The sequence below is a fragment of the Patiria miniata genome, unplaced genomic scaffold, assembly GCF_015706575.1.
Source record: "Patiria miniata isolate m_02_andy unplaced genomic scaffold, ASM1570657v1 HiC_scaffold_7, whole genome shotgun sequence".
Lineage (NCBI taxonomy): Eukaryota > Metazoa > Echinodermata > Asteroidea > Valvatida > Asterinidae > Patiria > Patiria miniata.
In genome coordinates this window covers 19,816,589-20,065,843 of record NW_024037074.1, presented here as the reverse complement: position 1 = coordinate 20,065,843, position 249,255 = coordinate 19,816,589, and the positions used below count along the sequence as shown (strand labels likewise).

General features: G+C 40.6%; 8 protein-coding genes, 1 long non-coding RNA gene and 1 pseudogene across 15 annotated transcripts; 4 read left to right on the top strand and 6 right to left on the bottom strand.

Moving 5' to 3' along the window:
* The first annotated feature begins 6,707 nt into the window (after nt 1–6,707).
* LOC119745027 (sodium-coupled monocarboxylate transporter 1-like) lies at nt 6,708–21,683 on the top strand. Its single transcript, XM_038221251.1, has 15 exons — nt 6,708–7,061; nt 7,398–7,463; nt 7,668–7,719; nt 8,479–8,546; nt 8,753–8,904; nt 9,427–9,561; nt 10,155–10,284; nt 10,890–10,978; nt 11,607–11,719; nt 12,011–12,078; nt 12,396–12,482; nt 18,489–18,727; nt 19,541–19,641; nt 20,531–20,613; nt 21,528–21,683. The coding sequence occupies exons 1-15, from the start codon at nt 6,708–6,710 to the stop codon at nt 21,681–21,683; spliced, it is 1,893 nt and encodes a 630-aa protein (XP_038077179.1).
* A 2,263-nt stretch (nt 21,684–23,946) lies between these two features.
* On the bottom strand, nt 23,947–28,884 carry LOC119745026. Its single transcript, XM_038221250.1, has 7 exons — nt 28,527–28,884; nt 27,871–28,257; nt 27,423–27,600; nt 26,936–26,997; nt 25,840–26,119; nt 25,319–25,350; nt 23,947–24,689 (listed from the first exon to the last, which is right to left on the bottom strand). The coding sequence occupies exons 1-7, from the start codon at nt 28,882–28,884 to the stop codon at nt 24,049–24,051; spliced, it is 1,938 nt and encodes a 645-aa protein (XP_038077178.1). The 3' UTR covers nt 23,947–24,048.
* A 6,748-nt stretch (nt 28,885–35,632) lies between these two features.
* On the bottom strand, nt 35,633–117,410 carry LOC119745586 (poly(rC)-binding protein 3-like). 5 transcript variants are annotated; one of them, XM_038222054.1, is made up of 17 exons: nt 117,273–117,410; nt 109,114–109,152; nt 99,523–99,652; nt 79,888–79,985; nt 72,833–73,074; nt 68,065–68,088; nt 60,501–60,533; nt 58,510–58,626; nt 57,688–57,825; nt 54,544–54,672; nt 52,965–53,039; nt 52,550–52,603; nt 51,900–51,972; nt 51,097–51,188; nt 50,337–50,386; nt 49,499–49,618; nt 35,633–36,217 (listed from the first exon to the last, which is right to left on the bottom strand). In XM_038222054.1, the coding sequence occupies exons 5-17, from the start codon at nt 72,920–72,922 to the stop codon at nt 36,181–36,183; spliced, it is 1,032 nt and encodes a 343-aa protein (XP_038077982.1). In that variant the 5' UTR covers nt 72,923–73,074; nt 79,888–79,985; nt 99,523–99,652; nt 109,114–109,152; nt 117,273–117,410; the 3' UTR covers nt 35,633–36,180. The 5 variants fall into 5 exon arrangements, with proteins under 5 accessions (XP_038077982.1, XP_038077977.1, XP_038077980.1 ...); XM_038222049.1 differs by lacking the exon at nt 35,633–36,217 and adding an exon at nt 41,640–45,163 and having other exon boundaries at nt 117,273–117,409; XM_038222052.1 differs by lacking the exons at nt 35,633–36,217; nt 79,888–79,985 and adding an exon at nt 41,640–45,163 and having other exon boundaries at nt 117,273–117,409.
* A 3,268-nt stretch (nt 117,411–120,678) lies between these two features.
* On the bottom strand, nt 120,679–156,516 carry LOC119745585 (multiple epidermal growth factor-like domains protein 6). Of its 2 annotated transcripts, XM_038222047.1 has the most exons (8): nt 155,934–156,516; nt 143,184–143,266; nt 129,280–129,577; nt 124,330–127,743; nt 123,215–123,324; nt 122,764–122,953; nt 122,172–122,257; nt 120,679–121,708 (listed from the first exon to the last, which is right to left on the bottom strand). In XM_038222047.1, the coding sequence occupies exons 1-8, from the start codon at nt 156,050–156,052 to the stop codon at nt 121,212–121,214; spliced, it is 4,797 nt and encodes a 1,598-aa protein (XP_038077975.1). In that variant the 5' UTR covers nt 156,053–156,516; the 3' UTR covers nt 120,679–121,211. The 2 variants fall into 2 exon arrangements, with proteins under 2 accessions (XP_038077975.1, XP_038077976.1); XM_038222048.1 differs by lacking the exon at nt 122,172–122,257 and having other exon boundaries at nt 121,425–121,708.
* Nucleotides 156,517–167,412: 10,896 nt separating this feature from the next.
* LOC119745685 (multiple epidermal growth factor-like domains protein 11) lies at nt 167,413–175,871 on the bottom strand. Its single transcript, XM_038222217.1, has 9 exons — nt 175,197–175,871; nt 174,799–174,888; nt 174,426–174,520; nt 173,416–173,625; nt 172,226–172,640; nt 171,752–171,864; nt 170,949–171,087; nt 170,099–170,220; nt 167,413–169,668 (listed from the first exon to the last, which is right to left on the bottom strand). The coding sequence occupies exons 1-9, from the start codon at nt 175,493–175,495 to the stop codon at nt 169,430–169,432; spliced, it is 1,722 nt and encodes a 573-aa protein (XP_038078145.1). The 5' UTR covers nt 175,496–175,871; the 3' UTR covers nt 167,413–169,429.
* A 5,985-nt stretch (nt 175,872–181,856) lies between these two features.
* On the top strand, nt 181,857–188,325 carry LOC119746490. 2 transcript variants are annotated; one of them, XR_005273755.1, is made up of 4 exons: nt 181,857–186,218; nt 186,434–186,574; nt 186,795–187,608; nt 187,650–188,325. It is a non-coding gene; the product is annotated as an uncharacterized LOC119746490 (long non-coding RNA). The 2 variants fall into 2 exon arrangements; XR_005273754.1 differs by lacking the exon at nt 187,650–188,325 and having other exon boundaries at nt 186,795–187,614.
* Nucleotides 188,326–192,240: 3,915 nt separating this feature from the next.
* On the bottom strand, nt 192,241–199,934 carry LOC119745872 (annotated as a pseudogene).
* Nucleotides 199,935–205,873: 5,939 nt separating this feature from the next.
* Nucleotides 205,874–230,371, bottom strand: LOC119744358. Its single transcript, XM_038220240.1, has 6 exons — nt 229,769–230,371; nt 215,387–215,485; nt 211,621–211,736; nt 210,751–211,306; nt 210,470–210,576; nt 205,874–207,385 (listed from the first exon to the last, which is right to left on the bottom strand). Exons 1-6 carry the CDS (start codon nt 229,909–229,911, stop codon nt 206,499–206,501), a joined length of 1,908 nt encoding a protein of 635 aa, XP_038076168.1. The 5' UTR covers nt 229,912–230,371; the 3' UTR covers nt 205,874–206,498.
* Nucleotides 230,372–233,506: 3,135 nt separating this feature from the next.
* On the top strand, nt 233,507–237,987 carry LOC119744707 (hydroxysteroid 11-beta-dehydrogenase 1-like protein). The gene is made up of 6 exons (XM_038220779.1): nt 233,507–233,663; nt 234,926–235,056; nt 235,662–235,859; nt 236,162–236,264; nt 236,476–236,604; nt 237,240–237,987. Exons 1-6 carry the CDS (start codon nt 233,588–233,590, stop codon nt 237,497–237,499), a joined length of 897 nt encoding a protein of 298 aa, XP_038076707.1. The 5' UTR covers nt 233,507–233,587; the 3' UTR covers nt 237,500–237,987.
* A 1,824-nt stretch (nt 237,988–239,811) lies between these two features.
* LOC119746465 lies at nt 239,812–248,607 on the top strand. Its single transcript, XM_038223428.1, has 8 exons — nt 239,812–240,336; nt 242,334–242,446; nt 243,571–243,644; nt 244,390–244,523; nt 244,918–245,027; nt 246,239–246,395; nt 246,697–246,752; nt 247,242–248,607. Exons 1-8 carry the CDS (start codon nt 240,221–240,223, stop codon nt 248,333–248,335), a joined length of 1,854 nt encoding a protein of 617 aa, XP_038079356.1. The 5' UTR covers nt 239,812–240,220; the 3' UTR covers nt 248,336–248,607.
* The last annotated feature ends 648 nt before the right edge of the window (nt 248,608–249,255 follow it).

Genomic DNA, 249,255 nt, shown 5'->3' with positions numbered 1-249,255 from the left:
AGATCTCGTACCCATGGGAACGAGGTTGCCATATACCACCTGTGTGTAATGGCCGCATGAATGACTTCATGGGATCCCCTGGTACAGTCCTGCAGTAGTCGCTCCATAATCGTAGATTTTCCCTCCATTTCCCATCCCTTCACCATCCCCCTCAGATCTGTCGCCGTACTGTAGGCCATGTTCTCCCCGATCCAATCCCATCGACTGTTCGACTTGACGTTGTTGTGTCCGTCGACGCAGGAGTCGGGCCCAGTCCTGAGCCTTGCGGGCCAGGTCGTCATCCCATGACTGACCGGACAAAATAAGAATGTATTATGTAGACACTTCGTGAAGTTGTAAAGGTTGTGCAAGCAGATATCCTTTCCTTTCTAAACAATAAAAACCTACTTAACATGAGTGTTTCATGTTGATGGAGCATAATACTCTTGCGTATAATCGGTGAAAATGTCATGGAAATCCGTTCTTGCAAATCAGAGATCTAACAGATTGTAAAAGGCTATGGGTTTTTCACCCACATACATCATCACCGTTAGTGATATCAGTGATTCAGATTGTCATGGGCCTTTTCACTCTGATGTAAATACTGTGTAAATCCTATCCCATTAGAATGGGTGAAAAACCCATAGGCACAATTTGTAGATCTCCAATTTGCATGAACGGGTTTCCATGGCATTTTCACTGAATAAAACAAGAGTATAATAAATATGCTCTATCGAGATGAAATAGTCATGTTAAGCAGTTTTTTTTTTTTTTTTAGAAATTTAAGGATATCACTTTGGGGGGGGGGGGGGGAACCCATCATAGGCGTACCATCGGGGAACGGGTGGGGGGGGGGGGTACGGGGTTAAGCGGGGTATTTGGCCCCAAAATTTTCAAATTGGTAAAAACTGCCTTTTTCCATTCAAGTGCCTTTTTTCACCAGCGTTCCCGCCCCCAATATTTTTAACGAGTGCCTTTTTTACGAATGCCCATTAAGAACAAGTGCGGTTTTATTTACAAAAAAATTATGGCCTTTTTAACGAGTGCCTTTGCTTAAATTTCATGTGCCGCCCTGAAAAGATGCAATCCAAACTATTTTGTCCAATTCAGGCTTTATATCGCTCGTAAGTTTAAATGTGATGACGTCATGATGACGTAAAAATATGCTACGTCTAAAGGACAATGGTTGATGTTTTGTAAATGGTTTCATCTTCGTTTCTTGAGACGTTTGGAAGAATTCCGTTTAGTTTTAATCTAAGCGCTTCTTAGTAAGTAAAAATCGAGCAAATCTACGTACGTACACGACAAAAATGTTCACCAAAGCAAGTTCTATCAGATCACAAATCATGAGCAAGATTGTTCATTTCTCTGAAGAGTTATAATTGATAGAAGATGATCATTTTTGTATTTATTGATTACGTCATCACAGTCTATGTTTGTTCCAAGTGTCATGTTCATACTCTGTATCGTTTCGAAGAAAACTCGCGAAGAATTCTTGAACGGAAAAAACGGGGAACACAGAAAAAATCGTACAAAACCGAAGGATGATTGGCACGCCCCCCCCAAAAAAAGAGCCTAATATGCTCACCAGTTTCACCATGTTGGCAGCCTTTGGATACACGTTGTTTCGGAAGTCATTGTGATATTGCAGGATCTCTCGTTTCTGCGTCTCTGTCAACCGGGCATTGACGGGTCCAAGAATGAGGAGCGCCAACAGCAGCACACGTCGCGTAGACATAGCGGAGCAAACAGATAAACCGTGCACAAATCTATGAAACACTCAATACACGAGCAAGCAGAGGTGTGCCTCACATGAAGATGCCGAGCTATAAGTGCTTCGGTCTGGTTTTATATTAGGCCTATATTAAGCTTTTAGCTAGTAACTCCGCCCACAAGAAAATTGAGGGCGATGGCGTTGATGCAAATTTGATCTTATCGAAGCTATTAGAACTGTCCAGTCCAAGTACAAGCAGCTATATACGGTATTCATCAAACCCTTCGATAGGCTTGTCCTTGTGGTACAACCTACTGAAATAATTCGTTAATGACCTTATAGACAAACCAATCCCAAAGGATTTGGACGATCCTGTCAACAGCTTGTGAAAATAGCTTAGTCTTATAAACACCATTAAATTGAGATGGTAGAAAGGCTGGAAAACAATTGTGATTTGAAAAAAAAAAAACAGGAAAAGTCAGAGAGAGTCAAAATCTAAAGACCGTTTCACACAAGATAAGTTTCAAAAATCAATTCTCTAACCCAGTCACGGTCAAGCGAAGACATATTAAAAGAAAACGTCGTGAATTTTCTAATCATATTCAGATAATTACAAACGTTGGCCCTATCCGGTTTTTTGTTTTGCATTCGTTTGTTGCAGAGTAAGCTAAGCGGAATTAAATGCCATGGTAACATAATGCTTGTGTTGACTATATTGGTGGTGACATAAGCGGAGTGAGTCAAACAAACAAGCAAACAAACACCCCAACAAACAACAAAAGGACACCCCAACAAACAAACAAACACATTCACCCCCAGCATACAACAAACAGACAAACCACCCACCAACAAACGGACTAAATAAATGAATAAAATTAGATTCAAACCAAAGATAAAACAAGTTATACAGATCTCCCTTTCACGCACGCATAGTTATGTAGAACCATCGCTGTTTTCAGGATAAAAAGCTATGGGACTCTAATGATGTATAGTTGAAAGCTCTTACAAAGCAAGCTCAAGCTGATTTCCATTCAAGAAAATAACGACTCTGCTCGAAAACCCTGGTGTTGATTTATTGAGAGTCTACAGTGAACTGTATGAAACCTCTTTCCAACAATTTCCCAGTTGTTCGTCTTAAAAGTCCCATGGTAATACCGACAGGAGCATCTTAAAGATCTAATGTTTCCTTTCCTTTGAATTCAGGGGAAATTCTTCAACACCTCTTTAAAAGTGTTTTTGTTCAGAGCCTCCATAGATAGAAGCTTCCAATGAAACGCCAATGCATTTTATCGGCAGTGTATACTGTGAAAAAGATCGGTATTGCGAAAAGCCATGTATTATAAGAAACAGTGCGTGGACAGCGTATTTAGAGAGACAACGAAAGAAGATGTTAAGCGTGGTGTTAACAGACAAGGATGGCCATCCGCCATTCAAACGGTAATTGATAGTATAAACACACCCTTTATGGGCAGTAGGCCAAAACTGTGAAGAAAATATGACTAAACTGATCATAAGTACGAGAGGCATTATTGGTGAGTCAGACACAAGACTATACCATACGGTAAGTGAAAAATGACAATAAGTCTTCCATATTATTTTACCTCACATAAGGTAGCGAATCAGGGGAAAAGCGATCAATGCAGTTTCTTCGCAACATATACTGCAAGGGCGTAAATCCCAAAAGGATGGGAAGGATATACCCCTCCCCCTCCCCCACACTATTTGACAGGGGCATTGGATCATGACGTACCCCTCCCCTCCCTCTCCCCTAGATGTGTGTGATGGGAAACGAAGAAATGCCGATGTCCAGGTTCTCTTGTAACTTTCGATAGTCCAAACGTATGACACATTTGTTTAAAATCGGGAACAGTACAAAAGCTTGAAATGTACCACTTTGCGGTAATTTTAACGGACGTAGACGCACAAGTTTGCATTCATAAGCCAAGTATCATGAACAAACCCCTAGTGTAGGCCTAAATGTGCTGTCCATCCCACAGTCTTTTAATTGTCCACAAATTAAAAGACTTTAAAAGTGAAATTCTTCTTCCAATGTGCACATAAAAAATATACATTCAGACACGTAAAAAATTACGTAAGTCGAAAACTATCGGGCAATTAACCAGCTTGTTCCCAATAAAAGTAGATCGGACGCAAGGTAATACTCTTATGACAAGTATTTGAAATCCATTTTGGTACATTGTATTCAAAAGTGCAGTTCTTTAAACATATACAAGTGGGACGCCGCGCTTCGCGCTGTGCCTTCTAGCTGGGTGGAGTCATTGCACCTGCTATAGCTGGGTGGAGTCGTAAAGGTTTTTTTTTAAATGACAGATTTATCAACAAACAGGATGAATTTATCATCGGATAACGTTGCTGTAAATCTTTCAAATGATCAGTGCGCAATGAATTGACGAATTTTTACGAATCCGTTACTAATGTATTACTTTGACCTCAATTTGCATGTTTATCCCTAAGGGGCTAGGTAAACCTTGGTGAAGTAATATTTTACCACATTTTTCATCATCAAAGTCATGTTTTGCGTAACAGCAATACGTTTTGGAGAAGTGTTTTCGTATAGAAAATGTAATAATTAACTTTTCAAAGTTTCATCGAAACAAATTTGCCAGAAAAAAAGCCAAACACACAAAAAAAATCTTTTTTTTTTCACTAGCCAACCGTGACTTCAAAAGACAGTAAACTGTTAATATTACATCCAAGCCTCTTCGACCATTAACCCTGGCATTGTGTGCTTCCCGGCACATTCTGTGCTTCCAGACATGAAGACATGAAGTTCACGATTTCGAATACCAACGCAAAGCTTAATTGGGAACAGCATTAGGCCTATATGGACTGCAGGGTCAAGGCTGAATAATTGTACTATGTTGACATACCGAAGCACGATACTTGACTTATCGCTGGTACTACTTGAAATGGAAATATACCTTGTACAAACGATCTTGATTCATGGTACTTTGTTCAACTTCCAACGCACCGACCTATAATATACATGGGCCCACATATACCCTAGACCAGTAGTACGTAGGAGGCAAAAATCCTCTCGATCTAGTTTTAAACGCTGAATGCGGCCCTATAAACAGATAAAACACAACGAGCATTTTGCAACAATAAACGAGGATATCTTGACAATGACTCAGAAAGGCAAGAGCTCTAGCTTCGATCGCTAAACATCCTTACTGATAGTGGCACTGCAGATCTGGAGTTTTTGATCTTGCCAATTAGTCCCACAGCTACGACCAAACTAAATGTCCCCATAAACATGGATGGGTATCCCTGGGTTATGGGTTATGTGAAGTGTTAAGTTCTGTGTCTGAAATTCTTTATTGCAGGCTTGGTATGGCTTCAGATTACGAGGTAATTGAAATTAAAACGTACAGGATGAATAAAAAAAATGGAACCCACACCCCCAAAATTTTATTTCATATTTAAAACAATGTGTAGCACCGAAAATAATAATGAGTGGAAAGCCAATTTAATAAGCTACATTTAGATGGAAAACAAATTCTGAAATTGCTCAATCTGACAAAATGCTTCCGCTTTTGAGCTATATTCATTTTTTTTTGCACTTCCGGTAACACTGGAAGTAAAGGTCAAGCAGTTTTGTGTCTGGGGACAAGAATTGTTCCTCACGGCATAGTCTACAACCTCACGAAAAACGAACACGATACTCTATTTAGTTCTAAAGATATTTCTTTTGTCAAAATTTGCCCTTAAATCGCTTGTAATTTGATACCTTATGACGTCACGATGGCGTAACAAAAATTATAACATCTTCGTAACAAGGTTCAAGTTCACACAAGGTTTTGTGATCATACCGTGAACCGTTCGGAAGAAATGTTGCTTTGTTTTGATTTCAGGCTAACGTCTTCATTTTGATTTCATTTAAGTTTGACCTTCCGGTAGACCCGGGAGTAAAGGTCAAGCGATTACAGTAAAGGTCTATCTGATTACAGAATACAAACATCATTGAATGTTTAGTTCAAGAGTTATAAGTGAAAGTATTTGGTCACTTTTTTCAGTTAAAATCACTTGTAATTTTGACACCTGATGACATAATCATGACGAGTAATATGCACCACTTCGGATGAGGGTCGATATATATTGAAAGTTCATACCATATAGGCCTACCGTTTAAGAGAAAACCCGCGGAGAAGTATTGTCCGGGAAAAAAAGAAAGAAAGAAAGATTAATCGCAACAAATCCAAGAGTGGTCTGGTTGTGCCCGACCACTCACAGCTATGTGTTTTTCTACGTGTCCTGCCCTACCTTAACCCTTGTACTTTGGGGGTTCATGATCGTAACAGGTGCATAGAACGGAAATTAATGTGAAGTTATTTTGTTTATGCGGATATTGTGTCGATATGCAATGTAGTTATTTGCCTATTATTTTGATAGTCTGTACGGTATATTTAATATTCTTTTTCGGACTCTTTTCTTCTAGAAGGTATTTTTTTGACACGAGGGCAGCTATTATCTGTCACATGGCAGACTATTATGAAGATGTCTTTCAACACATTTAAAAACATTTTCTACGTCAAAATTGAAATACATGTAAAATTGAAATACATGTAATACCTACTACCTGTGTGGTAGCTTCAGCGGTATAAAGTGCGGGGTGAACAGCTGTCCCCGCGTGGGGTCATAATTCAGGGTAAAGTTAAATGCCAGCGGAAAAAATATCACCATAAAAAAATTTCCGCTCCTGTGAGATTTGCTGATGTTTGTATGCAAAGTGCCACTTGAACCGTGGGTTTTTGATTTATCAGATAGCAGATAGCAGTGCGTGCTCCACCATTTCGCTTAATGTTTGATGAGTTGATAATAGATTGAACTACACGCACGACAAAGTTAAACTCTGGCAAGTTGAACAATGGCTGCGCTGGTGTACAGTCGCTTGGTATTTTGTAAACACGAATCCACTTCTCTGATCATAGCTCAAATTGGACCGTTCGCTTGATGATACAGATTTGAAATCACTCACCAATCGATACACAACATGGATGGAGCCTTCGGTTCTCGTTCCTACTTTAAACCCGCAGACTACATCGTCTGTGGGGTGATGATTCTGGCGTCCGTAGCCATCGGTCTGTACTACGGATTGAAAGGAGGCGGTCAGCGTACCTCCGCTTCATACATTCTAGCCGATCGCAGCATGACATTAGTTCCCGTCACTCTCTCCCTTCTTGCTAGTTTCTTCTCAGGAATCTCCCTGCAAGGCTACCCAGCTGATGTCTATTACCACGGCCCGACTGTCTTCTGGATGGCTGTCCCCTTCCTCCTGGGGGGCGTTCTGTGTTGGAAATTCTTCCTACCAATGTTCTACAGACTTGGTATGGCTTCAGCTTACGAGGTAAATTGAAATTAAAACAAACATGATCATAATGATACAACCTACTATAATTATTTTGTTCAACCATCTCCCAAATAACAGTTATTAAAATAATATTTAGTTACAAACTACATGTATATAAGTTCTTTCATTATGTTTACAATAACAGTTAATGGAATCGTATATTGGCGCAACACTTCTACAAGACTGGCTGTGATAATCCGTTGAAGAACTTTCTTGAAAGTAGTATTACGAAACCCTTTTAAGGTAATAATTTTGTTTTTTTCATCAACGGTCCTTTGCATCATGATCATAACAGATTTTTTTTGTAATTTTCTGTTTTCCTGTCAAAAAAAGTACCTGGAACTACGTTTCAACCACGCGGTCAAGATATGTGGCGTGATGTCCTTCCTGATTTTCTCCGTAAGTATTCTTGTGCGCTTCCAAAATTTTTGGCACCATGCGAATATGGTTCCATTTTGTTGGCTGCATTAAAATGTGCTTACTTTCATTCTTTGTCATTGTAGACACTCCACTCTGTTCGTCGTTTCATTGTATAATTGTATGCCTCTTTCAGGTTTCCTTCTTTGAATCTAGTAATCATGTATTTGTATTTACTTGGGCCAGGTGCTTTACTCTGGTGTGGTCGCCTTTACCGCTTGTGTAGCCTTGACTGCAGGTTCGTTATTCTCTTGACTCGATCATATACGGAGATCTTTCATTGCCCATTGCTCAACGGAAATAATAACACGTAATAACAACTTACATCTGTTTCTTCGACAAGTAGTAATCCAAGCTGGTTAAGATGCACTAAAGGCGAGATTAATCCAAGGAAAAGGTGCGCTAAAGGGCGAGATTTGATTTAAAATGTTTTCAATAAGAAAGGCTCGAGCTTGTCACAGGCAGTGGCGCACCCAGGTGCTCATAATTTAGTTTTCCAATTTTTTTTTAGGTGTTTGAATTTTGTCAAAAACTGTTACCGCAGAAAATATTCATTTTTTATTTTGTTGTTTTGGGGGACCGGACTACTTTAACGTTTGTGGCGCTATTTACACCTCTATTAATCTACTCGAAAAATAGGCCACATACATATTATCACCACGGTCAAATCGTGGGACTAACAAAAAATATTGACCCCCCCCCCCCAAAAAAGGAACAAAATAACAACCTCTTCCACCCCCTCCTTGGGTGCGCCACTGGTCACATATTGTGTTTATTGAGCATGGATGGATTATTACTTCCAAACCTTTCCACAATCATAATAAAAAGCCTACATTTTATGGATTGTTGGGAAACATTTTGTGGGGGAAAACAAAACAAATGATTTATAACAATTATTTAATATGCTTATCTATATTTTTCTCTTCAGGTCAACAATACATAGTTAATGAAGAATATAAAATATTATAGTAATATTTTTTTTATCTAATCAATTCAGTGACTGGTATCAACGTGGAAGTTGCCATCGTTGGTCTGTGCGTTGTCTGTGCCATCTACACCGTTATCGTAAGTCTTGAGTCGATTGTTTTTCTCTGAAGTTGTCCATGTTAGTTTGTGAGTCCACAAAAATGATTGAGGGTTTCAAATGTTTTCCGATAGAGTTTTACGATTATGTATAGATTCATTGCTCGACTGAAAACCAATGCAAGAAGACAAAAACAACTGATTTTTAGTTCAGACTGTTACTGTTTTTCTTTTCTTTTGTGTTTAAGGGAGGAATCAAGGCAGTTTTGTGGACTGACAGTCTTCAGATGCTTCTGATGCTAACAACGACCATCGCTATAATCGCCAAATGCTCCATGACACTTGGCATCGGGAACGTATGGCAGATAGCTTCCACGGGATCCAGAACCAATTTCTTTTAGTAAGATTATAACTTGACAAGTCTGTGTTTTATATTAAGAGGGACTGCAGCAGAGCTCAAGTTTTCGAAATAGTGTGATGAGCCGGGGAGTAAGTCGTTTAGTCATAAGGGTTTTTATGAATAGGTTTATCTTGTGCACTGTAGGCCTACTTGTGAAACTTAATGTGCAGAGAAACGTCGGGCGAAATTTCTAGTGTGTTTCTTTTGCGCGCAACTTTTCAACGACCCTTTCTTCGGATGATAACAGCTAACCTGAAATAGCCGTCAAATTGGCCATTTTAGTTATAGGATCGATCTTGGAATTTGGACTCATCTTAAAGAGAGTTCTGAAAATAGCAAGGAATCTACTCCTTTAAAAAATGTATTGAAGCATAGTAGTACTGTGCATCATTTCCCAGTCGTTTTTTTTTATAGCAAACTGCAATCTTCCATTGTTTATTATTAAAGCATTTATTTGCGTTTATCAATAAATGAATGCTTATTGAATTATTTTATTTTTTTAAAATAAATTTCTTTCGTTAGCTTCAACTCCGATTTGACGGACTTTTACAACGGGTGGAGTTTCATCGGACAGACGATGTTCTTAGGGGTTGTTATCACCAATCAGTACATGGTGCAGAGACTGGTCATCTGCAAATCAGAGGCGGTGGCCAGAGCGTAAGTTCACGTCAAACGAAGAAATTTTGTTTCCCTTTTCTAAATTTGATTTCCTTTCTGTGTTCCATTGAAAAATACAGGGTGTTCCAACCAAAGTTGTGCAAGCAGATATCCTTTAATTTCTCAAAACTACTTTTCATGAGTATTTTATCATGATGACACCTGGTGTGTTGACATTGGCACCTGGTGTGCTGACATTTTCAAGAAGTGGTATTTTTGTATCAATACAGTGGCCATTTTTTCAAATAGTGCCCCCCCCCCCCTTTACCATATTTTAGTTAGTCTGAATTTTGTTTGCAATCGATTACACATCTATATGAATGGGAACAAGCCTTCTAGACTGGTTCCCTGACCTTATAATTCCCTGACGTCTGTAAATTGCCCCATTTCAATTTAAATGGGGTCAGGGAACCAGACTTCAAGAAAATGATTGTTTTTCTTGGTTTTTCCAGACCCTTCGAACACAAAACATCAAGCAAGTCAGTGTAACAATATTGCTTAAAATATTAATCCCCAAATCCATCCATTTCTTAAAATTACAGCAAAAGCGAATGTTGTATATTCCCTTTAATTGTATTTTGTTTTTCACACAGATCCTTTATTTGCTATTCGTTTGGAGTCATAATTTTCCAAAGTCTTCTGTTTTTGGTGGGGATCAGCATTTATGCATATTACGAGGGATGCGACCCTAGCACCATGGGGTACATGACTAAAAATGATCAGGTAAGTCCACTTATACACCAAACAGTCAGAGAATATTTAGCGGACATTAATTGCTTAATTTGCTTGCATTTTCCAGTAGTCTAGTCTTATAGTGTTTGTTTAAAAAACGATGTGTTCCATCCAGTGGCCTGTCCTCACCAGTGGCGTAGCTAGGATTTTTTTGAGTGGGAGGGGGAGAGGGGGCATCAGAATATCATGGGGGCACATATCGCAAACGTCCTATTGCAGTTTTTCCCAGTTGGGCCCATAATGCCTCGCTGTATCCATTGACATAAGAAATTGTACACAGTAAGCCTTTGGAAAAAAAATGCTACTTACAAAAACCCTTTTTGGTTGGAAAAGGAAAAGAGGCATTTTCAGTATTTTGGTGGGGGCGCCGGGCACCTAGGGGGGGGGGGGGGGGCACGGACAATTTGGGGGGCATGTTCTCTGTTCTTTCTAGTTTGTAGCCCACACTTTTGGGTGGCCTTGTCCTTGTGTTTTTGGTGATATACCCAAAGTATATACAGTACTGTTTTGTGAAATCAGTTAGAAGCAAATGTATCTGCTTGAGTAAAGTTTTGATAAACATAATAAGTTCCACGAGCTGTTTGCCCATCCTACAGATTGTACCGTATTTCATCGTGGACGTGTTCAGTGACTTGCCTGGAATTCCAGGCTTGTTGCTGACAGGATTGTTCGGCGCTGCGTTGAGGTGAGATAATAGGCGAAAACCTCGGAGGTGGGGTGGGAATGGGGGGGGGGCAGTGCCGAGTCCCCCCCCCCCACTATTTTATTGTTTCAGTAACAGTGAATGTACACAAAAGGTTTACTATGCCTATCCAACCCAAAGGGGAGTGTGTGGCCTAGTGGTTAGGGTTCGTGACTCATAATCAGAGGGTCCGGGGTTCGAATCCAGCCGATGGTCATATACTGTGTCCTTGGGCAAGGCACTTCACCCCCACTTGCCCCTCTCCACCCAGGAGTATAAATGGGTACCGGCATTAGCTGGGGAGTAACCTGCGATGGACTAGCATCCCATCCAGGGGGAATAGAAATATTCTCAGTCGTTTCATGCTACTGAAACCGGGGATAAACGCCGGCCTGATGAGCCACAGTGGCTCGGGGCAGACTTTACTACTACTTTATCCAACCCATCCTTCCTATCAATGTCTGGCCTTCAAAAACAAAAATTGCCGTCAACTCTGCCTCAACCTTAAAGTCTATTCAAAATCTCCCAACTCGGTATTAACAACTCGTATTCATGACCTGTTCACTTGATTAAATTGTCTGAGATAACATCAATATTAAACAATCAATTATCCATGTTCCCATGTCATCAGTACACTGTCGTCTGTCTTCAACGCATCTGCCACCCTTGTCGGTGAACATTTCGTGAAGCCATATTGGAAGGACCTCAAAGACAAGGGCTACACTGTGGCTCTCAAAGTAATCGGTGAGCTGTTTTTTTTTAGGGAAACAATATAGAGCCGGCTGGTTTTCTCCCTGAAATATGCCAAAAGACTGCACATTTTTCACGCACTTCATTGAATTGTCATTAGTAAATAAAACGTACACCGATTGATGTATTTTTGTCATTTCGTATTCAATATTATTATATCATCTTCATTGCTGACATTAAAACAGTCTGTCCTTATAGACCTTATAGCTATAGAACAAAACTTGACTTGGCAACCAGGACGTCTCGAATAAATTTTAAATCTCCGTGGATTTTTTTCTTTCTCAGCTGTTTTTGCGTCTGCTGCAGCACTCGGCATGGCATTCCTAATTCCGGTTGTCGGTGATGCAATACCGGTAAACGTCTCTCTTTTTTTGGTTATTTGAGGGATTTTTTTGTCTGTTTGTACTATGTTGTTCTTTTTTATATAGAGGAGGATCATCGTGGTTTTTTTTTTAGTTTCAAACATGGTGGTTATACTGTCATTAAACCAATGCGCTGCTTGGACGAAGCCATTCACAACGAATCAAAAAATAAAAAGAGACATAAAATGTGTGACCAACTTCAGTCTGATGACATAATATGTACATGAGTAATGTTTCTACGCTAGATCCACTGTGTTTCCTCCCACTTTTGGAAAATTCTGCTTCTAATGATGCATGGTATTTTATAGGTGGTGCTCACTTTTGCTGGGTGCAGTACAGCAGGCTGCTTTGCGCTGTTCATCATCGGCGTCTTCTGTCCTTTCTGTGGATCCAAGGTATAGACTAACATGTTAGTAGTGGAGGTAGACTTCTTAACACAATTTGACCTTGGGCATAGAAATAGGTAAAGGTCACATAAATATGTAAATATGAAAATATGTAGATATAAATATGAATGAATGGGGTTATGAAATTCCGGGCACAGTTTGACCTAATGAATGGATGGGATGAATAGGGAATAGGTGTGGGTATTAGGGACCGGGTACAGTTTGACCAATTCTATGGGAAAGATTGCATAAGGTATGGAAAAAAATATATATATTTTTTTATGGTACATTTGGATCTTAGCCCGAATATGAGTTTCATACGTTAGTCCCTGTGAACGACCAGCTGGTCGGATCTTTAATCCCCCAACAATAGACGGGAGAGGGCGCGTGCCAAGTCAGCCCACTAGTATTGTTACGAAGTTAATCCGATCGATACAAAAAGTAATTGGATTTCCGAATGCTCGACAGCAGAAAGCAGCGATAGATGGCAAAAATGAATTTTGCGTTGATCAGACTGAAACGAGTAGGATTGTCTATTTGAAGAATTATTTTAAAGTCATTTTTATTGGGTTTATGGGTATTGTGCACGTTGCGTTTTCCAAGTTATAAACAAACACTCACCGCAGCATACTTGCAGGGTACAGCCTGTGTCGGCCATGGGGGTACATGCATATGATAAATCCACGATCCATAATCCATGCGTCTGTATGGAGACCGGTGGTCGATCACCCCTCGATGATCGCACCGATCCTGGAGCAAATAAATAACTCCGTCCGTGCGCCTATATTCCTCTTGTTAATCGATACAATACCAATGGCACTCTTCTACACTGCCACCAGAATCATCCAAGTAAAAATATATGTTTGTGCGCGGTGATCGTAGAAAAGGGAAGGTTTTGGCATCAGCCAGAGCAAATGCTAGTATACATGCACACTACTGTATACACGCCGTCCGATCAGATAGCGCTCAAGTTTTCTTAATCCGTGACGGCTAAATTATCGATTAGGCTCTATAGTCTGCAGAGGCGCGTACAATAAGGAATGGATTCAGTGGTTTAAAGCCATAACAAAACGTGCGGGTATGTGGTTTTCAAGGGAACTACGGCCTGGAAAGTGCCCGATTAAGTGTATAGGAATAACACAACCATCATTGTGCATTTTGTAATATTTCGTACTAGAACGACCCCAAAACCAAGCTATAGCCTATCCATAGTTAAAAATTCAGTCGTAACGTGGTAAAAATGGTGCCCCTTTAACGCTGTCTGTATAGGAATGCACCGAACCCTAGTTGTACCTCCGTGCCGGATTTGTTTACAAAATCGAGGATGACTGGGTTTTATCTACGACCATTTTACGGGGGTTATTTAGAGGGCGTGTTCAAGCAATAATTTTATGACTGAGAGTAGGCTTTTCCAATTGATAAGACAACACAAACAAAGAAAAATACAACTGCAGAAAGTACAACCGATATGACATTATTGCTTTATTGACGTCATTTTTCAGTAAAACATCATTCTGCTCTTTACCCTGCTCATCCTGCTCTTTTTCCTGCTCATCCTGCTCTTTACCCTGCTCATCCTGCTCTTTACCCTGCTCATCCTGCTCTTTACCCTGCTCATCCTGCTCTTTACCCTGCTCATCCTGCTCTTTACCCTGCTCATCCTGCTCTTTACCCTGCTCATCCTGCTCTTTACCCTGCTCATCCTGCTCTTTACCCTGCTCATCCTGCTCTTTACCCTGCTCATCCTGCTCTTTACCCTGCTCATCCTGCTCTTTACCCTGCTCATCCTGCTCTTTACCCTGCTCATCCTGCTCTTTACCCTGCTCATCCTGCTCTTTACCCTGCTCATCCTGCTCTTTAACCTGCTCATCCTGCTCTTTACCCTGCTCATCCTGCTCTTTACCCTGCTCATCCTGCTCTTTACCCTGCTCATCCTGCTCTTTTCCCTGCTCATCCTGCTCTTTTCCCTGCTCATCCTGCTCTTTACCCTGCTCATCCTGCTCTTTACCCTGCTCATCCTGCTCTTTACCCTGCTCATCCTGCTCTTTACCCTGCTCATCCTGCTCTTTACCCTGCTCATCCTGCTCTTTACCCTGCTCATCCTGCTCTTTACCCTGCTCATCCTGCTCTTTTCCCTGCTCACCCTGCTCATCCTGCTCTTTACCCTGCTCATCCTGCTCTTTACCCTGCTCATCCTGCTCTTTACCCTGCTCATCCTGCTCTTTACCCTGCTCATCCTGCTCTTTACCCTGCTCATCCTGCTCTTTACCCTGCTCATCCTGCTCTTTACCCTGCTCATCCTGCTCTTTACCCTGCTCATCCTGCTCTTTACCCTGCTCATCCTGCTCTTTACCCTGCTCATCCTGCTCTTTACCCTGCTCATCCTGCTCTTTTTCCTGCTCATCCTGCTCTTTACCCTGCTCATCCTGCTCTTTACCCTGCTCATCCTGCTCTTTACCCTGCTCATCCTGCTCTTTACCCTGCTCATCCTGCTCTTTACCCTGCTCATCCTGCTCTTTACCCTGCTCATCCTGCTCTTTACCCTGCTCATCCTGCTCTTTACCCTGCTCATCCTGCTCTTTACCCTGCTCATCCTGCTCTTTACCCTGCTCATCCTGCTCTTTACCCTGCTCATCCTGCTCTTTACCCTGCTCATCCTGCTCTTTACCCTGCTCATCCTGCTCTTTAACCTGCTCATCCTGCTCTTTACCCTGCTCATCCTGCTCTTTACCCTGCTCATCCTGCTCTTTACCCTGCTCATCCTGCTCTTTTCCCTGCTCATCCTGCTCTTTTCCCTGCTCATCCTGCTCTTTACCCTGCTCATCCTGCTCTTTACCCTGCTCATCCTGCTCTTTACCCTGCTCATCCTGCTCTTTACCCTGCTCATCCTGCTCTTTACCCTGCTCTTTACCCTGCTCATCCTGCTCTTTACCCTGCTCATCCTGCTCTTTTCCCTGCTCACCCTGCTCATCCTGCTCTTTACCCTGCTCATCCTGCTCTTTACCCTGCTCATCCTGCTCTTTACCCTGCTCATCCTGCTCTTTACCCTGCTCATCCTGCTCTTTACCCTGCTCATCCTGCTCTTTACCCTGCTCATCCTGCTCTTTACCCTGCTCATCCTGCTCTTTACCCTGCTCATCCTGCTCTTTACCCTGCTCATCCTGCTCTTTACCCTGCTCATCCTGCTCTTTACCCTGCTCATCCTGCTCTTTACCCTGCTCATCCTGCTCTTTTCCCTGCTCATCCTGCTCTTTACCCTGCTCATCCTACTCTATGCCGTAGAGTAGGATGAGCAGGGTAAAGAGCAGGATGAGCAGGGAAAAGAGCAGGATGAGCAGGGTAAAGAGCAGGATGAGCAGGGTAAAGAGCAGGATGAGCAGGGTAAAGAGCAGGATGAGCAGGGTAAAGAGCAGGATGAGCAGGGTAAAGAGCAGGATGAGCAGGGTAAAGAGCAGGATGAGCAGGGTAAAGAGCAGGATGAGCAGGGTAAAGAGCAGGATGAGCAGGGTAAAGAGCAGGATGAGCAGGGTAAAGAGCAGGATGAGCAGGGTAAAGAGCAGGATGAGCAGGGTGAGCAGGGAAAAGAGCAGGATGAGCAGGGTAAAGAGCAGGATGAGCAGGGTAAAGAGCAGGATGAGCAGGGTAAAGAGCAGGATGAGCAGGGTAAAGAGCAGGATGAGCAGGGTAAAGAGCAGGATGAGCAGGGTAAAGAGCAGGATGAGCAGGGTAAAGAGCAGGATGAGCAGGGAAAAGAGCAGGATGAGCAGGGAAAAGAGCAGGATGAGCAGGGAAAAGAGCAGGATGAGCAGGGTAAAGAGCAGGATGAGCAGGGTAAAGAGCAGGATGAGCAGGTTAAAGAGCAGGATGAGCAGGGTAAAGAGCAGGATGAGCAGGGTAAAGAGCAGGATGAGCAGGGTAAAGAGCAGGATGAGCAGGGTAAAGAGCAGGATGAGCAGGGTAAAGAGCAGGATGAGCAGGGTAAAGAGCAGGATGAGCAGGGTAAAGAGCAGGATGAGCAGGGTAAAGAGCAGGATGAGCAGGGTAAAGAGCAGGATGAGCAGGGTAAAGAGCAGGATGAGCAGGGTAAAGAGCAGGATGAGCAGGGTAAAGAGCAGGATGAGCAGGGTAAAGAGCAGGATGAGCAGGGTAAAGAGCAGGATGAGCAGGAAAAAGAGCAGGATGAGCAGGGTAAAGAGCAGAATGATGTTTTACTGAAAAATGACGTCAATAAAGCAATAATGTCATATCGGTTGTACTTTCTGCAGTTGTATTTTTCTTTGTTTGTGTTGTCTTATCAATTGGAAAAGCCTACTCTCAGTCATAAAATTATTGCTTGAACACGCCCTCTAAATAACCCCCGTAAAATGGTCGTAGATAAAACCCAGTCATCCTCGATTTTGTAAACAAATCCGGCACGGAGGTACAACTAGGGTTCGGTGCATTCCTATACAGACAGCGTTAAAGGGGCACCATTTTTACCACGTTACGACTGAATTTTTAACTATGGATAGGCTATAGCTTGGTTTTGGGGTCGTTCTAGTACGAAATATTACAAAATGCACAATGATGGTTGTGTTATTCCTATACACTTAATCGGGCACTTTCCAGGCCGTAGTTCCCTTGAAAACCACATACCCGCACGTTTTGTTATGGCTTTAAACCACTGAATCCATTCCTTATTGTACGCGCCTCTGCAGACTATAGAGCCTAATCGATAATTTAGCCGTCACGGATTAAGAAAACTTGAGCGCTATCTGATCGGACGGCGTGTATACAGTAGTGTGCATGTATACTAGCATTTGCTCTGGCTGATGCCAAAACCTTCCCTTTTCTACGATCACCGCGCACAAACATATATTTTTACTTGGATGATTCTGGTGGCAGTGTAGAAGAGTGCCATTGGTATTGTATCGATTAACAAGAGGAATATAGGCGCACGGACGGAGTTATTTATTTGCTCCAGGATCGGTGCGATCATCGAGGGGTGATCGACCACCGGTCTCCATACAGACGCATGGATTATGGATCGTGGATTTATCATATGCATGTACCCCCATGGCCGACACAGGCTGTACCCTGCAAGTATGCTGCGGTGAGTGTTTGTTTATAACTTGGAAAACGCAACGTGCACAATACCCATAAACCCAATAAAAATGACTTTAAAATAATTCTTCAAATAGACAATCCTACTCGTTTCAGTCTGATCAACGCAAAATTCATTTTTGCCATCTATCGCTGCTTTCTGCTGTCGAGCATTCGGAAATCCAATTACTTTTTGTATCGATCGGATTAACTTCGTAACAATACTAGTGGGCTGACTTGGCACGCGCCCTCTCCCGTCTATTGTTGGGGGATTAAAGATCCGACCAGCTGGTCGTTCACAGGGACTAACGTATGAAACTCATATTCGGGCTAAGATCCAAATGTACCATAAAAAATATATATTTTTTTTTCCATACCTTATGCAATCTTTCCCATAGAATTGGTCAAACTGTACCCGGTCCCTAATACCCACACCTATTCCCTATTCATCCCATCCATTCATTAGGTCAAACTGTGCCCGGAATTTCATAACCCCATTCATTCATATTTATATCTACATATTTTCATATTTACATATTTATGTGACCTTTACCTATTTCTATGCCCAAGGTCAAATTGTGTTAAGAAGTCTACCTCCACTACTCATGTTATTCACATGCCAACAATAATGACTTCACCAGCATAAAGGGAACAAGGCTAGGATGGATTAAGACGAAAAGTTTAAATGAAACCGAAATGTAATCCCTCAGCTTTCCTGAAGGTTCTACACCTCGCAGAGTTAAATACAATTATGCACTTACTCCAATACCGCCAGTTCAGACTACTTACATGTCACATACCAATTCTATCTGCATTACAAGTTCCAGGCCAATTTAGCTTCAATGTCCTAAACTTAGAGATTCAACTTTTGTAAATGTCCAATGCGGAGCCCGCCGGTGTACTTCACAGTGATAATAATCTATCTACACACAGAGTGTTGTAACTGGCTTCGTGGTCGGATTGATCGTGGCAGTGACAATGTCAGTGGGTTGTATCATCCACCAAGTCAAACCGGACAACCTGCCACTATCAGCAGAGATGTGTCTGAATGAGACTTACATGGACATGAACGACACTCTGGTGACAGCTACATCCTTAGCTACACAGCTGCCGTTGGTGACAACCCTCAATCTTACATCACAGATAATGATGACGGAAAGTAACACAAACAGGTATGTCACATAAGGAGATCAGTGGCCATGCATGACGGTACCGGTCGTGTATTGCGGGTATTTGATATAAGAGTAGAAGCTTTAGACAGTGACATAACTGGGTGTCCCCCTGGTGCCCCCCTCCCCCCCCCCCCCCGTTTCAAATCATGAAATAAACAAAAGTATATGCCTATATCACTCCCCCTCTCCCTTTAAAAAACAATCGATCCATGTTATCAGAATTTATGCAAGTTTTAACAGAACCATGTTCGCAGTTGTCCATGGAATGTTACATGCTATGAAATAATTCAGCTGAGTGTATGAGAACCAGAGATTATCACAGGGGGATTTGAGTCGAGTCTGAAACATCGTATTTCTGTAAGTTTTTGTGTTTTGTATGTAGGGAACAAATCAAGTATTATTCTGAAATGATGATGGTGTTTTTGTCTGTTTTCCTTTGCAAGTTTTCATTCATTGATGGAAGTAGGAGAACCCAATGGTTCATTGTATGGTATTTACCATCAATGGGTATCGGTAACTGATCAGTAGTCAACAGCTAAATGTGTATTAACATAGAGATAACTTATGATTAGATTATGCAAATTACGTGAAGTTGCTAATCAATAACTCGTACTTTATTCCTATGTTATCTTTTTTTTTATTAAATGGGGCAAGCCACATATTTTTTTCTTACTCGGTCACTTTCTTTTTGACTCACCCTGTAGCGACAGAGAGAAAGCAATGATACGGGAGCAATAGACACGAAGACAATTCAAGGTATATATGAAATCAAGGGAATGTGATCAACAAAATACGAAACTGTTTCCCCCACAGATCTGAGGGTCCGGTGATATTTTCTTTGGCCAAGTCCTGGTTGTCTCTGTTAACATTTCTGACAACCATTCTAGCGACATTATGTGCTACTTTGGTCACAGGTAAGCATACAAACTCTCCGGTTGGTTTTTTTTTGGGGGGGGGGGAGGGGGTTATGTTTCAAAAATAAAGCAAGCCCAAAATGAACTTCAAGGATTCCATTAAAAGTAATGGACGCCATCTGCTAAAATGAGGCAGAACTGGGCAGAGGTCGAAATGAGGGTTTGTGTGTATTAGGAAAGAGAATACTGTTGGTTGGACTGCAATCAGACATTCCGTTGACAAGGTATGGTTGTTTAAAGTTCTCACTTATTGACATGTCAAAAAAGTAAAACACTGAGAAAAAAAGGCCTATAAACTTTCGTGTTTTGTAATCGTGAAAATGAAAGGTGCAAATTGTTTTCCTTAAAAACACTTTTAATCCCCGATTTGTATACTATTTCTTTAAAATATGTGTAGTAGACATGACACAGGTAACAAATATCAATAACTCTGAAAATCGAGAAAAACAAATCACCCCAATTCAGTTTTTCGTATTTTTCTCCTCTACGGCCTGTGCCCAGTTCCGTCTCATCTTGCCAGAACGCTATGTTTCTGCCGATTCATGAACAAATATTAAATCTGGCGTAGGTTATTAATAGACTAACCTGTCGAAAATTCAGCTCAGTAGATATACAGCTTTTGATAAAACTGTAAAAAATACCTGTATATTATTTTTATTTGAAGCAAAACGTAGGTTTGGCAGTAATGCCTCTTTTCTGGACGATTGCATGGGATGCATGATCGTATTATTTACTTACAATCAAGTAATCTTTAAGTATTTGCTAATGGTGTCGATTACCGTAAACAGAAATCAATTATAGCAATGTTGTTGTTCAAATCAAATTATCCATCTGATAACCATCTTATAAACCATCTTATAATGTTGTTGTTTCCCAAATTGTGTGCCAGGAACAAACGACACCTCCAGTATGGATCCCCGTTTGGTTATTTGGAAGATCAAGACTTCGTTTGTTCCCAGTGAGAAACCTCAGGTAAGAATATAACTAGATCAGATCAGGAAATAGGATCTAAGACTCACAAAAGCACCAAAGCGCACTGGCGAAGCGAATCCATACAGCATATAGCAGCTCGGCTAGTCATTTATTTTGAGAGAACGAATATTTCAGGCTTAGCAAATTATTTTATGAAAACTCTCATCATCACCATTTCCACCCATAGACTGAGAATTGTGTAATATACCGTGTTCTGTTTCTTAATTTGCAATTCAATATAACAGTATGAAAATGTTATTACCATCAATGAAGGTTATATTATGGCTAAAGTCCCTCTTCCGCATGACCAATGTTTTGGGGTGTTTTTTTTTCATTACTGGAAAAGGGAATCTTATTTCCTTTCCTGAAATATCATTATAGCAATCTCTGTTCGTAAAAGGTTTATGTTGGATTTCTATAGCTTGGTGTGTTTTGATTGGCACATTGGTCTTTATAGATCAGGGAAGGAAGTTGCGTTGCATTGTGGGACAGTTTGCGCTACGAATTGAGATCACTGACCTCTATACTAACTGGAATGGCTGACGATACCCACACATTGAAGCCGCTGCTGCCATTCTTGGCTATCCCACGACGCAAGCGCAGAAAACGCACTTCTTTTTTTAAAGAGAAGCTGGTATTGGAGTTTTTCTTCTTCAGAGTTAAGACGAAGAAAATAAGAATTGTTAACATTACAAAAACCTCAACGGCATATCAGGTTGCATATCCTAGGCCTAGAGTGATATTTCGGGGGAACAAGATGGTGGATTGGTGACGTCAAGGTGCGTATGCAAAATCAGCATGTATAGCAGCCAGTCCCATTACTATCGAGGTCAGTGATTGAGAGTTTGTATAGCACAACATAATACCTCCACGGGAGACTGTATTATATTCCTGGCGTATCTCGTTCATTTCAGATCCGCGGAATTGGGGAGTATTCTCCCCTATCAGACATGGAATGTGAGGGTCTCAACAACAAAGACGTCTCTAACGGGAAATGTGAGAACGATTCAACCGAAGCCATTGCCATTCGTGGGAACGAATCGACCGTAGAATTCGTAACTGCCATGTGAAACATTCCAAGCACAAAACGGACTCTGCTCTATTTCAATTTCTCATATTTTTCCCAGACGTAGAAAAAAAAATTGAAGATAAACAATGTTACTGGCATAAAAGTTCACAAAACTTCATTTTGTTCGGTGACAAGTAAGCCTATAAACCAGAACTTAGGTCACTCAGCAGACGAAACATGTCAAAATAGTTTTGTAGTAAAAAATCTTTCTTTCATTGCCAATGACTTCCAGTTATTGCTTGGAAAATATGGCGGCCAACATCTAAAGTTTAAATTACGACATAAATGTTTAAAAGCAGGCTCATAATCTATAATGGTACAAATGTACAATTTACTTTTCTAAATAGGTTATCATACAATTAAAAGGCTATACTGAATGGTATTAGTCTATGAGGGCGCGATTTGGAATACAGGTTCACTCTCTTGAATTTACCCAAATTTTACCAACCCAAAATTCAGAACCACACATACCCACAAAAGAGATTTATTCACATGGTGCTACCGCAAACTTATCTTGTCTTAGTATCTTTCCACCATGTAAACCTTCAAATATCATCACCCAAATCTGCGCCTAGCTCCTATTGTGTACCTCTAGCTACGGGCCTATGACTATAACGTGTCCAGTCTGTAAAAACAACTGTTTACTTCATAATTATACTGCCCTGCATATAAACTCTATAAATTATACACAGCGTTCCGGCACGAACGCCTGCATGCAGTTATCGAAGGGTTATCACACCGCAGTGGTTTAATTTATTTCCTGCATATAGTAACTTACAACCATTTATGTTTTTTGACTTATAGGCATGATATTACAAATAATTGTCGACTGTTGCGATGTCGGATATGTCGTTAATATCCCCCTAGGGACACGCGCCCCTCGGGTGTTAAAAACGTCATATCCCACATCTCACTCACAGCAGTCAACAATTTGTAGACATCTGGTCGGAAAATAGATAAACCTATGCGTTTTTTAAAATTTATTTACAAACACTGCTATACATTGTATTATAAGTGTAAATCGCTAAGGACTGCGTGTGCCGAGTGCACATGATTGTATATACAGTGGTGGACCTTTTCTATACCAAAGAACATAAGAGGACAGTGTCCACGATTAGGCGAAGGTCCACATTTGACAATTGTGTATACAAAACTAATAAGCATTCTTATATTAATGTTTAATAGAAACAATAGGAGCAGATATTGACTGAACAAGTATTACAAGCACAATACAAAACTATATGGAAACATTACGTTGTTACTATAAGTAGTTTTTTTTTTAATTATACAGCATAGTAAAGGACAAAGGGAGTCGTCAGCATGTAACAATCGTCAGTATGTCACATGGCATGGTAAAATACTAGAGCTTTATATACATAGCGGCTTAATAATGGTGTGGTCAAGAAGAAGATGGAATAAATATTTCACTAAGTCTTCATTAACTAAGCAATCTTGTTGACTGCTCTATTCATAAGACAATAAAATATCGAGCTTCCCCCCATCGTTTGGATTACAAAACAAGACGCTGACTTTGTATGTAATTACAAATGCGTCCAGATATGAACATGCCATGTTTAATTAATTAAGGATGCATCTGGGAAAAAAATGAGCCGACATTAAAACAAATTATAGGTACAACCATGAAAGTAATAAAGTCACAAGCATCACAACATTATATAATTAATATGTCTAAAATATTTTAAATAAAAAAAAAAACCAAAGAAATAAACAACTGAAACAAACAGGGAGAAGGTAAGGAAAAGTGGCCTGGACACCATCTCTTTCTAGGTGGCGCTGTTTGTTAAAAATCTACATTCGCGTTTCAAAACTGCTTTCGAGTTACAAGAGAAAGTTATTAATGAGAGGGGAAAAGCATAAAGGAACCATTTGGAGATTAAAGTAGCGATATACATGCATTGCTAAAAGTCGGTGTTTTGGGTTTGTGGGTTTGTTTTTGGGGTGCACCGGGTGGGGCCTCGTATGTAGCCAAGCGGTTAGAGCGTGGAGCTATGGAGTGGAAGGTTGGTGGTTCGAATCTCATTCGGACCAAACACTTGAAAAACTCTCTCTGACGACCCAACAGTAAAATGGGTACCTGATTCGTTCGGGGAAGGTAAGACGGCGAGAGGAGAGGAATGGGCCCCACCACTCATATGCCGCGCCCAAGACACAGTGGACCTCTAACATCCCACTGCCCCTACGGCCAGTAATGGCTATCAGACCTTTACTTTTTACTTTTTTACCTTGGGGGGGGGGGGGGGGGGGGTGAAGGAAGAGATTGTCATGGGGAGGGGGACCTACTCCCCCGGGTTCCCGTGAATGGTTCCCATGAGTGTTCGTTATAGATTACAGTCGAGGGTGTCGGCTTAGGAAATCTCCGCATAGTAAGAGCCAAAATCGTCATTCGGTGTTTGCATTTCTGGCACACGCTGCTGACGTTGAGGACGCACTCGTTCATTAATGTACACCCGAGCGTGTGTTGGCGAATCGTGATCGAGTGAGGGCGCCCTAACCGACGCATAATCATAACTCGGCTCGCTATCTGCTGCGCTGGGGGACAGCTCTTGACGGCTACACTCGACTTGTTTGGGGGTTTGTTTTCCCTTCCTGATAACATCTTTGTTAACGTACTCTTCATCTAATGTCCCTGACAAGGTGTCCAGCCGTTTACCGGTAACGCCAGCATAATCATAACTCGGCTCGCTATCTGCTGCGTTGGGGGACAGCTCTTGACGGCTACGTTCGACTTGTTTGGGGGCTTGTTTTCCCTTCCCGATAACATCTTTGTTAACGTACTCTTCATCTGATGTCCCTGACAATGTGTCTAGCCGTTTACCGGTAAAATCAGCATAATCGTACTCGTTCGGCGGTGTTATATAGACGTCCATGTCAGCAGGTACCCCAACCGCCGGACTTTGTGTTGGTGCGGCGTCATCGCAGTCCCCTTGCTGATCATCATGGAAGGAAACACTGGGAGAAGCAGGGCCACCGGTGTCATTTCTTTCCTCTGTCAGAAAAACAAGTATGAAACTTGGCATAGAAGTGCCATATTGGATCTACACAAGACATCACAATTCAACATTAACAAGAGCCCAATTTCGTGGCGCTGCTTCACAGTTTAGCAGCACGAAATTGTGCTTGAGTCCTATAGCAGAAACTTGAGATAACCTGTTAGCACTATTTCACGGCGTGGGTCTAACCTTACGGCGGCTAATTTAAGCAACTTTTTTTTCTGGTTAAGCGTGCTTTTTTTGTTGTGCTTACTGCTTACGGTCTTCGCGAAATAGACGGAGGGTCCGTTTCGTAAGCAGAAGTGTGTTTAGCAGCGCCTTGGAATTGGGTCCCAGTTGTGTGCCTTTTAGTCCACTTCCACACTTATTTTATTTTGTTCAGTGGCGTAGCTGGGGGGGGGGGGGGGGGTCACACCCCCACCCGCTTAAATCCTCCCCCATGCCCCCATGCTCCCTCACCTCTCGTAATTATTGGGACAGTAAATGTGAGAATTGACCCCCGCTATGTATGACACTGCAGTTGCATGAATAACAACACTTTTTTCACTGCATGTTAATCTACACGAATTTACTCTAAAAAAAAAAATTTGTACGAGAGGAATTCGTCAGACGTTGCAATGCTTACCACGAGATGTTGGTCCTGTAGCAGCTGAAGTCCTAGAATAAAAAATAAGTAAACTACCAGTTTAAATGTGTACCTCATACGTTTCTGGTACATGTATTACATTTTCTAACGTTTCATAATTCTTAGTTGTGGTCGCAGGCAGGTGTTTTTTGGGGTTTTTTTTGGCCATCCCTCTGATTTGAGTGTTCGTAAAAATGTAATAATAGCGACCTTGGAATTGTTTTAACATCAACTTATTTCAATTTATCTGTCAATTTGTTTTGTCCCAGGCGGACGGGCCCAATGCCTGTTTGCCAGCAATCCTAGCTTTTTAGTGTGCAGCATAGTGTCTCAGGGGTCGGGGTGTTCATTGGTTTTTTTTTCCATAATTTAGTAACGAAACGTGAAATTGGTTTACCCATGCCTGTCCAATTAAGCGACATAGAGACATTGCCCTCTAACTTCGCCTTAGCGCATAGGGACTACAGATGCTGTGAGGCTTAAAAGCATGAGCGAGAATACACGATAAAGAGAAAAGGTACCTCATTTGATTGACAGGTAAAATCTTTCTCCATCGTCTACGCAACCGGAAGCCAATGACAAGTAAGACGAGCACCAACACCCCCAGTATGGCTACGACGGTGATGACTGTGATATTGGCGCTTGCTACAACATCGGTAGTATCCCCAATGCCACTGCATGCTGGGTGGAGATTGGTAAAGACGCCATCTTGGAATTGGTAGCTCGAACTGGCTTCTCCGTTGATACAATCGCACGTCAAAGATGAGGAAAGGACTGGAAATTCGAAAGTCTCAATGTCACCTGCAAAAGAATCAATGTTGCTTGATAATCGCGATTTAAATCAAATATTTCTTTTAAAAATATAAATCACTAATTCAAATCACTTACGGATACTAGTATTTTTTTTGCTCAGTATTACATAATTTCACTGTGTTTTTCTAAGAGTACATCTTAATTAAAATGTTTACCAAAGTTACTTTTACACATAAAATAACTAAGAGTAGAGTAAACCAATCCACATGAGTTAAAAATCTCCTCCACACCGGATGGGGACGCGGGTAGATGGTGATATGTATTTATTTTTACCGTGTAGATGCATGGTAATGTGATTTTTTGTTTTTAAGTTTTCACCGTGTAGATGGTGATGTGATTTTTGTTTTTTCGTCGCTCAAAGTCAATATTACTGACGTCAATTTTATCTTCAAATCCGATATGAATAAAAAATGAACAATGCTTGTTTTTCTTTAACATTACTCTAACGAGTAATGGCGATGTTTATCCTTGCACACAATCAAACAATCCTAAACAATTTTATTTGCATTAACTTCTCAATAACAGTCCAGCTTGTCAGATGCAGACACAACATTCACGATAACAATTTATTGAACATGCATTGCACCTTCCACAATGCTAGCCCTCTCAATGCGCATTACATTTGAATTTCCGAATGAAAAAAAGAAGAAAAACTATCGGTAAGGCTCTTGCTTTCTGCTGAAGCGATATACATAGTGCACAACGGATTCAGGCTTCATGGCAGGTTATGATGTGACAGACCAGACTGCCTGCATTCTTAAAAATTGTACTATTAATTTTTTCACTGATAAGAATTAAACTTGCCTGTTTGCAACGAGTAGGTCAAACTGCAAGCGCCACAACTGCAAGCAATCAGTCCCCCAGCACTATTAAAGAAGGGACATAGACAGTAAAGAACGTAAGTTAATTTTATAATAATCGTAGTACTAGTGTAGGAAGGCGTGTACATATGACAGGGCCTTCCAGCACAGATGTCTGCTGACGCCACCACTTCTCCAGCCGAGCTGTGACAGAGAGCCAACTTTTTTTTTTAAATCTTTGCGTATATGCTTGTTCTTTTGCTCATTTTGGTTCATCTTCTTATAAAATACGTAACCCATCATGCCCATAGATGCCAATTAAACTGGACATAATATTACCACACAAATCAGCCGGACAAAACAGACAAATCACTGAAGTTTGATCTCGAAAAGTTGCTCGGTGCACTCCGTCCCCTCTTCACATACTTGTTAAACACACTAATTTCAAAGTAGAGTTACTTCTATCTTTGATATAGCTGCATTGTACTCACTTATCTCTGACAACGCAAGCACAGCCTTGAAGGCATCGACCCGTGCCACATTCACATAGAGCGGGGAAGACATAAGACGAATCTGAGACGTTAATCATCTGTTCAGTGTGGATGCAGAGAGAACCTCCTCGTAAAAACTCAGTCAGGCCGGTAGGGGTTGTTGAGCACTGCCTTGATGCTAATGTATGGTGAGGAAGTACCAGAGAAGAAATGTAATATATTACATTGTTGTATGACGTGTCTCCGCACGTGTTCATACGCTGTCATTATCCCGAATGACCCATGACCCATATCATTGTGCGCATGCGTAGTTGAAATACCGAGCTGGCTTTTTTAATCCGAATGTGCAACCCCCCCCCCCCCCCCCCCCAGTGATCTACCCCCTTTAAAACCGTTGAGGGGGTATCTTGAGCACGGAGTCCATATGGAAAATGGAAAACAAACTCACAGTTTTCATGTGTCGCTTGTTGATCCACAATGTTTCGCTCGCATATGTATCCATACTCCGTAGCACAGTCTTCTCTTTTCCACTTGCCGCTCAAACTGAAGCACCCGTGTCGCCAGTCTAGACGGTTATGCGTATCACGTTGAAGATTCTGGTAAGACACCGTGGTGCCGTCCATCCATTTGTGTTGTGCGATCAGACCTATCCAGGAATATCCAACCGTCACAGTTTGGAGGTACTTCACTATGTGATTTAACTCTTCTCTTGTCTCGATGTAAGGTAGATGTCCGTTGTAAGTTTCATTGCAGAATTGTTGAGCATCTCTATGCGTCAACCTTGATTCATTCACCCTGTAACACGATCCACCAAACGCGTCCTGCTCTAGGCACTCTATAAAAAGAATACCATAAACAAAGTGAAATTATTCAGAAGCTGATGTATCGTTAGGCGGTGTTCATCTTTTTATCGTTTGTCTTTTTGGTGCAATAGAAATATACGAACTTTGGTCGAGAATGTACGTCAAGCATGTAATGGATTTGGGGTGGTAAAATATCTGGTATCGCGAAGTTTGTTTGTTATAGTATTAAACAATGTCATGTATTGTTTGGAATAGGCCCTGTGTGGTTCCGATTCGACTCTGGCGCTCTTGACCAACCTACCTTTATTTTCGTTTGGTATCTCACATATGAAACGTCTTTCATTACTGCACACTCTTCCAATTACTTCACTGCGCCTCATGCTAAAGCACGTTTTCACTCCTTGGAGGGAAGCGGAAGGTTTACGTATAGGCAAGAGCCAGTCCTGCCTTAGCGGAGTTCCATCTAGCCAAGATACCGCCCAGATGAGCCCAATCCAGTTAACCGACTCGGTAGCTACGATCGTCTCAAGGAAGCTCTGTTCCTCCTCCGACTCGATGTAAGCAAGATGGCCGCCATGTTCGATGCAATATAACTGTGCATCGTGGTTTGACTTGCCTTCATTCACGATCATGTAACACGTGTTACCATCGCCGCCCATTACCTCTTCGTCCGTACAATTCAAAAGCTCAGCTGAAAATATTGCCATTTGAAAGTGAAACGTTGGATAGAATCGTTAGGTTAAATAAAGGTGTGGTACATGGAGAGGGGGTGATGCATTCAAGGCGTGAACGTAAGAAAATTGTTTTTAAAATAGAAATAAGCACAAATCGAAATGATTATACCAATTAAAGCCTACACCAAAACAAGTTTGAAATGTCCAATTGTTCGGTTTGGTAGATATCTTGAAAAGAAATTTTAAACAGCAAAATTTCGAAATTATGGACAAAATTATACTTGAAATCCTTCGCACTGCTCCAGGATGTAACTGGCTCTGCCTCAACATGTTGACAGCGATTGCTAGTTGATTTTGAAGGATTGAGGCAGTGGTCACCCCTCCATGGAACACAGTCATGAAATAACGGTTTATTTTGGAGGATTGAGGCTATATACAATTTTTACACAGAGGCAGTTGGAGGATTTTGCAGGATTGAGGTTGCATCCTAGCAAAAATGCCTAGGGAGTTACGGATTCCTAACTCCAGATTCGTTATGTTTGCGACATTGACCTTCCATACTTTGCCAAACCGTGATTGGCAAAAAGTGCCAACCACGGCATGGCAAGAAACTACAAATGTAGCGTTACGCACCAGTGACAAAAGAGTGGCATATCCAATGCCTTTAATATATTCACATGGATTTAATCGTTTCTATTTTAACTTATCATAACGGAACAGGCAATGACGTCACACAGGCCATCCTTTCTCATAAATCTAACCGCATGAAAACAACCACAGTATGCAAACATCGAGGGGGGACAATGTAATTTTATAATTTTCCAGCGAAATGGGGCCTTCAAGGGAAATTTTCAGGAAATGTTTGTGAAAGTTTAGCGTTTCCTTACCATTGGCGGCTGGCACCGAACAGGAAAAGTTTGTTCGATCTGTGCGGCACCCACAGATATTATTGACACGGTCTGCAAGCTGATTAGATCTGACAAACAATACAAAGCATCGTGATTATGACTTTTCTCTTTTTAAAAGATCAACTGCAAATTATGGCAGCCAACTTGGCAGTCATCGTGGCCTTTTGGGCCCTCTTGTATAGTGTTCTTAAACGATTTCAAACGTCGTGGTTCAACTTTTCAAACGTTACTTCAACTTTCAAAACGTCAGTTCAACTTTCAAAACGTCGTGCTTCAAATTTCCTTTGAGATGTATGCTCTGTAGCAAAACTACATGACCTATAGCGTACCTTTTTACCAGAATGGAAAAGTTGAACCACGACGTTATCAAAGGCTATTATGAGCAAAACAAATGCAAAATTAGTTATAGCTGCATATACATGTATGCCGCTTCAGGCGTATATAAACTAGGTGTTGGAAAGGTCTGAAAGATGCATTTCTTATCTTTTTAATCATTGTCTTTCTCTCAGATTCAAAAAGTTTGATTTCAGATAAGTGCAGTGGCGGAACTACAGTCCTTCTACGGGACATTCGGAGGTACACAATTTTTTTCTTCAAAGGGGACACTGAGGGCACATTTCAACACTGCATTGTATCGGTTTTTCAATTCAATATTATAATGGAAGGGGGGGGCACCCGGGGCACGAAAATCCTCTCGAAAGAGGGGGGGGGGGGACACGTCAACCCCCCCCCCCCCCCCCCCCCCAGTTACGCCACTGGATGGACAAGCCTGAACAATCCATGCCTGACAAACAAGGTTTAAATAATTTTCCCCATAGCACAGACATTTTGAACGATAAGTAAACAAAGCACACAATTTTGGCGCTCTCCAGCCAAATGTATACCTTTACCTACTTAAGGCGTTCCCCACCCTTTGCTCTGTTTAATGCTGTACAAACCTTTTGTGGTGGAGGGGGTTGGAGGGGGATACAACTTCTTACCTGACATGGCGATGTTTAGTGCCAACAACTTCACCGTAGCTACCCGGCGGCACGAACGTCCGATCACCCGAACATACCACCAAAAGTGTAACAAGTGCAGCAGCCAGCGGCACATACAAAGATGAAAACATCTTAGAACGAATGACCGTATGCATGATTCGGGGGAGTAACACAAACTTTACAACTACAAGGCGATCGGCAACGGTGGACTCGAACACCGACGACTTCTACACAGTCACTCTGCACTCGAGGGTAAAATCTTCGTTTTTCCTAACATACAACAAGTATATAAGCTAAAATGAAAGTCTCTCGTGATGAGAATTGTGATCAGCGTACAGGAAAACAAGCCGGAAAATCCGCTGAAATATTGTTTGCTTGTTATATTTAGACGCTTTTGTTTTCATGTGCTTAGTATGCTGACTTGCTGAATGTGTTATTTCCTAAACACACAATAATAAATTGTGTGCAAGATGAAAGCTAGAAATTCACTCCAACATTTTAAAATAAGACGCGCCTGTATACTGCCCTGTTCAAAGTAACTTCACCGATTAATAAAACAGAATGCATTCCATGGCAGTGATTAATCGATTGAAAATGATTAACACAGCGTCCTCCTGTTATAGATCCTATCCAGCGTTATTCTTTTTCGGGTCAGAAAAAAACCCTAATCAAAACAAGGTTGTGTATAGGAGGCAGTACAGTGGGGCAGGGAGCAGTGAAAGGGCGTATTCACGTGTGGTGGTGGTGGCGGGGGGGGGGGGGGGGGAGCAGCATAGAAAGTCATCGCCCCCGGAAAGTTGCATGTCCTTTTACACGAGCTTCTATTTTGTGCGAGTTCCCCTTTTTCAAGTCGCGCGAACACAGAGCCGTTTGGAAACAAAATGGCGGATTATGCATCAGGGCACATATATAATTCGTACACAATAGTCTCACGTATACATAATAAACGGCCATTATGGTTCAACTGTCTGAAGTTGTCACAACTCTCTCGATATACGGTTCTGATGCGCGAACATCCGCAAGAGCGCCCCCCCCCCCCATCGTCCGATATTGTCCGCTTTGAAGGGCGCCACCCTATCGTCCGATATTGTCCGCTTTGAAGGGCGCCCCACAGAATGATGGTGTCCTCCTCCTCCCCCCCCCCCGGCTTTTGGACCCGCTAAAATCTTGTCTATACATTTCAGCACGGATTCTACTGAAATTGCCCCTCAAGCAACATCCAGCCCCCCCCCCCCCCACTCGTCCCCCAATGGTGGGAACGCTGGCTTCGCCGCTGCAGCAGTGACGCGAAATATTTCAATTACACAACGAAGGAGAGGAACGGTAGAAATGAACACGACAAATTAAAAAAACCCTCTGAAAACAGTAGTTTCACAAATGTTTTCCTGCCCTTTTATTATATTATCTTTTATTCTTTTCATTGATTATCAGGTTAACAGACTTTACACTCTTTACCCTGTATTCGTATATAGGAATCAAATAAGCGCTGTTTCACTTCATTACATGTAGAAACAATGAGCTAATACTGTACAAGTACCTAAACGAAACCCCAAAAGAAGAAAAAACAAACACTTTGGTTATAAAGTGTGGGTGCAATTATTAAACACACTTGGATAGTGGCTTGAACAGTGCCAAGAACGACGCCCTCTGTTGATAGGTGACAGCTCAAGATGTGTTATTTAAAAAAAAAAAAATGCGGTTCGTGTTTCATTTCTCCACTCATCATCAGGGAAACGCATTTTGTCACATCACAAAAACCATATTCTTCTTTCAATCGTTGGACGAGACGCAACAATTTATTGCAAAATGAGCAACTGAAGAGTGAGACACTCTTCTCTTTATAAATCACAAGAGGGCGGTAGAGCAAGAAAGTATGGCATTTCCGTATGCAATTTCCGTAAAATTCGCATTTAACAAGATTATGAACGAATATCGTCAAACAAAAAAGTGGCTATTTATAGAGCGATGTTGTTTATCTTTTCCATTTTTAAAACCATGTATTTTTTTATAAACAATTAAAGCCATGCATGCTGTACAAAGCCAATATATTAATATCTTTAAAAGAATAAACACATTTTGGTAATGGTTATACTAAATAAACATTTAAAAATGCAAACTTTTTTTGTTAGGTATTACATAAATTGCACTCAAACGTGATATATAGCTATGGATATACTAAGTTAATGTAGACTGTACAACTGATATAGATGACATCCCAGTATCTATAGGTGTCTTTGTAAGAAAAACACAACCCAAATTCTAAATATTTCTATTATTTATACTTCCTGGTTTACATTGGAGTACTCTTTGGGATCCTTCCTCCACTTGGTTTCACTGCATCCGGTTCATTTCCATTTGAGGTCCATCCCTGCATCAAAAACCTCCATCATGGAAATCCGTATTTTATGCCAAGAGTCATCTCTCTTCAGACAGAAAATACTGTTATCTGCCGCCGTGACGGAATACGGCTCATTTCCAATATTATACCGCTGGGTATTTGAAGTCCCATCTTTAAATTTTGACCGAGATTTGATCGGTCATACAATTATTATAAGACCTAGGCTTCAACTCGACCGACCCTCAATAACAAGCAAGATTACTAGCAAGCTACGTCCCCTTTCCAACAGTGATGTTTTCAGCAGTGTTCTCTATCACTATCTGATAGGTCGGAGTTGTTGTAACACCTCCAGTTGATAGAGGTCTTTCTCGAATATTCCCATGCATGGGTGCACGTACATCCAACACACCAATCTTCGTCTTGCACCGTGGAATAAAAAAAAAACCAAGTAATATCTATATTACTAATACATGCAACTAGACTACATCCGAAGAATTCATTATTCGTTTTACCTTTTGCTTTATTATTTAATTATCAATTTAAATATCAAATCTAGCTATGTCCAAAAAACACAAGAACGATGTTAAGTACTGTTTACATAGTTATAGTGCTAAGATATTATGAAGTATTGCTTTCATATTTTAAAACAAATATTTACAGACACAGTGACAGTTTCAGTATATATTTTCACCACGATACCTAAGTCATAAATCGCCTTTTTTTCTCTCTTTTCTGACAAAGGACCGTGCAATGTTGATTTAACGAGTTACAAAATCTTTTATTTCAAAAGGGAAGTTTCTTAAGGTCTTTTTGTGTGGAAATTTTACACTTTAGATCAACGCATATACGATTCGCTTGCAACGCGTACGAATAATTATAGATTATTTTCATTGGTCAAAAATATTTAAAAAAAATTCAAGTACCCTTAGCAATTCAGCTGATTGAGTAATCAGCTGGGAAGAATAAAACACGAAAATACTAATTTCCGGTTATTGGCTATTACGTTGATTCTTTACAAAAGGAAACTTTCAACCAAACTATAGAGATTATACGAAAGCTTTTCGATCGGTAACGAAGGGTTGCATAAACTATAGAAACAGCCTACGAACGGGACCAAACATGGCGTCTTCTGTATAGATTTTTTTTAGTAATGGAACACGATGTTGAGTCCACAGGCGGGGATCCGGGGGTGGGGTGGGAGGGGTGGGAGGGGTGGGTTCAACCCCCCCCCCCCCGCTCTAACAAAAATATGTATATAGTAATAATAAAGAGATGACATACTGCAGGGGTTATTATCTGTATCTGACGGGCCTGAGACCCCCCCCCCCCCCCCGCCCCCGCAAAAAATCCTGGATCTGCCCCTGGTCCATATTGCTACTGTCATCCAAATTTGTGGAAACAAGAAGAAAAATTCAACAACAATATTCCCAGCTTTCTTAGCAGTGGCAGTTGTTCAAGCAACCCTTCAATAAGTACAATGCGTCAAGCAATGGTCAATAATTGCAAGTATAGGGACGGGTGTGGAAAAGTTGAAAGCCCCCACTAAAATAGTTATGAGAGACCACTTTCTAAGATTTAAGTTATGAAACTTTTTTGCATAGCAGATTTACAATAATTGTGAACAAGACAATATGCTCCGACATGCCATAGGCCTGTAAGAAACTTTTTTTATCAGAGAAACCGCCGCTTTGTATTAATAACTGATACACATTGTCGACCACACGGATTAACCCATAATCTCCCTCGACAGTCACTTAATAGTCAGATATCAAATAAACGAACTACTTCGAAAAACTGTGCCGAGGTGAGTTCATGTACTGCTTGTTTGTATACAACATCTTATGAAAAATATCGCGTGGCAAAATTATATGATTAACCTGTGATTCATACAGAAGTGTTGAGGAAACTCTGTTCGAATTCGATGCATCTTTCGGATATTCAAATTCCAAATTGTGTCATTTTCAAAATAAAAGTGGACGCAGTTGGCGTACAAGGAACAAACATAAGATGACAGCCCCAACCGCCCATTGAAATAAATGTTTCGCAACAGCGTTTGTCAATTCTTCATGTACATGTATATAGGCATGCATGTTTGAATAGTACTGTCTTGTCAGATGTCCTGTATTGGATGATGGATACAATTATATTTGGAGGAATTCGATTAGGTTTATATACGATACCATATTACCTAGTATTAAGAGTTCTTCACACACGCAGAGAGAAAGCAATATCTATCCAACATAGCACCAGCAGATAGTTTCTTCGTTCAGTCTAATATTATTGACGCCACTTCTAAAGCGTACATGAAAAAAAAAGCTAGTTGCAGCTTCTTTACAAATGTAAAAGAAGAAACCCAAGCTGTATACCCGTATCCTATAACCTTGAGAACAAAACAAAAGAAACTCAGTTTTATCGTGTGGCCAAGTACCGCGTCGCACGTACACGTACATGCAACTGATAAAAACATATCTTTAATTATTTATTGCCTGTGATAGCGAGTCCATAAAATCGGTCATATATCTTACTCGGCTTGTAGCTTTCTTGATTTATACAATAAATACATGTACATGTACATTTTTGTTATTGTCGCTGAACACATGCCAACGCAATTAACGCTATTTTAGTAATCACCAATTGTCTCCATTCTAATTTCAAGGCATGATTGCCATGCACATGTACTTAACTGACACTCATGTTGCGTTTTTACTTTACTGAAGTCATTATCCTGACCTTCTTATGACATGCATCGTGACTAGTCATTTGAAAACACAATGTCAAATAAATATATTGAACCCAGAAAGACCGGCTAAGATGTATACAAATGATGGCCTTGGCATAGCGTGTGACACTCATGTCACTCATTATATAGTATAGGTACATGATTACATAACATTATAACTACTGACCAATTCCCGTATAATGTAGGACTCCTATTCACATGGCCGATCATACACAATGGAGTATCCAGTCCACTTATGTACAAACGAGAATACATACCGCTGCATAAATGCTTATTGCGCTCGGAGAATATTTGGACGGATTCTGCCTCCACCAATCAGAATGCGGGAAGACCGGTGATTTCTGACGATATTCTGCAACCCAAAGAAGAAGGAAAAACCGCAAAGACACAACGTTTATTTTTTTTGAAAACAGACACAAAGACAGGTGTAAACGTTTCAGATAAAACCGAAGTTTTAAGGCCAAAAAAAGTCTCCGGTTTCTGGTCTGCGCGCGCGTCGCCGTAGCCATGCGCGTCGGCAAATGACATTTTTGGTGTTTTTTTTTTTTTCAAGTGTAAGATGATGTCTCAAAACTGCCAAACACAATGGTTTGACTGGAATCTTGCTGCTGCACAATTTTAACGTGTTTTTAGATGGGGTTCATACGATTGAGTATAAGCTTTATGTGGCCTCTCTGGGCTCCCATATATTTTGCACTAAATTTAGTCGGGCACCATTTGCAGACGGGTGTTGTAGTTTTGTAATTGTGCGTCTGGAAGCCAGACTGAGGGAGCGATGGTCGTGTTTTCTGGAACCCGTAAACGCTTTTTAATCAGCGCAAAGGCAGCAGACTAATGGCCAGCCTGGCAGCTCATGCACGATGTCGATGTCGCTGTATGGTCTGACGTTACCGTTTGTCTTGACTATCCAAATTTCCCGTTCGTGTCGGTAGAGATCGTAAGTGGGTGTAGAATTTTCAAGCCTTATGGCCTTACTGAGGTCACCTCAAGCTATTTTTTTTTGGAGAGTTTTAAGGGATCGAAGAGTCAACTGCAACATCAACCGACATTTGAAGAAAAAAAAAGTAGGGGGGAAAAACCGCGTCGCTGCACCATTTTGGTGCAAGCTTCATACCAGAAACTGGAGACTTTGTTGGGGCCTAACCGCGAAGAGAATGCAAAACGAACGATTAAAGTTTTACTTAGTTTGAGGATGGTCCGTTTAGGAAAACTGAACAAGTTTTGGTGCTCCAAGACTGGTCGTCCAGTTGGCAATACTCGCTCTTATGGATGAACTATTCTCGGAACGACATTAAAAATGAGATAGAAAACACACAACGCAACCAATCAATGCACTACAAAAGAGCTAATTCTGTCTGGTTCAAAATCTGTACCACATTGAACTGCATCTTGTCAGTATAGCACTTATCCTAAAGAACAATATTCGCCGCAGTTTATTTCGCAAAAGTTTAACAAGATTAACGTTGCCAAAAGAGTGCATCCGTATTGTTTTGCGATTTAAAGTTCCACACCAGCTGTCATGACGTCAACATAAGGCCTAAGTGATAACCTTGATTTTTATTACATAATCCTGAGTGATGAACAAATTATTTCACAAATTAAAAAAAAATAGAACTTAATGGATTAAAATTCGGAAGCCAATATGTTGTGTGCAGCTCTTTTATTCACACATCGATGTACACAGTAAAGCATGCTTTTTAAAACGAGCTCAATCTAGACTAAAATTATGTCTTGTTTACCAATAAGATTAACTATTCAATGTTAACTTCAACTTCGCTGTAAGAAATGCCGGTTAGTATATCTTCTTGAGTTATTCTCGTTTATTATGGGTTTTCATTTTATGGTTACAATTGGAAATTCAGTTACAAAGTTTCTGCTGCTGATCGAGTTAAATGTATAATCGCTGTACGTGTTAAGAGCATACAGAAATGTATGCGTAGGTTAACCACCTGTGATTATGTTGCGCACCAAACTGCTCAACACATTTCTTGATTTACACGGCAATTCAATCCTGAATTCTCTGTTTGAGCTATTGTTCTCAAATGTATTATTATTGCATGTTATATTCGATGTACGGAAATCAAGAATTTGTCTGATGCCGAATATGTAACGTTTACAAGCTCTGTTTCCCACACCAATTAGCAATACGATTTTAAAATAATTCAAAAACTAAAGAATTGGACCAAAACAAAAACCACCCGAATCCCAATTTTCACAATTGACAAGTTTCTTTTGAGGTGTCAAATCATCGTCTATAGCTAAGGAATCATTCAATTAAGATAAGATTATCTTAGTAATCAGAGGAAAACGTCTCTAAACATGTCCAGACTCAAAAACGTTCACAATGTATCCAATAACCTACTGGATTTCTATGTCAGTAATCGACACTAAGTAATCATTTAAATGATCCGTATGATTACGGCAACGAACGGTACTTAGTGTAATTTAATACAATTGCTGGTCCTGCTTGGTTTATTTAGAATGTGAAACGAATCTTAACCGATCCAGACATTCTTTCTAAACTTTTTTTTTTCCAAAAACGAATATCATTCTGGAAGACGTTACATGTAGTCACGTGATTTACACACGTATATACGCTAAATGGTCACCTATCTGGCGTGCGGCTCACGTCACACCATCACTATACCAACATGACATGTACAATGTTACTTGGTATTTTAGGTAATACTGTCACAGTTATATAAGTTACATTCATTATTTAGCTAATATGATACACGTACTGCCTGTGCTAATAAAATTGTTAACTGCTACTTGCGGAAGAAGAATAAATATTCTTGTTAAAATAGCCAGTGCTCGATCGAAAGTAAAAGATCTATAGCATGGAAAGTGATCCCAAAGCGTCCAAACATGAGCTAACGGCGTGGTTCCATTATCATACTTCCATGGATCGGCTATACAATTCGATATGAATTTAAAATGAGAAGCCATAACGGGCGACAAAAAATAAACCTTCAGCTACATCTGTCTCTAAGTACATGTACAAGCGACTCAAAATTTGTGAATCGTGAATACACAGCTATATTACATCACCGTGCGCGATGCTTTATATTACACAACACAATAACCAAAAAAAAATAGCTTAGCTTTGAAGCGTAAAGGATAGTAACAATTAATATTCACTACTTTACATTTACAGCACGGTTAAACAAGTATTTAAGTAGCTTTTAAACTGGCCGAATATAGTCAACAATTCAACACTCTAAGTCTGTCAGAACGAATCCACCAATTTGGCACCACGAAACCTAAACAAAATCTAAGCCTCCGTTGAATATTTAGTGACGGTATAGAAATGACAAGACTAGCGTGTACACGTGAAAACGGTACATTGTGTTGATCTGGGGGTCTTGTAGCCTTCATGTACCTAAACGCATGCGCGCGAATAGTTCAAATCGTCCGCCAAAAAAAAGGACAGGTATTTGCTACCAACTAGCGTCTTTAATCGGACAACTTCGAATTACAATGTGTATTCCAATAGCCATGATTATGCGGTAGCAGCCATCTTAGGGACCTTTTTTGTTTATTTGAATTCAGTAACAATGAATGCGCAACAGGTTCACTCATACATATCCAAGCAAAAACAAAGGCATTGCCCTCTAAGATGGCTGCTACACATAAAGGTCTATATAGTGCTCAGTTCTGCGAATTTCCATTCAAAGCATTTCCTGTCGCTCGTTAATAAGACGGCTCTCCTACAAAATGTTTAACAGTATTGAAATGAAGAAAATCACAGCATCTTAAGGTATAATTACAAGAATTACGCAAGGAAAATTACGCGGAATAATTAATAAAACAAAGAGCCGCAGTCGACACGAGGATCATGATAATTTTTGAAGCATTGCAAACAACATTCAAACACAAATATAAATCCCTTGTAAAAACAAAAACTGCTCCAGTTCAACAATCTCAATTGTTTAACTATTGTTAAATCTGTACATAATGAACAACTTATTAACAGAAAAAATTACAACACAAATACCCCCAAAAATCCACCCTGTATAATGTTATTCATAATTTTGCAAATCACTGAATAAAAAATGGAGTTGCGAAATTTGAAGAACTGTATACCAGTCCAATTTAAAGCATTTGTCTTGGAAATGAACTGCCCAACTACTGAATTAAATGGAAGTAAACTGGAAAAAGGAAGAATAACATAATAAAACATAAATTGAATGAATACATACATGTAATATGACTTGTATCAAATAAATCTTCCAATATGAGGGTCGGGATATTAGTAATATCTTACAAAACGCAAACAATAAACACAAATAAACATTATATATGTCCATAATATATCTTAATGTTCTTATTATTTATTTTTTTCATTTCGAAAAATTACTTTTAAAGATTGTTGGATAAAATTTAAATTTCTCGCAAATTTCTTTGCAAATTTTATCAAATTCAAATTGACAAATGAAGCGTGTAGATTCAATACGTTTGATTTAGAAGCACGACTGCCGGATATGAAATTTGAATATAAATTACCTCTACAAATTCTTCTACGCATTCTCTTCGTCATGTGACCCGTCATCAACCAATGCTTGAAGTCTCATTCAAATAGTTCATTCCATGCAATTACAGCGCAATGTTCCGTAAACTACGCGTTAATTTGAGCAAGGAAAATGTGCACCCGCTAAGAAATTACTATAGAAGACAAATTCAGATTTTCCATCAACATGATTTTAAACAGGGCCCTCCACCTACGGGAGCTGTTCCCTTAAGTAAGTAATTTCATGATATTACAATCGTTATCTTTCATAAAGAACTTTAATTAAAAAAATAATAATGAAAACCCCACCTGTTCCCAAGGTAGTCAACCGAAAAAGAAGTGCTGGTATTATTTTTTTTTTAATCTCTAAATGAAATATTGATGGGTGTCAAATTCCTGTGGACGAACTTGCTATATAAACCCTAACGTAACTGAATCCTTCAAAATCCACACCCCTGTTTTGGAAGATTTCGGCGGATTCAGGATACATCCATATTGAAAAAGTTGGGGGATTTTCAAATTATAGGTTTTGCCCTTCAACGACGTTTAACACTATACTCAGTGTGTTACCTCCCGAGTGAAAGTTGGAAAATCACTCGGTTGGGACTCGAACCCACGACCTCCTGCTTTCCAGTGCAGATGGGGGATTTTGGTGGATTCAGGACAGTAAGCCCAGCGGTACTGCAGGATTTTGATGGATCCAGGATACCTCTACATTTAGCAGTTGGGTGAAGTTGATGGATTCAGGATCTCAACAGTTTAACCCATTGGCTATATGTTTGGTGTGTACGAGGTATTTATCATACTACACTGGTGGATTCTGATAAACTCAGGAAACCAACATTTTTTGCATGACAAAATTGGGGCCGGATTTTGGCGGATTTAGGATATTCTAGTTAAAGTGCTCAAGGGGTTAGGGTTAATACAAAGTTGTTGAAAGTAATTCCCAACTGATTTGGCCTCTCTACGATAGCCCAAATAATTGGCTTTACTCCAAAACAATGCATCATGGATTGAAGTCGCTTAAAAAAAACAAGGATCTCCTGAGACGGTCTGTAAGCAATTTCTGCCTTGAGGGCGCTATATACATTTCCATACAAGTAAACACAACATCCGAGCAGAAATCTTGCCCCCAAAAAAATGGAACTCCGCGGAAGAGGAACTAAGATCAATTATTTAAAAATGAATACCTGCAAAAATATACGCATCGCCGACAACCGCCAATCAAATTACAAATAAATCACACATAGGATGATCCTGCAAATGTACACAGAAAAATCTCTTTTCTTGAATAGTCAGACAGACTATTATTTTCTGCTTGTTGACGGACAGCTAACCTGCATGTCAGATACCAAACCGATGCTCTTGTGGTGAAAACTCAAACTAGTTATCACACATGCAACACGATCTACAAGACGGACTAATGAACACTACTAGTTATTGAAATTAGTGAAGTTGTTGTATAACATCATAACAACTATATCTACTACCATTCGAAACAGGCTAGCTAGGCTATACACGTACCTTACGTAACATCCACGCACCAAATCGTTTTTATTTTTTTGTACAGCCTTACTTTTGCTAAATTTATACATAATTATGTCAAAAAAGTGGAAGATGCGTTTTGTTTCTACAGTCATGCCCCAAAAATGTACATGTTTTAATACCAACCTGATCAAAACTTGGCACACACCCTTGCTACGTGAGCACACATGAATTGTAATACCAAAGTATGGAGTAAAATTATCTAGCTTGGTGTGTGCTTCAATTTCATCAATGCTTGGAAAAAAATTGTCTGTGACTCTTTGACTTTATGGACGGACGAAAGAAAACCCTTGTATGCCACGGTCTCAAAAATCTCGGTCAATTACATACACTACTTAATTAGGAGCCTCTTAAATACAATGGAAGATTAACTATGGTTTGGAATACTAAAACATGAATACAAAGACTCGGAGGAAAAACAATCATTGGAAAAAAGTTGGAAATAAATTATAATTTATCTGTCCATGATGCTGCTGCATGGTTATGTTATAGCCAGCTATGTTTCTTCATTCAAAGATTGACTAAAACCCACACAAACAAGTGCGCATACTAGTACATTACTGTCAAGACATAAGCTGGGTGATGACACATTATGTACATGATGTGATGATGACGCATACAGGTGCATTTAAACATGCGCTTTTCGCTGGTTCACTCTAAAACTTTTATCCCCCCCCCCCCCCACAAAACCTCTTACCAATAACTGAACAGAAACTACAATCAGAAAATCATTTTCAGTTCGATGGAAGTGAATCACGTCAAAATTTAGCACTCTAAAACTGTATTAAAATTATGAGTTGAAGGCGAGACTTCCGCAACTGTTTCCACAGCAATTAGGGTATCCCATTGACGTAGCAAATATGCATGCTAAAATCTACTGTCGCTTGTTCTAGAAGTCCCTCTGTTCACGATGGAAACTAGAAACATTCAAGTTGAAGTACCTTACTGAAAGGGAATACATGCATTCCCAAATCTCACTATGCTTCGAATGAACGTGTGCTTGGCACTGCAGCGCATGAGGCCAAGTACATACATCTCTTTCCTATTACAGTCTTCAGTAGCAACAGCCAATGTACTTCCGATGGTGAAACTAAAACAAGATCATTCCTCAACCCAGCACTTCCGCACTGCTACCAAGGACTAGCCAACATTTCGTCCATTTTAATGAACATCATATTTCCAAGAGCTCTAACATGACAACTCCCATCCAGTCGACTAAAAATGAAAAAGAAAAGCCTCAACTTCTCAAAGGTCCTCAATTATTTGACATTTTTCTTGGCTGCGTCTAAAATAACTAGTCTACGGCCGGCAATTACACATGCACTGATGAAAGTGGATGAATGTAATTCGGACTCTACTTCCTACAAACCTCCAGTTGGTCTGTAGCTTTACTTATCAAAGTTAAATGCACAACTTCCTAGGTGCGTTGTCTGCATCTTCCACACGCGAACAGTCTTGTTAGTCCTCTGTTTGAACAGTATCCCATGACCACACCTACTTAAGTAGGTAATACAATCCTAGGCTGTGTCAAAAACGGACTTCCAGAGCTACGGCCGTGTCTACTGTCAGCTTGTTCACATGTAGTTGTTACGAGCAATGGCCAAGGCAATAGCTAGACACGAGATTCAGACGCGTCCTCAAAGCTGTCTTTGTTTTCCTACCATGCACTCTAGTTCCCCGTCTTCTTCTGGTAAGAGCGTCATGTAGCAGCTGTAAGGAGCCTCATTAAACAAACGCAGTTAGGATACCAGACTTAATTTCCCTCCAAAACCTACATGTAAATGTCAGACTCCTTCCCCAGTCCACCAAAACTAAAATACTGATTGGCATAACCATCTGAGACAATTTCAATAACGTCTAGGACAACTAAATAATGTCCTCGACAAATGTATAATCAAACCCTACTAAAGTCTCTTTGTTGTAATGATCTAAATGTTAAGTTACATTCTTTGCAATGACAACATTATGAACCAAGTGGAAGACTTGATTTCGTCCAATATGTCATTTTTACTTTAACGTTTATCGATTTATCAAAACTGAAAGCTGATTTTCTGATTGTGGTCAGTTGAGACTTGCATCTATAGCCATTGTCAAGTCAGGTTTGTATTTGTGTAGAGAACAGTGACGTTTTTCATCTAGATTTTCAGTTCAGCGGTCAAACCCGAGGTGAAAATAACTACATTTCTAACATGTCTTAGCATGCCTAGGCATTGTCCAAATGCATGGATGAGCATGCCGAAAGTAAGCTGTTCTCAATAAAAAAAAAAAAAAAAAGGTTGTACAAGACTTGGTACTGGGCGGTATAAAATACAAAGTTAACATTTTTTGACACTATTGTTCAGTTATCCAAACCTTGGGATTGTGAGTGACCCTTAAGAGGGTTCTGTTTTTAGGGCACTCTTATGGTCAACTCACAGTCCCCACTCCCCAAAGGTGCATAGATGTCCACTATTGCCCTAACCACCGGTCAATATATTAGTACACCCCTGTTAAATGTAGTCACTGCGTCTATTGTGAACCTGGTATAAGGAACACTGCCATTTCCCTCGATTATGCACATTAGATAGCCGGTTTACAGGCAGAAATGAAAATTAATTTCTGTGGTTTTACAAAACCGGTAGTCCGCAACTCACCTCAATACTGTTCTCTATAAGATTCAAATCAGTTAATTTAGCAATCATGACTTGAGTGTCCATGTCAATCTTCCCCACATTTTTTAAATTTGTGACACTAAAACTATTACTTGGCTTGGATTGGAAGCACAAAGTGAAACAGCAATTACATCACATATGGAAAACAAAAAAAAGTTCACTCTTCACCTGTGTCATCAGAAGTCATATCAAAACAAAAAGTGCCAACTTGGATCATGATCCCTTCATTAAAACAAACAACGAAAGAAAAAACAAACAAAAAAGCGTGAACCAGCGAAAAAAAACAACAAAAAAAGAACGTGCAGTGTGGAGTTAGTATGGGGAGAATTTCTTAGCTCCAGCGACTGCGGCTACCGTAGCAGTGCGGATTTTGGTTGTGTAAGCATTGCTGGCCTGCTGTAGGGCATCCAAACTGAGCAACGGTACAGGTTTCATCAGTATGTTTGAGAGAGGAGTCATGTCTTGGGAGATTGTCGGCGAGGGTGCGGAATTCGGGGTCAGGGTGGTGGGTGATGAAGAGGTGGTGAATGAGGTCATCGAGGTCACAGATGGGTCAACGGTCACAGAGGTCTGGCTTTTGGCCGTCTCAAGGCTGTATGGAGAAAAACAGGGAAGGAAAATGACCGGAAGGTTAGAGGGACGGGTAGGCGATACAGCGGGAGGGATTAGAAGGGTAGGAGATGTTGGTTCATAAAGGACGGTGTGATGAGGGAGGAGGGACGAGGGGGAATAAACACTGATCAGGACTCAGGACCGAATTCAGAAATGGGTCACAATAATGAAGGTGCTATATGAAGGATTGCCAAACTCAAATCATGGGGAGAAGTGTGGATTAACAAAAGTACAGGATATCAAACAATTAAAGAAGCTGCTTCGTTTCATATACAATTCTTGGTGTCAAGCATCATGCTCATTATCAGTGGACAGTGGAAATAGATTTTTTTTTCCAGGTTTTTTTTTGGTTTTTTAATCATGCCGAAATAAGGATGATCTGGAAGAGAAGTCATTATCGGGATGAAAAGGCACAAGAGATAAGGGGGAACATGGCAAGAACTCAAGTGAAGGATGCCCATGCAAGAAACATGAGTGGCAGAACGAAGGGGTCTGTGGAGTGAAAGGTAAAACTAAGAATCCCCCGAGAAAAAGTCCGATACAGGTGTCTACTCATAGAACTACATTTCCCTATGTCTGCGGAACTCTGTCTCAAACTTGGTTTTTTTTAAAGACATATTTCACTTGATAAGAGGCTCTGCGGAGAGAGCAAACAATAACTCAACAAGTTTTACAGCAGAGCCATAATCAAGTAATCACAAGTCATCAGATCACTAGCATGACAAGTGAAGCTTTCCAATTATACTGTGACAATGGCATTCACTCTTTTCACACTCCACCATTGGGCATGCAGAGCCTCGATGTGGCAACTTTACACAATAAAAATAGCCGGTTCAGTGATCTGAACCCCGACACGGGAATCACTGAACCGGTTATATTTATTGTGTTAAGTTGCCAGATCGAGGCTCTGCATGCCCATGGCGGAAGTGTGAAAAGAGCGAATTGGTCTTCCCCGTAATAAGTGTGAGCTGACTTCTTGTCTTGATTAAAACTCTGCAGGTTTGCAAGGCATTGATCAGAATTTTAAAAAGGTCATTGCACAGGACGGTGTAAATGTACAAAACCGGAGTCTTCATCGTCAATATTAGCCAGTTTAGCATTTCAACTGTGCATGTGCACAATGTAATTTGACAAGTTTAACACTGGGATAAACGCAGCAGACGAACCCACACAAGTCTATGGGTCAAAAGGTTATTCTGCAATTTAGTTTGTGCATTCAAAAAGAATATGGAAACTATAATTTGCAAGACATTAAAACACATTAAAAGTATGGTGTTGTCCAAAGCTGTTGAAATGTGCACTCGGTTTAGAACAAGAACTTTTATTGTTTATTTACAAATGATAACCGTCAAATTTAGAAGTGCGCACGCCCAGTTCAAACAGCTGCAACTGAAAACTTGTTGTCACCATTAACGATTGCGCAAGCCTCTCTGCAAATCTCCCCCTGGGTTGAAGAATTGCACATCCATTGCGTCATTCTATAAATCTGGGGTCCACTTTCTTCCTGCTCGTGTTACACCTGACATCTATGACTTTGTCAATTTTGACTGCACTTTTTTGTTTTTGCCTTCCCTTCAAAGAGTGGTTTTGTAAAGCAAACTACCTATCCAGCAAGTTAGAAACAGTTTGAAGTCATTTTAAACGGCAAATCACTAAGATCAGAGGTAACAGAGGCAGGAAAATTGTCGCACTTTGGGCCCTAGAGTTACAGAATGACCCCATTTTTCTGTACAATTCATTAAATGATAACCACTTTCTGTTGAAAAAAAAAACCAGGTCTACCAAATGCAAACCTGATATGCCTGCAACTTGTCAAAACAGTGCAGCTTTGGAGGGGTTTGATTTGGTCAAGAGACTTTCAAGTCAGGTGAAGACAGAATTCCGCAGACATTCTGGGCATTTGCCCTGAAAGCTCCTTCACCAGGGTTTGTTAATTGCTAATTCACCAGCGAAACAAGAGGCATTTTCAGAAAGTATGATATAATTAATCTTCCATTGAATCAAGCCATAACAATTACCGACCTTAATCAAATTTAAACATTTCTTTCAGCCATTTTGTTTATGTCTCTCGATACCTTTATTAAGTGATTATTTTTTGATTAATTGAATTTTTGTTTAATTATTTATTTCAAAGTGAAAAACAAGAATACCATTAACTGAATCATACAAATGTTGATCATGCTTAGTAACATACAAGTCTTGTATTAATGTCTCATTGTGATGTTCAGGGCTGTTCCTTTTAACCTTATCAGTATTAATAATCTTGAAAGCACAAACTTCCCTTTTCAAAGTATTTACGGGTCCATGCGATGAATTTTTCTCCAAATACATTTTGTGCAACTTTCTACTACTCTTAAATGTATGAAAACTATTTGACATCCCTTTTTGGTTAAAAACCAGTGCACTTCTTTAAACATTTGAAATTGTCCATGATTTTCTGGACAACTGAGGGAGCTGTTGCTATGATGTCATTTCAGGAAGACACTGTTCAGCGTCGGGGTTTTCTGTTCAAATTGTGAACCCAAAATTTGCTCATTGAAAACATTTGTGAGAAAGGGTTGCTCATTGGCTTACTGCTATGTACTTGCACAACAACGAATCACAAAAAAAAGGGGAATATTTTATGACAGCAAAATATCCAAAATTCAAGTTACTGTTTTTGCTGAAATAGCTGTAACATTGAGGTTTCTGCCTGGAATGACATCACAGTTTTGTTCAGGAATACGGAAATTTGCATTATCATAAACACCAAAAAGGCACCAAATTACCCTTGAAAATGGCAAAACAAAAATTGAAAATAAGGTTAAATGGGACACAAAGGTGAATTTTCAAGGATAGTATTAAAAAAATTACATTGCATGGGTCCTTTAACCATACATGTAGTCTTGGGATGGACAAACCAACAAATTCATAAATTTTGACACACTAACAAAATGATACTTTATCTGCCATCTGATTTACATGTGTGCATGATGGTTGTCTACAACTGAATATGTACGGCTTAATTCTATTCAGCAATTACAATGCATGAACTTCAAACACGGAACTCTACGATGACAATGAAAAAACTGTGCTTTAGGCCAAAAAAAAAAAGTCTCCGGTTTCTGGTATGCGCGCGCGTCGCCGTAGCCATGCGCGTCGGCAAAATGAAAAAGTTTTTTTTTCAATGAAAGATGATGTCTCAAAACCGCCAAACTCACTGGTTTGACTGGAATCCTGCTGCTGCACAATTTTAACGTGTTTTTAGATTGGGTTATGGTCGAGAATAAGCTTTATGTGGCCTCTCTGGACTCCCATATATTTGCACTAAGTTTAGTCGGGCACCATTTGCAGTCATCAGCCGACATTTGAAGCAAAAAAATCAGGTAAAAAAAAAAAAAAAAAGCCGCGTCGCCGCACCACTTTTTGGGCAAGCTCCATACCAGAAACCGGAGACTTTTTTTTTTTGGCCTTAGGATTTAGAAAAAAGAAAGAATTTTATCTGCCCTAATGCCCTTGGTGCCTTCTACATGTACTAACATGAAAAATGTTTCTACGGGTAATAAACAAAAAAAACCTCATGGCGCAATGATGTATTTCAATACACTAAAGTCACTGAATGCTGCAAAGTTCAAAATACCTACCTTTGACAAGAATATTTTGAAAGTTTAACTAAAAAAACTGGATGATGTACCTGTTCTATTTTTATGCATGTCTTGACTACTCGTCAACATAAAAAAAAAAAAAAAACTCAGGAATATCCTCAATACTGAAATTATTTTACAGATGATCTCCTCTTTCTCATCAAGATTTTGAAGTACTCCAATTTCGTCTTTGTCATCAATAGATAGCGAGTGATGTGATCAGTCTCAAGACTGAATGAACAGGGAACAGTGTCGGTCCATTACTTTGTCCAGTTGAACTGCCTTCCCAAAAGCACGCCTTCTGTCTCTTTCGTAACCATTGTGTATATTTATCTTCAAGCAAACTTGAATCCTCGATGCTGATTGGTCAATCCATGGCACACGGTCCATTACGCACTCCGTGTATCGCGCTATTCCAAGATGCTCGCACAATTCCTGCTGCATGCATGTGTAATAGGACAACCGCTGTACAGCGCACAGCGCGTACTGTGCGTCAAGTTTGCTTGAAGATAAGTTCGTTGTCCCACTCGGGGTCATGGAACACAGAAAATGTAGTGCCGCTCTGCGTTCCATGAAGACGCACTACATTATTCCGTGCTCCTATTGCGCTCACGGGACACAAGAGGACTTGGGCGGACTTGGTTATAACCATGCAGTCCATTAGAACTCGAATGTTAAGTTGAGAAACTTACCTGAAATTGATGAGATACTGGGCAAAAGCAATGCTGTCTGTCTGGCCAGTGATGGTCACAACTCGGTCCGGACTGCCCTCTTTGACATCGTTGATTTTGATGTTTGCTCCCGATAGTTGTCTGTCGAGATACAAACAGAAAAGTGCACAGGGGACGTGGTATACAAATATTGGCTGCTTCGGGAAGTGTGGCAAACTAGCCTCTGACCTGATCCATGCAACGTTCTAGTTTCCTGTGTTGATGTTGAGGGAAAATGCAACGCTCCATGGATCACCGAGGGAGGCTTGTTTTACTGAACCACACGTTAAAACCACCAATGTTTGTTTCTAACACCTCTCTCACAGATTCTGCTTATTTTTCGAGATATCTGATTACTTAAACCAAAAATCCAAAACAAATTTACTTCAATTTCAATTTGACTTGAGTGTAAAATTGACTTTAATCTACTACACCTTTAAGAAATGTTAGTACACAACTCCGAACGGCATGAGAGTACGTGCTACACAAACACACAGATCTCCTTTTGCTATGTTCGAAGCCATGCATACAGTGCTTGTCAGAGCGGGCCTGCCGTGGTATAGTCGTCTTGGCAGTGTACAATATAATAGCGACTACCATGTGACATACTCTCGGCCAATCAAGACACAGAATCTGATCACTGAGCAACTATTACCTTCCAAATTTCTCAGAATACACAGAACAAAGAAAAACAATGTGTTTTTAGATTTGGCGGAAACGATCCAATGGTCCTTCATGACTGAAAATGCCCAACCCTTTTTTGTTTTCATAGAAGATTGAATGTGAAAGTTTGCTGATCCACAGTTCAACACGACCTTACCTTATTTCTTGGATCTTGCTACCCTGTCTTCCAATGACACAGCCGATAACCTAAAAGATAAAAGCAAAAGAGTATTTCTTTTCTTATATATAAGTATTTAAGAAGCAAATAAGGCACATCGCTCTTCTAACTGAAGATTAGGCCAAACAAAAAAGTCTTCGGTTTCTGGTATGCGCGCGCGTTGCCGTAGCCATGCGCGTCGGCAACATGAAAAAGTTTTTTTTCAATAAAAGATGATGTCTCAAAACTGCCAAACTCACTGGTTTGACTGGAATCCTGCTGCTGCACAATTTTAACCACTTTTTAGGCAAGCTCCATACCAGAAACCGGAGACTTTTTTGGGGGGCCTTACTGACAATTCAACCAATCCACCAGATATAAATTTCAATCATATCAAGGTCAAATGCAAGTTGACCTTTAAATGAGGTTATACACCTTTCCCGTAGAAAGACAGATTTTAAAAAGCAAACCAAAATTGAATATTTTGAAAGCAATGGCATGTGTGTACTTGTATGTCTAAATCACAATATCATTAATTGTAATTAACCTAATCAAGATTTGCCTATGCAACAAGACTCTCAGTTGGATATGTGTTAAAGAGATTACAAGGGGACAACCTGGCAATATCTAACACTTATTGGGAAACGGGCACAACATAATGAAAACATCTCACATGTGAATAACCTCTGTGAAATAAGCATCACCTTTTGAATCAACACTACCAAGAAGAAGCTGGAAGGCACATAATGGATTGACTTACACTGTTCGGTATCGTTATCTCGTGAGTCTGTTGGTTGGTTGGTGCTACTGGCACAGTGTTAGCAGCAGCGGCGCTATACTGCTGTATTGCACCTACAGTGTGGAATGACCAAACAAGGGTTACTCATTGACAACCGATGGGACATGGCGAGGAAGGGAAGGCAGTTGACAAACTGCTCCAAAAAGGTTCCAAGAGCGGTTCTTGCTTGGAACCAAAGGCCCAGCCTCTATCCTCTGACTGAGTCACTGACTGACTGACTGAGTTAAAGGAGTATAAACAATATCTTGAACTGGGAATCAAGAGCCAAGCTCTTCTAGGCAGTTCTAGTCTTGTTTCCCCTCAGTATCTGGAAAAACAAACAACTGATTTACATGAGGGTAGTGTAGACTTGGGAATGTGCTGTTCGTGTATAGAGACTTGGGAATGTGCTGTTCATGTAAGTATAACTGTCAACTTATAATTAAAAGTTAAGAAATGATTGCGATACATCTACATTTGGCACAATATGTGCATCTTAACAGAATGGCCCCAGTTTACAGGTAGAGAGAAATCCAGGCAGGCTTTATTCGTCAGTATAACACCAATCTAACATGTACACACTTCACATTTTTGGAAAGATACACAGAGAAAGGGTCAACATTTTGAAACAATATTGGAAACAAAGATTAAATTTAACATAAAATATATGAAATGCATGATGGAAAGGACATTCCTACAAAGGACGAGGGTCGTCATGGCAACAGAAAGAGGATGGCAAGAGAGAGAGAGAGAGAGAGTGACAGAGAGAGAGAGTCTTGACATACCTGCAGGAAAATGGGACTGCCCTGGGATGAAGGGGGTGGTTGTGTGTTGCATGGCATATTGCAGCTTGGACAACTGAAACAAGACCACATACGGGAAGGTCAAAGGTCGGAGGTTAGGTCTGGTGACTTCTTTCCTCCAGTAATGTGTGCAGGGGGGTTATTGGGAAGGACGTTTGTGTAGGTTCGTCATGTAATGAAACTAGGGCCTACAGAATTGGGTTTTACAGTCAAGAAAATCGTGTTTTTTTTAAGATTTGCCTGTGGATTAAGAACTCATCTTTAGACACTCAAGCTACAAGATGGAGGCAAAATGAAGGTTTTTGTGAAGCTGTTCAACAAAAAGTTTCACTGGTTTCAATTTTCAGTGTGCTAGGGAGGCCAGGGAGGGGTCAGATGGGTGAAGATAATGATTTCTTGTGCTGCTGGGGGTTTAGTTATTTGGTGCAAATGGGTCGACAACAATTAAGCAAAAAAGGGGGAACTTTTTTTCAGTGGAATAAATTAGAACAGTAGTGTATTCAATTCCAAGAATTATGTTTACCTCGAAGCTTGCGTTCGTGCGCCCAACCATTGAATACAATCCTTGCAAATTTGGAAACGAAATTGCCATGAAATATAAGACGGATACGTTAGTGCTGGGTTCTTCTTACCTGGTTCCCGACATCTGGTTGTGGCACAGCATAGTTACCATGAACTGCATATGCCTGCAAAAAAAGTGGAGAAGATGCAGTTGTAGACGTATAGAATATTGCAATGTGTTTTGTTCAACAAGGAATTCACACGCAATTGGCAAAACCAAGTACCATCAAAATCACTCATAAAAAAATTACGAAGAGGTAAATTTAACATCTGAAAAATAATAACAAAATTACAAAACAAGAAGTACACCCCCTCCCCCCCCCCCCCAGAAACCCCCAAAAATGACGATCTTGCGTAACTGCCTCATGAATCAATTAAAAGAAAACAACACATCTGAAAGCTTACAACAAAAACCAAAAATTACAGTAAGAAGAAGGGATGATATTGATAACTTTTGTAGTTTTCTGCGATAATTTGCCAACGTACCTGACCGCCAGCAAAGATGATAGAAGTTGAATGTTGCTTGGGTCGGTAGGGGATTGTGGCCCCCTTGGGTGGCGACTAGAGACAATAAAAACATGAGGATCATCATTAACATGAAAAATAACGACCAAAGCAGAGTTGTTTTCATTGGGTTAAGCATCCGTGGCCCATAAATCCATGTGTAAAATACAGGGTGAGTCAAAAAAACATGAAACCCAATGTCAGGACTATTGTTTTAGTGAAGTTCTGAATGTAGCACTTTCAAAATCTAGGATATGAAAGCTCAATTCATCAGCTTGGTTTCAGTACAAGAATCATTCGAATCGCTCACATACTTTTCAAGTAATGGAATTTTACGCAACCACCGTTTTAAAGTTCTCTCCACAGATCACAAAAAGGAAGTGTTCTTTTAGCATGCCCAAAACATTTCACATAGGGATGTGTGTGAATGATTTTCGTTTTGCTGATAGAACGCACACCTTTTTCGTGATCCTTGGACAGAACTTTAAAACGGTGGTTGTGTTTAAAATTCCGTAACTTGAAAAGGATGTGAGTGATTTGAATGATTCTTGTACTAAAAGAAAACTTATGAATTGGGCTTTCATATCCTAGATTTTGAAAGTGCTACATGCAGAACTTCACTAAAACAATGGTCCTGACATTTGGGTTTTGTTTTGTTTTGTTTGACTCACCCTGTAGAATGTTCAATCTCATGACTTTCAGCCGAATCAGAAACAGAAACTAAAATCTACAAAATGAATAAGTTCTACTGTCATGTCTGGATTAGGTTAACAAGGAAGAAACTTATCTGTTACGAGGCGTAAGGTTAAAAAAAAAATCAGTTTCAGTCTGAAAGTGGAGTGAGCTTGGCCTCACTAACCTCCTCACTCAGTTACACACAGTTACTCTGCTAAAATTGATATCTTACTTTTCTGAATATAAGGAAATAATTCGTATTTCTAGAAATAGTTTGTCTCACTACCTAGAAAACGTTTCCAGGGAGTGAGACAAGAACATTTTCCTTGAAATGAGATTTGTTCTACTTTTTAAAAACACTGTTTTTAGCAGTGTACATGTAGAGCATGTGATTCATGATTGTGAGATTGTGGGATCCAGCCCCGCAGTGGCCATGTGGGTGTGCCCTTGAGTAAGGCGCTTTACCTCAATAACTCCTCTCAACCCAGGTGTTAAATGGGTACGGCATTATTCAAAGCTGGGAAGGTAACAGACTCGCTGTGGAGGTGTGGCGATCCCCCCACAGCAGCATTTCATGGACTCGAGTCTGCCCCAATCGCTTCAAAAGAGAGATGGGCACTCGTTCCTGTGGACACAGGTTCGACCCCCTTTTACACACGTTTGTATAACATTGGATGGCTTTGAGGGGGATACAAGAATATATTGCCCTCAATATAACAATATTGCACTCATCTTCGACACGTGCCAATATTATTATAGCTTGTGCAATATATTCTTGTATCCCCCTCAAAACCATCCAATATTATATAAACGTGTGTACTTGCGAACAAGGGGAATGTTTGTTGTAGAAAATTGCTCCGTAAAGTGGTGTTTGTTGTAGAATTACCTCGAGCATAACGCGGCAGACGTGATGGACAGCCTTAGTTATTGCTTCTGGTGTTCCTGAGATCGTTACGGCTCTTTCTGTGGAGTTTGGTAGCATCTCACTGGCAACCTGTATTGATGCCCCTGTGGTCTGTTGGGAAAGCAGGTCAAAACGACAATCAAATTCTCTGATCGTTGGATGGTTCGGCAAAATTGATCAAGAACAGATCCCTAGCAAGGATGTTTTCTCATTCAGTGACATGTACATGTACATGTGACTACAGTGTCCATTCATGCGTATCATGCGAGGCCTGGATGGCGCAGTGCGTAAAGCGCTCGCCTCTGACCGCTGTGGCCAGGGTTCGATTCCCGGCTCGGGTCATAAGTGAGTAGAGTTGTTCTTTGATTCTCTCCTGTGCCACAAGGGTTTTTCTCCGGGTTTTCCGGTTTTCCTCCCTCAGCAGAAATCAACACTTCTGATCGGGCTGTGCTCCATGGAATGACATGGGTCACATATGGCAGCTGCCTAAGGTACCTTTGCATGCCTTCGGCTCGACCATGTTGTAGCAGCGTCCTGCAGAATTCAGCTTCTGCTGCGAGTAAGGACGAGAGGCCTCCCAAAATGTATTTATTTGTTTATTTATCACAGAGGAACGACTTGCCCTCAATGAGGGCGCTCTACGCAAGGGGTGCAATATCAAAATGGCGATTATCTGTGCCAAGTGCGAACAATTACAAAACGCATTGTAAAATTTATATTAAATTTATCACATTCTCCCATGACTGCGCTTGCTACATTTCTTATCTTTTTGTTTTTCAATAAGTTTGTCAATTTGTCATCCACTAGTGACGTTTTTTTTTTCAATTATTCATGTTGCTCACATTGGCACCATCTGTTCCATAATTCTGCAACTTGGTGCGAATTCTAATTCATATTTGACGGTAAATCACAGCTTTACCGTACATGTATGTGTAGCAAGAATTTTTTTTTTAAGATTTCACTTTACCAGTAACATATCAAAAAACTGAGGGGTGAATTACTATTTGCAGTATTCTACAATGAAGATTTCTTATTTTGCTCTACATGTATTTCAGTTGACACAATGTATGCATGTACATGTACAAGTACAGGATGAGTCAAAAAGAAAGTGACCTGGATTAAGGATTTTTTTTTTTAAAGCAATCAAATTTAGTACATGAAATGAAGTACCGGTATGTCTTAAAAGAGCATGTTCTTCCACTCATCTACATGTAAAAAAGAAAAAGAAGGAATTGCTTAAATTGTTCCATGCTATCGGAAGTTACACATGTTTTACTAAAAGAACCCATTTTTATAGCTGTCCATGGAATGCCATTGAAAGCTATTGAGCTGAGTGAGAATTACAGATTACACACAAGCACAAGTACAAATGGGATTTTAATCATTTGAGTCAAGACTGAAATATTATTTTTTACTGTACTTCACATTTTGTGTTTTGAACACGAGGAACAAGTCCACTCTTTTTTTTCCTGAAAAATTGACAGCGAATTGAGTGTGTTTTTTTACTTTGCAAGTTTTCATTCATTCATGTTGGTGGAAACATCCATGTTTCATTATATTTAATGGGTATTCATCAGTTCGCAGAACGGTAAATGATCAGTGGTAAACAGCTGAATGTTGTGATATTTTTATTAAAATAGTCATAACTTGGGAATAGAGTATGCAACTTAAGTGCCATTTTCAGTTACTCACAGTTACTAGTCAATAACATGTACTTCAGCCCTATGTTATTTTTATGAAATAGAGCAAGCCACATATCTTTTTTAAACAATATTTTGTTTCAAATTTGGTCACTCTCTTTTTGACTCACCTTGTGCAAAACGACTCATTTACATTAGCACACAATAAACTTTCCTTTGCTAAGATAAACAATAAAACTACAAAGTATAAAATCCCTTTCAATTTCAATTCCCATGGTTGTATGCCGCAGAACGATCAGGCAACGCAGTAACCATTTATCATTTTATCACAATTGGCCTGTAATTTCAAGTCAAGTGGCGGCTCCTCCTTCACTGAGGTCTATCTGGAGGACTTGCTTGCCGAACGCCAGCTGCTGCCACTACCCCCCATTATTTCATTAACCAATGACAAGTCGCCGTACAAAACTCAATTAGTTTGCTGAACGCTCCCCCAGCTGTTGGATCAATTGAGCTACTTCAGTTTTAAAAAAAATAAAGGGGGGGGGAAGAAGAAAAACAACGAAAGAGAAATGCACTGTTGGGGTGATTTAATCTTTTTTCCGGGGATGGTGGCTTTGGTTTTGATGCCTGGTAAATAAATAAAAAGAGCTTTTTCTTTCTGAATCCCGGAATTTCAGAAATTGCCTGGCATTGATTGTTTCCTTTTTGACCAGATGCATTTTCACTTTCAAATGAAAAGGATTCGGTGGTTTTAGAATCCTTGCAAAATGGCAGGGAACATGTACAATGAACTCAGGTAGATTGTGCAATGTATTTAATTAGCTCTACCCATCACTGAGAAGAAGAAAAAATCGGGGGAAAAAATGTTTTCTATTGTGGGCCATTTTCCACAAAAATATAAGAAGCAAGATGTGTTACTTACTGTGAGTGCTTTGAGATAATTACATGTAGGATGTCATGTAATTTGTCATGTCTTTGCTTTGTTAACATTTCCCCCTTTTTTTTCTTTCTTCTTCTTGTTCTCCCCCAAATCCCATACATATTTATACATGTTTCATTCAGCCAAACACTTTGAACCTAAAACAAAGTCATATTCCCATAAAAATTAACATATAAAAATGCAAAGGCCCCACAGTGAACTCATGTCTTGAAGAGTGACGTCATGATGCTTTGACATAATTAGGACTTCATTGTTTGTTGGAACTATTCAATGAGTAATTCCGTGCATAATGCACACGACAAAAATTTCACAAATTTTAACGAGCTTGTCACTGGCCAAATGGTTGCGGTATTACTCATTATTTTGTATTTGTTTTGGCGGAACCTGAAGGGCCCGTTTATTTTCCACTTGACTGACTGATTGACGGACTGACAGACTGACTGATTTACTGAGGACAAGCAAGGTTCAAAACTGAGACCTCCTTGCTCAGCTAGCTGGACTACATGTAAGTAAGCCCAGTCTAATTAATCTCTTGTTTCCACATACCTCTCGGATATCTTTGATTTTGGCGCCAGCTTTCCCGATCAGCGATCCGCACTGGCTGGCCGGTACTATCAGCCTTAGTGTGACCGGTGGCTTAGGGGCCCCGCTAGGAGTGTTGTTATTTGGATTGGTCGACAAATCCTGTAATGGACCAAACATAAAGTTAAGCAATTAGCAACACTGTGTTACATTGTATTACACTGTACTGTATTGCACTACATTGTATTACATTGTATTACATTGTATTACATTGTATCCATTATATTTATTCACTCATGAATCTATGAAGTCTTACAGTGCTGGGGAAGTTTTGGGGCAGTTCCATCCGGCTGGGTGGTTTGGAGCAGCTCAGGGACTCATGGGTTAAACCGTCAAGTTAAATATCATTAGTTTCTCACTAATGCAACTTAATGTGGGCAATCGGATGTTTTCTTCACAAACTTTTTTTGAAATCCTCCTTACTAAGCGGCTTTACTCGCCAAGACTGTCCCTATGAGATCTAGACAAGCAGTCTACATGTAGTCAAGCAGTCGTCATGAATGCAAATCCCGACACAATATTGTTCATGAAAGAAAATTATATCTGTTCCGCCGACTACAAGTGCAGTACAATTCAGCACAACTAATAAGAGAATGGGTTTTGTTTGCTGTTCCACACATTTTACATGATGCCATCTCCATAATGAACTCAGACATCCACAGTTAAAAAACCAACAGCCGAGAAAATCAACGGGGCTAGTTAAACTGGCGAGCTTTATCCTAAGGGAAGTATTTACAAAATGTAGGTGCTAGGGATCGCATTCTTAACCAAAAAAAAATGCCTTACCAACTCAAACTTGTTTGTGATGAGAGAAAATGCCACGTTTATTGATTCAGGGGATCCAGAAATGGTGACGATTCTCTCTTGACACGAACAGTCTGAGATGTTGATTCGTGCTTGACTCTGAAGACAGAGAAGGAACAAGAAAAGAGCTCAGAAACAAATCTGGAAATCATTTACAAGCAAGATAAACATGCCATCAACACAAGGGGGCTCACATGAAGTCAGAAAATTAATGAAGATGAATTATTAAAATCCACTTATCAATAAGTACCAATTCTTTCTCAATCAATCAATCAATTCAATCGATTTTCACATTCATATTTTGTTAACATACACTTTACAGCCAAAACCAGTGTTTCCCCTGCCCTTTCAAACGTGAGGCGGCCCACCTCGCTACTTTCCGTGACCACCTCGCTCAATTTTTGCCAATATCACCACCTCGCTGTTAAGATTTACAATAAAGGAAATATCAATTGGGAAAAATTTCATTTTGTGTAATTAATGAGCGTTTTCCTTGACCTCCATGTATCAAGAACTCACAATATCGATGTGTTTTTGGAATCATCGCGCATTTTTCTGAGCGCTGCATTCTTTTCGGTTTGCAGACTGTAAATTTTGTTTCAATCGTCAATTTGAATTGTTACCACCTTGCTCAGTTCATTAGCCTGGGGAAACACTGGCCAAAACATTAGAAAATTAGTCGAAATGAATTGGATTGGCTAAAATGAATATCAATACTTTCTGATCCAATCCTTTCAATCAATTTACTGATTGAGATTCAGATTCTGTTTCACACTGAACATGAACAAAACCACTGATTTAGAATTCTCTCATACATGTACCGGTACATGCCCATATTTTAAAGGCATTATGTATTCTCCTTACGGCACTTAAAATGCCATTCCAATGAAAGTCATGGTTTATTTCACAAATGCCACAGTAGTCTGGTGACTAATGCACTGATAGCACATCTTGATAAAAAAAAGAAGAAGACTGCATAATGTCCGGGGCTCTATTCTGATGAAAGAGTTACAAAATGTACCAATATATTTTGGTGCCCTGAAACACTGAAAGGCATCCCTCAAATCAAATATACAAGTACATAAAGGATAGAAAAGCAATCATCATACTTAATGATGCACTGATACAAACGTGTAAAGATGTACATTTACATGACAAAAGTGTGTTATACCAAAATTTGGTTTTAAAATGTTTTTCATAACAACTGGGGCCTCTGACATAATTTTATTTTCGTCCTTTATCCGGTTTGTAAGTAAAAACGTCATACCGGTATTTGCGCGTGCACCACTGATTACTAGCGCCCATTGGATGAACACTCAAGTTGCGTTAGCTTCCGGTTTTAATGGTTCCCCAATGCTACTTAATGGCCAGTGGGCATGGTTTAAACTGAATTGACGCCACACTAACGAACCGATTAAAGAGGTTGTGGAATGCTCGAAGACATTTTTGTCATTTTTCGGGTATATGTAGCCTAAGGTGTAATAAAATGAAAACGACTATTGTGTCGGACATGAAATAAGTACAAAAGGTACTTTTGAGAGCTGTTTTTCAGGTCCTGTTTCGACCCGAACTTGCAATTTGTGTAAAAGTCGTCGTTAGGGGCAGTAAACAAAACATAGTAAATCGTGACGTAATAAACAGGACTCCCGATGCAGCGTAGTATAAACGAGTCCTGTTTATTACGTCACGATTTACTATGTTTTGTTTGCTGCCCCCAACGACGACTTTTACACAAATTGCACGTCCGGTTTGAAACAGGACCTGAAAACAGCTCTCAAAAGTAGCTTTTGTACTCATTTCATGACAGACACAATAGTTGTTTTTATTTCACTACACCTTAGGCTACATATACCCGAAAAATGACGGAAATGTCTTCAAGCATTCCACAACCTCTTTAAGTTATGAAACAGCAAACATCAAGTGGGACTTTGTAATAAAAATTAAGAAGTTAGTTTCTTTCCAGTTTCACTCACCTCTGCTCTGAATTTTTTGACAGTTTCACCATTCTGTGAGAAAAAACACACAAATAAATGAAATGAATGATCAGAAGTGTGCGATTATTTTACCAAACAGCAACACTTAACACTTTGAATGCACATCTTGTACAAATCATACATGTAAATGCACGTGATGAAGAAATTCTCAGTGAACATACAAGACAAAGTTCTGCCCATGTACATGTGTATGTGTATGTACATGCATATACTGTACAATAAAAACATGTCGTGTTTCTGCTACATACATGTAAATGCATGTATCAACACAATTTTCAGATGTACATGTACAATATCAATTTAGATTGAACCGACAAAGTAAATTCACAAATGTATGTAAATTTAACAGACTTACATGAATCTTTCCATTAAGTTAATTTTGCAATCACTACAAAACTGAAATGTTTGGGTTTTCTATATGAAACTTCCACGGATTGTTCCATTAATTAATTTTTTTTAAGTATCTGATTTGACAAATTTTGAGTCATCCCAATCGAACTGTGTCTCATTTTACGAAAGACACAAATCACAATCACGAGAAACCTAATTCCTCATCTTTGCTATCTTCCTTGATTTCCGGAGGAAGATAGAATGCCTTCATAACAAGCCACTCGACGGTGCCAGCTCTACGCAGGACTATCGCTGAGTATCCGCCACTCAAGATAGAAGAAAAAATGACATAGGCCAAAAAAAAAAGTCTCCGGTTTCTGGTATGGAGCTTGCCCAAAAAGTGGTGCGGCGACGCGGCTTCTTTTGTTTTTTTACCTGAGTTTTTGGCTTCAAATGTCGACTGCAAATGGTGCCCGACTAAACTTAGTGCAAATATATGGGAGTCCAGAGAGGCCACATAAAGCTTATTCTCGACCATAACCCAATCTAGAAACACGTTAAAATTGTGCAGCAGCAGGATTACAGTCAAACCAGTGAGTTTGGCGGTTTTGAGACATCATCTTTCATTGAAAAAAAAAAAAATTCATTTTGCCGACGCGCATGGCTACGGCGACGCGCGCGCATACCAGAAACCGGAGACTTTTTTTTTTTGGCCATACGTAGATTGGGTGTCTATCTACATTGTACATGGACAGTAAAGCCTCGAGAAATAAGTGCAGCCAGCAATGCCTACCAAACCCACACAACTGTCACATATAACATGGACAACAATATACTACCTCCGGGCAGAGTAAATATTGAGTGACCTTTCTGATGTCAAAATGATTGAGGAAAGTCTGGATTGGATAGAGCACTATAGAACATCAGGTCTCATGAGTATAATTTTCAGCGACCTTTGTTTGGATTGTGTGGACTGCATTTTGTGGTTGGTTTGGTCTAATTATAAAGAGGGGATTCCACTCAGTGGAAACACTGAGTGATGAGGCGGAATGATGCGTCTGTATACGCAGATACTCATCAAAGGTACCATGTAGTGTACGTACAACGTATGTTATGTCTACTTAATTATGTCAGTCCCCGGCTAAATCCACCTAATACAAACTGCCCCCTTCAAAATTTCAAAAATGAACTCACTTTTAATCGTTTGTTAGCCAACGAATAAAAAGGGTGCTTGTCTTAGTTACATTATGGAAACAATACAACATTCCAAGCCATACAAATGGTACCGCCCTCTTTCAAAATTTCAACAAGATGGCTCTCGAACCATGTGTCTCGCCTGCTTTCGCAATTATATCTTTAAAGAGTGACTAATCAGTATGAAAGTTTCCATGTTGCAGCTATGTCCAAAGTTTGGTTCCAAATTGACTTCAACTTTTCAAATGAGACCAATTTTACATTTTCAGCCTATTTTACAACTTGACCTCAGATAACCTTTGACGTTGGTATGTGACCTCTGACATCATTATATATGAAGGTTATCATGTTGCAACTATGACCCAAGTTTGGTTCCATATAAACTTCAACTTTTCAAATGAGACCAATTTTACATGTTCAGCCTCTTTTACAACTTGACCTCAGATGACCTTTGACCTTGGTATGTGACCTTTGACATCATTATCATAAGAAGGTTGCCATCTTGCATCAAGTGTCCGTACCGGTACATTTTATCAAATTCAGACATATGACTTACATGTACTTGTGACTGACATCAACACTACTCACCAACCTCAGTTTTGAAAAAAAGAACAAGTACAAATTCAGCATTATAAGTCTAAAAAAAAATGTAAAAACATGTACCAAGAGTTAATGTCTTCCCATGGTCTTCCATACATGTACTGTACATGTACATGTATGTATACAGCAATCAAGGACAGACAGAAATGACGTCCTTGAAACATAAGAAAAGAAAACATTCTGGATGGGAAACATCTTTAGTTCACCCAACTACACAACCTGCCACTGCCCATTAATGTTTGATTAGGATGGCACAGTGCGTCTGTTGCAGACATCAGTCCCCCTAAATAAGTCATCTTTTTAATTAGTGCACCGCAGAGCATGCAGCGGTCGTCCCGATGTCTTACAGTCACATGAAGTTCATGGTCACGTCGTCCCAAAAAAGTGTATTTGAAGGTTACATATCGAATGGTTAAGGTCTAAGCCCCTGCTGCTCATTAGGGCATAAGCTTACGATTAAGAGGGAACACCTGACCATAAAAACAAGGTATAGAAAACTGTTTTAATCCACAAGTCAATGTACATTGTGTACAGTTGCGCTAACAAGGCGTTGGAGTGGGGGGCAGTGAAGCAATGTATTTTGAGCCCTGAATATCGGCAAGCTTCCAAGTGGAAATCTTTACCAAACCCACAGTGCTACATGTATATACTGTGCATGTATAATTATTAGCGTGCCAGACAGGATTAGAAAGAAAGGATCGGTCAAAACTCCTTGTGTAGCTTTTCATCTCAAAGCAACGTCCCTTGTTAGAAAATCTTTTAGCTACCCTAGACTGGGCACAAAGTACCCCCAATAAACCAGACGAATTTGAAACCAGTATGACCCTGGAAAGAAGTTTCAAAAAAATGGGGGGAAGGGGAATAAGTCGTGTCCTTTTGCTTTTTGACACCAATTTCATAATGTCACTGAGATTCCCCTTGAAGCCTCATTTCCTGATAAGAGCAATACATCTACAGCCACAAAGATCCCACTAGACAAGAAGGAGATAGTGAGAGTCCCACAGAGAGATGGGCCCTATGCAAACACTGGCGACTCGAAAAAAAAATAGACATCAGTACACTCCCACAGCCAACTGAAATTGGACACCTCTTCTCTTGTATCACCTACAGTGAACCACAACAACCAATCAACCGCATTGCTGGCCCCCAAAAAACAGGTGCATCTGGGATGATGCTCAACTCAGCTTGCTACTTGAGTACCCCCACCCCTTTGGATGAAAATGGATTATCCCGTCCTGAGGAGAAAGACAGCAATCTCATGATGCCCTCCTTTAGGGGGGGGGGGGGGGGATAGCTAGAAATTGACCTGCTCGCAGACCGATAGGGAGTTTGTTTTCAGCACAAACATCCTCCCACGTGGGCCGCGGAATTAAGTCTGACGCAAATTGGGCATTGCAAATAGGAGCTTACCCAGACAGATTTCTCGATCAAACACCGATCTATTAAGTCCCTATACCTAGCTCAGCGCTGCACATGTTCCATGTACTTATTTCTCACATCCTGTTCTCATTATTCACATCTTGTACCACAACATGTACAAATCCCAGTAATTTGTGCTTCACTATCGTAACACTTCAAAGTATCATTTATTTGTAGTTATTTCAAATTCACCGTGCTGTCATGCTTATTTATCACCATTTAATGTACCGGTATCCATATGGTCATAACTGATAACCCATGGAATAGTGGTGCCATTCATGCAAACTACCCTTGTGATCTCTCAATCTATGGTTTTTTAAAACATACCAGCAATACAAAAAAGGATGACATTTATTTTATGTAAAATGAACATCATAAATTAAAGCATTTTACTCAGATAATAAAGTACAAAGGCATAGTACATGTAAGTTTTAAGTGGACGTACATGTACAATACATGTATTTTAGTACAAGGAAAACATAAATGTCACCTAGAGATCGAAAACTAACGTTTTGTGTCAAAATTTAACAATTTTTGGCAGAAACAAAAAAGTTTAATCATCGCCTACCGGTACATGTCTACTGTGAAGATATTTATTTTCTCCTAACATGTTCTTGAATTGTCGCGTTTCAAAACACCTTGTGACCAGGCATCGATTAGGCAAATTGATCAGGTTTGACACGAACCTGTACAACAGTGTATATCAATGGCATTCATTTACAGATTTCATGTGATGTATACATAGGCAAGACTTTCTTCTGTGGTATACTTACTGTGAGAAATGTTGGAACATTTCCTTAAAAAGAACAAACGAACAAACAAAATGAAATTTGACTAGAGCGGTGTTTGAACCTGGGACTTGCTGTTCCAAAGTAGAATGCCATGGTCCAGTGGTTACGGTGATTGACTCATGAATGTATGTGGGTCATTCCATGCCAACTCAACAAATGGTGCACACCATCACCTCTTGGATTTTTTTCTTTTTTGGTGTACTGAAAGATACTTAGGAGAAATGCAAATTCTGAAAATTTGGGGTCTCTACGACTTTTCGTTCTTGCGCAACAGCATTTTGAAATTTGAGGTGGGCGGGGCCAAAAGTGCGTCGCGTCATGAAATTCAATGTTTAAAGGGCCATATATTTAAAACTATACCCCCCAGACATTTCAAACTTGGTAATCTGGGCTATTTTTTGCTGTAGATTTCAAATATTTAAACAGAAAGAAAGTAGCTTGTTTCATTTTTAAGTTAGAGGGGCCCCAAAATGGCCCAAAACTCATCTGGACCAATGTTCGGGGGGGTGTAAGTCAAAAATTGAAAATATTTTTTCCACCAAATTTTTAGTCTGTAATAGCCCCCAGTTGAAACTACTTTCATGTAAAATCTTACACTTATATTAACTTCATTGAATGAGATATAGCCCTTGCAAAAAGCAAATTGTTTATTTTTACGATAACTTGACCCCCCCAAAAACCAACGTCAGACATTCCGCACCAAATTTTGCTTCACATATGTTTGAGGTTGGTCCTTAGTGAAGTCCTCTGAAAAGTTTCATGTTGGTGTCTAAATGTCTTCAGTGGATAGCTGGGCTTTATAAAGAGTCTATATCTTATGATGCTGCAGGTTCCGTAACATACATGTACACGTACATACAATGTAGAATAACAGCAGTCGGTACATAAAGAATAAGTTGGGTATGAAACTTAGCTTACATTTGTACATGTAGACAGTTGATATAATTGTTTACAGTTTCACAGGTGAAATTATGCATTCCTTGTGATGTACATGTAGTTTTGATGAAGTTGAATGAGTTGCATGATGGTTGGCTCACTAAGTTTGTATTGCCTTCCACTGCTATGTAGAAGTTCTGGTGTTGGTACGCAACACAACACATCAACAAATGGAATGTTACATTTATCCTCTCTTTGTGGCCAATAGAGAGTATTTGTTGATTCCGTCCTGTACATGAAGCAGACATACACATCCTCATGAAGTTGTGATACATCTTCTACAATAGCAATGTACCAAACATCATCATATAGACCACACAAACATATTTTCCTGGGTTGAGGTCAGCTGCTACAATTGGTGCATGATGAGTTTCCTGCATGAACTAGGTTTCCCCTTATCCATAATGAAAACTAAGATCAATCAGGTTAAAACCATAGACCCTTTACTCAAACTGAATCACTTCTCTTTGGTTCAGGTTAGTGCTATACTATGCAAGTGAGAACTGGTTTACTACATGTGTACAATGTATACATGACATGCATGCTGTGTGATGAGCACATGGAAAGAATAAGACTCTCAAGTCATTTAACCTAATTTGCAAATAATGCATACGTAGGTCTACAAGCAACTGTTTATTGAGCAGGAAATGGGTAGTCTTGACCCAAGTCTTTCAACAGTCGGGGGATTTTGTTGTGCTGGTTCCGTAAAATACAAGTACATGTACATGCATGTACATGTATTGTTACGGAACCTGCAGCATCATAAGATATAGACTCTTTATAAAGCCCAGCTATCCACTGAAGACATTTAGACACCAACATGAAACTTTTCAGAGGACTTCACTAAGGACCAACCTCAAACATATGTGAAGCAAAATTTGGTGCGGAATGTCTGACGTTGGTTTTTGGGGGGGTCAAGTTATCGTAAAAATAAACAATTTGCTTTTTGCAAGGGCTATATCTCATTCAATGAAGTTAATATAAGTGTAAGATTTTACATGAAAGTAGTTTCAACTGGGGGCTATTACAGGCAAAAAATTTGGTGGTAAAAATATTTTCAATTTTTGACTTACACCCCCCCCCGAACATTGGTCCAGATGAGTTTTGGGCCATTTTGGGGCCCCTCTAACTTAAAAATGAAACAAGCTACTTTCTTTCTGTTTAAATATTTGAAATCTACAGCAAAAAATAGCCCAGATTACCAAGTTTGAAATGTCTGGGGGGTATAGTTTTAAATATATGGCCCTTTAAACATTGAATTTCGTGACGCGACGCACTTTTGGCCCCGCCCACCTCAAATTTCAAAATGCTGTTGCGCAAGAACGAAAAGTCGTAGAGACCCCAAATTTTCAGAATTTGCATTTCTCCTAAGTATCTTTCAGTACACCAAAAAAGAAAAAAATCCAAGAGGTGATGGTGTGCACCATTTGTTGAGTTGGCATGGAATGACCCATGTGGGTTCGAACCCCACCAGGAACATGGTGTTTGTGCCCTTGGGCAAGACACTTAACTACAATTGCCTCTCTCCACCCAGGAGTACGAATGGGTACCTGTGAGGGTAGAGGACCGAATGTGCGCTGATATCAGCTGCTGCGTGGTCTCGTGGCCTGATGAACGGGAGAATAATTGTAAAGCGCTTTGAGATTGTTGATACGATGGAAAGCACTATACATGTATAAGCATTGCATTTTTTTTTCGGTGCCCTTCCTACTGAGCTATCCAGCCCTCTATGCACAGCGTATGTTGGTGGTTCCACATTTGGTCAATGTTTTTGTTCAACTTGATAAAATATTATAATGCCCCTAGTCAGTTTGTCTTTGCGATTTCTTTGAAAAAAATGATAAAAAGAAAAAAGCAAACACAGAGTCCCCAGGAGACAAATTAAAAAATCTATAAAAAAAACAGGACACACTCTAAACTCAATCCCTCAAAAACACTGCTCTCCTTTTCACGAAAGAAAGAGACACATGGACAGATTGAAATTGAAATCTGCACCACGTCGCTAAGGCCAAATAAGTCCCCAGGAAAAAAAAAATTAAAAATCTACAAAAAAACTGGACACACTCTAAACTCAATCCCTCAAAAACACTCTTCTCCATTTTCACGAAAGAAAGAGACACACGGACAGATTGAAATTGAAATCTGGACCACATCACTAAGGCCAAATAAAAAAATTAAAAAACATTTTTAGCGTCCTGCCTTTTTGAAAAAAGTAAGGAGTTTTTTTTTTTTTTTTGGCCTAAGACATTTACACAAAAGTACATTGTACTCACCTTGCCTATGATGCTGCCAACTTCCTGCAGGTTTAGAAACGGAGAGAAAAAATTAAGGAAAATGTTGAAGAATGGAGAGAAAAAGAGGGCGGGATTTAATTTCCTGCCACTTCGCTGAATAACAAGTAAATTCAAAGCAGGACCCAAGGCAACAATAACACATACATAGTATGTGTATGCAGGGGAGTAACAACTAACATACTGTACATGTACAAGTCGTGCCATTGACAAGTTTTTGTTTTATGGACTGCGTTTGGGATTAAACACTGTTTTTTAGTGCTTGTTAGGTGTTGGAAGCATGCTTGAATCAATCAGAGCTCTTGGCAATGTAGACCTTAAATTCACAAGGAAGCCATTTTGGATCATGTTCCCTGAATCAATTTTATAAATTGTAAACTGTTGAGTGGGATGGTGCCAGACTATTTTATGATTGGAGTGCATTCCAAGCCGCACTTTCATTTTTTTTTCCCAAGTTGTTATGTTTAAATTTGGCATAAAACATAGGATATGTTTAATCACAAATTTCAAATCATCAGAGCAGAATTTGTAATGAAGCTTCATTTCATTGCTTTCATTTCTACTCGCAAGTTTGAAAAATGAAGAGTTTACCTCGCTTTCAATTTAATATGGCCAACTCGTAAATAAAATCTATTCATGTCAATTTCAATTCAAGTTGTAATGTACGTACATACATGTATTTGTCTAAGCCCTACAAACATAAACGATGCATACAAAAAAATTCACTTTTTAACAAACTTTGACCCAATCCTATGTACACGTAGCACTGAATAAATGCCGCATGATTGTTTTCCATTGGTAATTAAACCAAAGATTCCTCAAAAGCACCCTATGCACAGTAGCTGATCGATAGAAATCACAAACAACTCTTGATTTCATTCTAAATGACAGCAATCCAGATGGAATAATTTCTCCGGATGTTTAGTACATGTACATGTACCAGTATGATCTTTAATCCAAGTAAGCTTTTTTGAAAATAACAAGGTAGGTTACTTGTGGGATAAATGCAAATGATCTTACATGTATATGCCTTTAAAGAATGCATATCCCTTGCTCTTCAAAAAAAAAATTTTCTCCAAACGAATTTTCAATTTGTATGTATTTACGAAAAACAAGTACTTTGTTCCGATTTTCAGGCATCTGCTACCCTTTGTGAAACCTGGGCTTTCAGTTTGTGCACATAAGTGTATAACAAACCCTGTAGGAGCCAAATTTATGTCTGGCAGCCAAAATTTTGAATTTTTGAAGAAACATATGACATCACCTTTACAGAGTGCACTGCATGAATGGCAAGACAATGTGTTTACAGCATTTATGTGAATGCCAGGTCTGTCCATCATCATGTACAAGTATATTTAAAATAATTGTATGTACATTGTATGCGGCAAGCGCATGAACATTTCAATTTGTCTTAAACAGCAGGTCTAAATTCCAAACAGTCCACGCTGCAATGTTGCATGAAGCTACAACATTCTGAACGCTTTCTCCGGGGAGGTAAACTCCTCCAGAAGTCAAGAGGTCTTCTTTCGTCACAGCAAGACATCTTAGATTAATCCTGGGAGGGACCGCGGTACTACATCTTTAAATATCAATAGGTAAATCCATGTCAAAAAAGGGAAGATCCTCAATCCTGAAAAATCTCCAAGTCCATGTGGATTTGGAGGATCTGGTACAGCCTGGGTTAATTTGTTGTAATTCTGTCAAAAATGGCGGTTTAATTTTACTATGACAAAAGGCAGGTACATTTGTACACTTGTACATGTCCGTACATTATACATTCCATCATTCCATTGTTTTGCAAAATCTTCCGATTTCCTTTTTAATATGTTTTGACCAAGGACTATGCATGACGTTGGCAAATTGGAATGATATTACATGAAATAACATCCCCGATGGAGAACAATGGGACTGATCGTGTATTCTGCTCTTGCAGGGCATTTTCATCACCAATAAAATAGGAATTCTAAGAACTTGAAAGTCTGTCAGAATTATGAGAAGTTCCCGGGAACTGTTCCTATTACATGTAAATATAATTGGCGGAGAGGCACAAATTGTCTAGTTTCACGCGTAAATGTCAAAGAAATAGGTTACCCAGTCTTCAAAGCACCAACCGTCTTCCTGGAGATACATGGACATGTAGTACTACACAGTGGAAGTTAATGGGTTCCTGTCTCTCAATATGTCTTAACGGAGAGGCTGAAGCAAAGCCTTGCCGCTAGCACTCTTTTCTCCATAACAACAACACAGCCTGGATTATGACATCCAAGAGTTCAAATTTTCCAAGTGCTTTGCTGCTGACAGCTTTCACAGCTGCTGGTCAACCGGCGATGAAAAGGACAACTAAACTGGAATGAACACTGTATTCCGAGCACTTGAAACACGTCACGAGTCCAAGATTCATGCCAAATGGTACATGTACAATGTACTGAATGTACAATGTATGTACATGTACATGGAAGTCTTGTCTCAAATGATTGAATTTCAACCACTTGTGTGACTGCTGATGCACCCAACAAGTTTCACGTTTCAATTCAACAAGCTCATTATTGGCAGCATTGGATGGTCATCGTTTGTAACAAAATGTCACAATTTGGACCTTAAATTTACAGAATTCCTCCATGGTTGAACCGATGCCACAATGCTAGTAATAACCCAGGCCAAAATTTAACAGTGTGGGATTTCTACCCCCAGCGTAGACCTGTACATGGTGCAGCTGCTGCTAAAATAACTACCAATGGATCTAGATTAGATCAGCAAAGGTTGACCCCAAACGACCTGGTTACCCTTTCCGAGCTGGGACACATTTGACTTTAGTAAAGTGTAACGATAACCCGCAGAGTGTCTCGGCAAACACCTTTCATATTTGTGTTTCTTCTCTTGGTGGTGTGATCTTATGATAATAACACAGCACAGAGGGAGGTATCTGATATGATTGGAGAAATTCATCTTGGCCTACATTAGCCAGGGATACTCAACAACGGACGGGATGTACTTTCAAAATTTGGTTTGAATTCCACCATTCCGTTTGGATGTTGGAAAACAGGATTTTCGAAACCAACCTTTACAAAAGCCTTCCATTTTTTTGTGACACAAGCTAAAGAAAAATTTCAGGAACATCTCCTAATTTGCTCCATTGTCTCTGACTGCCACAGCTCAATGAGAGGCGATAAACCGGGAGACAATAGCCACATGCGTGCTGCATAGCAGCTTTCCAGATCTCATAGACAACGGCCGTACACATTCCACGCAAAGTGGAACACAAATTCGTTGAGTCCGCAGCTTCCGAGACCATATCGAGCTGGTTTTAGGATAACTGGATTTTAAAATTTCTGATTTCTCCGACCATTAACATAAACATGTGCATGTCCATGTAGCTTCGTTGGTTGAGTGCTAGAACAGTATGTCAAAGGTGATCGATCGACAATTTCTTTAATCGCTCTTGGATTTGATGGAAGTCAACCAATCTCGTTTCCTTTTTATTACAGTGAAGAATGAATTTGGCTGTTTATATTGCACGTACTTTGTAAAGCAGATGTGACAACTGAAAATATGATTTCTGAAACTCCATCTATTATTTGATCACTGCCGACCTTTTCTTGATGCAGGGGCACGGAGTAGTTCTGAATTATTGGATGTATTTGTGGTGTATGGGTGCTTTTATGCATGTTTTGTTAACCGTAGTATGATTTCTTTAAAGTGATATTGGAGAACTGAATTAAAAATACACGATTGTATTTTATGCTCTATGAGAATACTACGGATAAAAACTGGATAGTTTTTAACAACCCCACGCTGATTTTGTAGCGTTCGTATGTGCTCAAGTGCACGTTCCAATACTCGTATTCATACATGCGATCAGAAACTAATTTCCTCAATACGTGTACTCACTAACAAATTTGGACGACAGTGGCCTGCGTTGTTCAACAATTCTGTTTCCCTTACAACACCTACAGGTATGTGGGGCATCAGATTTGCGTGGTGGTCCTTTCCACACCTTTGAACTCTATGGTCCGGGTTCGATTCCTGCCCAGGTCCGCTTCTAGATGGGGTGTTCAGACTTAAAGGTATAGTCCATCATTTGCAGCCATCCGAAAAGTAACTGGCGTAATTATTGTTGAAAACAAACTTGGTTGAAAGATAGTAAGGGGACTAAACTCCCTGTGAAATTATTCTTTCTGGGAAGCTGACATTTTGAAGTAATCAACGAAAGAAGGCATTTCCAACGGTGATTCTTAAGAAGCACCGTAGGAAAATTTAAATTAGTAGTTCGTTTTGTTATTCAGCGCAGCACGCACAAGTATTGGAACGACGCACACGTGCGCGCGGCTGTTCACTACCCTCTCTGCACAGGTTTCTTCAGGCTTGCAAGCTTCCAGTGCCTTGGGCGATTTTGGTTGGATTCTGTGGTTTCATTGCATGAAATAAATAATAAACAACAGATACTGGGGAGTCAGGTTGGCGTAGCGGTACTTTCCTCGCCTTCCACTGCTGTGACCTGGGTTCGAATCCCGCCTGAGCCAATATGTGGATTGGGTTTTCAGTCCCTGCCTGATTCCGTGGGTTTCCCCCAGAATAGTCTTCTGGGCTCTTCCTCCCACCTCTAAAACTGTAATTTCTTCTCATTGTCTTCTCTCCACAGGTTTCCTCAGGATTGCGAGCTACAGTGCCTATCGGTAGAGTGCTTTTGAGGAATCCTTGATTTCATTACCAGAAATGAATAATAATAATCATAATAAATACTTCTGTTTACCTTTCCTTGCATGATGAGCCTGATGGTGAGCGTGACACTAGGCGTGTCACTGTTGCCCACCATACCGGACGTGTCCTCTGGGCTGGTCATGGTGTAGAGGGGGGGAGGTGGAGGGTGGTGGTGCGGCAACGCAGGGGTGGGTAGGATGGTCAGGGGGTACGAGGGAAATTGGACGAAGGTCGTCAGGTTGGCAGCGTCTTGGTACCCGGTAGTAGCAATCTTGCCTCCCTGTCTGGACTAACCTGGAAACGAGTGACGGGGGAAGGAAAAAAAAGAAAAGAGAACTTAAGATTTAAGAACTCTTCGTCAGATACAAACCTGAACAGAGTGACTGGAAAGAAAAATGGAATTGGGAAGAATTCCATACGTGGCATCACTAATTTTTCCCTGCAGTGGCCTATATCAGCCATCAGAAAGCGATAACATGTCCTAGAAAGTTCAAGTTAGCTAGGAAAATATTGAAGCATTTACCAAGAAAACACTTGGAATTTTTCAGACCAGTCTCATAGGGTGTGTGCACAGGGTGTTGCATTTACGTAAGTGATGTCTAGGTATGGAACTCTTTCTATGGAATTCACAATTGCCAAATTTTATCTGTCAAAACAAGCAATGAAACTGTCTGAAATTTGATTCTTTGTAAAGAAGATAGTTCAAACAGTTGAACTTTGTCATAAGTAACTGTGCCATTTTGCCAACTTGTACAAGTAAATGGTTATGATTTAGGCCGGTTCACACTTAATGTGAAGTGAATATGAAGCGAATTAGGTGTCACAAAATATTTGCTGCAAAATCGCAGGAGTCGAAATGTGATCAACGTTTGTGAATTCAAATTCGTGTTGCATTTGCTTTCGCGCTATGCATGAAAGGGCCTTTACATGTAACACAATAAGCGCTACGAGTGCCAAGATAAAAGAAATAATGTTTTCATGGTTATTAAATCATACAAGAAGCTCATGTAATGGTACATGTACATGTATCTCTTACAGATTTTTCTTTCATTTTGTCACCATTGAGGCATCTCATCTGCCAAGCAGAATCGCTGTAGTCTACTTTAAAAACAAAATAGAAACTAAAATATATACATGTATACATAAATAATATTTTTTCCAAAATTTATTTTCTGTTTCAATTTTTGGTTTCTCCCACCGTGCACCGTGTATAATAGATATCCATTGAAAACTGTACAAAAGACAAATTGAGATGCTGGGAAGAAGCACTATCTCCATACATCCTGTCGTTTTTGTTTTGTCTACGTCCATAAGGGACTTTGCGCAAAATAATGGACAAGAATGGCCACATCTTGACAACAGCATATTGCTTTAATGCTATACAGTATCCATTATTAATACTGCATTGATTTGGTTTTGAAAAATAAGCAAAACAAAAGGCTCTGCCAAACCGTACCACTGGACGGGCATCTTAACTCTACAGCATTGATTCTTTAAAGTGCCTCATGTATTCCAGCTACAAAAGGGAGAGGGTGTCCCTAAAACCCCTCTCGATAGAATTAAGTGAAATGAAACTCTTTTATTTCGTTGGTGCAAAGCATGCCCATGGGAGTGTGCATTATGCATTTAAGGCAGCCTTAATGGCAATTTACAGCAATCTCATGACTTGCAAGTTGCCGTGTTTTTGCATCCATCGATCGATAGATAAGGCACTAAAAGCCATTCAAAGGAAGACAGAACAAAATACGATAACCGAAGCGTTTACGGTTTCAAACGCCTCCCACTCGGGGTCGAGTGATAAAAGAAAAAAGGTCACCTTGCTCACTGCTAGGAGCAATGTGTGCATGACGCAGGGCACTACAAGACAGGATTTCCGTTCCGCAAAAAAAAAAAAAAATCAATCGGTCGGTGGCGAGGAGAAAATTTATTGCAGATCTTGTGTATTTCTTGGTTTAAGTGCATGGTCCTACTCGGCGAAGATTGGGTTCGTAATCAAGTTACGCCATCTGAATATGTTTGCTGACAAGATTGTGGGGAAAGTGATCTGTGTAATCAGACTGGTCTCTGTGGGAAAATCCGACTCACTCCGGGCTGTATCGGAATTGACCGGCACTGGCTAGAGTGAAAACTCTGTATGGCCAGGCCTCCCACGTCTGATCCTGAACATGTCGACTGGGGAATACTCCTGCAGCATTTCAGTCCGACAGCTCGTCTCCGCATGCCCTTGCTCAACCGCGGCCGTGGAAATTTATTAAAAACAATAAACCTTGTATTAATTTGGTTAGCGCCCATGAATTGGTTGGGTTCACCCGAGCGTTCAATTGTGTTTGAAACTTGTCTATGGGATAGTCTCATATTCTGGAATTGATAGGATGGATGGGGTTGGGTTTGTCAGCCGAAGAGGAGGACAGTCTTGAGGAATCCAATCATGCGTACATACGTCTTGTGTGTGTGTGCGTCACACTGCACTCGCCGTGATTTCAATTTGCATGCAGATTTGCTGGTGGGATAAATCTTAAAAGGTTAACCCAACTAGGGCCGGCCCAAAGCGCACATTTTGCAGGTGAATATAGCTGAATAACCAATCAATACGGCGTGATCATGGATAGGAATAATCACGCATATCAATTAATTTAACCTTGGAGGGCCCGGGGGAAGATTAAAACCAGGGAGGGATCCGGAATAAAGTGCAGCCAAAATGTCATTAAAGAGACAGAATCTTTCAAGATATGTAGATGTACGGTACATTACATGTGTTAAGTACGTGTATGATACACACACTTACATGTACACACACATTGTTTACACGTACACGTACACTGTCAATCTACGACGCAGCGTTGTATCAAACTCTTTAGACGACTATACTATACACAGGCTTCCAGTTTAATTCAAATTGCCAATTAAGACAAACTGCATACATGAAGAACTTTAATACATTGTAAACATCAGCCTTCTTCTCCATAGTTGATTACATTACTGTTAAGTGTTTTACACGCAAGGGTGCTTATATGGCGTACACACAATTCTAACAAAGATGCCAGTAAGAAACATGCACGCGTACACGTATGAGACTTTGTAAGAAAAACTTGCTAAATCCATGACTAAATCAACTTTGTGCAGAACTACACATACATGTGTACCGGGTAAACATCTGGAAAGTGTGCCAATTTACTGAATTGAAGGAAAATTCAGATTCAGCTAAGACCCTCAAACACACACGCCCGTGCATGAACTCGACAGGAATTTTGAGATTCCCAGGACTCACCACTCAGTCACCGAAAGGTTCACACAATCCATCCAATCACACAATTTCAGAGCTGCCTAAATCCTCTGGCCGTGTTCAACCGACGGAATTCAACCATCTAGCAAATGGGGGAGATTTGGACTCATAGGCCTGTCATACTCAGCCTGGACTCAGGATGCAGGCACTTTGACTTGTTACCATGGCAACACTTTATCTGCCTCCCGGGCAGATTTCCAGAAATGATGGCACTAGGTCTTCGTTTGGTGTCAGATTCATGCGCAGATCACTTTTGTTCTTTAGGTTTTAGCATCAACTCATACTGCTTTGTCAGATGTCTTTACGGGCAAGCATCCGAACAAAGATTTCAAAAGATCACATCTATGATAAGTGTTCATAATTCAAGCACAAAGTAAAGCCTGCAGGTACACCTGTCTACACATACATTGTATTCAAAGCATTGAAAGAGCAGGTGATTAGTTACAATTTATAACAAGCCAAGTTCCAGACCAAACTTAAAACTGATCAGCCCTGAAGAGAAATTAAATACACTGTAAGTTTTATTGTGTTCCTCTTTTTTTAATGGGGGGGGGGGTTTGGTTTTGGTGAGTTTTTTTTTAATCAGACTTATACTACAATGACTGACAGAGACATGTAATTCACATGTTTGTTTGTGTTGACTACATTTAAAAGATACTGAAATGGTAAGTTGTGATTTTTTGCAAATACATGTAACTCTTTTGTCTCATTTAATGGAATCATGAACTTTGCCACTCAGTAGCGGATCTGGGTTGGGGGGGGGGGGGGGGCCTGGGTTGGGGATGCCTATTCTCAATTTGCCTTAGATTGGAGGAGGGTGCATGCCCCCTGGACCCCCTATAGCACGGGCACGCCTTCACTCAAACATCACCGCCCCCCCCCCCTCCATGCATTTCCTGAAAGCTAAATCCGCCCCGCCACTCATAGTAATTGCTCTGAAGAATTCATTTTCTCCTTTGGCCCTATAACTTTGCTTCCACCTGGGCCTATTTACATATATATGGCTCAACATGTATTACACTTCGGGAGACAAGTAATATCACAGACTCTTTGTCTGATGCCATCTGAAAGCACTGACAAGTGACAGCCTGAACATTACTTCCAAACTCCCACAGGTACACGTACGATGTACCTCCATCTTGAAAATATCAGAATATTGCCAGACTTTTGTGTGGATGCGTATCATGTGTTTGTCTTACTGGTGACTATAATACCTTGTAGAAATAGGCATGGAAAATTACAGGTCTGTCATTATACCGTAACTTGATGCGATGTGAGCTCATCAGCCATTCTATAGTTTCCTGACTGGCTTTCACGCACTGTCACTTCTTCTAAGACGTACTTTGACGTGCTTGTATTATCACAAGGCCAGTGGATATTTATAAGAGGTGCAGCCAATTTTCTTCTTTTTTATTCTGCATGGCATGAACACTTTTCTTTATATTTGGTACAAAAACGTCAGTTTTGTGCTGTGTAGTACTGTAAGACTTTGACTTGAGCCAAAATAGGACATGATGCACATAATGTACAAATGTCCATACAAACATGTACACTGTACCGTACTTTACAATTTACGAAATAAAGTACATCTACATGAACACACCCTGGCAATATCTCATTCCAAGCACATGTATACAGCAACATGTACATTGTGGAGACAGGGCCTCCAGTTATGTATCCGATTTCAATGTACATACTTGAGCTTACATGTTCGTGTACTGTGTATGATAAAGTTGCCATGCACAACGTTGTGCGTACATGTACATGTACATGTAGGTAAAGGATAAGTTACATTTATGAATCTAAAAGTTGAAACTGAAAACATGACAACGCCACAACGGAAATAGAAGTTGTAGTAGTACATAATAATTTACACTTTGAAACATCACTGCACACTGTACATCACACCAGAACACGTGTGCATTGCTGTACATGTACATCATATAAAGGGTCCCTCCCTACACAAAGTTGGAGTGCAGTTTCAAATGTACATTTATCTGATTAATTTTTGCCTATACACCTGCCCCTAGCATAATTTCAAGAAGCCTAACCTCTACATGTCAAAGATCTGAGAATATGATCTATACGACGTTTAATGTCCTGCTGTCTAAAAACCAGAGGCGACCACCCGCATGTCTGACATAAGAATCCTACCTCTCTGGCTGGCAAATTCAGCTATGCCATCACAGCAGTTAAGATCAATCTGTGACTGTTTTTAACAGTTAAGAATTCCCTTGTTAATTTGATATTAAGCCATGCTTTGACTGGAGGTGATTGATATGCCAGCTGAGTTGCCTCTTTTGTCTGTATGGAATTTGATCAGTTATAGTGTCAACAAGGGAATGTGATCTGACTGTTTTTTACTAGCCTGTATACAAATGCATGGCAAGGGAAGTGGAGGAAATGTTTGACTGTCTGTGACTGACCCTCCTATGCAAACATATATTCTGTGCCAAGTTGTCCTTTCAGTCAAAATCAATCAAGTGACTGTTTTCAACAGTTAATAGCTCCCAGCTTACATAAAGCTGGATTGACTGACTGTGACTGTTTATGTAACTTGATACAGCTACCAGGTAAGCTTTGACTGTGGGTGATTGATAAGCAGACTGTGCCTAACACTTGTCTGTTTTTGTCTGTGGACTGAATTTGACTAGTCACAGTGCTTGCTTAAAAAAAATATGATCTGACTGTTGGTGACTAGCCTGTGTAAAAGCCATGCCAGGAGAAAGAATCGATTTTTTGACTGTCTGTGACTGTTCAGACAGCAGGAGGGTTATGATCTGTTGTGTCTAGTTGCAATGACATATGCCCGTCATTGCTTTGCTCCAAGTCACAATAAAGACAGATGTCTTGTCTTACATGGGTCCAAATAAGACATTTCGCAGAAAGTTCATGAAGTTGACCTGCACTTGGGGCCTAGTACATACATGTATGCAAATCATTACATTTATTTATGATGTCAACTGTAAAATGCAAAGCGATCTGCTAAAGCGTGCATTGATAAATACTCCATGCTACATGAGCATGCACTTTCAAGATTCAATTTCCAGGATAACCGAATCCTGAAGCGAGAAAGGAACTTGTCGGCCGGCCTCTGAACTAGAGGGGTTGTTATTAATTAAGAGCATCTAATCCGATTGGGGCACTTTTCCCCGGCGCAAGGAGCTAATCTTATCAGAATTGGTTTCCACGATCAGCCTTAAATATCACACTAACACCCCCGTCCCTAAATTGAAATATATATATATTTTTTTCAGGTTCATTAGACTTATAGTATGGCATATGGGTAGACACTGCCTTGAAGTTGATGTTGTTTGGCCTTCTGCGAGTGGCCTATGTATATATGGAAGAGTCCAAAATTGCCAAAAGGCTGTGAAATTTCAAATTATTTTGTAAAATATTTGAACTTGGATTTGATCGATATTCGAATATTCGAACACTGACAATTGAGGAAAAAAACAAATTGAATATTATGTTTGTATCAGCATTTGAGGGAGCTGACCACTTAATATTTGACAGTTTTTAAAGATTTAACAAAATGTAAACCCAGGTTGAAAATCTCAACCCTGTTCTGGAGCAGGATTGAGTTCAACCCGGGGCAAAATAAATCTCAGGGTTGACGGGGAGTTGGCGTGGGGTTGGACCTTTTCAAGTGTGAAACGCCGCATGTTTTCAACTCTGCGTCAACCCCGAGATTTGTCTAGTGTGAAAAGGACTATCATAGTGCTCGGGTGGTGTGGGTTGGTACAAGGAGTAACAGGGAGTAACGGGCTGGGCAGGTTAGGGCGGTACTGGAACTGATGGGTCACGTTAAGCTGTTATACCTGTACAGAGTGTCCCGTTACGCTCAAGCCTGCTACTTAGGTCCCTTCAGAAGATTAGCATCAATACTTCTGGCTCATTTCAATTCAAGTAAAATAACCTGGAGATAGCAAATAACAACAAAACAAAAAGAAAACAATTCATACAATTGAACGGATAAGACGTTATCAAATACATTTTCAAAATCACAAGTACAAAAATATCTGTACCTTTCCCGTATAATTCAAGGGACAAAGAACAGCTTTTGAATGTTGGAACAAACTATACAAAATAAATAGAAGTTTAGAGAAATGCTGAGCCTATCAATGACGATGTACATTGTATCTAACGTGTTGTATTTTAGATTGTAATTCACTTCACCGCCTCAGAAAGTACCGGTAAAGTGCTATTTGTCAAACAGAGACCATCACCTACATGTATACATGTACATGTAGATCTACATGTACATGTACCGGTATGTAAAATGAGTCTGACTGCTTGATACCCCTCAACTCCCCCTCCTCCTCCCCCACTCCAAACCCCCTCCCCCCCCCCCAAAAAAAAAAAAATGCAGATGTTATTGTTAGTCTTCAAGGACACATTCGATTTCAAAAGGAAATCACAAAATTCACAAGCTTGATATAAATCTTTAAAAAAAAGAAGAAAACATCTGAACAAAGTTTCTCAATAAAACTGCGCACCACAGCCAACCCATACATACACATGTAGACCTAAATAATTGACTTGGCTGTAGATAGAGATTTGTCAAGTCCCGTCTATGACAGGTGTTTAATATTGATTACTGGATTCGGTAAAGTGCAAAGCAAGCTACAAAGCACTCTTCATTTCCTTATCTTTGCAAACAAGCGCACAGATTTCATATGATAAATGGAAACATATTAGCATATTGTTCCGTTCAAAATATCAGATTAGTTCTGTATTCATTTTGAGAACAACGTACATTATTGCTAAGAATTAGATGAGTTCTCTTTGGGTTTACAGTGTATGTACATGTACATGTTATGTAACATGTACATCTCCCCGGAAGTATAGGTTTATTTTATTAAATTATTTCTTTGTATGCGTTGAAACAATGACAGTTATTGGTGTTTTGTTTTTAACAAAGTCCTTTTTGTACATGTACTTCACGCGCAAGTGAAAGTGAATTACAAGTTTTGGTAGGGGGCCTATAGCGCAAATTCACAAATAGTTGAACACATTTCAACTCTGGCCCAATCGCTGTTATCAGATTGTAAAATGCACTTCACATTTTGGCCTGAACAAAGGCCTACATGATGCAGTGTACCAAGAAAATGTATGTATCCCTAACCTGCATCATAAACCTAATCACTCAATCCCAACTAAAATGTTATCGAAGATGAAACCACTGTATCATGGTATGGTGTTTTTTTTCAACATCTTTTTGGTCAAGCTTACACACTCTGGATTTTTATCAGGTCATTACCATAGCAACAGACCCAGACCACATGTCGAACACTTGGGAGACAGATTCACCAAATCCACAATTCCTTCCCGGCCCTACCCACTCCTCATATAGCCTCCATGTACAGCACTGTGGGGCTTATTGATTGCATAAATAATGCCGTATTTAATCAGCGGGGATTACTCTAAAGGCTATAGATCGCTGCTGGATTTTTCCCTGTAGTGCTAAGCCCCGATAGACTAGCAGGTCAGAGTTGGCCGTTGTACGAGACTGTGTCCGCGGGCACAATATAAGACGGGAAAATAATAAATGTGCAAAAAAAATATTTATCTGGCAATGGTTTGGAAAATATATATTTCATGTTAGAGAAATTTAATAAATTCATGGTAATAATAAATATATATTTGTTCATATTCAGAGAAATTGATAAATATTTGAAGGGATGGGCAGAGGGAGGAATTAAAAATGTATGGATGGGCATCTGAAATATGATCCTTGAAGCGGATTTGCACTTCACTAAATTGTACATGTATGAATTTAAACATTGTGTTGGAGTAAATCTGATATTGTGGCGGCGAACTTCACAATGAAATTTGGATTTGTTGACGTCAAGAATTCCCTTTGCTTGGGTGCGTATTGGAGTTTAATCTGTTTTGAACATTTTTTTTTAGCCACTAGTGATATTATGAAAAAAAAGTGAAGTACTTCCAAAAATCGAAATAAAAAACTGCTCTGTTCAATGTTCAATGTATGGATTTGATAAAGACTTTGTTTCGTGTAAGCTTCACTTCAAAACTGATCCCCAACACATGAACATTACTACAAGGTACATGTACATGTAACTGTGCGATAACTCTGTGTAGCTTTTTTTTTTTGGCTATTTTAACAACACACATGTGTACATGTAACATGTTGTGCAGCAAACAGCGCCCTCAATTGACCATACACAAGACTGATACAAGGTTGCAACAGCTAGACCTGGTACACATGTTTCCTCTCAAAACAAGATGAAAAACCATTCAAAAAGCCCAGTGTAGGTACAAATGTATGTCACATGTATGTGTAAACATGTCAAACGTGTCACAATGTTGACTCATTTCTTCAACAAGTACAGCGTTAAGTACATGTATACTACATGTACCGGTATGTAGCACATTACATGTAAATGTACATGTGTGTATGTCATGTCAACAGAACACTGAACATGTTGAAGAGTTTAGAGTGGAGGGCATGTACATGTACATGTATATAGAGTTCTTATCAATCGATTCAGTTGGGATTCGAACCCGGGTCACACTGATAAAAAAAGGTGACATACCAAGGCAGGGAAAGGGCAGAATGATGCTTACATTATGCCGGGCTGGTCATACAATACTCTGAAGTGTGGCACCGGACCATCAAATATTAATGCGGGGAGGCCGGACTGGTTTCAATTTCTCAATTTCACGCCGACGACTCTGCTAGCGCTATTAATATGTCAGCACAGACCGGTACTTTCTATGATTATTGCAAGAGGACGCCCCTTCAAATCTGAAGGCACAAGGACACAGTAAGCTACATCATGTACGGTATGCATTTGGCTTAGAGCGTTCAAACAAAAAATGCTGAAAACTTCTCTATAAAAAAAGGATTAATTTCAAAGAACAATACATTCTTTTAAACAAAAGTACGTACATATGCATTTCTAAGATCACTTGCAAGTACTGCTAGTACATGAGCATGTCATTCCATCAGATCAAGCCTGAAGAAATATAAATAGCTTCTGGCAAACAGGTAAAATTTTCTATTATTGCGAACCAATGGCCATTATTCTGTGACGTAATTTAGCAGTACAGCTCGCTCGTTTAATCAAATCATGGAATACACCAGGCCGTGGCAGAATTGTTCACTGCTCCCGACGTTTCTCACCGGGAAGAAACAATTTTATCTGTATGTTAAGGAGGGGCATCTCAGGGACGAGACAAGACTAAGACGAGGACAGATGCGTGGAGAAGAGAAGATATAAATTAAGCATTGCGAGGATAATAGGCTGGGCACGGAGCTATAGGAGTACGCAAGACAAGAACTGACAGCGTTGATGATTACAAGATAGCAAGAAGGATGCAGCATCTTTACTGGGGAAAAAACACAAATCCACAAACCGTCACTATTTTTGCAAAATGGCATTGTTTTCATTTATGTGATTTTATCAACAATCATCTTGAATGGGTAAAACTTGGTCCAGTGCAGGCGTTTACCCTTGACAGGATAACAACGAAGTCATCCTTGGCCACAGACACACAATCAAGGTACAAATTTATCATTGGAAAGAGGGCACATTGGCATTTCACTTTATTTTATTTGAAAATATTTAGGCTATTAGATTTTTTATAATATACATTTGGGTTTCCTTTTTTTTTTTATACACCCTGTACATGTATTGTTGAGAACAGTGATGAAATGTGTGTCAAAATAAGCCATCTGGCAGAATCAGGACTCCCTTAGCATGCTTAGCGAACAAAGATCTAGAAACTCTAGATCCGATAAGTGCGTAAACAATGTTTGCCCAGGCATTGTACCGCATCGCACCTCTATAATATGAAGTGTTTGCTTATCAATTGACACAGTTTTGCACTGGAGAACCAAAAAAAAAAAAAAAAATGTGATTTGTAAACTGCTGTCTGGCCATGGGGGGGTTAGATGTCATCTTGGTTGCATTAAATTTAGACACTGCACATCATGTATACGGGATACGTGCGCATCTGTCTCATTCATGTCAATACACGCTGAATGCTCAAAGGAAGTCTGTCGGAACGATCCTGACTATATCTCCTAAGGACTTCATCTAAATGCCACCACAGTGCACATCAACGCCTTACGGTTCCGTCACAAAATGTACTCACAATTTGTTGCTTATGACATGTACTTGTTAAAATGCATGTGTTTATTCAATTGTTATTCAAGAAACAAAACCTTGGTGAAATCTGCATGTGAATGTAATCCTATGAATACAAATATTTTAAAACAGCAAAAGTAGATCTTGCTCAGCCACATTAAGCACTTTACCATTTTCACAGAACTTGTTCGCGAATGACACATGTTGTTTAACAACATGTACATGTACATGTGTATGTACAAATGTAAATCATCCCAAAAATGAGCCTCAAATGGAGAAAACGCCTGTTAGATCTAAACACCAGACCATCTTTTAGAAGAGCACCAATGAATGCAGTGACTAGTGAATGCGGTTATAATTAGAGACCAATGAAGCAAATCAGGGGACATTCTTTAGCTTGTGTCACCAAACAAAAAGCCATTTTATTTTTATTTTTATTTTTTAAGTTCAAACCAAATTTATAAAAGATTAATTTTCTTTAATTAACGAAACTTGTAAAATTGCAATCAAGCATTAGCGTGTTTCTTGAGGTTTAGCCTATCAATGTTTTCATCAAAAAAAAAACAAGGATAGACATGTCACGGCAATTTCTCAAACTCTGAGGCCATCAAATGGACAGTGATTACTTCAGATGCGAATGGGACTCTCCATCCTCCGGACTTGAAAGGCTTAGTGTGTGTATTGTTCACGTAATCCTGAGGAATCTCGGGAGCTTCATCGACATCCACTGATCACAACCACACATCAAGACCCTTGGACTCAATCTCAGTCAGAGAGAGAGAGACAGAGACGATGTACGGACCCCCAAGAAATGAAAGAATGCATCACTCACAGTCGGCGGTCGATTGGCCTGGATGTATGTAGGCCGACCGCTGAAATGGCACGCACTCCATGAAGGTTACTTTCTTTTTTATTTTACCAGGGCTGAACTGCAGGCACAACAACTGCATTCCTCTAATGAAATCTGGATGCACCAATAGTACGCTCGGGAAAGGAATGCTGTAGAAAGTGTGCCGTAAAAAAAAGCCATTATCCATTTCATTCCAGTTACCGGGTACGTAGCACTGCCAGGACGCTGTTTTTAACCAGACCCAATTGCAAAAGGTTAAATCACTGCATTCATCAATCAAATTTAGATTAATTAAACGCGTCGTTCCAGGGCCCTCCATTCGGCAGACACACTTCAGCATAAAATAATGCAATCTGGTTCAGGCATGACGTACATGCACACACTGTTCCGTTCTTTTGCAAATGATTCGTGTCTTTTAATTAACTCTACAGAAATTAGCAGACTATTTAAATGAAAAAAAAAACTGCTTCTTAACAAGCAGATGGAACGCACAAAAACAAGACAGCAGTGTACAGTTTTATAAGATCTTTATATCAATTTTTGGTGACACACATTTGAAGTACCGGTATTCCTAGTCCTATGTAAACTCTGATAACACTTTTTTTACCGCTCAACTGTCAATCCTCAAGACCATGCCTACACGTAGGAAATATTCCATCTTATCTAGTACAGACTGACCAGCCCCACCAAATTTATCAACGAATTCCTAGATCTACTGAACAAGATCAGAATTTTGAACCGCGTCTGAGGCCGATAATTCAGATTTTTAATATTCATCTCATGCCGCGAAAGTCCTACATGGACACCCCAGTGATCTCATTAACACGTCGGCCACGACATGGTCAGAATAAAATCCCCCCTCCTCGCTGACCTCCTGCTAAAAGGCAGAATTACTTATCGGACCGCAAACCCCCCGCCGAGATATTTCAATCTCTGCTGCTCTCTTTTGAGGGCGCCAAGGATTCTGCCAGCATGTCCGGAATACCGATGTTTGGGGCTCGTAGGATGCTGCCGAGCACATAGTGCAATCTGACTGGGCAGACTGCATGGCGAGAGGACAGTGTATAGTGTCTGGACGTGCTGGAGTGCCACTGGCTGGATGTTTAAAATAAGCATAAGTCTCGAGAGTTGAAGTTTATCACAAAAGATCTGAAGAGGTGCTTCTTAGTTCATCAGTGGAACCATGAAGTCAGTATCCACTCATGAGGCTACTCACTTATTTGGTTCAGATTTTCCAAGTGATACATTCTGCACTTTAAAAGACAGCAACCATACTACATGTACTAGTACACCATCTTTTACCAAATTGTTTTTGGCATACGTGCATGACGTGTGTGTTTTCATTTTTGGTTGGAACTCTAGAGAGACCAATACCTGTCATTGAATGGGCCAATTAGCTCATACATAACAATTATTTCCCTGGCCAAATTATCCTTCACAAAAACCGGTGCATGTAGAAAAACAAGTATGAGTGCACAATTAGCTCTGGCCGTGTTGCAAGAAGTATTGCATGAAAGTCTTGCATGAAATCGATCAAAATTATCCCTGCCAGAGCTGGAAAATGCGATGCTGAAAATGTGACGCCGATAGCACATATGGACCACCATACTTTTGGTCAATTTTCGGGGACAGACAGACAGACAGACAAACCGACCAACCACCAAGTGACATGAAGAAGCTCCTGCCAGAGCTTAAAAATATCAAAATTGTACAAGTAAATTTTGTCGAATTGCCAAATCTGAGAGCAAATCGTACAGGTAAAGAGTTGGAAGTCACTGTTCTAAAATTAGAAATTTTCTAGCATGCCTTTTCTCAATGGAATTTTTTTGTCAAACTTCTGAACAACAGCCAAGGCATTTGCATACAGAGTAGCTCTTCAGACATTTTTGTCCGGCCAAAAAAGCTTTAGATTCCATTTAGAATTCCTTTCTAATACCCCTTTCAAACCAGTGTGTGACATCTCAACAGCTCCACACTTCAAGCACAACTCCCGGTGAACTTTCATGCCCCATTAACGCTCCGCTCTTGAAGTAAAAACAGCCACACACAGTAAACAGTGTCAAGTGTTTACCCCCTTGAACTTGTATTCCCAACACCAGCTGGACCGTTGTCCACATTCTTCCTCCCTGCACAACAGACTACCATAGCATACCTAGGATTGAAGCCTTTCTCTACAAAAGAAGTTTGCAAAACATTGTTTGCCCTACAAACAAGTATGAACATTAATTGTGCAAAGCAAACAGAGTGAAATCGAGTAACATCAATTGTGATGTGGAAACAGTAAGAACTACATGTATGGTGATTTTACCTTTTCATTTGTAATGCCATAAACATGAACAGGGCTGCCAACTTTGATTAAGAGCCAAGAGTGAGAGTTTGGGGATGGTTGATCAGAACTAATGCGAGCGCGAAGCGTAAAGCCCTAACGGCGTGGGGTTGGAAATATTGGATTGTAGACACTCTGTGGAGCAATCTGAGGCAATTTTTGACCACTTTAACCAATGTCTTTTTAGCAAAAGACCAACTTTTAAACATCATTTTCAAGTTTGAAGTCAATTATTTATTTATTTTTTTAGCGTTAGAAATCCTGTGTGGGCGTGACAGCATGAGAATAACCTGAAATGCGCGAGTCTCATACTCAATTCGTGAGAGTTGGCAAGCCTGCATAAATGGTATTCCTTCAACTGAAGGGCTTATTCTCTCAGCAGGACTAAAAAAATCAATGAGATGAGTCTTGGCAAGTTGGCTATGAGAAAATAACACTTCAGGAAATCATTAACACAATAGGACATCAGTCAGTCACTCAGTAAGTCAGTCTGTCAGAGGACATTCTCTTGGCCCTTCCGCTTATAGCAAAATTCACTAGATGTCCATCAGATTTAAGAATGCTGTGAAGACCGCTGCAAGAACAATTTACAAAGAAGAATCCCAAATTGATGACTTTTAATTTTCATGAATCTTTAAAGCTTTTCAACATTCCTAAAAAACATGTAAACAGTATTCAGGATGTTGTTTGGTGGGCTTTTGCTCCTTGGTGAAACCAGCTCCACACACTGGGGGGAGGGGGATCCATTCTCAGTCCCAGGCAATCGCAGGTGATTTATTCTGATCAAAGCGCCCTTCAGCCAAAAATTGCCTGCTGACATTCAAAGCAGGTGCGCAGTAAATATGTAATGAATAGCAAGGCTGGGGAGACCTTGTGTTCCTTCTCTCTCTCACAGCAGCACAGGTTGAAAGACGGGATCTAGGTCTCTGTACCTTCACTAAAATTGCCAATAAAGAACAAAGCTGACTGTGGATGTTTGCCTTGATTGATGCACTCTCTGAAACAGTCAAGTCTTGGCTAAGATTTACAACCCAGAATCTTGAAGGTTTTTCTAATAAGGTCTAGAATCAAGGATCTGTGGTCAATAACATGCTGCTAGAAATCATAGTATCTGTAAATGAAATTGAATAAAATGAAACATCTAAGTGTACAAATGTAGGTCCTGGACGAATGTCAGTCAACCCATTTTAAAAAATTTTTTGGTGACTTAGATTTGGACTAGGAATTGTGACTCAAGACGCTTAGACCAAGCCTGTCAGTCTCAGACAAATTATGAGTAGGTTTGCTATTCATGGCTCACTCTTGACTTCAAAATGCCAAATAGTTCCCCTTTTTTAATCAATCAAGATCACAAGTCACTCACAAAATAGGACCTCTTTTGTAAATATCGTTTTCTCAATATGGATTGGCAACATTATTTTCTTTTATTTAAATGTCTATCAAGTCTTGTTCTTCTACTCGAGTTAGCACTGGTTAGAGATTATACATTTTGCGTACATGTACCGGTATGTGTACACAACAATATGCTAACTGTACACGTAAATATCTGCACGTACATTTGTATGCAATGTGTGTTTACAGCAGTGATTCCAATTACTTCCAAGTTCAAGCTTCAGCATACACATGTAAGCCCCACACTGTCGAGATGCATTCTTTATCCCAGAATGAAACAGGAGTAGAATTCAATGTACGTGTACATGCACATGTAAACCACATAATAAAATACACATCTTGGGAATCCCATTAAAATTGACAACACATGGAAACGTGGAGTAGCAACAGATCAAAGTTCAATGTGAAGAAAATTGGTTACCATTGCAGCTGGTCCGCATTAGCCCTGCTGGAATAGAGCCGCCGTGCACACAATGCAAATTTGGCTGAACTCGTCTTGTGGCAGTAAGCATGCGCCATTTTTGTTTGTGTATCGTCCTATTCCTTAGGTACTTCAAGTGCATAAGGCTATCCGACTCGGAGGCCTTATTAAAGCCAAAAACAACATCACGTAGGAGGTCCCAAATGTTAAAAAAACATTATCCGTGTCAACTGATATTATAAGGCATTCAAGGGAGGACAGAAGAAAGATCTCTTAGTGTGCTACAAGTGCAAGAGTGTTTTAGAATGTGAAGACTTCAGACCTGTGGGTTTTTTGCTCCCACTATCATTTTTCTGATTTCAACAAACATGATGGCCATAGTTTTCAAACATGTTTGCATCATGAGGGCTGGTAGGAAAAACTCTCTCTTAACTTTCTTTTTTTTTCTAACGAGTGAAGGTACATCAAAGGAGGGACAGAACTTCATCACCATTCCTTGTATACATTGTAGCATGCAATACAGAGAGCTTCATTATCTATCATTTGTACAGGGTGAGTCAAATAAAAAAAAAAAAAACCAAATGTCGGGACCATTGTTTTAGTTAAGTTCTGCATGTAGCACTTTCAAAATCTGGGATATGAAAGCCCAATTCCTAAGCTTTTTTTTATTACAAAAAACCAATCAGATCACTCAAGTACTTTTCAAGTTACGTAATTTTAAACACAACCACCATTTCAAAGTTCTGTCCACGGACCACAAAAAAAGGTGTGCGTTCTTTCAGCCAAACGAAAACAATTCACACACATCCTTATGTGATTTGTTTTCCTTTTGCTGAAAGAACACTGAACTTTTTTGTGATCCTTGGACAGAACCTGAAAACGGCGGTTGTGTTTACAATTCCGTATAAAACTTGAAAAGTACATGAGTGATTTGAATGATTCTTGTACTAAAAGAAAGCTTATGAATTGGGCTTTCATATCCTAGATTTTGAAAGTGCTACATGCAGAACTTCACTAACACAATGGTCCCGACATCTGAGTTTCAATTTCTTTTTTACTCACCCTGTACATTGAAGCATGCAATACGGAGAGGTTCATCATATGCACAAGTCTCCATCACATGTGCACAGGGAATATCAAAAATCTCCATTTTAACAGCTCAGCAATTTCAGTACATGTAGTTTGTCTGGATTGGTTTTAAAGCCTACATGTAGGTCAACCGATGGTGTACATGTGTCTGACTTGGAGCAATTTTGCTGATACATGTAAATCCCAAGGATCCTTGGCTGTGTTTGGGGACAAGTCTAAAGTGCACATGTGCACTGTACATGTACGCGTAATGTATGGCAGTACTGGGCATAATATAATGCATGGATTCTGCAGTTTAAAAAAAGAAAACTGCAGAATTTTGTACCCTCTTCCCTGGGTAGTATTGACCACATCATATTGAACTTTTCCCAAAAAAAAATCCAGTAACAGGGAAAGTAAGAATCTACGCGTAGGCTACCATTGCCAAATTACCATCTGACTTAAGTACATCATGCTTACATTTATTGTAAACAAAGGCCTTCGAAAAACTGTATGCCTTCGTTCATTTGTGTGCTGGATAGATTGCTGTGCTGGATAGATTGCTGGATCAAGGGTAGGTACATGTAGTAGTTAAGGCATGCTAAAAAGCCACCCCACAGATTGACGGCTTTACATCCAATACAAAAAGACCACAGTTCTATAATTGTTTTCTTCCTTTTTGTCAAAACGCATTGGACCGACACATCGGACCGACACAGCCCGGGTCAGCCATTCACCCAGACCGTCCTAGGGTCCCTTTTAGAAAATAAAGGGCCACAACGCGGCAGATCAGTCAGCACCTCGGTGAATGGGAATGCCAAATTATTTCAGGATCGGTTGTTAAATGGGGGCTGAATCAGGTCAAATGATGCCCCTACAGTATGTAGAGGCATGGGCAATGCAAACAGAAAAACTATTGTAACTCTTGGAGCACGAAACATCTTCATGACGTATTATTGAACTGATGTGATTGAGAATATATGCAGAAAAGTTTTCTGTGAATGAGATGACTGAACCACTGGCTTTCATTTGTTTTACCATCCCATTAAGAAGATAATCATGAAATGATGAAGCAACATTGTAAGATCGTTAACGAATGTACTGTGCAACATGGTATCCGTTTTTCTCAACCCTCTGAGTTTTTGATGTAAATTTATTTGACTCCACCAAAATTCAACATTTCACATTTCACTATTAGTATTAGGTCAAAAAAGAAAAATATTCGGTCTCTGGTCAGACCAAAGTTCCGGAATTGACGCGGCCACGCGGCTTTTTTTTTTTTTTTTTTTGCTTTTTTGCTTTTTTTCTTCAAGCTTGGATTGTACAGACAAGGTGGGGTACTATTTTGCTTTTTTGGTGTCCTCATGTACATTGGTGTCCTCCATAATTTGCCTTGGTGCTTTCGATCATTTGCCTTGGTGCAATTTCCCATTCCTTGGTGCTCTTTGGTAAAAAAAAATTGAGGAGGTGCGGAAATAGAGGGCGCTGTAGGAGCTACCGCGGAACATTTTGGAAAAAAAAAAGATCGACGCGCATGATTAAAATCGACGCGCGCGCTGACCAGAGACCGACTTATTTATTTTTTTGGCCTTACATGTAAACTCTAAAGACATTTTTCTAAGGGATGAGATTTCTCACGCTGACAAATAAATAAATAAATAAAATTTATGAGTGGTCCATCTCTTTCCAACACTATGCTCGACAGGGACATTTGGGCCCAACTCATCAAGTCATCATGAAAATGAATGAATGAAGAAGAAGAAGATACTTAAATGATGATCTTTTGCTCAAAAAAAAATTGGTTGAAGTGGTAAAATTGCCTCAAATCGCACCACAGAGCGTCTAGAATCCAACATTTTTCGGGGCCCTTAAGCGGGCCCCGAACCCCACGCGCCGTTAGGACTTCGCGCTTTGTGCTTGCATTGATTAGCATGATGCCATGATTACTTCTGATCAAGCTCCATCGCCAAATTCTCACTCTCAGCTCTTACTCAAAGTTGGCAGCCTTGTAGTTGTATGTCCTTGTACTTTTTGTAGCCTACACTATTACTATACAGACAGTACACACTGCTTCCAGTCTGTTTTGAAAATTTGAGAAGGATTAGCAAATTAAGACAGTTTTAACAGAAATACAACCGTCAAATATCAATTCAGTCATCAGGCCCAATTAAACGAGGCAAATAAACAGAATGCAATGTAATTTGTTTAAAGAATTTGCCATGCTGGTACCATCTTACCTTGGCGATCTGTGTTACATGCAGACAGTGCAATGGCCAGATACAGCTGAATCAGCGTGGAATCCCCTACCACTACAAATAATATCCCTTATCATATAATGACTGTTTGCTGGTAGATAAACAGTCTGGACACTACTGGGGTGCGTCAGAAGGCAAAATCAACCTCAAATGCGCTGTTCACTGGATACATGCCTCGTAATACACAGAAGAATCTCCACAGCACTGCAAATCAGACCAGCGACCCTTACAGTAATCACAATCTGAATGCCGACTATGGATCCAATCGGACCATCAACATCCAAACCATGCCTTGCTGTGCTTGCCCGACCATCTGTGCATTACAATAGCACACAATATGTGTGTATACCTCTGATCTGGCCTCTATTAATAGCCAGAGGCACCCAATGAGCACTGCTCCCCAAATGGGACGGCCCAATGGGAAACTCACTGCGTGGACAGATTAAGCGACCTGGAATGGTCCACTTGGGAGAATAGGGGTGGCTCAGACTGTTGAGGGGCAAATTCTGATATGGCCAATAAGTGATGACTAGACAATTGTTTTTCCCCACAAATTTTACACCCAGGTGCGTGTTTGACTGTTTGTCAAATTTAGTTACATGTATCAGAAAAGCAACGTTTAGGTGGACCATTCACATAAGGCAGACAACAGACATTCACCATCACCATTTCGTGAACTACATTTGTACTGTGTGCATGTAGTCCTGTTTTACTATACTCTCGAGGACAATGCTTTGTGTTTCCCTTTATCCCTGTAATATAACACTCTCCAATAGACTAAGCACATAAACTTACTATAGAGGACCGTTTCCAACAAAAGGCCCAACTCCTGAGGACTGAAAGGATCTGTTTTTTTCCCTTTTTGTGTCGGTCCTCAGGGGTTAAATGTAGAACGCGTACAACCCTATCGGTACATGTACATGTATTGCCCCAATACAAATACATACGGTACATGTACATGTATGCACATTTTGCAGGATTCAACAATTATAAGCTTAAAATTGACAATTACACAAAAAGTAAATAATGTAATTGTCAATTTTAAGCTTAAAAGTAAAAATGTACTCACAAATAATTTTAAAAAAGTAAACATTGTTCTAGATCCAACCCCCTGCCACACCCCTCTCTGATCCCGAACCTACCGTACCCTAAAAATTAATCAAATAAAACTCCAAAAACTAACAGTTGTATTTCATACGTGTACATAATTATATAAAATGCAAATTTGTAGACAAATGTCTGATCCAATATGCAAAAAGCAAATGCCTCCAGCTGGACAACAGATGTGAAGACAATGCAGAAATATATTCTCACAGACTGAATGCAAACAATGGTGTAGGTTTCTGTATGTAAGTGTATGAGTCAGGTTATTTCTGGCCATTAATCAATGGTTTTTAAAACTGCGGCAGCTGGGCAGGATTCATGAACAATTAAAATCTCAGCATTAATATAAGCAATAAACAAAAAGCAAATCTTTTAACGCAGCTAGCAGTGGGCAAGAGAAGCTACATTATTGATTTTTTTTCTCTCTCAGCAGAATACACAGTATTACATGTACTTTACATGGTGAATTGTTCAAAATTAAATTTGCATATATACATTTTATGTGCTTAACACAAAACTATAGGTACATGTACGGTATGTTATATTTTATGTTACTTTAGTTTATTATATTTTTTTGTACTTTCATTAATTCATTTTTATTCATTTATTTAGTTATTTCTTATTTATTATTGGGTTTTTTGGGGGGTATCCTGTTAAAATACAAATAATTTGGCAGAAATAACTCAAAACATATGAAAATTTACCGATGTTATTCTGTTATGGTTGTGTTCTAAAACAATTACATGTATCAACCGAGTAATTTGCAATGGTAAAGCCAGTATGTTAAGGTTTGTAATGTCACAATTTTCACAACTTCTTAATTTTTTGGGTCTCAACTCTCACATTGTGGTTAAATACTCAATGATGCGAAATTCCACACCAAATTTGGAAACAATTTCTCCCGCACACGCCACCAGAAAAAAAAAAATATGAAACGAAATATTGTGTGTCGTCATCAGAATTCACATGCCCTGAAGAACAAACTGTGGATGTGCCGTTCATAGACCCCAACGCTTTACCGTTTACCTTTCCGCCAAACTATGCCCACTATTTAGTTGGGACAGAAAATAACGGGGCGCTGTCATAACTTGTTGATAATGCACTCCTGATGTGTTACACCTACCTTTTCTGATACCGTACACATGCATTTTGCATGAGACAATGGTTGGCTACATGTATGACGCAGATCCTGGCAGTAAATAATTAAAATTTTTAGTTTTACAAAGGATTCTTTTGGTACAGACATGTACGCACATTAGACCAAACTGGACGAATCTCCTGAAAATACATTTGTCATCTGGAATTGCACTGACAATTGTATTCATTTTTTATAAACACTTCACCGTTGCACACCTGATGAGAGATCAGGTGCAAGAAGGAATGGGTTTGGAGAGTCCTTTTTGGCGACGTCTTAAATTTTGATGAGATCATATAATACCTCAAGAAGTCTGTGCGCTGACAGCCAGAGAGTACTTTAGTCCATCGTGTATCGCGTAGATGACGTCATACTGATATGATGCACTGTAGTGATGAAAGGATTCCTGAAGCAAAATCAAATTCACCTGAACTACACGTAGTTGATGCACACAGAGAGGAAGACTCCTCCACTCACAAGTTGTGCTAAAACCTATTGATAATTATACAAATATTGAGTGGCTCAGCGTGGAATGGGAGGAATATTATCGCAAGGTAAAATCTGGACTTTTCCATTTCACGAGGCGAAGCCAAGTGAACTGAAAAAGTCCAGATTTTACCGAGCGATAATATTCCTCCCATTTCACAATTTAAAGCCACTCAATATTTGTTTTATATGTATTTCTCTCTTCCAAACCACCCCTTCATGAAAATGTTTGAACCCAACCCTGTAGTGCTTGCTATTTGGAACAATACGCGCTACGCGCAACGCACACACCAGCATGCATTTGCACACAAATACCGCGTCATGGAACAAGCATCGATCCTAAGTGTTCCTTAATATTTCCCATTCCCCATGGGCGAATGGGACTTTCTGAACCCCCAGCGTGAATGGGAGCAATAACGAATGTCACGTGATGTGAGTTCCACCAATCAAATGACAAGGATCTGTATGTCGGTTATAAAATCTCAAATGACGTCACTGCCTACAGATTGTCGCATGCATCAGCATCTTGGGAGTCAAATTTCCGTGACGCGCAATGGCTGTTCCGTATTTCGCAGACAAATGGAGCACCATGCGCATTTTTAGAACATTTTGCACAGTACGCGTATACATGCCTATGTGCGCACATGTACCTGATGGCGTTGAATACGTAGTTGTAATTTCCCTACAAAGATGGCTGTCTATGAGAGGGGTCTATACCTGAACTTGACGCTGTGTCGGCTGTGACCATCGTTTATCTTTAACTGTATGTCAAGATTTAATTGTTAGAATGTCAGTTGGTCGGCAAACAGCCTTCGCGATCTTGCAACACTTACTGGATAGAGAAATGGTTATGATGAATGGAGTAAATTATGTAAGTGGTTATCAAATATTAATACTAAAAACTGAAGGTCATTAAATAACAAGCAGGGTTGGTGGTCAGTCAACCATACTAACATGTGTGTACTGTTAATCTTCCTCAATTTCAACCAACCGGTATTTGACCCCAGTCCAAATCCCACCACATTCACTTTGTGAACATGGGCCGATCCAGAACCAAATTTTAGGGGAAGAGGGTGCGCCTAAAGGGCTCGCGTAATTGTTGGGTTTTTTTTCAAAAAGGGGAAGGGGATAAAGTGAAGTATTGTGCGGTATTTCCAGATTGGAATATTAAAACTTTGTTTAGCTGATGGCTTCCGAAGAAGATACAGAATGTTCTTATTTATCTCCTGAAAATTTAAGACCAAAAGGTGTCTTCACTCCTCCGATAAAGAAAAAAACATGTAACAGCAAGTGTAGGAGCTGTTAAATAATAGCCAGAGAAACATTGCCCTTAAATATTATGATTTGATTCAATCATTCAATAGGGCCTAAATACTACTGCGTTCATGAACATACAATGTACATACAGGGTACATGTTCATAGCCTGTTTGAACATGTCACATCTGTGATGGTTAAACCATGGCCTTTGGAAGGGCAGTTAATTTGGTCAATCTGCTGGATAGGGATTAACTTTTTAATCACTTAATCCTATTATGGTTAATCCCTTAATCTCTAGTTAATCCCTTACAGCCAAAACAAACAATAACAGTTATAAAGCTATTAAGGCTGGTCTGGCAAACAGCAAACCACAAACTGGTCAGTGACCACAATAAACCTGGTCAACAGCAAGACAAGACAGACAACTTTTAGTCCAATCCATATTCCTGGTGGGTGTTTTTTTGTAATGAATAGGGCTGCCATCAATTTTGTTTGTACCCTGCACTAGCTATAGCCTCTACAGTATAGATCGGGACGGATTGACGTCATCCGATGAAAACATCTTTTCATTTGCACACCAGTTTTCATCGGTTGCTATGTGTTACCATTCAGCACTCCAGACTCAAGAAACACTGAGTTTCAATAACATAGGTCTGGGAGCTACATTGTAGCTAAGCCGATGTAAAAAAAAATGCCTGGATGTCCGTGCCCACCTTTACACGTATGCATGCACATACCGGGTAGGCCAGAAATAGACAAATTCGTACAACTTGCTGACCCATCAATCAATTGCAAACAAAGATGACATACATGTACATACCTAAACTTAATTTTTAATTTTTTTTCAAGATTTTTTTAACTACAAGGTAGTTTATGCATTTCAAATATAAAAAAAAAGGAATTTATTTTTTGATTTTTACGATATGCCTCTGACGGTTTCTGAAGTTTTCTCAATTTTAAGTAAATACCACTTCCGTCAGAACGATGATTAAAATTCCAACATTCTATTTGCTCAGCTTTCATCCACTTCTCATTTATTTCCCCCATTTAGTGTCCGCAGTTCATTGTTGTGTCAACAACACGTGTACGAAATAACAACTCCTTCTACTAGTCTTCGCATCAGATTATATTTCCTTGAGTGTCTCGAGATGCCAACACACAGACTACCTGGAGCACCTTCAAATGATAAATACCGGCCCGTGCACATGGCGGGAGCAAATCAGTAACTTTAGGGTCGATAAGCCATCTCATCACAGGGAACAATCAATCAAAGAGAAATTTCCAAGCGTTCCGGCCGCCAATTCATCATATCACTAGGCCTCTGGGATAATTAGAGTTCCTCATGATTAGGCACACAAATAAGACAAATCTTGCGTTGCTCGACGGACCGTAACTTCAATCACCGCAAAGGTCGTCTGATGGACACCCTGCTGTTGGCGTCTTGGTGATGCCCATGCTGCAGTCGGTCCAGAATAGCCCGTGCTTTTTGCTTAAATGCCTTTGCTAGCAACATTAAAAATCCTCTTTTCAAAATAAAGGCTATTTCAGGATTGAGGTTTCATGTACATCATGGTAAAATGTGTGGCTGATTTTGGAGGATGCACTGCGTCAAGGTCTTGGGCCGGACCTTGTGTTGTTTATGCTCAGCCGTGCATAAATTTAGGCCTAGATTATACTTGAAATCCTCCGCACTGCTCCTGGATTTCACTGGCTCTGCCTCAACATATTGAAAGTGATTGCTGGAGGATTTTGCAGGATTGAGGCAGTGGCCACCCCTCCAAGGACAACATTTAAACAGAGAATTTTGAAGGGTTGAGGCTGTATGCAATTTTCAAATGGAGACAGTTGGAGGATTTTGCAGGATTAAGGTTGCATCCTGGCAAAAATGCCAAGGGAGATAGGGTGATAAAAAGAATGTGAAGGATTCATGGAGAGGGAGTTTAGAGTAACTTCATTGACTTCCAGTGTTTGTGTGTGTGTGCTGGGAAAAGCCTGTACAGCTTTTCCTTTATATTTCCATTTCAACCGATTCAAGTCCAGTTTTCCCACAATTCAAAAGGATTCCAAGCAGTTGGTCAGATCAGATCACTACTTTGATTTCAATACCAATGCCTGATGAATTGTGTTCAGAAACATTCAAGTCCTTTTTCTGACCCAAAGAATATTTATGCTAAAGATACCCTGTACATGCATGTATTCCAGATCCAAATTCTACTCCACATGTTTGTATTCCATCCACCTCCAGTGTGACTCAATTGTAAACAGCTACTTGTAATTTTGTTAGCCTTCTTATATCAGTTTTAGATAGATAGATGCAGTATGACATCTTTGCATCAGCTCAAATGTCTCCAGTAAGCTCCAGTGTGTCTCACAAGATCTAGACCTAACCACAAGCGTCATCTGTAATCAAACTTCAAAGTGTCACGGCTAGCGGGCTTTTTCTCATCTTCTGGATTTTTTTTTTTTCCAGATCACGGAATCCAATCAACTTCTTTCATTCAGGTATTCGGTCCTCCGGCATGCCTTGGGCAAATTCTTATTCCCGTCCGGATTTCTTTCCTTCCTACTCTCGCCAAATAATTGTACAATCTCCAGGACAGCACAGGAAAGAACTTGACAAATTTGAGGCAAAAAATGTCGAAATTAAAACCGATGATTCTCCTTTCGGATTCATGATAGCTCTTTACTTGCAAAATGAAACTACCGGTTCAGTAAATGGGCATAATGGACACTGTTTTCCACTTCATTTAGAGAAATCCATCGCTGCTTTTGGGATGTATGGTAATGGCATATGAACGTAATCAATTTTGAAATTAATTGTTTTCAATTTTGAAACAATTTGCATATTACAAGTTGGCAAGTCTCTCCTTAATTTCAAAAATATTTCCTTTTTTTTTTTGCTATAACTTCCTAGGATCAATCTACCGTTTTAAAGGCTTTAGAGGCTGCATTGTTCAACTTTGGCAGCTCAATCAATGCATAATTCCGAGTTCATTGAAAAAATCGTGGGTGTTAAGAAAGGAACGGGCAATTTAAAGTCTTACCTCTGATTACAGCTCGAGACCGGGAGAGTTGTATACGTGGACGGCTGATTGCTTGTGATTAAATTACAGCATGTGTCGTAACAAGTCGCCCACAGCGTCGCAACCGTCACTCTGCTTGCCCGGCAATGTCCTAGATATCAAGAAATTAATGACGTGATAAATGTCATTGTTTGAGCTAATGAATCGCCCCTCTAACGACAGGCGATTGCAGTTTGTTGAGGTGTCCTGTGGCATAAATAGACTAGCAATCTTGGAGTAAGCAAATTACGTTGAGCGTCATTCACCTCTGAAGGCTCACTTTTACGTGGGTGGTATTTCTTTTGGTCTTTTTTGAGGCAAAAGTCAACGGTTTTGTGACGAGATTTCTTGCGACATTTTCGAAAGCATTTGATCAGCATGAAGTGCCTAAGTAGAAAACTAACAATTGAAAAAATGTGAAGTTGCCACCCTGATGAACTGCCGTTCCATTAGGAGAAACCCAACGCCACTGAAGTATATTTATAAAAGAGTTTGCAGCCCCTGCGATGTACCTGCAAGTATATGCGCTGTAAATTTAATTTCACAACCATTATCAGTGTGGTAAGAAAACATAGTACATGGAACAAATTTATGTTATGGCTTTTTCACAGTCTAACGAGTAATTGCCATTAGTGCGGTATGCTTCCCTGAACTGAGGTATCAATTTGTGCCATTAAAAGTTCAAACCATCACCTTGAAGCACGCAACAAGCCCCTGAATAGTTTACAGGCAAGTGAGAAATACACACTCGGCAACTTCTTCAGCCATTAACGCCTGGTGCTTTTCAAGCAGGGCAGAGCCAGCACTTGGCTATTCTCTCAGACGGATCCCCAAGGGGGGAGGAGAGGGGGGCCAAATTTGGCAATTTCCAGCCCCGGTTATTTGCGAGATGAAGTTCGGTGGTGGGCGGGTAGTGCGACCCCCCACAAGGTTCAGAACACCGGAGTCCTAATCAAATCAGGAGGTATAAAGCCGACGCTCGAGGTGTGCAGAGAGGCTATCAAGAGACAAGACTTTGGAACTCAAGAAGGCAGAAATTACCAGAGGATTAGTCGGTAATAAGCACACCACGAATTCGCCACTGTGAATGACGTCCACAGACTGCTCAAGTAATTTCTGTGTTGGGCCCGCGGGTGAGCAGATATTGTCTCTCAGAACAAGAGAGATTCTGATAAGAGATGCATTTACAGGTTTGGACAAGTGTGTGGGAGTATATCATTTGCATACAGAAATATGCGATACGAGTACATGAATCACACTATACATGTAAGTCTCCTTCTTTGTCAAAAGCTGCTTAAATACACAAACTTGTACATGTGTACAAAAAGTATGAATAATTCATGACTAGCTGGGTCATGTCGTGTCATTGGATTCAATAGGAGCACACAACGTTACCGAAGTTGACAGGATGATATATGCATTTTTACAGTGATGATACCATAGTTGTGTCTATCATATCACATCCTCCTGTCCCACATGTACCGGTTTATCATATTCAAGTAAATGTAGATGTACATAAGTCATAAAACAGGCATATAGGCCCTAATATTCTTTCCTTGCTGACAATCCTGTTTTTTTGTGACTGGACGTGTGAATGGACTTGTAGTTGAGTTGTGATGGGACTCATAAATGATGGACTTGTTATGGGTTCAACGACAACATCAGCTTTTGTAGAAGAAGAAAAAAGAAAAGAAAAAAAAATTATCTTGTCATTAAAATGCAGGACTTGAGTCATACATGTACTCCAATATTAGGGCCTATACAGTGTGCATACTGTATTAACGTTGATGAAATATGAAATTCCTAGTGGGCCACGTTATTCTAACCTTAAAATTCTTTGCCCTACGCTGATGTTTTCTTTCCCCGCTAGTTATATGTGGAACCACTAATCCTACATTACAGAGATGCTATCGGGTTGGCACAGGCTTCCGGGCGGTATGCCAAAATTTCTGTCATAAGAGTCTGACAATTTTCCAGAGAATGTTTTATCTGTTGTTTACAAGTTGCTTCTCTTAAGTGGAAATGACGTGTCCTTGTTCAAAGTCAATTCAATTTTAATCCATGAATAACCAGAAGAAAAAACAATAATCATCGTACAAGTTTGTATAACTGGTTTCAGGATACTAAAGCTGACTCTCTGAAAATACTTCACTGAAGTATGCACATGAAAAAAAGAAACTTCAAAGCTATACTCTGATTGATTTTGTTTTCCAAAAAAAAAAAAAAAAGTGGGATTGACCACATGGGATTAGTGGTCAATCCCATAAGGATGTGAATCTACGTTTAATTTGATAAACGTTTAGCAAAATTTTCCAGTAGCGTTTAAACGTGTAAACGTCACATCCTAAATGCCCATGCAGCAAAGTAATCTCTGCAGCTTCTGATGAGTTGATGAGTTCTTCAAGTAACATTTTTGACAACAAATAAGAAAATTACAGATATTTCTTGATTCATTTCATTATTGCCTTACGGAGGAAACAAATTACATTTTTTTGAGCTTCAATTGAACCTCTCAAAAAACTGCACCCCAAGTGTGGTGAAATCTGTCACAATTTGACCCTGTAGCTAGCTCCTTCATTTTCTTCCTGCCCTGGTTGTGAAATTCAACCCATTTTTTTTCTTCTCAAGAACATCCATAGAATCTTTTGGAGCCATATAATAAATTGCCTCAAGGACTCAATTATTCCCATGAGTTAAAATGCAGTTTGAGGAGGCAAACAGAAAAACCAGATGGGACAGAAAATGAACACAAGTAGACTGTACTGTAGACCTGTGTATTTTGTAGCTGATTTAGCACTTTTTGGGGTAGTAATATCTAGTGAAAGTCTTTCAAACCTTGAACACGTGTATTTTCAGAGTGTTCATGAGATGCTGGTTTAACCCTTTGCTTTGGTAGTCTGCACAGTGCCATACCGTACTACAGGGTAGGACTATCCTACATGTACATGTACACGTGTGTACATGTACAGTAGGTATTTTTTGTGTGAATTATTTGTGACATCCTCATAGACAAAACCAAGCATTGGCAGCCTGCCATTTTCAAGTAAAATACACAAAATCGCAGGTATTTTTAAGATGAAGTACATGTTAAACATAAAGCATTGCTCATTCATGCTCTACAAACTTTTCATTTCTTCATGTCTGCATCAACAATGAAACCACGGCAGAACCAACACTGGAAAATGATTTCTCAAGATCAAAAATTTGCTGAATCTTCCTAAAAGTGGTGGGCAGCCGTGTTAGTCACACAAAAATCTAGTAAAAGTCAGGTAGCACTTAAATGACTAATTAGAGAATAGAATGTGCATGAGCTTTCGTAGCTCTACAACTACCAGTACTTCACCAGATGCAATGAGGAGGGGCATCATTAAGCAGGGTTTATACTGAATTTTCCTGAGGAGGCCAACGAGCCCCACGTCAAATTTTATCAGAGACAAAAATCACCATTTAGAAGGTACATGTACACGTACATAAGAGGTGGAGGTTATAGAATAACAGTCCGCTATCAATGGTAAGAAAAATAAAAACCTCTTCAGAAAGAGAGAGAGAGGCAGAGAGAAAGTAAAAAATTGAAAATCCAGCTATGGAGAAAACAGCGAGAAAGGAAAGGATAAAGCTAATAGACAGGAGAATGGAAGAGGAGTGAACAGAGAGTATCGGGTTTCTTTCTCATAATCCATGGTCCGGGCGCTGGAGATTCTTTTTCCGAAAAAAAAAAGAAGCGAAGCAGCACGAAAACATAATTGATCGAGTATCGGGAAACGCAGTAGATACATTGAGGTCCAAACAGGAAGAAGCGTCAGCTATCCAAACAAAAGGGTCTCCGACTATCGGGAGAGCTCTGCCTGCTTTACCCTCATGGTTCCCCTTGCATTGATTTTATGCTAATTTATCATGCATTTAGCCAAATTTATTTCATTTACGGGGCCACTTTGTGCGAGTGGGCGCGAAAATTAGGGAAATGAATGGATCTTCTTTTAGCGCATGGTACAGTTTGCACGCTTAATGATACTTTCAATTACCTTAATTCACTGGCTGGCATCAAATTCTGATGTCTTTTGAAAACAAAACAAAAAACCTTTTTTAACCCTAACCCCCTCGGCCATTTTAGCTAGGATACAGGAACCATCCTCAATCCTCCAAAATCTTGTACTTATGTTCAAATGAAGGATACCCAGTGCCTCAATCCTTCAAAATCGTCAAACAGTCCTGCCTCAAAAAAATGCATTCATCTTCAATCCTCCAAAATCCTCCTCTTCTTCAAACACCATTCATCCTCAATCCTCCAAAATCCTCACGTTTCTCAAATACCATTCATCCTCAATCCTCCGAAATCCTTGTGTTTCTCAAACACCATTCATCCTCAATCCTCCAAAATCCTCCAAAACCGCAAAGAGGATTGAGGGGGGTTAGGGTTAATCAATAAAGACTAGGAGTATCATGCAGGATATTGCTCCAAAACGTTTAAAAAAAAAACATGAAATGGATTTCTTTTTCCTGCAGATCTATCATACTGTTCCAAATTTACACTCCATGTACCATTTAAAATTGGTAATGTCTTCAATACCATCCTTTCCATCCTTGCTTGATGCCAATTCCCCTTCTCTATCTCTCCCCCCCCCCCCCCCCCCCCAGCTGATATGGAAGAGGCAGTGATTCATCCAAATGCCACTTAAATGATCAGTCTTCCACAAATTTAAGTGTTGGTTACACTGGGGTCTAGCTCCATACTGAAATACCCAATGAGCACACATAATGTACGGTACGTACATTTGTATCAGGTAGATCCTAATAATTATATGCTCATTATGCTCAGCATCACCATACCGGTACATTCTAATTTCTGCAATCCGTATCTCGTTCAGAGCCATCTCAAACATTTTTCGAGAAAAAAAAAATGAAATTAATTAAGTTTTTATCACAGTGCCGCTTAGTGGTGGGACTTAAATCTGGATTTTTTTTTAACATTCAATTTGAAATGAATTTCACTTGTATTCGGTTTCAATTTTGTAAACCCGATATTCGAAACCACCCTTGACTGCATTCACTTGCTAGTGGTCCTCTTGGTATATCCTGCCCATACGACTTATCAGACAGTGCACTGCCCACCAATGTTTTCAACATTACAGCTCTGGAGTGTTTTTGTAAAGGCCCAGTGGTCACTGAATCCTGAAAAGTATACCCAGTCATTGGGCGGCACTTCACTTGCCACTTTTTGTTGCGCCTGACTGTCAAGTGGATGGGAACTTCCAGTGAAATCAGATAACCACAGAAATGAGATTGTCAATTTCAAAAAAATCTGAAAATTGGATGAAAGGTCTGAAAAATGTATTTCCTTCTATACTGATAATGTCTTTCTCTCAGATTCAAAAAGTCTGAATTCAAACAAAAGTCTGAAAAATCTCATCCCTGTAAGTGTAACCGTTATTCCGTTTGAAAAAAAAAAGTAGGATAAATCAAATCAAATCTCCGGTTTCTCCCACCACTAGTGCTGCTTGTTTGCTGTCCAGGAATTATTCATTGATTGCACCTGACCCGTTTGGGTATGTGTGAATATAGGTGTACATGTACATCCACTCCGAACAAATATGTGGTCAGTTGCACCTTACTGAACACTTCATTTCAGGTGCAACCCTACTACATGTACATGTACATGTGTGAACATGGAGAATTAGCAATTAATGCCAAGGACGATCTGCAGGCTTTCTGATAAACTTTTATTACTGCAGAATTTAATCAAGGTATGTGTACTTTTAAGTGTGCATTATCCTTGGGTAAGAAACTCAATAACCTTAAATTAAATCTAAAAAGAAATTAAAATACAAGCATGTAGCTTCTATTTTCTGAACCCATAAAATTGAAGATTAAACAAGATAAAGTGTTATGCTGTGCAAAACACTCATCACTTCTGTTTTTTTCCACTTCAAAATTTGCACAACTGTCCGCCTTGGATCTTAACTACCTCCAGAGGGCTCCCTTGCAATGACGCATTGTACCGTGTGCGTCTATTACTTTATAATCAATGCAGAGTGCGGGGCAAAAATTGTCCTCCCAGCTCTAAGCAAATTACTCCTACTAAACACACCCCTGGGTCTGCCCATGCTCCTTGGTCAAAGCCAGACTAGGAATTAATCAGGCATAGGCCTATTCCCCAAACAGCTAATGAAATAACTATGGATTACTGGGAATGAGGGGCGGATTATACTTTGAGCTTCACTGCTTATTGGAGAGGGTGTGGGGCTGAAGAATTGCAGCTGAAATGCTGTGCACTTTTTACATGTGTAAACTCTTGATCAGGGGCCCAATTTCATAGAGCTACTAATAAAGGTAGAGTACATGTAGATCATTTGTCATTTGTTTCATCCGAAGCAATGTAAGTGCTCAAAATCTGAAGACGAGTGCTTAACATCTAACCTGATGAAGCGTTAGCTCTGTGAGTGTTGTATACAAGTACTCTGAGAAAACAATATTCTGGGATCTCAATTTCAATTCAAAAGTTACCAAGTCATATTTTGGTTTGCGCCCAAAATCAGGATCCCGAACACGCGCTCTTTTTAGCCGATTGCAGAGCTACGCGATGTCATGCACTGAACCAACGAATAATAGCAACCATGCGTGTGTGTGTGTCGTGTCAATGCTCGTACGCATCCATTCACTGATTCGCCGAATTACAAACCAACTACTAAGGGAATTTGAGCTCTGATCGTTCTCGAGAGAAAGAGCCTTTCGCCTCCGAGTCCACCTATTATTGCCTCTCGCCAATGAAGACAAGAGCAAAAGAAATGCTTGCACATACATGCATGTACAAGCACATGCGTGCAAACTTGAGTAATTTACAAATTCACAAAGTATGGAGGGCCACATCATTGAAACATAATATGAGAATCGCCCTTCAATGGATCAATATGACATCTGTCTGATATATCACCTTCATCAAAATTCTATTCAAATGACGTAGAACAACAATGCAATCAGTAACCCGTAAACAATTTCATCGACACCACCGCCAACACAGACATCAAAAATACCTCTACCCTTTCTCCCCTTTTTTATTCAAACAGAGAGAAGCAGAGATTTGTATTGCATTGACAATCAATACAAAACATCACTTCTCTCCGAGCCGGTGCGCAAGTCGACAGCGGCAGACAAAGAGAGCGGCGCAGTGTGGCTAATGCACGGTGCACGTGGCAGCATAATGGAATTTGTCGTATGAATAGCGAATGAAAAAACAAACTCATAATGTGGACGTGCAGTCGTGCACGGGCTTTGATGAATGTGCGACATCCGCCACAATGCCCTAACAAAACAATTACCAGTCGTTGCAATTATCCCGTCCAACAATACAACTGCCCAGCACTGATCGGTAAAGTAAATTGTTCCTTTTCACGTCCTGAAGAGACTCTGGATAACAAAAAAAATCTGACAAGACAAGAACGCAATCGCAGAGCTTGATGCTGTGCCTGCAAGAATAGTCTACTCCTTCATCCATAGTTTTTCAAGCCATTTGTCTTAGTTGCCAATATCTCTTGGTTTGAGTCGACGGAATCTTTGCGCTGCGGTTGACATTACTGCTGCAGGCTTTTACACGCGTGTACCGCGTCTGTCAAGTTCTGCTCCATTCATTCACTTGACAGATTTGTGTCAACTGCATGATTTAAATCGCCCGCACCTAACCAAACAACCTACAAAAGTTCCGCCATGATTTCATGTACATAGAAAGTGCATCATTAATATTAAACTTCAATAAATGTATCTTCGATTCCCTTTTCAAAAATTAAAATTTAAAATGCGATGAAAAATGCATTTACGCTCTTACGTGACATCAATTTTATTCAAACTAAACAGGGTCGATAATCGACGCCTTGTTTTAACATGTACATGTAACTTGTTACATGTAGAGGCATAATTTTCCTGCCCATATTTACAGGGTACATGCAGTGTTACACTACATGTACACCAGTAGGCTGCACTGTACATTAGCCCATTGCTCGTTAAAGGTCGGGTATGATTTGTTATTTGTGCATTTTGTTTGTAATGCATTGAAGCAACAAAAGTGCTCAAAATCTTAACAACTATTACGATGAATTTTTACATAATGTAGCTCAGTGAATGCTGTAGACCTATATTCCGAGACATCTTTTTCAGATGTCTATTTTGCGTGAAATGTCCAGATTCGTTTGCGTATCAAAATTTCAACATGAAATTTCACGAAAATTAGACATCTGAAAAAGGCAGCACTTTCTGATTAGCCTATCAAGAGGGTGAGTATGCTTCTGAAGCCCAAAAAAACCAACAAACTAAGCCTAAATGTGAAAATCAAAATTTGACAAAGTTCGACATGTTTTTGTACATGGTGGAAGTGTGGTCTTTATTTACAGAGGTAGTCCAGTAAATTGGCCACATTTATGGGGCTAGGCACATGTGTGATTGCCGGCTAATCAACTTTCACAAACTAATCACAAACTTGCCTGATCAGAATATTTGAGTCGAAGCGTACGTATATCTCAGTCAATCAAGGCAATCTACGGGCCTTGATTTAAATTTGGAGCTTGATTCATCAACACCTACATTTGTACACTGTACGTATTTTCCGTCTTGCATTCGTTATTGCAGCGCCATCGGCCTACAGTAATTTCCTGCTTCAGGCACCTACATGTACATATACGTGTGTACATTCTTTGAACACCTCAGCGGGTTAATTACAATTTGACGACAACTGGACAACTGACGTGTTGTCCTCTATAAAGCTCAAGCAAACGGAGTTGCATTGCTTACCAAGGATTTGCATTAATGAAACCTAACATGTGTACATGTACACCTAAATATTGTGTAAACAAGTTGTAGACCATTATGAGCTGGCATCATGTTTTTCATTGCCTTCCGAAGGGATTAAGTAATGAATTTCAACAGAAACGGTAAATAAGAATCCATTTTTGAAGAATATACAATGTACCACCGCATCCATCAATACATAGTATTACTAGTGTATGTTTTAACACTCAGATTAACTCAGATAGATTTTTAAATTTATTTTATTAATTTGTTCATTTATTTACTACCGTCTACATGTACAAATTTTTGTATTTATTTATATATTGTATATTTTGTTTTTGAAATACCCTTCCTAAATGTGCAAAAATAAATCCTTATACCATATTCCAGTGGAACATTACTTAACATCATTGAGGCATCATTTTCTGTCTACACATGTACATGTACGTCCTGGTATGTACGTACATGTACAATACTGCTATCTAATACTAAATAACAAACCATCATGTTCAGGACCAGAATTTCCTATGCATTCGTGGACATGTAACATACCCCACGGTACCAAAAAAATACCTTGTTTTAAGAGTGAAAGACATAAAAACAGCTTCGTTTTGAGTTGTCACCTTCAATTGGACAGTACTTTTAGTTTCCAAAAAAAATATTGTGAATGACCATTGAATGTTCGGTTATCTGAAAGCCATTTCACCCTCCATATTTGTCTGTAAGCTGTAAGATTTTCATTTATTTGTAGATTTACTAGGAATAGTGCAAGCCTCCAGGAATAAAGTGATTGATATTTACCTGTGTTCCCCACAGTCAGTTTCTCTTCAGCACAGCGTTCTGTGAAAGTGACACAGAGAACGACAGAATTAACACTTGATCAGCGCAGCAACCACGGCCTCAAAATGAATCAGAAAAGCCAGAGAGAGCGAGAGAACGAGAGAACGGAAAAAAAACAACAACGAATAATAAAATCTGTCGGTGCACAGATTCCCAGGCTTGGCATGCACAGCTCCCCGCCGAAGAATCAATAGCATGGATTAATTTGCGAAATCAATGTGAGCCACGCAGCATGCGGGCAAAATACAATTATTTATGCACACGTCAACAGCTGGCGTGGCTTAAGGCTTACTGCGTTGCTGAGTGCAATTCTCCAGTACTGTTATTATTTATTATTAACAAAATGTGTTGGGAAAGATTTATCCAGAAATCTCTCCATCTGATCCCGGTAACCGCTTGCATACTGGTACACGTACATGTTTGGTGTGAGTGTGTTTTCCCTTAAGTAACGTATCCTTAAAAAATTACAAAAATTCTTTGTATTGAGTAAATAACTAGACAAATGTTTCCAGTCTTAGAAATTTACATAAGGTAATTTTACAGAAATTTTCAAAACCTTTTTGTTTGTGAATGTGAATGTGAATCTTGATGTGGGGAAATTGGCAAAACAATTTCTTAAAATCCTCTACATTTTTCATGCAAGGTAAATACATGTACATGTACGGCACTTTTCTAGACCTCTAGAAAACTTCATCCCTTGGGCAAATCTATCATTTAGAAATTTACACAAATACTGACAAAGGTTCACGGAAGCACACACATTTGCCGATGAAAGATTCAAAGCCAGGCAATTAGTAAGCCAAGAGAAATGACGTACATAGTCAGCATTCATTCAACGATACATATTGTACCCTGGCAACAATACCCTGCAGGACAGCTTATTGTTTGACCGGCCTAATGGACTCCGTCCCCGTGTGTGGTGCACTGTGCTCTTGTCTCAATTAACGCTTAATTTACCAAAGTAATTCAGGATTACATTTAAATGCAAATATCCTTTTAAGTAAAAGTGATATCCAATGGAGTAAGCATACATGTAGTGCATTGTACAGAACAGTACATGAACATGGACATCAATGTAGTTTCGGAACAAATTGCATTAGATATGTGAAATATAATCTAATTGCATATTTTTTACAACTACAAAAATTACAATATTGCATGACCTCCACAATTGTCCATCTTCGTTCTGGTCAGGCAAATACAGAAAGTGTGAGGTTGTTTTGCTAGCCACTGTTTATTTAGCGCTGTGAATTTTCAAATAATTTAGTTTTTCAATTACCCAAACTTGGACTTGATTGAACAATATTTGAAATGCGCTGAACAAGTTTTTAAAGCCTAAAGTGGCCACCCATCAAGATTTGTGTTCAGCTGAGCTTGTCGAAAATTGACAAAGAGCTTATTAAGATAAAAGAAGTCGTTTCCTGTACGTGTTGATTTATTTTTTCAAGGTAGCGGAATGACTTATTTTTGACAGAATTAAAACAAGAAATTTGAGCCCCTGTTCCACATAGAAGCTCTAAAATTATGTGTGTAAAGTGGCAACTTATATAGATACGATTAAAATAACATTGAAGTCAACAAACTTTCATCATCTCTTTGAGACTGCTTACATTTTTCGAATATTTGAATCAAACAAAAATGCTATTCAGATATCTGTTGCATGATTCAACATTTGAATATTTGAAAGCATAGGCCTATGTACATGTGTTTTAATGCTAATGTAACTTTCCATCAGCACATAATCTAAGGTGGATGAATACGAGCGAGGTTTCGAGTCACAAAATATAATATAGTTTGGGTTTTAATTCCCTGCGGCATTTAGTCCGACTATCCCGTATTCAAAAGAGCCCTCTCCATAACCAATGTCTGATATAGGCCTATCTGAGCAATGCAAATTTTATGCAACTCTGCGCACCAGCCAATCGGTGTCAACAGTACAAATTGTGACGTCATTTTGATCAGAATTGCGGACTTAGATGTTGATCGGTCGATTTAGCTGACATGCTTCTGTATTTTAAGTACGAACACGGGTTACGGAAGACTCGATACAATGGTCAAAATCTTAAGGTCAAGATGCAGTCTTGTTTTGCCTAATTAATCGCTGAATCTGCTCGCATGTGCAAAGGTCTATTCCATGTATGTAGACTATAGCGGTCAATTTGCATTTTTTTTTAAATGTTTTGTTAAAACTAATAGCATGGCAGTCAACATGCCAACTTAATTAATACATTGAGCTGTGATGGCGATTCAAAACTTTGGACAGAGAAATTATAAACTCACAATGAAATCTGAACTGATATCAAAGAAAAACGGAGACAATAGCAAGTTAGTTTCCACAGGGAGAAATGGCTTTACGGGAAATAAATAAGTTATCAGGAGAATCCCTGTACAAGGTCAAGAACATCATAAGGTGTATCGAAAGAGACAATAGCATGGCTTTTGGAGTATTGAAAAAGTACTTCCAAAAAAAATGCTATTCAAACAGAGTTTCCTACTATATTTGTACATTTCAGACTCAGAGCCGTGGTTATCCCCCTAATTAAACTCCTCCACTAACCACCCCTGCCCCCCCCCCCCAAAAAAATATAAACTATATTCCAGGATGCACTGACAAAAGTGCAGTGTGCTTAACCTCAACATTAAAGTGCATTTAATTGACGCTAAGTGCACCCCAGCCCAGACAATCCTAACGGCTCGCGCCGACTAAATCCTCCTTAACACTCCAAAGACGCTTACCACCAATTTAGACAGCGGTAATAATTGGGTTTTCAAAACATCTCCCAGATCCAGCCCTTAAGGGAGAAGTTTTAAACATCTATGACGCAAAAACATCGCTGCAGATTTTCGTGCAGACATCGTCGCTTTCCACCTTAAGACACTGGGGTTAATCAACTCATTTCCGAGATGGTTGTTTTCTCTAGCTGAATCGGGACGGAGTCATTAAGCCGTGATCACCCCACGATGCAAACAAAAAAGGAAGAAGATGAAAAACCCATTAAGAAATCTCATTTGTCTTTGTTTTCTCATCAAATCTCTTAGCGTCAGAAGGGAATCTCAGGATTACTGACTAGCGTTTAATTGACGCTCGGCGAAATAAATTAATAAGTCGCTCTGCCGATGTGAGCGCAGTAATTATTTATTGCAGACTGTTTCATTCATTCACAAACAAAAAAGTATGTGCTTGTGCATGTGTGAGTTTATATCCCACCAGGTCCCGAATACCTAATGAGCTTTTTCATGCTGCTGTTTAGTTTTGTATTTTCTTGGTGACATCTTGACGCAGGGGAACAAGGCGGCTGTGAAGTCTTAACACCTCAAGCAATAATAACAGGCAAAGTGAAGAAGAGCTGGACGGAGCCCTTCCTGCATTAACTCAGTGAGTCATATCATGGCTTGGTGTCTGTATACATGTACGTGCAGGGATGTCAGTGGGCTCGGATATTTTTGTCTGAAATTTGAGGCACATGAATGGAAAAAAGTAGGCTATACACACAGGTGTGGTGCCAGTATATTGTATGGAAAAAGCCTGAAACTGTAAAGGCCTACATAATATTATTGCAGACTGACCTACCGAGCAGTACATGTACATGTACTAAGCCCCACCCACTGTATGGAAATTAGCACATATGCTCCACTCTAGTGCCACACTGCATTTTCAAAGCAGTGCGCATCATTTGCGTGTGCACGCAGTCCGACTTTTGTGTATGCATGTCGGACTTAAATCATGGCTGTGATTGGTCAGAAAACCAAGGGGCTGGGCTTAAATCTCTGTACATCTGTGTACGGAGACCAGCCTCCATTGAAATCAAGGAGCCATTATACTTGGTCCTAGATTTCACTTCTAGCCTTCCTAATTCCTACAATATCCAACAGCCAGCAAATTCTGTAGGATTTTCTTGATCGCGACAGTTACATAAAAAAAACTATTGCTTGGACTCAGTGGGATTCACATTTGCTGTACAGCAGATTTTCTGTATTTTCTGTATTATAGGGATTTTAAATGTACATGTACCGGTAGGCCTATAGGTCTATAAACTACTACAAAATTTATAGGCCTACATGTATTGTAGAATTGTTTTAATACATGTACATGTATTACTATTCACAGGTCATATCCACAGGCAAGATCATATCCTCAACAACTCATAAATTAATATCACAAGAAATTTGATGCTTCAATACAAAACCTATTAAAGTCTCTAGGGTCATTCTCCACTTCTACACAGAAATGTTGTTGCAATTTTCGGTCAAAAGTTGTGTTCAAATACACATGTAGTGAGCCCTCCATCTAAACAATACATGGAGATGCCATGGGTGTGCTGTGATGGGGTGGGGTAAGGGGGGGGGGAGAGGGGGGGGGATGAGGCCTAATGGCTGTGTACATGTACATGTACATAAACTTCCCTCCTTCTCCCAAAATAAAAAAGATTACAACTGCATGTCCCAGCAGGTTTGTTTATGGTGCAAATCGAGGATTTTCTATTGTTCCTCTCCCCTTTTCCTTTGTTACTAAATTTTTTGCAACAGCTCTTATTGGTTTTGTACACGTTTTCATAACGAGGTCATCCTCGATTTGGTTCCTGCCCTCAATTTATCGATGATGTTGCATGTGTGTGTCCTCGATTCACACTGTAAACATGCACTTAAAACCATACACATATTTTAGATTCGAAGTCCTTCTCTTGATATTTCAAAATCTACGTCCACACTTTGTACCAAAAACACTGAATCTGGCCCCTCCCTTCAAGATTTTTTACGCCCAACTATTTTCAACACCCTTCATTGAACTGAGGATCTACATTTATCATGTCCATGGAATGTGAAGCCATGGTCCAGACAGGACTAGTCCAATCCTCCCCCATTGATCTGGTATCGATCTGTGGTATTTGCAGCCACCAATAGGAAGTTAACTTCACAATGAGTTGTTGCTGGTAACCTGGGTCAAACACCAGTGAAGAATGGGTACACAATGGGCAGTGTTGGCGGGAGGTGTACCAGTGATTGTGGCTAATAGTGACTTAATTTATGCGTTCTTTGGAAATCGGAAAGCGCCTAAGGCAATGTGACATGAAGCACAGTGCATGCACGTACAGCACGCGATCAGTTTTATGTACATGTACATATGTAGGATACAATGAAAATTGTTGAATGTAGGTGAATGCATGAATTCACATGCACATAAACATGTGGGGAATTCCAGGCAAATTGACTGAAGTCCTGCATACATGCTTAGATCTTGACAAATGGGCAAATTTCACGGTATGACCTCAAATGCCAAAACTTTATAACAAAAATATAAAAAAAAAATTTTAAAATTCACATGCCACAAAATGAAACACGTTTTTAAGCTCTTTATCCATATTTATTGAAATATGTAGTTTATTTCTAACAAAATTCAACAGTTCGGCTGTTACTTTTAACTGAAAAATTAATTAATAAGTACACAAAAAATCAATTTGTCTGAGTACATACATGTACATGTATGTATATCCAACATTATGGTGTTTCGAGCCAATTTCTACACAGCCAAAAAGTTGGATGAATAATTTCTTTTAACTAACTTTATCAGAGTTAAAAATCCACAAATGATTAGGCCTATAACTTTTATTATGCACCCAAAAGTTGTTGAATTGTCAGCAATGTTGTACGTCAGTCACCATGGCACTGCCAGTAGGATACCCTCGATGGATTTAAAGCCATTTTGGAAAGATTCCATATACGAAGTTCACTCAACACCCTGTGTACATGTATACAAACCCTATGAGATTGGACTGCAAAATTCTAAGTGTTTTCTAAGAAAATGCTTGTATTTTCTCACTGCTCAAATTGACTTTGATGACATGAAATTGCTATCTGGGGGCTTGTTAGTCAATACAGAGGACAATTAGTGAACTTCGTATATGGAAATCTTTCCGCCATTTTGTACACACGAGTACGTGTGCAGTTTGTACATATGTCTATTGTCATGTCATCAATCCAAAAATGAAATACATGTAAGTACACAGTGACAGCTGGTTTATTTAATTTATTTATTGATTATTCAATTTCAAAATTATAGAAAAGAAGCCGCGGTGCACTTTGCCAAAGTTGACGCACACTCAGTGGATGGTTAAAGCTCTGTAGTCTGGTTCCCCGACCCCACTGGCCTTGCGACTATTTTAGGGGGGCCGGGAAACAGTCTGGTAAATATCAGAGACACCATGCTTTTTTGAAACCGTCGGAATTCGTCGCCGAATTACCACATGTGATTACTAGATAACTAGACCTCTGAAGGTACAGAATTCAACGTTTTTTTTGCTATTTAGCATTCGTACTATGGCTAGGGTGATTTTCAAGTGACAAAATAATTTCGATCTTAAATTGATGTTCGGTCCCCCTAGCAACGGGACCATCCATGCACATATGTACTACGGAGGTAATACGGAGGTAGTCCGGTATTTCAGTCACATTTATGGGCAGATGGGACCAGGGCGGGGGGTGTAATGGGCATTCCAATCAGACATATATATAGCTATTTCCATGGAATTTTGTGAGACCAACAATGTCTGTGTCATTTCCAAAGTTAGGTATAGGAATGGGGTTCTACATGTAAATTGTACGTAGGCTCTAGGCCTAATTTGAAGTGGCTGTTAGATTCCATTCTGACAATGTCTGATAATTAAGAGGATAGACATTTCGGTATGTGGTCGTGGATCGGTGCTAACTGCTATTTGGAATATCGTGTCTTGAAAATAGCTACCACGTAGGCCTACACAAGATCAGTGAAGACCAAGCTGGCCATTTTTGCTGCATCGACCATGGTTGAACATGTGGCAATCGTGTAGTGCAGGGCCCGGTTCCTTATTTATACGGGAACAGAATCCACTTTAAAATTATCAGACCGACCAAACTACATGTAGTTGGTGACATTCTTAATAATGATGGACATACATGTAGATATATACAGTCGAATCTCGTTAGTACAAACTCTGTCATTGTCTGTTAATACAAAATCCTGGTTATAACAAACATAAAGCCTTAGTCCCGACTGTGCATTTATGTGCACAATGAATGGGTCTGATCATGGAGCTTCCTCCATGGTCTGATGTTCCTCTTAATACAAAATTCTGATATAACAAACAATTTGGCTAGGTCCGAACGAGTTTGTATTAACGAGACTCGACTGTATATAGATAGAGGGCAGGGTTTGATTTATTTAGGGAAATTTGGGGATAAAATGACGAAGCAGCGTGGCGACAACATGAACACCCAACCCAAAAATAAAGATGGCGATCACCGCGCGATTTACCATGAGCACACACGACGCGCTGAATCGCAAGACACAAACTGCGCAGGAAAATCGTGATTTCTACCCTAAGATTTTTTTTAAGAACGAAGTGGCTATCGTTACGGCACTCGTTGTTTAGCGCCCTCTACGATATTTTTTTGATACGCACGCAGGTATATAATTATTTGTTTCCCCACGTTTTATCGAGCAGTGCGCCAGCTCAGCCGATAGAGAGTAGGATTTTGCACCGCGAGGTTGCGGGTTCGAATCTCAGTTTTGCACTCGAATTTTTTTCCTTTTCTAACCTGAGGCTTTGGAGGATTTTTTTTAAAAGGGAAATAAAGTCCGAATTTCATAAAGTTCAAATTCACTTTTTTCCTTCTTATTTTATATTTTCTTGTCATGTTTTTTTATAAAAGTTGCCAGGTTGCAGTCTACCGTAACGATAGAAAATGGGAAATGCGTTACGGCTGCCGTAACAATAGCCACTGCGTTTTAAGAAACTGTTCAAAATTGCAAAACGGGTGTCATTAGAATTTAGAAAAGTCTACTTTTGATTGTAAAGGTGATTTTTGAACAATAATAAACATTTTCGACTCTAATTTGATCAAAACAAAACAGGGGCCCTACAGTACACGATCGCCCAACATGTTGAGCCAAAATAAAGAAAGGTCACACTCACAGCCACAGACATGAATGACGAATGCGGAATGGCATTTGAAATGATTCTTGAACATGTTGAAGATTCCATGCATTATTGAAACAGACAACATGGATCTACACTGAAAATATTAACTTTAAATCTCGCAGAATTCCAATAATTTGTCTCTGATTATTTAGATAAGTAATTTACCTGCTTCACCAGTTTTCAATTCGACGAATTCTTCCAAGTCCAAGTCTCCGAATGCGTCGTGTGTGTGTACGAAGAACGTGCATGCACACCTGCAGCGAATTTCGATTGTCAATCAATTGGTCTGGTACCCGACTCTCCCTGCCGTATCAATGTACAGTGGGGAAAATGCAAAAACAGCCACCAGGCAGTTTTATGTTGATCAACGTGACCTAAGGTTGCACAAGTCCCTTAGTTCAATTGTTAAATGGTGGTATAATTAATTCTTTTAAAAATTTCATTTTTCTGATTGGATTTGACTATCAAAGTATCGCCCTTATTTTTTTTCATTTATGGTATTGATAAGAACTGTGTGTTGATAAAGCAAATACTTTCATTGTGATAATATTAACACATTTTGTCCTATACTTCTTGTAAAGACTTAGTCAAGTCTATTATGTTTTTGCCACAGATTTACAAGAGGGCGCGCTTTGCAGCGCGCTGGTGCAGTCATTAAACTGTCGAAGCTCTTCAACGAATTCAATTTTTTTTCTGACGCCTTTTCGATTTGACATGTAGGCCTATGTTTAGTTTGACGGGGAATAGTCTTTTTTTTTTCTTTTTCAATGTTTTTGTTTGGAAGTCTGCAACCTTCTTAAGGAATTGATTAAATTTGAATTTGATTTTGCGCCATTAGGCCTAATGCACAAAAGACAAACTGCCGCAAAGAATTCTATATTTTGTTTTATTCAAAAGGGAATAATGTTGCAATGCCGGGAAAATAGCAATACATAAAAGTCTTCTTTAAAGACATTCTTTTAAAGTAACTTTCCTATCCAAACAAGACCACAGAAAAAAAACACCTGAAAACCACTTTCTTGAGTTGAAGCTTAGAACCGGAAAATATTTTGTCTCACAATGTATCTACCCTTCTTGCACGACATGAGACTTTCTTTCGTTTTGCTTCATTATTTTTTTCCGCCGTCTCCATCTCCCAGTGAAAACAACTGTTTGTTAGATGCGTAAAACTGAACCTGTGTAGCCTACGCAAGCAATCAAGTTCCCATTGCAATCGTCTTTCCTTATATTCCCACTATTATCCCAAAGCTTATATGCCGTCTTCACAAAATCTGAGACAAGCCGTAATTAAATTACAAATTAAATTAGGAACCTTTTAAGAGAACAAAACATTATCTCCCCAATAAATCAAAGAAGCACAATCTGGTTTTCAAAAATCATAGAATTTCAGTTTTATTTCATATCTTACACACATTTTGACCAGCAGGGTAAGGATCTAACTATAGGATTGAAGCACTTTAGAGATATTTCTGCGCATTCTCAGTTTCTTGTATAGTCTACATCACGATATGCCTACAATTATTATGTAACGAGCGAAGTGCTTTAATGCATTTTCAATGTATGTATGCAGCCCTTTTTGTCACATAATTATGACAGGCACGAACGGCATATTTTGCTTTTTACCTTGTAAAAACACAGAAAACAGAAAGTGAGGGGTGTAGCCTGAATTTCACCGGAATGCTAAAATATCTGGAGACGTAGAAAGAGTTTCAATACCTGAAGACAGAATCGTCGGGCATTGAGCAAGGCAACGTCTTGAATACCAAAATCTTCTGGGCCACACCTATATTTGGGCCTCGGCCTCATGAGCGCATTGTTTGTCCCATTCCAGGGTATGTACCATAAGGGATGCATACCTGTCAATAGGCCCCGAATTGTCCACGCGGGCCACGCCAAATATGCCCTCAAATTCTTTATTTAATAGAGCATTTTGTGGACCATGAACTTGAAGGTTTGCAAAAAAAACATGGGTGGAAGCCGTGCACAGGAGTGTGAAGTCGTGTTTCTGTGAAATTCGGATGTAATGAAAATTGTAATTCGGAATAGAAATTGGGCCCCAAAATTGCTCTATTTTAGCAATGTAGCGCAGGCATCATTTTTCAAAATGGCGATGGGCCACAGGACTACTTTTAGGGGTGATCATCTTTGGATTGAATTTTCTCCTAAAAGTCATGGGATAACCACCCACAAGTGAACAGAAAATGAAAGATGACGAGGTAAGCTTTAATTTCCTGGGTGTCTCAAGTACCTTGCAGAGTTGTCAGTATTTTAAATAATTTTTGAAGTATGCGTAATTATCACTGAGGTCCATGGGAGTCGTTTTACAGTCTGCACCAATAACTCATCTGGACAGCAAACCTACACATCGCCCTCTTTTGATTGACGACAGGCGAACTCCAGGGCCTTTTTTTCGTGTAGTGTTGCCGATTTCCTTTCCCTTATTTTTCCCCCTTATTCATTAATTCAGTCGGTTGTAAAATCAAAAGGTCAGAATTCATGCGCTCCCTTTTGAGACTATCGGCCCTGGGTAAGATTATGCGGTGAATTATACATGTAATCTCCCGATAGTTTAAAAAAAAATAATTCGATACCCAAGCAAATTATTACATCATTAATCACAACTTTAGAAACTGTTTGGTTGTACCTGTACAATATTTAATATATCTATTTACAAGCTTTATTTCCTGAGTATAAATAATAACAACGATCGCACCGTCGAGGGAGAAAACTCATACTGTTTTGATGATGAATGAACACATATTTTTCTTCTATATTTTCTTTTTGAACCGTCAGCGAAGAACTCGTCTAAGCCGCTAAAATACAGTTTCTCAAGCTGCATAGGAACACTCGCGTTTTTCATTTTCTCTTTTCTCCAAATAAAATACCAAGCTCAAAATCCGTTACAGACTATTGAAACTATCTGCTTTGCGAGAAAACAATGAAACCCTTTTACAATGTAACGATATACTTCGTGTTGTTGACGTTGTTGAAAATCAGTCAATGATCATCAGGACTCAGGAGAAAATATTTCTTTTTTAGTTATTTACAAGCTATCGTCTTCTGATATACAAATAAGTCAACAATCATCTCCCGGGAAAAAACCATTACACAATTAGAGAACAATTTCGACATGATTTAAATACTTGTACATGTACAAGCTTTTGGAATGCTGCCAGCTACCTCTTAAGAAAACACAAATTTGGCCTGACATCCTGAAAGGCATCCGTGTGCTGGTAAACGGAAGAAAGACAGATGATCAATGTTAGTAGAACTCATAGAATATACTGAGATATTATTTCATTTGCCAAAACAAAAGAGTATTGTTGTTAGTATGATAGTACGTGTAAAGGTACCACTAAGGAGACACAGTATCGTAATTTCTTTGTAAGCTGGGAGACATCTGTCATTAGGGAGACATTTTCATGTCTCCCTAATGTCACAGCCCCCCTTTAGACGCACAATTTTGCTGTCGCAATTAAGTTATATTTGTTGCTCGTGGTCTAATTAGTAAACATACCGCCAAATTCATGGAAAAAGGACAAGGGAATATTGGGTTAGGGCACATTTCAGTTTGAAAAATGTTGTGCACAAGTCTATGGGGATGTCTCCCAAATGTCCAATCCAGTATTATTGTTATTGTTATATTTGTTTCCCTTCATCCGTTTGACGTGTGTTGATAACGATGGAGTATGTCTGACAAAACGTTTTAATGGCGGAGGACATAATGAAGATATTTTCGCTTTTCTGGTGTATTCAAATCGATCTTTGGGCCTGTAGCTTAGAAATACAAGTCACGAGTAGATCTTAATACAATTGTCTCCAGAGAAGGGATTCCGTTTCAAGACAGCCATTTATCTAAAACAAACAATTCTCTTGCATGTCAAAAAAATCTGAAGACGGAATCCACACACTTCTGCTAGCTTGTTGCTCACAGCGCCTCCAATGTAACCTCGTCCCCAGGGCTTACTTTATTTTCAACCTCTTGTCCAATAGTAAGAACAGGTAGTGGTGAGAGCGTACTGCTCGACACCCAGGGAACAAGGTTGCCTCAAATGGTTCAAGACTGAACAGATAGGGTAGAGACTTCATCGGTATAGTTTTTATTCAAATCAGAACTTCACCGTTCGGTGTTCTGCGTTTTGCCCCTGGCCCGCCAGGCACGACATAGTACCCGGTGTTCCCAAGCGGGCTGGCAGTGGATGAACCAGTGGTAGTGGTGTACTGACTATCGCTGCTCATGAAGCTCCCTGTTACTATGGAGACGGTCGAGGACCGAACTGACGCGGTCTCAGCCTCGGAGCCCTCTCGGCTCTCCTCGCTGGTGACGGAGCAAGGAGGGGTGGGGTCAGACAGCACCGAAGAGGGAGGAGTGATGTCCACAAACGGCTTCTCCATGGAGTTGAGGCTAGGGGCTGGTCTGACCACAGAAAATTTCCTTGGCAGGGGCTGGGGTCGGCGAGCTGGCGTGGGTAGTGACCTCAGATTCCGTGGGAGACTGGCAAGGGTGTATTGGACTGGGACGGCACTGCCGGCCAAGCAGTCCGATAGAGGGCGCTTTGAGTTTCGCTTGTAGCGTCCGCCGAGGCTCGACGAATCGTAAACTGAGAGAGGAGCAAAATGAAATATATAAATGGAAAAAAAATAGCTTTGAGAAGACTTGAGATTAAACTGAACAAATCAGTGACTTGCGTACTAGATAATATTGCTGTGCAATAATTGATGGGATTTGTGGGGACAGGTGGAATTAAAGAAATTATGGAATAAATTCTATTGAAGTTAACAATTTAGTCAACGGATGCGTTTATTATGGCACTAATTTCAGTCTCAAGTTAGCGTTAAATGCCAAAGCGAAATCGTCAAACCACACGAATGTCATGCGGGAATATATGGCAATAAAATCATGCTAATGAATTCCAATAAGGGTGGAAAATGAGTTACTCTCTATTGTGGAGGGAATGCAAATGCTCAGCATTATTTTCTTCAGCAATATGAATGTTCAAAGGTGAGAACGTTTTCATTTAAAAAATATTTAAAAAATCACTTACAATGGTGGGAAGTTCATACCTTTAACATTATTACTGTTTATATCGACTGTCTGCATTTTCTGGCTTACGTCAGTCGCATACACACCGCTGGGACGTTCCATTGTCCTGATAGGGAAGATCAATTTGGGACTTTATCTTAAATGTTTACATTAAGTCGATCGAAAAATTCCTAGGTTGAATTAGTTTGGGGTAAAATTGGTCGTGCAGACCGTAATGCAACATCTGGTCGTAGTTTCAGTAACCAAATCGTCTTTTCTGAACCTGTTTTATTTTGGTATTATTATTGATGGGTGCCATTGGGTGTTAGCTATAGCGCCCAAATGTCATAGGAACTAAAGTTGTGTCAAACCCATCGGTGCCAAGATCAAGGTTAAGTTTCTTGGTGAGTTCCTTTGTTGGATTGATTATCGTTTTTCTCCAAGTGGATCAGTTTCACACAATGATGTTAAGCTCGGTAATAATTAACACGGTGAATGCGGGCATGCTTATGATGGTATTTCATGACGAAGGTATAACTGCAAACAGGGTAGGGGAATGAGTTAGAAAATATGAGCAATCAGATGAATGACGAAATCATCGGATGAAATCATCAGCACACCAAGATGGCGTACCTGTAGGAACCATGGCGGCCGCATTTCAATCTCTGGGTGGCCATGATCGCCAGAATCACCAGCAGGACAAAGCCAAGGGCGCCCCCAGCGATGATCGCGTACATGACGAGGGGCGTCTCCATGACGTCATCGAGTAGATTCTGGGTGACCACGGCGTCGCTGACAGAGTCTGGGTGACTGGTCGCTTCGGCTGGTTGGTTGAGAGGAAAGATGAAAGGAAAAGGGGAAAACCAGATAAAATGATGACGTTATCATTATCAAGAAAAGGCCATACACTCCAGGTAAAACGTGGCAACAGAGCCTTCCAGTGATAGGACTCCGGTTTGGGCCATTATCTTTACATATTCCCTTGTGATGAGTTTGATCAGGAAGTTAACTGACAGTGGGAAAAAATACTGGGCAAAATTAAAAAGGTCAGAATGGAAACCAGGTTGAGCGCTGGACTAATTACCTCGCTTGCATTTACCGCCAATGACGTCACAAGTGGCATTTCCTAAGCACGGAGGGCACTGCTTGGCGCATCCCATACCATATGTTCCCGGTTGACAAGGATGTTGACATCTGCATAACGCGAGGAAAGAGCCAGGATCAATCACAAGTGATGAAACAGAAATTATCAGACAACTTAGCAGACTTAGAGTACACTTCTTGCCGATGGAACATAAGCAGCATTTTGATTTTGTTGGAGTAAAATTAGAATGGCATAGCGGTTCACAATATACGCAAAACCTATTATTCTCATCCCCCAGGTCGATATTGATTTTTTAGTAATTCGGTTTAACTTAAACAAAACCAACATTCTTGTGAACCACTGTTCCTTCGTGACAGATAAAAGTTGTCACATGAAGATTTATTTTTCTTTGTTTTCAGTTGGAATAAGTTTGTAATTACCATGCCCTTTTTACGTTTGGTTTTCTGAAAGCAGCCACATGTGTATTTTTTTAAAAACTCTTCAATTCAGAACAGCTAGGGCTCTACCAAAACACATCCGTGTTTCAAGTATCATTTCTCGCTCGAAGAGAATTACCACAAGGCACAATACACAGAGTCCACTTCAACTAACACTGGCCACAAATTGAATCTGTCTTCACCCGGGCTTTTTTTGTTTAATCTTGCCACCGCTATGACGTCTTTTAATACTCGATTCGTAATTAAGCGTAACACCCCGAGGTCCCAGTAGTTTTCTTGCTTAGGACGCGAGGAATCTAGTTTCCTTCCACCGGCAGAGACCGAATATCTGGAGCATAAACCCGTCCTGCTTATCACAAAAGTTCCCAACAAAAACTGTTGGTGAAGCCAAGGCCTGGAAACAGATAATGGCTCCTAATTAATAGAAAGTTATAAATAGAGCTCGTGTGGACGGATTATGTTCTTGTACGACACTTAGATAATGAGCCAGTTTAAAGTTTCATTATAAACGAAATTTCAATGTTATACTAGACGATGATATTTGAGATGATACACAAAATGTTTCCCTGTGGGTATATTTAATCGTTTTTATTTTTCAACCCGCGGTTCATTTCCGAACTTATTTATTGATGATAACTAAATACCGTGAATTTCTACCTGTTGCCACGGTAACCTGGACGGCACAAACACTCTCCAGTCATGTGATCGCAGGTGCCACCATGCTGGCATCTTTGGCACTTCATCTTGCATCTTTCACCGTAAGTTCCCTCCGTACACGGAACGCGACAATCTGGTCCCTTCCAGCCTGGCTTACAGATGCAGCCTTGAATATGATGGCATGTCCCTCTGTGTCCACATCCGCAAGACTTGAGGCAGTTCTCACCATAACGTCCGTTGGTGCATGTGTGGTTACATCGAGGTCCCCTCCATCCACTCGTACACACACAACCATCCACGTGGTGGCAGGTGGCACCGTTTTCACACTGACAGGTGTTTTGACAACCGGGTCCGTACCGCCCTTCCGCACAGGGGCTTCCACAATACCTTCCCTCCCACCCAGGCGTGCAGACACATCCCAAGATGGGATCACACACCCCGTGCGTCTCACACTGGCATTCCACAGAGCAGCCAGCCCCAAAGAACCCCAGCGGACAGGTCTCGTTACAATAGCGTCCTTGCCATCCAGGTGAACACATACAACCAAACTCTGCGTGACAATGCCCTCCGTTTAGACACAGGCATTCCTCCAGGCAGTCTATCCCGTAGAACCCATCGACGCAGCGGTGCTCACACGATTCTCCCGTCCACCCTGATCGGCAAACGCAGCCTGTAACTGGATCACACTCACCGCCATGTTGACACTGACATACTCTACCACACTGTGCTCCATATGTTCCAGCCTGACACGGAACCAAACACATTTCACCCTGCCATCCTGCCGCACAGATACACCCTTCGATAGGATCGCAAGCTCCACTATTCCCACACTCGCATCTCCTGCTGCAGTTTTTACCATAGAACCCATCTGAGCAAGGCTGATTACACGTCCCACCTGTCCATCCTTCTAGACAGCCACACACTCCCGTACCAGCATCGCACGATGCATTATTTGCACACTGACATTGTTGACTACATCCGACGCCGTACTGTCCATCCGGGCACTGGTCCTGGCACACTTCCCCTACCCAACCAGCCTGGCATACGCACGAACCCGATGTTGTATTACAAGTGCCACTGTTTTCACACTGACACTTTTGGGAGCAGTTCGTCCCAAAGAAGCCTTCAGGACAGGGCTGGTTACACTGTTCTCCCAACCAACCTGCAGGACATAAGCAAGCACCCGTGACTGGGTCGCATAAGGCACCATTGAGACACAAACAGACTTTCTCACATGCATCCCCATAGAAGCCTGGTCGACACTCCTCATCACAGACTTCACCCATCCATCCAGGCCTACACTGACAATGACCGCTAACATGGTCGCACAACGCTCCGTTCTTACATTGACACACAGACGAGCAGTTTTCACCAAAGGTTTCATCAGGACATGGATCAGAGCAGAAGGGGCCTGTCCAACCAGATGTACATGAACATGAACCATCGCTTTTGTCACAGGTAGCCCCGTTTTCACACAGACACTTATCCTGGCACTGAATCCCATGGTATCCATCTTGACATGTATCTTGGCATTCATCCCCAACCCATCCAGGAGGACAAGTACAAGAACCATTAGTAGCATCACAGAGACCTCCATTTCGACATCGGCAGACATTTCTACAATGTGGGCCGTAAAAGCCCTGCTTGCATTTGTTCTGGCAAAATTTACCTGACCAGCCAGGCTGGCAAATACAAGCACCTGTTTCACCATGGCAGCTTGCACCATGCAAACACGGACATCTCTGTGAGCAGGCGTGCCCGTACGTCCCATTCGGACACGGAATATTGCAGAAATCACCCCACCACCCTGGACCGCATAGACACGCCCCTGTTACGTGATGACACGCAGCGTTGCTGGCACATTCGCATCTCGACGAGCAATCTTGACCGTAGAAGTCGGCTGGACAGGACTTGTTGCACATTTCTCCGAACCATCCTGCAGTGCAAGTGCAATATCCATCAATGTGATTGCAAGCGGCGCCATTCTCACAATAGCAGGCGTGTTTACACTGGGATCCGTAGGTTCCCTCGTCACATTGCTGATCACAAACCACACCCTTCCAACCCAAGGTGCACGTGCAACCACCTGTCTGCCGGTCACACATCCCTCCATTCTGACAGAGACATTCCCGCATACAATCCACACCATGCGAACCTCTGGGACATGCCGTCTCACATTTTGATCCCGTCCAGCCGGGAGCACATAGGCACGTCCCACTGACAGCATCACACCTAGCTCCATTCAAACATTCGCATCTGGAAGTACAACCAGGTCCATAGAGTCCCTCATTGCATATATACTGACACAACTCTCCTTCCCAACCTGGCTGACAGGTGCAACTCCCAGTCACGTGGTCGCAATCGGCACCATTTTGGCACGTGCAAACCTCTATGCATTCACGTCCATAGAACCCCGCTCTGCAAACTTCCCCACACGATAGTCCTTCCCATCCCGGAGCACACGAGCATGAACCGTCAACAGGGTTGCATGTACCGCCATAAAGACACCTGCACGTCATCTGGCAATTAACGCCATAGGACCCCTCAGTACACTTGTCCCTGCAGGTGGCTCCAGTCCAACCTGCTGGGCACGTACACGTCCCATCAACTGGGCTACACGTTCCTCCGTTTTCACACAGGCATTGTATCAGACAGCTCGGGCCAAAGAGACCCGAGAGACACGAAGCATTACAATACATCCCCTGCCAACCTGGCGTACACCTACAAGCCCCTGTCAGCGGGTCGCACGTTCCTCCATTCTCGCACAGACATAGTTGAGAACACCCAGACCCATAGAAGCCCTCACTACACGGCGTGTCACAGCTCCTACCAGTCCAACCACGGCCACAGAAGCACGCACCACTCACATGGTCACACGTGGAATTGTTCTGACAATCACAAGTCCCCTGACAACCATCCCCATACGTTTCATTTGAACACGGAACATCACAGCGCTCTCCCATCCAACCGGGGGCACAAGTGCACTTCCCATTGATATGATGACACATGGCACCATTCCGACACTGACACAGTCTCTTACAGCCACTTCCATACCGACCACCGGAGCATCTGACCTCACATCTCATACCAATCCATCCAGGTCTGCAGTAGCAGTTACCTTCTGAAGGACTACATCCTTCATCGTGTGCACAGCCACATTGATGCTTGCAATCCTGGCCATAGTAGCCCCATGGACAAAGCTCTGCGCATTTCACTCCTTGCCATCCAGGAGGGCACGTACAAGTTCCATTGACTGAATTGCAAGTCCCTCTCTCGCACCGACACTTCTCCAAGCAGTCCTGTCCATATGAACCCTCCACGCATCGTGTCTGGCATAGGTTACCAGTCCATCCGAGCTGACACGAACACATGCCGTCGGTACTGTTGCAAGTCCCGCCATTGTTGCAAGCACATCTATGAGGACAAAACATTAACGTGATTATTAATATTAGAAATGTAACAAAACATATAGTAAGGAACTTCTGGAAATTGCATTAAGGCATGGGTCCACCTTTTGCATTTGTTTTTAATTAATGAAACTCGGTCCAGGTAGCGTGTCGTTTTTCTGGTTTGAATTTCTATCTATATTATTTGCTCATGTAAATAGCAACAGCGCCCTCGTGTGAGGCCTTCGTTTGAGTAATGTATGACCATGAATCAGAGGAATTGCGTAAACTTGAATTTGGTACACGGACAAAAAACAAATCCACAGTCACTACTCACAAATCTCCCGTAAGGCCATGAGGGACGCCATATTGTTTTCGTCGACTCAGACCAGGAAATTCTCTAATCAATTTTTCCGACTGGCGTTTGGTCTGTCCTTAGAGTATAGTGGAAGCTCTCTTGAACACATCTCAAATCAAGAGATGGACGGAATGCCTAGAATAGCCAACCCGCTATTCTGGGACCAAGAAACAGGAAGTCTGATAATAGTTGCTCAGGTTTGAACTTGCTTACTTAAGTGGGAAACAATTTCGGATTTCGGTCATCGCTTTTTGAGAAGATTCAACCGCAAGAATGCGTCATTCTTAAGACATTCAGAAACGTCTTTAACGTCGACTTGTGCCAACTGTACCATGCACAAAAAATAATTTCAACCATAAAGAGGTTTAACCATAAAACACAACTCTGCATCACACAACTGGACAACTGACAACATAAATTCAATATTTCCGATCCCTAATTCCGGCCACTGGCTTTCTTCACACGTAAGTCTACTCGTGCATACAGAATTTCCCTACATGCTGCTCGAACAGTTCTTTAAATTAGACCAAATTAATATGATTAGTTAAGCTATTCTGACGGAGGGAAACTTCATTGTTTGGTTTAAAAAAATATGGTATGTCTAGATATAGACAATTGCGCTGGTAAGTGTGATGTTTATACATGCTTTGGTTTCGAAAGATATATTTTTTTCATTGGGTAATACTGATAAAGCCTCCAATGGGCTTTAATTATATGAATGAATCATTTAAAGCGCCACCTCGATTCTAAAGAGGAAATCGTGAGTTAAAGATTCAATCGCATTACTGGAGACGTTGATTTACTTGTTGAATAAAACATAGAACTTGGAAATGATTCATGATGCGATACAAACGTATACAATCCAGATGACTGCAGTCGTAGGGATTTACTTTAAACATTTTGAAGAACCTCTGGTTGCATTAAGATGGCCGTTAAAGTACCAGCCAATTTTTTTCAAGGCAAAATGCCACAATGGAATATATTAAAATTTCATTGAAGGATTGAAATTCAGCTTCCTAACACTGGCTCATTTGAAAATTGTTACATGAAAACGCAATAAAATGTCACAGGATTTGACACGCGCAAAAACTATTGAATAGACCTAAGACCTAATGACGTCATATTTTGTTTGCACGCTTTCATATAACAGCGTAATGTCATTAGGTCTATTGTTGAACATGAATTTTCTGTTGATGTATTAATTACCGTTCTTGACATCTAGGTCCGTGAAAGCCCTCAGGACATCGATCTGCGCATGTGTGACCTGTGAACCCAGGAGGGCACGTGCATGTCCCCTTGAAGCGGTCACAGAGGGCGCCATTTTGACAAGGACATGGCCGACTGCAGTTGAGTCCGTACCGCGTTGCATCACATGGCTGAGTACAGTCTTGTCCTGTCCAGCCTCGTGGACATCGACAACTACCGTCTTCTTTGTTACATTTGCCGCCATTTTGACAGCGACAAAGCTGGCGGCAGTCTAGACCCCATGTGCGCTTTGTACACGCTGCAAGACAAATAACAAGACATTATTAAAATTAGTACCATGAAATTTGGTTTAAATCAGGCATGTTGAGGCAAAGATAGGAAAAAGGGATGATCATGTCTGACAATTCACTTATTAGGTATATCATCACTTGCTATGCATCAAGCAAAGTGAACGAAAATTTACACACATGTACACTGAAAACAATGTCAAGACAGATTATACTGTGTTCATAAGTACCAACATGTTCATAGGTAGCAAACATATATAGAAAGTTAAGCAAGACATTTTCATATACGTTGGAAGATATATTTGTCCAAAACCACAAAGTTAGTCATCCGTACGATGACGTTAGGATGTAGTGACGTCATGGCGGTGCTGAAGTCTCAGAGATCAAGAATTCACTCTGCCCAAAAAAACTATTTCAACTGTATATCGTGCTTGGTAGAGTTCTTGTCAAATCGCCGCAGTGTAGGCCTGTAACTGTCATAGTTACTCAATTCTGTCATCATGTATCGTTTGAGGCAAAAACAAACTGTCAACCCTTGTTTAGCTCCTTAAAGAAATCTCGTCTTGATTAACTGTGACTTTCAATTGCCTGAACTGTGCAATCTTAGCGATGACCGTGGCTCAGCTCACAAGTACAGACGGACAGTCCTTGGCTTTTGACATGTGAAGTACTCTGCACTTTCTTGACCATGAGCTAAGAGAATGCCGAGTCATATTCCTACACCAACTCGAGGTAAAAAGGACGAGTTTGCGGTTGCTCAATGTGACCCGGCATTTCTTTTCTAAACCACCCTGTCTAAACCTCGTGTCTTACCTAACGAGAGATATTGGATGGAATAAATCTATGTATATGTCACAGGCAGACTGTCAAAGTCCCTGTTTGTCAGTAAAACTAAACACCAATGAAACTGTCTTATCCAAATAAAAAATAACGCGCCAAAAAATAGCGCCATCAGCCGCCGTATAGGTCAGCCACAAAATAGTCTCTATAAAGGGTACAGACCTGCAAATAGGCCCAGAATTTCCTATGCTTGCCAAATCACGATTTGTGTGCCCTCAATTTCTTTGCTATTAGAGCATTTTATGAACCATGAACTTGAAGGTTTGTAAAAAAAGATGGGTGGAAACCGTGCATATATAGGAGTGCGAGCTCATATTTCTGTGAAATTCGGATGAAATCGGGCCCTTAAATTGCTCTATTTTGAAATGGCGTGCAAGCATCATTTTTCAAAATGGCGATGGGCCATAGGACTTCTTTAGTGATCATTTTTAGATGGAATTTTCCCCCAAAAGTCATGGATTACCACCCGAAAATTGAACAGAAAATGACAGATGATGAAATAAGCTTTAATTTGATGGGTACCTCAAACTGCTTGAAGAGATATCAGTATTTTTAATAATTTTTGGAAGTATGCGTAACTATCATTGAGGTCTATGGGAGTCGATTTACGGGGCGAGTCAAAAAGAAAATGTGCGAGTTAGAAAAAAAATATTGCATAAGATGTGCATAATTTCTGACAGCATGGATCAAATTCCTTTTTTTTTTAGTTGAGTGGAAGAACATGCTTGTTTGAGATATACATTCAAATTTGATTACTTTTTAAGAAAAAGAATCATTAATTCGTAAGAAAATAGGGTCAAAGCGAGCATTCATGCTTAGAATCTTCCAAATTTGATGACTTAAATGAATCATAATGCCGGTTCGTGACTGTGCAAATATTGGACCTCAGATACAGAACACTGCCCGCGTATCTTCGGAAGAGTTATAACAGAGGCCGTGCGAGTACGAAGATAAATCTCCACCTGATTAGTACGAAATAGGAAAATCAGTTTGGATTAAGAGCACCATCTTATCTTATACCGCTGCTGTTAACCGGTAGTATGTGAATGTTTGTTATCCATGGATTAAGTGGTAAATCCCACAGATTTCTCGGATCCGATACTATAATCCTACTCGGCACTCGCCATGAATTTGCGATTTTTAAAGGCCCCTTTTGATGAATTACAACCGACTTACACCCGCGGATTAATACAAATCCTCACGTCACTTTGGGTATCGTTAACTTTAGCCGAGACACGACGCGCGCTATGCGCGAGCAATTAGTGCGTAACGCTTGACCTCAAAAGATAAGTTGGGGGCTCTGTCTGCGCCTGTTGGCTTCCCTAAGCTGCCTGCCTTCTTGAAATAGTTCGAGAGAAGACGATGACCTCTCAGTGAAGAGAAGACTATCAAGTTTAAGATGCAATTAAACCATCTCCTTCAAAAGAAGGCATTCGTGCATTATCATGAAGTCACAGTTAGGGTGGTTTTTTTTTAAAAAGATTTAAAGGTATGCATGGTGAAAATAGCAATAAGATAAGGTTTACGGTAGCACCCTGTGACAAATCTCTTTTGTGAGTTTGCGAGGTTCGTCAGGAGACTGCAGGAATTTCAACGGAGAAGGCCGGGCTGTTATTTATTGTGACTGGAAGCAGTGTAGCGTGTCAAGGATGCAACAGTGGAGTGCCTAGTTTGTGTATAGAGGATCCGTGGTTTGAGTAGGGGATGCTGGGTGATCTGTGAGGCATGTCAGTGTGGAGACCACACTTGGGGAAACTAAATACGCAAAAATCATTCATAATACATCAGAAGAAAACTCTCGTGTCAAAATTCAGTCTCCTGGCGACGGGCAGGGTATACTGTCTGAAACGTTGAGTTGCCCGCCGTTCTTTTCAGAACCTCACCAAACTCACAAAAGAGTGAAATTCATTCAATCGAATGGATCGAGTTTTCACTGGCGAGTTTCCACTGGAGTTTTTTTCCAGAGTATTTCAAGTTAAAATCAGAGTGACTTTCACTCTAAATCGTCAGTGTCACTCTTCATAATTAGAGTACTAAACTGGATAAGCGGTCACCAACGCCTTTTCAACGGGTGGTGGGGCGACGGCAAAGGTTAACAAAAATCTAATCAAACCTGGGAGCGGAGCAACCAGCACCCTTAAATCATCTGTTCCCCTAAAAAATCAAACAGGGAAATACAAACGAGGAATAAAACAGTTTGTTCTGTGAAATGTGTGACCGCATGTATCACTCCACACCCAACGGGGAAAACTCTTACGCAAGAAACTTTCTACCAATCACAATACATCAGGAGAAAATTCTCTTGTCGAAATGAAATTATTATCTGGTGATTCCATTTTTTTGTACGTAGGTCCGACCATTTTTTTTCAGAGTCCGTAATTGAAGACGGCCTCGGCTCACAAACTGAATATCATTTTACATCAAAACAGAAGATACAGGAATGACAAGCACACCTGATATCGCTCATACACACACAATGATGCACTGTTGGTCATCCTTGACGTCAGAGTCAAGATGTTTGGAAGAAGCGACCTTTACTCTGATAATGAGCCTTCCCATTGCACAGCATCTGCCAAAACTATTCCGTTACCAACGACGGCGTAATGACAGACAGGTGGCATACGAAATCGAGGGAGGCCAGTCCAAATGTCACGGATGTTTTTAATTTGCTCACCAATATACAGGATTAGACGAAATGGGATTTATTATATTCATCGTTTATAGATTGTGCGTACGAAGGTGACTAACACGTTGGAACTCATTACCTGAAATTAAGCTTCCGGCATTGGAAAAGAAAAACAGCGGTAACTGATAAGTTGCCATGGTCAGAATATCCTACGCTGAGGCACATTTGTTTACACATTGTGGTTACTGTGAAATGCTTTCAAATAAATAACCTACACTTTTGCTAAAAACAGTAAACCTTCCTATACGATGTCCCTTAAACTAGCCAGAGCAAAGCAGATGATTCAAACGTTAAAGTCACTTTCCATGAGAGAAAGGACGATAACGAGACACAGCCCACGGAAGTTTGGTGAAATTCTATTCTCCAAATACAACGCTTATATCCTCATTTAACAGGTCCGTGCTAACAGAGCGCCCGCTAACGTCTGCACAGATCGAACAACGAGCACCGGAGGAGTGCCAATAAACTAGACCCTGACCAGTCTCCTGTCGGACCAGAACAGGGAGGGAGACGTTTTATTATTATGAGCAGGAAGCTTGCATATCACATCCACCTCCGGGAGGTCATTAGACTGGCTCCCGTGATGCCAAAGGCCCGCCCTAATCCAGACAACTTCCCGCCTCTCTTGTGCTTTAAGGAAGCATCTTGAAAGATGCATTTGAAAGCTGCGCTGATTTCTTCCTCGACCCTGAAAGTGAAAGAAGGTGGCATGCCCTCGGAATATAGGCTAAATCCTGCCCATTGTGTACGCCAACGCCAGATGCACGAAATGATTTCCAGTAATACTAGCCATTCTGAAAATCGGAATCATTGATTGAATTTAATTTTGTGTTCTCTTGGACTTGCTTTACCTTGTCTTGTTGAAGTACCAACAGTCCGCAAATTTGACAATTCTCAGTTCTTTTGGTTAATTGTTTCATTGTATTTCGACCTCAGCGCGTAACATTTCATTAATCTGGATTCACCATGCATCTTTAGCGCCAAGACCTTGCTAGTATCTTACAATGTAAAACATTTTGTTGAGTACATTGAGGGCGTTCTTCATTCCTGACCATCGCTGATGCATAGTTTTTCCAACGATCAGTGACGTATAAAGAAAATGAATTTAAAGGCAACATTATACATGGACAGTTCTGCAAAAAGTATAACAGATAAAATCCAAAGTGTCTGGTTCCATTTGACTTGTGCAATGCATTTCCAATTAATATGTCTGCCTTAATTCACAGGGTTTTATGCTCACACATGGTATAGAGTTTAGGGTTTAGGGCATCACTTTACAAATCTTTCAACAGGACTTATTGTGATTGGTTCCAACATCAGTTTGGGAGAAAACATTTGCCGAACGCATTAAACTGCGTCTCACAATAATTCTGTAAGCTGGCAGATCTAGGTTGTCATTTGTGAATCGAACTGAAGTTGGAAGGTCCGTTCAGGAATCAAGTAATCACACGTGGCTTCATTTACGTTTCATCTGGAAAAGTATCGAGATACTTGACACGGTTAAACATGGGAACTTAAAAAAAAATATGGGTCATTTTGTGAAGCTAAAGCAACTGAAATCAGTTTTAGGCACGTGACTTTCTTGTCCGTCTTCCCAAACAGCAACTTTTAATACATGTAGCGATACAATAAGTCGATAGAAAGTTAGAAACATTTCCCGTGAGTGCCTCATTCTAATGTCAGTTTTTCTAAGAGAGATTATTTAGGTCTCAAATGCACCTTTGGGGAAGCGAGCTCGAAAAGCATGTAGAACAAAGACAGTGTTCGAGAGTCGGACAATATGTTGTATTGTCACCGAAATAAATAACAGTATGACGCTGGATCGAAAAAAATATGATTAACCCTGTGACTTTATTTATCGTAAATATAAAAAAATGTACTCGTCAAAGCTGAGCAATGATTGTCTCAATCGCGTCTGATTAATGTTTGCCGACCCGGAATCGGAACAGTCATTAAGCCATTATCCCTATGTCAATATTTGGGGTAAAAAAATCATTTTTCGAATATTTTTGAAGATGATACTATTACCCCGGGGTAGTTATTGACATGGACACCGATCTAGGGTTCTACTCTGCCGATGACTGGCGTGCTGTAGCCTGTAAGTGGGTATTGTAGATTTGGGGTTGGGGGTAGCAGTAGGGAAATAGTTGGTCCGGCGTATTGCTATAGGGGATTGTTCAAGGAAGCTTTGGATCACAGGTGAAGAGAGATGCTGACCTTCTAAGAATCCCTCTAGACATATTGCAAGGAGGAGGAAGGGGGTGAGGACTGAAGGGACGATGCAGACTCGGGTAGATCAACAAGAAGGTGATATTAGTAAGGATATTAAGATTGATGCAGGGGATTAATGAATACACGGGAACAACTTGAGTTTTGGGATGCAAAAGCTGAGAGTATCTTAATTTGTGTATCCCCTCACCCCCAAAATACTTTATAATCAGTATTCGATGGGTGCAAAGGATAAGTGGGGATGCTGGAGATTTATTCAAACTTAATTTGTTCATCCCATGCCCCCCCCCTTCAAAAAAGAGACAGAATCCTTTGAACGATTTACTTTTTTGTATGTCAACCCAGTGCTGCATCGGGGGGGGGGGGCTCTCAAATATCACCCCCCCCCCCTTTCCTGAAAGCTTTAAAACCGCCCTGCAGCCCTGTACCGATTTTGTCCTGTTATTGAATGCTGAACTCTAAGTCTAAAGATAGGCAAACAAATCTGTATAATAAAGTCTCACAAAGGAAGTTAACCTAAAAATTAACATGAAAAGATTTACCAAGTAAAAGGTTACAGACGCGATTCCAGATATGGTTCAGGACAGTAACCCCGAAAAAACATCCGTGAAGTAGTGAATTGGAAGACATTTACCTCATGCATGTAGTTATTTCTTAAATGTACCGAAACTTTGGGAGGCAACCCCGGAATTTCCTCATTTATATTTCCAGTGGCTCGTGCAATAACGACAATTTAGTCCTAGCAATTGGCAACCTCGTGGAGCCAACCCTAGCCTAGAATTCACTGAGTGTACTTGAGAAACTAAAGCGTTTGAGAACAGTTTATAAACGCGACGCTACAGAATGTCTGTTATCGTCCGGAGTTTGTAGGGACGGTTTACGTTCCATTTTCACGGTTAGTTTCCCTCCAGCAAAACACACAGCCATCGGGCTGGCAGTGCAGCGAAACGCCGATCATATACGTCTGTCGTCGTGTTCCCGTGGTCCATGGCCGTAGCTCAACGTCACGGCTGAAAATTGCAACTCAATAGACGCTGAAGACCTTACCAGACGCACAGAGACAAACAACACGACGCCAAGCGTTTAGCCTTGATTCGTGCCGACTCCTTGATCTTCGATAATGTCCGATTTCTTAAATATATACATGTATGAGGGCGCACTTATAACAAAACACATTTCGGATACTTTTTTTTCACGACCGGAATTTCATAAAGCGCTCATTATCGGTGCTATGGTTATGTACTAAGGACGAGTGCATGTGGACTTCAGCGAGTACATATCCATCTCTCTATGTTAATTCGATTGATTGGTCTTCCCGAGCTTTCCATTAAAATATTTGAAAAATGTAAACATGCCCATAGACACAACGATGTTATGTTTAAGTTATGTGCAACGTTATGTTCCGCCCCCAGAATCTGTTCCTCTCGTCAGGGAAGTATACACTTGTTTTCATAAGAAAAGCTCTATAAATCGACTTGAAGGTCTTCAATCTACAACGGAACAAAATGCCGGAAGCCACCATAATAAAGGCAGAACTACGTAGGAAGCAGGAACAGGGAAGGCGAATTTAAGTGTGCGTTGATGAGACACTTACAGATAGGTACATGTTCATTAACAAGAACCCGTGAAACCATTCAAGTTACATTTGCTGTGTAACGATTTAAACCTAGAGCAACAAAGTTTAACAAATTTTTTTGCATCGAGGTCCTTGTTTTTTCACCACATGTACTTGTTTACAGCATAAGTGACCAAGATAATTTCCCCAACATCTGTACTATACAACGAGTTTTACGGACCATTAATAATTTAATATATTAACTCCACCTTGATATTGTTAAGCTGATATCGAATCTGCGCCCCATTCGGAGTCAATTATAGGTAGCACGCTATACGATGTCTCTTTGGGCGTAACAATTGACCTCAAGCGGGCAAGTGAGACAAGTAGACAATAGGGAAGGACCCGTCCTCTCTTCCTTTACAGTCATCAGCTCCAAATGATGCATCAGCTCGTCGCTGGAGTGGAGATTGTTTACGGATAATTGAAAACATCTTGCAAAACCTTTTTTTAATACACGGACGTGTGCAGACCTCAAGATGCACTTCGTAAAACAATAATGGCATGCAGCGTTGTGGATATTTTCGACAAGGCTATGAAATGGTACATTCTACCATAGAGTACTATTGGATACAACATAGAATCCAGCGTTAAAGGGCGTATTTCTGAATAATTTCAATTGTACGTGTCAAACTGTAAAACTGTCCAGTCATGTTTGTCAGTGTCACTCGATCTGTCTGGGTAAAGACGGGCACTTAGGTATGACGTCACTCACTGGCAAGACCTAATTACACAATGAATTACAACCTTGTTGCCCAATCAGTTCAGTTTATCAAAAACACTTGTAGCAAATTGTCAAAGTGGCCACACCCACAAGTTCTGACATACGAGACCCAGACAGTCGTGGGATGCATCCAGGGGACACTTAGGGTCAACTCATGGTCTTCCTCCATCCCAAGAGGTCGTGACCTTCCTGAGATGCTCCCAGCCGCTTACAGGTAACAAGTCTTCCAGGATCGCTCTCATCCTGTTATTGTATTTGCAAGATGCTGAAAGATGTAACCCATATTAGTTGTATATACCTTTGCAATATATTGTTGTCTTGTTCATCACCACGCAAACTGGGTACATACAGGTACACGGATCAAGATGAATAGTATTTTTTGGTCACGGATAACTTATTCAGTACACTTTCAGTTTTTTTCGGCTTCATCGTTTTCGAGGGGAAGGGGGGGGGGCACAGAATTAAAGAGTTCCCAAGCAGAGAAGGGCGCAACGTGGACAAACTTCGGTCACACACACAAACAAAAAGCCGTGCTGGCCTTCCAAGCTTTCCGAGTGAGCATATACCGTACTTCACAGCTTTTAGGAGGTAATGCAGAAATTTGGAATCAGACCAAGGTGTTGCGGTGTTTTATGGCCGTAAACAGGGAATTGAGAAAATCTGTGTGAAAGTGCTTATCAGCTAACAAGTCTGTACGGTTCCTTCATAGCTTGTTCCAATCATGATGTAGCTTCCATGCTCCAATCATGCTCCAAGCCTCGGCAACGTACACGAGGTATTTGATCATGTGCTTTGTTAATGTTATGCGCCCATCACAAGTTCACAGCTTAAGATTACTTATGTAAGGTCTTGTTTTTGCGAAGGGTCAGAGGTTAGACCTATAGCTGTATGGTTAGACTTGGTTTCCTGCCTTCCTAGCGTGCTTTGAACCAAGCCTGAATTGATGGCTGAATTGATGGGATAATTCATCATGAGAACTCTCCCACCTGACCTGCTGTGACCTTTTGGTTTATGTTGCAAAATAGAAAGAGTGCGTGGTCTGTGACTAATTAGTCTGCGGAAAGAATTTATTCAGCCGCTTTACCACTCTGGCGTGATTGGAATGAGTAATGGAATTGGAATAGAAATCAGCACAGATTTGCCCGCAACACGTGTGACATTTCGGATTTTACTCGATTAAATGAAAAACGAGAAACGAAATTCTAGAGTCGAATTCCGCTAAAAGGAAAGGCAAAAAGCCTCACTTCCTGTCGGGGACAGATGGAAAGCATCTGAGATTGCATTCATGGAGTTGTAAACAAGCCGAGTTTTGATTAAGAAACCGTCGTCCAAACGGCCACCTACCGAGAACCCAGGTGCTTACTTTGATGTTTTAACCACATGAAGGGGAAAAAGTCCCGAGCAATTTGAAGTTCATTTCCAGAGCTGCATTAAATCGTCGAAGCGATAAACATGACAGGGATAATCCAAACAAGCCACAAGTTGAATTCCAAAGTGGTGACTGTCAATTCACCGGTCACTTCGTATACCACCAGGGGGGCAGAAGGGGCCAGATTCAGGCACATATAATACCCTGTCAAGGTCCGACAGTTGTGTCACACTACAGAAGATAATTGGACGATCTTGTCTTTTGATTGATGCTTCTACCCACCTCTGGCATGTTTGGGATTAGCTAGGGTGATGGAGCATGAAACAGACACTGACATTTCCATTCGGTGGCATTGTTTCATCAGTCCGTGTTGCCCATTATGTCACGGTATAGACATTTTAGTGTAAATATTATTTGGGAAGAGAGTCTCTGTAATGTGAACAAACATAAATAAAACTGCATGAATTAGAGTTGTCCTATCCTAAACCCATGCATTCCAATCCCACAGCCTCCCTCCACCCAAAAAGTTTGCAACACGAGGCCCGTACGCTAAGGGGTTCGGGGGTTCGAACGACCCCCGATCCCCGACACGGTGACAAAGTTCCGCTCAGAAATTAAAAAAAAAAAATTAAAAAGCAAGAACATGTGTTTTTTTGGCTCAAAAAGTGAGGGGAAAGTCGGGGAAAGTGGCCAGGAAATGCCTCAGATTGCACTGGAGCATCTAGATTCCAACATTTTTCGGGCCCTTCAGCGGGCCCCGGACCCCACGCCATATTGGGCTTAGCGCTCCGCGCTCGCGCGTAAAATGTTCCACTTTGGGATTTTAAGACACCCCCCCCCCTCTCCCAGTCTCAGATCAGGGAAGGGGCCTGTACACATGGATTTCAGTTGCAATGCTACTTGATGTTATCGCACCTTTCACAAAAGACCCTTTTTAAAAAGCGTTTATTAGAAGGGTGAATGTCGAAGACTGTTCTTTGTGGGATTATTCCTTCTTTGGGGAGGGTTGTGGGATCTAAGGGAAGCGACTTGGCCAACTTGAGGCACAGAGGTTTCATGATGTCCCTTCAGGAACACTGTAAAATCTTGTCAGTGGATTGGACGGAGCCAGGAGGAGAGGGGGAATTTGGAACGGAAAGGGGGAAGTTGGCTACAAGACAAGGACCTTTCAGTTTATTGTTGGCCAGGGGCTACAGTGTCAAGAGTTCCTTTCAAAACATTTCTTGGTAAAGCCGCAATACGCAGTAAGAACCATCCGTGTAAACTACCCAGGCAACTGGGAAGTCGCAATGTAGAGGAAGCGCCAAGCATAGGTATTATTCACGAGTCGGCCATGTTGAATTGAAAGTGAGGTAAAATCTTCATTTTTGGAACTTGTGAAGAGCAAATACATTACTAAATAATTCAAGTCTGCTTAAATAAATAATTTAAAAGTTGTAATTAAACATCACCTAATGTTTTAAGCCGGATTTAAAAATAAAATGAAAGTAAAATAAGACTGCATTAATAGTCTTGCGCCATCCCATTCAACAATTAACAATTTATGAAATGCATTCAGGGAACACGACAAAAATGGCTACCTTGTGAATAAAGTCCATTTTACCCTGCAGTGTTTTTCAGTTTTAAATGACATACAAGAAAAGTGGGGGATGAAAAAAATCAGCTGAATCGAGGAAGATTTGCATGCCCGAAAACCAGAAACAGTAATGCTTTGTCAGTTTGTACGCTTCACAAAACATTAATTGCCTGACTCTTGTTTCACTATCTTGTATATCGTCACACGAATGATTCAAATGCATTTTTTGGTTAAAATAATAAACAACACGGTTTTCAATTTCTCAGTTTATCATTTGACCTACAGTCATGTCTGTAGTATAGGGACTAAACCAGGTTATGAGTAATACTGCCACGCATTGTGACAAAAAAAGGTACACCACAAAGCCAACACTATACCATCGTATATCAATCCGCAAGGACCACCTTGGTTATGATGAGCTGTCCTCGTACCGCAAGATCAACATTACTGCAAGATCAATGACATATACATCTTCCAACGTGAACTTACAAAAGTGCCCTTGGTCGTTATGGCTCGAAAAAGACTCTGACTTTCACATTGAGCAACCATTTGCCGGTTTGGCTGCATGCCTTTCTTTTTAATTACTTCCTCTTTTTTCCCCGTTTGAGCCAGGGGGAAAAAACCACTCGTCTGGTATGGTATCATTGCAACTATTGTCTCGACGTCATTCAACAGGAAGACTATGGCTGGACAGTTATAGGTTAAGTTATGTGCCACATGACAAGCGCCAGAAATAACAGAGATTATTTATCAAATTTTGAGTGAAACAAAATGAAGAGCCGATCATCCTCTCGATTGGGAAACTAGGCCAGGTGTATGACATGGAGTTGCATACTGCAGTCTACACTCCGTCCGGTGATTTCAAAACTTGACTTGGATCACTCAGTTTCGTCGACTATTAGAAATTTGATTTTCTTTGCAAGAGATTGACGGTAAATTAGAAGGCAACACGTCCATTATGTGTAGGGTCTAGTGACGATAAGGTCATTTGTCATTGAATAAGTATCATAAAGGGAAAGTAAGCCTACCGTTAAAATAGTGTACAACGAAATATTTGACATCAACGATAAATTATTCATAATTATGGAACTCCACCACGGTAAGGTTTGTCATCTATATTTAAAAAAAACTCTCCCTTTGGCTTTCAGGAATCTGAAGCACCGTCTTGTTTCCGACAGAAGCAAGCTCTTTTTACCTGGCTTAAGAAACGACACCTATTCGCCCTAAGGTCGAGAAAAAGAATCGCACAACCCCCGCGGCATTCCTGCGTGCCTGGCTGCAGTGGGATTTGAACCTAGGTCAAAGGTCAAAGTTGTCGAAGGCGTGGAAACGACCACTTTACCAGTTCGGCCAAGACAATTAACGTCTTCCCTTTGTTTGCGCTTGTAAACGACTTTTTAATTGGTATTGTGTGAAAAAAGGCACCCCTGAGAGTCAGACAATTAACATTTGCCATAAATAGCGCTTTCGTCACATAAATCTCTGATAATGAATATGATTGATCTGGACCTCACCTGCACTAAATAAGGACTCCATCGAGTATATTATATCGCGTGGATTGGTTACCCGGCGCCAGTACGTCAATCCGGACGTTAATTAATAACACATTTTCTTTAAAGGAAACCTCCGTTATTTCAACTAGAGTTGTAAAGAGGTCCACGGTTACAACTCTTCACAAGTCAATCATAATTATGATACATCATATCAATCGATCAGAAGTCACCAAGCCTCGACTCAAGTGACATGCTATTCAAATGAACTGTGAGTAGGGCATTCCTTTGCCGTTGTTCACCCTCTGCTATATGTGATCTCTGGTGTGCATGAACGGATTTCCAAGGCATTTTCTCTGATTATACACAAGAGTATAATTAATATGCTCCATCAAGATGAAATGCTCATGTTAAGTAGGTGTTTTTTTTTAATTTAAGGATATCTGCTTGCACAACTTTTTTTGGGAACACCCTGTAAATCCGCTCATTGGTGCACCACTGACCATGCACTGACCAAACCGAACCAAGTCTGTCTTAAGTTAAAACACAGAAAAGGAAACCTCCCTCCAAGCATTCAAACCTTACTCCGAGTGAAGATGTAGTTGTGTCCCTAAAACAACAAACAAGGGAGGCTTGGCACTACTTATTTATGGACTGGGTACTTCAAAATGCCACCGGTGGGATGCCAAGTACTACCATGGATTGCATGGTTCAGATTGTTAATGATTATAAATCATCACAAGATGGCTTTCGGGGGTCACAAGGTCTAAACATGGTTCCCTTCCGAAATCAGGTTATTGAACATTCCGGTGAGGTCGATAAAATGGAGATTCTGGGTAATCTCTCCAGATCGGAAACTGTGAAAATTAAGCAATCTTATGGTCGTCCTTATTAAACTTGGGCAGAACTGGATCAGTACTGTAACGCAGGTTCCCTTGGTGTTGGATGATATACATGTAGCTAGGAATTAAAGTCATATCGGTAAGGAAAAGTATAATGTCTATTTAAAAAACCGGATACAACCTTCTCAAACTAAATCGTTTAAAACTTAAAAAAGAAAGAAATATTTTTCAGGTTGGTGTACTCACGTTTGCTGCAGTCGGGTCCTTTTCGTCTCCAGCCGGGACAGCATCGATATCTCGTGACATTTACACTGCCTTCAAGATGGACTCTACAAGAAACCAGACACAACATACATAAAGTATCCTTTCATATGAGTCTCCGTCCATTGACGACAGCTACACTTACTAGATATGGCATCTTGGGTTCTCCTCTGTATAATTACCTTTTAATTACCTTCTATCCGCGCCATACGTCATGGTTCCAAAAGTGTTACATGCATACATTGAGATAACTATAGCTGCACTGGGGAACTGACCAAGCTTGTGGTCCATTGGCAGCACCTTAAGCAAGACAGGGAATGATCAGAGCGATGACTTAATTTCTACTTGTCAAAATATTTTTACAAACCGATCGTCTTCACCTCATACTCAAAAGTCGAAACTCGAGAGGAAAAGAAGCACGTGTTTATGTCATAACTTGGTGGTTTCTCAATATGTCGCAATGGCAGGAAGTCATATTGAATTGTCGATCAGATGTCTTGCAAATGTTCCAAACTTTCACATTTTCATATTTTGTGCGACCACGGTAAGTGTTCAAGTGATGCGCCAGAAGAAAGCAATGGCATTTCGCGGAAGTAGCTTTACATTTGAAATTGTACACCTACTTTGAAGTATTCGTCCATTAAATCTGCTCGAACAATTAACCAAAGAATACTCAAACTGACGGTCATTTTGTCAATAAGATTTTGGCTGAGGAACACGCAGTTCAGTGTTGTCGCCAAGCCGGATCTTCCATTATATTTTGAGACTACCCAGATCGGTCGTGTTTGTCTTCAACCCGGATCTTCTGTGTTACAATTCGCCCATCTGGCGGTCATCAAGAGATATCAACAATCAAGTTGATTTTCAAAGTTGGGAACTGGACCAGAACTTGTGTGAAGCGCTCGATATGTGTGAATGGGGTGAAGGAATCCTTCTCTTTGACAAGTCTGAATTAATCAAACTAGACCACCAAGCAAATAACAAAAACACTCAACCAATAACTTATACTCAACCGATAACTCAATCTCCCGTGCTAGATCAATTATTTACTCAACCAATAACTCAGTAAACTGATAACATGTCCTTCTTAACTAATACTATATTCAACCAATAACACATTTAACCAATTACATATCGGACAAATTATTTATGAGACCAATTACATACTTGGCATTTACAAGTCACGAACATAACATCCCAAAGATTCCTTCTCCGAATAATGGCATAAGTATGGTGTCCCATTAGGCACACTGCAGTCAATTGAATTCAATACAAAGTTCATTTCTTTTCAACCATAAACTAAAATAAAACTCGAGTTTGGAATGTACATTGAGAGAAATCAAAGAAACACACGTGTCAAATAAAGATAAAGAAAAAGAAAAACAAAAACATTCAAATGCAACATGTATTCCACCACAAACTGAAAAGCAACATAATAAGCCTAGGCTAATTGTCAATGGGAAATAAACGTTGTGAAGTGGAACAATCATGAAAGAATATTTCTGTGACAACATAAATGACAGTAAACGGATAATAAATATACCATGTAGGCCTATAGAAATTGAACTTTAACTAGAAACAGAAAAGCAAAGACATCGCTTAATAATAAAATATGTACAAGCTAAATTATGTAAGGCAGACAGGGTTGAATACAGGCAGTGGCTATTGCTATCAACATCGCATAGGAAATCGAGAAGAACACGGTGTATAAACCTATAGGCCTATTCGTGAGAATGTCTACGGATATCAGCTTTGGTTTACACGAGCGTGTCATAAAATAGCGAGTGTGTCAGCAAGACTGGAATGGTTCTCTCTGTCACTTGACCTGAAGGTTTGCTTGTATCTTCCTCGTTAGCCGAATCTAGCAATCGTTAGTCATGAACTAGGAGAGATTATTAACTGATGTTTCCCCTTACATTGCAGAATGAATGAAATGTTCCAGGGGGTAGTTTATTACCAGTCCAGGGCCTTGTAGTCACCGGGAGTGGAATGGGTGTGTAGCTAGCTCTGCTTACATGATCCATCACCCAGATGCGTGGTAATTGATGGATATAAGTATAGGCTGTAATTGGCCACGACAAGTAAGCCAGTATTTGGTATTCCAACTGCGCTTGTGCACAAAAAGATTCGACAATTTTGTTTCGGGATAAACGGACAGATAAATGCACACAAGGCTATGGGGGACATGGTAACCGAATCTGCATTCTGTGCAATTTTTTAATGCAATCGAAAAGACGGTGGAAACTTTCGTTCACACAAAAGTTTCGAGACGCAAGATACCTAAAACCACTTCGCTGCTTGAAAACGTTACTTCAGAATACCATGATCTCTGTAATTTACCCGCTATGCTTTTGCACGCAAATGGTGAAATGTTTATCCCAACAGAAAAAATCGTCAAATCTTGATGTGCGCAGTTGGAATACCGAACTGGTTTACTACCTGCGACATCTTTCACGCGACAAGAAATATAGTTTGTAATGAGAAACAAAATAAATATTGGACGGCAATTTACAGTGTCAACATTGTTTGTGGCTGACAATAAGCCCCGGAGACAAGTACGGTTAAAAAACCATCATGCGTGGGACCACCAAGAGGTCACTTCAACACCGGTATACATGATCAAATAATATGAACATCGATTATGTGGCACTATGTAAAACTAAGAGAAAATACAACTTGTCAACGATAAGTCCACCAATTTACCCTGCTTTCCTTGTCAAAATCATAGGCATTTAAACAAATGTTCAGGCAATCATGTCGCACAACCAACTTATTACACTGGTTATTGGCAGTACGTGCTTTTTGTATCAGTGCGAAAATGCAGCATTTAGCTTGGAGATTTTTTTCCTTCCTCGCACGCCGCTCTTAAAATTTAGCTTTCAAAGAAGCTTCAAGTGGTGAACAAAATCCAGCAGCTGCTCTACTATTTTCCTGAGGTTTCTCCGGACCACGGAAAGCTCAGCAAATTCGAGACCTCAACCCCCTTCCCGTACTGGTCTAGGAGAGCTGGTGATAACACGGGGTGCTAATGAACATGGCAGACCCTTTCCTATTCTCCCTCAACCAATATGGTGAACAGGTGTTGACGAGTTGTCAACATAGGTTCAAAGTTGTTACTTTTTTTTTAAAGGGAATATACATCATTTGCTTTTGCTGTAATTTTCAGAAATGGATGGAATTGAGGGGTTGGAAATATATAGCAAATATAGTTACACTGACTTTTTTGAGGCTTTGGGTTCGAAAATGCTATAAAAACCAAGAAAAACAATCATTTTCCTGTAGTCTGGTTCCCTGACTCCATATAAGAAAAAAACAGAGCAGTTTACATACATTGGGGAATTGTAAGGTCAGGGAACCAGTCTAGCTGGCTCGTACCCGTTCATAGGTTTGTAATTGATTGCAAACAAGTGCGATGGTCAATTGGGGCCAGTATTTGAAAAAAGCCAGTTTTTCCAACGCTGATCGGCCGATCAGCGTTGGGAATTGATACAAAAATACCACTTTTCTTGAAATTGAAAGTATACCAGGTGCCATGATTTTACAGGATGCTTTACACTGTCATTTACTAACAGTCCAGCAAGGTTTATCAAAATGATTTGGTAGTTTTATTTTTTGATGTTTGCAAATGTTGTATTTTCCCTTTAAAGCAAGTGTTCTAGGTACATGTTCCGAGACTGTTTCTGTTTGAAAAATATAATTAGGCCTACGGAATTCGTTTGTTGTATCCTGCAGAAACCAATACCACATTGTCAACAGCCTTGTTGCAGTCTAACTAGGCAGGTGGAATTGGGGAGATGTAATGACTATTTTATTTAAATTGTCTTCTAAAACCGATGAAAGTTTTAGACGAAAATAGTTAGTTATTGCTCAGGTACCGTCAACCTTGCTCTATTACTTATTCCCAAACAGCCTGACATATCTCTACATCACCCAATGAACGTGTAGGTACCAGACAATGTAGAGTTGAAAAATTCTGCGGAATTAAAACATATTGAAAGTGAAAAAAAAAATGGAAACTCAGTCTTTTTATATTAAACAAATTTCCCTCTTCACGCGTATAACATCAGATATGGTGAGTTTTCATTTTCTTGAAATGAATCTTAAGAGACTAGAGAGAAGCAAAGATTGATTTCCGCGGCCCTACTTGCGACAACAAAACACTACTGTCGGCAACCCCAGCCTGCAGGTACGGTATAGGCCTAGATAATGGAGCCTAAAGCTGAATGGCAGAGCTGAAGTGAGTTATTACGTGTATTTACAGATATCGTCATCAGTTTGGATGCAATTACAGTGGTTTCCAACCAAATGTCAGACGTCCTCACCCGTACCCCTTCTCCCCTATTCGGTCCTGATCGTTGCACAGTGTACGCATCCCGCTAGGTCTGTTCACGTACAACTCTTTCTATCCATGTATTATACCTCTGCAATCGAGAGGATCCACAGGTTTCCGTCGGCAGTAATGGATGACGTCGATGTCAGTTCCAATTCATTGGGGTTGGTTGATATTGAAGGATAAGGTCAATTTACAGACCTGTCTGTGTTTTGGCATTGCGCATTAATACACGGGGATCATCTTTGCAAGTACTGGAATCACAGACAGTCGGCCGGTGGGGGAAACCTGTCCACGCCAAAGCTTTATGAATGATCGACGATCATTGTGTCTTAAAATTTGAAAGAATTGCACAAATACAATCGATGCTGATGAACCCTACTTCCTTCGCGCAGAGACCGAGAAGATTTATGTCTAGACCGTTGCAACTGCCCTGATCACAGGACTGTATTCGACGAACAAGAAAACCTATTGTGTCATTTTATTTCTTTAATAGCGTTTTATGATGGCCTGACGTCTCGACCACAGTAGTAAATTTCTCAAAAAATGGCCATTTTAGAAAGGAAAAAGCAGCTGTTATCTGGTTCATTTTCTTTAAATTGTAGAACTCAAGTCAAGAAGACTGCAAACTGCATATTGAACCACACCTTTCCGCAATGCACTGCCAAGGGCAGATCCGGGGGCCAAAGGGGGCCATGCCCTCTCCCCCCCCCCAAAAAAAAAATAAGGTGACGTCGCAAAAAAGTAACGCCGCAATAAAGTCAGGCACTGCGTACACCACTATATTTTCCTTAAAAAAAAAAAAAAAAATCGGGGCCCGGGCCCCGAACCCCACGCCGTAATGTTTGTTTTTTGACCTAGCTTTGGGGGGATTTTTTTTTTCCCTCAAAAATTGTGTTCTGGATCCGCCCTTCTTCATTGCATACCTGATTTATCCCCAATGAATATGAATGGATTTCCTATAGTTCATTTATGCTTTAATATCGACCAGTTCATAATTCCGTCAACTGTAAAGTAGGAATTGGAATAGGCCATAGACAGTCTTCACGAATCACGACGCTTGGATAAACCTTTATGTTTGGCCCAACAAAGAATTCCGACACGGATGTTTTTCATTTATCATGCATTGTGTGACAAATTACTTGGCATCTGGGCATCGTTTAGGACACAGCCCCCGAAGCACGTGGGGACCTGTTACCCTGTCAAGAACGATCCAGATCGATGACCATGAAACAAAAGCCAAGTCTATACGCGTGCGCTCGCGGCGTTATCAGCTGGCAGGCGCACCACCTGTAATCTCCTGGGTTTGGAGCCTATGTCCCAGTGGTCCTCAACATCATCTTGCCCGTCTGATGACGCCAACTGGAGAGGACATCCTGATGAAATCGACTGGAAAAGGTGTCATCCGAAATGCCTAGAGGCAGAATAGATTTCTCAAAGGGGTATAGGTCCAACCCTTCCCGTGTAATATATGGCTTATAATAGGCCTGTAGGAATATATAGGAGCTAATTCAAAGTTTGAAGTTCATAACTATTATGAAGGTCTCTTTTAATTATCTTTATTGGGCAACTTGACGACCAACAGGTTTGTAAAAACCCTTTGTATGGGCATTTAAGCGATTTATAAGTATTTGCCAGATTATTCCGTGCAGTCACGACGCGCAACGCTACTACAGTCAATATGAAACTTGTCTGACGCAGCTCAACATATAAATATCAGTATAAATAAATAAATAAATACATGTACTAAATTAACATTACAAATTTGACAATTATCTTCATTGCTGAAAAAGACCAGAGCATGAAAAAAAGTGTTTACTTTCTATTTTCTTTCTATGTCAGAGAAGTATTTTTAATTTAGTGAAATCGTGAAAGACGTCACTTAACATAAGCCAGTCAAACGTTATTTAGCCGGTCCTCTTGACAGAAAAACTTAACAAACACAGGGAAATCCAATTTCCGCCTGGAAGCTAGTTAAACTGTCCACATATTTTCACGTGGTAATAATAACTGTAAGAATCCTAAATGTTGAGTATTCAATTCCCGTCAAACTGGACATATCAGTCAACTGCATGCGACAAGTCTTACATCAAGACGTCTTTCCAATTACGGCCATGATGAGAATGTTGTCATGATGTCATCCTTGCCAGTCCAAAGATACAAGATTAACACTAAAAATCCGGGAAGAACTCATCCTATACACAAACTATTAAATTAGAGGTTGACTTAATTGATCAATCATTTAAAATTCTCTAACTGTGAATGATTAAAATGACCAATGACATAATTGAAGCCTTCGTCAGGAAACGAAGAGGAATCGATTAAGTAAGTAAGAGGAAGCTCACTTTCCGGCGTCATGTAAATGTGTTTTAGAGAACACTACACCAAGCTCCGTTCATTCACAAAAAAAAGTGGATCAGGAACGCTTTTCCTAACTTTTCCACCAGAGTTCAGTCGTCAATAACAACATCGCAACGTAGCTATGCATCCCATGAGATATACACAGATGTTACAGGATTGATTGGACTTAATTACGGCCATCGATCATCTTCAATTTGTGACATTTCTTCACAAACTTGACATTTTATTTCGCTGTACACTTGCGCTTGACTCAAAAGCTAAAAATAGATAATGCAGGTTCGCAACTATATCCCTGCTCGACCTGAATATGCATGAATCTCCCAAAGGAGAGTGATATATATATAGAACCCATGCAGCCTAACTATGTTCAGCAGCAACTTTTACTGACCGTAATACAGTTGTGAACCACTCAATAGTAATGGGTTTTTGCTTTCATTTATTCCAAGTACTTGTGTGAATACATTTACTAGCTTGCTTGGGTAAGACTCGAACCCAGGACCTTCTGTTAATTCTGTTATTCTGCAGATGCTTACCGGTACCACTCGACCACCCGTGCTAGGCACTGACCATATTTCTAGTTGTGAACCACTCCATAGTGATGGGTTTTTCCTTTCACTTATTCTAAGAACTTGGGTGAATAAATTTACAAGCTTACTTAGGTAAGACTCGAACCCAGGACCTTCTGTTCTCAAGTGCAGATGTCTTACCACTCGACCACCGTGCTAGGCACGCAATACCAATCAAATTGCAACCATCTGTTTATGGTATCAAATATGATGCAGCAGCTGTCAACAGCATCAGCTGCGAAGAACCAAGCACTTTCCTTTCCAAGCACGGAAACTTCAAGATCAATTCCGAACTTCTACTTCTACTGTCAATATCAACTTGTCCATCACAGTAACTACTTCGTCAGTTGACCAAACCACACCATATGGGTCCACACGTGTTCGTAGCTGTCTATCGGCAAAGGATGTTACGTGGAAACTAGCTCAGCACACACTATCCTATACTTAGACAAAATATGAAATTAAATTAATAATCTTAGACAGAAAGGATTAAAAAATCTCCGCCACCATATACCACCAAAAACACCTGTTCGATCCTGGAGTCCATCACTGGAAGAAATTATATTTCAACAACGAGCTGTGAAAAAAAAACACACTGAAAACCAATGGACAGATCTGTTGAGAATCATATCTGAGTTAAGAAATCGTAAAGTGAACGAAAAGGAATTGATCAAATTTTTTTTTCCATGTTTCGGTCCAATTTTAAGTGAAGTCACCTGGATATGGGAGACCTGATGTTTAAGCCACCGCAAGTTTATGTTTTAATGTCGTATTTTATAATGTCACGAGTTCTATATATCTCTGTAAGTTAACTTCATCTGTTTAAAATCATTAACGAATTTGGCAGTTAAGGCCAGGGTTCAAATGCAAAAACAGAATGATCTTCGGTCACTGGGATTTTTCCTATGGTTGTTTTAATTTATGGTTTTTTTACGATGCGTTTCACACGTTTAAATCGGGCTGGTGAAAGGGAAATCTTAGGGCACGGCGGGTCACTCCAAAACTTCCTCCCAATAACTCCCGAATTGAGACGCAAATAGAAAACCAGAAACTACCATCAATCTTCACTAACTACACTTCTACTTGATACAGTTTCCATGGGCGTCGGGCGTCATGGACGTGTTCCTTTGATCCATGATTGAGATGACAACGAAGGTACCAGTCTAAAAAAAAAAAAAAAAATTGGCATAAAGCCACTGCCGTGACACCGACCTACTAATTAGACTTATTTCAAGTCGCAAGGGCCATCTGTTGTATATATGTCAGGCTGTTGCATGATAACGAATCTATACGTAGGCGTCAATGTAGCTGATTCATCTTTAAAACAATCTTCGTTGTTGATTGATTGGTCGAAAGTCCATCCGGGTTACACCATGAATTAAATTTTAAAAAGAAGTACAATTTTGACGCCACCAGGCTAGAAAATAAGCTGTAGGCCTAGTGTTAACGTGATTTAAAGGAAAAATCAACTTTCGCCGTTCGCATGGAGACTCGAAACAAAGCATCGATATCGCAAACACGAAGAGCTGCTAAGATGGGCCTTGTTCACGAGTCGGCCATATTGAATTGAAAGTTAGGTAAAATCTTAATTGTTGGAATTTGCGAAGAGAAATGAAAGCAAGTTAATGTATAATTAATTCCAGTCTGTTTCAATTAATAATTTTATATCATTTTGTAATTAAAAATTCCCTTATGTTTAAAGCCAGATTTAAAAAAAGACAGTAAAATATGGCTGCATTGTGCTTGCATAAATAGTCTGGCGCCGTCCCATTTAACAGTTAACAGTTAACACTTCGTGACACACGTTCAGGGAACTCGAAAAAAAAATGGCCAACTCGTGAATAAGGCCCATAAGATACAGCAGGAATTGATCCACGGGTGATTCTGTGTCACAACGCTGACATTTAAACAGTCAATAAAAACATATATAGCTATTGATGACCGGCATTGCAAAACACTTCTTTCTGTCTAAATATAGAGCCGGTGGTCACTAATCGAATTAATAACCTATCCTGTGCTTATTATTTTACCTTTTCGATTTCATGCCACTGAGGTCACTAGGTCCGGATTTGTCCCATTTGACTGTGTGTTACTATCTCAATGGTTTTACCGGGTCGGCGTGATCCTTCACCGACTTACAAAACATGAATGAAAGAATAAGATAGGACATTACTATTAACACTCACCAAATGTGGAAAAGGTCATTTCATTTTCCTTTCTGCATTTTTGATTTACTTTGAACTTTTCTTTTTTAAATGTTACACAAAATCCCTACAGTCGTTCTCGTTTATAGGTCCGAAGACTCTCGTAACTATACAAATCGGTTCGTATAGTTTTGGGCGCATTTTTTTTTTTGGGGGGGGTCACCTACATATACTCATTCAGTAATTACCACCACAGGTGCAACTCACTGAATCAATTAATTAAACAAGATGCAGTGAGTGCATGTTGGCCAGCTGACCCCTGGCACCACTGTTTAACTGCTGAAGATTCCGTTATCTTTGGATGTTTTAATTTAACATTCCAGACGAGATTATTGTCAGTCTAAATTGGGATTTTAATCTACACACTAACACAGTCTAGTCTCCCTCACGCCTCCCAGATTAACGGCCCCTCTTTTTATAGAAACAAAACACTTCAGTATTTGACTTTAAGATTACTCATAGGCCTATTCATAGGTTGATTGACATGCATTGCTAATTAGTGTGCGTTAAAAGTTGTAAGAATGTTGAAGACAATAGATTAACTAGATTATGATGACCGAAACAACCCAACTCGCAAATTTGGGTCAAAAAAGTGAAGATTTCCTTGACAAAGGAAAATAATGTTATGCCTATTTGGATAACAGCACTCTCAAAGCAACTAAAACTTAATATCTGAATCGCCATCATTATCATGAAAAACAAATACCGAAAAAACCTAGAAACTAATTGTCCATTTATACACCAAGGCTTTTGCAGTATAACCTTACACACCGAAGTCAAAAAGTAAACAGGGTTATTTTTCACGTGTAGGAAGTATTTTTTGCTGTTAAGGATTCCTTCCGTTGTTTACTGCCTACGTAGTTGTACTAGTTCAACATAAGTAAAGGAAAACCACAACAAACATACCTGTGTTGGAAACGAAGTTTAAATAACTTCCGCAGTAAGATACCAAACGGAAGTATGTGAGATATCTGTACATAGAGTTCGGTAGGCCAGGAACTGGGCATCAATGCCATGTGCCGTTGTTCGTGTACATTGCTGACATTTTTTTTGGTTACGTAATGATTGTATTATTTGACCCACTGACATTTTTGTTTGTGTTGCTAGTCAAATGACCCCGCTTCAACTCTCTGAGTTTGTGTTATAGCGTAACATTCCAGTTAATTCCTTTTAGTATTTCAGATCGCTTGACTGAATCACTGAGGTCCATGAATTTCCTCAGATTGTGAGCTCAGTCACCGAAAAAAAATATCAGCCATAAAAATAACTACATGCACTTACAAAAGTTACAGTGTAACACCATGGAGGAATAAGAACACATCCCTCCATGGTTACACAGTCTGTTCCTTTTTTTTTAACCAAAACCTGACCAATCGTATACATAATTACATGTGATACGTGTTGCAATTTTTTTGGTTTGCTGACTTAATTATATGACTGTCCAATGGCATTTAAATTTTTCTAAATATATATATATATGTATTTCATTTAATTCTTTGTTGTATAATACGTTCACGGGTATTTCAGTCTTCAATAGTTGTCTAGGCCTTTTTGAGGCCTTTTCACACTGTCCAAAATCTCCGGGTTGGAACCGGTTCCAACCCCGAGATTTTTTTCAACCCTTTTCCCACTTCTAAAGTTTCAACCCGGTTCCGACCCGGGTAGAGTGCTCTAGCCGGATCGAAATCAACCCTGGGAGGGACCAGGGTTGAAAATCTCAACCCGGATCGAAATTGCATTTTTCGGCGTGAACCGTGTCGAAAATGATAGTGTGAACCGTCCCGGGTTGAGTCACTCACGGCCGATCCGTGTTGAGTTGAGGCCGACATTTTACCGAAAATCTGACACGCCGAGCATAATATTTCCCTCCACCACTATCGCCGTCACAAACACCGATCCCGAAACAATCGCTCCCTAATTATCATCCAATAATGTATCGGTGTATGGAGCATCCTTTACCGAGTCTGGGCTTGTATTAAGTCCGCAAAATGTACCCCCAAAATGTTCATTTCTAATGTTAAATAGAACGAATCGTCTAACGAAATGACCGGAGCCATTTTGGAAATATTGCACACAGCTGCGCTGGTGTCGTACAAAAATCGGACTCCCAAATCGGATTCGTTTACTCTCTTATTATTGGTCAAACCCTTTCACGTGACAGGTCCTTCTCCCAATAGGCATGCGCAATACTACCAATGAGTCCGTATTTCACAGAGTAGTAAATTCACGCTGCACACCGGCCTGTCCGTAAGCCTCGTGCGTCGCAATGCATTATGGGATTGAGAAAATCATCGCAGCGCCCTGTGCCGAATGCGATCCGTGTCGAGAATTTGTAGTGTGAATTCACAGGGGCCGTAGCCGGATTGAACGTTACACGGTTCACGTAGCGGCCATTCCCGTAAAGGACAGTGTGAACGTCGCGTCTCTCCGATCCGTGTCGAAAAATACTCGGGCTGAACCGGGTTGGATCCGGGTAGGTTTCAACACGGTTCGAAACGGAGATAGTGTGAAAAGGCCTATACTGAAAGTCAAGCATGCAACTTGGAAGTAACAACAACAAAAAGGAGAAAACTCCCATTTTTACAAGACTTTGTATTTTTTTTATACAGTGTTTTTGTTTTTTTGTCTGTTGGTGGTTTTTATTCCTTCAATTTTTAATAGTGTGAAGTGAAAATGAGGAAATGAGCTGATCCGAAGACAACTTGCATGCCTGTGAAACACACACACAGCACACGACCATGAAAAACTCCTACACATCTGTTAAGTTGTGGTGGGGGTGACGTATTTAATCATCCTATTCCTACTTGTCGAGTATAGGCCACCTCCCTACATAAACCACATTATATAGTTACTGACTAATTTTCCGACCTTGGCAGGGTAGCTTAATTTATGCCTTCCTTGTGTAATGTGGATTTCGATAGTTTATGAGGAATATTATGCATTCTGACAATATGTATACAATTTCTTAAAAGTAGGGCATACATACACCCGGTGGTCCGGGGTCAATTAAGGTCAACATAAACGGGCAACCATGATATTGATAATTGCTTTCCAAAGCATGGTTCTTTGTTATATTCATCAAAGTCAATTCTGTTGGTTTGCAAGTGAGAAATCAAAACCACCACTCCTGTCCATTATTGCAACAAGTTGTTCATTTGAGTTGAACGTATATCATATGCCGAGATAATCAGGCCATACACATCATGTACTGTCTTACCATGGAAGTAATGGTTTTCAGATTTTTATACCAAAAAGAAAAGACTACCGTACTCACGTGTAGGAGCAAACGTTCGTCCCTTCAGGGTCCGGGTCACTGCAACAAACAGACGACACCAGCACCACCAGGAAAGTCAGGCTAACCCAAAACAAAGTTGAGGGAATCATATCTGCCATCAGCGAACAGCACCGAAATAACTGCTCCGTGCTCTCGACGATATTCCCCCGTGAGTGAGTTGGCCAAGTCCCGCTTGGCGTACACACGCGTACACGCGGACAGTATACACGAAGACGTGTTAGCCCACCGCTACCCAGGCGGCTGATTGACTTGTGCGAACGGTTCACTGCAGAGTTGATGTGTAGTGCACTAGAGATATGATAGAGGGTGAACCATCGGAACACGGGCACGCTGAATGAAACAGTCGAGAGTGATTCGCAATTGCCACATCCTTCCGGGGAAAAAAAGTTGTTTGGGCTACCGCGTACCCGTGGGCTACTTCGCTCAATCAGTAAAACCTTGCCCGTGGGGGATACTAGGCACGAAGGGGGAGGAGGGACCACAAGCAATCCCCTGAGGATCCAAGCAAGTCATTAAGCAAAAAACTGTGATTTGCTGGGATGAGAACACACAGTGTAAACGATGACTTAAGCATAACGAGCGGCTTACATGCGCGCGTGCGCAGAGGCTAAGACAGGGCTCGTCACACACTGCGCATGTGCAAAGCACCGAAGCTGATTTCTAGAACGTTTTCAAGGGAACTCTTCTGATATCTTGGCATTTGACAATCGGTCCGATATTTCATCAGTTTATTTATTTGTTCAAGCCATTCGATCCGTCTCGAATGTTATCACTGTCTCGGCGGCGCTCGTAAACATTGTATAATCGTCATCCTTCAGGAATGTATCAAGAATGATGGTGCGTGTGAAATGATACAAACACATCGGGCAAAGGATGATTTTAGCCTGTGAATCCATTAACAATGGCTTTGTATAATAAAAAAGTGCATGAATTGCTCACCTGATGCCGCCTATCGTCAGAAAAAAATATAAACTGTTATACCGGGGGTTGATATGAAGAGGGAACTGCAGAAGGCATGCCTTGCCGGGGGGGGGGGGGGGCTTGCCCCAGGAAGAATGGGAAATTTACAATGCTTTCTCCTACATTCGAAGGCAATTTGAGAATAAATTAGGAAGTTTAGTATTCCATTTTATTATTTTTGGTCCCATTTTAACAGTATCATGACTTTGGTCAGCATTAGATCCGCTACTAGGCCTACCCGATATATCCACACCATTACACTTACTAGACAGGTAAAACAGATACACATCTCACTTTCAGACAATGTAATGTTGCGATGCGTCGGTGCAAAGAGCAAGGAATGGTCGGTGGAAACGCCAGTAGTGACGTCGTTGAGGGTGCGAGGCGACGGTGGGGCTGTTCTTCCACCGGCCTACCCAAACTGGGAAACCGTTTTGTAAAATACTGTCAAAAAATGACCCATTCAGACATTGAAATGAACCCATTTTCCTACTTTTAAAAGTTAGGAAATAATATGGGGCATAAAAGGATCACAGCAGAGGAAGATTTATAATATATTAACAGTGTGAGGAAATGGGATTTGGTTTTATAAAGAGTATTGACATTGATACATTTTGATTAATTGTTCGATTTCCAACAATTGTATATTATTTGCTTAATATGACTCTCCGTGGTTTGCAACAAAAGGTCACTGACCGCCTTCATAGGTAAACCTTAAAAAAAAATACCACCGTTCATTGTTCTATCGCTTCCGCTGGAGTTATTATTGTCATCACGTTGAGGCTCTAAAAAGACACAAATAAGTTTAATATGGCTCAGGCGTCCCCTCATGAACTATTATATTCACATAAGTGATAGTTTGTAGCAGTGGAAAATAACACTTTAATCTAAAACGGGACACTCTGTGATCGCGAAACAAGTCTGGAGGATTTTTGATTAAGTCCTTGTCAAATTTTAGGGTAGCTTTTTTTCTTCAAATGGTGTAACTGCGGGACATCGCATCGTCAAAACGGGGTAAGCTCGCGGCTCGACAGTCCGAAAGTTCGACAGTCCGAAAGTTCGAATGCCCGAACGGTTTATTAATCCGAAGGTTCGATAGTCCGAACACACATTTCCTATACCCGGGGGTTCAGTAGTCCGAACATGAAATAAGGTTCGTTATTCCGAACATTTGGTGGGTCAGTTATACGAACTTTCGGACTAAACCTTCGCGACCTCGGACAAATGAAACTTCGGACTAACGGACCTTCGGACAATTAACGGTGACCGTGAAAACTGCCAATCAAATTAGCTTTTAGCAGATATTTTCTAATGCAAGTGGACCGTGCTAAGCATTTAAGGAAATAACCGTTGGGGAGTGTAAAACCCCGAGTGGAGGTGTCGGAGGGAAATTGTGAGCGAAATCGCGGTGGAGCAGTTAATTTGTAGCTGCGGTTATCTACAAGGGCCACGAGTTTTCAGGGGATGTGTCGGGGCATGAAAGAGAGAGAGACAAACAGGTGCCGGCATACTAAAAGCCTTCAATCATCATGCAGTTAAGTCAGGGGACTTTACTTGATAATCTTTGGCACTGCCACTTAATTATAAAAGCTCGTTATATCTTCTACGTCACTAAAATGGTGTGAGGACAGATTGTAGGAGATCAGGGCATTCAGGCCCAGAGAGTGGGTGTTGTGGTATGACTGTAGCATGTCTAGGTTTAACTTCTGCCAGTGTCCAAAATACTCGAGTCTGTCTCGAGTCACAGTTTCGGATACTGGGGGACTCGACTTAACTTAAGTTACATCGGAAAAAGACCCGGACTTGAACACCTTGACTCGGACTTGACGGCAGTGGCGACGTTGACTGGCGAGTCACGTATTGTTTAAACCAATAAGTACCTTTTAAAAACATAATTCCGTTGTTTATTTTCCGAAAGTAACGTTGTAGTACTGATAAAGTACGTTAAGCACACAAACGGTACAGCACCACTCACCTGGCGGAGTGCAAATAATACAGTTTGTTATTAAATGCGCCCCTAGCTTCCGAAGCCTATAAATTTCCCCGAGACAGCCCATGTATCACTTACATATCGCTGACTTCAATGGGGCTATAAAACTCTATTCGCTCTTTTCACACTTCCGCCATGGGCATGCAGAGCCTCGATCTGGCAACTTTACACAATAAATATAACCGGTTCAGTGATTCCCGTATCGGGGTTCAGATCACTGAACCGGCTATTTTTATTGTGTAAAGTTGCCAGATCGAGGCTCTGCATGCCCAAATGGCGCAGTGTGAAAAGAGCGAATAGACTCGGACTCGACTCGGGCCGTACCAACACTTTAATCACCAAGCTGACTCGTACTCGGACTCGGAATTGTCCTTGCTTTGCGATTCAAATGACTCGAGACTCGGACTCGAACTCGACCCAAGTGACTCGGCTGCAACACTAGTTTCTGCTGCGTTTTAAGCCCCATGCCCTCCTAACGTCTCAGGGGAACCCCGGTATGATCCCATCAAGAGAAAATGCTTCACTGTTTCCATTTTTATAATTGCTCAGGGGCCTACATGTTCAGTGATCTGTTATGGTCAAGCTACTCAAAATGTTGTGGTAACTCACTAAAACAAATTGTCACACAGACTCAATACCTCATTTTTTATTCCACTGCAAGTTTCAAAGTGCTCTTTTTTCTGTCGAAGGAAATCGTGGAGTTAAGTAGAGTCGAAATCAGTCCTGAAGACAGATGGCATAAGCATATCGTGCCGGATATCCAAATGTTGAGCGGATGCCATTTGTTGAAGAAAACTTGTCTTTCCAATGTCAAGGAAACATCCGATCACACTATCATCCTTTCCAGTGTCAACTGTGTCTAACTCTGGCATCCGTCAAATGTAAACATTAAATCGGCACCAGTGCATCAGACAATGAAGACATTAATTCAAGTGCTTGCCATTTAGCGACACTTAAAGGAGCAGTCTCATAACTATAATAATTCATCAACACAACTTTTTACTTCTAACTTGTGGAACATGCATAAAATTGAAAGTTGTAAACTAAAGCCTTGAGTTCAGCGATACGGTATGCCTATGTATGCACTGCTTGGAACGCATTACCGCTTTTTGACAAAAACAATTTGTAACTCAAATTTGAACTTTCGTCGTTTTAAGAGGAGCGGTTGAGCTTTAAAATGGGAGACTGACTTGGTGCATTATCATAGTTTGAAAGCAGGGTTTGAACCTCAGCTGGGACCTCCGGTGCTCTTAACCGAGCTATCAAGCCCACAACTGGCGGTTCCCCAGTTGGCGGAGCTTTAATTATTCACTAAATACTTGCCAAACAGACTCGGGAGCACTTCGCCTCCAGTGAACCCGACCTTTTAATTGTCACTTTCATTTTCATGTTGCACTATTAGACCTTTTGTTACCTCGACTGGTGCCATTTAATGTCTGTCCATTTCCTCCCATTGTGTGTCCTTCAGTAGTCACATTAAAAGGATTCATCGCTACTATCTCCAAAGAACTGATACGTCAATAATGGTTCAACTTGGGAATATAGTCTGAGGTTTGTTTTCAGAATTTGCAATCCCAACAGTGAGCCTCGAAAATACTTCTTCTTGCGCACCGTAGGAGCACATTTCCTTTGTTAATTGATGTTCGTCAAGCTTATTTACAGAGCAACTACGGGGCATTAAGATTGTATTATAAGAGGGGAGACCGTAATCCACTCCAGTCCAAATAACGCAAGCAATCAATTGTATAGTTTATGGTTAAAAACAATGCTCAGTTTTTCGGAGCTAAATATAAATCCTATTCTCTGGGTGTTTTTTTCCTTTCAGAATGGGGGAGGGTATCAATGTTCTCCGTTTTTTCTTTTATGAATGCAGCCATCCTTGACGAATATGTTGTAAATCAGATTTGCCCAGACTCTTCCCGCAATGCACCGCGGTGTTTCCCGTGATGCAATGCGATCTTTCCCAAGATGCATCGCGTGGCACATCACACCTTTTAAAAGTCGATCACGAAATTATTTTTCCTCCGTTGCAGCCCCGCTGTGTCTCAAACCATTCTTTTCAGACAAGTGATGAAATATCAAGGGACTTGAATTTTCACCTTCCTCGCGACACAGACAAAGAGTTAGTCCGAGGTGAAAGTTGTAAAAATATCAGTCGACGGCGCGACGGTCTGACCTCAAAAATTCCACGAAATAATTATTGTCCATGGACCAATGTTTGCCTAAGGGCAAGACGCACAATAATAAAGGTGAGGCGAAACACATGTCCAATTTGTCATTCGACATTTGAATTAGGAGACCAGACCTTGTCTGACGTTTAGAGAACCCTTCGCCGCTTCCGCAGGTGTTGAAAGTTGTAACCATGTGGTTCATGTTACGCCTGCTGACCGGATAGTTCGAACACCCTGACACAAGGAGCTGTGTGTCCATGGGAAGATGATGATGAGTTAGGAGTCGTTCCGACCACTCCCCAATTTCATGGAGGCGCTGGGCACAAAGAACAGCTGAGCAAATTTAAGGTCGAAGCAAAACTGGAAGCTGAGAACCAGTCACGAGTATAGTATACATTGCACAACATTTTAGCTGATAACCTGTTTTTGCTATAGGTCATAGGTCATAGGCAAACTGTTTTGCGCTAAGCATATGTATGTGCTTAGCAGCACCTGTACCTCCATGAAATTAATCCCTGGCTTAATTCACTTGTCAAAGTAAAAAGGTCCCCAGACTTTTCCAATTGTTTGTTTGGGCTTTTTTTTTTTTTTTTTTTTTTTTTGGCGCTTCAACATGTTCATTGTTTTCTCCCAACAGATTTTTAATTTACTTGTTTTATATAAAGGGAGAAAGTTAATTTATTCTATAGTTTGGACTTTTTTTACACTCTGAAAATACGTTTTCAGTTTGGATTGCTTATGCACCTACAACGCACAAAAGATATTTACCTGAATTTGTGTCGGACCGCTTATAATACGATATCATTATGTACAAGTACCACTGCTGTAACTTGATAAACGTGAGCGGTATTTGTGTTAAAATGTCTCATTCAAATATCAATAACTTTTGCATTGCTAAAAAAATAGCAATTTGGATATAATTTTTTTCCGGGTTGAAACCCAAATGTACCATGGGAGGGAGAATGAGTTCAGTTTTTAAACATAAGGGATATAGGTTCATGGTAACACTGTGTAAAGCTCTGTTCCGGTAACGAAATTTGACAGGGAGGGCTTAAGATAAAAAAAAAAAATACTAGTGAGGAAACAAAACCTAATTTCAACAGCCGAAATTGATTATCTCAAATAGGCTGTTCGGTATATAAAGCATGATCCACTTCGCACTCTATGGTGACTGCTACTTCAACGTATTAATTATAATCCTTTTTTAATTGTTATATTGCTTCCACCGATATCCGTTTTCCAGTGTTACGAAACAGCCGTCTCGTTAGAAATAAATTATTGAGGGCGTCCCATATATCCCGCGCATGACTTTGTACAATTCTGGAAGCGCCGCATTAAGTTAGCGTTATTAGTAATAAAAGACGCAATTGGCGGAAATATTTTGAGCTATTCAAGAGATCATTTGTATGTTGTGGTTTTTTATTGGGAACTTGCGGTTTTATGCTCAAAACCGACTGGGTAGCAATAGTTACAATGAGCTCTAAGGTTTAGGCCTATCTGGGAACACTAAAAAAAAACTAATTTTTTTCCTAAAAATATCTAGTTAAAGATGGAATTTTTTTATCAATTTATGTTGTGCAAATCAGGCCTAATAAGAAGTTTGATCAGAAGTGTACTTATGCAGTCGATGGACTTATGTCGGTCGAATATCCGGAAAAGGGATTTTCAAGAATCAAACAAATCCTTAAAACACGTGAGGAAATTTAGGAACATTTAGAATTAGAAATAAAAACAGCTTACTGAAAAGTGAGACATGCACAAGATAAATCTGACCCCTCTCCTTCATTTTTTGTCTGCAATCTTACCTGAGTCCAGACATACCATCTATAGAAGCATCATGGAATTGGTATGAGATTATACCTTTAACGGTGATAGACAAAATACTCAATAATTAACGGGTAAATCTTATAACAGCCGCGGGTTGTTAATCCCGGCCTATCTCTGTACGAACATCCCTCTGCCGGGGATTTCCTCAGCACGGCCAGCTGTGACTAAGCGGGAATCTCAACACCAAATCATGCGCCGAATTCGCGGCCATCACAACCAATTTACTGGATGCTACATCACCCCGGTTGACCACATTTTTTTACCTAATGCAATATCCCGCGTGAATTCAAGAGCTACATCAAAAGCACGCCAATATTGATATTTTCTTGTTTGGTCAACGGCTTGTTTTTGGTTGACAGTAACTGCCTTTAGCCATGCGTCTAAAACAAGAGTAACAATGCTTCACATTTAAGGCGTGGGTAAATTTATTAATTATTCACTGATTATGATAGCCATGTTATTTCCTGACACGCAAAGACATGATACTGACATCATAAAAAGTCCGGTAAATGTTCGATTTTCAAAGAGAAATGACACTGGCGTTTAAACCCTCGATGGCATTTGTTGTGTTGTTAATGTGGAAATTCTTATTAGCATACAGCCATACACACTCAAATTGAACATAACAAAAAGGGCTGAACATGATAGTAGGTTCGATACATAGATCCATGCAAATCAAGGGATTGTTTTGTAACAAATTCTACTACGTTCAAAGTTAGAATTGTAAACTCAGTAAGTTTAGTTGCCAGTAAAATGGAGTTCCCGGATTCATAATCGAAGTTTTCGAGTGATTTAAAGGTATATACAGGATCATTTGTTTTTCATGCATTTTGTTTGTTTCCAAATAATAACACCACCCCAAATCCAAGAATGTTCAGAACCTAAACTGTTGAAGTTTCAACTTAGCTGACATTATACTTTTCGAGAAAACAGTGACAAACCACGCACAACCTTTTGAATGATCACGAAACTCGACTTCGTCATTATAACTTTTCATTCCAAAAATCAGCCAAACATTATGGACTGATCGTTGGAAATCACCTTCATTTTCTTGATTTCATCTTAATAACATCAAGCCAGGTATAATAATGTCACGGGTTATTTAGTACCACTTCGATCTTTACAATGCAATTAACTTTTTGAACATAATTCGGTGAAGTACTGTTTAGATACATGTAAATTTATCCTTTAATTTTAATCTTCTTCCCAACTGAGCCGGATTGAAAACTGGATGAGAGATTGGCCTATATATATTAGCTATAGGTCTATACATGAATTAACTTGATCCTAATCCCTATTTTTGTTGCAGAGGATATCAGCGCGGAAAGCTGAAGGATTATCGAGGATCCGGAATCATGGATGCCATCAGTTGATAGGTGCCAAACGATTTTGCTATAAACTGCACTAACGATCCTTGGATTATGCTAGATATAACAGTTGTGCTTTCCCAAAATAGAATGTGCTTGGAAATTCGTATAATACAAGCTATACTTTTACGAAAACTCTGTCGGTAAAAGTGGCTCAATTATTCTTTAAAGCACATACTCGAGGATACTTTGCTTTTAATCCATAAATACTTTTAAATCCATAGCACATTTTTACCACGCAAACAAGTTCATATATCAAATCAGAATTTTCCTGGGGTAATGTGCAAAATACCTCCGGGTCGGTAGGGTTACCAAAATAGCTTCGCATAGGTACGATGGAAAGGCATAAACAGGATATGCGTGGATTTGTTTCTGTTGATGTGGTTCCTGCCGAGTGAGGAGGGAAATTGACTCCAAACTTCCAACTAAATAAGTAAAGTGTTAATAAAATCATTCGTTGCAGGGGCGTAATTAGGGTCAATTTGCATGGGGATCTTGGAGGGGGAGGATTGGGCGGGGATTTTTCTGGAGGGGGCACTTTATATGTTTAAGCTCACTGACCTGCCCCAAGTTCACCAGTAGGGGGCGAAAACGGAGGAGCAGGCTTCGAACTAAGAGTCAGGCCACTGCTTTGATCATCGGCATTAATATTGGAAACAACAATAAGAAAGGTTCACTTATCTTGAGAAGGTGTTACCATTTTCGACACGGCTATATGAAAATGCGGCTTAACGCTTCTGTTCTCGAAAGGTATACGGTAATTACACACAGAGAATTGTATGGGTTCAATTTTCCGTTTGACATTTTCATTTCCTACCCTGGGAGTTGCCGGCCCATCCTTGTTTACACGATCTCCATGGACCGTTGTCACTATCTCCATCATCGATAACCAGCAAATATCCGATAGTTTGCCGCCATCCGATCCCAAAATACACGGCGCGGCGGAATCAGGTTGACAGAAAGTTACGCCATTAGGGGACATCGGAGTGAAGCGTGCTGGGGGAGGTATACAGACCGGGCACACGAGCGCAAGGCCCCGGGTTAACTAGACCGCTACATGACAGCAACTTCCCCTTCATTCTACAGTGTACTTACCCCCAACGTCTATTGGAGCTGGTCTGCGCTTTGTATCAGGCGCATGGGAGAGGACAACATCCGGCGGAATATGAATTACTGTATTATGGGGAGAGGAAACAGGTTGGTACAGGTGTCTCCTACAGGGCTAACCCGGGCAGACATAGGGTCAATGCCAGGTCAGTCAAGGGATGGAAGACCCATCATGCCAAGGTCCGTCGTGAGTTACAGGGGTCAAATAATTCGACCACGGAGGAGAAAAAAGGACGATGGGAGAATGAAGAGGGCGCCCTGCAGAACGAGAGGACACTTTTGTTTCGCTGGTTCAGGCTCGTACCGTTGTTCGTTGTCAGTATAACTGCATGTGTACAACGACAATATAAAACAGTTCATTTTTGCCATCCCCAAGTTGTGAGGAGGGGCTAAGCGGAGCAAGGCGGGCCGGTATTGAGGGAGGGGGGGGGAGAGAGATACGTGCCCCATGCCTCTGTAGTTTTGCTATTGTTTCCTGGTGACCGGAGTCGACCGAATTCGCATTGAGCCAATAATTGGCTATCGAACCAGCCCAATCCCTTTAGCAGGCATTCGGCAGAATCAAAGCTCGAAATGTAACTCTGGTGTTTTTTAATTGACAGGTTTGGCAATTAGTAAATAAGGAATTACTGTATTGGGGGTTTTCAGTAGTCTCCCACCCTTTTTGAGGCGAAGAGATGGGTCGATTTTTGTGTCATCCATCTGCTCAGTAAAACCACTACGGCTCATCAACCAACTATGGTTCAATGTTGTACTCGGGAAACGACGTTGTGAATCACTCCCGTCAATTTACAGCCATACAGATGGAGATTTCTGGACAGTTCGGACATTGGCACCGATGCGTCACCGTGATCGAGTGCATTCTTCCGCTCCATCGATAGGTTGTTTCCGAGTCAATTCTCAAAAAAAAATGTAGAAATGGGAAACGTGATGCAGAAAATTGTGTCAATGAAGGATAATCTCGTCAAACCGCAGATGAGAAGGGTAGGAATTGAGGGGAATAGGTTTTACGAGTAGTCCCTTTGAAGGTCTTGAACACTGTACAATGACACAATAAGATATTATGCCTGATTACTCAATACATGCATACACCATGAATACCTGTGACGTCATACCAGCGGGCTACCCTGCAAGAAACCCAAACATTTAAGCATCTTTTGCATGTTATTTGACCCACATTTAACAGTTTATGTCATGGGCCTTATTCACGAGAGTCGGCCATATTGGATTGAGAGTGAGGTAAAATCTTGATTTTTGGAAGTTGTGCAGAGAAATGAAAGCAAGTTAATTACTAATTAATTCAAGTCTGTTTCAATGAATAATTTCAAATTTGTAATTAAACGTTCCCTAATGTTTAAAGCCAGATTAAAAAAATGGCAGTAAAATAAGGCTGCATTATGCCTGCATAAATAGTCTGGCACCATCCCATTCAACAGTTAATAATTTATGAAATACATTCAGGGAACTCGACAAAAAAGGCCAAAAACACATTTCAAGAGATACACAGTTGGCTGAAAGTTGACATCACGTGACAGCAACATCAACATGGAATGCATGAATTACTGTCTGAACGCGTCCTTTAAAGGTAGCACGGAGCATGCGCGTTGAACTCCGAACCTACAACGGGATCTCGCGGGAATCATGGAACCTATTGGGGCGATCGACGGAAATAAAGTGTTTTTTTGTTTGTGACAAAAAAATAATGAAAATATACAGAGATCGGTAATATTGTTATTGAGGCGAATGAAGGAGTGGTTGAACCGGCTGTTCATCAGTTTTGTACCCAGACGTTTACCCAAGAAAATATGAACGTGAAATCGCGAGACTTTCATCATAGCCGTGTTTTCATAAGGTTATATGGCCTTAATTATGTTCGTTTATAAAGGATTGCATAAGGAACAGCGATATACACTAATCAATCACCCGCCAAGTTTTCGGCAACATAGTTGGGGATTTCAGGGGGTCAACGATTGACATCCTTATCTTAAATGAAACAGAAAAACCCAAATATAAACGATACGTGTATGTATCAAAGGTATCATTAGTACTGATTTTGTATAATGTTGAACATGTTTATCTTAACAAATTACATTTTATTACTGCGGCTGATCACAAAAAGGTGGTATATTAGAATCGTCACAGTCTCTTAACGCTATCATACTAATACACACCACTGTTTCAGTCATATTGCAAAAGGATATTAACTATACAAGACAAAATAATAATAACGGGTTCCGCTTATATAAAGCCATGCGCATTTGATTTTATAGCTCCAACTATCAAACGAATTATTATTATAAGATATATAAATCCAATCAATATTACCAATACGGATTTGTAAACATATATTAGTGTCTTTCAACAAATTGATACATAGAATTTTAAAAGATGATTTTTATGTACAGTTTTGATTTACGATAAAGCGTATAATGGTTGCTCTCTTATTAAAACAACAATCGTTTCATACGGATACTAAGGTTGTTTGTTCATGTTATTTGTCACATATCTTTACCCAGTGGCATTACCAAGGGGGCAGGCCGCAGGTGCCATCCCATTCCTGCCTGAGACCTGTGCCCCTCCCCCCCCCAAAAAAAAAAAGTGGCCCGACCCACACCGGCTCAAAATTCGAGGAAGGCAAATATGAACATTAAAGTTGCGTTCCCCGCCTCTGTTACTTAATATTCAACTTGTATTCTTTCACTGCATGGCTTTACCCTCGATTCGTCTCAGTCTTTTAAAGTAAAACCTTTCCAAAGTTGTACGGTTTCTACGTATAACAAGTGCTATACTGAAGGACAGGCGAGTGGTTCGTTAGACGTCATAATTCCGACGTTAAGTTAAACCTCCCCTTAATTCCATTTATTTTTTGTAAACATCTGGAATAAAAAAACATAATCATTGATTTCCGTGTTTGATAAATTCTAGAGAGTTATGGTTTTGTTTACAAATTTGTCTGAACAGTAGGCCTATATGATACAAAACTGCGGCGACAAAAGGAACAGCGCCACCACCGACGAAATCAAGCCAATGTGTGCCAAGCGTCGGTGTGGAGTGTCGACACATCGCGCTTATTATAGCGGGGTTTTAACCAATTATTCGATTGCCATGGTCTAATTAGCCAAAACCGGGGATTAATGCGAAAACGTGCGCAAAGACATCACGTGCCATAAAAAGCAATTTACAGCTTTCAGAGAGGGCGCTTTTCATTGAAGCAAAAGTACAAGCACTGCATGGGAAACGACACTTAAGCGTCAAGAGATGGCGCACTTCAAAAACAGAGGCACTCACCCAGACGGACAAATGAAGTACTCTGCTATCACTGATCTCTATTATTTTGACTGGATAGCGCTTCCAGCCGTGAGGGTGAAGTCACTGGACGCCATTTTGACACTCCCTTTGGCCACGTAAAAATATATTAAAAGTCACGAAATAAAATTATGTATTTGAACAAATATTAACATGAGTAAAATAACACTGTGGGCAAAACGAATAAATAAAAACGTGTTCGATGATCCAAAATTGCTTCCCAAACTATTGTTATTCTGTGCTTTTTATATACGGATCCGTGCGTTGTGGGCTTTTGAGGGAGTTTCAAAATGGCCGCTATCTAGTCAGGATAATAGAGAGATCAGTGATTACTAAAGGCAAAACTTCATTCCAAAAATTGGTCCTGCCATTTGGGTTTGTTTTTGTTTTTTTGGTTTTTTTTGGTGGTTTTTTTGGCTCACCCTGTAGCCTAGCTTGTCGTGCCCCGTTCCAAATTGAAGAGTTATACTAGTTCTTAGCATTTTCTGAGTATGCCTACATTACGCTATTATACGAGAGGGCACTAAATTCAGGCTACGTCCGAAAGTCTTGGCTACGGCCGGCAGTAGGCCTTTTACACGCTTGTCTATGGGAAGTGGCTTCGACAGCTTCCATAGGGCATGTGTATTTACTAGCCGTAGCCATGAGTATGTTGGACGCGGCTTAAGTTTGCCTTAATCAATGACATAGTTTTTTTGTACCTCGGTATCATAGTATGATTCATAGGTGAGCATTTTTCAATTCCGGTCACTGCATCTCGCGTTCAAGCGTGCGTGTTGGTACCTCGTATGCATCGGCGTCGACTCCCGCGTAGACGGGGTTATCTATCTGACTAGTCCGGATCTCGTCGTAAATCTCGATGTAAGGATCGGAGGTGGAGGAGGTAATTCGGGCATCTTGTCGCATTGTTTCATATCCGTCCGATGGGTTACCTGGATCTACACCCCGGGGAAAGGTGGCTGGACCTCGGGGCAGTGGGGCCGGTGCTGCGGTAAATATAAACACAACACAGTTAAGTAAAATCGAACTGGTTGCCGTCATCTTTGTCTCAAATAACTAGCAATTTCTACTTCAATTTTCTTTGCCTCTCCGACATCATAACGAGTCAGAGAAACAATGCAACCGTTGAATAAGATCTGCCTATTATTTCTCTGGGCAAAGTCCTACAGACGACCTCACCTGTGACGTCATGCCAGTTGGTTTATAAATCCAACTGGCAAAACATTGAGCCTCCAACTCATCAGTCCCATGTTATTTCCCGCGTCATACTTACGTTTTATTCCCCATAATTGCACAGAATATGTCAATACCTCTATTATATGCCTAACATTTTACAGTGCTATCACATAAAAATCTACCAACAAGTTCCGAACTGAAGAAGGCCTGATCTTAAATGGTCCAGGTTTATCGTCTCACCTGAACTCAGTCTGTTATCTTCCTGGTATCTGATGGTGCCGTTTGCCTGGCCATGAGTGTTAGTCTGAGCCACATGACCGCTAACTGTTCCATTGGCTTGCAGTGCATTGTGCTGTCTTGGCCTATGTCGATATAATGGCAGAAACACAAATCAAAATTTAAATTATTCTCATATTTTTTTATTTATGTCTTATCTGAATTCGCTAAGTTGAAGGCTTACGCATGCATGAAACTTGTGAGGAGTTTCGATGGACCCTTTATTAATGTAAGTATAGGAACATTTGCTTTTTGTACTTTTTTTCAACAAAATTGCTCAAAATCTTAAGAAGGGTGCATAACAATTAACTTCTTGAAAATTCATCTCAGTAGAAACTATACAATTTGAGAAACAGAGCAAACGTGTTTCATAAATTTTGGGTCTGGTTTGACTGGATTCCGTTACTAACGCACTTTAAACCATGCCCGCGGGCTCATTTTCTAACACCAACTTTTATGATTGCCTTCTTCCGGATGAAAGCAATTTGAGGAGCTGCGGAAGAATTTCACTGGATATTTTAGTACCAGTCCCATCTACACTCAGGAGCAAGAATTTTCGCTTGCAATCGGTAGGTACATTACCTGGTGATTCGCAAATATTCCTATCCGTGCCTTGAATGACCATTCTATTGTCATCCATCCGACTGACCGACCGTCCGATAAATAAATGTCCAAACTTAGATTTTCGGGTTCAGCTCGACTACACAAGCCCCTAATTGTCTTGTCATCTAGAAAAACACTGGTTTGACGACCAATCAAAACCAAAACTCATTTTGATAATTTACTTTTTTAATAATCATGGTCAAATGCTTACAAGTTAGGTTTTCGGCGAGATCTGCACCTGATGACTGCGACTGCAATGATTGTGATAAGGATCAAAAGCAGAACAGCCGAGCCGACAATTGCTGCAATCACTCCGCCACTAAGAGCTGCCATGCTACGGTCTGTAGGCCCTATAATAAAACAAAAATACAGTTAAAACACTAATTGAGAATTTCTTATAAAACCTCTCTCTGTTTATCGTCTTATATATAGGTCAGCTAGCAAAGGACAAACGCGAGAATTCAAAACTAAATATACATGATGGACCTTGTGCCCCATCACTCTTAAAACGAACATTACAAAAGGCGCACAGTAGCTGATTCAGTACGAGCTGTGAAACATCAAAAATGTTTTTGAATATGCCATCAAAATTCATGCTTCCCAACTCGTGTGCAATATACTGCTTTTACAAAGCCAAAAAATATATTATCTTACCACAACCTCGGTCACGTGAACACTGTATGATATGTCCTTTTGATAAATATTTTCCAAGAAGAAAGAACAGTCCGTTGCTAATTTGTCAAAAGTGTTCAGCGATTGCTGAAAACAATTCACATGTAATACAGTGACGTCTTTCTGAGACATAATGCAATTTATCACAGACGTAGGTCTTTGTAACACGTCTGTCTCCTGCACATGGAATACATTAGCACTGGACATCCCTCACTGCGCAGTCGGTAATTGTCAAGTCTATTTCCAAGTGAGAACATCTGTACAAAATGCATGCAGTAGTCAGCAGGAAAATTTGCATTTCTTGACACTGGCTTCATTCTCTTGCTTATAGAATTATTATACCTTCGATATCAAAACAGGTTCCGGAGACGGGGTCACAGTTCAGCGATTCTGCGCAGTTGCAGTCTCGGGAGCAGTTTTCGCCCCAGTGATCGTCGTCACATGGAAGTGTGCACCTGAAGGGGAAAATAAAGTCAAGATGGGTAAACGAAATTCAAGGAAGAAACCCGCCTTAAAAAAGGACAACGAAGTGAGGGATGGGGATGATTTTAAAGGGACAACTAAACTGCTACATCAAGTAGATATAATCGTATCAATACGGTTTTGCAGCTAAGTTTAAACAAGTTCAAAATGAGCAAAAGTAAAATTCACTCAGCGTCTTAAGCGAACTGCCCACACATAATTTTCGCATTTTCTGCATCGATGGAATAAAAATGATTGTGCACAAGAGGGCGCTTTTCGTTGCGGACGATTGTGCACAGGAGGGCGCATTCGTTGCGGACTGTGCAGAACTGTAGAATTGAAATGGACACTTACAATTGTCCCATCCATCCTCTAGGACAACTGTCGCAGCTCCCGGTCACGTGATCGCATCCACCATCATCCGGGCACAAACATCGTGTTTGACAACCGTCGCCATGGAACCCCGTGGGACACTTTTGGTCGCAATGCTCCCCTAACCACCCTGGCAGGCAGACACAACTCCCGTTCCCTGGTAGGCAAGATACCGCGTTGATGCACTGACAAGTTGCCTCGCAAAAGTCCCCGTACGAGCGGTTCTGGCAGGTGTGCGCACAATACAGTCCCCGCCAGCCGTCGTTACACCGACAGAAACCAGAGATAAAATCGCAGACTATGCTTCCTTCCTGGTGGCAAAGGCCGCAGGGGAAAGCGCTACCGGCGCTTATCTCACAAAAATCGCCAGCGAAATTGCTGGGACATAAGCAGCCACCTGTTAGATTCATAACATGAAAGTACAAGTAAATAAAATATACTAACGAAGACTTTCCTAAGACATGTAAGAAGAAGAAATAAAATTCAACATTGATGAAGACTTATGATAATCAGAAATGTAAGTTAAGCCAAACAACATAACTTTCTCAACAAAACTGCTAATAGTCTGTTGGCGCCATTTAATTATTTGTACGAATATTGCACCGAAAACAAAGAGACTGAAAGTTGACAGCGAGTGCATGATGTACATAGCGCCAAGTCACGATGCTGCTCACAGTATTTATGTGGCTGAACACAAGAAATGTGTAGGAATTCATCAGTGACTGTTGGAGCCAAGACACTTGTGATTGACCGTAAGTCCATCAAGTCATCCAATCCAAAGGGAACTCACAAGCTATCAAAATGAAATGGGACAATATCGTCCATCCCCTGTTGCTTGTGACTGGGCATGTGACTGGACTTGTGATTTTACGCGTGACTGCAGCACTTCTCATGTACATGTACATGTACCCATAATCCGTCAATAGTACCTCTCAACTAGAACACTGTAGGCCTAATTCATGCCATACAGCTAGTTTAGCTTTACTGCCTTGTAACTAATCCAGATCGTTAAGTGACTGCGTAAAAAATATTTTCAATATGTCATTTCTGAATTAAACAACAGGCGAACTTGAATACGTCGATATCATGGGATTCTCTTCTGTTTATTATAGCTTTAAAATGGCGTCGTAAAACGCCCTCATTCGCCCGTTTTAATGACCTATTTTGCCTACCTGTGTCTGGGTGACATGAGCCATCATTCTGGCACTGACAGGTGGTTATACACCTGTCACCATAGCGGCCATTAGGGCACGTCCGCTCACAGTGTCCACCCATCCATCCCGGCTGACAATCACACGAGCCGTTGACCGGGTTGCACTCGCCGTTGTTCAGGCACGAACAGGACAGGGAGCAGTTAGGGCCGTAAGTCAAGGCTGGGCAGACTGAGTAAATTATTACGATTGAGAAATGGAAACCGGTAAGAAAATATAAATAACCTTGCCGACAAGAAGATAAAAACAATCTCAGAAAAAGAATTGAAAGTAAGCGATTGATACAATTTTAAAAAGGAAATGACAATGCCTTTCCTTATTCAAAGTAAAGTATTTTCGACCCCCCCCCCCCAACTCTTATTTCAGTGTTGGATTGGAAAACCGTGTGTGATATGTGTGTGTGTGTGTGTTCGAGTAGCTTCCCGAGTCAACTCGGGTAAAGACAGACAGGTTAGGCACAATTAAGAGCCGACGTCAAACCAACCGTAATATCACGGCTATAATGCCGCGGTGAAAAGCCAGATCTGTGGACAAAACGTCTATTTGGACTGAACTTTGAGATCGACAGCTTTTCTGTCATTTTGCACAAATCAACAGGCCCTGCTCCACAAAATAGTGATAGATTGTTGCAGTACCAGCTGCAAATTTTACTCGAACCGACTTGCCGACCCCGGCAAGCTACAATCCCGGCCAAAATGGTCGGGACGCTTCCTTAGCCTCCCCCGCTCCCCCGCGGTCAATGTTCACTCCAGCTGATGGAGCACACACCGCGCAATGAGAGGCAACATTGAGTGGGGGTTGGGGGGTTAGGGGCCCAGCCAGATTTGGCCAGGATAGGTTGTCGACTGTGGTACGTGAGACGTCTGCACTAGAAAGAATGCCTTCGAGTTTGCACTTTTTCTCGCAAGCACTCGGGCAGCACTGTGCGTGCAGTGCTTGTGAAATTACGATGATGAAGGGCACCATCTTACCCTCTGAGCAGGAGTTACCGTCCCTCAGAAAACCATCACAGCACTCGTATGTCTCTACTCTCAGATACAGATCAGAAACCGAGATATCGCCAGAACTGTGTGACAGTTTACGGATCAAGAAATAATGTCAAAAACTTGGGTAATTTTTGGCACCCTGGATAACCCTTGGCAAAAGCCTTACCATACTGCATTATTATTGTGAGGTATTTAATGATAAACTTGATCCATAAAAGGCATTTCCTAAAAATATTATTTCCATTCTTCGACATTATGAATTAAAAATATACCAATAACAAGAGTAAGCCAGGTGAAAATGTAAACAAGCCTCAAGTTTTATCTACTGACTAGAAGTGGTCTCAATAAAGCATCTTACCTGATAGCACGGCACGTCCTCGGCAGGTAAATCGAATCACACCCGTCAAGCAACTCAGTTTCAGTCAAATGAAGAGTGGCCAACTCTAAACTGAATAAAGATAGAAAAGCCACAAGTGAAACACTTGTTTGTATATTTTAAAGTTGTTTACAATTTCCGCAAGGTTCTTCAATATATGCCTACAAAATAGAGAACAAAGTCTTTCTTTCTTGTTAGGACCTAAAAGCTTAAGGTCTCATATAAGCCTGGACGTCTTGAATTTCTGGATTAAAGTGTCAGCATCAGAAATTAACTGAAATTAACATTGATTGTACATCAAACACTCTGTCAGTTACAAATTAGCACCCCACCCTCCGCAAAAAAAGAGAAAGGCGCTTGTGACGGAGAAACAAACTCACCTTGTCTTGATACAAACGTTCATATCACTGGAGCTTAGTTCAAATGGATTGATAACTTGGCTCCACATCGCCGCAGCTCCCCCGTCGGTCATCAACGACTCGGAGCTTTCCGACGACTCAGAGGAGCATAGGATTCCAGAAGACAGGAGCACAAATACGGCAAGGTAACGAGCAACTTTTATCCCCATGGGGGCAGCAAGTACATGTACATCCATGTTACCAGTGGCATGTGATGGCACCGTTGCGATGAACCCGTCTAAACCAGGAAAAGCTCGTCCACAGATGTCGGTGGAATACATTACATTGTTTTTTCCTGCAATCTAATTCCACTCAAGTCAAAGCTGTTGTTCCGCCGTGTATTTATGCATGGACATAAACGAATTCACACATGGTGGGTGCATTTCAACACTTATGATCGTACATTTCGAGGAGTAAACTGCATGGTCCCGACGCACATCCTGAACATGTGGTCTATATCCTATAACTTCGAATTGAACTTTCACATTGTTCCCCAAGATCAACAAATAACTCAGATATGTTTCAGAGTTAAATAGCTACCGGTATTTCCCGACGGTTACAAGTTTTACTTTGAACAAAAACATATCCACATAAAGTTCTACAACTGTTCGTAGAACTGCACAAACCATATCTGTTCGATTATGCTTTGTCACGACATGCATCACTGATCACATCGTTTTCCCTTTTGTTGTTCACTTACACCATTCGCCCATGCTTACACGAATGGTTTGTGGTTGATATGCATAATGCATATATCTGATGACTCATCTCATGGGGCAAACAGAACGGTGGCATGTTATTGTTCAATATTGGAATTGAGATGACAATATGGCCGCATTCGGTGTTGTAATTCATGGAAATTAATGATGTATCTTTTATTCCTCCATTCATAATGCGTAAAAACAGTCACTGTGTGTGTACGCATTACTGACACATTGCCATATAAGTTGGTGCTGACACTAATAATTATAATTATACACAAAACCCCTAGCGCCGGGTTTTTCGTGCACAAACCTTATCAGATAGCCTATCACGCTCAATAAGCCTCTGTACTAATAACGTCACACTTTGTTTACGTGTGTGCTTTCCTATGGTGCCGAGTGGACCGTGGGCCCCCACTGGCTCCATAGGAAAGTGCCCATGTAACAAAGCCTCATCATAAAGAATAAAAAGACAGAAGTACCATGATTGAATCATGTTCAAAACAAAATCTGATATATTTTTACTACGATCATCGATTTTACAGAATTCGGCTAGAAATCTGCTAAAACTTTCCTTATGCTGGATTTTCTGCCAGATTTCGTTTTTTCCCCAAAACAGTCCATCAAATCAGGAAGGAAGGATGATCAAATCTAGCCGAAAATCGGCTAAAACGTCACCCTACGCTTTACCAATGTAAAGCATTTTTCGTCTGCTCATTTTTTTTACAGGACTCCTTCGTCCAATCATATTGGCTAGATTCGAGAAAACGTCACCTACATATTTCTGACCAATGAGAGACAAGCCACGCGAGCCACGCGTGCTACGTCACAGATATATACTTCTTCGAACGCCCTCCCGTCTTTAAAAACAAAAAAAAAGATGTTTTTTCCCCGAAATTGATGCTTCTCCATCTGGAAATGAAGACTATTCCGTCATATTTGTTGTTTTTGCCTTTAATTGACAATTTCCATTCAGATACAATTTTTGGCATTATGTTTGAATAGGTCTAGGTGGAGAAAATAAATACGCGGAGAAATACACACTGAAAGCCTCGAGCCAAGCACGGAATATTATCACGCGTCCAGTGGTGTAGCTACCGGGGGGGGGGGGGGGGGGGCCGTAGGGGGGGGGGCGACCGCCCCCCCCATGAAACCTTGTCGCCCCCCAGTCGCCCCCCCACTGAGATTTTGAGTTTCTAAAAAAAAATATCATTGATCTACATGACGCCATGGGCCCTATTATGTACAGCAATGTATCTTTTGATTAGAAAATATTGGTTAAAGTGGTCAGAAATTGCCTCAGATAGCATCACAGAGCATTTAGAATCCAACATTTATCGGGGCCCTTAAGCGGGCCCCGAACCCCACGCCTATAGCTCAGAATTCTGGTAGCTGATTCAATGACTCCAACCTCGAAAACAATGTTCACAAAATTTTCTTATGCCTTTAGCTGAGAAAACCTCGAAAATTATGTTTAAATTATTATCTTTTGTGCTAAGATAATTATTGGTTAAAGTGGTAAGAAATTGCCTCAGATCACACCACAGAGCATGATCAAGGTATGTCCCCCCCCCCCCCACACACACACTTTTGAGAAGCGATTGACGCCCCTGCTTGACGCCCCCCCCCATGAAATGTTCCAGCCCCCCCCCCCCCCCCAGCGCCCCCCCCCCCCCCCTCCGCCACTGCACGCGTCTAACCAGGAATTTGGCGGAGTCGTTATAATCCTTGTGTGTAAGATCCGTGAGCCAAGCCGCGAAGTCAGTACGGAGCAACAGCCAGCGTGAAGTGACGCGTTTCTCCGCTAGCAGCACATGCCACTCCCTAGTCAAAATTCCCGCTCCGACCGCCGCCCCATACAATCATTAGCATATCAATGATGTATTCTTATTCGCTCTGGACTCAACCGAATACATCAACATTTTTCACCTCCTTAACATTACGCCATGGAAAATTACCGAGAACGGGGTCAACGGACACTGGGAGGCAGCACGCAATGTCTGTCTCCCCGCTATTTTTGGGCCAGTCACCCAAAAAAGTCTCAAATTTCACAGGCAAAACATGGACTTTAACCTCTGAGTCGGCCGTCCAGCTTCAAGCCCCTAATGCGGAAACTTGTACATCATACCCTGGAGTCTTCATGGGAGCGAAAAAAACGTCTTGCAAAAGTCTTGCAATTTGACCAGCAAACCGGCCTCGTGTACGGGGTCACGGCAACATTTCGACGCAGACATGTAGCGTCGTCGTCACTCATATTGAAAAACTGACTTGAACTTTGCTGTAGGCCTACAGAACTTGTCGTAACTTTTGTTTTACAGAACTGAACTGGACTACGCAATTGCATTCATTTGAATGCTCATTTTGTGCTGAACTGAATGGACATTTTTGTGAACTCGTATAATTTTGAGTGACGTTTTTGGAAAATGCTGAAGTCAAGCTTTTGGAGTTCGTCGGGGTAAGTCCAACATTAATTAAGGAACTATCGAGGTGAGTGAAAAATTATCTTCTCCTCCGGTCACACAGAACCAAAACAGGAAAAAGTGTCTCAATATTCTGCATTTTGAGCAATATGCCATCTGCATACATTTTAAACCTCACTTCGAAGTATAAAGTGGAGCCAGAAAGAAAATCCTCTCTTTGACTTTGGTCCTTAAATCGCATTTAATGAAAACGTTTTTAATGTTATTTACAATAGTATGTATTGCATGTTGTACACGATGTTGTATTTTGCATTGTTGAATACTGTGCGATACAATTCTTAAATTCTTCTCTTTAATTAGCCTATCTCACTTTTAATGTATGTAGATATTAGAATAAGCACGATACATGTGTTTGTTGCCAACAAAATGGCGTTCATTCTGAGTTTCCTGTAGTTAGCGAGTCTTTTGCATTGCTGAATATTGTACGTCGAAAAGCCATTTCTGTAAGCCCTTTTGATTTAGAGTAATTTGCATGTGAATACCTGCCAATGTGTTTGTCAAAATCTGTTTACATGTACATGCCTTTTGGTGCATTGCGCATTTCACGCATTGTAACAAAAGCGAAATCGAGAGGTGGAGTCGGCACGTGAGCCGCTCGTGGCCGGCGCAGCGTGGGCGTGTTCATAGACTCCGATGATTCTTATTGGTCGAAAAGTGAAAGGCCGCGCGCGCGGAATGCGGCCAGGTGCACCGTCTTTGCTACACTTTCAAAGACATTCCAGAAAGGCAAGGGCTTTTAGGGGTTGGAGTAAACATGTTTAGATTTTCGTGCAGAATGGAGGGTTCCTTGGAATTTGGTTTTCCTTTTTGTTATAATTGTATTAAAATAGTTTTGAGCTTTTATTTAATTATTCAAAGATGACATGAAAACCTGAACGCCACGAATTCGAGGAGATGACAACGGAGCCAACGGATTTTATCGTAAACTGAAATTATTTTGTGCAAGCACACTACATGTATTAAGAGTATTATAGGACGGCATTCCAATGGACCAAAATCAATTTTATGAACAATGTATCCACGGATCTCAAATTTGCATAAATATTGAACTTTACACCATTAGCTTCAGGGTAAATGCTAGTATAAGTTCAAGAGGACAGCAGAAGAAAACATATTGAGAGCTGAATGATATTGATTATGATTGTATAAATTTAGATTGAAAAGATAGCCGACGGAATTATTTGAAGCTCATAAGAATTGGAGGAGACCTTCATGCTGTTGAGATCAAGACTAGCGAAATTCGACGTTTGGAAGAAGGCAAATAAGGGAAAGTTATGATTGTATTAAATGAACGATTACGATTCAGGTTAAGGCATATAGGATTAAGGCGGGGTGGGTGGGGGTATAGGCACATGGCGCGCGTAGGCAGCCGAGCACACCAACAGCAGCGTAAGGCACAGCCATGGTGTAAAAATTAACTTATAAAAATCTTTTACAAAATAATTACAAAGTTATAAAACTCACATTTTTGAGGCACTGTAAAAATCATAGTACAAATCGTAGCTTGATCCTTAAAAAAAAACAATTAACGGTAGTCAATTAAAAATTTGTATCAAATGGCAAAAAAATAACATGTTATTAACATCAGAAAATTTCTTTTAGATACGAAGTTTGTTTTGTGAAATATAGACACACGTTACTGAGCTCTAAAGTTATGTGGGTTGATGAGCACCCGTCATTTATAAAATAGGAGGACATCATTGGGGTAGTTTTCTAGATGTTCAAATTGTATAGTTATGATATCGTCTTCCCGAGATAATGTGCCATCACGGGTTGGTGATATCTTGTTTGTATAGGGTGAGATGTTGTCTTCTCGAGAAAAAAAATCTCCGGTCGATGATATCTTGTAGGTGAAATATCCTCTTCCCAAGAAAGAAAATATTTCTCGGGTTGAAGATATCGTGTTGGTCAGATGTCATCTTCTCGAGATAAAGTATATCTCGGGTGGATGATGTTTTGTAGGTTAGATATCGTCTTTCCGAGATAATCATCACGGATTGGTGATATCTTTTAGGTGAGATGTAGTCTTCTCGAGAAAAAAATGATATATCTCGGGTTGACTATATCTTTTGGGCGAGATGTTATCTTCTCGAGAAATTGACACATTTCTCGGGTTGATGGTATCTTGTAGGATATCGTCATCCAGAGATGATTAATCACTGTTTGACGATATCTGGTTATTTTTGTTTCCCGATACCAAATCAGTTAACAATTTCATTTAAAACGGATGAAGGATGTCTACATTCCGTGATAAAAAAAAAGAATTGATTTCATCAACTCATAGATACTACGGAGCTCTTTAAAATATAATTATTATTGGAAAATTAAGTAACTTTTACTGAACAAAAAATCCTACAACAGCTTTTCTAATAACACACTAACTGAAAAATAATATGAAAATGTATATCAGAAGTTTTAAATCTTAAGTTAGGAAAAATTCGATGAGGTTTCCCTTTTAAAGAAAAGATAAAGACAAAGCTATGCAGTAAAAAAATATAAACATGATAAAATGCATAAAGACCAGGTGGTAATAAAATAATAATAATAAATAATAAATAAAGTTTAGGGAGCTGTACCGTATTGCAAAAAGCGAGCAGCTTGCAAGACAATTAGGAACTTTGGGAATTGGGGAGGGAACAAACGTTATTCATTTAACCTTATCCTGACAATAATAACGCCTGTTGAAGTATGAAAACAAATTAAGTTTGAATGTTTTGGATTTTATTGAATAATACAAACTGAAGAATCAGCGATGAAGACGGACCCTCGGAGATGTTATCGTATCAACAGAAGTCAATACCAAATCAATGGCATTGCCTTGAGCTTTGCCGCATCACAACCATAATTATTAAGTTTACTGATTATTTGTGTATAAAGACAAAGGAAATGCCTTGAAGAATTAATGGTGTAAAGATGTGCATTATGCAATCCCTTAAAACTTTTGCGAACATTCCTGTAAACTGTTGTTTTGGATAATGTCCATTGGAATGCCGTTCGAAGTTTAAGATGGAGAAGGACGACACCCTTGATGGGTGCTACTATTGAGAAGGACGACACCCTTGATGGGTGCTACTATTGAGAAGGACGACACCCTTGATGGGTGCTACTATTGAGAGTCGACACCCTTGATGGGTGCTACTATTGAGAAGGACGACACCCTTGATGGGTGCTACTATTGAGAAAGACGACACCCTAGATGGGTGCTACTATTGAGAAGGTCGACACCCTTGATGGGTGCTAACATACAATTAAGAAGAACGGCACCCTTGATGGGAGTGTTACTATACTGTTTTGAATAACACGACACCCTTGATGGGTACTACTATTGAGAAGAACGACACCCTTGATGGGTGCTACTACTTTATTGATTAACACGACACCCTTGATGGGTACTACTATAGAGAAGAACGACACCCTTGATGGGTGCTACTTTTGAAAAACACGGCACCCTTGATGGGTGCTACATCGCCAACAAATTAATTCAATTAAAATTATTAATGTATAAAGTTGTAAAACCAGCATGAGATTATGTTTTGTAGAAGACAAAGCGATCTAAAGATAATAATTATATTTTTCCAAGGAACCTCTCCGCACGATTCCTAATAAGACACAATCGCACCAAGCACCGAGATGGGAAAGAAATGAAAATTCCGCCGCTTTGATGTGCAAAATAAATTGGAGTTAATTTGTTTCTAAATGCCAACGTGTTTGGGTGTCGGGCATGTATGATTCCGAAAATAATTATGTGCGCTCTTTCGGTTTGATTGAAAACGACTTTCAAATAGATAACATGTATGAATTAAAAAACAAAAATCCTCAAGGGTAAAATAAATCAATGAGGAGAAACTCTAGGAGCGGAACCGTGAAATCGAAAAGAAAACCTGATTGTCAATCGTTTTGTTCGTTAAGACGATGAATATCGACCTGCGGGTATATTAAAACAGCAAATGTATCGTTCGTTAACGATTATACGAGTTCGTGTTGAGTTCGAGTGCGAAAAAGGTTAGCGTCAATCATTAATTTTTGTCAATCATTGTCAAAAATGACGATTGCACCTTCGTGTTTGGGGTCGAGTACGAAATATGAATACTAGTTCGTGTTCGAGTTCGAGAATCGTAGAATCGAGAACAAAAAATTAAAAAACAAATGTATCGTTCGTTAATTATTATGAGTTCGTGCTTGAGTTCGAGTGCGAACAAAGTTCGTGTTTGAGCTCGAGTGCGAACAAAGTTAAACGGGTACAAGTAACGTTAGCAGACGAATGTACACGAGTACGAGTACTTCAACTGCGGAAGAATTATTACGCGAACGTATGATTGGGCCATGTTAGTAATCTTTTAAATTGATCTCCGTTCGATTGAAAATGACTCTCAAAAAAAGATAACATGCAAATTAAAAGATGATAATCCTCAAGAATATATAGTAGATAAATGAGGAAAATCCTAGAAGCAGGAACGTGGAATCTGAAATTAAAAGTCATTGTCAATCATTAATTTGCCCGATATGTGTATAGGAAGAAAATAGGACGATGGATATCAACATGCTATATATTAAAATAACAAATGTATTGTTCTATAACGATTACGAGTTCGTAACAAGTACATTGTACTTAAAACTGCTAAACCACGTAGCACCTGCTATCATAGGAAGGGTTTTTATGTCGAAATCATGGTGGGGCCATGTGTAGTGAATCGTTCTGCTTCTCTTCCAATTTCCAACATCTATCTTTTTTGTTTAATCTTGCACAGTAATATTCCCTGCTTGACATTTAAAGACAACGATTGTGAGATATTGTATTTTTTTAACGTTTGTAACAATTCTTGATATATATTTAGAGTCATGTGTATGAATCAAACGTTTTCAAATTCCAGTCGCGTAATCACGCAGTTTATCGTCGTTCTACACTGATTCCCATTGTTAAAAAATCTTAGGGCCATGTGTACAAAACTTTCATCGCCAAACTTATATGACAGAATATTTACAGGATTCAAGGGCCATGTGAACGTGATTTACTTTGTTTTTGTAAACAATGTCTAATTTATTTTTGCAAAATTATTTTAGGGCCATGTGGTGTAGTGTATAGATCTTATATTCCTCCGTTCTGTATAAATTTCTCCAATAACCGGACGTGTATTTTCTGCGTCGGGGTATGCATGATATGAGATAACAAATGTGTCGTTCGTTAATTATTACAAGTTCGTGTTAAACAGTTACAAGTAACGTTAGAAGACGAAATATGTACACGAGTGCAAGTACTTAAACTGCGGAAGAATTATTACGCGAACGTGTGTTTGGGCCATGTGTAGTAATCTTTTAAATTGATCTTCATTTGGTCGAAAATGACTCTAGAAAAAGATTATATAAATTAAAATGTGATAATCCTCAAAAGTAGAAAATAAAGGAAGAAACACAATAATGTCTCCTGCTTGACATTTAAAGACAATGATTGTGAGATGCATAGAGTTATTTTTGTGTACGGAATATTTTTTTTCGTTTGTAACAAATCGTGATAGATATTGAGGGCCATGTGTACGAATCCATTTTTTTGAAATTCCTGTCGCGTCTGTTTGCATTTTCCCGTTGTTCTACATTGATTCTCATTGTAAAAAAAATCCTAGGGCCATGTGTACACAACTCAATCACCGTTCTGTAGAGATTTCTGCCCCAAAGGGATTTTTTCTTGCGTTCTGTACTTACATCTATGACACATTATTTACAGGATTCCAGGGACATGTCTTAGGCTAACTCTGTGTTTGTACAAAAGCTGTTTAATTTATTTTGCAAAATTATATTAGGGCCATGTAGTGCAATGTTTAGATCTTATATTCCTCCGTTCTGTGAACATTTCTCAAATAGCCGGACGTGTATTTTCGGCGGTTATGCATGGAATGAAGTAACAAATTAGTTCGAGTGCGAACAAAGTTAAACGGTTACAAGCAACGCTAGCAGACGAAATATGTGCGCAAGCACGAGTACTTAACTACGGAAGAATTATTACGCGAACGTATATGATTGGGCCATGTGTAGTAATCTTTTAAATAGATTTCCGTTCGATTGAAAATAACTTTAAAACAAGATGATATAAATTAAAAGGTGATGATCCACAATAATGTCTCCTGCTTGACATTTAAAGACAATGATTGTGAGATGTACAGTGTCATGTTTGTGTACGGAATATTTCTTCCGTTTGTAACAAATCGTGATAGATATTGAGGGCCATGTGTACGAATAAAACTTTTTGAAATTCCTGTCGCGTCTATTAGGCATTTTTGTCGTCGTCTTTCTACATTGATTCTCGTTGTTAAAACAATCCTAAGGCCATGTATACAAAACTTTCATCGCCGTTTTGTTGAGATTTCTGCCAAACCATTTTTGTTCTTGGCGTTATCTTCTGTACTTATATGAAAGAGTAGTTACAGGATTCCAGGAACATGTCTTACTTTTTTTTTTTTAATCTTTCTAAATTATTATGCAATATAAAATAGGGCCATGTGGTGCAGTTAAAAGATCTTATATTCCTCCGTTATGCATACATTTCTCCAATAGCCGGAGTGTATTTTCTTGAACACTGCTTGTGCATGCATATCGCACCCCGTCTTGAGTGCGAATCATTGTGTTAAATTCTCTAGGGACATGTGTTGAGTATATAATAAGCTACTTTGAAGCTTAAAAAGCTCTAATGTTGGAGCTATTTTTTTTCTTGTATGCTCTTTGTATTCCTCACATGTCGTAACTTCACCGTGGTTCATGAAGTAAAATACTCTATGGGGCCATGTTTACAAATCTACTTTGTTTGTCTGTATGACAACCATTTTCTTGGATATCTATTTTTTTTTTTTTAACATTATCTATATGTATAGGGCCATGTGCTGATCTTAAAGATTCCTTGCAACATGTAACGGTCGTGATACGTTATCAAAATGATGGTTTCAACGATTCCACGATTATTTTGCGACATGAAATAGTCTCTGATCCTTGTCGAAATGTGTCTCGACACACATTGTTGTTTGTTCTTCCATAATAACCGATTTGCAAAGAATATAATTGCCTTTTGTGTTAGAGCCATTGTGACAATTTGTTTATTGTAAATCAGGTGAAATGACACCTGTTATGTTGGATACACCTTGTAATAGCTTTGTAAAATGTACAGTCTGATTTTACAGGGTGAAACAATGTGCAGCAATTTATTTTTTTAACAACCATAACACCAGTGGAGGTTTTGATGGGTGGTACTTTTCAATTCTGATAAGTCCGATCACAACTGGTCGGCAATGTGAATGTTGTTTGCCTTTGAACCGCGTAGCGCGTTGGATGCGCGTTGCTTTGTCCATACTGGAGTTATCATCTTCGCGACCAGTAGGCAAAATTTTCTATTTAGAATAAACTAAGTTTTGTAAGTAACGGTTGAATCCATTACAGTGGTCAGGTAAGGGCCACTAATTGGATTATCTTGTTTGTTTAATTATAACTTTACACCCAGTTGCCTAGAGATCTAAGTAGCGTAGACCTAAACTAAGTGTCCCTTTTTGTATGATTGTATCTTTTTAGTGGTCAGGTAAGGACCATTATAATTATACGTTTTTATTCTCTTTATACCACACCACCGGTCACCAATTTGACCAGGAAATTTCTGTACATTGTACTAACGTAACCTAGCTCCGCTAGGAAGACTTCTTTTCTTTTCAGCAACATGCAATTGGAGGATCAGTAAGCCAGAGTGCTCATGTCAGGAGCTGATGACACGGAGGAACCGGAAGCAGGGGGGAGGAACACCGGATGACTGACGACCCTGCTTGCCGGGCGACCCATTACTGGTTTCCCAGGTAAAAATATTAATGTTATTTTCCTTTCCAAAAAGCGTCCAGTTGTTCTGCCTGTTGTGTCTGTGACTAATGATAGCTTATCTAATAAAAAGTTAATGTGAAATAATAATCACATATAACAACTTCACAAATCCACAAATATAAAAGAAGAGCAACAGGCGCGTAATTGTCCCACACACATTTACTTACATGTGTTCCTTCTAATCTTTTGGCAGAGATGGACGGTCTGCAAGATGAGATGTCATTCTGGATGAAGATAAGATCACCTCTGAATCCCAAGGAACCGGAAGCAGGGAGGAGGACCGACGGAAGGACTGATGACCTGCTTGCAGAGCAATTCTTCACCAACTCTTGAGGTAATTTAGCAAAAGGGATGTAGATGTATTTTTCATATATTCATTTTCAATGTTTGTCTTAGTCTTCAGGAAGTGGCACATCAATTTTTTTTAATCCGGAAGCCGGGTTCTTCTTCGAATATCAAATTGTCTTATGACAATCTTCTCAATGCAATAGTTGGGTTGTGCTTCGAATGTGAACAAAAATATAATACTTTAGATATTGCTTTTATCTTTGCAGATTCCTCTTGCTTCGTATAAGCAGAAGAAGAGAAGCCGAAAAACTCCCATACTGGTCTCAACGTGTGCGTTGCTGATAGTCTTATTGTAAAAGTGTAGTCTTGTAAATGCTTGGGTGTTGCTATTGATTTGGGGCCCAAACGTTGAATACGTAAGGAAAACAGTTTCTTCCTAACATGATATGTTGAACAGAATTCGTGATTACTTATGTTCCCCAAGGCGGCACTTTATGCAATGCCCCCAATTCGTAGTTGCCGTTCCCCCCCCCCCCCCATTTTTCCCAAACACTTTATCTACAAATAGATAGCGCCCTCACTCTGACTGTGGCTTGAACCAACGCACTTAATGGAGCGCGGACTGCAAACAACTCCGTAAAAGCCTGATCGTACAAACTGCATAGCGCCCTCAGTCACTGCTTTCTACTGATGCCATTGACGCTAACGTATTTACATCTTTGCCGTTGGTCGATAATTGGTCTACGTTTTGTGATCTGTGTATATTTGAAGCAAGACGGAAAAGGCAGTCTTTAGCTTTAAAATGTCAGAAGGGAAATAACAAACACTGAAATGATTATTTCTGTAGAAACTATATTTATTTAAAAACAATATTTATTGGAGCGCTGTGGTCCAATGGTTACGGCGTTCGACTCGTGTGACGCGGTACGTGGGTTCGAACCCAGACAGGGAACGTGGTGTTTGTGTTCTTAGGCAAGACACTTTACTATACGATTGCCCCTCTTCGCCCAGGAGTATAAATGGGTACCTGTGAGGGCATAGAGACTAAAGTGCGCTGATCTCGAACTGCTGCAAAAACTGGTCTCATTGCCTGATGAACAGGGATAATCATTATTATGAAGTGCTTGAGACCTTTGGTATATAAGCACCACATTATTAATATTGCAAAAGCGTTTCAACTAAAATTCCCAAAATAACTCAGTTTAGAGGGGGCTGTTGGCAACTAGTTGCACTTCAAGCCACAACTTACACCAGTAATACAATTCCTGGAACAATGAAAGAGGAGGTCTAAATTAAGATCGAAAAACAATTAACTGTCAAAACCAAACTGAGTCCGTGATAAAAACAGGAAAAGGAAGCAGGCGAGGATTCTGATGGAACTGGCTGGTACTCCTCGGGGTCTTGGTTGACCACTGAAGTCCTGATTGGGCATATAGTCACGTGACTAAAGTCACGTTGGGCGCCAGGAAACAAAGCCGATTATGTTGCAGTCATGAGACATAAGTAAATTTTTCGGGGTTATCCAATGTTGAGTTAACCCATTGTACTAACTGTTTACTCCAAACGTCCCTCCACATTTTCCTTGTTTCGTTTCATCGTATAATTATACAGTTCGAAGGTTCAATCCACGACTTTTGTTTAAACATGATGATCGAATCTGCAGGATCTTGTGTCGACATTGATTAGATATTGTCTTTTCAAACATAAGTCATTTCGATTAGCCAACGTCATATTTCTTTCATGTTTGACAATTAAAGAGACAAAAAAACACCTTCTCTGAACATGAGCGTCGCGAGGGGGGGGGGGCAAGGGGGCGCTTGCCCCCCCCCCCCCCCGAAAAAAAAAAAGGAAAAAAAGAGGTGCGAAGCCATCTTGCTGTTAATTTGATGGGGGGGAGGGCAAATGCTCCCATGCTCGCGCCCAGAAAATTGATAAATTGAGAATATAATGAAAAAGTTAAGGAATTTTGGGAAAAATTTGCTTTGCCCCCCCCTCCTAGAAAAAATCCTGGCGACGCCCATGTCTCTGACGACTAGAACAGAGTAGCGAGTCGTCTTATCCTCATAAGAGTCTTAACGTTCAAGTAGAAAATGTTCCAAGATAGGGAACGTTAATGATGCAATCTCACAGTGATACTTAGTGATACATCGAGTCGAATCTCTTACAAAGCTCAGAAGTAATTCTCGTTAAATTGATTTTTTTGCGGTTTTGGTTTAATGTTCATATACCTCCTTTTGGGAACGCAATTTGGTTAAACTGCAAGGCTTTCCACACTGTGCTACAAAGAAGGCTAAAATCTGGGGAGTTTTTAATTCGATTTACCCCTTATTTTATGCAATGTTGGTTGGGCCATACCCCTCAAGTCGGGGATCGGATATCCTGCCTGATTGCTTGGATTAGAGAGATTAGCAACCAGTTGTCACGTGGTATCCAGAGACCTGGGAACGGAAATACGTCTTTCCCCCCCCCCCCCAAAAAAAAAACGATTTCATGAAAAATGTCCACTTTACAACGTCATCACAGATGAAATTCAGCCTACATGTCTAAACAAAGAAAGTTTCGCCTTTTTCTGACAAACGTTGTGATTGTATAACAACTGACTAAAAGAGAGTGTACATTATCATAAATCAAATCGCGAGGGATAAACAGATTAATCTTTATAAGCGTTTTTTTATTTGTTATTCTGCGAACGATATGGAGTGTAACTCGGTAAACACAATTGTGTTATTTCACATCACTGTTCAATTAATAAGTAAAAGGCATCTATCCAGAAAATACTTTATAACTGAATTGTTTTACGAGAAAATAATGGCTTCTGCTTATTGGGAATGGCAAATATATACAAACGTAAGGTGCTTAAATACATTAGGTTTAAAGAGTACATTTCATAGTTTCTGTATTACAAAAATAAGTCAACTTAAGCAATTACACATGTTTATTATGCAGGATGTATTAAAAACGTCAACTTTGAGTAAACGATGTTTAGCCTACTTATGATAAGCCAGACTGTTATATACATGATAAGTCTAAACCACTCTTATAGTTAATTTTGTCCAATATCTTGAAAGGTTAATTAATGAACCATATGAAGGAGTAATTAATTAATGAAGCATGAAATGGCATGTCGTTCTGTTATAAGGAAACGTTATAGTTCAGCCATTCCAAGTATCTAATGTGGTGACAGATCCATGTATCACAATCCAAAACTCCTCCACACACAAATTTCATGACGGCTGAAAGCATGTATTGAGAGTTTTATTTAAACTAAAATTAAAATGCACCTGTTATGTACAACTGCTTTTTGTGAATTACTTATAGTATGACCTTACTGAGTTTGTTTAATACTCTATTTAGGCCCGTTATAATTTAATAGTTTTTTTGTTTGTCCGTTTTCTTGATTCAATGTTTAGTTGTCCGTCTGTTTTGTCTTGTACGGCATCCCCAGCTCAAGAAACCGCTTACTGGGACATGCTTCCATTTCCACCTTTGTTAATTTCAATTAAATATTTAATATATACTTGTTTAAGTATACACCAAGTGTTAATCTATATTTAGCTTTTTAATGCACTGTGAAATGGAAATAAATGTGAATTAATCGAAATTTAAATTTTCTTTGTTTTGTTTTTTAATGGTTGAGGAAATAAGCACAACCTGAATTTAATCAATGATAAAAAAGCGCCAAGTTTTCACCCCAGCATGATCAAACAAGGGATATGTGTAATGATACCGGCGTGAAAGGCCATTGTTTTAAAACCACCCCACACATTTCCGATGGATGACATAGACCACAACAGATATCACAATAGACCAATGACAACAATTAACATTGGAAAACACCAATCTCTCGCGGACAACCTTGTAATCTGGACAGATCTTGCAATGGCCTATACTCCACGGTGATCGATAATTTCACAGGGTATTGATAATACATGTAGTCCTGTCTTCACTTGGAGCAAGCTTTCTGTCATTACATCATTAGGTACTTTGCTTGAAGAGTGAAATTGACAGTACATGTACACACATGTACATTGTATCCATATCATGATAAGGTCGGCGTAGGCAATTTGGGCTTCTAACAGGCCTGCAATCTTCCATGCAACCGGACGGGCCGAGGGCGTATGATACTGATAACACAGGAACTCAACTTCCGTCTTACGCATTGCTCAGTCACCATGGCAACACGCTTTGACTGCTTTAGCAGAAGTCAGTAGAGCAAATGGTTTTATGAGGGTTCCGGCTAAAAGTGATTTTCTTTACAGAGGGAAAAGATCGATGACGTCCTGCCAAAGTCAAAATCTGATATTTGGGTGTCAAGGTTGATTTTAAGGTTGCGATAAAGAAAGCATGTGTATAATTATGGGAAAATCAGAGAACTTTTAATATCTCCGCTGATTTTCACAACGAAGTATACCAACAGTATTCTTTGGGGGGGGGGGGGGAATCAGCCTCGAGCCCTACCTTTCCTTTGCATACACTGTAACCATTTACATGTGCAAATTTTTTCCACTTGTTTGAGATTCCTTAAAAGCAACTCTTGCAATAGATTTTGTGAGTACGAGTTTTTTTTTCACATAAAAAAGGGAAAGCAACTGTTTGAATTTCTTAAGGTAGAGGACATTTGGAATTATGAATAGCAGCATTTATTTATGTATTTTGAGAGAAAGGGCTATACAAGAATGAGTAAAATCTCACCACCTGTTTTCATTCAGTAAGTGTACGTACAGAAAACTTAATAATGCTCGGACTCACTATTACAACTTCAGATCAATTATACTAAAAGTAAATATTATTAAGAATTAAAAGTGTAGATTACAACCTTATATAACTAAGAATGTACATTCTTAAAACAAATATCAACAACGATATCTGATTTCTAAAGTAACTTACTTGAGTTGAGAATTTTGCCTCTGTTGAAAACCTTGCTATATAAGGCTGAAATATCAGACCACTTTAATACTTTTTTCATTGAATATTTCAGGTTATTCCAGTCCGTCAGCAGTTTGCAGCAGTTTTATTCATTTTCAATTTCGAGTTGAGAATTTGTTCAATCACGATACTTTTTTTATCGACAGAGCTCAATAACGTAGGATCGTAAAACCTCTTATAATATAGCTTATCGCAAGCGATTACTAAAATGAGGGTTCATTGTATTGTGCTTCGTTATATAACCATCTGCGATTAAAGATAACAGCGGACGATGCACAAATATGGCTGTGAAGGATATGAAGTTCGCACATGCCAACAGTTCACGTCAAATTGGACCGTTGCTATTTTGACAACCAACTATAGGAAATGACGGTGGGTGCATATGGCAGATTATCACACGCACGCATATTGGGGGTGCGCATAGGGGCATTCCCCCAATCCCACCCCCATCTTACTCGCCCCTGCCGTGTGCCCCCTTTAGAATAGTAAATTGGACCCCAGTAATGTCCCTGTTGCAATGTCTCTCAGAGCCTATACTACAGGGTGAGTTAAAAAAAAAATGTCGGGACAATTGTTTAAGTAAAGTTCTTGAGAGAACACTGAACTAAGGATGTGTGTGAATTGTTTTCGTTTTGCTGAAAGAACACACACCTTTTGTGTGATCCGTGGACAGAACCTTAAAACGGCGGCTGCGTTTAAAACTCCGTAACTTGAAAAGTTCATGAGTGATTTGAATGATTCCTGTACTAAACGAAAATTTATGAATTGGGCTTTTATATCCTAGATTTTGAAAGTGCTACATGCAGAACTTCACTACAGAAATGGTCCCGACATTTGAGTTTCGTTTTTTTTGTACTCACCCTGTACAATGAGACTCATTGCAAGACTGCATGTTCAAATTCAAATCTTACTTGCACATATCTTCGCTATATCTCAGATGTTCTCGAAGTGAGTTTTATATAATAAGACACACTGATCCATAAACAGCAAATTACTAAAACAATTATTAATTGGAGTAAAATGTGATTAATCATTTACGTGGATTTTTCCCAACCCACCAATAATGCAAGGACATATATTGCTTTGTCTAACGCGCATCCATAGGCCTTTAGTAAGTAAAAACAAAACATCAATTTTTATTGAGCACTCTCTTTTTTACCAGATGAAATATGAAAATCTTGTTTAGTAAAAATTACGTACATGTACATTGTACTTTAAAATCTGTGTAAAGTCCATTAAGTTTGCGAATTCATCACAAAATTACGCTTTCGTATTGCAAAAACTTATCTTTGTGCATGTACATTGTGTTAAAAAGGAGAAGCTATATCTTCTGCGTAAACAAACAAGTAGCCTCATTTACTTATTGCGATTACAATTTGCATATTTTATTTAATATTTCTGGAGATCGTGATGCTTTTCATGTGGCAGCAGCGCATGTGTATGAGAAGACTTCCATCTTTTGACATAACAAACATCCAAAGATAATTGAAAGAGTTGCCGATTGTGTGCAACTTGTTGTAACATGATTGTTGTTATGGTGATGAAAATAATATGCCTAGAGGTTGGGTTGGGCTAAATGCGACCGGTGGGTGTGTTCTCATACAGTGGGCAAGTTTCTTCAAACTGCAAAGGGGAAGTATTATCGGACCTTACCGGGGGCGTGTCATAAACAGGCCTAGCCCCTCCCACCACTGGGGGAATCGGCACGTCGATGCTACCTCGTTGCGTAAGTTTCGTGACGACAGGGGGCGTGTCGTAGACTGGGGCGCCACCTCTCGGCTCAGGTGACTTTGGCAAGATGTCGTAAACCGGCGCGGTTGGCATGCGCTTTGGCCCTGGAATGACGTCATAGACAGGACGCACGGCCGGAGATGACAGTGGTGGAGATGTTGGCGGGTCATCGTCTGGAATCCAAGCATGTTCCTGATTCTCACAGTCTGGTCCTGGTAGTTTCACTGCTAGTCCTTTCGGGAGGGTTTTCTTGGGGAGATTTTCGTAAATTTCCCCATCAGCCGGCTTTTTCACCTCAATTGTGTCGTACTTATTACCGACCAAGTTCCCGTTCGGTACGCTGTTCAGGGCGCCATTATTCTTGCTTCCCGAATCGTTCAAGCCACGATCAGCAGATCCCCGTCGTGTTAGCTTATCATACTCCACTGGTCGACCCTGTGCACCGAGTTCGTCGTAGGTATTCGGTCCCGTAGTACCGGCCTTTCTGTCGGGATCGACACCATGGCTTTCGTGTCTTGCAAGCTTGTCGTAGCCCAGGTGGCTTTCGAGACCGAGAGACGCATAACCGGAAGCTGCTGGTATCGGCGTGTCCAGCTGATCGTCCCCAGAGAGGCGGGAGCCACCACGCTGCCTATCTAGCTTGTCGTATGGCTCGTGCTTCGTGTTGCTTGGTCCTATTACGATCATGTTATATGCCTCATCATCTGGATCTGTAGGAATGGTACCATCTAGGTGATTATAGGCAGCAGGAGCAACCTCGTTCCCACCCACAGTATCGTAGATGTCTGGTGCCGCTATGACAGTGTCCAACCCGGGTACGTTCTGATACGGTGACACTACTCCTTCAGTCGTCTCGGTGTCGTGTGTTTTCGTGTACACGACACCGTTTGGTCCGAGGGTAATCTCCATGTCTACTTTCTTCATCGTTGGTGAACCGTCACTAGCTGCACTGGGCGCACGACGATGAATACCAGCCTCGTTTGGGTCTTGGTAGGTGTTGGCCTGACCAGACGGCTGTTTGTTGTTGATGAAAGCAACTTCGTAGTCTTCGAACGAGGCTCCTTTTAGAGCGGTGTCATCTGCCCGTGCCCCGGGGGAATTGGCGTTTCCGTCTCGGTCCGGTATCTCGGCGTAAATGTCTGGAACTGGAGCTGACGAAGTAACAACATTATCCAAATTACAATCATTTTTTTTTGGTAACAGACTAGTCGTCAGAGATCATCAAAAACAAACACAATGTTGTTAATAAAATATCCCTCACAAAATAAACGCAAGAATTTGAATTGTTTCTTTTGTTCTTCAAATACCAAGTCTTTTCCGTTTATTAAATCAGTTGGAAAATAAAAACCTTTCATATTAATTTCCAAACACTACTATGCCAAGAGCTTATCGTCAAATATAAAGTGATAAGTCACTGCAACAAGTTTTGCATTACGGTCTGATCGAAAAATGATAATCCTCGGGCAGATTTAAAAAAAAAAACACCTCAAATTAATTATAAATTTAAATATTTATCTTAAATTCAAAGGGAAATTCCTACCTCGAGCTGGCGAGCTGGAATTGAGCAGCTGAAACACAACGTCAGGATCAGAATTGCGTCTGTGCGAAAAACAGTTAAAATGTTTAATGTAAAGGCACAGTCTTTTTGAGCTCTGTGATTGGTTACTTTCGATCGAAACATGCTTAGCACTGGCAAGAAAATATCGCTCTTGTTGGGTTGATTAAGATTGAAAACATAATAGCGCCTCTTCAAACTATAATTGCTCGATTTTCTGTGCCATTTCCACTGGATTTGGTTAAACTGTTAAAAATGTATAAAAATCAAAATGAACATTAGCGAATTAGAACGTTATCGCCTGGTTAGGCTAAAATATGTGGCCGGAGTTTTTTTTTTTGGTACGTTATACCTCTCAAAGTCTACCATATCCTTCCTTGTCATTCAAATGGAAAAAAAACCCGGAAACGAAATATGTGTACTTTATTCAAAGTTATGTAAACGTATCGGCATGTATACCAACTGTAGCTGGTATCGCATTCCGAGTTGAAAGAATCGTTTCAATCAACAGAGGCATTCCATTTCTTGATTAGGAGTATGATGACCAATCATTCTGGTAAATCAATTCCGTTGTTTTTCTCATGTTCAAATTTCACTCCGTGCGATTGTTATGTCGAGGCTTCACACCTTGGCCTCGTTTCCTGCAATTCTGATTGTTTGCATATGGGCCCATGTGACCCGTCACCACACAATGAGCATAAACTCGGACTTTTTTAAGAATTGCGATATTTATATAGGGGGCCTATCTGGATTGTGCAGAACAGGAGATATCTAATGGCACATAACATTGGGGATACTGAGTTCAATATCTACAGTATCGAACAACAAACTAAGTAGAAGTAGTTTTAGAGGTAACGATAATAAAACGGGATGAAAAATAGGTTAAAAGATGTTTGACAGAAAATAGAATGGTACAACAGGGCTTTCAGATTGAGGTTCACCTGAAAAGAAAAAAAACGACCACCCCTTTGAGTTTGATTTTGGCCCGCTGCATGTATTGAAAACTGGCAATTTCAGAGTTAGTATTCATTTTGGTGTTGACAGGTCTGTGACTGATACTGTTTATGAGCCCCATGTCGCTTCATTAGTACTCATCAGACCAGTATATCGTTCCAAAGTGCATGCTAGCTCGTCCTAAGGTGCAGTAAAATACACTAATATCCAAAGAGTCAAACTAGGAATAAGGCGATTAAGAATGAAAATCACTAGTTTTTACATTGAAATACATTAAACAAGAATCACTCAATTGAAAACGCGGGTGAAAACTCAAATCTTTCCGATTGAATGTCACTCTTTTTGTCTTGTCACTTGCTTTTATTTGATTGAGCGATCCTTTGCTCCAATAGAGTGACCGTTCATTTTTTTTTGGAAACAAGATGGTAGTTGATTGGCTCAAATTAATATAATTGAATTGAGATCCTTCTTACCGCTTTTCTCTTGCTCGGCGCTTCCTCTTCGACACAAAGATGATGATCAGTGAAATCATGACAACCACAGCCACCGCCACACCCACCAGCCCACCAATCATCCCAATACGTCCGCCGTCCGAGCCCGTCTGTGATTCACCACCTTTCCCAAGGGTCCTGGGCCCGTCCGCCTTAGCGATTTCCCCCGGTGGTGAGCCGGAAACACCGGTACTGGAGACCAAGGACGGGGACGAGGGCGGCCACTTGGGTGCGAGGACGGCGGTCCCGTTGGAAATGGTGGGCGTGGCTGCGTTGGCCTTGGAGGGCGTCAATGGATCCGTTAGTTGTGATTGAGTTGTTATTTCTTCTGCATAAAATATGGAGTACATAATGAATACATCATGACATTATTCTAAATTGTGTCAAACGTGAAAAGACAATACACCCCCCCCCAAAAAAAAAAAGAAGGTAAGATAAGAACACAAAATCTTTGTTGAAACACTTGAACTGTCAAATAAAAGTCTTCAAAAAGTATCCATGTTACACTTTAGTAGCAATACATAGATTGAAATATAATGCTAGCAGTGGATGTATTCAATGTTGATTCTTGCTTTAAAATAGCCATCGTTCGATGTGTCCGAAGTTATAGCTTCAAAAGCTTGTCATTTGTTTCCAGGCTATTTTCGGTACCTGTTTGTTTCTGTGATGTCATTACCTGAAATATTTTGTTGGCAGGACCCATCAGCCTGCATGACCCATCCGTTACAGCAGGTGAATACTATATTGTAGCTGTCTCTATACGCAACCCTGGTCTGAGTAGTGTACACAACCCTGGAGGTGAGATAAAAAGGGTACATTTACATAACAATGGTGTTTTGTTATGGCGGTCTGATTCCGAACAAAATGGGTCTATCTGGTACTTGTACATCAAAAAATGAGAGCAGTGGAATAAAAAGAATGTCATAATATAATGGAAGAATGCAAACAGTTTGATTCGAAAGTTTCCATAAAGCATCGTTTCCATAAATACACAAGTATTTGAAATATTTCCCGAAAGTGCACTTAAGGTTCAAGGGTTCTCAAACGAGTACAAACAGCAAGATAAAAATTCTGATTACATTTCCGATTAATCTTTCCATACAGTTGAACTGTCATTGCAGTATTGCTTTGTGATCGTTGCCGAGATTTCTTAAACATTATGGGTTTTTTAAATATTAGTGGGTTATTTTGGAATGTGTATAAATCATGAAAGTCTCTTTTCACGTACCTATACCGCGTGCACTTTTTCCAACCAAAAGTCCGCAATTTGTGTAATATCTGTTAGATCTGGAAACTTGATAAGTTTCTTGAAATGTGACCGTTGACCTAGAGAAAGATAAAAGACAAACATTTGATTTGATTAATTAATTGTAGTCATTCATATAACGATAATAAGGGAAAGGCATTAAATGTACCCGCTGAAACGACCCTCTGGCTGCATGCCAAAGAACACGGAAATAACGAAAGCATTGATAGAACTTAAGTTTTGTAGCTTTCCCGGAGGATGTTGAGAACCCGAGACAAAGTAAATAACCATGAGTTTGTTCAACGGATTTGGACGTCCTTGAGTGTGGGATCCATTCCCTATAGGAATTGTGAATAAATAATAACAACAAGCAATGAATGAAATATTGGAAGGCACTCCAACACAAAGTGTGGATATATGCAGGAACTAAATGGTCATGTTCTGATATAGTCCAAAAATTTGGGACTTAATACTGTGTATAAGAGTCCAAAACATAAGGTATTGAAAACATGCAATACAAGAAAATAGACTGGCACCGGAAACAACCAGTCCAAAAAAAACTTCAGTACTGCATCAATCAACTGAGCCAAAAGAAACATCTGCCATGTCTGGTGTATTGGTCTCTATTTCTACACATTTCTTCACATTTCTTCCTGGTCAGTTTAATGAAGAGGTCAGTCTTTTCAAGCAGTTGGACCATGGTTGGACATGTACCAGTCTAGTCTTTGGCCTCGAATTGATATCACTTGACTTTCCTCTCAAGGTGCAAAATATTCAAGAAAAGCGTCCCTTAAAAATTTACTTGAGACTTCGAACTTGGTTGGTGAAACACTGAGAAGATTTTTGAGAATTTTGTAGCCAGAGTGAGTAAAGTTTGCCTGATTTAGTTTTGCATGTTTTTCAACACTCGAGGTCCCAGTCTGGTTTTAATACAGGGTGAGTAAAATAAAATAAAAAAGGAAACCCAAAATGGTGCCCCCTATTAGTAACGAAAATATCATTTAAAAGCACTACATGCAGAAATTCTTATTAATCATGTAACTGGTGAGTCGTTATAATTTATATCATCATCAGCGATGCTACATTATGTACTTTAGTACGAAACCCTGATTGGTATTGTCATGTTTCCCTGTGTCTTTCTGTGTTTTAGTTCACTCTTTACTATTTTTAAAATTGTATTTTGGCAGCAACACTTGCCACTAAATATAACAAAAACATCATTTAATTTTTAATTAGAATTAACTAAACGCCTTTACTTTATCTCTTTGAACCCCAAACTACAATGATCTACCAATCACTCAGCCGTATATCAATATATTAAAAACCAATCAATTAAAGTTTTGAGATATTATTCAAAGAGTTGTAATCAATGACAGCCTACCGTTCAACAGTGGAGCAGAGCCCATCATTCCAACGGTTTGCGCGGTTGAAGAAATCACACCGTTTAAAATCACTACCATGGAGAAGAACAGTTTTCCATAGCCAGAATAGCGACAGTTGGTACCTTCCATTACAAATCCCAGTGTGGTACAAGTGGCTTCCAAGAGGAGTTCACGTCAGTTTACGAAGTCAGCCGCCAGTTAACAGTTGTACAACAAGTTTGAACATTCGCAAATATGTGTTCAATAAGAAAACGCAGTGACGTTCAATAGGCCAGCTATTTACCACCAAGCTCTGTCGTTTTTGGACGCGGGAGAAGTCAAAGTCCAAGTTACCCTGTCTCAACTTGACAACACTTGATGATTCTTGATGATACAGTGCCACTGAGAACAATGACATTAGCAAACAGGAACTCAGTCCGTGGTCCAGACGAACACTCGAGTTATGTGATAGGAGGCAATGTTCATCATGACTACGACATTTCCACTGGGTGGGTTGAGATATAAACAGGACAACGACGTATGCGTGGTATGAGTCAGAGTCGATTCCGATGTTTCGATTTACTCCGGCTGCTGCAATGAAAACAGGTCCACAATCAAGGCTGTAGCTACTGGTGTCCCTCCAAACGTCAAATCAAATCACACGCCGTTTCGTCTGAATAATTGAATCAGTTGTGGGTCGGGTATAAACGTATGCATCGTACGAGCACTCAGAGAGCGCGGTACAAGACACGGGTACAACGTTCTGGGTTCTTTATATGCACCATTGATTTCACCCAAAACTTCCGTGACACCAACGGTGTACATGTACATGCAGTACCAGCAGTTGTATCGATCGGAGGGTTTGAAAAGCCTCAGTTGACCCGAGTGAAAGGTTTCATACAGTAGGTGAGAAACTTCTATTGTGAGTTGCTGCAGGGGACACAGTTCGTTCCCTTTTCCCCCAGTACACGTACCGTCGACTTATTGGTACGATTGTGGTATTGCATGACTAGTGTGTTGGTAAACGCGTGGGACTTGGTAATCCGTGAATAACAGCACGTTGACCTCTCCAGCAGGAGATGAATGGAGGCCAACGTGTGGGTGTTTATACTGGCCTTTACATGCACTTATTGAGGACAAACTTGAGACGTGTGGGTCGGATTGGTGGCTAGTCTAACATGGGCGTACACGGCCTGTGAGGGCAGGTTTCACACTGAATTGGCAGATTTAACTTTGTCAATGCACGGTCGGTATTAGTTACCTTTGGTGACTGAAGCCTGTAAAATGCCCGTTACCGTCACAAAACTGTAAATTTGTGTAAGGGTGCCTATAAGCATTGGGGAATTCATAAAGTTGTAAAAATTAGAGACTCTGGAAGACTCAATACATTGCTACACCAAGGGCGGATCCAGAACACAATTTTTTTGGGGGGGGGGCCAAAAAAATTTTGGTGCCCCAAAAACGTGGGTCAAAAAAATTACGGCGTGGGGTTCGGGGCCCGCTTAAGGGCCCCGAAAAAATTTTGGATTCTAGATGCTCTGTGGTGCGATCTGAGGCAATTTCTGACCACTTTAACCAATGTTTTTTTGAGGAAAAGATGGTGGTGTACTCATTGCCTGCCTTTATTGCGATGTCACATAAAAAAAAAAAAAAATTGGTTTCGTTTTTTTTTTGGGGGGGGGGGCATGGCCCCCTTTGGCCCCCCCCCCGGATCCGCCCTTGTGCTACACCCTATATTTCTTCAACTGCACGCATGCACTGTGCCAACAAAACTTGGGATCACTGTTAATGTTATAAGCGTTATGGTAGGTGGCGTAAAAAATACTGCTTGACGTTATGTTGTGACCGTCTTCCGAGGTACCACAAATAACCTTTGACGTTTTACGGCACTAACATGCAGCAGTTTAAATTGTGCATATTTGTCCTCACCAACCTTGTGATTCTTACTTAGTAATTCGCACCAAAAGACGATGCACCGCAGGCGTCTGTCACGTGTCGTGTGCGCATCTGAACCTTATTCCCTGTAATTTAACAGCACCGTTGTCATATGTATTACCAAAAAAAATCAAAAAAGCTTCTGAACAATCAAAGGATCTCAAAATATTAGATTCCATTTGTCAATAGGTTTCCTTTTTTGTGTAGTCCTCCAGAAATATAAATGCTGCCATCGTTGGAGTAGCCATGGGCATTAGCCAACTTTAAAGGGAATGTACAACATTTGCTTTTGCTGCAATTTTCAGAAATAAATGGATTTGGAGGATTAGTATGTTATAGCAAATATTGTTCAAATACTTGTTTCACGTTTTGGGCTTGTAGATGTTGGAAAAACCAAGAAAACCAATCATGTTCTTGTAGTCTGGTTCCCCGACCCCACTTAGGATGAAACGGAGCAATTTATAGACTTTGGGGAATTGTATAAGGTCAGAGAATCAGTCGAGCAGGCTTGTACTCCTTAACAGGTGTGCAATCAATTGCAAAGAAAACGATGAATAACTAATTATGAAAAATTAGATGCAGGTTTCGAAAAAAAAAAGTTTATTCCAACGCTGGTCGGCCGACCAGCGTTGCAAAAATACCATTTTTCTTGAGAATGATAGCACACCAGGAGCCACGATTTTACAGGATGCTTTAGACTGTCATTCCCTAACAATCCAGTAAGGTATTTCATGATAATTTGATCATTTCGTTTTGTGATGTTTGCAAATGTTGTATCTTCCCTTTAAGGCAAGGGTTGAAGATGGGAGTAAAGAAGATTTACCATGACGTGTTAAAAACATTAATGTTTTTAACCGTATACACGACCACCTTAATATGTATGTCGGTACCATGTCTTCGGTTGAAGTATCTGACTGACCCATGATTCTAAAATACATGCTAGGCCTAAACATGTTGTTGACATAGACTTGACTGGCAAACCGCCGCATGAATCAGCAAAGTTGAGGTCCAACCACCACTTGACTGTTCAGAGGAATGGATATGCATCCCCGATTCGTCACATGACTGTAAAACCACCATAATATGACTTCTCAACATGGGCAAAACAATCACAGCTTAATTTAAGTATCTGACAAAATAAACGAACACTAAAAAGAAGTAGGCGACCAAAACTGGTGATGGGCTGGTAACAGGATTTATTATTGACTAGGGTTATGGGTAGTGTGGCACTGTTAGGAATAGATGTGTGTGCTGTGTATGCTATGAGTATGTGTGTGGTTCTAAAGGGAAGAATAAATACAAAGGGGAACTTAATTAGTATGTCACAGGCCTAGAAACCCTAATCATATAATAAACATTAACAATATACATGTAAGCACAGGCGCGGATCCAGAGGGGGGGGGGTAACCCCGCCCCCAGCTCTGTCCAAAAAAAAATTCCATACAAATTCCCCAAAAATAAGTCGAACCCCCCCCCCCCCCCCCCCCCATGCTGTGACACCCAAAAAAAGATATACTGGTATAATGTTTGCCTGTTCAAAATACGGTACACCATTCTGTAATCTAGTGTTAATAATATTCGAATTTGAACAGCCCCCCCTATTGAAATATGGTACCAGCCCCCAGCCCCCCCCCCCCCCCCCCCCCCCCCCCCCCCCCACTTTAGATTTTACGGAGGCCAAGTGTCAGGAGAAAAAAAACTGTGAACATTTTCAGAATTTTTTGCTGATGAACCCCACCCCCTGCGAAAATTCCTGGATCCGCCCCTGGGCTGGCAATAACATGTACATAACATGAGCACAAATATGGATGAAAATGTCCCAAAATACTTATTAACAACCCCAAATATGGGTATAATAGCACCTATATTCATGGAAAGACCCTAAATACTATGAAACCCTCAATATCCCCAGTAAAGTGCCCACAAACATGTGTATAAGCACGCGTATGGCATGACGTGTAAATTCCCATCTGCGTTAGTACAGCGTAAATTGCAACCCAAAATTGACAATAAACATGAAGTAAATCCCCCCAAATATCATATCTTAATCAACCAGAATTGTACTTACTTTCTGTAATTCACGCACAGAGGGTATTTATAATGAACCTGGTAATTGGGTAATTAAGCCAAATGATGATCAGGAGTCATAAACGGGGATTTTACGGAGCAAGAATTAACGGTAAAAAACGTGGTTCGATAAGGATTGGATGATTGTAACAGTAAATCACAAGAGGGCGCTGTTGTGTGCTCTGTTGGCAGAGACGCTTTCGCACAAACACCTTTTAAGTACAAAGATTTACGCTTATTTCAAGCAAACGTTTGTAGCTACCAGATAAAGCACATCACGGTTTTTTTTCTACCGATCCGTTTTACTTGTAAACATCAAGATATATAATAAGTAATTTCGTTGCGAGTACCTGAGCAGGAAAACGCACTACTCGCACCCGGACCTAAATGTTACCACAGCCTTATCTTGTTTCAAGCTACCGTTTGTCAAAGATGGCGCCCATAGAGTAGACTTTTGTGGGTAGATCGAGTGTCCGTTGGTCCTCAATTAGAAATTCTCAGAGAAAGGGATATACTTATAAGTGGAATATCCAATAATAACGGGAGCTATTTGGGATCATGCTTAAAACTGTTTGCCTTGATTTACCAATCCCAAATAGCGCCCCCTGTTGTGTCCACGAAATCATTGCTTTGGCTGTTTCAAACTGCAGGGTGAAATTTATGTTCCTTGTAGTACAAATCTCAAAGGAGGCATGACTCAAAAAGCTAAATCTGGTTGGACAGGACTTCTGCTCAGGAAATGCAGCAAATGGGTTTCATTTCCTGGTCTAGGCTTGGATTTGGCCAACTCGGGCTAAAAATAGGCCCTCCCGTGGGTCTTTGCCATGTTAAAGGGACTGGATTGCAGTGAGTATTCTGAAGCAGCACATGTAGATGAAAAAAATTGGTTTGAGGGTGTCTCATTGGAGAAATTATTGTTGGGGTCTGGCTGCTTTATAAGCCGAGAGAGTTCTCAAGACAGGTCAGGTGTGGCTGTAAGCGCGGCAAGGAAAGAGGCAGTTATCCCTGCCGGTCCCTAAGGTATACGGGGTTGATTCTGGCTGCAATGAATTGACATAGGCCTTAACGTGAAAGTGTCAGAATTTTGGAAATTTATATGTTTTTTTTTTTTTTTAATTGCTGATCTCCTTGAGCTTCTCGACTATTATCGTCCACACTGGAACTTAATTATTCCACTGGCAATTATCACAGACTGTAACGTCCGACCTTTGGTCATCGTCAGACATTTCAAAAGTTTAAAACCGGATAACAAAAACCCATGATTAATCGCTTTGCAAGCTGCATGCCTAAATCTGCATTACTACTTAAAACAATAACAAGGGATTTCCCCAGAAAAACCGTGGCCTGAAAAGTGAAACAACTTTGGAAAAAATCACCTGACATGTTGATTTCAAAAACAGGATTTCATTGGCGTTCGGGAAGATTTGGAAGGCCCAGAATCTTTCTCTTTACAGGACTGTGGAGACCGTCTTTAAGGAAAGTCAAATGGACATCAACAATATTATCAGATCATAATTAAAGTTCTTTTTTATTACTTTGTTCATACTCGATACATGTATATCAATATAATAAAACGTTAGAAAAGTGTGTTAACTAATAATTTACACAAAGAGCTAAAACTTATTGCACATTTTTTTTACAAAAAAGTGGTAACGTCATGAAGGGGTATGGAACAAGACGTAGAAATTGAGGAGCAGCAAAAGGACTTCATAATATGAAACAATTTCTCAGTTTTCAAATTTAAGCACATCTTTTGCCCCTCCCAGCCCGCCCTACACCACTTCACGACTCAACTTGTCAGCAGTAAGGATCAAGTTTCGAGCATATATTAGTCATAATAGAACATTATGTCATGTCCAGGCTAAAAAATTGTACCGTATATGTAATTATTCCAGTTCCTTTATTAGACTACTAAAAGTATATTCTTTCGTCAGAACTGGTCAAATCGAACCATTACAGAGTCCAGGAAATTCGTCAACTATCACATCGATTTAGGTGTGCACAAAAATTACATAATTATGCCTCTGACAACAAATATAATGTACAGTTATTAATACTCATGTAGGTTACAGCCAAATTGTAAAGCTTAGCCATTTAAGAAAATGTGTTGACTTGGTTTGTAAAATAAATGCTCTGGTACCACTTTTTGTCGTTGTTCAAACTACCGAAGTCGATGAAGGAAAAACCCGCTCTTTTCTCAGTGTGTCTAGATTGTGCAATTTAAGGGCCGAAGCACATGATCATTTGTTTTTATAACCTTGATAGATTTTGCGGTCCAAAAGTTTTCTTGACTTGCCAAATATAGGTCGGGGTAAAAACCCAAAGTCACATCCATGAGGTTTTTCTTTTCAGGATCATGTTGCAATATCTGCTACTTCATTGCGCCATAACTCATGTGTTTTTTCCGTTCACAATAGGTACTTTCATTTTTTTCGCATCCTGGCGATAGCTATCAAACCAGTTCACAAAAACACTGAATGTGGATCACGTTTCCTGGATGTTGAGTGAGCTAACATTCAAAAACAGGTTGCGGGGAAACTGAGACATAGCCAGGACTATGACGTCGTCATACGGGATAGGACATCGGCCAGGCCCGGTGAAGAATTATCATTCTGTTGTACCGCCCTCTCTTGACAACACGAGCGTGACTAGGGCAATACCGATTCACTTTTGTAACAACAAAGACAAGTTTCGTTACCAAAAACAGCGAGTATATCTTTTGATAATGGTGAGAAATAAAAACTTACTGGGTATAAGAAATGCAATTGAAAAAAATCGTAACACTTCAGATAGCTTTATATGTTCCATTCTTTTGGTGTCTTCCCCAATGGTAAATCTTTCCCTGAAGTGACACTTTTTCAAGGATTACTTCATTTTGTTCCGTTATTTCATCGATGAGTTAAATTTCATCATTGAAAACCAAAAGTCTTCCATTACGTACAACGTCTACGGAGTTATTACTCTTTAAACTACAACCCTTCAAGTACTAGGCCTATGTACACCCGTTGGCACAATTGAAGAGGTCAAGAGGTCACGTGAGGTCACTCCCCACCCCACACCTCCCTCCCCCCCCCCAAAAAAAACCCCTTATTGAATAAACCGATTATGCTCTTAACACCGCATCAAATAAATGAATATTCAGCAGATACACTTTGACCTCTTCCTTCTTAGTTGCTCCATGGCCGAGGTAACCTATTTATCTAATCCTAGCTTTTCGAAGAGGAGCTGTACAGGTTTCCGTAGTTTGATCCAATAATCTGGGAAATACTCGTCTCCCCTTCCAAACCTTGGGTTCAATTAAGGGGTGAGCCCTTTCATTGGACCATGACATGGTCAGTGTCGCTCTACTTATCTCGTTTAGAATACACCTGTTCGTCCGTAATACTCCCCCATTAATTATTGTAGCTGAATGTATTTCTGAGTTTTTAGGTGTTTATCAAAATTGCATCAGCTTTAAGACAGGCTCTTTGCATCTAACTAGATCTTCACTGGTATTTAACACTTCCCTCGCGGATGTATCGAAATAAACTTGATCTTGCAATTTTAAACTTCGTCATCACTCAAGAAGTGAGAAGTATGCAAATTTCGTCCACACACTGGCACAAACCAGAATTTTGAGAAAAACATTTGCCTTCATTTTCATTAATTTTATGATGGCATGTGACTGAAATTGAGACTGGCTGTGCTCTAAATTACCGCCACACTCATCTTTTGCTCATGTCCGCAGCCAGTTTCTCGTATTTCTTGGAGAATGTTTTGACGATCCCGGCTCCCCGAGATGTCTTGGGACCTCGATTGAGTTTATCGTATTCCGTCTTCAAGCTGTCGGAGGCAATCAGATCTAATCTGTCGTAATGCTCTGTCGTGCCGATGTCTTTAGGTATCGTCTCCGAGTAGATGTTGGGAGTCGGAGGATCCGAACGTTCTTCCACACTCTCGTAATTATCAAAGATGTTCTCTCTGCTCCCACGAAGTGAACTGTACCCAGAGCTACCTGAATTGCTAGACCTCTTTGCGATGCTATGGAGGGAGTTGCGACTAAGGCTACGGCCGAGTGTGCGCCTGGAACGCCTGGGCGTATCGCCTGCAGACGCCGTGGATTTCGGCCGGGATTTCTTTGAACAGCTCCACGTGCTGGCCTTGGATTTGCGCTGTATGTCGGCGTAGATGTGCTGTGATTCGCACAGAATGTACCGTGGTGGACCCATGTTGAAATCCCGAGGTATGGTATGGCTGTTCCCTGTGAGAGCAGCGTCAGGTGTGGCATACAAGGTGCTGTACCTGAACTCAGCCGAGCATCTTGGTGTCTTGTCTTCGGACCCAGACGCCTCGGGTGTTTCCTTCGTCATCTCCATCCTCTGTATGATTGCATAGGTCGGAGGTTCCGGAGGTAGCTGTCGTTCGTTTTGTATCGGTGGCCTTGAGGATGTAGATTTCTTTAGTGTCATCGTCTTGGAGAGTTTGAGGCTGGGCTGTTTGTTGTCTGTCTGCTTAGAGGACAGAGCCGGCAAAGATTTGGTAGAATTATCGGACGTGATAACCCTTTGCATCTCCACAATGTCTGTATATGGACATTGGGCATCACCATTCCCTGTATTGCAAAGAGAGGGAAAAAACAAGAAGTAATATTAAACTGGGACTCTACTTATCAAATTAGAAGTTCAATCGGTGATTTCAAAGGTCCCCTTTCAATGGAACGGCGCCCTCAGACGTTCGCGGCAGCAAACAACAAATAACTCCGATGACTCATATTCCATTGAGAGATGTGTTTGTACTAAGCGAGTCATTCATTGCAGCGTGACCATCGAATGCTAAACCAAGGAAGGAAAGTGCAAGCTGAATAAAAAGTTTTTGATTTTTGCTATCAGCTTTTTCTTGGTTGTCATTTCTTGGCACGCATCCCAAAATCAATCTGCAACATGGTTGTCGAAAATTGTTGGGAAGTCGAGAAAAAAAGGCATCATAATAGTCACTTTGGTACAACAGCGGGAGCATTGGTTTAATAAAACATGATTTTTAAGTGAATTAAATGGTGATTGTTGCCTAGAGCTTTCACGTAATATATAGCAAATATCTAATTGCTTTGTTTAGAGGTGCACACAACATGAACAGTGAACACTCAAAGGTGAAATCGCTGGTTGTCATTCAAGTGTCATTCTGCACTCACAAATTGATGTGACGGTTACCAAGGGAAACAGCCATGAACAAAGATCTTCAAGAGAAAGGGTATGACTTGCAAAAGAATTGTTTGTCTATCGTACCAGCTCATGCCCGTGGGGATTGCGTTGGGGTATAGTCAAAAATAGCTCCTCCGGACTCTGTTTGGGCGCTGGTACCGACCACTCCCTTAGGGATGATATCCGTTCATTGATATCAAAGGTATATACGAGTCATGATGTACGCCACGAGGTAAACTCTCCTGCCAGAGCACATTATGTGAGACATGATTTTTTTTAAGGAGAAATGACACGAAGCTAGCTCCGGGTTAGAGGGACGGGAAGCCCCGTGAAATCTACTCACTGAGTCCTTTAAGCCAGAGGATACCCTTCCAATGAAACAGTGATTTCTAATTTTAGAAGTCGAGGTCCAGATATTTCGACTTGCCAACACGAATCGTTGCAAGCTTGATATGTGGAGGGTTTTACCCTGGTGGCCATCGTCCAAAACATGACAATGAATGAATACAGAACCCTTTACTTAATTCGGGTTGGGGTTAAAAAATCAGGGGCGTGACCAGGTTTTGCCGGCCGACTGGGTTTGCAAATTCGATTTTTAACGACTAACGACCTGGGCGTTGCTTGACTTGTCCTGAACGTAAACAGCTGGGAAGGGCGCTCCTTTCCGTCCAGGCCATATTCCACCTGAGGTCCTATGGCTGGCACAATGATAACGTTGCGCCCAATTACAACTCAACGCGTACTACATGACTTAATTGACTGCGAACAATCAACCGCCCTGTTTTGTTTCACATGCGTAAAACGGCCCTCCTGAAACATTCAGATAACCAAGTGCTTATGGTTGGTTTGCACATCGGCTGGAACATTCTAATTTTCTAAATTAACTCAATGTTAAAATGTGCCTTCTAATCTAACGCAACTGGCTCATTATCTCGGCCTGCCAGACGCAGGCAACCCACCCCTGCTGACGTCGGTCCTCATAGGCGGCGCATCCGACCATCCCCTGGTCCCCTTAATACAGATTCCCTGCTTCCCTTCATTTTTTTCCCCTGACTGGAGAAGAAAATGTTTCGTTGAATTTCTTTCCGATCGCATGTCTCATATACATTCATGAGATGTTACGTTTGGTGCAAGGGCGGATCCAGAACTCAATTTTTGGGGGCCCAAAAAAATTTTGGTCCCCCCCCCAAAAAAAAAAATTGATTCTAGATGCCCTGTGGTGCGATCTGAGGCAATTTCTGACCACTTTAACCAATGTGGGTTTTTTTTGAGGAAAAGATGGTGGTGTACTCATTGCCTGCCTTTATTGCGAAGTCACATAAAAAAAAATTGGTTTCGTTTTGGGGGGTGCCATGGCCCCCTTTGGCCCCCGCCCTGCATCTGCCCTTGGTTTGGTGACATGTAAAGGTACTCGTTTGAACGTTTCTACCTGAACAAAATGGTAAGCACTGCCGGGGGGAAAGAGGACATGAATTTGATGGCGTCAATCATCAAAGTGCGGCGGCGGGAACCAGACCTTGCTGATGGATAAACCTTAGGATGCCAGGCTGGCTTCCTTCAGCTAATATTATTCGTCCGCTCTCACTCGCAACAGATCATTGCTTTCGCTGTGTGACCTTTAAACAAAAAGTACTCGATTTAGTTGCGTCGAACGTGTGCACATCAGCAGTCGAAATTGACATCTTCATCATTCGTCAGCGAGCTAGTTGTAATTCTTTGCACTTTTCTTTTCTGCATCAACCCGTGAGCCTTCGGCACATGACGCTGATTTCACGCTGATTATTTCCCGACGTTATGAATAAGCGGCTGAGATGGTTCCCGCCCTTCATTCGCGCCCTTGATTCACACGCAAGTTGAAACTATTCCCTTTCCCTTTCCGTTTTTGTTTCCTGAATTGTTGTGTTAGTAATTGGGTGATATGAATCCGAAATATGACGTATCGTGATAGGCAAACCAGCAACAGCAAAGGACTCACCAGCAACATTAACAACTACTTATCCACAAACAACTTGCAAACTTTCAACTTTACGTGTCACTAGTACTATACAAAAAAAAGCCAAACAGCCAAAGAGCATCAAGAACTGCCCACATTTTTATTTTATTAGGTATGTTCCATCACTCCTAGTCTCCTGCGCCAGGCTTCTCTGGTCCTCCAAAAATCTGTTACCACTAAAAAAAATTATATTTAAGGGATTTCCTGCAATTAAATTCCTTTCCCCTTAGGTTTGAGTCTTTTCAAGTTCAGGGTCAAGATCGGCACATTACATCCCCAACCAGCAAATTGATCCAAGCAGGAGATGGGGGCGCAATGGCGCTGAGTCGGGGTCTACCCGATGTTCCCCAATGCCTATGTTCCGCAATACCTATGTTCCCCAATACCGATGTTCCCAAAATCCTTAGGATTAGGGTTAGGGTTAGGGTTATAGGATAAGGATTTCGGGGCACATCGGTATTGGGGAACATAGGTATGTACCCGCTGATTCAATAGCGATACGTACCTTTCTTGGTGGATTCCCTGATGAGTTTAACTTCACCAGATTTGATGGATTGCGCCAAGGCCAAAAGCTTGGACTTGCGGAAGGAGCCTGTTGACCCAAAGCGTGAGCTGAGATGGGCAAAGAAACGGAGAAGAGGATAACTTTATTCAATTGACACATGGATTCTTTTGCATCAAGTAACAGAGATGATACAGCAGACCTACTTGGTAATCTGTAAAGCTCTTACACCAACAGTTTTGTTACAATATGTGACAGTCTTGTCCATGATAAGCGACGTTTACCTTTGAAGAAACGGGAGCCCGAACAATCTGCCATCCATACTCCTTCGTTGTCGGTACATCAGGAACAAGACCACGAAGGCAGCTACCGATAACACACCTACACCACACAACATGCCAGTCAAGAACATCATCCCCGAATCCTTCTGGGGAGGTTGCACATCGGGCGTTGCTGGCTCGACCTCCTCCGGGAAATGGCCAATGGCGCCATCTTGGAGGACGCCCTCGCCGTTCTTTGTGTTACTGGAACCGTCTGCATCTTGTCCTCCCGTTATGCCGTCCCGACCGATGTCAACACCTCTGCCACCTTTATTAGAACCGATTCCTTCACCAAGTCCACCCTCTGTTGGAACTCCATCCCACCCCCGTCTTTTCCCGCCTCCTGTTTCTCCTCCTCCAGCCCCAACAACCCCTGCGTCCGTACCAATCGCACCTCGTTCAGTTGTCCCGCTTAGACCGGTCACGAAGGGCCTTCTAGGGTCCAAATTGCCTTCATTCTTGGTACCAGCTGTCACCGTCACAGTCGGTACTGGAGTCGTTACGGTTCCAGCAGCAGTATCTGAAACGAAAAAGTTAGATAAAGAGCAGTTGCCATTTTGATCCTAGTGTAATAAATGTACACAATTAACATGGCGCCTTTTGTCAGAGATCCGTTATTCATTTTCGCCACCAGAGGGCGTGGAGTGCGCAATAGGGTTACATTAATAAAACACATTTTGAAGAGACATTTGGAGATTTTTTCCAATTATCGACACCCTCCTTCGTCACTCCTCTCTTCATCACCACCCACGACTTTCTCATCACCAAGGGACTCTCAAAATGTGCAAGTGGCGGATGAATGTCACACTGTCAATGAAGTGATTCGGCACATACCTGTTGATGGCCTTGTCACACATCTCCTTCCTTTTTGCACCCAACCAGCGCAGCACTCTTGCACTACTCTGTAAATAGTGCGTGTCTCCTCACGATAATTCTGCACGTAGACAATCCTAGGGGAAAACAGAACAAAGATCACAATCAGATGCATTCGGTGCTGAGTCAAATTTCCCGAGGGTGGAACATTTCAACATTATATACATGCATTTTGACAACCATGAATGTTATGTTGTTGATCAAACCTAGTGCGGTATTAGAAACATGCATACACAGCCCACTTACTTGACTTGCCAAACTTGCCATTTCACAATTCTTCTAAACTTGTAAACGAATTAACTTTCAATGGAAAAAGTTTGATGTTGGCCAACATGGCCTTTAGTGATGTATGAGGTCTATATCCGTCTAATTATAAGTTCGCATACATAAACAAAATATGTTAATCTTTTTGCGAGAAAAAAAATATGGTTCTGGTTCCTTTTTTACTTTAGAAAGGGGTTTGACTGAGAGCTCAGATCTGCTGCGGTCAAGGTCGGGATTCCCTATGTCTCTTGTGGAAAGTCAGCCAGCTCAGTGTGGCATCCCAGTTGCTTTGGCATTTCTTTCAAGACCTCTTAGTTTAGGTCTATCTCCTAATACCAAGGCATCCCACATCTAACCTTGTCATGTAAGTAGGGGGTAGGGTGGGGGAGGTTGGGGGTGCATGTCCAATATTAGCCTCGTCACTATTACTCATACTGACGGAAGGGGAGGGATGGGGGAAGTCCTCTAGCTCCATGGCAAAACCCACCCACCCTTCTGGAAGGTATTCTTTCAGATTTTACCGATCTTTTAGTCTGTATAAAGAATTTGGCCCTCGGAAAATTTCGAAAACTGTATATTTACATTGCTGCTCAGAAATCGCTTTGGAATCCCTACAAAAGGGCAAGTATTGAAACAATAAAAGCCCACTGAGAATACAATCTGTGTTTGCAAAGAGTAGAAATTCTCACATGGCACTGCGGATTGGATAACTAAAAGTGAAGATAAAATAAGTAAGTACACAGCATTCACACGAAAGTACACAGCATTCACAAGAAACTTTTTTCGATGAATCAAATTCGCAAAGTCGCTACATCCTGAGAATTGAGTTAGACAAGGCAAAGAAAAAAAAATAACCACGTCGGATACATCAGTCAAATATGAATATGACATTGCCAATTATGTTTGACATAAGCCGTAACTAAGTCTGAACCCGGGAACAGTGACAAGAATGCCGTAGGGGAAAATACAATACCTCCGTTCTGCGACCATTGGAAACTCAATTTAGCCGCTAACGATTCACAGGCATGAACGATAAATGAACAATTTAGAGTGTTTTATTGGGCCCAATGCGCTGAATTACTGTCCGACAGGAAAGACCGGCAGTTGCCGTCCTTTTCAATCATAACAGTTTGTGAAGTAACGGATCTTGTTTAGATGACAGCTGGCCATCTTGTTCTGTAACAATTTTCCGCTGATTGTCAATAGGTTGGGCCCTTTATTCTTGGACAGGTGTATCTGTTGTTAATCTGTGGTCAACTGCCCCACCGGTCAAGCGGTGTGGTGGCGGCAATATGATAATTCATCTCGGATGTCTGCAGGTTATTTCAGTTACCAATGTTGAGGTGACTCTTACTAGGTAAACGGTCTGTGACGTGTATGCGAAACTGAACTTGAAGATTCAAGGAATTTAAGGTTGATGTTGACTTAATTGTTTTCAGGGACTGAAAAAAATTAAGGAAGTTTCGTTGGTTATATTGGCATAGACTGTAGCAAGTTTAAAGTATCACTGTTAAAGTGAATTGCTCTGGCCTGTTTGTGTCTTTGGCTTGAAGAAAAAAACAGGATTTGCTGGTATTGTAGAAAAGTGCATGTATGTATGCAAACTGAAGTATTAAGGAAATTAAGAAAAAAAATCGTCGCAGCGAAATTCATTCGAGTTGAAAATTGCTCATTATTTTGCGCAAATAGTAAGTCCATGCATGTCTTTGCATGACGTCACAAAATCGCGTTTTCGATAACATTCTCACTCGTTGTGAACCAACCCTAACTTGATTGGTGACCTAAGTAACTAAAGAGGTTAATAAATTGAGATTTGTTGCCAGAATTTCAATTTGGATATCAAATACTTTAAAAAAAGGATTTGGTTTTATAAAAAAAACAACGAACGCTTGGGCCTGATCGAGAGCATAATAGTCTTCTCAATCTCATATAGGTTGGCAAACACGGAGACTAGACAGAGCTATCACAGAAAGTCCCGTGACTAAAAATATTGCTATCGTCTTCTTAACAAGGCTTTTCCTGAAAGCAAAAATATCTTATTTGAAATTTACAAGCGCCTGGAGAATAAATCACGTTGAAAAGAGATTTTTTTTCTTCAGTTTCGACGTTGCGCATGACAGACGGTTAAACCCTCGTCATGTTAGTCATAACCGTTGTTTCCGATATCTGCCATGACATTATACATCCCTGGGTTTATGCCTTAAGAGAAAATGAACAGGCATGACAGGTTGTCATGGTTATTAGGGAGCATTCATCCAATCTATAGTTTTCCTTGATCGACTTCCAAAACCACAGCAAATCTCAATTTCACATTGATCTCAGTCAAAATAGGTATTATCTTTAATCCGGTTTCGGATTGCTCAAACGGTGAGAGGTTTTCGATGAAGGACCGTGTGTTTTATAATAGTATGATTCACACAAAGTGATAAGCTGTGAAAAATGTTAATACCAGAGTTTGAAACAATCAAATTGCCTTTTTCAATTATATGAATGAATTGATTTAATCATTTCGTGGACTAAGTTATGAAGCTTTAAAGCTAAAATACAATTATAAATACCACAATTAAATGATATGTTACTAATCATGTTTTTCTCTGGTGACCTCTTCTGGTTTTTATCTCGATACTAGAAACCAGTTGTAATTTGGTACGAATAAAACCACTTAACAGTAAACTACAGCTGTAAATTCCAGCTATTATATTGCCATTATCATAAGGATGACACAACACTAATTACTACGAGTCTCCAACAGGTCTTGTCTGACTTATCTCTGAAATGCAGTCCATGATTTTGGGAGTAATCCAACTGGGCCTTGACTCCTTCATTGCGTCACTTAATTAATTGGACATTGACCCCGTTGTATCAAATAACTTGGACAGGTACCACCTGTTGTGTACAAACTAATTAGATTTGTCAAAGGGTCAAATATTTGTCTCTTCGTCTATAAATCTATACACATTTTGCTTTAGGAAATGCCACATTAAACATTGCAACATTAAACATTGGTGAACTGCTCCAAGTGTTAGTAGCTTTAAATAGCCCATTCTGGAAATTATGTTTCTTGATTGTTAGATTTTCAAATTTTACTTTGTTGGTTGCCCAAAACATCCTACTGCTTGTATATATACACGAAATGAACGTGAAATTTTCTGCGTTCTAGCCAAACAGTACAGCCCTGAAAAAGGTGCAGCGCACCGAAAGCTTGGCACTCAATCACGAGGAGCACTGGCGCATTTAGTATCTACCAATTTCCACAGTGTTCATCTACAGTGCTAGGTGGCATCTCCACCTTAAACCAAGTGTTGGCGTTGCCATAAGAGAAATCATACTTTAATCCTTGTTTAATGCGCACATATACATGACCACAAATGGCATTTTATTTTCCATACAGCCGACTTGGAAATACACGCCACAGTTCATGCTGTTTGAATGTCCCCGCCATCAATATGAAGTCACGTGTTACCTATATCTACTGCAACGTCCCTGTATTCCGCATATCGTCGTGTAGCGCACCGTCTGAGTTCTGGTGCCCGGTATTGAGATGCGGTAGACTTCAGTAAATCTGTTGAAATAAAGAACAAGTATCATAAGGAAGACTGTTGTGACAGTTATTTAATGATCGGAACTTGTCTGCTTCAGGGTATTGGCATAATATGCGTCAACATCAGAAGAATATTCTGTTGATCTGATCTTCTCATTCCTCCAAACCTGAATGATGCGACAGTAGCCTATTGTTTTATAGATATCTTGTGAATCATTGACAGCTTATCTAACATTCACCATTTGTGATTTATACTGTATTTTCAAGAGCTGAAATAAATGGCGGAAAAGAAAAGCCCTTTTTCTGTAGAGTAAGAAGCGTTTTAAAAGGTCGCGCGAGCAGAGGAAGTTTCAATCAAAAATAGCAGCACCTTCGTTTTATTTTAAATATGAATTACTGTATAAACCTTTTGATTTGTTACACCTCACGAATATTAGAGTAAAAAGACATTTTTTCCCCCATTTTTTTATTCAGCATGATATTTCCATAGAGCAATATTTCTAACCCTCTGCCATGATAATTGTCGTACCATCTCGTCCCCGGACACAGACCACCCGTAATTCTGTCAACAGTTGACTGGAACATTTCAACCGTGAAGGTCCGACCTGCCATACCGGTGAAGCATGACACAACTTCCCGCCACTTTGACCCCTGTGTGCACAGTGTGTGACCACCGCATCACCGGCCCTGGGGGTGGAATCTCTGAAGCCATTTGTGTTGGTCAAAAAACCTCAGCCCAAGGGATGTAAAGATCTCGTCCCTGCCTCAGGTACCTACGTCTGGCATCAATTAGTGTAAGTAAATCCTTGTAATTGCTCCGATGAACTCGTCACGCCGAAGGTTTCCGATTGGTACCGTCATGCCCAGAATCCCCCCAATGCAAGTTAGAAACGGTCGGTTATACCCTCCATCGCCAACGGGTAAATATCAATCATCACTCAATTCCACTAGAGTCCGACTAGTCCTCTTGGCACGACTACAGCCACAATTACAACATGTTATCAGACTTTATTGGGCCACTTAGTCTGGCAGGTGTTTGTGATTGTCGTGTGGCGGTTAGGAGCAGGGATTGCCTTTATTTTGCCCACTTGTTAAGGGAGGGTCACCTTGCGGAAATCCAAAGCCATAAAGAGACGGACAAACTCCCTGACGGCACCTCGGTCCTGGCTACTGATAGTCTCCGTGGGCTGACTGACCCCAAACATGGCGATGACAGAAAATTGTTGACTGTTCGGATAAAAACGAAACAGCATCAGTCAACTTACCTGAACTTGATTTTCAACTAAAGAGTAATCATATCTAATGACTCGAATCGTCACTTTCTCCAGAAATTAACTCCAGGTCAGGTTCTGTGTAATTCACACATGTGTCAATTATCTATGGGTGGATCTGGTAATGAAATAACTATAGAGGTATGAAATTAGTTGTATTTTCAAAAGAATTGATATGTATGAAAGCTGGGTACGTTTCCAAAACCGAGCAACTCATCCGTTTGTTTGAATCGTTTGAAGCAAACCTAGAAACCAATTAAGGACGAACTACGGATCCAGCATGGCACAAGTCCTCATTCCACGCTGATAGTTTCATATCCGATTAATTGCGACGTAGAAAGGAAACCGAGCAAAACGGACCTCATCTCAAATAACGTTTACCACCCTTTCAACACTCAAACGGTAGTTTGTAAAGGTCAGCTGTGGCATATCCCCAGGCACGTTAAAATTGATGGCAGTACCATCAAAGCTATATCATTATCAAGCCGTCGCAAAACTTACTGTAAAATAATCCGGGTTTTTTTCCGGTTCAAAACAGATCGCACACGCTGTAACATTAATATAAGGTAGCACCATTTATTAATAGTTTATGTGTATGCTTGCAGGTTACATTACACCTGATTTCTCTCTGGACCTATCCGCCCAACTAAACACATAGTAATGAAAGCCACGAGGTGCTTCCATGAACGCAAGCATAAAACGCTCGTACTCAATGCTTTTTCAACCATTTGTGGTTACCAATATGTAACCTCAAATTTAAAACACACTCAAATAAGAAATAAACACCTCAAATTTCAAAACTCATGCCTGCGACATTCGCGTGAGCGATCGCAAGGTACCACCTGAATAATGTCTTCTCATTGTGGTCGTGGATTAGTCTAAGGCGTCGCCGTGATAGTAATCGGGTCACATCGGTTACTGGTTCACACACCGGAGAGAAGCTCACAATCTTCACACTGTGTCCCTCCTATAACAAACTAATCAACATCCCTCGTCTCAGGATTCGTCTGGATTTCCGTTTTGGCTTCAACTGGTGGTCTTAACACGCCCAATAGATCGTTTCTCATCGTATCCTGAGATGTTGAACAGATGCAGTAATGGAGAGCAGCAAGACCTGAAGGGGGTAACTAAGCTATCTTGCTTGCGGAGACACAGGAAACATCTTGTAAAATGATCAGGAAGTCGCTAAGACCTGGATAAATTGAATGGCCGAGGCAGGACGGAGAGTACCTGCCAATTGTGTTCGAACGGAGGAGTGCAGGGACGACTTAATATTCTACAAGTCTACAACTGAGCGGATGTTGAAAAATAACTGTCAAAATACCATTTCGTTCCTAAACCAATTATAACCTTTCTGGAGGGTGTTTAAACAGCTTTGACTTTGGATAGCGAATTCAGCTGCACTGAGTCAAGAAATCGAATAAACTGAGTCAGTTATTGACACTAATCAGGTTACTATATATTTAAACTATGACTTGCGTAATTTGCAACTGGAATCTCTCCCACTTGCATTGCAGCACTGAGAAGCAGAGGGTCGGAGAGAGAAGATGGGAGCTTTCCAGCTGATTGTTGGGCAGCATCTTCAACTGGACCTAATAAGATGAACGACAGCTTACCGTTTTGTGCTTTTACAAAAAATGAAATTTTAAATTGTTACCGGAACCATACTGAAAGAGCGATCATGCTGACGTCACACTCGACTGCGTCGTTTCAAAAATGATGGATATAGTACCGGTAGATTGACTCCTTGCACGCGAAACTTTGATACAAATCGAAAAAGCAAAGCAAAACCAATTAACTCTGTCCCTCGAGGTTCGCTGATTATAAGTGTTTACTAATTAGCGATATCCTCCGGGTGGTTATACATCTCATGGGCGGCGATATCTCGAACCGCAGGGGAATTTGTACGAGTGATATTCTATCTGGTCGGCAGCCGTTCCGTCGGTCAGGGCCTTGGCAGTGACCGTCCTTTGGGACTCGGACAATAATCTCTCAGGTTTCCGGAGGCGGTATCATCCCATAGCGACCTGATGTCCGAGAGAAAAGGGCGGTGTCTGTACAAGTGACCGCTGAAAGCGGTCCAGATTCGGCCAAGACAGGCCATTTAAGACGTATTTAGCACTGCATTCACTGAGTACATCGAACTGAGATGTTACCCAAAAACTAACTGAAAATAATATGGGTCTGGGGCCTCTGAGCAAATATAGCGACCAAACAGGCTTATTACTCAATATATTGTTGGCCATCGGATTGTGAATTTTCTTGCAAAGATTGAAAGCAAATCACTAGCTCTGTACAACGTGGACCCTAATGTTACCAGATGAATATGAAATACCTACTTAAATATAAAAACGTATATGCTGTTTATATAAGGAAATCAAAGAATACTAATAGAAGCATGTAAGGTGATCAAGAAAATGACACTATATTGTTTGAAAGAAAATAGGAAGGTTTTTTTAGTATAAGACGTCATTCTATTTTGATCGTGCGAGAATGAGATAAACCACGCACATCTCTAACTGACCCAGAAAGTGCGTGATTCATCATTGACTTTTGAAAATAAATCAGCGATTGGAATCGGCCTTTTCTTGCAGTGAGCCAATCGCAGAAATGGGTGATTTGGACGAGATGACAGGTCGGACTTATTTTGGTCAGTATAGTGGATCAGTGAAAGACTTCTGGCGCCCGCGGAGTTTAAGATAAGTTTACGTTTACTTGGCTGTCTGGAAGCTGGACTGTGTTCGCGGTGCAAACACGATCTGTAATTAGCATTATTGGCAGAAACTGAACCTCAATCATCGAGAGAAAATGCAAGTCTAACTGAGACAAAACAGCATCGTAAATGTAGACAGTAGAAGGTGCCAATAATGAATGACACGTACATGACCTACGCAAAAGTCATTTCAATAAAGTCAACGCGCCGTTCTTTCAACAAATATGCTGCCGCATTTTGAATGACTGGTCAGCTCCATCGTGGTTATACCAAGGACATTATTCAGGTAAATAATAAAATAGAATCTAAACACAAGTCACTGTTACTGTTAGCACGATAACCTAGTCATCAGGAAGCTTATTCATTAGAGACTCTCTGTGCCTAGCCTTGTCATCTACTCTCAACCTCCACTGGGAACGTACAAGCTGCAATGACGCATTTCACTGGAAGAAAACTTAAGGGGGGCTGGGAAAGAAGAAAAACTACCGTGTTCAATTAACCTTTACCACCCCAACCCTTCAAAATCCAATTGCATATTTGCTGGAATCTGTTGGAGTGAGTACTGCACTAGTAATGCTTTACATGAGATTAGGCATACCACCTTAATTAAGAGTACAACAGTTTGGGTGTTGAGTTGACCATATGGTGTTGGATTTTGCAAGAGTGAGGAAGATTCCAAGTAAATCACTCAAGGGGTTAGATAACTCCATTTTTCCACGACCCAGCTAATTCATTAAGCCGCTTAAGACAGAAAAGGTATGCGGTTACCAACCAAACTGCGTTGTGAGATGTATAGGCTATTGCTTGTGGCTGGTACTCACCCGATTTTTGCTCAGCACATCAAGTTTGCTTATTGATGTTTTCTGCTTGTCACCTTTCAAACAATAATGAGACCCTTGATGGAGGCTCACGCTCTGAGCTGCTCATGATATATCCCTCGATGCATTCCTTCCTGTTGTTCAATTTGTTTTGGTTTTACGTGCCCCAAATCGATCCCTCAATCCCTAACGAGTCTCGTAAATAACAATTACACACCCATCCCTGCAAGAGTATTCATTTATTGAGCAATAAACTAGTTACCGACTGACCTACTCATGATATACGTCCCTCGGTGCATCCATTCCCGTTGTTAAATATGTTTTAGTTTTATTTGCCAAAAATCGATCCCTCAGTGCCTAACGAGTCTCGTAAATAACAATTACACACCCATCCCTGCAGGATTATCCATTTAAACAAAATTGGCCACCACTTTATTTCACGGCAGCCTGCGAGGAAATTGGATAAAGAGACAAAGGTATAGCATTAAGGAGGATAATTAACCACTGGAAATGGCCTGATTAGAAACAGAATGCATCTCTGATTAGCCCTCCATCCTTACTAATGATCAGTAATTACACCCACTACTCTTCTATCCTGTCTGTTTACGGGATCACCTCCTGTCAATTATTGGCAGGTGTATGACCGCGTCTGAATGACTATGGCTATGGCTTGTATTTACACATGAGTCTATGGAAGCGGATGCAGCCCTTTCCCATTGACACCAGCATGTGTTTCTGTAGTCTTTGCAAAATGACGCAGCGTGTTTGCATATGTTTGCATGTCGGTAAAGTCCTTGACCGCAATACGCATGCTTGAAACATATCACGTGAACGAATAAATATATGTCATCTGATTTGGAATATTAAGTTCTTTTAGCTTATAAATAATCCATTGTGATCAACTATATGGAGGTGATCGTGGTATTTTAGATTAAAACACAATTTAAAGTTCCATCTCAAACAATGTCCTTTAAAGGGTAGCGTTCTTGAGAAGGCTTCCTTTGGCGCCTACTTTTTAACTAGAAAACGAATTAGCTTTAGGCTGACTCACCCTGCGTGATTGGGTTTCATTACCCGAAGGAATTATCTTGGCTCGGGGTAGAAGACCTTATTCAAAACGAAAAAACAAATTCTAAAAAGCGAACCCGGGAATCAATCATCAGAGTAAACTCATCACTTCATGACCCAGAAAATCCATCAACGGTTGCAATTCTCTCTTAAAAAAAAATGTTGATTATGATGGATATATGATCTATTAACTTTTGATATAAGAACAGTTGTGACATACTGGTAAGTTAGGGAATAGCCTTACTATGGGCATCGCCAGGAGTTTTTTCTAGAGGATGGCAAAGTACATTATTTCTAAGTTTTTCTATCACATCTCAATTTATATTATTTTTTTTAGGGTGGGCGGGGGGACATTTGCCCACACCACCCCCGTTGACACCCCTGCGGACACCCACGTTTTTAAATGTGCATAAAGTTAACAGCCAGATGACTTGGCACCTCTTTTCCCCCTTTCTCTTTTTGTTTCTATTCCAGATGGGGGAAAGCACCCCTTCCCTTTGCCCCCTCCTGGCGACGCCCATTGGAATAACTACTTTTACCATTCAACGCCGTGCGCGTGCTTTGCAAGTAATTTATGCAGTTCCAGATGCAGTCCAAATAAGGGAAGTTAGTGTGGATGGTAGGCCTATACCAGAGCTATTGTATATTTATACACTTGTTGATTAGTTAAGATTCATCAACTTTTAAAAACAAAACAGAGGAGCGTGACACTTATTAACCAATCGGCGAGGTTTAGTCAGTTTTGTTATTTCCCCGATTTTGAACAAATCAAAGTTTAATCATTTATAATTAATAGCACCTAAACATGATCTAAGCAATAAAAGAACAAAATGACGTGAGACAAATATGTTTCAAAATGATCACCATGCTCGCAACCTGCCTTCTTCGTAGTGCAAACCAAGCGCCCATTTTGAGTCTGCGATCCACAGGATATTAACGCTTACGTTCTAATAAGCGTCTGTTATCACACCCATGCAATAAAGCCGACACAATTCTCCATCCTGAACGCAAGTCTATCAGTGTGTAGCAAGCGAAGGGGCTTAATTGTATCTTCATACACTGCAAAGTGTTGAGATTAAACACTATAAGAGGTCTAAATCTGTTCATCTTGTCTACAGGCTTGTAGATTGCAATTATTGCTGCGTGCTGCCAAAATGCGAACAACCTCCCCTCAACTGTGTCATAACTCCATGTTCTGGCATGGTACCTTAAGAAAGTTGATATCCAGTTGACGGTATCCCTCTTTACTGTCGTTATTTTTATGCATTTTTGTTGGGGGGGGGTAGTCCTAGAGGTACACACCACCTTTCCTCCATTGGTTTCGAACCCTTAACGATAACAGTCCTGAATCCTCAAATTTCAATACGATTTTGCAAACCCCTGTTTAGGGAGTTAGGGGGTTAATACACCAACGGGCATACAATTGAAGCTGCTTTCATGTTCGATATGCACGCATTCACTGGTGCATTGTCACCTGAAGCCATTTTGTGTCCAAAGTATCGTAGTTGTCGCAATGTCATCAACACACCGGATCGAAATAAAACTTTGGAAACCCTCTATACTCGTAATACGAGCTGGAGAAATCATATTAATTAGACTGATCTGTGTGGGAGCTCCATAAGGTTGGGGACAAAATTGCCTTCAGAAGGATGAAATTAGCAGGACATCACCACCGTCATCCTGAGCTACCCACGAGCCAGCTTATACTCTGGGAGCTGACACATGGAAGGAGACACAAAGGCAGACCAAACGCATCATACATCAAGGTACTGAAGAGGGACACAGGGGTGGAAGAGACAAATGAGCTAGACGCATGCATGAGGAATCGTGACGCATGGAGGATCCGTGCCAGGGCTCGGCTGTGGCCGACTCAGTGCATGAGTGAAAACCCTCTACGTGTCTGATCAGGAAGGCAGTATTTTTTTTTTGTTATGGATAAAATTGACTTGGCATGCTCGATGTCGATCAAAGCTCAATCAAAATCAATCTAAATCACCATGAGTCAGACCAGTCTCGAAATGCACACGAGTAAGGAACTCATGTTCATAACGATGGACGAGGCTGCTCAAGCCTTAATTCCTAGCTAGTGGGCGGACCGGTCAATCTTTCCCAGAGCGGAAGGGCCGCTGTTTCCTGGTACCCATCGGCGCGGTATAAAGTGTCGTCAAATAATGTCATCCAAATTAAACGATTTATGTAAAACGAAACATATAAATCATTCAACCGAAAGTGTAAGGGATTCCCAAGTTTCAGATTATATATGACTGCTTCTATTAAAGGACAATCTTCAGTCTAAGGACAATCTTTAGTCATCGATGTCATTTTATCTGGATTCGGGACGACCTTGTAACTTAAGCAAAGAGCAAGTGTGATGACAGATATCTTCTTTAAGCCACCTTGCTTCGTAGTGACAGGCTAATTAAATATCTGGACTAACAACTACATCAAGCTTAACGACAGAACAAGCTTCAACGCGGGATAGGTATTACTTTCACGATGTTGAGCGGCAAACTCAACTGGCTGCCAAAAATCTTTGATGAAATAACGAGCAATGAGTTGTCCGAACTCGGGTAAAATGAAGTCCTTCCGGAGGAATTATAGCTGCAACTCGCAATCGCATTCAAAGAAAATGTCGATCTGACTCACTGCAAGTCCGAGAACGCGAAGGGCGCGACTCAGACAGAGGGTTAGACGATAACCTCATCGTCATTTTAAAAACACAGAACAATAAAGAATTACAGACTACAACGCAGACAAATGGACCCTTCGCTTTATTGCAACTGATTTCCTCCAGACGGGGCAGGAAATACAGAAGATCAGAACGGTTTAAGCCAGTCCACCTTAGCTAAGCCCACTGATGATATCAAAATAAAAAAAATTTTGTCAGCACACCAGGAGCCATTACAGGATGCTTTAGACTGTCATTCCCTACCAATCCAGCTATAGGTATTTCATGATAACTTGATCATTTCGTTTTTTGATGTTTGCAAATGTTGAACATGTATCTTCCCTTTAAATTTCAAAAAAAAATCATATTTCATGGCAAAATATAATTGCAAAACGGAAGACTATTAATTATTCATAAACGTCGTTATATTTTACAGAGTTTCAACGAACAGTCTCATTAGGGATATCTCAACCAACAGCCACCCGAAGCGAGGGCGGAACGTTCAGGGGCGGATCTAGCTTTCAGGAAACTGGGGGTGGGTGTTTGATATGAATGTGGCGGTGTTTGAATGAAAGCTTGCCGAAGGCACGCCTTGCGGGGTCCGGGGTTTGCCCGCAACAATTTTGAAATCTACGCTGCTTTCTCATGCATTCTAAGGCAATTTGAGAGTACAATTAGGAACTTTGGCATTACATTTATTATTTTGGCCCCAATTTACTTGTTTCATAACATTAGTCTGGGGCTGGGGAGGGGAGGGTGCGACCCCCCTTTAGATCCGCTACTGACGTTTCCGAAAATTGAGAGAATTCCAAGTCGATGGTCAACTTATGTTATTTTTCCATCCATGATCCCAATTGGCAGTGAAGCTGAGGGCTCCAGTGCTGTCTTTTGTTGAGAGGATTAAAAAAAGAAAAGGTCCTCACTTCATACAATGGCTTAGCACTAAGACCCTTGTTTCCAATGCTCATTTGAAATTCGTCTAGCCAAATACGCAATGAGTCCGATTAGTGGTTCGTAATGGACAAATAGAGCTTATTTTTTTACAGTCTAGTCTGGTAATCGAATCCAAGGGGGGTGATTTCCCGTTGTCTGCAACACAGTTTTAAGTCTGGGTCAACTACTGAGAATCGATTTTGTAACCACTCACTCAGTCCAATAACAAAACCGACGGTTTGAGATGACCTAGGTGTATATAGTCACTCCGGGTAATTGAGAAGGCATGGTCACACCTCAGAATCAGTGTGATTGACGGCTACACAATTTGACTTGAGAAACTGCAGGTTTTCCCTGAAAATGAAAACACCTTTTATTTTAAATCATAACCATCCTATGTGTTTTGGCGCGCAGTAAACATGTATAGGACTCACTTCTAAGTTCTAAACTTGTTTTTAAGGGGTTTTGGCCTTGCCAGATTTAGAGTGACTCAGTGCTTCTGCGCTGCCTGCTCGCTCCCGGGGGTCGCACGTGTCAAGACAAGAAACTGGGGTGATAGAGCACCTGTCCCCGGTAGCTGAATACACCTGAGGTTCCCAGTGGGTGTTAGTCTGGAGGTGATGGTTAAGAAAAGGTTCCGTCAGTAATAGGCCATAAACACAGTGAACGAAATGAGAAGCCGTTTTTATTGGTACCAATTGTGGATGTTCTTCTTTGTATCTGTTAGATTTGGGATCGTTTTATTTTTAAGGCGGTTTTATTTTTCATTGAACTATTTTTAAATATATTTTTGTATGTTACATGTACCATCCAAGTTAGGATTGACAGGCTTTCGAGTCACAGTGTTTTATTATACATTTGTCAATCCTGGCCAGCTTGGATTGGATTGTTTTTGTTTGGTTTTGTTTACTTTTGTGGATTGCTTGTTGTATCTTGTGATTTGGCCGAATAAATATTAATAATAATGATGATAGAATGGGTGCTTCGTCACTGTTATTGCAAACTGAACCAATTCTTCGACCACCCTTCAAAGGCCGGTTCAAGACATGTTGTTTGTGATTGATGTAAGTTTTATGTATTTATATTTACTCGACTTGTAATTCACTAACTCTTTAATGAGCTGTCCAACCATATTTAATTGCCTTTTTAAGGATAAATAAAGTATTTTGAATTGAATTGAATTGAATACTCGACTCGAAAGTGAACGCCAATTTCTTTTCGTCACTGCGTCAATTTCGAATTCGCGTGAGGTATGAACCGCCCTTGATTTAATCCCTAATTGTGATTAAGCCACAAACACGAACGATTTGTCACGACGTCCTTGGATATATGAAATACATTCTTAATTTTTCGTATTTTATGTATCCTGTACGAAGTTTTTAGCGTGCGTTTACGGATTATCAAGTCAATGTATCACCGATTAAAAAAAGAATTAGACAAAGAGAAACCTGAAAAGGTGTAAAAATAGAAACAATAAATCATTTGATCATACCATAAACCCCGATTTTTCCCCTGAGAATTCGACAAAACGCCAGGGGAGTTAAAATGTGTCATTCATTAGAAGCTAGGAAGCCTGACCTACCAGGTAGCATTTATGTGACCCACAGGTGTCAAAACATGTATCTAAAGAATTTATAAGTAGTATCAGATCGACCACAGATTAGTTCATAATTATTTTCTAATATGTTCAACTTCAATGAAGAAGAACCAGATTTGTGATAAGAATGAAGAGAAAGGAGTAGCCTGAGGTGGTCAAAGATAGATCCAGGGTTTCTGCCCATGGGAGCCATGCCAGTCCCCCCCCCCCCCTCCCAAGTTTCAATTTTTATTTCTTTTTTAAGTAATATAACCAGAAGAGGAGTGAAGACGACTATTTTCAAATCGCTGCTACTCATCCCCTTGCGCCCCCTTGCGTCGAATGAGATCCAGTTTCAACCCCCCCCCCCCCAAAAAAAGAAAAATTGTAAAAAAAAATTGCTTTGAGGTGCCTCTAACACAAAAATGATCCGTATAAAAAAATGGGCTACAAATATTTCCAGATTGAATTATTCAGTTGCGTATCTAGGTTTTAGTTGCGGAGGGGGTAATTTCTAAAATAAAAGTGGGCCCATTTTTCCCTTCCGTAAAATTGAGATAAAAAACATTGTTTTAATAGGTGTTGGTGTTTTTTATTCCTTAAAAAATATGCAAACTGTCATCGGGGTTTGCCTCCCCCCCAGGAACGACTCCCCCCCCCCTACAAAATGTTATTAAATCTTCCCGGAAAACAATAAATTCATTTTTTTTTCGTTCAATGTGAAAAACCTTTGACTTCAAGAAATTGAAAATTATGGAGAAAAAAACCTACTATTCGGTGTAAATCTCAAAATAGCAGGGGATGAGCAATTTTTTTAATGTCAAGACGATGGCGCATTATGTTGAGCAGCAGGTGCAGTTTTGCATAGAACCGAGACGGGGCATACCGGCAGACCTTCATATCTCCCTCAGCCGAGTTGGCCCACGCAACGTGGAATGTTTCCTTTCGTGTCGGGTCTATATAATCAAAAGGAATATTCAAGGCCGCTTAAAAGAACCGCACCCATCCTCAAAGGAAGCCAAAATACCAAAAAAAAATCAAAAGAAAATCAAAATAATTGAACCCTCGAGAATTTCTTTCATATACTGCAGGTTGTCGAATTATGATAAACCATCACAATTTTTTTTTTTTACCAACATATCCATATGTTTGTCGAAACTGTTTTCTTATTTTTGGTCGCATTTTAATGTGAAATTTCATCACACGAATATTTCCATTCCTTCTATCTGTGTCAACGACGAGTTGTTTTTCTAATATAATTGAAAATAGCATAAACAATTAGCTTATTAATTAGGAATTTAGGAGTCATACAAAGCAGAATTTTGAGCATGCATATGCCTAGTTGACGTACTTTGAATCGACTGACCCATCTAGCTTAACGCCGCAGACAGTCGGCTTATTCCTCAAAAAACGCAGACTATATCGTCCATGCATGGAGCCAACGTATGATGGAACTAATTATCCATCCAAAAGACACCTAGGTTTGAAGACTGCTCCTATAGGGTAGCCATAATGGCCGAGTTCATAGGTTCATTGCCCACCGATGTTGGGGCCCGGGTTCGAATTCCCTTGGTGTCATTTTGATTTTCTTCACAAGAATTCAGTCGTTTAGTTTAAGACATTTAAGTTACTGTAGTATTAAAAATACCAACAAAACTTAGCTCAACAGTTGGGACTGTCCGCGAAGTCCATGTTGGCATCTTCGTAAAGGTACGGGGCTCGTTTGGCTGATCTCGGCTGTCAATTAAGGCTTAGGGTGCCGCTTCGTTTCCTCCCCTTTATGGTGCTTGACCCTTCGAGTTATACTGATGGACGGGACAGGACAGGACAGGTGGGTCGGGAAACCCGAAAGCCCAGAAAGTCATATATGGGAGTCAGTAATGGGTTCATTGAGTTGAGTTTCTAAGTCCGACTCCTGAAGACTTGGTCAACACCACATAACTTTTTGGGTTCTCAGTTTATTATCCTATCAAGTCGACAAAACTACGGTCGGCCTTCATAAACAAAAATGTTCTTCATATATCAGTTTAAAAACTTAAGTACCCAAACTAGCTTAGACGTGTTGCACTTTTAAATAAAATCAACCAAAAAGGGGTGTCAAATAGTTCTCATACATAGTTTTAAGAGGACTAGAAAGGAGCACATATATATGTTCTTATAAGAAAACCTCATTTCATGGACCCTTTAATTTCATCTCGATTTGACGGGCAGATATCAGTCAAAATAATGTGAACCGCATTATTTCCGTACACGGCTTCGTAAGCTAAGGAATGATAATTAGATAAAGAGATGTATAGATTGGTTGAAGCTTATCTGTCTCCGGTACAAAACTTGAAATCGGGCCACTTTCTTTCCGTTTACTGTGACTTCTTTCACCGTTAAACTATTTTTAGAATATAATTTGATTACTACCCACGATACACGCTAATAGCCAAATCCAGACCTGGATCCTCAGACACGCATCCTTTAACCCTCCTGCTATTTAAACAGTCACAGACAGTTACAATTTCCATCCACTTCCCCTGCTGTACTTTTTACACAGGCTAGTCACCAGCAGTCAGATTATACGTCAAGCAAGCACTGTGACTAGTCAAACTCAGTCAACAGACCATGAACAGAAAAAGCAGGCAGGTTGTGGGAACCGAGCCGGCTTATCAATTACCCACAGTCAAAGCAAAGCTGTATCAAGTTACATGCACATGCAGTTACAGCCAGTCAATCCTGCTTTATGTAGACTGGGAGCTCTTAACTGTTGAAAATATTTACCGATATTGATATTGACTGGAAGGACAACTTAACACAGAATGTATGTTTGCGACAATTAGACAAGTAAACAAGAATTTCGATTTCCTCAAGAAAATTTCAAATTCAAGTATCAGTGTTACCAAAACGAGAAAAAAACCTCGCGAAAATCGTGTGGTTACTGGCGGACCAAGGTGTGGCTTGAAGCCCACTCAAACTTCATTTCGTTTATTAAGCAACAAACTTTAGTGTTGATAATAACGGAAGGTGGGTAGAGCCACGTGCAACTCATAACAGAAATCTCACTTGGAGATTGTGAACACGGAAACACACACTATTTTGGAACAGATAGGAAAATGTTTCCAATTTGTTTTCTAAAAATACATCAATCACGCCCTGGATGCTTCATGGTCGTTGTGTGCTGCTCACCTTAATCTTTCACAGACACCCGACCATTCGATTGGCCAAAAGATCATTTACACTTTATAGACTGCATCGTTGTATACGATTCTTACCTTTTCACCCGCGTGCAGACGTTGTTCCCTTTCGGCCTTGCTGCAGACACTCCTCGTCCCAAAACAACAATAACAACAGACAGAACAAAACCTATCATCCAGAAGAAGCGAACCAAGCGTCCAGTATATCGCCAGAAATTCATATTGGCACTGATATCGTGAATCCAAATCACAGAATGCAACCATCAAGTCGTGTCAGAGGTGTTGCGTGTTACACAGCTGTGGGATTTCAAAAATAGTAAGGCAAACATATCCTTAAAAAAAGTTGTTTCACTTTCTTTCAAAAAACTCTGGCGAGAGAACAGACATCCACCTCAACTCTCTCCACGTCTTTGCTGCATGGCAGGAATTCTCAGTGCGATGTCCTTCTAGTCGGTATTCCTCCCGTAAGATGTAACTAGAGGTACACTATAAGCAAGTTCTACTTCAAGGTATAATCTGTACACAAAAATATCCAACTTCCCTTGGCGGGAAAGCCTCAGTTACTGCGTGTGTATCGCGGAGAGAGCTTACCGTCTCTCTTAGCTGAGTGTCACGTCATCACCCGACCAAAGTGTATAGGGACTGGGATGTACTCAATTGGTTAGGCACACGATCCGAAGGCCAGACGTGTCTTAACCTCCGTGGATTATAGAGGCTCGCCCCTGCTTAAGAAATGGACTCATCAAGGCAGTTTCTCTGGAACGACTCCTTCAAAGCTTTCCGCTGATTGGCCGGTGTTTTTTATTTAACTTGCGTATTGTATATCTGTCACAGGGCAAGCAAATAGAAAGACCTTTAAAGTAGAAGTTAACTGAATTAAATAAAAATGAAGCAAAAAATAGAGCTCCAATACAATATTGAAATTCTACACGAAGTACGAAAGTCGCATTATACATGTACTAATTGCTGGGGGGGGGTTGTCAGTGATCTGAAAATGCTCAATGAGACGCAGATATTACTTGCGGTGCAGCCGCCCTCCAAAACTAATCTTGACAATAAACACGAGGAAACAACAACTTAGAGACTGTGGGCTGATAACCCGTACCTTTGAATACATAATTTTGAATACACCTATTTGTACGGGTTTAGGGTCTTACGCCACATTCATTAAGAGAGGGACGTACTTTCAGTTCTAATTTGAAAGGGGAAACCTCAGCCTCCCTTTTAAAGTCTTGATCCCACGGGACTTCCCGCACGACCCACCCCAGGGTTACTTAGAAGTCACCCAACCTAATTCTGCATCTTAAAGTCTTATACACAAAAGTCGGCTTATCAAGGGAGCTCACATTGGCTACTTGGAAGGTTTCTGGGGAAATTTGGTTCCGCCGAGAGAAGTCTCCTGATGAAAAATGGAGCATGTAAGTCTTGGTTTGTTACAGCTATACTAAAAAGCAGAGAGAGAGAGAAGCGCCTTCTCGTTTGCAAAATATTTTAACGTCAATTAGCTTTTCAAAGTTTTATTTTGTCGACCGTAATTAATAAAAAGTCACAATTTCGAATAGATGCCGACTCGTATCCAATATAACGGGTGACAATTATCCGTCATGAAGGTACTTTCATATCAGGTTCGATGGTAGATCCGTTATTTTAGGTAAACACAAACAGTGCGAACTTGTTATTTCTGTACTCGGCAAAAAACCAAACCAGTGACGATCTGTGTGTTTCTGTTCAGTATTCATTTGTAACGCCCATCTTCACCAAACTATGAATCGACTTTTGTGAGCATGACATCAAGGCTCTGTGGCCAGTTTCGTTGTTTCGTGTTTGCTCGCGAAAGACAGGATAGTTCTGAAAGTGCAGACGATGGTCATCTGTGTTTGTGCTGGAACTAAAAATGGAAGGAGGAGGGGGCGGCAGGAAACTGAAGACCAAGCCCTATAAAGCCCAGGAAGAATTGCAAGGATGATTGATGCTATAGTTGGCTGTGTGTCTGAGAGATTGTGTCAGAAAAATTACGTGCCCGTGTTAACGCCGGCCAAAAGGTGTCTTGTTCTGTTGATAATAGTGTTAAAATTGAAAGTTGGTGAAAGCATTCCCAGCTGACATCGGCTGCTGACCATTTTGATTGTCGAAAATAAATTACCAAACCCAGGATCTGTTATTCTCGTCAATATTTGCGGAATTAAGGGGAACCTTCAAAAAGCGGGAAGGGTGGGAGGGGTTGGACGCCATTTGAGTAAAGGGGCGTTGTTCAAACATGACTTGTATGTATAAAGGTGATTCTGGATCGTACGTTCGTAATTTAGTAATGTTTTTGCTTTATTAATTTGGTTTGTTTTGTCTTTTTTGTTTTCTTATTGTAGTTCATGACTCGGCGCGCAATGTCCACGGTAATAGCCAGATACTAAGCCGGATTACCAAAGGGCCTAATGCTACACGATTATAATTCAAACCCCTTCAATTCTTTCTCTGGGATTTGCGTTCCTTAAATAGACTTCTGATTGACAGGTTAAGCACTCATCAAGCTGCCCTCAACTTGACAGGAAATTCCCGTTTATTTTGTTCTTGAGGGCGCTCAGGTGGCCCATAATGCAATCTCCTCATCGGTTGAAATTCCCTTCCTGCACACTCTAAGTCTCTCCCTTAACACTTGCCACAACAATCGAGCCTCGAGGGCAGTGTTTGTGCAATATTGGATATCCTAGGGGTAATCAGCAGGTGCTTACAGAGGCACCAATGGGTTCAAGGGCGGAATTGTCTCGACGACTGAGGGTCGACGACTGGGAGAGCACGGCGTCAGAATAATTCGAATGGGGATATGCAGTGACGTCCCTCCTTCCGAAAACGAGGTCCTCTATCTTCCCCCCCCCCCCACCTTATAAACTGAACCCTAACAGCCCATGACAGCGCCCGCTTTTGACAGTAGGTGGCAAGGTTACGTTGACAGGAAGACGTCATTTATTGATCTTCGAGGAGGGGTTGTGATCATACGTATGCCTTTTAATACTGCTCCAAAAGTGGGAGGTATGTCCTGAAAATCAACCAAAAAGGCAACATAATGTTCGTATAGGCCTATTATATGTCTTGTATAGGTTGACGGCAACTGTACCGGTACATATTTCAACATTGGGGCAACAATGACGAAGAACATGTTAAAGAAAACCCTGTTTTACATGACAGGAATATAGGATCAAATGGGTGTGTCCTCTATGTATGCCACACCCTCTCAACCCCCACCCCACCCACCCCTCCCTTCCATGATGCTAATTTTAACACCTTCCTGGAAGACTAATGTCATTTTTCATCTCTGTGGCCCGCACGCCTGCAGCGGCTTGATTCAAATTACACCCGTGCCTCCTTGTCAATTTTGCAATTTGAAATCAAAACAATTATTTTCTCAACGTTAATTTTAAAATAATAGTTTTTCGTTTTCTTGAAAAACAAATTAGCAAGTTTACTGATTTATATACGACGGTTTTTAATACGGGATAGAGCTCGCTAAATGCAGTCCCTTTCTGTCCTGTCTTGAGAAAATTGTTGGGCGAGTACAAAAAAAACCAATTACAAAAACAAATGATTTTAACTTATGCTAAACAATAAATCAGCCGACATAAGGCCATTTATGAAACTTGGAAATAGCCACTAGATTTAAAGGGGGAGACTGAAATCATTCGGTAATCTCATTACTAGGTCAGCATACTTTGAGTAGCCGCGATTCGAAAACCTTTAGACTTTTGATCCAAAGTTGAAAGTTTAAAACGACGATCATAGACTTCGATAACCATAAAGGCCCATTATTAACAAGCTGCACGCTTGTCTACTCCGCTATCGCGTCGTGCATGCTAAGGTGCCTTGGTGATTTCGTCTCATCATTGGGTATAATAAGGCATTCTTAAGATGGGTTGGAAGACGTTTGCAGTCATAGGGATAGTTGCCTACTTTGTCTATCAGAGCATCGACCGGTTTGATCCAGGTAAGTGGAGTGCAACCGGAAGACAATAGTTTACAGGGCCTCCGTGATAAATGGTGAATACGGTATTGCGGGCCACTTTATAAATCTGGGGCCCAATTTGTCCCTCTCCCTGTTTCATCTGACACGTGCGATTGTGTAATTAAGGATGCACTCATTAATGTAGTAGTCCTCCAAGCGTGATTATGAATAGCAAACTACCTACCCAACAAATGAACAATTGCTTGAAGTCATTCTGAATGAAACTTGAATGGCAAATTACAAAATCCAGAGGCAACAGGGACAGGAAATATGTCGCACTTTGGGCCCTAAATTTATAGAATGTCTCCTTGACATGCGTAAACCTCGGTATACTCATATTAAATCTGTTCCAGTGCAATAAATCAACATGTTTTGGAATGGAAAAGAGGAAACCCGACATTCAGTTAAAGCGAACTATTCTTACTGGAATGGGATACTTGGAAAGAAATGAAGCAAACTCAAATTAGGTTCCATCACAGATTACATTCGAAATAATGGACATGTTGCCTTGAATATGTGCACGGATTTATTTTTTAAGTAACATTTCCCTGATTTGAACGGACTTATTTCAGCCATACTACAAATAATGTTGGATTTGGACTTTCATATCTTTGCACTATCTTTGCGTGCATTTTCATCGCGTGAATGACTGCTATCACGGCTTGCCCTCCAGTACAGGGTTAATGATTGTATTCCCGTCACTGTTTGAAGAAGGTTTTTTTTCCTATCTAAAAACAGCCCGGACGTTAAATATAGACTGGACCTGACTATTTTAGAGATACAAAGTCCAAGGGGTCAACTGCTTTTCTGTCTGTATGGAATAAAACTTGCTACCATGTTTGATTTCAAAAAGAAGTTGAACAGACTCTAAAAGAAGAAACAATTCGCTGCGAATAACCCCTACCACTTGGAACTGTCGAAGGTGACGTTGGATTCCTGAACAGAAACAAACAAAGAAACAAACAGCCCAACAAACAAACAAAAAGAAAACCCAACAAACAGTAAACCAACACACAAACCAACAAACAAACGCCCCAACGTAAAAACCTTCGTCAAAGGAACAATCGCCTCTTGCGTTTTCTCGTGCCTCCACGTCACACTCCCTTACCCTCCAAAGACAGTGTTGACGGTTCACTCCTTTAAGCTCTCTAGTCGGACGAATATCGTCCATAACCTGCAGCGCCTGTACCATGTCATGTCCTACGTTATCTTATCATATTGTGGTATTTTATTATAATTCATAGCTAGCATCAAAGACAAGAGAGTCGTGATCACCGGGGCTAGTACCGGCATAGGCGAGGAGATTGCATATCACTACGCCAGGTTCGGTGCCCGGATACTTATCACCGCCAGGCGAGAAGCAGTGCTCAAACAGGTCGGATCAACATGTGGGAAATGACATAAAATTTCCTCCTGAAAAATAGTCCCTCTTAATTAAAAGTAATGGACTTGCAGTTATATTAGTTCGTTTAAACTCGAAAACAATGCAACATATATTTTCGCATGTGCCTCCTGTCCTTACAGGCTAACATACAAGGAACTGTACATGTAGCCTAATGGCTTTTCTTAAATCAATCTACAATCCTGGCGAAATCGCGCTGGGCCCCCAACCCCCCAGCCCCCGGTCAATGTTGTCTCTCATTGCGCGGTGTGTGCTCCATCCGCTGAAGAGAACAACATTGACCGGGGGAGTGGGGGAGTTGGTGACCGTTGGAGGCTAACGTTATTTCCAAGTGTCCCAACCATTTTTGCCGGGATTGTAGTGCTGGTTTTAGTGGTTTAGGCCTCTAGGGTCAAAGTTCCCATTTGGGTTTACAGTTTACCATCCTTAAATGAATCAATTTATAGTATTAGTACCTGACCCACCAATCGGCGAACCTGAACTGTCCTCTGTCCAGTGACCTCCATATTTGAATATGTGTCACCTAAGTGTGCGTCTCGGCACGATATCGACTGAACAATCTCGTCAAACTTCTCCAGGTCGTTGCGAAATGCAAGGAGCTTGGAGCCAAGGAGGCCTTCTACGTCCCTCTGGATATGGCTCAAGAGGAAGCCCCTAAGACCCTGATTGATGAAGCTCAGAAGAAGTTCGGAGGACTGGACCATCTTATCCTGAATCACATCATCAATACCTATCCGAAATTCTGGGAAGGGGAGTTCGATTCCGTCATGAAGAAGGTCAGTGGTGCAGACAAAGGCTGGTCCTTTTGGGAAGTTATCCGACAATTAGATCTTTAAGGACCCAACATTGGTCCCCGATTTCTGGACCGATCCGGGGGCGGGGCGTCTGGAAGAATGTTAAGAAGAAAATAAATCACTTTTTTAAAATAGTTTGTAGGGTCACCGCATAAGAAGTTGATACTCATTTGTTCATTTTTAAGGTTCATTGTAGATTGTGTGTGATTTGTGTTAAACATCGGTTAACATTGGTGTCTTCCAGAGATTCACAGACCCTCTTAACACTGCTTTTCCACATGCAGACGATGGACATCAATTTCTACGCCTACATCAGACTGGCCACACATGCCACGCCCATGCTGAAGAAAAGCAACGGTCATATCGGTGTCGTGTCATCCGGTGCGGGTAGGTGATAAGGGGCGTGTCGTGACTGGGTAGGGTGTGGTAAGGCTGGGCTGCGGTGTGTCTTGGCGAGGAAGGGCGTGGTCGTGAGAGAAGTGGGCGTAGTCAGGCTGGACAATATGCGTGTTGCAATCTAGCGGGTCAGGTGCGTGTTAAAATGTTTACCACTGCATCACTTTCTGGTAACCTAAGACATGTGCTTATTGTACTGCAGGCAAGATTGGTCTCCCATTTGTGGCAGTCTACAGCGCCTCCAAGTTTGCTCTTCACGGCTTCTTCGATGCTCTACGACAGGAATACGAAATGCAGAACTTTGGGATATCCATTTCGACCTTCGTTCTCGGTACGCCATCACGGTCATTATTATTCATCAAATTAAGTTTCAATTCTGATGCTCCTGGATAGGGTTGAATGGACATAATGTGGGAGGGTACTCCATATTATTTTATTGACAATGTATAAAACGCATATTTATGACTATCCGTGCGATACAAAACCATGGACTGATCCAGTAAGCCCCGCCCACTGCGCACTGGGCAAATTAACACGTGCTCCTCTCCAATGCCACACTGCATTTTCCTGCCGCGCGCATCATACGCGCGTGCACGAAGTCGGACTTTTGTGCACGCACGTCGGACCTAAATTACAGCTGTAATTGGTCAGAACACCATGGGGCGGTGCTTACTGGATCGGTCCATTGACCTCCAACTCCGCCTTATCGCATAAGGTCTATAGGCAAAGTAGCATTTGAAGAATATGAAGTGACCGGGGAAAGGGGCCGATCATCCCCCTCCGCCCCATGCATGGATGCACGTTGCACTATGTCCTGCCCCACCCCTGAAATAAAAGTCAGCCCCGCCCTCATCCCCCGAACAAAATTCTCGTCAAGGGTACCCAAGATGTTTGCGCTTTATAGCTCACCAATGGTCATAACACCATACATTAACGATTTACAAACAAATCTTGCATCGTTTGCAGGTGGGATCAACACCACCACTGTAGCCCAAGACACCACTAAGATATTCCTGCCTCAAACCTTCTCCACCACTCCGTATGACACTGCTCTGCGCATCATCAAGGGGACGGCCAACCGCGAGAGGGAGGTGTATTACCCATTTCAAGCCTTCCAAATCACAAAGATGAGAGACTTCGCCCCCGTGTTGATGGAAAGAATAATCCAGTCGCAGACCCTCAACCAAGACACTATCAGCAAAATCTTGAAATCACGGGGAGAATAATGGGTCGGACCGCTCATCCCTCACCCCCCAAATAAATTATACCAAATCAGTAAAAATAGAACTTTAAGAAGTGCGAATTGCCTTGATTTGCCGGGACTTTAAGACAGTTCTTTTTTTAAAATAGTAATAATCCAGTTCTTCCATTTCACCAAAAAGTATGTTTCAATTCAATTTAAATTAGACATAAGTAATTAGGCATAATAGTAGGTTGGGATGCGTCTTGTTCATTATGAGACAAAGGTTGACATCTAGGCAATGTGTTCGGAAGGACAAATCTGCATTGTTTTCATTTGTTATTAAACAAATGCATAGTGTGCATCAGCGCGTCTGCTTTAATTGCAATGTTTTTCGCATATCACTACTGGCCTGCAGGGGCGGAACTTGTTTTCAGGAAAGGGGGGATATTGGAATGACGGGAAATGAGTGAAGACATGCACTTAATGATTGAGGGTCCAGGGGCATACCCGAACCCCTCTCCCCCCCCCCCCCCCCCAAAAAAAAATTGTGAAATCTACGATTTTTCCTCTTACATTACAAGTCGGTTCGAGAATAAAGTTAGGAACTTTAACATTCCATGTATTATTTATTGCCTCATTTTACTAATATAAATAATAATACTAGTCAGCGGCTGAACGGGGGTGGGGGAGGCAGCGGCGTAGCCACGGTTCCCACCCAAGGGCGCAAGTGGGGGGGGGGGGGCTTGATGTTACAAGGGGGGGGGGCAATTTCATCCAGCGGGGCTGGACACCATCTTTCCATGGGGGCGCTGTTCAAAACCGACGTCATGGTCAATGTCTGACAATAGCTTTCGCTATTCACTTTCCACGGGACGTTAAAATACACAGCCAATCGCGAGAAACAGGTGCCACTACTAATTGCTCTTCATACGAATTCCAAATCACTTCTTCAAATAAAAGAAAAAGGGCCGTCAAACATTTTATTGACATGAAGAATATTCGCATTGACATGGCAGTGGGATGCGTGCAATTAACCTACAAACAGTGAACGTCGCCAGTTTGCCCTTGAATTGACACACAATTGTTTCTAATTCTTCTCCCGGCCCTGGCTTCAAGGTTGCGAATGTCCATTTGATGACGTGCGGGGAGGTTTACCTTTTCTAAACGAATGCAGTTTTACATTGACCATAAACCCTAAAAAGGCCGGGCTATTTTGACCAGCTCTCAGCCGAGTGGATGAAGCCTCCACCCCCAAGATCTCGGCCATCGAGCGACTGAAAATTACGACACTTGGTCCATGCATAGAGCAACTCATCAAGAACATACCCAAGAAATTTCGTGACTATAGGTCAAAGGGTTTTGGAATTATGGATAAATAATTGTTCATATGCACTTATTGTAATTCTGCTCTGTGTACAACTACGTATATGGGGAAATTCAGTTTTCATGGCGCGAAAAATTCCGATTTTTATGTTTTTGGTATCGAAAGATGCGCAAGGCTCGAGGCTAAAAAGTCATAACAGCTCGGGTCGCGAAAATAAAAAATTCAAGACTATTGCGGAAAAAAGTCGAGGGGGCGGATTCCCCCCCCCCCCCGGCCCCTTTGAGTTTCATTTAATTTCAGTCACGCATCACTACACAATTGTCAATTGATCACAACAACATTTTGGACACTTTTTTGGGACCAAGTTCCTTGTCTTTAGTACTGTGTTAAGTAAGCTGTCTAAAATCCTTCATGTTGTGAAAAGGGCTGCAGTTGGGATTGGAATCTTTTGCCTGGCTATCAGTCATCATGGCAAGACATCAGTTTAATGCTCAAGGGCAAATGATTCCACTCCCAAACCACATCAGCCTTTTTTTCTCAACATGCAGGATTTTACCCAGCTGAGGCCTACAAACCACAGAATTGAAATTGATTAAGGCATGGAACTTGGTCATAGTGTCCAAAAATGTTGTGCTCAAATTGGCAATTGTGTAGTGATGCATTACTGAAATTAAATGAAACTCATAGGGGTTGAGGCCAAGGCTTAGGAGTATCTGCACAACCACACATTTTCAAAATTGACCTCACGGTTTTGAAGTTATCTAAAACAGTCAGACGGACACTTTTTGGGGACATATATGTAGAACACCATTAATATAGCATTGATTGTTGATGTTAAAATTTTAGCAACTGTTAACAATCATCGTAGAGACAAAATAGTAAATATCTAGTGTAGTTCGAAAATTAATTCATATTCTAAGTGCAATAGATTGGATCAAAGCGGACAAAAGGCGAACACTTTCAAAACTGTAAACAGCATTTAAAAAACAACAAATTAAATTGGCTTGTTCGTGAATTATATATCCTAATTAGCTGGACAAGACACGCCCTCAGACTACCTGGGTGTAGCCCCATCAATAAGGATCATATCCATCCAACCCGGATGAAGCAATCACATATTTACCACCACAGAACAATACTTACGCAAATTGATTGACCATATTCCCCTCAACCCTTCCTTGACCATCCAAAGAACTGATGTTTTGCACCCCTGCGGCTACGCAGTTCCTACCACGCCCGTCCACAAATTCAATGTCCGTTTGCTAATGAGGTAAATCATGATGATCCATATCCTATACAGTATAACAATGGCTCGCGTTGAACTCCTCGAGCACAGCCATGCTGTGTGGGGATTTGGTGCTTACTTTTAAACACACATTTCATCTTCACCAGTTCGAAAGGATACCTGTCTTATTTTCTAACTCCTGAACGGACAGAAACATGGAGCGATTGCATTTGTTTTGCATCTCTCTGTTATGTCTGCTGTGCCAGATCGCTTTGGGGGACCAATACGCTCTCAACCCAAGAGGGCGCAATGTCTGCCATCTTCCCAAACGGTGAGTGTCAAGTTAAATGAATTTCTAATAAGGTATAGTGGTTATCATAAATTCTTTGTTTTAATTCTGAGCCGTAAGGAAATCAAGAAAAAGTGCACAGCTATCATAGCTTGCAAGCTGAAGAAACTACAGGGAGAAGACGAGGAGGAAAACGTTCATTTGTAGAGTCTGAAAGAAAATTCCCAGAATATTACACGTGCAATTTACGAAATTCAGGCGCATAATTATATATAGAGGAACAAATGGGAGACTTTTTCTTGAATTTAGATGTGGGTGACGAACCCTGGAGCTGACAAGCCATCCATCTTTTATTTTCGAATATCGACACTAAAATGATTGAGTGGAATGAGTAAGTTCCGAGGGACAGGATTTTGATTGGGAGTCCCATGACCCTGAGGCTTCTCTCTCGATCAGTTCTATAACAAACAAAAAATCAGACAGGAAAATTATGACTAATGATCTTTTTCAGCTCAGGAAATGAGTTTCCAAAAAAAAAATTTACGGATCAGAAATTGATGTAACCGACACTACTCTTGTTTTATTGCTGGCGAAAACGGGACATTACAAAATGGGGGGAAAGTTCTAATACGTTTGTTATTTCTATTTCCTCAAAAGGCCTCCTTAAGTTTGTGCACTCTTATAACTAGAACGACAAAAAAGACATTCCTACATGAAACTTCTCAGCCAAACACGGCTTTAAGCCATAACATTCATCACTCGAGCCATATAAACACGTTTGCAATTAGTATCTACCACTGTGAACGTTTAGAAGAACGTTCAAAACTCAGCCTGTTGAAGTTTCAGCTCGGTGGATATTAACTTTATCGAGAAAACTTTACGCTTCAAGCGTAAATACCGTGATCAAGTTATCCTTGATTGATTTCCGCTTAACTGCGAAGTTTTCAAACTCTGTATTTTAATTTTTATTACCGTTTTCGGATTTTATTTACGGTAACAAAAGAGACTATATGCCTAAAATTTCAGTGCAAAAGTATTGTGTGCTGTTTTTAATGGGATTAAAGCTTGCAGTGTAGATACTGAGATCAAGAGCTAATCCTTGACTGATTTCCGCTTAACAACGAAGTTTTCAAACTCGGTAATTCCATTTTTATTACCGTTTTCCGGGATTTTTTTTTACGATAACAAGAGAGCTTAGCCTGCCAATAATTGACTTTTTTTCACACCGTATTATGTCTTGCGTTCAGGAAAATTCTAACGTCTGACCTCGTCTGCAGGGCTAGTTTATGATTCAGCAAAAAAAAATAATCACAAGCAGAACTTGCAGTGATTCTTGCAGACACTTGACGCTTCACAGGTGTATTCTACAATGACTAATGAAGAGGAAATTATAGGGATTAAGAAAAGTGATAACAGTCACACCTTCATGGTCCTGTGAGAATTCAGTATCAAGTTTAACAACCTCAAAAACAATACCCAAACAAAAAAGGGTAATTGCTCTCTGGAGGTTTTAATAACGAATTTAATGTGTTGACCCCTCGCGGCTTAATCAGTTCCAAACATTGAAGTTTCCCTGTTCATTCGACACCGCGATGCATGGCGGTTTAAGATGGTATTGACGTAAACCACATTGGAGTTTTTGATTGGTGCACAGATTTTCAACAGTTCTTTTTTTTTTTTTAATCTGGGATTCAAAATAAAACACAGAAGCATGGGCGAAAATCCCCGCCCCCACACTTTTTCATGGTAAGAAACAAAAAAAGCGCATTTTGAGGCATTTTTTTTCCGAACTTCCTTACAACCAAAGATGTATTCGATAGTACTGAAAAAGGGAGATGAAGTACTAAAGCTTTAAATGCGCCGTTTTGATTATCAGGTGAATGGGCGCAAGTATACGATGTACGATGTAGGCCCTACATCTGCATCATGAGCAGCGCCCGTAGTGCCATGTTGTGTCCAGCAAGCTCCTCCCCCCCCCCCCCCCCGGTTTTGCATACAATAATATGTTGCCTATCTCTCAACTGACGTTGTGCATATAGGCCATACCATCAAGACGCATTGAGACCGTATGAATGGCAGCTCAAGTCAGATGATCTGATGGAATATCGCTGCTGTGATGGATGGGCTCAAATAGGCGACTCATGTCCCCAAGGTAAGTAACGTAAAGAGCGCCCCCTAACGTCCAAACCAAAATCCTTCCCAGTGCACGATGCAACTAACGGTTCCAAGCACCAACATTCAGTTTCCCCAAATGAGCTTGTGATGGCACATTTTTCCGCGCACCAAAATATCAAGAAATCGCTGGCAGACAATATTAATATCATTTTTTTTTTCACATACTGTTTCCGTATCAAAGTTAAATTTTACGGATATCATGTCAAAAAGAATGACTTCTTTAGGATATTTAATGTAAAACTGTTTCTCTGTCTTAGAACCAGTATTACTCCAAAGTGTGTCAGTCATTTTTACAGGGGACTATAGCTTGAAATTGATATTTTTTCCGGTTAACTGTTGAAGACTTCCCATATGAGACAAGAAAGTTCCTCTCTCATTGCAAGTCATAACAAAAAGTCGAGCGATGACACTGCTTGGGGCATTCTGGGGTCAATAGCCTGGCTAAGGTCTCTCCAAGGGTGTCCAAAAGAACTCGTCTGTCCCTAAGCCTGTAATGACTGAAATGAAGACTTCCTGAAAAATATCCTACCCGTACGCGTCGTGTCTGGGGTTGTACTTACTGAATGGGTATGAAATTGGATGAATGCGTGAATACAAGGATGTTTTGATGCAACATTTTAAAAATTTAAGCATACATGGAGCGAGCGTTTTGGAAGTGTTATCAATATTTCTGAATTGAAATTAGTTGACATGAAATATAATTGAGCATTTGATGGTACAACAGTTTACCTAAATTAGACGTCGTTAATTGCGAACCTCATATAGGATGCATTAAAACAACATTGTGTTCCTTGAATCATTTGGTAAAACAAGCTATCTTCAAGTCAGCTACCATTTGACCTGATAATAGGACAGTTCACCATAAAAACGAAGGCGGGAGCGGACATGTGTATCAATAAAAAATATAAAACATCAAACACATGTCATGATATGATTAGTGTTGTAATTTTCGCATTTTTTTTCTTTACAGAAAAGAAACAGCCACTGGTTCAACCCTCTTTCAAATTTGATTAAAAAAAAACCAAGTAGTATTATATTAATAACTATGATTTCAAGTTTATAATATTCTTGACTATTTACGTGTGTTTGTATTTGTCATAGCTGTGTGCAATACGCCCTGCAACCATGGCTATTGTGCCGCGCCCAATTACTGCTCATGTGACGATCATTGGGCGGTGAGTGTTCTTCTGTAGTTTTTTTTCCAAAATATTGCCTCTATAAGCAAGACGCTATCGATCGTCGAATTAATTATTTGCAAATCTTGTTGGTAAATGTTTATTCTTAATAATGCATCATTGAAGGCCGAATATGGTCAAGGCCATAGTAATGAACGAGTCACGTGCCTCATCACGTGATGAGATCCACGTATGCGTTATTGGCACTGACCGGTCAAATTCAAGATAAATGCGTCTCAAATTGCCTCCGAGTATGAAGATGTCTTTCATTGCACTCCACTCTTGAAAAATGACGAAGCATCAAAATGTACTCAAAGCAATACACCAACGTGTGGTTACGGGAACAGGAAGAGGCGATTATAAGAGGGCTAGAGCGAATAGAAATCCCCCTCCCAGTTTGCCTTTCCACCCCCCCCCCACCCTCCCAACGCTTATAGCTTGGCAATCAGCCATGTTGGTTTCTTAAAGCACGAACGAATTCCCTTTTCATATTTTAGCTCTTATTTTCGCAACATAAAAAAGTAACCGTGATTTAGTCGACTCATACGGTTTTCAGAGTCCTTCGTATTGCTTTATTTACACGCTTGTTTGAAACTATATCGTAGCCTAATTATACAATATAACATGAAAATACGCTTATAATTATTTCGGATTGGTGCATAATATTTCTAATATTTCACATACTATTCTCCAAGAGACTATACTTTTTCCCCCAATATCCCCCCCCCCCCCACCCCCAATGCAGGGACCGACGTGCAACGAGGCATGTCCGGTACTATTTGAAGCTGGTCGGTGTGTTTACGAGTGTGATTGCCCGTCTAGAAGATGCAATTACCCGGATGGATATTGCGCCTGCCCACTCGGCTTCTCGGGACACAAGTAAGATAATTATTGTATAGGGAGAACATATTAGGATGCCAAACTTTACTAGCCTATAGATATTGCATCATTACAGCCATCTTTTCCATGTGTGCTTTTGTCTCGATGAAACACAATTACCAAACTAAATCACCAAGTACGCTGCTGCATGCAGGGGATTTATTGTCTAAAGTGATGCATATTACATGAAGTTTTGTTTCAAAGACGTATGAACATTTAACTGATTATCATAATAATCATAATACACTGTATGAACACAATTCAATAAATTTCATTTGTTTCATAATGAACTTGCATTATCCGTATATATCACCTCCAATTCAGGTTGTTGTTTTTTTTTTTCCATTATGAACAGACTGTTATTATGACTTTTTATTTAAATGCTCTTTCACAGATGCAATGTGCCATGTTCGCCGGGGTATTATGGTCCAGATTGCCTCCTTCAGTGTCACTGTGATGGCAACGTCACGTGTACGTCTGACACAGGTTCATGCACGAGTCCACGTGAGTCTAACAGTCCGATGACTCTCTAAACTTAGGAAATAATGCATAATTATTTTCATATAAAAACAGCACCGTTGTTCATATTAATTACACAGTAAAAAAACTCTAGGGGGGAAACGCAACTTACGGATTTCGACGGATCAAAAATACAACTCACAGGCTTCATATTTTTTTCACAGACGTGGCTTTGTTGAGACGGGAAAGAATTTTTTTGCGTTATGCGATCCGTTAAGCTACTCTCGGTGCAAGAGCAAGTTTTATTTACCAGTTTTGAAAGCCCCGTGGACGGAAAACACCACGTGTGCGCGCGTCTTGGTATATACGCGCTTATAAAGTTAGGATAGCGAAGTACGCCGGGGGACAACCAGTTTTATTTTGAATGTGCACAAAGCCATATACCGAGTCAAGAAGGGCCAACTTTGTTTGTGTAGATCTTCGCCCAAGACGTAGATGATGGAGTGCCGCTACACGGCCGATTTTCATAAAAGAGCGCGTATGATCGGTGCCGCCTCACAAAGGACAGATTTTATCATATAAATTCATTGACGACAGTACATGCTATTCAAGCGTGTTACAGGCGAACAAAGACCTGCCCTCAGATGTGACGTCAGCTGCAAGGTGTCTATAAGACGCACTCCTGCGAAACAAACAGCGCACGGGCGTAGGCTCGTATGAGGTGATCCTCTCTCGATCGTTGGCGCCTTGGACCAAGACCATAGCGGCCAAGATCGCCGTTAATGACACACTATAGAGAAAGCCCCTAATAACTCGGTTATGAGCCCCTCTAAGCCTTTGACCCCTTCGCCTGTTACGTGTGACGTATTTTGCGATGTCTGAGAGGCACTTGTACATCGTGACTTGGCAATCTCTCTAAGCACATAGTTTTTACGGTGGACACAATGTGAGGGCGCTATTTGTAGTTGGTAAACTCCTTTGTGTATCTTGTCTTTGTCCAAGACTGAATTTGCTTTTTACAGCCAGTCTCTGACTGGCACGATAAAGCCGCTGCGACTGCTGAGGTTGCTATCAACAAGATGAATCAAAATCCAGTCTTAGGAACAGCGGCAGTGCTACCCAGGAAATATTCTGTATTCGCACTGTATTCATAAATGCACCCGATCAATTTTTAACCTGTTTGATCAATCACACTTTTTGTCATGACCTCATGTTTTTATCAGACCCTATTTTTCATTTCTGATACTGACACACAGAGAACATATCAACCATACCAGATGCTCCCGGGTTAAAGGTGCATGCATTCCGCATGGCCACCCTGACAGGATGCGGCATAGCGGCAGTTGTGGCCCTGGTTAGTGCGACTGCGTACGCAGTCCGCAAGAGACGGACGAGACGAGTCTTCAATGTCCGGTGAGCGTTAGATGCCGAACATTTTATTGCAGCGAAAATAAAATATGGGGTTCGAGGTAGAGTTGGGAGTAAATGTACTGGAGTATCCAAGTTGATAAAAATGAAGGCCAACAATAGAAAAGGAAGGCTATTTTCTATTGTCCCTTTGTTGAGCTGGATCCAGCTCTTGAATTAAAACTATTTTAAAACTTTCCAAAATCCCTTCCTACAATTCAACAGAAAATTACTTCGCCATTAACTCCCTAAAATCGTAACCTAAAATTGATGGTAATGGTAATTATATCGGGTTTTCTTTTTCCAGGAAAAGAACAATGAGTATGACGCCCATAGCGAACAGGCCACTTGTCGACAATGAAGGTACTGAGAACTATTGTTTAGTAGTATCAGGAGTATCAAGATGATGTACATGTATAACTTTGTTTCATCTCCCAGTCATGACATATCCTAACCACAAAATACCAATTTTAACACGGGAGGTACGTACTTCAAGCCCTAACATTTTATACCAAAACACTGGATGATACAAATTTCGATGCCTTCGTAGGGTCTGAATCAGATTGCAGTGAGAGCTTCTCCTGTTCTCTAGCATCAAAACGGTCCTTCTTTCAGCGAGGTCACGATGATCACACACTTGTGAAATGAAACAAGTTTGAAGCCTGAGATCAACTACACGACTTTTCACTTATCACCTCCTCACTGGATGGTCTCTAATACCATCTCCCTTCCTTGCTCTAGGATTTCTGTTGACAGGATGGTCAGCTACACTGACCTAAGCTGAAATCGAAAATAGCAAGCTTTGTTTTCATACACACCTGTCAATCCATTCAATTCTACCTTGCTTTTCAGATATTTCACTCAAGTCGACGCTCTCATTTGGAGCCCGTGGCACCAAATACCAAGGTTACTCAGTCAGGTTCCCAGGTAGATGTTCCACTTCGTATGTCGGCATGCGGGACTTGATAACAAATGGAGAGACTAACCTAGATTCAACCGGCAGACCCCTGTCCTGCCTTTCAACATCTACAACAATCTCCATGGTAGAGTCCTTATCAGAGTGCAGGGACACCATCTATGAGGTCCGTGAGGCTCACGTTCTGGGTGCACTGAGGAATCAGGTGCATAATCCCAGGTACACCAACAGCAGTGTGTTTTCAGTCAACAAGACGAAACCGCTGGATGAGAGACTAAACTCAGTCAGGGATGGGGTGGGTGTTGGCTGTGATAGTGATTCCGATGATGAGTTGGAATATAATTATCCCTATGCTGATCTTGCTTTGAGGTTGCCAGGACCTGCTGAGACGACACAAGATGCATGTAGTAGAGCTCTTAGATCATGCTCTAGTAACACGGAGTACGTGGTGGTCCTCAACAAAGGCTTGAATGCTGCCTGCTTTACCCAAGAACCGATTGAGCTAGGGTTAACGAGGGAAGGACCAGTTGGGATGAGCTTCACCACCTCAACACCTGCATCCTCTGCTCTGAAGGCCTTGCCAAGTCCAGGAGAAGGCTCATCAACCGAGACTCAGATGGCACGTTATCAGGTACCTCGCTCTCCCCCAATCCAGCGCTTTGCGGGGTCACCTTGCAATCAGACGTTTGTGCGAGGTTACGTGACCTCGGTGAGGAACCCCTCAAGCTTAAACAGAGGTTCTGAACATCGACGAACAAGGAGGATGAAGTCAGAGAGGTTCAAGTGTCCTCCACCCCCTCAATACAGCCCGCCTGAGAAGGAGAGGGACTCTGCACTATACGTCAATGACCGTATCAGCATGGGTGGGGTCAGGCAATCCGTAAAAAGCAACAAGGTGGCTCCACCGATACCAAAACCAAGAACCAAAATAGCAGGTCAAAGCCCTGCAAAAACACCAGACAGTGAAATGGACGGTGAAATGGGCGGTGAAAAAGGCTTGGACATGCCAAAAACAGAACGATTCATCTAAGACAATAGGTCAAAGGATGTACAGTGCACCTACGCAAAATGCCATTTTAGTTTCGATTCCTCAACATCCAAGTTTATAACTCAACATCTACACGCAAATTATTTGATGGTTTTTATTGATTATTCTAATGCAAGTGGTCAAATGATTTCATGATTAAGAAATACTATGTACAATGTAGATGCATATTTGACAAAAACAATGACAATGCAAACAAAATACATTTTAAGGCGAGTAAAATACATTTTAAGGCGAGTATTAAGGGTGTTGTCAACACACACAAAAAAGTAGCAGAGTGAATACAAATTGCTCTTGGCATCTTATGGGAAACTGGGGGGGGGGAGTATGATTTCTGGAAGTAAAAATAAATAAAACTTCAAGTTCCAATTTTTTTCTTCCTTTCATTCCTTGAAATTTAATGGACAAGTAGTTCAGTTGATAAGTTATTTGTTTTCTACAAATAAACAAGCGGAACAACGTCAATGAATGGAGTTTTATAATGTATTTCTTTATAAGACCCCTTTCTCATGACCATACAATGTACTTCCACATTCACACTTCTGTGGAGTATACTATGTGCATTCTGTGAAGTTGTGAAGTTTTTATAATATATTTCTTTATAAGACCCCTTTCTCATGAAACATACTTCTAAATTCACAATTCTAAATACTATGTGCATTAATAAGGGAATAAATGTGTGCTCCGGAGGTTTTTATCACTCTGTTTAATACCACTTAGAGTCTGGGTGCTGATAATTACCCGAGCCGGAGGCGAGGGTAATTATCAGCACCCAGACTCTAAGTGGTATTAAACAGAGTGATAAATACCGACCGAGCACATATTTATTCCCATTCATAAATACCTTTTCGGTAAAAAAAAATCATATAATTCGTTCAAAACATCCCGATTTTGTTCAATAAATT

Excerpts from the sequence above, each read along its gene's own strand:
- LOC119745027 (XM_038221251.1), top strand. The coding sequence starts at position 6,708 with ATGGATGGAGCCTTCGGTTCTCGTTCCTACTTTAAACCCGCAGACTAC. Across the intron at positions 7,062-7,397 it reads GTATGGCTTCAGCTTACGAG|TACCTGGAACTACGTTTCAA; the intron begins GTAAATTGAAAT and ends TGTCAAAAAAAG. Across the intron at positions 20,614-21,527 it reads TTCCCAGTGAGAAACCTCAG|ATCCGCGGAATTGGGGAGTA; the intron begins GTAAGAATATAA and ends CGTTCATTTCAG.
- LOC119745026 (XM_038221250.1), bottom strand. The coding sequence starts at position 28,884 with ATGGGCGGCGATGGTAACACGTGTTACATGATCGTGAATGAAGGCAAG. Across the intron at positions 27,601-27,870 it reads ACAAGCGACACATGAAAACT|CATCAAGGCAGTGCTCAACA; the intron begins GTGAGTTTGTTT and ends ACCATACATTAG. Across the intron at positions 26,998-27,422 it reads GCTTGCGTTGTCAGAGATAA|TGCTGGGGGACTGATTGCTT; the intron begins GTGAGTACAATG and ends CTTCTTTAATAG.
- LOC119745586 (XM_038222049.1), bottom strand. The coding sequence starts at position 72,922 with ATGACCAGCCCAGAGGACACGTCCGGTATGGTGGGCAACAGTGACACG. Across the intron at positions 57,826-58,509 it reads TCACAAACAAGTTTGAGTTG|GATTTGTCGACCAATCCAAA; the intron begins GTAAGGCATTTT and ends GGTCCATTACAG. Across the intron at positions 45,164-49,498 it reads CAGTATCTCATCAATTTCAG|CCTTGAGACGGCCAAAAGCC; the intron begins GTAAGTTTCTCA and ends TTCTCCATACAG.
- LOC119745585 (XM_038222047.1), bottom strand. The coding sequence starts at position 156,052 with ATGGCAGATATGATTCCCTCAACTTTGTTTTGGGTTAGCCTGACTTTC. Across the intron at positions 127,744-129,279 it reads GGACCTAGATGTCAAGAACG|ATGTGCTTGCAACAATGGCG; the intron begins GTAATTAATACA and ends TTGTCCTCATAG. Across the intron at positions 122,954-123,214 it reads TGGCGGTAAATGCAAGCGAG|CCGAAGCGACCAGTCACCCA; the intron begins GTAATTAGTCCA and ends TCAACCAACCAG.
- LOC119745685 (XM_038222217.1), bottom strand. The coding sequence starts at position 175,495 with ATGTATTCCACCGACATCTGTGGACGAGCTTTTCCTGGTTTAGACGGG. Across the intron at positions 174,889-175,196 it reads AACGTTTGTATCAAGACAAG|TTTAGAGTTGGCCACTCTTC; the intron begins GTGAGTTTGTTT and ends ATCTTTATTCAG. Across the intron at positions 169,669-170,098 it reads AGATAACAGACTGAGTTCAG|CACCGGCCCCACTGCCCCGA; the intron begins GTGAGACGATAA and ends TATTTACCGCAG.
- LOC119744358 (XM_038220240.1), bottom strand. The coding sequence starts at position 229,911 with ATGAATTTCTGGCGATATACTGGACGCTTGGTTCGCTTCTTCTGGATG. Across the intron at positions 211,737-215,386 it reads GGACGTTGCAGTAGATATAG|GATTGTCTACGTGCAGAATT; the intron begins GTAACACGTGAC and ends GTTTTCCCCTAG. Across the intron at positions 211,307-211,620 it reads TGTGACAAGGCCATCAACAG|ATACTGCTGCTGGAACCGTA; the intron begins GTATGTGCCGAA and ends TTTTCGTTTCAG.
- LOC119744707 (XM_038220779.1), top strand. The coding sequence starts at position 233,588 with ATGGGTTGGAAGACGTTTGCAGTCATAGGGATAGTTGCCTACTTTGTC. Across the intron at positions 233,664-234,925 it reads CATCGACCGGTTTGATCCAG|CTAGCATCAAAGACAAGAGA; the intron begins GTAAGTGGAGTG and ends TATAATTCATAG. Across the intron at positions 235,057-235,661 it reads GAGAAGCAGTGCTCAAACAG|GTCGTTGCGAAATGCAAGGA; the intron begins GTCGGATCAACA and ends AAACTTCTCCAG.
- LOC119746465 (XM_038223428.1), top strand. The coding sequence starts at position 240,221 with ATGGAGCGATTGCATTTGTTTTGCATCTCTCTGTTATGTCTGCTGTGC. Across the intron at positions 240,337-242,333 it reads GTCTGCCATCTTCCCAAACG|GCCATACCATCAAGACGCAT; the intron begins GTGAGTGTCAAG and ends TTGTGCATATAG. Across the intron at positions 242,447-243,570 it reads AGGCGACTCATGTCCCCAAG|CTGTGTGCAATACGCCCTGC; the intron begins GTAAGTAACGTA and ends TATTTGTCATAG.